The sequence below is a fragment of the Uloborus diversus genome, chromosome 10 (assembly GCF_026930045.1).
Source record: "Uloborus diversus isolate 005 chromosome 10, Udiv.v.3.1, whole genome shotgun sequence".
In the NCBI taxonomy this organism is placed as follows: Eukaryota; Metazoa; Arthropoda; class Arachnida; order Araneae; family Uloboridae; genus Uloborus; species Uloborus diversus.
This window is the reverse complement of record NC_072740.1, coordinates 93,012,511-93,300,868: the sequence shown is the minus strand read 5'-3', so window position 1 is coordinate 93,300,868 and position 288,358 is coordinate 93,012,511. Positions and strand designations below refer to the sequence as shown.

Here is a 288,358-nt window from a genome sequence, read left to right as displayed (position 1 = left end):
GTATCCCAGCACTGCAAAGACTATCGCAAAGACTGTATTTCCTGGCAGAGAATAGTAGAGAAATCGTGCATAAAAATTGCTTATTTGATGCATGGCATGCAACATATTTCTATTGTTGAGTGAAACTAGCAAATCAATAATAACAATGATCATATAATACTTTCAGGAAACAAAAAATAGTTTCTAACTAAATTTTTCATTTAGTTAAAAACTGAAGTTTAAAGTTATTTTGAAATTCCTTATCATACTTCGTATGAAGCTTAAAAGACATTGATAATATTACACCAATTTTTGTATAATCAAAAATTCGCTGTGCTAGGTTTGTACAAGTTTTTTTTCTTTTCTATCTAGTGATCAGAACAAGCTACGAGAGTTTTTTGGGAAAAAATATTTTCTTTATGACACAATTACTGTTTCATTTAATCTGACGCAGTATAGGCTACAAACCCTTCAATGCAATTGGTATATACTTATACGTTTCACATTAACAATATTTTTTTAAAAAATATGATGATTCTTCCGCATTTTGTAATCGTGTTTACATGTGAATAATCGAAGACATTAAAAAAAATAACAGAAAGTAAACAAATATATATTTATTTTTAAACCTCAAAACATTCCGTGACACAAAGAAAATTCTGCTGTGAATTTGATGGTATTTTTTGAAAAATATTGAAATGAAAAAAAATTGCTCACATGTGCTCCCTTTTACCCCACTTTCCAATTAAGTATTCAAATTTGTTACTATGTAATTATGTTTTCGTGTGGATATATTTATTCTGTAACAAGCAGGTAAAAGAAATTTGATATGAAAGTGGAATTTTACTAATTTTAACTTAAAAGGGCCATGCTAGAGGTTCCAGAATTAATTAGTAAAGCAACTTTTCTCTTATTCGCTATTACGAAGCAGTTACGGCTGAGGTAAAAATTACTTTTATTAACGCAGTAATTTGCTGCAGTAAAAGTAATTGAGTGAAACTTTACGAAAAAGTCCTAATGAAGTGCTGCAGGAAACGTCCATTTTCCTGAGTAATTATCTTTGCTTCATTTTGTAATTACACGAAATTGTTTTGTGCTTCATTTAGGAATGAAACGCGTAAAGGGAATATGAATAACTTACCACAGCGCTTAAATATCGATTTATAGTACTTTCACAAGAGAAACTCATTTAAAATTGAGCTTAGACTAGAACGAAAGAAGAATTTTCTCTAACTTAATTATTTAAAGAATTAAAATTTTCTACTATGCGAAATAATTTAGAAGATTCCGCTCTGTTTTACGCGTTCTACTTTCTATGTTTCAAAGTGAATATAAGCTTCAAAGAAAGTATGAATCAGAGCGTGATGTCAAATTCAAGCTGTATAAACTTTTGACAAAATAATTTTTACTTCTGTAAAAGCACTTATTTTCGCGAGCCGTAATTTTCGCGGGAATAAAGGTATCGGTGAATTCGCGAGCCGAAAATTTCGCGAATTTTAAATGAAAAGAAGTGAACGTTAAAGTAAAAATTATTTAGCAAGGCTTAAATTTTCAAGATTACGATAGGCTGGTGAAAATTCAAGCATCGCAAAAATAAGTGTTTTTACAGTATATATTTTGCACGCATCAATATAAGAGCAGTTTTTGTTTTTAAAGTGGGGTAAAGTATTACTTTTTTTTTGCAATATATAAAAGGTAAGGCTTTTCAGAAACCAGTTTCGTTGACGAAAAAATGAAACTTGCATCTCAACAAGTTAGGATTCTGTTTTTTTTTTGGAAGGGGGGATCTAAACAATTACAGATAAAAATATCATAGTAATTTATTTACAATCGCCATGCTATTATTTTTTTCTAAAGTGGCCTCTGCCACTTTTAAAACAAACGTCTCATACCTATAATATCATATTGACTTATATTTGAATATCTGCAACAGATTTGCATTATGTTCACATTTCGTTTCATATCACCCTTTTCACCAAAATGTTAATTGAGTAAAAGCGGGAAAATAGTTCCTAATGTGCTTCAGTGTCAATGCGTTCTTAAATTTCAGCACAATTAGAAAACGTTTTTAAAAAACGATTTTTTGATACCTACTTTCAAAAATAAAATAAATTGGAAAAAAAGAAAGAGGAAGACGGAAAATAACCTCTACAAATTTCCAGTTTCATAGAAAGTAGATTATTATAAGTATATTTTTATGACGGGTGAAAACGAACCTTTTCATCCGAAATGAATTAACAACGGTTTTCAATTTAAATGAGTTATTTCCAAATTTATGATTATAGAACTGGTAAAAATGCCCCCTTAGAAATTTCTGCCCGAATTCAGAAACTACGTTCCCAGAAACAAGTATGGGTTCGAGAACGTGCAACTTAAAACTTTTACGTCCAATTCACACGCATATACAGACCATTTAAAAACATCACTAATGTGGTAACTCATTTCAAAACTTTGTCGCTCATACATTTTCAATGTAATGCATTTCAAAAATAAATAAATAAATTCCCGTGCAACTGGGATCTACTACACATTTTTCCAACCTGACAAGCAGCTATCAATTTAATAATTGCTAATAACTATGAGCCTATCCTGATCGCGATGTTGTTTCCCAAGCATGCATTTCCTAAAGAATTTTGCAACGCAAATTTCCCTCGGACCATCTTTTCAAACACGGACAAGGCATCCATATGTAAGACCCTTTACACAGTCTAACCCAGGATGCGGAGGCCCCTCCCAAAACGATATCCCCGGCACGTGATTCTGAAAAAGTCATGCTACCGGTCCCATGCAAAATCGAATGCACTGGGGGGTCGGCTGGCCAGGACTTTTGCGGAGTACCGTTGCTTCGCATCACCTTGCATATTAATTATTCTCGCGGATTGCTTAACAGGATAAATTTGAAAATGGAAGCGCGTGATACGGAAATAACAATCTTCCAGCTGGGTTTGGATTTCGGGTCTCAGAGATTGGAAAGGAGCTGTAGGATTAATGGGTACTGAGACCACACTAACAAACACTAATTCGTAATTTCGCACGGAAAGGAAGAGAGGTTATCTTCCGAAGGGACCGTGCGCTCTTCCATATCTTAAAATATGCTAATTTGCTGGACTATTTTGAAGCAAGAGTGATCTGAATTCATTCAATCCTTGCACGCTACTTTTTGGAGGAAAAATATTGACGAGGCAAACTGACAGACCGTAATAAGTTGAATAATTTTGGTACTTATCTTATGCCCCGTACTTCTAGAGAATGCTATCACTTTCGCTACTTTCCTCCCCCTTTTATCCCCTTTCTGTTAATCCCTTCTTAAATTGGAGATCTGATTGAAAGACGAATAGTATGCACTTATATGACATAGGAATAAAAAAAAAAAACATAAAATTGATGAACTTAAAATATGTTTCTTCTAATTTTTTGTTTTTATCAGCTATATAGTAATTATAGTCATTTTTACTATATTTTCGCAACTTTTTGCAAATATGTATGATTAAAAAATTATATCATACAAAGATAATAAGACTTACAACTAAAGCACAAATTTAATCAACACTAGTTGATATAAATAAGTAAAAATTTTATGAATAAATAAATTAATATTTGAATACCAGAAATAAATAAATATGTAAAACTACAACAAAGGGTCCAATCCTAATACACATAGATAAGACACAATGAAGATGCTTTGTTCTATTAAAGAAAAATTATATTATTTGTTTTAGTATTGGTACATAAGATCAGTGTATTGTAAATCCGAGATATATCGACACTTTGGAAAGTTTCTGACATGTTAAATAAATACCATAAAAGCATTGTTTTAGAGTAACCCAAGGCATTTTTCTATAGTAGTGAATCGAAACTATTGAACTTTTAGATAGAGAAAAAATAACGAATGAATACCAGGCACGTTATTCATAGTTTACAAAGTTTAAACTTTAGATTGACACTAGTGTTTGTAGCTATAAGAGAATTCTTCGATTTTTATACTTTTCTATCTTAAAATTTTATGAGGTCTTGAAAGCTGACCAAACTCGATTTATTTTGATTTTTTTTACTAATTTGCCACAATAAGACTATGGATCATACAAGAAGAAGGAAATTATTTGTTAATACCATATTATACATAAAAACCTTTTGTTTTTAACTTCTTTGAAAGGTTAAATCATTTTTGGTAGAAGTCACCCGTGGTAAAAAAAAATGGACGTAAGCATTCCTAAGCAGTACTGAACTCAGGCTTCTGGGTGTTCAGGAAACTCTACAAAAACAAATACAATCTCTAAAATAAAATTGGTCTTGGTTATGAATAACATTTAGCTTACCACTAAATATTTAAATATTCTTCAATTATCTCTTTATTACTGACCTTTAATTTGTTTTTAGGAACCTAAAAATGCTTTTCGTTTTCTTACGACTACTTCAAAAAAAAAAAAAAACCCTCTAACTATTTCTTGATTTACATTATTGGCCACTGAAAAAAATCTCGAACAATGCGGTTTTTATCACGATTTTTTTTTTTTTTTTTGTGTTATATAATTGAGTCTAACGATATGCTACTGTTTAAGTCTCATTTAATAAGAGAGTAACATTTCCAACCATTTTTAGTAATTGATGTAATTCATGTTTCGAATTTTTGAATATTTAATGCTTAGAAAATACTGAAAATTCATTAGCAAAAGATTCTTCATGAATGATGAATCCTCGATGAAACTTAAAAGCAGTTACTCGTATAATGTATAAGGGGAAGGGGGTACATGTAAACATGGTATGTTTTACTAAGTTAACTTCAAGCAAACTATCTTGAACCATTCTCAATTAATGACAATACCAGCCCTATTTCTTGACCAAACTTTTGAGCAATGGTGCATTTTATGTTTCTGTGGTGACAACTTCTTTATTTTAGCAGGTAAAAACATATTTTAAAGTAATTAATAAGCTAAACTCAATTATTGAAAATTATCATATGAGCATTCATGTAAATGTTTAGCAGTATTTAATTTTTTTTTATCGAACGAAGGAGTTTTCATTTTTGCAAGTTCGTTCTAAGGTTCACTTTTAAATTAAGGTTCTAAGAACACTTGTGAACACAACATCTAGGTGCTCATGTGAACAGTTCCCATATCCTTTCCGTATTTCTAATATTAGTGTAGGATATTATAAGTGTTAAAAATGTGTAAACATTTATAACTATTATTTTTATATTATCAGCTTGCACTGTAAAAAAATTCCGAAACGTTACTGGTTATTTCCGTGGAACGTCTCGCGATTTCACACGTTTTCACCTATGTCCCCGTAAAAACAAGTATCATCACAAAAAAGTTTCCTGAATCGGTACAAGTTTCACGCGTCCAGACTTTTCAATGTTGTGGAAAATATTTTTAGCAACCAGTTTAAAGATTGAATGAGCGTGTTTATTAAGTGTATCGGCCTAAGGTTGCTTACAGCCTGTCCAGATTGACTAAGCTCCCAATGAGAGCGAAAATGTCAATGGATAGCTACAGCGTTGCATGGCAGGATTTGCAGGCAAGAGATATGCTTGGTTCCTTCCTGCATAGGCAGGCAAGAGATATGCTTGGTTCCTTCCTGCATAGCTTTGGCCGTGGTCGCTCTGATCTTTATGGAGCCTTCTTGGTAAATTAGGAAGGTTCTGATAAATTGCACTAAACCTACTTAATTTTTCTAGAAGGTTCAACAGATATGACTGGTTTCAACAGGGCAGATTTCGCACGTCTTCATAAAGTTTCGAGGTTAATTTCAGAAAGTTTACTGACTTTTAGCGGAAAGCGTTTCTGATTTTTCCAAGATATGTTACTGGAAGAAACTGGGCACATCAGCTGCCCATTATTTTCCAGGAACGTTTCTGAATCGTTTTTACAGTGTGTACTGTTAATAAAATGTACTGTTAATTATTTTAATTAAATATTCATATTATTATTATTTTGTTACTGAATAGTTGCTAACAATTTAGTATTATAGAATACTTACAGGAAATAAAAAGACACAAAATATTTTCATTAAATGAAAAACTGAAAACTAAAAGCATTTAAAATGCTTTATAATACTCTGTATGAAGCTCTTGGAAGCAATGTATAATGCGAATAATTTTTGCATAATAAAATATTATTTGTTCTATGTAGTGTTATACGTTTTTCTTCTATATCCAGTGATCAGGACATGCTACGAAACTTTAAAATTTGACAGCGAGCAGAGTTATGTATTCGTAAAAAACCTGTTCTGAGTGACAGCATTACTGTTTAGTTTAAACTGTCACAAGAAAGATTGCAAACCCTCCAATGCAGTTGGTGTACACATACAGGTAGTTATCAAAATAATGGAAACACTTGGGAAAATTTTTGGGAATCGCTACTCTGCAGTAAATGTTATGTTTACAAAGGTGCCTTTCTTAACTGTAATCGCTCACACTGGTAAATCCAGATGGTGATTGAGTTCTGTGGTCACTTTTTCTGCTGTTGTTCTCTAATTTAGAGATTGCAATCCACTTCAATACACGTCGGTTTCTTTCCCTGATCTTCTCTTTCCGTCCAGTATTTTCCTTTCCCGAACTTGCCTGATCGCGCTGTGTGTATGCTGTCATGATTTTAGATACTGTACGTCTAGAAACGCCAAAAAAAAGATAAAAATAAAATAAAAAAATAAAAAATATAAAAAAAATGTTTCAGTTACACTTGCTCCAGCTACACGCGCTCCAAAAATTTGACCTTTTTAAAAATTTGAGAGGTCCGACATTTCACGCGCTTGAAAAAAATCCAAGACTTCCAGAACTTCCGTTAAATCACCATATACTACCAGAATATATACATTGGTTTTTTGGAAAAAAAAACCAGATAGCTAGTTTTATTCTTTAGTACTTACGAAGCGTATTCAAAAATGACCCTTTTATTCACAGGTGTTCCCATTATTTTGATAACTACCTGTATATGTTTCATGTAAAAAAGTATTCGTTGAAATATTGTAGGTGTCCTACCTTTTTAATCGTGTTCACATGTGCCTTACCCCTATAGAAGCACATATGAACAATTGAAGAAATATTTTTAAAGTACCATAAAATAAAGAAGTATTTTTTTAAAAAATATATAAAAAATATCCATGACACAAAGAAAAGACAATTTCATCATAGGGATATTTTTGCTCTGAGAAGTTGATAATATTTTTTTTAAATAAAAGAATGAAATTTTTTTCACATATGCCCCAGTTTCCCCTACCAGTAATACTTGAGGTTTTTATGAGTATGTTGTCAAAAATTTTTTTTTTTTCATGAGGATGCAACCAAATAATTTTTCTACCTTTTCTCAAGCAATTTTAGTTTAATTAGCGATTTTAAAAATTATTTTTGGTAGACGAATTCAACGACATTAAAAAACGAAATGTATAAATTTGTTTTTTAAATTTTTATATTGCTGCTTGTGTGAAATATTTGTCACGCCTTTACATCCGAAAAGAAAAGAAAATGAGAAGCACTGTATGTACTATGTTCTTTCAATCCTCAACACACAGGACATAAAAGGATACTATTTCTTGAAAATCTAAACGAGTAGAGCGAGATATTATTGAGACCATTGACATAAACTATATTTTTTTTATGAATCAATCGATTTGAAAGGCAAAAAACCGTTCCCATTTGACACAATTTGATACAAAAACGAAAAATATTGCTCCAAAATATATATTGTATGAACTAATTTATTATGTGTAGTTTTTTTTATATTCAATAAATTTGTACTTAACCCAGAATATCATCACAAGTATGTGTAAATAGTACTTAATAGAAAAATTAAATTAAATTAGTTCCTCAGCTATAATTATATTCAAGTATAAAATCTTTTCTGTCTTATATATATCTAAACAAGTTTGATCCATTACTGCCATCAGCAATTAGTTTTCCATAACTTTCTGATGGCAGCTTTTTGATAAGAAATGTTCAGGAAAATTTAAATAAAGGCATCGTGTATAATATCAGTTCTTTCAAAAGACTAGAGAAATTCTCTCAGTTCAGCATTGTATTACAGTATCTCAGATTATTCTTACCAGAAGTTGATAGCAAATCAATACATATCCGTGCGATAATCGATAAAAATCATTAATCAAAACTATTGAGAAACTAGAAAATGGTATAATTATTAGTAGCAAGTAATGACATTGTTTCGCCTATCCTTTTGTTTAAAACGAAATTCTTAATTTGAGTTCTTTTTAATTTCTTACTTACTTGTTTCTAGATGTACACATGTTTTTTAAGTAAATCCTGAAGTGATTAAATGTAATATGGATCAAGCAAAGTTTCCTGTAATATTAATTATCTACCGGAGCAAAGTGGTTCTTATTTTATATTATGTCCATGTACTGTCATGGACAAAGGTATCTCTTTATTTCTCATGGAACTGAGAATGCTGTTAGAATGCATATGAAACTTATGGAAATACGTGTAGCAATTTTTGCTCTAGTATAAAGTAAGCTTGTAGTTACCATTTTTTAACTACGCAATAAATGAAATAATTGTAAAAGAAAAGAGAGCTCTTTCTTTTCATTATTTGTTCAGATGACATGAGATTAAGGTACGTACAACAGCAAATATTTTTGTTAACATAAAACATAGTAAAACGTTTTTTAAGTAGTGGAAAAGTGGTAAAACTTTAAAAGAAATTATTTGTTACGTCCAAATGTGATATAACTGTAACGTATCCTAATATTTAACTCATAAGACATGCTGTTTTTAGCTTATTATTTTAATAAGCTAAACAAATAAATATTATAATATATACACTATTTAACTAATAAAGTTGGATTCTTAAGTAAAGAATTAAAAAATAGGGGGGGGGGGGATGGCAATACTCATATCTCGAAATCAATAATAAAATAACGGTATAGTTTTTTGAACAGAGTTAAGAATTCTAGTTTTTGATAGCAATAATACAACAGCTATCCTTTTTTTTTTAACCGGCAATTTAACTGCGCTTAGTACCTGAAAAATGATAAAATTAAGGCTTCATGTACGAATTAAGAGAGTACTAAAGTTTATTACTTAAAATTTATTTTTAAATGTTTAACTAAGACAAAAAAATTATTACGATGCTAAAAACTATGTCAAAATGTTAAATTTGCATCCGAAAAAGACTAGAAAAATTAGTTTAAAACAACAAAAGTCAAAAACAACTTTTTTCTACCAAAATTTAACTCTAAACTTTAGCTTATGAATGTAAAAAGCGGTGAATTGAAGTTGTGACATTAATAATAAATAAGCTTTGTAACAGAAGAGAAATTAAGATGGCCTTTTGAAAACGATATCAATAAAATTTGCTTTATCACTCAACGTCACATTAGGTTATGGTTTCAAATTAAACTATATAGTAAAATACAGCTTAAAGTGACAGAGGGCAAATACATATCCTTAACAGTATGTATTAGAATATTTAGTTTTTGAAGAAAAAGCACAACAATGTTTAGTTTTTAAAAAGATTAAACAAATACCCAGTAAAAGAAGATATAACGTAATTTAGTCCCTGAAAAAAAAAAAAAACTGTACACTATTAATGTTAAATATGGTCAGTAATGAAGAATAACTAAAAACTTGGGACCTATCATGTTTAGTGCTTCGTTGCGAAGGAGGCTGTGGATCTTAACCCAGGATAGAATGAACACTTTTGGAAGAACAGGGTCAACCATTTCCTTTTTAAAAATAGTCTTTAAAACATCTCTTCAGTTTTCTTTCTGATGCTTTTGCAATCTAATTACAGTTTTCTTGCAGTTTTTATTACATGGTAGAAGTTAAAAATTCGCAAAACGACATATTTTAGCACAGGTAACATAAGTTCGTGTGCTGATCTTGATTTTTTTTTTTTTTTTTTTTTTGACTGAATAAAGTATTAAGCTGAAATTATTTCTTGCACAGTATGTATTACATGGTAGAAGATAAAAATTCGCGAAACGACGTATTTTAACACGGGTAACATACGTTCTTGTGCTGATCTTGATTTTTTTTGATTGAATAAAGTATTAAACTGAAATTATCAAAGTAAAAAGTAATATTTTCATTCTTAAAATAAAAGAAACATAATTTCTATTGCTCAAGTGTCTTTATAACCTTACTTTCTCATTATTTAAAATAATTTGATATGTTGTTCTACTATTAGCTGTTAACAGTAGAATGCTGTTGATAATTTTTGTTTAAAGATAGAGCCAAGAGAAGAGACAATGTTGAACAAATTGGGCTAATGTATAATGTGCTTGCTTTCAGAACTTGAAAACATACCATGTCGTTATGTTGAATAAATTTAAAAGAGCAAAAGTTAAAAAATAGATGCCGATCATGTTATCTAGAATTTTACTCTGTTTTTTAATTTTTTTAATTGAACAACTACACCGTATCGGTGTAGCAAGTTATAATACCTGACTTTTGTGCTGCACAGGCGAAGCAACGGACCTTTTTCATCAAATTTTGAGAATTTTATCCCAAAGAACGTTACCAAGGCGTAACTTTATTGGGCTGCTAGGAGGCTTAAGGACGGTTGACGCCTCGGCGTTATGACGTAGGATTATTATTTTTATTATTTTTCAAAGGAATGACTGATGATAATGCAATGAAAAGCTTAAGTCAGAAAAATTCTGCTGATTCTGTTCTTAAGAACAAAAGTGCTACTTTGAAGGAGAGAAAAAAAAAGAGTTAAAATGGAATATATTTCTTACGTTTCAATATTCGTTTTCACGGTTCATTCATTCTGTTGATTTTGTTCTTAGAAACAGAAGTGCAAATCCAAAGCAGAAAAAGCAATTTCAGCGGAATATTTTTCCCACGTTTCATGTGTGGTTCATTTATGGTTGAGATCAATGTTAAAGATATTTTTTAAACTACAGTGTTCTAATGATTTATTATTATTGATAAATGAATTGATTAAAAAATACGGGCATAATTGAGATCTTTTTTCATTTTCTTCAATTTTTTATTTTTGTTTCAAGAATGATGAATTCGATGCTAAACTCAGTGATATTTCTAATTCTATATCTTCAATTGTATTAGATATTTTATGGCATTTCTTTTTTAAATTGCTTTTCTAGTGTTTTATTCTGTTATTTTGTGATAAGAGTATTTTTTTTACCAAATAGAGGAAATACCTGCAGTACATAATTATACTTCAGATCCTACTTTAGTTTTGCTTTCATGGTTTTTGCAAAAACATATTTTTTTCTGGATTTTGAACTCCAATGCTTTAACTGTAGAAATATGATTTAAATACAATGCAATTAAGTAAGGAAATATTGTGCATTAATAAAAAGTAGTAATATTCTGGAAGTATCTGAACACTTTGCGCAATGTAAAAATAAGATAAAAAGTAATAAAAAAAAGTATCAGGACACCAAAGACGGACTTCTTAAAAACCAGAAATGAAGATCTGCCCAGGTAATAGTTACTAGTTACTTCAAGCAGGTTACTTGCGAGGCGTGTGTTGAAATGTATATCTACTTTTTTCATTTCATTACTTTATCTTCTAACGCTCATCAAGAATATGAGGTCACATCAAATTTCATCCTTATATTTCCCTATCGAAGATTTATTACTCTGTTGACCAATGTGACTTCAGTGGTACAATACTGTTTTAAATTTAGGTTATTGGTATTGGCAGAAGATAAGATTTCAATCACAGAGTCAGAAACCTATTTTCAAAACATATAATGAAAATAAAACAAAATATTCATCTTGTGTGTGTTAAATATTATTCTTAAACATTGTGTGAATACAAATACTTTTTTCCACTGGAAATAATTTTGGCAGCAAGATTTACACGCTTACAATATTTGAACTTTTATTCGCCATTAACTTGTTAACTTTGTATTTCATTAATACAAATACCAAATACAAAACAGCGTTTTCTTACATCTGTTATATTAAAAGCAATTCTTAAAATGTTGCGAACTTGTTTCTATTCATGAAAAAAAAATTCTTGCTAAAATGAATTGCTTAAAAGAATCACTAATAGCAACACGACGAGAGGAGTTTGGGAGTCGCCTATCAGATCCCTTAGTTAAAACACATATTTACAATCCAAGTATCATAGTTTATATATACATAGGTTATACGATTTGTGTTACCAAAGCCAACCCATAAAAGAAATTCTGGTTGCTTTAGTGACAAGGATATTTGATATAAATTTAGTAGCATTATTATTTTTTGCTTTCAAAAATGTAATGCTTCAAAATAGTTATATGATTTAGATGAGTTTTTTAATAATGATAATTGTAATGAATCATTGATATTACAATGAGATAAATCACTATGTTTAAAATGCTTGAAAAAATCCACTCATTCTGTTTTAAAAAATGGGTAAATTTGTTGATAAATGTCATCAAAAAAAAAAAAAATTCTAAAATTTATATTTTTACTCATTTTTTTTAATGGGGACGGGTTACTTTTAGTTGCGTAAGATTACACATATTTTAACTAATATTATTAGTAACATAATCATTAAATTTCGTCGTTGCATAAGTTATCTCTTCAAGTTCTCTAATATTTGCTCAGAGAATTTGCATTCATTAAAAGTATTTTCATTTATTTAAACATTTTGAAAAAAATGTACAATATGAAAGAATTGATTGTGCTGAATTTTGTATGTGTTATAAGTATGAAGTGAGTAAAAAAAGGTTTGTACAAAAGATAGGCACAAGATGACTAATGTACAAAATATCTTCCTTATATTATGTTGAAATAAAATAGTTTCTAGCTTTTATAGTTAAAGATTTTAACCGATTGAACTATTAAATTGTTTTTTGAATGACCTTTTGCAGTCCTATGTTGATAAGATTAGAATATGCGTTCTATTTTTGAGAGCTTTCGGTAACTCATTGCTAGTAAGTTAGTTGAAGAAGTTGAGAAGGAATTCAAGTACGTAAAAATCTCTGTATACGCACAGGGAACCGCAGTGATAGCTTAGAAATGAATCAACTGAGAAAGTTTCAAACTCTTAGTTGTTGAAAAAGAATATTAGTTTGAAAATTAGTTTTTATATATTAGTGAAAATTAAATGCATACTTCCATTAAAATTCAATGGATAATTACAAAATTTAGTGGAATAGGAAAAACAAAGCTTTATTCTGTGACATTTCTATCTTACGATACTTTTTGCACAATATTACATTACATCGTAAGTTTACACAAAGAGTAAATGTAATTTTGAGCAGTATATCAAGGATGATACATACGAGTCTTCAATGACGCTGCTAAAAATATATTTTCAAATAAACATGTCATCATTTTTGTTAAAGAAGTAAGATATTTAGTTTATAATTATAGTTTGGTGAAAAACTAGGAAGCTATATACATTTTATTTTGTCTATTTAAAACTGTCTAAGACTTGGTATATATTTTTGAAGTTACAAAAATTTCGAAGTGAAAGATCATTTTTCAAATAATAACACACCATATGAAAAAAACATTCATATATATCAAACTCGGTTTCTGTATGTTTTACAAATAATATTTTATACGTGAAACATAACTTTATTTTTTAAATGTATTTCAAAGTATATCTTTTGAAGTTGTATAAAAAAAAATCACTACTGAAAACGATCTTTCAGCTGTACATATTGTAAACGACAAGATGAACGAAATTCCTAACAGTTTATACATATCAAACTCTGTTTCTGTAAGTTTTACAAATATATTTCATATGTGCACAACAAAGTTTTTTCGATGAACTTCAAAGTATATCTTTTGAAGTTTTATAAAAAATTCACTGCTGAAAACGATCTTTCAGCAGTACATGTTGTAACAGACAAGATAAACGAAATTCTTAACAGTTCATACATATCAAACTCTGTTTCTGTAAATTTTACAAATAATTTTTCATATGTGCATAAAAAAGTTTTTTTAAATGAATTTCGCATTTTACCTGTTATTAACATTTTGTAAAAATTTCACTGAAAAAACCATTTTTCAGCAGCACATTTTGTAATAGACAAGGTGAATAAAATTCTTAAAGGTTAATACCATTCCGAATAATAAGTACCGTCCACTCTTGTTAAGCTTCTATAGCAATTAAACTAACAAAAAATTTAGTTTACCATAGCTGTGGTACTTTACATTTAAATAGCAAAATCTAAGATATAACAAATCAGAAGATAATTGCAATTTCAGCTATCCAAAAAAAAAAAAAAATCTATATAATAAGAATAGACGAGTTTCTCCAGTATAATTAAAATTTGTAAAGGACTTATTTGGTTTGCGTTTTGTCTATCTCTGTTTAGGATATAAGATGACAGAATCCCAAAAATGCTTCGAAATGTTTATCTCAAACTTGAGGATGGGAAAAACCGAAATGCATATTTTTCTAAGTTTGCAAACAGTTTTAATCAGCAGCATCAACGCTGCGGGTGCAGAAAGGATGGAGATTCCCAGCATTTTTTCTCTTACATTTTTAAGATAAAGGATCATATTACTTTGAATGTGGGTGTTCTGTTTTTTTCTCATTCGTTTTTTGTAGAGAAAAGACAAACCTGCAGTAATGCTTGATATAGTTTCCATCAACTTATTTTTAATAAAATACTTGAAACTCATATGCGGATGGTTACATTTTAAAATTTGAAGCTGTCTGTAAGCCCATCCCTTACTTTTTACTCGAGTATTTCCACAAGTTTATGAATCCCAATCCCACTTTTTGTGGTAGAATAAAAGAATGGCCTTGAAATATTTAAATTTATTAAATAAATCTTGAGGAAGGGGTTGCATAAACCCATATGTACTTCATTGTTATGATACATCACTGCAAATATAATCCACAATACTTTAGCAAATTATTCAAACATATGTTTCAATATTTAAGTACATATATCAGCTATTTAATGCAGCGTTTTTGCAAGCTGTTGAAATTGAAACATAAATGCATTTTTTTTTTGCTCACAAATGGTTCCGTTAATAACGAGACGTATATATTTGTATGCACTTTAAAACTTACCACTGTATTCGTTAAACATGAAATCATGTTCATTGTAGTACATTTATATATGCAGACCACAAATAAAAGAAAATAAAATAATACAACAAACACCCAATTACCCTCTAGCGGATTATGCTTGGGGTGGATTATCCGCGAGTCAGTTGATTATAGGGAACATTTATTTTTAAAATAGAAAGGAAATACCAAAAGCTGTTTTTTTGGTCGGAAAATTGTAAATTTAAACTCAGTTTTTTTGGTTTTTTAATTTATTTATTGTATTTTCCTCTTCGTACATACTTTTTCTTTATTGATGTTAAAGTTGTGCAAAAATACAAATCATTTTTGCTGTACCGTATACATTTTTACTGTTTGTAGAAAGTATTATGCATCAATGCAGCGAAGCTTTTGAGGAAGTACAATTTTTACCTTATTTCTCATGTTAGCTTTTTTGAGATTTATCCGCGATTTTTATCATCCACGGCTTTTGTGTCACTCAATATTTTGGATAATCGGGAGTTTACTGTATAGCAATTATTTATGGTGTCTAACGCAAACGAACAGTAGAAGTTTTATAATACTTCAATTAAAGTAAATCAGACAAGAAAAAAGGGACCCCTATCATAATTTTGGGGCACATAAAATTGTCAACTAGAAAATAATTCAATCTGGTAAAAAAGAAATAATATTTTTATATATCACAAAAATGCTGCTATAGCTGTTGTGTTGTTATCATTTAGTTGCATGTTTCTGTTATATTTTTAGAACAATATATATTTAAATACAATTTTAAAAAATAGTGAAACAAAATATGAAAATATTAAGGGATTCGAAAGGGAAAATTTATTCGACTTAAGCAAAAGTCAAGTATTCAATGTAAGAAAATGAAGAAAATAGATATTGATAAAGTAGAGCTGAACACTAAAATTAACAGAGTATTAGTTAAATATATTTTGAATATCTTAAAATAATAGTAAAGCTTTAATTATTAAAATTTTTATGTTTACAATGTGGTCATCGCTGGAAATAAACGCTCCTTTCTCGTGCTTACTTTTGCATGTCATAGATGGCGCAAAGAGCTGGACAACACACCTTTTAATCGAAAGGGTCAATGCTATCGGATGGCGCAAGAACTAGGGTGTTTTCGTGATATTAAGTTCTTACCTATTCTATAACTTTAATTAAAATTTAACTGCTTTCCTGTTGGTGACATTAAAAATATAAAATATTAGCTGTAATCCTATATTTTAAATTAGTATTTTTAATAATTGAATAAATTTGTACACAATAAGCAATTTTAGCTCAAAATCACTAGAACGGGAAACTTAAAACTATATTTGATGGTATGAACTCTTATAAAAACAACAGTATTTTAATTTCTGGTGGTCAACCTTATTTCAAATTTCGTAACAGAAAAATTAATGGAGCACAGTAGTTAAAAATCTATTTGCCTTTCTCACAGTTGTTGCGTTTGTAAAGTTTGCAATGTTATTTAGTACATAAAATTATATGTGAAACAACTAGCGGGAATTTTTCAGAAGTCGTTGTTCGTTTTTATTTAGTTTTAAAATAACTAATGATGTTAAAAAAAAAAAAAAAAAAAAACTTCTAAGTGTCTAATAAGGAAGTAAAATTATTATTTTTATTTTTACAGAATGATTTTTCCTGCTCCATTATTATAAATTTTAACAAATGAAATGACAACAAAAATAAGTACAACTTCCAGTTAAAAATATTGATCAGTGTAATGCAAAAAATTAAATTTATTGTCCGTGTTTTGACTCTACTAAAAAAATTGTTTCTTAATGTAATTAATGTAGATGAAAATCTTTCAATGCTCCTTTTTTGACACATTTTGTATCAAAACTATTTCTTACGCAGCTATTATCATGCACAGTTATTATTTTTATAAATGTATTACAAATGAAGTAACGTTGAATAATATGTTAAGTTAGTCAAGTGAATTTAAGATTTTACTTCCTTTACTTTTAGTTCTATCTAACTGCACATCAAGTGCACACATTTTTCTGATAAATCAATGTAAAACTACAGTAATTAAAATTCAACAATTAGTCACTTTAAATAAGTATAAAATAAATTCTTAAATGCAACTGCAGAAAAGTATTTCTTTTGCACAGGTAACGTTTTTTCTATTAGCTTTTGTTAAAAATTGAAACATTTCTTTATATCTCATTGTAAAAAATACTAGTGTGAATCTAGTGTTAATTTAAAAATACCTGTTAGTTACTCAATCAAATGCCTAACACTCACAGAAGCACTATGTATCTGTTAGTTTCTACATAACAGGTTTACATTTTTTACTTTTGAAGTTGGTTTCTGAAGGCAGTCAACAATTTTGTATTGGAGTTGATCAGTTAAGTTGAAGAAATCACCAAGTCGCTATGTAATTTCGATGACAGTTTTGAATAAAGCTATAAAAGGGAAGATATATTTTAACTAACACTAATAATGTGACGTTAAATACCTAAACAAATCTGCACCGACTGATGTGAATCCGACAGTATTAATAGGTAGTTATAATGGTCAGTTAAAATACCACATTTAGTTGCTTAAAACTTGACAATAATGTTTTACAACTACAGTCATTTAGGATAGCTTTTAGCAATGTCGAATAATTTTACATCATTTCAAATTTTTCAGTTTATTTAACGGAAAAAAAAACTGAAAGAATCTATGCTGAACTCACCTGAAATAGTAATAAGTTTGACACTTTTTATTTTACAAAAAAATGTTGACAGTGCTGTACATAGCTAATTGCATTATTTATTTTTTCCGATGTTACTGTGTGGAAGCTACTTTTTAAAATTGCTGTTCTTTTATTTTAATGGTCCATGCACAAATATAAATTATAGATAGCTTGTAATGTTTTGAATAATAACGGGGCAGTATTTAAAACATTCAAAAGTTTTATTTTACTGCTTTTAATTTGCATGCTACTTTTCTAAAAATAATTTATTTTACATTATGTTTCTGTTATGTCTCAAAGTGGCTTTTAATGGCAGGAAAATTTTGAACCTACACTATAAAAAAATTCCGAAACGTTACTGGGTATTTCCGTGTCACATTTCGGGATTTTAATGGTTTTTATCCACTTCCTGGAACAATTAAGTATTCTTGTCAAAAAGTTTCCTGAATTGCTACAAGTCGCAAGAATGCAGACTTTTCACTGTTGTGAAAAATATTTTTAGCTCCTCGTTTAAAGATTAATGGACCGCATTTATAAAGTGTATCGGCTTTACTCTAAGTACGGCCCGTCACTGCTAATTAAGGTCCCAAAAGGAGCGAAAAAGTGTAGACTGCGTTGCTTTGCAAGATTTGCAGGCAAGTAAAATTCTCGTTACTTACTTGCAATTCTGGCATAGCTTTGGCCATGTTTGCAATAATGCTCTTTTAACTTCCTTGATAAATCAGAATGATGCCAAGATATTATTTCCACGGACACGACTGGTTTTAAACGGGAAGATTTCTGAATTTTTCAGGAGGCTTCCAGGATAATATCAGGAAGGTTACTGAATTTTAGCGGAAAAAGTTCCTGGAATTTGCAAGATATGTTACTGGCAGATATTGGACACATCAGCTGCCCATTATTTTCCAGGAACTTTTCTGAATCGTTTATACAGTGTAGTTAACACAGATTGTGGCTAAAAGTAGCCCTAAAAAACGGTATCCTTTAATTTCTATGTACATGGTGCGAAACTTATGGGAACTTTATGGGAAAACATTATGGGATGCCACCATATATTTTTGTTTTTAAAATTATAATTTCTAACTAATACTATTCTTGCTCAATCAGGACCTGTTTTATGCCCGTCTTTGTGTAATGAACTAAAGACTATTTCTATAAATGCTTCATTCAAATAAAAGTAGTAATTCGTGATTTTTAAAGAACATGTTTTAGTTCCACTTGTCTGGCTCTTCTATTTTATCTAAGCTGAGAACTTTTTCCCTTCTATGTATTTTTCAACTATGTGATATTGGGATCTCAAGTTTATCTCTAGTTTTATTGGCTCAAGTTAATAGTTTGAAAAACGACATGGAGTTAATCGCATTTTTAAAACACAAATTTCATTTTTTGCAAACAGGAAGTTTTTCCCTTTGAACATACATTGCGAGTGAAAAACATTTCTATTACATTTGCATGCCTTGAAAAGGTGTTTGGTAACTGCATTAAATTCGGTGTTCCAGTTTCATTCCCTATAATGGTAATATTTGATACATATTTAACATAGTTTTACTGCAATAATTTTGCTTGTTTATATAGAATTAAAAACATGTTTTCGTAAAGAATCAATTAACTTTTAGTTGAAGTATCACAAATTCTGTAATATTTTTTTAATGTAAAATTGAAGCAATTGTGCAAATTAAGAAGTTTTTTGTGCTATTATGCTCAAATCATTTCAACATTCAGAAAAATTACTATGCGATAAAAATCACTAAAATTGAATTAGTCTTTTTTTAGGTTAAAATTACTTACTGATATGTATTTTAATAAAATGTAATAAAGTACAAAAAACAAGCAAGCACATTGTGTACCAAAAGTTGATATAATCATCAAAAATATTTCCCAATATAGAATGATGAAACGCTGATGATGGAAAAAAAAAGCTTACTTTTGTTTCACATCAACATTAAAACTACTTGGTAGAAGCTTCCTCTTCCCAGGGCCATTTTTTCTTTAAATATTTTATGTTTGTCATTTTTATTTCTACCCCTATTTTTTTCTTCCGGCCGAAGAACCTATTGAAACTCGTATACATAATTTTCATTGAAAACTCGTGTGATGTTGACTTTGGTTTCAGCACTAAATAGTTGGCGAGAAGGTAAATATTTACCTTTTATTCGATATTTCAATTATCATTTAAAACGAAAAGTGTTTTCAGTTAATGACGATTCTAATTAAGTAAAATATTTGAAGAACACGAAATAATTTTATTATGTGTTTACATGTGAATACGATAATGCATATTTGAAAAAATAGAGTAGAGAACATACATAAAAGGATATTTATTATTACTATAATTTGTTAGTGCGAATAAAACATATTTTCTTTGTTGTTGTTTATCCACATGTGCATGAACACCCTCAATGAAATGAGTTCTTAATTAAAACACAAATAAGATTTCAAAAGTTTTTTCTAAGATGAGCAAGCAGGAGGGCAATTCCATGGGTGACCAAATGACATTTTGGATGAAAAACAGAAGTTTAAGTGATTTCAGTAAAATTCTTTTTATTAAATCTGACATTGTGTTGTTGCAAATCATCGATAAATAGTTTAAATATGAAAAAACACCCAAAAAGTAGTTTTTATTGTTTCATTGCTCAATATTTATGCTACATTTTCATCTCAATGAAGTGAATTTTTTGTCAGCAAAGCTTTTGGTAGACTTCTTAGTTGAAAACGAAAGATTCATTCTTTTAACTGATGATTATTTTTAAGATACAGAAATAACAATAAAAAAACTGTTTATTTGAATATGTTTTGTGCATTAGATTAAAATAGTTGAAATTTATGTGGACGGAATGTTTTTGAAAGAATGACAAGAATTTTCCATTTTACTGCAATAAAAGGTATCTTATTTGAAAGTGAATGAAAAATATGTGATGCATATAAAATTACTGAATATAGCATAATGATTGATATAATTTGTAAAATCATTCACATCCAGTTATTCTCTACATTTCTTAAAGTTTCTGAAAAGAGAACTACTTGAAAATGCTTTGTTGTTCACTGGTTGGGAGTGTTCACTCAGTGAGTTGTTGCAATTTTTATCCTTTCAATCCCCTCCCAAATGAAAATAAAAACGCATAATCGTAAACAATCTTGCAATTTCATTAAGGCAATTAATTACATGATTTGAATTGTTTTTACTATCCTGTGCGAAATGATACAGTTATTAATTTTTGAAAATGAAATTACGTCTAAGTGAAAGTGTTCATTCACTTAATAGTATGCTTAAAAATTCAAGTGATAGAGGTTTCATAAGACACATTATTGAAATATTGTTCGTGTACCTAAAATTGAATTTTTTGATATTAATGGATTTTAGATTTTAATATAATATTAGCACAGAGAAGCGGTGTAGCTCAGATGTCGAAAAAGAGATCAAGGACACTATTCTTTCATCACAAAGTAAAATATAAAAACAAAGTTATGTATACAATTTGATGTAATTTATCTTTAAAACCTTTGAAAACGCGTCTTTCAGCCGACATTTTAAGTACAAAGAAAATATTTTTTGGGGATAATGAAATCCTTCCTGGAACATTCTATCTTTCAAGTTGTCACAAAAGTAAATTCATTATTGTTATTTCCTTTTCTGAATACATTTTTTTTGCTATTTTATTGGTTTTTTTGAAAACTGAATTCTGAGTAAACTGGTTTCTGCTTTAAATAAATAAATATTATGTTCATTCTAGGAAATGAATGTTGGATTTTTAAAATTATTCGAACAGACGACTGATTTTCTAAAATATCAAAAATTAAAACACTAAGATACTGATTACAGATCAAGTATTATTTCTTTTCGAAATTAAATTACATTTATAAGCATTTTATTTATCAAGAACAAAAATATTTACATTACAAACTTGATAAACTGCTATAACGTTAGGGAAGAAAAGGAGCCAACGAAGTCGGAGTTTTACGTTAGATGATTCTTCTAGATTAATTTAATTTTTCTCCCGAGTATAAAACCAGTGTATGTTTTCAAAAAATAAAGTTTCCGCTACACTAAATACAAAAAGGGATTTTTGAAACGTGGGATACTTTTTCAATACTGTTATGTTCATCTTTTTTTTTTTTTTGCTTTTGCTCCATGAAATGGAACACTACCTGTAGTCTTAACTTAAACAAACATAAAAGAATAAAGCATTGAAATTGCAAATTTTGAAACTATTTGTCATCTATATGTTTTATCAACTATGCTTTAATTTTTATTTTATTTTAAACCAATGATACCTTCGTACCTGCCATTTCTAGCTTAACCGGTGAAGGGTACCATGGTGGTTGAGGGGGAGGGAAAGAAACTGAAGGGAAAACTCTTGAAATACATATACATATCGTACATACCGCACATACCTATACACACATACATATATATATACATACATATATACATATACATATATATACATACACACACACATACATATACATACATATACACATATACATAGAAAAAAACCATATATATATATATATATATATATATATATATAAGGGGGAAAAGGTTTGAAAAAGTTAGTAGGCTCGAGGTGCTATATTGGAACCGAGTTACTAGGAATTAATATTAACTATGCTTATGACCTTTTATTTTTAGTGTTCTAATTTTAGTCATGTATTTACATTTTGCACAAAAAAATGTGTTTCAAAACCTTTTCTTCTTGAGCATTTAGCATTAAAGAAACAATTACATCATTTACTTCGAGAAAAATATCGCCTCTAGAAGACACCACCTCCAAAAAAGCATATGATTATTCAAAAAAAGCTTGTAAAATTCTGATAGAAACCTTTCATGAGAAGAAACTTATAATCTTAATTTTGTTCTCATTAAGGAAATGTATCATGTAGAGTTTCGAACTTTTAAAAAGCAGATAGAAACATGAAAAGAGGTTTTGATATGTATTTCCTATATTTGTCAAATTACTTAAAAAATAGAAAAACATATGCTTTGTTCGCTGAAATGATTTACAGCTCGTAGCTAACAGTTTCGTATTTAATACTAGTACATTGAATACAAATTGAAGTTTTTTGCTAGTTTCTGAGTTTAATGGGTATTTGTATGTACTCTTTTTTAATATTATGCATTTGTATAGAATATTTTCATTTTAAACTAAAACATAGTTTTTTTTTTAATTTACGAGAACGCAAATAAAATACCTTATTTAGATTTTAGATGATAGTTGGTTGGAACTGCAAATATTCTGTTTCTGATCATACGCTATCATTTTGTTCCCAAATATAGTTATTTAGGCACTGTACATGACAAATAGTGTACACTATATGCCTATTACATTGCTTAAGTTTCTCCAAAGTTTGATGTCTAACTCTACTTTTGCCTAACTTTTCTGAGAACTGTAGAAAAATCCCATCATAAATTAACTAACATTTTTTTCAGAAAAATAAACTAGTCATGCGTCTCAGGTAATTTAATTTAAGCAAAATTCTTATTTTAAGTAGTAAAATTTTTATTTTAAGTAAAACTGTGTTCCCACAAAGGAACACAGCAATGAATTTTTAGTTTTCCATCAGTCATAAACTATCTTAAAAACATACAACGTGCACAGTTTAATACGTAGCAAGTATATATTCTTAAAATTGAATTTCTATTCTGATTCGCAGAGCTATTTATAATGATCAGCTTTAGAGAGATTGAAAATTTTATTCCTAAAAACTGTGTATAATACTTTCAAAAAATCAGGCGAGTTTACAAATATGAAACGCAAATGACTATTTAATGTGTAAGAGTTACGCTCATTTTAAAAACGATTACAAATTCAACCTAAGAATTGTGTGTGTGATATAAATTATAGTTGTTTTTTTTCCCTGCAGTATATATATAAATACTAACTTTGCATAGCAAATTTAAAATAGTTACGTAAGAACTAGAGATATGTGCAAATTATGTTCTATTAAGCAATCACATTAAGAAATAAATTGTTGACGTCTTAACTGTATTTACATAGAAGCAACATTCCGATATGACGCATGGACTATTTTATTTACCTCTTTCGTAGCTAAAAGAAAGATGTTTTTTTTTTAGTATGGGGACTTTTTCTTGGTTTTCCACCTCTGTCTAAGTCTTGTGTTTAGCTTCAAGACACATAACTGGATTTACATTGTAAAAAATCCTTATTGCATTTTGTATTCATCAACCATGCAATTACAACAAAATAATTACTTTTTAATTGAAATTACTTCTCTCAGTAGAAACATTTTGATAAATGTTTATACTTCTCTAAATTTCATTGGGTAGTTTTTGGTGAGAAATAAACGAATATTGTTGATGTGATATTTGCTCTTTTTCTTGTACAAATGCACTCATTTTCAATCGAAAGTGTACTTCAGTACAAACATTACATAGCATAAATTTTGATGAGTATTTTAACTTGTTGAATTCTTTTAAGGATAAGGAAAAGAACAAATCTTGTTTATTTATTAATATTTTTTTTCTTCAGATTCTTCTTTTCGAAGAGGATTTCTTTTTTGTCACGGGGTGTACTTAATTACGGATATGTTACTTAAATTTTTATTTACTTAGTTTGGATACATAGTTTTAGCTATAAGGAAAAAATGTTTATCTGATCTTAATCGAAACAACCTGCTTCATTTTTGAAATTAACAAACTCTTAAAAAGAGCGTCATGCTAAATGCGTAAACATGTAAGCTACATCTTTTTGCTGTTCGGAAAACTGTAGACATATATTTTAAGAAATGAATCTGAAGATCATTTTTAGAAGTTAACGACGATAAGACGAAACCAAATCAGATTTATGAAAAATACTTAAATGTTTCAGTTACATAAATTTTAAAATTATCATTCTAAGTTTTATGACATCCCCTAGAAGTAAATTGAAATCATATAATAAACTTATTAAAAGCAACTATATAGATTATATTTACTAAGCAAAACTACAGATTGTACTTCTGTATGCATTCCGAAAGTGAACAAGAGTGTAACAAGTGACGTGTTAAACATATATATTTACCTGTGTTAAAAACTAGAAGTCAGGGAGGGTGGGCCACAATGAGACATTGTAAATTCAAAAAGAAATACCATTTTGACAGCTACCACCCCCCTAGGAGGAGTAAACATAGAAAAAATGCTTCCCAGAATTCCTAGTTCCATTCTGTTCTATGCTTTTGTTTTGTAGAAAAAAATTAGTTACTGTTTGGACACACTGAAAGTTTTTTGGATAATTTCTTGCATGTATCATAATCTTGAAAAACTTCAATAACTAAGCTAAGTATTGTAGTTTATGTTGTTACTGACACTTTAATCTTCAAAAATCTTTCTTTTGTTGTTTGGGCCACAATGAGACGGCTCATTGTGGCCCAAGCAGCAGTTAGAAAGTGTTAAATACTTATCTACTTCTTGTTTTAGTTTACAAAAAAGAAATTTAACAATGAAAAATAGACTTGGTTTTAAAATATTTATATTTTAACTAATTATTACAAGTGACCCGGGACCTTAAAGAAGGGGATTTTGTCTTAGCTCAATTCCCTTTGAGTGGAAAAAACTCAAGCCGGTGCATTTTCTATAAATATGTATCTGTCATTACAAAGTATTCTGATAATGAGGTAGAAATACAGTGCCTGAAGAGTTTAAACTCCTGTAAAAACAAATTCATTCATATAGATAACGATATTTCGAATATTAGCATCCAAGATATCCTGGGAAAACTGCCTCAGCCAGATATGCATTTAGAAAAGAGAGTGCTTATAATGTAATTTCCAGGATGTATTAATACTGTTGAAAAGCACTAAAACTTAACCTTTGCTTATTTTTTGTTTAAATACTTTACTGAATTGTTTAAGTACAATGCTGAAATGTTAAAATGCTCTTGCAAAATGCTTTTTAATAACTCTACCGAATTAAGTTTCTTTAATAAACTAGCTAAAGGTAAGATAAATAAATACCTTTGTGCTGAATAGTAAAGTCAGACCAAACAACGTATGTAGAAGCACAAACTTCTGCTTCTACATACGTTGTTTGGTCTGACTTTAGCTAAAGGTACTTATTTTGCAAACTTTAGGTAAAAATACAGTGATTATTCAGCTGTCTCATTATGGCCCTACTTAATGTCTCATAGTGGCACATAACTGGTCCACAATGAGACACTTTTCATCGAATTTATAAAGCCTCATAACTTTTTTTTTCTTACATTAAATGGGCTAAGTTTGGTGCAATATACTTTAATTTGACACCTTTAATATAATCAAATATGTTTCTGTGCTTGTGAACGAACCAATATACAAAAAAATAAAAACTATGTGTTTTTTGTCTCATTGTGGTCCACCCTCCCTTACTGTGATAGATATTTTGACTTAATTATTTACAAGACCAATTTCGGGGAGTAAAAATTGTTAAATAAATATTGATATGAATTGGCGCAAAGGATTTTTGCCCATATAATGTTTGAAAAAAATCACTATTAAACTTGTGTTTTCTTTGTTACCTCATTTTGAAAGAATTTAGAACGTACATCAAAATTGATCAAGATACCTGTGCTAAAGTACACTTTCTATTGAAAATGAGAGCATTTCATTAGAGAAGCAGCATGTATCACATTAACATAAATTGTTCGTTTTTATATGCCTTTTATAAAATTATCTACATTATTTTAAATTGTTTGAAAACAAATGTAAAAATAAAAAAATAAAAAAATAAATAAATAAATAAGGTTTTTTTTTCTTTCGTATTTTTCCTGGCATCAAAATTTCCTTAAACAGTCTAAGACTTGGATTGAAAATTTAAAAATATTCAGTGGGATAATCCGACATGAGATGAATTGGAAAATCTAAACAAGTTCCAAAGAGTACTTAAAAATAAGATGCTAGATCTAAAACTACAAGTACATGCTACCTGCGCATTATATCTACGAAAATTTGGTACAAACATTCGCCCAGGAAAATACAAGAATTTTTTTAAAAAGAAATCAAGGCATTTTTCTCCCCCTCTAAGAAGTAGTCAGCTGACTTTCTCAAGAGTCTGCGAAGTACGTTGCAGCATCATGCGTCTTTTGCTACCGGTGTTTTCTCGTTCTCCACTTCTTTTTTTTTCCAACTTATAAATGGAAATCAGGCACACATACATTAAGTTCTGATCCCTTTTTGCAGCAAATGATTAAATGCATCACAACATTTCACAGTACTGTGGTTCACATACGTGGCGACAGTTTCACTTCTAATTAATTAAAATTATTTTATATTACAAGATCCAAATATATAAGCTCTAGAAACAGTGGTTTTTACTAGAGAACTGAATGAAAATTTAGAAGTTGAGTAGGACTCTCGTATTACCAAGATGATACAATATTCTCCTTTATCAAAAGTTGGTCGTATTATTTTTGGGGAGATATTACATTGTCTTATGTGAGAAAATTGAAAAATTAGAGTGTGAAATACCATGTATTTAGTGTACTCTGCTGGTACATTGCAGATTTGCAATAACATTAGTCGACAGCAATTCCTAAAGTGAAGCGTATCTGTTTTGTGTAGCGAAGTATTAAACATTTCCCAAGTTCAAACTTATTTCTATAACCATTTTTGTAAGAAACTTACATATTGTATCATTTTTATAAACGAAAAGCACCAAATGAATTCCTACTCAAATTTAAGAGTTAATTTATTTAGAAATGAATAAAAATCAAACAACCTATAGAGTTAAAAAAATATTTAAATCGCTTGTATTTATTTATAATTAGTTATGACATTTTTATGAAAAAAACTGAATTAAATTTTCAATCATTTATTGATTGAGACTTGGGGTGAAAATATTAAAATTTTCCGTCGAGACTTTAAGTTGCGCGGATGACAGCATCTCTCGGTAAGGTCTAGCGGCGTGATTTCAGGTCGCATTGCCTGCGGCAGCTCAGATATAATTTCGTTCGAAATGCATGGGTTTTTTGTTGCCTAGTAAACATGAAACTTGTTTTGGAAGAAATACTTGTAATACGCAAATACTACACCTTAAAAATTAGTAAACTTCGTTTAGAAAGTAAAACAGTAATTAAATGTTGAAATTAGAAACCTTTAAAATACATGAAGGACAAGTAGTTAAATTTGGTTTTCCATTCTTACCAAAGATATATTATTTAGAGAACTAGTACTAGAAGACTAATGAAAAAGAACCAAGAACTTATTAAGTAACAAACTGAACGTTCATACATTGAAATTGCATGCTTTTCTGTCAAAAGCATTCCTTCGTTTTTATGGAGCATTTCTTTCTTCATCTTAAACTGGAAAATTCACAGTTCAGAAATTGCTTTCTTGTGAATATAAAACTACTAAACATTATATTTTATTTGCATTATTTCAATATCAGATGTTATTTTTAACCTAGTAGATATGGGAAAAAAAGGAAATTGATGTAGGAGTGATGTGATGGCAAGCTTGTTTGGGCGTGAAAATTGTGGTACTTTACCATCATTTATATCAAAAAACTGTTAAAAAATCTTAGTTTACTTTCCTTTTCAACTGAAGCTAAACGCAACAGTGATAGACCGTTTGCTACTGACATGAAAACAAGTAAGGTAAACGCAGCGGGGGGTAATAGCCAGTACTTCAGGAGTGGCCATTTCAAGGTTTATATTAAAAAAAAAAAAATAGAATTCCAGGTCTCCAAATGGATTCAAAAGTGCATCAAACGTGCAGGAGGATCTTTGCAGGACGAAAGGTCCTCCTTCACATTTGAATCCAATCCATTGGAAAACCTGGAGTCCTATGTTTTCAAATATAAACCCTGAAGTGACCAGTACTGAATCAAAATGAAGCACTGGTCACGACTGGTGTGTTTACCTTGTATAGAATTATTTTTACATAGAAAGGATGAAGAAAAGAAAGCTAATATTTATTCAGAAGAAGAAAACCGTGAAACACACTTAAATATTTTTAAAAAATGTTCATTTAAAAGACCTTTGGGAGGCTCTCAATTACATGGGCTTTTAACTTCATGGCTCTCAAATAAAATTGTCTTTTCCTCTTTTTTAAAGCGTATTAAGCTTAAACACTTTTCTATTTTGTAGACAAATGTCAGTTGTTTCTTCTTAACATTGCTTTTCGTAATTAATTAAGTTTTAGTATTTTGGTACGCATAAAAACCCTACACAATTTGATCGAAACTCCAATACTTATGTTTATTTCTCTACGTTCAATCGAGCATCTTAATCTGTATAAGAAAATCTCTTGCACAAATATCTAACATATTTTTACTCTGCACTTCTAACATCTTCAGTCCTAAGTCCTTACTTAAATTGTAAAATATAATCCCTTTATTTATGGTATAAATCTAAGCCCTTGATTATAAATAAAAAAGTTATAATAATACTAACTATTATTATTGTAACTATGAACTAAAAAGTTGAAAAAAAGCTGTTTTATAAATGTACCAATAGACGTTAGAAACAAACTGGATTTTTTTATGAAATACACAGTTTTTTGTGTGATTCCTTAAAACTACTTTAAATCAGAGTGATCAACCTAATGTTTACTATCACAAAGTTTAATTTACAAGCATTAAAAATAAACTTTTCAGATTTAAAAGCTGATTAGAGCCCTTAAAGATTTTAATTATTAATTATTCGGTGCAAAAGAACTGTCTAAAGATCCATAGAAACCTGAGGTATTTAAATTACTAGCCCTGTAAAATATTAATGCCACCTTAATCGTTTATCTTATGGTCTTTGATGGGGGTCTTTATCTAAAGAGCATTTTTAAAAAACTTTTTGAGATTCGCGAGCCAGCACCCAGAAAGAGATAGTTCATTATATGAAAGTGTAGTTCAGAATCACACGCAAAGTTTTGCATTTATAACTAATCGACCCATGTAATTACTTACATTTTTGATTAAGAATTCTTATGACGTTACTAGAATTTAAAAACACGTTTCAAATTTTTCCTCAAATCTCCAATTTTCATCACCCGAATGTCAAGATCGCCAACCCTGAAAAAGCAATTTCTTCCTTAAGCATCAGAACTAACTATTTTAGATCAGTAAGTTAAAACTAAAACATTAAGTAACCGAAATTGCTTAAAAACTGTTACTGAAATGGTTCATCGACCAACACCACGACATGAAATTTTCTTAATTATCATTAGCTATTATTTGTGAGAAGAATCCTTCCATTACCTGTTAGAAGAGTTTTTTACAACCTTATTACGTCCCATTATTGGCATATGAATATTCTCCAACATCTTTTCCCAGTACCTATTATGTTTTTTTCAATGAGGATTTAATGTCCTTGATTTATATTTAAACACATCACAAAACAGTACAGTGAATGTTTTTAAGTGTTAGATTAAGATTAGAACACAGGAGTTGAATTACATGATGCTATTACATATTTTAACGATTGGTTGTGTATTTATCTTAATATGTGCAATTCGAAACTCACACAAAAGAAACTCTTACAGTATAATTTTGTATAAACTAGACTTGTATAAATTTGTGACTTGGTTGATATGTAAATCTGGAAACGTGTCTTGCAGACACGGGCCAGGTTTTAAATGCTAGCGGGTCAATTTAGGTCCGCTGGCCATACTTTGGAGATACCTAGTTTATGCCATTATTGTGAATAAAATCAAGAATAGTTTTATTTAAAAAAAATTGTTAGGCCTTCGATGATCTAAAGAAGAAAAGCACTTTTATTTTCCGGTTTTCATGAAGAATTTTAGAAAGGTATAAACGCACTTTCTAACTTAATACTTATATGAATGTTTGATAAAGTAAGTTTAATAGTCAAGTTTGAGGTAATCGATCTGCTGCAGCTACGAATTTTCTTGTTAAATATTTTTATTGCTCTTAGAGAAGAGCCATTGTCCTCGTCAACATGATTACAACATTTCTTCAAACAGCTGAAATCCGTCTTCTTTGTATTTTTTGAAACCATATAGTAAGATATTAAAAATCTTTTAGAAAATATTTAGAATTGGGATAATTTAAACAATGTTATAATCCGTAGCGGCACTAACTAAACAATAAATGTGAGGGAATACTGTGGTTCCAAACATAACATCAATTAAAAACTACACGGTTTGATATTAGTAGTAATCTATTTTAATGCTTTTTAAGTTAAAAGGTATAGTATTTCAATAAGATTGTTTTTCATACAGCAAAACGAAAATTCATCATCATTACATTTTCAAAAGTGTAACGTTCAATGCAAAAAACAAATTTGAAAAAAATGCTTTATAGTTTGTTGAGTAAAATAATTCAGACCATGTATATACGCTAAATCAGAGGTTCAGTTCTAGGTTTCAAAAAAAGTAACTTTCTTCCACGACAGGTGACGTTTGTTTTTTTCGGACGCACCTTACACAAGCAAATCTTAAACCTAGCAGCTAATACATTTCAGGGCATAAAAAATGCTGCTTCAGTGCTCTAAGAAGTTGACAAGTATAGATTTTTACTAATATTTGTCGCAAAAACTACCAACTATAATAATTAATCTTTTTTTTTAACCTTTAGTAAGAATGTTTAGTAGTTTTCTTCGCCGATACTTAAACATCAATTATTAGCACTTTCTTCTCCCGGGATTTACCAAAGGTAGAAACTTATTTTCAATATTTTCCGCAAAAGTAGTAAATGTTTTTTTATTTATTTATTTATTTATTGTATTTTGATAAAATTGTAAATTTTAAATATTTTCTAAGTAGGGTAGACAAACTAGTGAATGGACTCAAAGCACAATTTCATTTTCAAAAATTCATGAAGTCATTAAAAACTATAGGATTTGGCAAATGGCAGTATAAACATTTTAAATGATGTGTATAGTTTGTTTTTTTAAAAATTGAGAAAACTTTTACTGTTCTAAGTCAGGTTGTTTTGGCTTGATGAAATGAAAATTCAGAGAATGAACACCTATAACCAGTAAGCATACACTATTTTTCAATCGTTTCTTTTTAAAATTGAGTAGAAGGTAGTTACTGCTACCAATTCATATCAGAAAAACATTTAAATTCTTATTTTCAACACTACAATTACGGGAGGGGTCATTTTGACTCCAAGTAAACTTTTTTTGCCAACTGCTTCTCTATATTTTTAATAAAAGCTAAATTCTTCTTTTACTTTTAATAAATAATTGTGCTGTTTAAAAATATAAAGTTTACAAGGATATTGATATTTATTTAAAACGCAAACTAAAGGGCTATACCTAAAAGTGTGGACAGGTGTCATTTTGACACTTTTGAGGAAAAGATATGCAAGTGCATTTACAGATGTTGAAACAGAGCAAAACCAAAAATATGTCTCTTAGAATATAGCATTGCAAGAACTTGAAACATTTATAATGTTTTTGTACATGAAAGATAGCATTTGTCCTTAGTTTCCGAAGTGCAAATTAAACAGCGCTGGTTATTTTAAGGGTTTTTTAACTTTTTTTTTTAATATTTCAATACACATTCCTATAATCTCTGCCTCCCTTAAATAAACTGCATTTATTCTAAACATGTTTATTTTAAACTAATTTTCATAAATATTCATGATTATGCAGGGAACTATGCATATGTTTTCTCAGGAATCAAAGTGACCCCTGCCGTATTTCTAGTTATATGAAGATCGTCGTAATTCTAGTGATAAAAATGATTTCTTAATGGTCATTCACTAGGGTTGGTACATTCACTAGTCAATCTGCCATAATCTATATACAAGACACATATTTTAAGTACACATTTTTTAGCATTTTTTCAGTAAGGAAGCTTAGTTGTTTTTAACTCATATTCTTAATTATTTTTATATACCATTTTACTCAGGTATAAAAAATACAGAAATCTTATTTTCAGAATTCACAAGAGTAATCAAATGTAAAGTATTTTCAGTAATTATTTTCAGTAACACTGCTGTGGGAAGGCAAAGGGCAGAATCTACAAATATTCCATCTCTTTCTTTCTCTTTTTTTTGCCGTCTATTATGGTTTAGCTTTACTGTACAAGCTTTCTTATTTGGTTTTAACTGAAAAGAAAACAGTAATAATGCTGTTAGAAGGCAAAGGGCAGAATCTGAAAAAAAATTCATATCTCCTATCTTTCTTTACTTCCCTTTTTTTTCCTCTATTGTACTTCAACTTTGCTGTACAAGCTTTTTTATTTGGTTCCCGCTGAAAATAAAGCACGAAGCAAACGTCAAAATCGATTATTTCCCTTTTGTTAGTATGGAATCCAAAACGTGCTTTTTTAAATATCTCAAAAATTAATTTCGACAAATACTGCCCTCTACCTGCCCAATCGCTTTTTCTGTAGTCCTAAAAATAAAAAATGTTTTTCTTTTTTATTGTTTGGAGAAACTAGTAAGTAGAGTAGTTTATTTTCAAGGCATTGAATAAAGGAAAAAAAAAACTCAGTCTCAGAATTTCCTAAGTCGATGGTTTTAGATTTTTTGAATTGAAATAAAACTATTTCCACTATAAGTAATTTTACGAAAAGAAAGTATTTGTATGTATCTTGTTCTTCAAAATCTGAGAGTCTTGCTTTAAGACATAATACTACGAGTATATCCAATAAAAAAGAAAATTTGTCGTGTAGAATTATTAGTAACGCGTTACTGTTAGAGTATGATAACTTATTTTTTTTTAAATTATTTAGTCATTACAATCATGAAACCTTTTAAAAATGGCACAGCTTAAAGCAATTTTTAATGATCTTTTTTCTTTCGAAGTAATATTTTAGTTTTGCTATAAAAATAATTTTTTTGTCCCTCTTTAAATCTAAATTAGTTAAATAGACTTCCAACCAGTCAATGAAATTATTTTTCTTATATGTATGTATGTACGTATATAAATGAATAAATTAATATTTTTACTTTTTTGGACTGGTGAAGATCATAACATACAGCCATATATTTAAATATTTCTAAAATAGCTTATTTTTACCCACGAAATTCCACTTACCTGAATTCATGCTCATAGACACATATTTTAGAGCTACATTTTATCCTTAGACCAGACATCTTGAGTATCCAGCATTAATAAGTAGTATCCAATTGTAAGATATCCTCATGCTAATCCAATCGTATTAATCCAAAACTAATGAAACCATTTCGTAAAATAATCCAACACACATTTTACTATTTACTTTGAGCATTTATTAAAAGTAACTTATATACACATTCACATCACAAAATTTTTAGACTGAAATATACATCCATTGATTCAAAATTGAGCTTGTGAAAAGTTACATAATGAAAGTTAATGCTGTGCACTGGATATCCCAACTGTTGAGTTTGAGAAATACATTGAACACCATGTTCCAACAACTCAACGTTTCCTTGAAGCATTTCCCCTTGATATTTTCTGTGTCCGGTGAATACAAGAAGAAACCTTGACATAGAAGCCTGAAAGAGTGAAAAAAAAAATAAATAAATAAAATTATCAAAGTGGGGAACCAGACACGGAACCATACCACAGTTTGTTGCCAACATCTAGGTCAACCCTTTCTTCTTGCACATAATCATCTGGAATCTAGCGTTCCAGAACACCCGTCACCGTTCTCACGTTGGAGGTCTTTTTTTTCTAACCCTTTGCCACCATGGGAAGCTTGTTCTGTTCCATCCCAAGTCGACATCTGTCCCAAACCCCTTCCTCTTTTGTGAGCAATACAGGGAATGTGAGAAAACGGTCAACGAATATTTAGGTCACCAGTTCCTGTAGTTAGAAGTCTTCCGGAGATATATGATTTGAAACTGTTACATATCTTGAATGTCAAGATTCTAGTCTAGTTATTAAAAAAGAAATCCATTGACAACTGAACCAGCAGTACCACAGTGAAACAACTAAGAACACGAAAAGATGTAACAACAATGCTTATTCAGTGTTTTACGAAACAATCATATTGTTGCCAAAAATTTTAAAAACGCATTTCACATTGAACGTTTCTGTTAAATCACACTCTGAATTATTCGTAAAATACTAAGCCAAGTTCTCCACTAATACAGTCCACTAATATATTAGGACTTATATGTGATTCTAAATTTTGTAGATCGTACTAAATATCACTCTCTAGATCTTGCTTTCCCTTTCACAAAATTATGCAATTTAGTAAGTTTCAAAAAAGGTTGTGCGTGTATTTTTGAATGAGTAGTGGAAGAAAGCTAATTCACAGCTCCTACTAATATAATTTGGAAAAACCTTAGCATTATTTAAAAATAGACAGTTATAGCAAAAATGAATAAAGACTTAAAAATGTAATTTTAATTATATTTTTTCAAAAAAAAAAAAAAACACGCACAAATTATCACTTTTAAGGGCAGAGAAGTAAAAGGGAAACGCAATTATTATTCCTCAATATCTAAAATATCTATTTCTCAATATCTAAAAGTATCATGAAATGAATTTCACTACTTTCGTAAATATATTGATTTAAATATATTAACCCAAAATATCATACTATAATTAGTATTTCAGATTAAATGTCACCTCTACTGGATACCGCAATAGAAATCCTATTTGAAGTTGAAGGCGAATTTCTTAGAGAAATATGAATAAACTGGATAGTTTATACGGAATCGAGAATAAACTTATGTGTACAGTATGATTAGCTCGACCCCCTAAGGGCACACATACGTACGTATTTATTAATATATATATATATATATATATATATATATATATATATATATATATATATATATATATATATATATATATATATATATATATATATATATATATAGAGAGAGAGAGAGAGAGAGAGAGAGAGAGAGAGATAGCACATAGTAGATTAACAATATTGTGAAAAGAAAACATAATTCAAATTAGTTTGGAAGGGATGCAAATCAATCATGCATAATGGTATCAAAAAGTTGCCGATAGAGATAAATAAGATGTGTTATTGAAATGTAAACAAAAAACCAGTTAAAATATAAAAAAAACACTTCCATTCAGAAAACATGTGACTTATAGAAGCGGACTATTCGTCAGGAACCCCTTCTTTCTTCAAAAACAATAAAAAAGTGGAACTTCCTATATTTTGTCTACTACACAAATTATCATGATACATGCAATGTAACGGGAAGATCCCATTAATCTTTCAATGAAGGCATCAAAATAGAAATGCACTAAACTTTCCCCAAAAATTTCAGAATAAAAAAGAATATATCGAAAAAATAAATAAATAAAAGGTAAAACTAAAGCATATACGCAAAATGAAATAAATATAAACTGCTGTAAAACCCCAGACTTAAAATCCAAATCATCGATTTTTTTTTTCATTTTGTGTGCTTGATGTTATGAGTCTAAATTTTTCATTGTTTTTTTTTTTTTAAAGATGCATACTCAAGATCGTAAAGAGAAAGAAAGTGTTGAATGGAAGGTAAAATACTCGAAAAATCAGCCATTTTGTCTCGCCCGTAACAGCTCATGTATTTCATTATAAAGTAAATAACAAAAGTGTTTCCTTAAGTAAATCCACATACCTTTATGATTTCGTAAGAAACAAATTTTGTTCATTACCCTTTCAAATTTTTAATTTTAGTGAAATATGCGACGTGTTTGGTGTGGGACTGCGAAATGGCTGTATAAGGTGATATTTCGTAAATTTTTTTTTTTTTTTTGATTCGTAAAAATAAGTTTTATATGTTGGGTAATTAAAAAGAAAGCTGGACACAGTGTTTTTTTTTTTTTTTTGTGTGTTTAACTCGGCAAATTTTCTGAAGAAAGGGCTACTTGGCGCATTAAAAATCACGTTATATCTTCAATTGTAATGTTAATCAGAAATCACATATTTGATACATTTATCAAGCAAATTTGACTGAACCATCGTATTCTGTGCATACTATGGTGCTCATTAATCCGCATTGCACTGAAGTTTACAAGAGTAAAACAAAGCTATACGTATTTGTTTAAAAAATAATTTTAAATAATTTGACGGATTTAAATTATTTTTTAAATTACTCAATTACGTTTATGAGAATAACGAGCTGATGTGTGCATCACATGACTTCCTTTTACACCATTCAAGTTATTTCCCTATTATTTGATATTTTAGTGTGATTCAATAGTTAACTCTAAATATCACCAGCAGTGGCCAAATTGAAACCAGAGTTTAAAAAATATTTTTTTTAAACAAAAGTCGCCAAATTTGTCGCCAAGTTGGCGACAAAACTTGGCGACCAAAAGACTGCCGATGTAACGCCAAGTGTCCGCCAAATTATAACACCACTTGAGTTTGCATCGAAATTAACAATGATTTCCCCCCAAAAGGTGCAAACGCCCCCTTTAGAAACACCCAAATGCAACTAAAAGGGGAGGTGCACAACTAGACCCCACTAGGAGTCTACGCACCGAGTTTCAACTTTCTAGGACATACCGTTCTTGAGGTATGCGATATACATCCGCACATACGTACATACGGACGTCACGAGAAAACTCGTTGTAATTAACAATGGGATTGTCAAAATGGATATTTCGGGGTTCTATACGATCTTAGGCACTTATCCACGTGTGGTCGGGTTGAAAAAAAAAAAACCTCGACATTCATTCAGGGGTGAGCAAAATGTTAATAAAGGCCGATTTTTGAGTGAACTTTTTTTCGCGAATACAATACTTTTTTTGTAAACGGAAGTAAAAATGGAAACAGTGATAATGAAAAAAAAGGAGGGGGGGGGGGGGGAGAGAAAAAGCCAGAAATATCTGTACACAGTAAAATATTTTGAAACATAAAATTCTTTTTCGCACAGAATGTAGTTTTTTTTTCAGTAAAAAACGTCGTTTTTATTTTTTTAGATACCACGTGTTACTCTATTTATATTTTCTGTACACTTGCCTTTTATCCTTAAATTTAGAATGTACTTACATACATCCAATGTATCTCATTACACGTTTGTATAAATTGCTTTAATTTTAGCTTTTTTTTTTTTTCCTTTTTGCATGACGAAATTGTTTTTTTGGAAAAGGACATACATTTCGTGTATGGCACATTTTTTTTTTTCTTTTTAGATACGCCATCTAAAAATCTCAGCATAATTTTTCGGTTAAATACAATCACTTTGAATAACTATATAGGAGCAAAGCTTGGCTGATAAGAAAAAAAAATCTGGATTTAATACACCCTCAATTACTTATTTAAAAGGCAGGAAAAGTTACAACAAAACGTCCTTCACAGCAATAGCATCATCATTAAAAGCTCAAAGTTAACACATGCATAAAACTACGATAGCAAATAACATTTTCTGCTCTACACAGTCCCAAATAATAGCTAAAAATGTAGCAATTTTAAAAAAACTATTACGACTAAATAGTTTTCTCCTCAAAACAATAACTTATACTAACTAAAACAGCAATAAATATTTATAAGAAATCCGGCAAAATAGTTTTCTACTAAATGCAATCATTTATTTACCTGATGCATGGCTAGAATCATCATGGCAAACTAATTTTTGCTCTTAACACAATCACAATTTATTGCTGTAGTAAAAGTAAAATAACGACAGAAATTTATTTTTCATCATAAAAAAATCGTCATTGGTTACTAAAAGTAAGTGCAAAAAATATTACGTAAAAATGTGTTTCTGCTACGATAAACAATGATAATAAAAAAATACAAGATGCATATAATTCTTACATCGTAATTAGTTTTTCTTTCCAGCACAATTACTATTGCTAGCAAAGAAGATAATGCCTGCAAAGAAGTTTCAATGAATGTAAGATCTTTTGATTTTATCAGTAAACACACTTTTTTAGAAAAATATTCACATCTGTTTATTTTGGGGATAAATTGACGGATGATAATCATCTTTTGAATTTCATTTCAAAAGAAACAAAAATTTCAAGTTCTGTTTTAATTTACTTAATTGCTTCAATTTTTGCATACTTTGATTTATTTTGTTAGGCAATTTTACGAAAAGATAATTTACAGAAACAAACATGCATTTGAAAATCTAATGTTGCTAATGTATATGAGGAAAATGTATGTTGAAGTTAAAAGAGCTTATTAATTTTTCTTCACTCAAATCCTTACAGAAAATACTTATGTTATAAGAAAATACGAGTGAATTTATCTCTATGAAACAAAAAAGTAATTTAATGACTTTCCTTCATTTAATACCAACATTAATTTTTTCTCCTTCAATATTACTGCCATTCATTATCAACATTTATCCGCAGAATCCTAGAAAAATGGAATAAACCAGAAACACACAAATTGAGAAAAAAAAAATAGCAAACTCTTCATCCACAAATTTTGCTTACAAACATATGGATTTAATTTGCTCCTAGGTTCAAATTTCAAAACTGAAATTTCCAAAAAAAAATGTATTCGGTGTAAACAAAGAAACTCAAGAAACATTAAATATATTTACTGTTAAGTTTGGTACAGAAAATGAAATTTTTTCACAAAGCTCGGACGAATTGAAAGCCGTTTTTGGAACTTTATGTTATTTTAGTAATTATTAATTATAATCCAACATTAAAACTCCCATTATGACATTTCTAACGAAAAAAAAGCAACTTTCATGTCCTTACAGTTGTAAAAATTCAGAGCATGACAAACAATTTTTCTTCGAAAGGTCATTTTATTTTAGGAACACAAATGACCGAAATTCTCGACAATTCAGAAGGGTTCTAACGACGTGGCTATTCCTGCTCACACCTTCGATTCTAAGGAATATTTATGCCCTGAAGAATGCCGAAGAATTTAAGGATGAAATGGCCGAACTCATTCTCTTGACACCAGATGTAAGAATGAATCAGTTTCCAATTCCGCTTTGTCCACTCTAATCTAATGCCACTATTCCTTGTCGTATTTGCTTAAGGTAGAAAGACTTTTCGACCATTGAATAATGCGACGTACAAGATTATTCAAATACATGGTTTGTATTTAAATGCTAATTAGGTAATTTACTTTTAAAATATCCAAAAAAAAATTTGCCAGTATTTTATTAGCATAGCATATGCTTTTACGTTTCATTAAAATATAATCACTTTATGGTCAAGAATTTTCAAATGAATGTCATAAATGTCCTTTCTGTTGCACTTGAAAGCATTAATTTGACAAACAATGCTCTGGTGCACAAGCTTTCAAGTTGTGTTAATGCATTTATTCTGTGTTGTAATGCATTGGTTCCATGTTAAACTTAAATTTCCTCATTATAAGAATTATGGAGAAGAAAGTTAAGACGCTGTAGTTATGAATGTGTTGACAATAATTGGTTTCATGATTTCGTTTCTGAGTGTAAGATATATTACAGTTTCTCAATGCATTACAGCAGCATATCGCACACATTGAATGGGGCACATTTCAAAATTGAATCACACATAAGATGTGCTTCCTTCATTTTACCTGTGCGATACATGACTTAAAATTCTCATAAGCTTAGTATTGCAAAATGAGACAAAAGAGTTATAAATATTAAAATACATGCTGTGTCTTCCCGTAATATAATGATAAGGTAATAGAGGCAAAATATGTATAATTTTAGAGAAGTACTACATTGAAAAATAATTGTATAATTGATTACGCACAATTAAATGAAAAATCAATAAAGAAAATAAGAATAATTTTTTTAAAGATGGAAAACATTGTGATAGTTTGTCTTCTATTTTCGTAAAGGTCCATGATAAGAGAATTAAATTTTCTTTTTTCTTAAGTCTGAGTTAATTGTTCTTGAGTCGAGGCTAAAGTTTAAGCACGTGAATACATGTTTTTGTCTCAATAATCGTGTTGCTTCTAAAACAATGAATGATCAATGACATTGTTTTTTAAATATGGAGATTACTACTCTGCCGTGGGCAGGTAAAGTGCAGTAACTGCTATTTTTTCTTTCATTCCTTCTTCTTTTTTTTGCATTTTTTGTCATCTGTTGTACGTTAGCTTTATTGCACAAGCTTGCTTATTAGGTTTCCGCTAAAAAAAAAGTCTAATTCTAACATTTCTCTATTAAAAGTATTAAATCCAACACACATTTCTTTGAATATATCGAAAACTGCAGATACTGCCGTTTACTTGCCCACGGCATGCTATATATTTGCTAGTCATAACTTATAGAGTAGGTTTTAAGTAGAGGAAGAGTCGGTGCAGTGATATGCAAAAATTTAATGACATGGAGAAAAGCCTTTTTTCGGATGACTTTTCATCCAGAAGCTCACATTTCTTTGCATTGAAAAAGGTGTTCCTTGTAACACCGAAACACGTGTCTGCAATATTTTGCAATTTTTGTGCTTTATGGCGTTGGATTACTGATTTTTTGAATCTTCAGCATAAAGGTATTTATTCGTTACATGAATCAGTTGTTTGCGTCAGTTTAAATTGAACAGTAACTGTCAATATTTTTTTTTCAAATGATTTAACTCTGCTTACTGTTACATTTTCAGGTTTCTTAGTACGTTCTAATCGCATGATCGACAGAAAAAAAACTTATAAGACTAAACACAATACAAAGAATACTTTACTATGTAAAGTTCATTCTTGTTATATGGTGCGTTTAAGCTTCATACAGTGCATGATGACGAGATTTAAAATTATATTATTTTTCAGTTTTTAACTAAATGAAAATATTTTATCTTTTTTTTTCTTGTAAAAATTATATAACACTGAATTGTTGGCCAACTATTTAAGAAAAAAATAGTTAAAAACAGTGAAAAAAATTATAAAACAAATAATTAATTAATTTAAAATGATGTGATATGAATTAACAATACATTTACAAACTGACTGTAACAAAATATAAATTATCAACATTTACACCATTTTTTACACTCATAAAAATCCTACACTACTATTTATATTACGGAGAGGATATGGAAACCGTTCACACGTGCCGCTACATGTGTGTATTCACAAGTCCCTCGTCACCTATCTCAGAACTAATGTTTAAAAATAAAGGGTTCTTAAGGTAGGCGAACACCCTACATATTTTTTCTTCAATTTTCATTTAATCTTTTAAAAACTTTATACGATTATTCAATATAACATGAATGACACATTTTGACGACTTATTTTTTGGAAAAAAAATTCTACACGTTTTTTTTTAAATAAAAAAAACATATTTTTGACGAAAAACGGCCATTTCCATAACACTTCCAGTGCGTTCACTTTTTCATAATTTTAAAAACCTTTTATGTATATCTCTTCGTTAGATACAAGAGATTGATACGATCCTCTAATCTTTGAATATTTAACTAAAAACAGGTTTTTGTGAGTAAATGTTTGAAAAATTCCCCCGAAAACCGTGCTTTTTGCTAACGAAGTTTAATTGATCACTCTTTCAGAACCATATATTGCATGTACATTAACTTTTCGAGGTTTATACCACAGTTTTATGTTAACTTACAATTTCTGCAAAGTTTCAAATCTTTAGAGTGAATACCTCTTTCGCTAGAGCTGTTGCGTAAATAAAAACTTTGAAAACGTGGATATGAGAAAATCAAGAAAGAAAAAGTAAATTTCAGTTATAAGCAGTGAATCTGAGTTTAATAAAGTTCTTATATCTTTCTTAGTAATTCATTGATTTAAAAAAAAGTGTGGATTTAGAAAGAAGAGCACTGGGGTGCTCTTAATTTCTCAAAATCGGAAAATATATTTTTCTGTGAAAATTAGGATGTTCGTCTACCTTAATTGAATTTGAAAATTTAACCATTGTCATAAATTTACATGAATGTTCGTATAATGGTTTGCAATAATTAAGTTTAGCTTATTAGTTTGTTTAAAATATGTTTCCACTTGAAGAAAACAGCAATAAAACTCCATACAACACCAGGTAAAACAAAGAAGTCGACATCACAGTAACAAACTGGCTCATTGCTCCAAGCATTTGGCCAAGATTCAAGAGTTTTTGCTTGACGTTATCCTAGTAAAACATACCATCTTCACATGTGTCCTGTGCTCACATGTGCTCCCCTTTTCCTCTACATATTAGCATAAATAATTTGGAGAATCATTCTTGGTATTAAGAGCAAAGGTCAATTGAAAACGCTGTTAATACTATTAGATAGCACTGGGCGGCAAAAAAAGACCTTCAAAATGCATGTGACATAATTCTTGATGAGTCTTTTGTAAAGTGACCCCCTGAATCCAAATATGATCACCGTTTTCCCCCTAAACGTCCCATTTTTTGGAGATGGCGCCCCCCATTCTTAACAGTTTCATAGCCATTATTTTTATTTAGAGGGGTGCAAATTTCAAAATCATCAACATTTAGACCAAGTCAAGAAACTCATGGGGGGATCCCCCCTAAAATAATTAAAATATAATTAAAAACGATCTTTTATTCTAGGGCTTATTTTATTATTTTTACTTATTTTTTGACATAAAACCAGAGTATAGGACTCACTCCTATGAGCCCCATGTCCGAACAAATTTTCACATTGTAAAAAAAAAATAAAAATTATTGGAAGCATCGTATTTTGCATAGTCAGAGTCGCATCGCAGATCTTCAGTAAAAAAACTTTCCCGAATTACTCAACTTGCATTCCCAGATATAATTATGATTAAAAATGACCTTTAGTATGCTTAGAATATAAAATTATTGCATATTTATATTTCCGGGGTGCACGGCATACTCAAGAATTCATAAACAATGGAGCCAGTGCATCCACAGAAATATAAAATCTTTATATTAATATTACTTTCTAAGCCTATTTAAGTTCATTTTTAATCATGATTATGTCTGGAAATGTAAGTTGAACAATACGGGAAGGTTCTTTACTGATGGTCTGCGATGCGACTCTGACTATGCAAAATGCGATGCTTCCATTTTTTTTTTTTTTTTTAATTATATAACGTGGAAGTTTTTTTGGACATGGGGCCCATAATGTCCTACACTCTGGTTTTACGGCAAAAAAATAATTGAAAAATTGTAAAACAAACCTCTAGGGAAAAAAAAGATCGGTTTGAATGATTTTTGAAATATTTTAGGTGGAATAAACCCCATGAATCTCTTTATTTAGTCTAAATGCACATGATTTTGAACTTTGCACCCCTCTAGCCCCTCAGAAGAGTGTTAATGGCTAATATAATGCTCCCTTCCCCTCCAAATAAAAATAATGGTTATGAAACTGGTATTTTTTGCCGCACAGTGTAGTTAATTTGAATCACTGAATGTCCACTATGTTACATTTATATTTATGAGATTGGAACAACCATGTTCCAACTTTTTCTATTCATATTGTTCACTCTGTTACAATTATTTCAAAAATAAAGTTAACAATTGCAGTGAACAATTATACACTGAAAAAGAAATATAACTTATATGGTCATTTTCAGTGGGGGTTATTTATTTTTTCTTGTTAGTTTCAGATACTTAATTTGAGTCACTGAATTTCCACTATCTTAAATTTTTATTCATGATAAAAAGGGATGATTTTCTGAAATTTCCAACAAAATGTTTCTTTAGAATCCTTGTTTTATTTATTTTTTATTCTTAAGATTTAAATTTTATTAATTTTAAACGTTTTTTAATGGCATGGTTATCCACTTTGTTACACTTAGTATGGTGAAGCTATCGAAATAGTTTTAAACCCTTCATAAATTACTTGTGCACAAAAGGTTTACACTTATTCAAACAATTGGAAAATCAATGAAAAGTATGATTTATTGGTGGTTGTTTAAAAAAAATGTTGAAAAGGGGGGAGGAGGGGGAGCTGAACATGAATTCTACATTTTTTTTCGTGAGAACTACCCTTATTTGAAATTAAGAAACATTACATTCAAAATACATTCAAAATAAATTCAAAAACTGGTTTAAACTAGTTTTGCCACAGAAGGTAACTTTGAAAAATGTGGTAAAAATGGTTTAATGTGGAAAATGTGATATAAAATGAAATACTACTTTAGTCAAAGCAGTGCTACTTTGGAGTAGAAAAACCAAAATTTCCTGTGGATAAAAAATCGATTATTTTCATATACAACCACTATGTTTATAACTGAACCTTAAGATCTGTGATATTAAAATGGAAAAATAAAGCTTTGAGAAGGAAATTAGAAACACTTTTCTTGCTAACATTGGCGTATTGCATTCGGCGCTTATTACGAAAAAAGCTTAGAAAAGCATACATGTTTTTTTAAATTAGCCGTAATGTCTGCAACAGATATCACTTCCATGTACGAATTTAATGACATATTAATTTTGTTAACAATTCAAGCATTTTCACTTTTATCATTGATTCTGCACTTAATATGATTTATATTGTAAAAGATTATTTTGTATGGATTCTAGAAGGAAGAAAACTAACATAGAGTAAAGCGTGTGATTTTGATGCGAAAAGTGACAGCAAAGTAAGGGATACAGCTATATCTGAGTCAATCCAGAAGAGTGAAGAACAAGAAGAGAGTAAAGGATTCCCAATACTTACTATTCATGCACCAAAAATAAGCAATGGACTCTTTATAATATAATGTGAAAATTATTGTATTAAAAAACATAATAACATCATTGGAGACGTTTTTGAGTATGCGAGTATGTTTGACATTTTTTATATTGTCATTTTCATGCTAATAAACCAAGCTATTTTTCTTACAAGTTATGCAATTCCAAATGGCTGCAGGCATTTTACAAGGTAGTAGGAATACTGAAGAGGTCATTTTCGCCAAATAAAAGTTAAAGCATTTAAGATTAGTAATGGAGAAACCGTAGCAAAAAAATGCGAAATTCAAATTTCAAAATATAAATAACGACATCAAATAAAATCCATTAGTTCTAATAATCTAAATTAATTTTGATTCATTTAATTATCAAGTTTTTAACTGATTTTTTAATTTATAAAAATATATACGCCCGAGCATGTGCATGTTTGGTTTTCGGTTTAAAGTAAAAACAATAAACAAAACTTTTCTGTCCATAATAGCTATTGCATTGAATACATTGTCAAATAAAAAAGAAAGCAGCTTATCATTACCACATCAAGAATGTATCTTGAATAATGTATGCACTTTCTAAAATTTCAAACAAAAATGTTCTGTTTTGTAACTGGTAAGCAAAAGCTCTTAAAATCTTGCAATGTGATGCGATAATGTTGATAGCGTCACCCTATTAAACCCCTTATTATTATGAATTACTGCCTTTGAAAATACGCGAAAGGTAAGGTATGCGTTAATAATCGCAAAAGTATGCAAGCATCGGACCCGGATTCTTCTCTCAATTTGGGCCTGCTCTTAGCACAAACATATTGAAAATTTTGCAGCTAAGATGGCATGCGTAAAGTTTTTACGGCTGGAGGCATTTTATTAAAAGCATTTTCCTAGCGTGATTTTAATTTTGAATGTTATTCTCTTCTCTTCGTTGTCTCTTGACTTTGTCCAAAAGGTAGTAATACCAAGATAGAATTGTCATCTCATGAGTGGATAAAACCTGCCACATATTGTTAACAAAATGCAGAGAATATGATGAATTTGAAACTATGAATATTCTGCTGCCTATTAAAATTGCTATCGATTAATATTAGCATGCATTGCAAAAGATTTTAATTCATTTTTTACAGCGCAGTATTAATTTTAGAATCTAAAGGTAGTAGGGGAGATTTTTATATTCCAAATTTAAGGCTTTTTAGCACAGCTTTCTGCTGGATACGTGTTACATCTATTATGATTGAAGAAGGGTTGTAGTATTGTATGTCTAATTATGTATCTCATAGTCAGACGGCCGTAAGTCACTCAATCGCAACTTTAATGGGGAGAGAAAAAACTTTTTCTGGCCCATGCAAAGTATGGGATGCGCGCTCAATTAACCATGATAAAAAATTTAAAAGCTTTTTTTTCTTTTTTCAATTGCGTTTACATGGCTTGGTGAGGAATAGGCTTCTACATGCAAATGCACTAATAAACAGAAAACTGCAATTTTTGAATTTAAGTTAGTCTGGTTCTGAGGTACAGAATTATGACATGACCTTCGATTACTCTAGTCAACAAAAATTAACTTTTTGTCTGCATCCTGGTTTCAAATAGTCAATTCCTACTAATTTTGGGTAGTGAAAAACGAATATGGTAGTGGATCTTCTTATTAGCTCTTGTTTTCAAAATACATAAAAGCCCGCTGGAGAGAGATGCATTGCAACCACACATCGGTTTAAAGGTAAAGTAAAAAGGGGGAAAAATCCTGTGCAATAAATGATATTAAATGGATCCTGTTTTATTTTTAAAAAATGCTTATTATTATTTTTTTTTTGGAAAGCAGTGGTTGCTTTTGGCTTATTGCTGTAAACGCTTCATTTGTGATTGCTTTTTGTACGTCAACGAAGGACCATCTCTTGTAATAGTTCAGAAGCTTTTAGTAATCATATACTCAGCTCAATGACCATGATATCTTCGTTCCATTGTAAAGATATCTTGGCGAAACCTTTCCACATGCTCACTGCTCATAGCTTTAGTTTTTAAACAAAATGTCCTGGAAGAAGTGAACAAAATAGAGTTTTAGAGACACATAATTCATCAATGGTCTCAGAACTTTTGCAGGGATTGTTTGACCAACTGTTTTTAATTCTCGTCTTCTCTGCTGTTTACTTGTTGTCTGCTGTTACTACCAATATATCCTTACAGGATTCTTGGGTGTTTTTTCTCCCCTCGCATTTTTTTAAACACTGACTTTCACAAAGTTCTTCATTATTCCCAGCTGAATAAGCCGAAATGGGTAAATCTACCTAAAACTCCAAATTTTGGCCGATTTTGGGCATTTCTCTTCCCAGAATTTAAATTTATTGTAGTCCATTTCGGTATTCATGTACGTTTGTGGTGGCATGTAATAAGATTTTCTGTCTCAATCTAGAGTTGAAGTTTAGAGAACAGTCAGTCCCATGATGGGTGTTTCAATCTGCCAAGAAAAAAGACCATTAGTGAGAATTCACTATCCTAGTTGGCCTTGTATCTTGAAAATCAAGCTAATCTCAACTTTTTATGGTGATTCTCGTATTTAGCAAGGCAAAATACTTCGGAAATGGCTATTTTTGAGCCGGATGCATTCTTGGTGTTTACTAGTGTTATCGTTCATGTTGACGAAGATATATGCCAATAACAAAACAGTCTATGATTGCAACAAAGAAAAAATAGTGATTAAAAAAATTTAAATCCATTTTTCTCCGACTCAGTTATTTTCCACAGTACCATTCGATTTGTGGTGTATTGCAGCACATAAGGATTCTGCCACACATCCACGAAAACGTGCTACAACAACATGCAGTGACCTCTCACTTATACGCGACCAAAGGAGACAATGAAATTTTCGCGCACTAGTGAAATTCACGCATAAGTGAAAAACCCAAAAATAAGCTTAAATGCATAATAAGCTTTCTGCTGTAATTATCAGATTAAACGTAACATAATCGATGAAACTAAATGCAGCAAAAATATAATACTATGGGAAGTGCAGTGTCAGAAAGTACGCAGTCATTTTTTGTAGCCAAACCGTTTGTGTAGAAAATTCAAAATTCAATCTTTGACCCCACTCAGATTTCTAAATGAGGGTTTCACGTTCAATAGTGGTCTTCTATAGTAAAAAAACTACTACCCTGGAGATCAACGAACTTAAAGCAGAGTTTTTTCTCAAATTCTTCAACAGGTGGATGAAAAGTGCAATTCCCAACAATTTACATCGGAGCCCCTTTGCACCCTAAGAGTCCCGTAGCTAAAGGAGGCCCAGTAGGGTAAAGTGTTAAAAGAGGCCCCAAGTGTTTCACCTGAGTGAGAATTTACTTCTGGGTTACGTGGTGTATCCGCATTGCTAGGGGCCTTTTAGGGGATCCCTTTTTTTATCGTCTAGTTCCCTGTTACACTGTTGTCAGAAGAGCAGTTTTCATTCAGAAGGAACGCAGTTTTTTATATGCTTATGAAATCTCTACTTAAACCTCTTTCACTGCCAGTTACTTGGTTGATAATAACGAAAATCTCAGTTTTTATTTTTTAAAGTTTAAGCATGTGATATAATATTTGTTATTGTTATAGCGTCATTTATATTTTACATGACTTTGGTGCATGGTATTAACACTTATTTATTCTGGAAAAAAACAGCACGGGGATTATAAGTGTATTATTAATGAAAGCAGAGAAAATAATGGAAGATGAAAAATGGCGCCTGTACGAGTAGCAACATAAGATGAAAGGTATACCAAATGAAATAAGAAATTAGAAACTTCTTTAAATATGTTTTGGACAAATTGATATGTATTGCAAGGATAAATGTTAATACCTTTGGATGGATAAATATTATAATTCCTTATATATTTCGCGTTCTGACTCTTTTTTTAATATAACAATTAATCTCACAAGTAGGGAACTTTTGTTAATTATACATTGAGCCAAATAGCAACAAATAACATTTTATTTTCAAAAATGAAATAAAAGTTAATGAATAAAATAAAAAAGCCAGATTTTAAGATGCCTGAAAAATTTTAAGAATTTAAGAGCTTACTTTGAGTCATAGTGCATAATTTTTTCCATTTTAAGATAAAAGCAAAAAAAAAGAAAATTAATATGCAATATGGTTTAAAATTGTTCAAATAACTAAGAAATTGTTGTGTTTTGATTTGAAAAAAAAACGAAGGAATTTTTTTTTTTAATATATACTGTGTACGAATACTCAGTATTTCATATAAATTAATCACACCACGTTGTTTACCAAAGAGCCGAAGTAAAAGCACACGTAAAAATCAAGTTTGATTAATTCTAGAAATTTATCCTGAGATTAAAAATGCATTATCTGAAGATGACACTGAAAGTGATGAATCAAAAGACGCACGATAAATCAAGTATTAATGAAGTGTAAGAATGGATCTGTAAGTAGTTGGATCTTTCCTCCTGTCAGTTTTGATTCCAGATGATACCAAATGTTAGTAGCGCAAATGGCGTGTTAGTAATTCTGAGCAAGTGTGTTGCACTTAAGTTTTAGAAATGTGAAAGGAAAACAAGAAGAGTAAAACATTAAAAATTTAGTATGAGTAACTAAAATGAAGTGAAATATGGATGATATTACTTGAGATAGTCCTTCTGCACAGCTTTTCAACCAATGTGCGTACCGATGTTCGTTACAGAATTGAAAATCATTTTAACACACACATATATATATATATCTTATTTTTTGCTACATATACATATCTTTCTGGGTTTTTTTACTGTGTAAGTACATGTGTTGCTTGGTTATTGCTGTAAGAAGGTTTTTACAATTTCGCAAACTGTTTTTTTTGTTTTTATATGAAGTTTAAAAATACATGTTTTTTTTTTTTTTTTTTTTTGCTCTTTTAACATTTAAATCAGTTATCAGAAGTTCCCACCTGGAATTCAGAAAAAAGTCCGATCCAGAACTGGACAAACCTATGATTAACTTCTGTTCTCATTTTCCACGCCCCCGTTTCTTACTGCATAGGCAATTTATTTTTTGTTTGTTACTTCATGTATTATTAGATAACTTTTGAAATGTTACTATTTCCTAATGCTGTATTTGTATGATACTTAGTGTGAATAAAAAAATCTGGAAAGGAAGACTGAAAGTAATACAAAATTGTATTTTTTAAAACCAACTGACTTGCAAAACTGTCAATTTGTCAAAAACTGACTCAATTTTAAAAACTTTTTGGTCAGTGCCACTTTTTCAATATATATAAATATATATATGCTTTGTTTGTTTAAAGCTTCTGTGGATGAGATTAGAAGATCAATGTCGTAAAAAAGAAACTGGAGTTCAATTCCCTGAAGCTCCAAATGTCATGCCTGGAGGAGATGTATAGAAATAGCAGGAATCCCTCTACTGGATATCTGTTCGCTTAATTATTTAGACAACGAGATTGGATTGTTAGGACTCGGGCAGTCGGAAAACGTGGAGCTCAACTATTTATCAATAGATAGGAACGGTGAGGGGTCAGAGTGTATTTCAACTGACCACTTGCTTTCCCCACCCCTCCCGAAGTCCCAAATATCTGCCCGAAATACAATGGACATCTAGCAGGTGTATTTGATCTGATGCTACCCTGTTATTAATCCATGATAGCTAACTATGTCCCCACGCTTCGATGCATGTCCTGCCGCTCTACTGATTGGATCTTGTCAGTTGCAGCTATGCATATAAAACATAGACCGAAGCTGCCAATAACGGAGGAGATTTGGATTTCTTGCAAAAATTCTTTCCCTCTCAATAACAAATGATAGAATCTATCACTACCGAGTAAGAGTTTTTGGGAATACTGTTCATCTAAAGAGCTAGGATTTTCTTTTTGTAAATGCTGGATATTTACAAACGATGGATAAATAAAATGAGAATCTACAAAATAATTAAACCATGTATTTCACTGCGTATTAGATGAGAACATGAAAACATTTCAAGTTTTCGTCGATTATTAATGGTTAGACGTTAATTACTTACTTGTCAGTATAATTTGTTCAAAAGCTGCGATCCATTGTTTTTATTTGGTAAGGTTGACATTTAATATCAGTTAAGAAATATATTTCCTTATGATATTAACTATTGAATAAAGAAGCAGGTCCTCGATTTTTTTTCCATGAGAAATGCCAAATACGTTAAAGAGGAACGGCATTTTTTTTTTTGCCTTTAAAACAATATACAGGTATCTTTAACGTAATACACTACCGTTTTCTGTTAGATAAACCGATTTTACACAATTAATATAATACAACAGCAAATTAATACCCACTTTACATACTTCTGAAAAAAAAATAAAACTGTATATTATTATCCAAGTAGCTTTAATCAATATTTACTTGATAATTACGGGATTTAGTTTTTTAATTTTTTATTTTTATTATTTTTTATGTTGAGTAATGCATTTGGCGCTGTAAGGCATCAAATAAAAATAATAAAATTTAATCAATAAACTTAAAAGAGTTAGTTTTTTTTTTATGATTCTCATACTGAGGGCATCAAAAAAATTAGAAAAAAGGGGACAAATTAGTGAATAGTTAAGTGATAACAAAAGGAAGAGTGAGTGTATAGTTAAAAAAAACAGACATCTTGGTATTTCTTCTGGCGTTGTTTGTAAGTCAAAAAACGAAAACGCGTTCACTGTTTTCACTGGAGTTTTGGATAAAACTTTGATTTCCTTCAAATTACATTTTGCAAAAAATTTAATAATTTGCAATTGTCTAGTATTTTACATGATTTTTTATGGTATTGAATAAAATACATTTTTATAAATTTAATCAATATTGCTGTTAGATTACGATATTTTTGCCATTCTATGTGACATCTCTAAAAAAAAAAAAAAACTACATTGTGTAATGTACATAACTTTTTGAGATTTAACAAGAAATTTATGAAACTGAAAAAAATGCCCCCCCCCCCCACCTTTTTTTTTTTTTTGGTTGAAAAAAACGTAACATTATCAACACTGATAGCACATTAAAACCTCGTGTAGCTTAAATTCTAAATCAAAGGATTTTAAAATTTAAAAAAGATATATTGTTTCGACGGTATTAAATTGAATCGCTCTAAGTTCTGGACAATGCATTTTAGCAATTGGGAAATGTCAACGCTTTTAAAAGAAACATTTTAAAATCAGGATGATTCTATGTATGTAGGCAAATATATTAATATCATCAAGGATTTCTTCTAGTATATAAATTTACAACTTCCATTTTACAAATGAATAAAAAAAGGAAAAGTATTTTCAACCACTTTAAAAATTGTACTCATTATTTAAAGCAGAATATATAAAGCTTGCAACTCCAAAGAAAATCAAACAATTCTCGAACCAAGTAAAAAAATGCATACCAAAATTGCGAATAAAAATAAAATACTTATCTGTCAAATCTATAACAGAAAAAATACTTCCCAGGTGTTTTTTTGGCCAGTGTGTGTGTGAAAAATTAAACTTTAAATGCAGTGAATAACTCAGCCCAATCAATATATTATTTAACTCGCCTATTGCCAACATCTTTCGAATGCTTTCGATGCAAATAGCTGCATCAAAACTACTATTAAAATTTCAAAATGGAAATAAGACTTTTATGAATCACTTCTCGTGTTTTCAAAATTGCAGATTTTCATTTGATAAAAAACTGATGGCAAAAGAGCAGTGGTAGAAGGTACTACATTCATTGTCATTAAACATAATTAATATTTTAGAAATTATTTTTCAAAACTAGTTTCAAGGCATTCCACATTCCCCTATACTGTTAGAAAACAATGGGAAAATATTGTTGAAAAACACATTCGTAAAATGTAAGCTCTGAACAAATGAGAAGAGCATTAAAAGGAAAGAAGGAAGGGAAAATATACCAAAACAATCTCTCAAAGTGCACACACATTGCACATTGGAGAAAAATATAAAATGAAAAACAATTCAAGGTTGAAATTGACGGTTAACGAACAACTGGTTTTCAAATAGTGAAGATAATTATATGTTCACATATTATTTGTTAAAAATAAATTAATAAAGGAAAAATGAATTTCGTCAGAGAAACAAATAATATAGACAATACGAAAATATTTTTAAACCGTAATTTAAAATATGAAAAAAACAAATTCAGACGTTTCATTCGTAAATGTTGCTGTCAGAGACATTTTTAATTCCTCTAGAAACGTATTGAAAATGAGCCTAAAAAATCTGATCAAAAGTATATACACGTTTTGTATTCAAAAAATATAACTGTAGGAAGAAATGAAGATTTTTGAAAAAATACATTTGAGTGTTTCATTGTCAAACACAATGTTAAATTCAAAGTAGTAGTCTCTTCTTTTTCTGAAATCATCTCTTCTAGCCTTATAAATTTTCAAAATCGATCAATTTCATGATCGATGAAATTGATCTTCATTCTCTTCATTTTTTCTCTCACTCCTCTAAATTGAATTTCCCTCCGTTAAAAAGTGTGAAAGATATTTTTCATACCTTGAAAAAACTCCCAGCAATATTTCTGGCTGCTTTTAAGTATCTTGTTTAAAATGAAATCATCTAGCATTCATTCCAAAAATATTTTATTTAACTTTCTATAAGACCTACACTTTTAAGACCCTAACATTTACTCGAGTTTAAAAAATTTTCACATGCTTTATGTAATATAAATCACCAAAATTTCACATAACGTAAACAAATTTGATATTATGGGAGTCTAAAACTTGAATTGGCAACTGATCCATTTATCCTTTGAATGGATGTGTAATTAAAACAGCTTATCAATTGTGAATAGAGAAATTCACACTAAGAACGAAAGGACAGTTCAATATTCATGACTCATTTGAATAGTTATTGACCTAAACGTCAAGGATAAGTTTCATTTACTAATGATCATTCGAAAATTCCTTGAATGCTAATCGACGAATTTTATTTTACAATTAAAGCTATCAATAGTTATTCCCAGCAATGAATTAGACCTAAATGATGGCTATTTGAGTCTAGAATAGCGAACGTTTATGAAAATTCGGAATCTCTCAATTCCTCGTAAAATTTTTGATGGTAGTGAAAAGTAATTTTATTATTCTCATTCATTCCCATTTGTACTTTGTTCGATAAATTTTTATTCATGATATGCGTTGAGAGAAAATTTGATAACTCGTTATTTTTGAGTGAGTTATATGTGTCGGTGCAACAGCAAAAAGAGTTATTTATCAAATATTATAATTCAATATGAATTATCAGATAATATTATATATTTTGCTCAAAATTGTTGAATTATAAATCTGAATAGTAGAATTCATTAATGTGCAACCTTAACGGGAGCAAGCTCAATATTTTGAAGACAGTGTTAGTTTGTATGGTCACCTCCTTCACCCCAAAAAGAATGAAATACATACACGCCTAGTGTACCGTTTTTTTACATTAATCATATCACATTTCATTACAATGATTGGTTTTGCATATAATATCGCTTCAGGTTATATTTTTACAGGTTATAAAACTTATTTTCCAAATAAATAAATAAATAAATAAATAAATGAATAAATAAATAAATATATTTAGTTCATGCAACATTTTTCAAAAAAGTGTTTCCTCCAAGTTTGCTTTCATTATAGTTTTAATGTTTATTAATGTTTCATGTATGGTTTAACCTAAAATGTATAAACAGTTATAATTTTTACACAAAGTACTAATAAGTGTCTAAGAAGAGGGGTCTACTTACACCGCAAGCGTAATTTGCTAGGTTATGTGTTTCCCAAATAAAAGTGACGATTTCAAAATGAAAAACAACCCTGATGATGATATTTCACGGATGAAATATAAGATAATAATGAAAGCTTTGGAGGAATTTATATATCAGCTACAAAAACTCCAAAGCAGGTGAATATTTATTTGCAAAACGTGCATCAAATGAAACCATAAAGTAAAATGTATCTCTTATTTTGAATGTTGATGATGCAAATGAAAAAAATACTGTCAAATTTGCAAGAAAGAATAGAAATAGCATCGTGATTTATTGGCCTGATGCAGATGATCTGGATTTATTACTGAAGTGATAAGGATTCTCCCTCAGTTAACTTTAAATAGTCGCGGCCATTCAGGTTTTTAATTTCTTTTAAAACCTATGTTTGCTAATTTGCATTTAATCAGTCAGCTGTATTATGTTCATTCAACACTACTTTATGTGTAAAATATATAGGTGTAGGCTTTCAATGTATTTTTTTCTTTTCTGTTTTATGATTTTTCATTGTATAGATTTAAATGACTATAGATATCTCAAAAATGGATGCATTAAAAAAAAAAGTTTCATACTTAAAATTTACATACTTTATTCAGTAAAACTCATTTACCTCTTTTTTTTCCCATATACATGTTGGAAATAAAAAAATAAAAATTTGGATGGTCCACTCTGCCCTTTATGTGAGGAAAATTGTACACCCATCTGATTTTTTTAACGTTTTGGTTTACAATATTTAAAGCGTTATTTTAGAAAATAATGATGAACATTTGTTTATTAATATACTGCAGTTCATTAAGTTCATTTTTTTTTCATCGTTGGCGTTGATTTTTAGAGGGAACTTTAATAGAGGCTACTATATAATTAATACATTATCAGAAAGGTGGAGCTAAAAAGTAAATATTTTACCATTTCACTTTGCCCCACATTCCCCTACATACCTATGTAAGTAGGATTGTAGAGTAGGGACGGGGCGGAAAAAAAGTTTTTGTTTTTCGAACTTCGATTATGCGTAGTGCGGAAAAGGTGTCATTGAAAGGAGCCCTTGAAATTCCGAAAAAAACTGTTTCTTGATATTTTTAACATAATGCTGTTTCTTCATATTTTTAACAATAATGCTGTTTCTTCATATTTTTAGCAAATCTAGTTTAAAGAATATTTTTCTGTTTTTACTTATGGGTAGTTCGGAAAGATATCATTGTTAATACTTAATTCCATTCAGATTTGAGGCGTGAAATAAAATTCCTTAGTTTGCGGGAAACGCGTAAAAATTTGAGCAATTTTTATTTATTTTTTGACGTTTTGAATAAATTTTGTCCAAATATATATATATATATATATATATATATATATATATATATATATATATATATATATATATATATATATATATATATATATATATATATATATATATATATATATATATATATATGGCATGATTTATCTGAAATAATTACACAGTTTGTCACACATTATGCGTTTTTTAGATTCTCGATGCTGTTTATTGTTATTGAATTTTAATATATGGAACATACTTTTGTAGAAATTTGTACAGCTCTCAAATTGTTTTAGTTCTTAACCAGCGGAAAATAATTCAGAGCTCACCACTCCTCACTGATAGATTTTTTTAAAAAACATAAGAATAAACGTACAATATCTTAACTTTTAGCAGTCGGTTTTCAGGGTTAGGTTTGCCTCTACTATAGACAGTAGAACATGGCCTTTTAAGTAGTTTCAGTTCACAGGTGCCTATTGTACTTGCACTTTAGCACCTTGAAACCTGCAGAGAAATCCGAAGCACTGTTCGTAATGTATTTTTCCGACGATGAGAAACGACGAGGGTACGCAAATAGATCTAAGCATATAAATAATATGGCTATCCTGAGAATTCAAAATAGTTTAGTCAAAGCAATGGCAATTGGCAAAGAAAAAGATATCAAAATATTGACGTGAAAAATAACTAAAATAAAACCCGCCGCAATTCAAAGAAGAAAAAATCAACAAATTAAGAAAGTTTAAGGTTCTAAAACAAAGATTTAGGGTTAAGTAAAATGCGGTAACTGCAACCTTTTCGCTTTATTTATTTATTATTTTTTAAAATTTATTTATTTATTGATTTTTTACTTATTTTTGCATTTTTTTGTTATCTATTGCACGTTAGCTTTACTGTAAAAGCTTGCTTATTTGGTTTTCGCTGAAAAAAGCTCGAAAAAAACCCTCTTAATTCCAACATGTCTCTATTGCTAGTACTGAACTCAAAATACGGTTCTTCCAACATCTCAAAAACTCATTTATACAGGTACTACCATTTACCTGTCCACGACAGAATATCACTAACGCATGGATTGGTTCTAAACCAATATCAGCGAGTCGCCAATCACAAACTGTCTTTGGTCAGAAGAAACTGGATGAAGCAGTTTTAGGAACGTACGCGATTTGAGATAGTCCTTCGTTAGCTGTGAATAGAAAGATTAAAATAGTAACGGTGAAGTGATGGTTTCATTATAGCAAAGTTGCAATAGAAGTAAAATGCTCAAACGTCAAAATTAAATTCCAAAAAGACTTTTATAGCCTAAATTGGATATAAAACCGTGAAAAAAAAGAAAAAACGCTGTTGGAAGAGCGTGCAGAGCTTTCAGTACTATCACCTCGTCTTTGGTGAGTTGTGGGCTAATTTACTTTGGTCTTCAAATGAAAGCAAAAAAAAAAAAAAAAAAAAAGAGCTGGACTAAATTTCTAATAACATATTTCAAAATAAAAAAATAATTGCAATAAATATGTAACTTATAGCACACCCAGCATCTAAAAAATACATAATATGTGACAAATTTCACAATTGTTTCAGATAAATACAAGACAAAATAGACAAAACTTAGTAAAAATGTTTAAAAAAAAAAAACCTGAAATTACCAAATTTTCTATGGATTTGCGCCAAAGAATGATATTATATCAGACGCCTCTATTTTTAATGAAAATGTATTGTCATTAATACCTTTTGCACACTATCCGTTATCCATAACAGAAAAAAAAACGTATTGTTCTAACAACACCAAAAAGAAAGAAAAAAAAAACAATCATTTGGTAAAATATTTTGTGCCATTGCAACAGATCAAGAAATTGCCCAAAGGATTTAAATTTTTTTACGTCTACTCTGTTCCCTAACAAGTTATCAAAAATTTAAAAATATATTTTTTTTCGGCTCACCCTACTCTATAGGGTGAACTCTCCTTTTTAGCCGTAGTCAGGTTTTAGCATATTAAAAAGGCATTGCAGAAAGTCAGTTTTTACTCGAATACTGATTTTAAAAGAAGTGCACTAAATACAAAGTTCGTTGTTTTGTTTCCTTGTATTTTTTCGATTAAGTCCGGTTTATAATGTAATGTAAGACGGTATTATAAATGAAAACATTTTTAAAATAAATGTCTGAAAATTAAAAGTTTTAAGGTGCATACATATTAATTTCATGAAGTTGAAAATTTACATTTTCTTTCGAAACTAAAAATTATTTTACATGTGTTTCCTTTTTTTCTGTTCAATAACTTCGCAGCATAAAATTCTAAACTCTATTTGTGGATCATTGCGATATATTACGACCAGAAAAACCTTTTTAAGAAACCGTTAAGATAATAATTTTTTTTTTTTTTTTTTGGTCTTCGTGATGACAAACATGATGTCATATATTTGCCCACTCAATCGCACAGATTCAGCGTCCGTTAGTAAATAACAAAACAATGTACAGAAATAAAGAAAAGTTAAAGAATTAAAATTGCGCTTAGTATTGCACCCAGCATTGTACCCATTATTTGTTCTGGAAATTAAAACGTACTGCTTTCAGAACATACCCAAAATAAAATGAAATATTTCATCGCAAAGGAGACGTTTTATTGTTCATTCCGTTTAGGGGAAAGGGGGGCATATAAGAACATGGTACGTTCTACCAAGAAATGGCAGAACCATTACTACTTCTTGAGCAAAATTTCAGATCAAGGAGTAATTTTATGGTCCTGTGGTGACAATTTCTTTTTTTAGCAGATGTTGATGTAATTTTATCACTCTCTTCTTCGCGTGAAAACATCTTTTAAGCTAACTTATAAACTAAAATTAATTATTGCAAGCCATTACATGAACATTCAAGTAAATTTTAGACTATTGATTTTTTAAAATTAAATAAAGAAGTTTTTATTTTGAAAATTATTTCTAAGTAGATGACGTGCCACTAGTGAAAACAACATGCAAGGGCGCATGTGAACAGTTCCCATATCCTCTGCGTCTGTCAATATTAGTGTAGGGTTATTATATGTATTAAAAAAGGTGTAAAGATTTATAATTATGACTTTTGTACTTTGTTATTTACTTTCGTACAATCAACTTTTAAATTTATTGGTCATTATTATTAAATTATTAATAATTAATTATTTATTATCTTTATTTTTCATTCTTCAAATTATTTTGATAGTAAATAGTTGGCCAATAACCAACTATTTATATATATAGTGTTATATAATATTTATGCTTTATATTATACATTTTATAATATGTGTTATATAATATTTACAGGGAGAAAAAAAACGACAAAATATTGTCCTTTAACTAAAAGCTGAAGTTAAAAATATTTTAAAATTCATCATCATATTCTGAATTAAGTTTAAAAGCACTATATAACAAGAATAAACTTTATAGATTAAAATATTTATTGTATTGTTTAGTCTTATAAGTTTTTTCCTGTCGAGCCTGTGATTAGCACATGCTACTAGACTTAAAAATTTGACAGTGAGCAGAGTTATATAGTTCGGAAAACATATTTTCTTTTAAGCAGTTACAATACAATTTAAACTGACACTAGGTTACAAACCTTTCAATGGAATTGGTATATGTGTATATGTTTTATATTAAAGAATTTTTCGTTGAAATGCAGGTGCATTCAATCGTTTTCATATGTGTTTTTCAATCATGTTCATATGTGCCCCGGGCTTGTACACATGTCCCCCCTATAGGGGCACATATGAACAATTGAAGACAGTTTTTAAAAATTCGAAAGTAGAGAAATATATTTTTTAAACATTTGAAGAAAAAAAATACTGGGTACAAAAAAAAAAGACTTTTCAAACATGTAGACACTTTTGCTCTGAGAAGTTGTTATTGTTTTCTGAAAAATAAGAAATGAAAAAAAAAAAATTAGGAAATACACGACGCTTTATTAATAACTTTTCGAGTTTATTTTTTATGCAAGTGCAAACTATTTCTAACAACATCTTAGATGAAAATAAAAACCAGGATAAAATCTGATGATGTTTAAAAAATATTGAAAATTTGCGGCGCAAAGGACGGGGAAAATTAGTTTCAAAAATTTTCATTTAACATCAGTGATGTTCCTCTTTATGAAAAACTATTGAATTTATAATTTGTTTTTAATAATTTTTTTAGGATTAAGTTTAATGTAGCAAACAAAATTATACCCAAATAAAAGATAATTCATTAAAAAATAAAATAAATTTAACGTTGTGCTTTGTTAGGGAATGTTTCAGAAGGGACTCCTTGGACTATTTTTTTGTCAAAACAAGAACTCCACTAATAATTTAATATTTTTTGTGTTGAATATACTTTTCATTATAGTTAAATTAAAGAATTAGGACATTTCATTAAGTCATTAACATTGAAATATAATTAACACACTTCAATTATTTTGTGTAAATTTTAAAACTCTTTAGCTCGAACAAACTGTAGTGCATTACGACTATGAGGTTAAACATGTTTATGTAGTCAATATTTTGACAACATAGTTATAGTATTTTGAGTAAATATGTAGTAATACATTTGCTGAAATTATTGTTAAGTCAACATGACAGATTAAATGCCATAGAGCGCTACTTTTTTACAGATGAACACTGAAATCAGGTCAGCTTGACTTAGTAGAATTATATTTTTAACAGTTTTAGAAATTAGGGAAATGTGGGACACATTGAAATAGTGAGATATTTACTCTGCTTTCAGCGCAAACTATTTGGTTACATTTTAACTATGTAGTAACACATGTAGTCTACTCCAGTCAGAAAAAAATCAATCTGAAGGTTAAAACATATGACTATGCAAACAGTTTTCAAAAATTGATACTCAAATTGTAAAAATTTTTTGTAAATCAAAAACTGTTTCTGTTATTATCAAATGATGAATTTCTTGTTAGTAACACTTTAAATATTAATTAAGACCTACTAATATTCGGTGTAGTATTTATTTAGTTAATATTTAGCTTATTTGTGTTTAAAAAATTTTGCACAATTAGTCAAGTGCATGCGGGGCAAGATTGATCATTCCTTCACTTTATTATTCACTTATTTATCAAATAATTCACTTGCTTTCTTAGCCATTCTCTATTTCTCTATTTTTTACTCACATTTTCCCCTCGCATATTAATCAATTAAGCAAAAAACTAATAAATATTTTTTTTCTTTTTTTTTTTTCATTTCTTCATTTATTCTTTTATTTACTCGTTCATTTGATCAAAAATATTTTCTTACAATTGAAAAGAAAATATTTCATTGCAAAAATATATCATTTTTTACTTTGCCCCAGAAAGGAAAAAGTAAATAAATTCCAGCATTTTTTTTCTTTTTTCTTTTTTTGAAGTCACAAATTCACTGCCAAAAATAAAAAATAATGTTTCAATGCATGTTCTGTTATAAAATAAATTGTTTTTTCTCTTTGTACTTTCAAAAAAAAAATTTCCTGTGTTTTCGTTTTGAAAAAGCTAAGTCATTATTATAAAGTCCATTTCATTTCCTCAACTATAATTTTCCACATATGCTAAGTCTATTTCACTTTGCCTCACATTCCCCAACTGATATTTTATGAAGATAACTTTTAGGTTTTTTTTTTTTTTTTTTTTTTTGACCAAGAACATGCTTCTTGTACAGCAAAATATGTTTTTTTAATCCAGTTGAATTTTGCTAGAGGTCAAAAAAGTGAAAACAAGAACTGAATATCGCTTTTTTCCTTTCACCCTTTAGTTTTTTATGTTGTTATATTTCCATTTATTGTTTGATTATTGCGTCTTTTCTACTTTTTCACTGTTGTTATTTTATTTCTTTTTTCGCTATCTGTTTCGCAACAAAATCTAATATTACTCTTTTCCTGTATTGTCTTGTTCTAAAAGTGGTTGGTTTTGGCTTATTACACCAGAAAGTTGGTCAAAACTGTTATAATTTTCTTGTAAAAGAGCCAAGTACCCAAAAAATTGGACAATCAAACTCAAAATTTTGCAAGCTCACTAAAATCAGAGTAACTATTAAAAGTAAGGGAACGACCACAATATTTTCATGCAGTCAGACAATAGTTCACAAGTGTAAACAGAAGGAAAACTTACATGCAGTCGTAGTTACATCACTATCGTTCAGTAATCGGAGAAAAACATGAAATGCAATTAAAAAAAATAAAATAATAGGTATTCATACAAATTAGTATTTTTTTTCACGGAGAAAATAGAGGGAGAGGGGACCCAGCATTAAAGAACGTAGACCAGAAACAACGTATTAATTAGTTTTATCGAATTAATTGGCTAACTGTGTTTTAATTATCAATACCTTCGAATAACTTACTGACATTTTTGAAACAAAGCAATTCGCATTTTGTAATATTCAAAGAAAAATATGAATTGTAAAAACAACCTTTTCCCGTAACCTAACGTACTTTTTAGGATGAACTCAATGGCATAGTTAAATTCTCAAAATACATTTTGGACGATTTAATTTTTTTTTTAGATCATGGTCACTGACTGACATACTTATTTTTAAAATGTCAGTCAGTTACCATATTTTTAATAATTATTTTAAAATAATCTAAAATATATTTCGGGAATTCAACTATATCATTACATTCAGCTTAAAAAATACAATATTCCAGGGCAAAAGATTGTTTGCACAACATATATTTTGCATTGAATGTTACAAAATACGTGTTGTTTTGCTTCAAAGTGTCAGTCAGTTACCCATGGAATTGCCCTTATAGAAAGTGCTGTTGTACACTTTAAAGTTGAATGTTACGAACGTTGCTGTATGAACATGATATTTAATTGTTGTTGATCTGTAAGTATTACTTCAAGTGTATTACTTTACACTACTTAATTGGAACTGAAAACAAACTCGATATTTTTTTAATTATAAATGAACGTAATTTAATTCTTAAAATAAATTTTTAACTGAAACTGATTTTAAAAAGTTGCGTTTTTTTTTTCAAAGATTATGTTAAAGGGCCCCATCAACCACCTAGGATGCATTAATACAAATTTATAAAATGAATAATTGACACTGATTCAGTAAAATAAGTAGTAACAAAGTCAAATAGCAGAAATTGCAGATTAATGCAGACACGTATTTCGGCATCACAAGGAACGCCTTTTTTTCATTGCAAAAAAAAAAAGAGCTTATGGATGAAAAAACATCGGACAAAGCTCGTTTCTTTTGCATTGAAAGAGGCGTTAGTTGTAATGCCGAAACACGAGTCTACAGTAATCTGCAATATTTTGCTATTTAACGTTAATAGTTCCTATTTTACTTTTTATATACAAAGGTATCTGAATAATTCAGTTTTATTCTTGATATGTAAGTAAAATTTGTGAAGAAATACAAGGTCTGATTAATGGTAACAAATCGTTAAAGTAATATAGTTCTACAGTACACGCTTTTACCAATAGCTTTAATTTTTTTCTCAGTAAATGATGATTACCAGCGTACATTAAAAATTGAGTAAATGATAGAGCCCGAAGAGCTGAGAGAAATTTAAATAAATAATCTTCAACCACCCATTTTCTCTCGCATTTTAAACGGACACAGCTCCCTCTAAGTACCATTTAGAAGGATTGCATATTTTTCGATATGCTGGCCCAAATTATCATTACAGATAATTAATCACGAGCGGGCAAGCTCCTTGGGTCAGCAGCATCTGCAGCTGATTGTAAAATCGATTATCCAAATGGCTAAACCCCGAAGATGAGTTTGTGACAACCAATTGACTGCAACTGACAAAAAGGACCAAGGAAAATTGCCTTCCACATTATTTGTCTTTTCGGACAAATATTCGGTGGAAAAATGGATAATTGATTCCTTGAAAAATGGGGTCGTGAAATAACTGGACTTCTGCCGAGCATAGACGCAGATCTTATCATAGCTTATAGATTAGCTAATTACCGTAAAAATCTTTACCCAAAAATCCGTATCACACTGATTAAATAAAAATTTGATACTTTATTTTGACTTTAACTATAGTAAATGGTGTAGGACTGAATACTTTGCTCTCCTATCATGAAAGTTACTGGATTATGTTACGTTAATTAATGTATATGTTTTTTTATTTAAATACGGGAATGATTAAATGCCAATGGAGCTCCAGGACCATTATCTTAAAACTTAGATATGTGTAAATAATATGCGAGAGAAAAATTAAAACCATAATTATTTCGTCTCGTAAAAGAGGGTGATGCATGGAGGAAACAATATAAACTTGATACTTAAAAACTGTTTAAAGAAAATGACAAAATTAAAAATACATAAAATCAAAAATAAAATAGTGGTTGGGATACATGGAGAAAACGGATAAGATCCGATGCACAAAAAAAGATTTTAGGTCAAAGCTAAGGTCAATGAATATGAGGTAGACCTAGGAAGATACGGTTGGACGAGGTTGAAGGGGACTTCAAAAAATAAATAAATAAATAAAAACAAAAAATAAGTAAAGAAATAACAATAATAACATATTGGATACTTAAAAAATTTGATTGTTTTCTAGCAGGTTCGTTGGGTCAAGTATATACTAGGTCCGGGCAGTTAGTCAGAGAGACACACAAAAAATACACACATATGATTCATTTGAAGAAGGAAACTAAACATATGATACATACATGCAAAGAAATCATACACATTTTAACTGAGGTTCAATTTTATATAAAATTAAGTTAAAAATTTAAACTTTTTTTCCCCAAATCTATTACTGAAAGTCTTTCAAAAAAAGAAATACATATTGATATTTTTAGAACAATGCTTCTGGAATTAGTTTTTGAAATCAACAACTTATTTCGTATGCACATTTTAAATGCATTTCAGTCTCTGCCGCGCAAGTCTATAGAACTTTGCTATGAAATCCCTAGAAGCAAAGGGGTGTGGGTTAAGTGCGAAAACTAAATTGTGGAGATAACTATTCAAAGATAAGAGAAACTTTGATTTGTGTTGTGGCAGATAAGCTTAAGTATGTAATCTTACAAACTTACATGTTTGTAATAAGGCTAATTACTTATTATTTTGATTATTAATTTTTCAATATTAGCCTTCGCAAGTGCTGCTATGCAACATGATATACAAAAACTCTTTAGTGAATGCCGCTTTATGGTACTGAACTTGCACGTGCTTTACCATCCTTTTCTTCTCGGTTCCTCGTATGTGCTGTGAGCAAAGACCGACAAGAACTTTAAATTCTAGGTAGTCAGGAAAAACTTTTGGCACCAGACAGAATATTTATTAGAGTTCATTGGCAAACTAAGTGTAACGTGGCCTCGAAAATATCCTAACTAATAAAAAAACTGATAAAAAAATATAAAAAAAACTAGGCGCCAAGGTATTTTTTTAGTCAGCCGGTCTTTGTCTGTCCCTGATCATCAGTTTATTAAAGCAGTACTTTTTTATGAAATAGCTATGTACATTTTTGCCAAACATTAAATATTACAATCAATATTAGGCGATACTAATGAAACTGCCTGTACGTGTTTCGGGTTTGACTAAACCGTTATCAATGAAAAATAAGTAAACTTGTCATTCATCTTTTAATCTTTAAATCTCTTTTCGTTTGAAGTAAAAAAAAAAATGTTACTTAAAACCTTGAAACACGTGTCTGAAAACGTTGTATCTATTTGAGCTTCTAACGTTGATTTTGTTTTTTATAGTAGCCCACACATTTGATTGGTATGATCAAGCGATTTTGGTTTTAAAAAAATTCTAATGTTTTGGAACCATTTCAAAATATATTTTAATATCTTACACAACAAAAATAAATAGATAAGTAAACAAAATACATTTACAGAGCTGTTCCACTGCTGCATTTTTTATTCATCGACTGCCAAATTTAACCTATGTTTTATAATTCATTATAAATATTAATTTTAGGTACTTTAACCAAAGGCAAAAATGTACCTACGTTACAGAAAAAATGCTGAGAAAGGAACACATACCAATAAAAATGCGATCTGATAAGAAACAGCGATGTCAAGCCTTTAAGAAAATAACTTTTTAAAACCTTAAATGCAAAAAAAAAAAAAAATATATATATATTTTTTTTTTCTCATTTGAACATTTTTTCCAAGCATAAATAAAACATATGTTTGGGAAAAATGTGGTGGGAGTATTTTCGAAAAATGCTATTTTGAGAACCCACTGATATTGTTAATGGAATACCGATTACGAAATAGATATTGACAATAGAAGACAAACCTGCCTATTACTGATTGGGTGCCCTTAACTAGTCGTTTACCCTCTTTCACGTTTTTGACTTTAGTTTTCCCTTAAATATTATAGAAAAATATTTGTAAAAATATTTGAAGAATAATTTTAAAAACATTTAATTGACGAATTCAAAAATAAATAAATTCTAAGATATTTTTTCTCTTTTAGCTCTAATAAATTCATTTCTAAATGAAGTTTTAACTGTAAGAAATGCCCTTTTTAAGGGGGTCCGGGACACATTTTGGAAAAAAAAATTAAACAATTTAGAGTTTTGAAATTTTTTGCACTTATTCACCATTTATTTAAAAAGCAAAATCATAACATAATTATTTTTTAAAAAAATATTTAAATTTAATTTTCTTTTAAAAAATGGGATTGCTTTAAATCGCAAAAACTCAAAATATTCTTAGTCAACTTTCAAAATTTTTTCAAGAAATTATGCACAAAAATCTAAGCTTTAATTTTTATTCTGCGATTTAAAAAATATTAATTCAGTTAAAAAAAATTGAAGAAAAATTTTGAAAATTTCGAAAATTCGTTTTTTTAAAAGAATCAGATTTTGCATTTTTTTTTTTTTTTCAAATTCACCAAATAAAAATTAAAGTTATCTGTTTGAAAAAGATATGCTCCAAATTTCATTACTTTATGTTTATCAGTTCTTGACTTATAAGAGTTTGAATGCAAAAAATCGGGAAAAAAGTGCATCATCTAGAAAACCGCGTTTAAAGTTTTTAAGCTAAATATAATACATTAGTTAAATGCATGCAACACAAATAATTATATATTTCGTTCTAACTAAGGTATAAACAAGATTCAAACATCCTTTTGAGCATAATAAAACGGACAAACTTTTTAAATGATTTAAAAAAAAAAAAAAAAATCAAAATTTGACTATTTTTGTGCCCCGGAGCCCCTCAAATTTATGATTTGCTCTTATAAAGTCCTAAGAATACAGCTATAAACATTCATGCGTCGTATTTTAGCACAATGTTAAAAAAAAAGTGTAAACTTACTCCGTAAATACGGTGGCAGCATTCTGCACTTTGTGTAAATTTATTTCGGCTGCTAGCTTCCTCCATAGCAATGGAGTAACCTTACTAATAAAACTGGTGTAACGTATGAGCATTACTATGGAGGCTGCTAAGCTGCCATTGCTTTTACGGATTAAGGTTACACATTTTTTTACAGTGAGTTTTTTACTTGATCAGTCTCATAAAGTATGAGTACGAGTAAAGTGTATGGTAGTTAGATAAAATACATTTTCAAAAGTGATTGAAGGAACTTAGATATCTATAAATTTAGAAGAAACTTTGCAGAAGCAAATTTTTCTTTTACTTGTAATGAACTAAATAATTGCATTTTTAAGTGTAAGAAATATATGTTTTCAACTTATAATTAGCATTTATAAAGTCATATCATACTGCAGTAAACATTCATGCATTGTATTTAGCACTCTTTAGAAGCACATAAATTATGTGCCTCGATAAAGTATATGTTAGTTGCATATAAAATACTTTTAAAACGCTATTGAAGAATCTACGGAATTAAGAGATCAATGAATTCCCAAGAAGCTTTACAGAAGCTAATTTTATCTTTTAGCTATAATGGATGCAATATGAATTTAGTTCTTTAACTTTAAAGAAATACCGTTTTTAAATTTGTAATTAGCCTTTATAAAGTCATATTATACTGTAATAAACATTCATAGATCGTATTTTAGCACTGTTTAAACGCCCCCGAAATATGATCCCGAATAAAGTATATGCTAGTTGCATATAAAATAATTTCAAAACGTAATTGAAGGAATTTAAGGTATTAAGAGATCAATGAATTTACAAGAAGCTTTATAGAAGTTAGTTTTTCTTTTTTAGCTGTAATGAATGCAATACGTATTTCTTTTTTTAACTTTCACAAAATACCATTATAAATTTATAATTGAAATTTCTAAGGTCTTATTATACTGCAACAAACAATCATACATCGTATTTTAGCACTCTTTAGACGCACATAAAATATGAACCCGGATAAAGTATATGGTAGTTGCATATAAAACACTTTTTAAAACGTGATTGAAGGAATTTACGGTATTAAGAGACCAATGAATTCACAAGAAGCTTTCTAGAAAGCTCTAATGTATACTTAAGAAAGCAATAACTGTAAAAGTGAAAACATTCAACAAGATTCAAAACTCGCTCCTAATTTTACTTTAACTGCCTAAGAGCTTACGCTCCATGCGTTACCACATACTAACACTTCCTCTCCCGAAATGAACCACTCTTAAAATTGGCAAATATCTCTCTAAATTCTGAAGCCCTATCAGCGGAAACCTTTTGCCGAATTGTATTTCCTCTCAAATACATTCTTAAAATTTCTCTTCATTTGGTTTTAGTAGTGATTATTTTCCTTCCAAGTGACTGGTCACACAGGAGCTCTAGTGACGGATTAAATTTGAGAATAATGGACTGTTCATTTAAGTAGTCGGTTAGAAATATATATTCGAACTGTCCGCTCCACTCTACCTCACACACTCACACATATGCCTAATTTACGTCATGAAATATTTTTATGGCTAAGGATAATGAGTGGTTTAAATCATGACGATATATTATAGAGGTAGAGGATGCTTATAAATACTAGTAGTTGATATATGTTGACTTACGTTGATTTCGAAATTCTTATAAATGTGAGAAAATTTTTTGGAATAAATATAGGTTATAAGAGACGACATGTAGTGATGTTTCAACGTGATCGGCAGTAGATTAAGTACATAAAACAAATGTTTACGTAGTTGATTAAAAAATCCGTTATTTTGCAAAAGAAAAAATAACTGCCTTTTGTGACGCAAGGAATGCTTTCAAGTAGATCAAATTATAAAAATAATATAAAATTGAAAAAAAAAAGAAAAAGAAACTTAAAAACTTCCGAGATCTAATTTATCTGCAGTGAAGGAATCTTAAATAAAAATTCCTTTAGCACCTAATTAAGAAAGGTGTATTGTTTTCATTTTATCAACGTCACAATAAGTGAATAAATGAATTAATTTATAATTAAAACGAAGAGATTTTTTGAACACTGTAAAACGAAAAACATAACTTCCAGCAGAGCATCTGGACCAGAAATATGTAATCTGATGCCTTCTTGACTAAAAGTCTTATCACTCATTTACGATAAACATAACTATGCTTAGTTACATAAATATGTTAATTAGTGTAATATAATTGTAATTATAGTTCATTATTGTTTTTTGCCCACTTGTGTGGTACAAAGTAATATTTACAGTACTCGTTCAGGATGTCTGTTTAAAAATAGTTTGAAAAATACGGAACAATGGCTTAACAGTTCAGCTTTAGGTATGTAAGTATTAACCCCTTTAAAGTATTACCCCCTTCAGTTCGGGTTTAAAAAAGTCAATATTCTTGAAAACTAAATATTATTAAACAGCACGATTATTTAGGAAAAGTCAAGAAAAGAAAAAGCTTTCTATGAAAATACAGAGGACCAGTTAGCAAAAAAAGTTTGCTTGGGGTCAAAATGACCATTTCCGTAATTCTAGTGTTAAGTTCAATCGGCCTATTTCTTTCATTTTTGAATTGAATTCCAAGAAAATTCATCTGGTTTCTCTTCTTCCAGGGGAATGTGGTGCAAAGTAAAATAATTAAGATACTTTACTTTTTACAAACTCAACAAATAGAAAATTTGTTCTGAAAACTACGGTACATAAATGATGAACAATGTACTTTACAATAATACTTACATTGAAACATTATTTTTGATTTTTAGCAGTAAGTTTGTACCTCCAAAAAGGGTCGCAATGTTTTTTTTTCATGAGGCAAAGTGAAAAGTAAAATATGCTTGTAATGAAATGTTTTCTATTCAAGCATTAGGACATTTTTGATCAAATAAATGAATAAATAAAATAATGAATAAATGAAAAGAAAATGAAACAATAAACGAATACATAAATAAATAAGCTAGTATTTGAGAAAAATAAATGACTGAATAAAGTAGTAAACCAATAGAAAATAAGAGAATAAATGAATAAATAAAATAATTATTAAATAAAAAACGTAAATGAACTAACTAATAAATTAATATGTAAGTGATTTAATAAAAGACTAAGTAAGAAAATGAAATGAACTGTCTTTGTTTGCCCCATCCATTTTGCCCCGCATGCACTTGACTAACTGTACAAAGCATTTAAAATATCAAAACGCTTAGTATTAAAATAATAAATAATGTACTAAATACTTGTAGGTCTCAATTAATATTTCAAATATTAATAACAAGAGTCTTTTAATAATACCAAAAATAATTTTTGACGTACAATAAAAAATTACAGTATCAGTATCGATTTTTGAAAATTGCTCGTACTATCACAGTCTTTGATTCTCAGAGGTAGCTTTTTCTTGAGAGGAAGAAAACTACATGTGTTACTACGTAATTAAAATATTACTTTTAAGGTGACGCTAACAGCAGAGTAAATATTTCACCTTTTCGTTTTGCCCCACATTCCTCTACTATTCAGTACAATCGAAAATGAGACATGATTAAGAAATTTATTATAATAATGTTGTTGATGTTACTCGTAAATTTTTACCGTGGTCATATGTTAAAAGCATAAACTGAGCTAGATTTGAAGTAAAACGAGTTTTTGACCAGACCGAAAGGGATTTGTTCCAAAACGCTCTACGGCATGATATTGTTGAGAAAAAAGTTACAACTTAAAGAAGGAAATTTTTTTTGAAAATTTGTAGATTGAGCTGGTTTCGATACTAAACGCCCAAAGTTAAAATTGAAAAAAAAAAAACCTTTTAGATTTAAGAATTTGTTTGTACGAGAAAACGTTTTTTTGGCACATGGTGCTCAATAATTTATTAAATAACTAACATTATTACTTATGTTCATGTCTGTACATTCAATGTTACCGAATGCATTTACATGTATATTTGAATTTTTAAATAGTTTAAAATATATTACATACTCAAGATGAATAACCAACACTAAAGAAACATTTAGCTGTTACATCGCAGTCTAGCGTAATTTGTACTTTTCGGTCCCTTCGCAAAAGCTTTACATCAAGTGATTCACTTAGTCAATAACACTTACTTTTCACAAAAGTGTTCACTACAAAATGTAACTTCAACTTTTGATAATGAACTAATTTCACAAATTTGAGGGCAAGAATATAACTGCAATTTTTGTCATCTTCCCCTATTTATTATAACAGACATTGGAGTTAAATGTTTTTGTGATAAAGACCATTGAAAAATATATTGGGAAAACATTACGAAGAAAAAATAAAATCTGGTTATCCCTGTCAATCAAATTAAGATTGTCACCAATCGATTTTAATAACAGATTAATTTAATATTTTTTCCTTTTTACTTATATTTTGAGCAGAGCGTTTGAAAGCATCTCCGTGTTTTGGATGTAAAAACAAAATAAGGAAAAGCAAGAAACGTTATTTTTATATCGTTCCATCTTCAGCAAATGTCAAAAAATGAAAGTAGAGGAATGAAGTAACGAAACATGTAATTTTTTAACTGATTCATATTCGGATTTGTGTTTTCTAAAGTTAGAAACAAATATAACGCTTAGTTAAAAATAAAAACAGTTGAATACTTAATTTTCTGATTCAATACTTTTGATTTAACTTGTCATAAAAGTCTTGCCGAATAATAGTGTCTAAATCTTTAGGATATTGCGGAATGTCATTAAGAATTATTAGTTAAAAGAAATGTGCAATTCTCCAGAAAGGTGATTTTTTTTGTCTCCCACTCATGGTAAACTGTCCAATTCTATTTTTTTTTATTATTATTTATTTGTCACCGTCTCAAGAACAAAATAACAGGCTTTTAACACTAATAAATAAACCTTACTTATGTGGAGGCTTAATATAAGGACTAAAATGTTATTACCGTTTACTGTACGTAGTTAGAGTTTTGTCTTTAATGGTCTGTCAAACCAAAAAAATAAACAAATCATCTTTTTACAGTGCTTCAAGTATCCTAATTTCGGACGAAGTTTCTTTTTCGTTTGATTGCACATATTACTATGTTTCTTGCTCGGATCATATTTCCCTTACATTTTTTTCATTATTTTCTAAATATTTTTAGAGTCTTTCATGATCATTAGGTGCAACTGGAAGCTCAAATAACTTTAAGTTTCAGTAGCAACCATGATAACTTCGTTAAAAAAATAGAAATTTTATGTGTTGAATTTTTTTTGCTTCATGATTAGGTGTATTATCAAAGTAAAAAGAAAAAAATACGGCAATGCGGCAGCTATTACCATACGTACTCATAATGAGTTACTTTTAACATTCTTGTGCAATTTTGACCTTTTTATGCTTTAAAGTGATCTTGTGTTTCAAATATGTTACATTTTAACGAATGTAGCGATTATTTATGTTTTGTCATGTGGAATACGTAAAAATATCATTACCTATGATGTAAAACGTATTGATGTGTGCTTGGTAATAATAGACTGAGAATAAAATGATTCTAAGTGCATCGTTCCTAAATTTTTTATGCTTGATTTTTTAAGAATAAATTTTTTAAACTTTGGAAGTTTTATTCCATAAGTTTAATCAAAACTCATTAGAAACATTTGTTGATGAGTATTTTTAAAACTTTTAATACTTGAGCATTTTTAGTACACTTATTTTGATTTTATATAATGAATTTAATGAAGTATTTACAAATTAATTGATTGATTCATGAGTTAAAATTAAAAAAAAAAAAAACTAAGAAAAGATGCATGATGACATTTTACGTCAAATTTAAGGGTTCAACCTTCAATATCTTTAAAATAAATAAAGTTTTTGCAGTAAAAAATGCAACGTGAAATTTTTTGGCTGTAGGGATTACAGGAGTGAGTAATAAACTCTGCTTTATGCCGAAAAATAAGCAAAAAAATTGTAAAAAAAACTGGGAAAAAAAAGGTTGATTTTGATTTTTTAAGTATTTAAGTTGGGGAATATCCCCATGAGTCTTACAACTTATTCCAAATGTTAATGTTTTTTAACTTTGCACATCCTTGGCCCCTCAGAAAAGCGTTAATGACTAATATAATGCTCCCATTTCCTCCAAATAAAATAAATGGCTATGAAACTATCGAAAACTAAACACAATGGGGGGGGGGCATTTAAAAAAAATGGGACATGTAGGGAGAAAATTGCGGTAATTTTACATAAGAACCACCCATTTGCATTTTCAGGTAACAAAATTACTCATAAATGCAGGTAAAAAAGATTGAATAAAATTCCTTTATATTAACACAGTACTTTTTTTTTTCAAATACATAAAATAAAATTTAACAAGGTCTATCTTTTTTCCTCACGTGCCCTAATCCACCTTTCTCTCGTAGTACTATATACTAAAAATGACATTTTAGCTAATCGTAATGTTAGAGTTAGCACTTAAACTACTACTATAAACCAGTTTTTCGGAGAAAACTTGAATTTTCTTCTGCGACCAAATTTTACTTTTTTTCTGTAACATTGAGAAAAACGTTCGGCTTGCTAAACATGAATGTATAAAATAAAATCTTGTAACACGTACCATTTTAAAGTTATGACAAATTTAATTTCCATAACCGGCTAAAAACTCAAAATTTCAAATCTAATCTAAACCTGTTTAACTACTTAAATTTTGAATATTTATGCAACTATAGTAATAATGTACACTTATACACACATTGTTGGGATAAATAGCACAGGTTTTATCACTGAGTAGAAAAATAACCCACATGCTATAAATGAAAATGATGAAAATTTAACTTTTCCTCTTATGAATAGTGAAATCCTCTTGAATTAGAAACCAATAGTAATCTACCAACATTTTTGCCTTTCATTTTCCTTGGTAACGTTATTCTTTACGTTTAATATCTTGATGAAAGCGTTCCCCTTGCTCCTCACTAACCATTGCAATATTAGGAGGGAAATAATTGAGAAACTAAGGATGCAAGAAATGCAAATGACATTCTGCACTCCATTGTTTCATATTTTTGTAACAAGTTTTTCACTAAAAATTTGGCATTTTTAGTTTTTTGACTGACTAAAAATCCTCGAGTTACCTCCTTTAGAGACAAACCAGCCGTTATTTCTTTTTGGGTGAGATTTTCATCAAGATCATAGTTCTTTCATTCGCATTCTTATTTGTGGGTCGACAAAAATGAATTTAGCATCACTCAATTTGAGAAAAATGCTTCTCAAATGCAAAAATCCTTTAATATTTTTATCCATAGGTTTGAAGAAAAAAAATTCTTCAAGCCGACTTTTGTTTGTAAGGGTGGAAAAATCATTTTCTTGCGGAATAAGTGATAAATTAAAATATTAAGTGTTGCCACTTCAAAAACTTACCGACACACAATTCTAATTCAAATAAAATATTCTATTAAACTGTAACATTCGCAGATGTTTTTCACAGTATATACGAATAGTCTGTTTTATGCTTCTAATTATTGAAACAAAATTAAATTATTTTTATCACATTATAAGAAAAGACTGCATGAAAATGTTATAGAAGCTATTACTAAGAAATGTGACTTGTTAGACACCCATATCATTTGGCAATTTCGTTACAATTGAATACGTGACTCAATGCACGTGATAGTATTAATGTTACAAAAATCATGTCACACAATGTTTATTTCAATTTTTTTCATAAACATTCCTCTTGACTCTCTACAATTTATCAGATTTTTAATATATGAATTGCTAGACATGTTTGCAAAATAAAACTCGTGTAAAAGATTCTAACCCGCTTCTAATTATTGCTTCTAATTTTTATGCTTCTAATTATTGAAATAAAATTAAATTATTTTTATCACATTATAAAAAAAAAGTTGCATGAAAATGTTATAGAAGCTATTATTAAGAAATATGACTTGTTAGACACTCATATCATTTGGCAATTTCGTTACAATTAAATACGTGACTCAACGCACGTGATAGTATTCATGTTACAAAAATCATGTCACACAATGTTTATTTCCATCTTTTTCAAAAACATTGCTCTCTACTCTCTACAATTTATCAGATTTTTAATATATGAATTACTAGACATGTTTGCAAAATAAAACTCGTGTAAAAGATTCTAACCTGCTTCGGCAGTAGAATACAAATTTATCTGAAAATGAGACCGTGCTCTCATGTATCAACAACTACAAAGGCTAAGAGGTTTAGTTTAAAATATAGGGCAAAACATTAAACTGTTCTCAGGTGAACTTTGTCCCAAAGTGAGCCGATCTGTTCTACATATGTTTTTTTTTTCTTCTACTTTTCAAACTCTTAAAAGAAGCATTTTCAGAGTTACCATTAGTAACATTTTTTTTATATATGATTTGACGATTTTTTTTTGTCTACTATCAGCAAGAATTTATAAAAATGGGAATGGAAAAGTGCAAAAACTCAAACAATCACCAGTGAATATCAAGAATTTTTTCAACAATGTTCCTAAAATACCAATTACCATCAAAGTAACTAAAAAACAGCAATAAGGATTTGAGCCAATTACTCTTATTTGTTGTCTAGTTGTTGGCGGATTGAATTTTAGTAAAGAAGGTAAATAACACATAAACAAGAAATTGTTCTTTGGAATTTTTAACAAATTTGAGTATCGCTATTAGTGAGACTTAAGAAAATCTATGGGAATTAAGAAAATATCCATAAAGCAGTCACGTTGGTTCTCATTTTAGAGATATCCTCACTTGAATATATCAACAAAGCCTTTGGCTTTTAAAGTGCTTTGTTTTTGGACAGAAACGATCATGAAAGTTAGTGGTCTTTCTAATTTAGAAGGGTTTTGTCTGACACTAGGTCACTAAGTGAATTTTATAGTGGACTTGAAATAAGTAATTGATTTGCATTCGTTTCATGACGTGGAAAAAAAAAACAGGGCTACGGAGTCAGATTCGGACCGATTTTGGCGTAAAGGAGTCGGAGTCGGAGTTGAAAGCTCTAAAATGTTCTTGGTAGGAGTCTGATCTGGAGTCAGTCACTTTCCATTCAATTCCGCAGCCCTGGAGAAAAAGATTTTCTTAAAATGTAAATTTGAGGTTTCGTGAGCACTCACAGAAGAAATATGAGGTCGTTAACTAAAAATACTAATTTGCGTTGTTTTTGCTATCATATTGGTAAACAAATGTCCCCAAAATGCAGTTTTAGGCTACATTTGGTAGATTAAAGGGAAATAGGTCACAACCCCTCCTGAGTTCGCATTTGATAAAACTCATGAAACTTTGAAATATCTATTACATGTAATGAAGTACTATGCTGATTTCAAATAAAAAAACTTGTGCTGATGAAAACGAAAAGGAATTTATATTCTCCTGTGGAGCAATGATTGACGACTACAACAGATTCATTGAGAGAGAACTTTTTGAAAAAAAAAAAAAAGAAAGAAAGGAAGAAAGAAAAACCGGTAGGAGAATGTGGGGCAAAGTGAAATGGATAAGATGGGTGAACTTTTTCAAAATGAACCGATTGGGAATTTGGTTTGAAACAAGTACAAAAAGAAAGTACATTATTTTTTATTTTTGGCAGTATTTTTGAGCCATCAAAAAAAAGTGGAAAATTTTTCACATTTTGTTTCATAGGGCAAATTAAAGAATGAAATGTTTTTTACTTTATTATAAAAAATATTTTTGATCAAATTAATTTTGAAATAAAATTTTGAATGAATAAATGAAAAGAAAATGGTACAATAAACGTTATAGTTAAATTAATTAAATAATATATGAAGAAAAACAAATGAGCGAGTAAAAGAGTGAATAGATAAGAAAACAAGTGAATGGATGAATAAATGAGTGAATTACTAAATGAAGAAATTTCAATGAATTAATTAATAAATGAATGCGTAAGTGTTTTGGTAATTCACTTTGCCCCATCCACTTGTGCCCCACCACCCCACCGTGGCCCCGCATGTACTCTACTACTTGAGCAAAACATTAAAAATACAAATAAGCTTAATATTAACTAAATAAACATTGCACTGCATATTAGAATGTCTCAATTCATATTTTAGATGTTAAAAACAAGAACTTTATTATTTTATAATATCAAAAATAAATTTTGACCTACAACAAACTCTGCAATAAGGGTATCAATTTTTGAAAATTGCCTGTATGATCATAAGCTTTAAAATTCCGCAGTATTTTTTTCCTGATTGAAATTGACAACATGTGCAACTACATTGTTAAAATATTATCAGAGAGTAAATACGCAGAATAAATATTCCACCTTTTCACTTTGCCCCGCTATTTCATTTTGCCTCACATTCCCCTACTTATGCACTTGATTAAACTCATTAAAAGTATGTTTTGCTGTGTAAATATATAAATGTATACCAATACACTGCATATAAATTGAAATTTTCAATGTAATTTTCAATTCATAAGTGCAAATAATGAGAAGAAAGTGAACACTTTTATGTGTCTATAAGTGTATCTAACTAAATTATTAGTTTTATATGTAAGAAAAAAACATATAACTAAATTTTTGTATGACAGTGTAATTTATTATACGCTGCAATGAATATGTTTTATTGCTAAATTAATGATAAAGAAGTGATAAATATTTTGAAATATGAAGAATACTTTTATGACTTGAAGGTTTTTGCGCAAAACTACTTAGACACAACATGTTATCACTACTTTCTGCGTTGCAGTTAACTCGTTATATATTTAATGCTTTGTTTAAAAAAAAGCAAAGATATTCGAGTCAATTTTATTGTTTATCAGTATATTTCAAAAAAAAAAAGTTTTGAAAATATTTTATGACTGTAGTTTGCTTCCTGTATAAGCATGAAACCCGCCATTTATCCATAAAACCTACAGAAACTAGTAACTTCTTACAAAAAATAAAAATAAATCAAGTAAAGTTGGAAAATGTTAAACGCGTGAATTAAAAAGAATGATTATGAAAACTTGAAAATGATACACTGCATATATGTCTTATATGAAAGCAATCATTTGAAAAAAATATCCCATATCGTGGCCCGACCCTCATTTGCGGCATGCCATTTACCTTGCAAAGGAGAAGGGGAGAAGAGGTAGCTGATAATGACTCTTTTTTGATTTTTTTATATTTTTTTCAGAGTTTAATTTTCACCTCCGAGTTTAGTAGATCTCTTAATGTTAAAGATTTTATTTCCGGAAGCATATGATTGCTACAGGATAAAAGATATAACATTTTACGGAAAAAAATTATTTTCTATGATTTATGTAGTACATAAAAGGCAATGTGTATTCTGTATTAGTGTTTTTCACAAGGAAGAAGAAATTTATTTATTTTTATTTTAAACTCGTGATTAGTGCTATTCCTAATTTAGTCAACAATGTCTTGCTTTTTACTTGACCCGTCAATAGTCCACTCTTCTTGATATTCAAACGTCCGAGATTAGAATACAACGTCGCCTCAGAGCAACCGTAGGATATCTAATCCCAGAAACAACACTAAGATATCTTACTGTTTCTCTGAGGTGACGATATGAGCTGCCAAAAATGTTAGCTCACGCACATGGAGTTCGTTTTATTTATATCTCTCATTCAGGGCCACCAAACTCACGTAAGAGCCTGAAGAAAAGAATTATTTCTATGTGGCAAATTATTGAAATATGACTAAATTTAAATGCATGAATAGAAGCAAAGTATGAAAAACTGCTTCATAGTTAAACATTAATTGCACTAGAGACATATGAAATGTGACTCTGTTAGGAATGTAGATGAATGTAGGGCAAAATGAAATAGCAGGGCAAAGTAAAATGGTGAAATATTTACTCTGCTTTTAACACCACTATCTAGTAATAGTTTAACTATGTAGGTACACATGTAGTCTATTTCAGTTAAGAAAAAACTACTTCTGAAAATCATAGAATGTGATAATACAAGCAATTTTCAAAAATTGATGCCCATATTGTCATATTTTGTTTTAAGTCAAAAATTACTTTTGTTATTTTTAAATGATAAACTTCTTATCTTTACAATTTAAAATACTAATTGATACCTACTAATATTCAGTGCATTTATTTGTTTAAAAAAATCTCATTCGTATTTTAAATGCTTTTTTCAGTTAGGCAACTGCGTGCGAAGCACAGTGAATGGGGCAAATTGAAAAAGTTCATTTACTTTTTCACTTTTACCAAATCACTTACGCATCCATTTATTAATATTTCATTTACATTCATTCATTTAATAATTCCCTTATATATTTACTCATTCATTCACTTTTCTTATTCTTCCACTATGTTTTCTCATTTATTAACATATTAATTTATTTATTTATTGTTTCATTTCTTTTCATTTATTTATTTATTCTTTTGTTTACTCATTTATTTGATCAAAAATATCTTTAGTAATCGAATAGAAAATATTTCACTAGAATAATATTTCATTTTTCACTTTACCCCATGAAGAAAAGAAGTAAAAAATTTACACCTTTTTTTGGAGTTGCAAATTTATGACCGAAAATAAAAACTCATGTTTCAATGCAAATTTTATTAAAAAATAAATATTTTTTTCTTTATATACCGTGATTTTCAGAACAAATTTCCAAATTATTCATTCTGAAAAAGTAAGTTATCTTAACTATTTTACTTTGCTCCACATTACCCTGTATTAGGAATATATATACAATACAAGCTATGAAATTTTGTTCGGGGCGTATCTTTATATTAAGCATTATTTGTAAAATTTCAAACGACATTCTGGTTCTTATATCATATATTTAAGAACTTTGCATGTAAATTTGCGTAAAATTTGGTTTAGCTGTTGCGGTACGATTAAGTTGAGAATAATTAAGTTGTATTTTTTGCATGCTGAAATCAAATTTAAAACCAGAAAAATCATGTCACATACTATTAATTTTTTAAATGGAGATGAAATGCTAATTTGATTTTAAGAAAAACATAATTATACTTTTCAAGACATATATTTATTTCTATAACTACTGGAAATTGAATAATATTTAAAGAATGTTGTGTGAAATTTTCATTAATACTTTTTTGAAGAAATGAGCGATTGACAGCGACTCTCCACGGAGTTCTCAAGAAGAAAGAAAAGAAAAGCGTTACAATGCGGCACCCCTCATAGCTCATCACTGAATCACATGAAGTATTAAAAAAAATGAAAGGATTTTATTTGATGATAATTTATTTTAGGTAAAATTTGTTTGCTTGAACTGATTCTTCAATTTCTTTTACAGCACTTAAAATACCAGATTTTCATCAAAATCGTTGTAGTAGCAGCACCTAAAAAGATAAAAAAGAATTTTCCTTTAATATAATAACCATTTTTTAAAAAAATACGTGGAAGAGGAATGTGGGGCAAAGTGAAATGCTTGAGATAATTACTTTTTCAAAATGAACAATTTTTAAAATTGTTTACAAAATATTAACGGTACATAAAGAAAGGACAATATATTTTTTAATAATACTTGCATTGAATTATTATTTTTTATTTTTGAAAGTAAATTTTTACCTTCAAAAAAAAGGTGGAAATTTTTCCCTTCTTTTTTTCATGGGACAAGGTGAAAAATAAACTATTTTTCTAATGAAATAATTTACATTGACGATTGTTAAAGAAGATATTTTTGATCGAATATATGAGTAAATAAAAGAATGAATGGATAAATGAAAATAAAATTAACAATTAATGAATAAATAAATACATACATCAGATAATATAGAGGAAATTCAAATGAATCAATAAAATAGTGAGTGAATAAGAAAATAGGAGAATAATTGAATAAATAAGGGCACTTTTAAGTGAAAGAATGTAAATTTAACTACTTATTAACTAATACGCAAATGATTTTATAAAAAAAACTAACTAAATAAATGAAATGGGACTTTCCCGCTTTGCCCCATCCGCTTTGTCCCGCATGCACTTGACTAACTGTACAAAACATTTGAAATACAAATAAGTTTAATACTAAGCAAATAAATATTGCACCGTATATTAGTAAATCTCAATTAATATTTAAAATGTTAACAACATGAACTTTATCATTTAATAATAACAAAAATAATTTTTGACTTACAACAAAATATTACAATATGAGTGTCAATTTTTGAAAATTGCATTTATTATCATATTTTTTTTATTTTCAAAGGTATTTTTTCCTGAGTGGAATAGACTACATGTGTTACTACATAGTTAGAATATTACTCGGCAGGAGGCACGTAAAGCTGAGTAAATATTCCACCATTTCACTTTGCTCCGCTACTTCACTTTGCCCCATATTCTCCTACATGTAGAAAGAACAATGCACTTTATGATAAAACTTGCAATGACATATTATTATTAATTTTTGGCAGTAAATTTGTATCTTCAAAAAGAAAAGTTACATTTTCACTTTTTGTCTGAAGCAGAGGGAACAATATAATATTTTTCAAAGAGAATATTTTAAATTGGATTATTCTTCAAAGTATTTTTTATCAAACGAACAAACGAATACTTAAATAAACACCTTGAAGGAATAACTGAATAAAGAACGAACCAAAAATGAATAAATTAATAAATATATGAAAAAAATAAATGAGTTCTTAAAATAATGAATGAATAAACAAATAAGTGAATAAATAAATAAACGTAATAGTGTAAATGGATTAATTAATGAAGGAATACGTAAGTGATTTGATAAATGAACCAATAAAGAAATGCAATGGTATATTTTACCTTGCTCCTCGTGCACTTGGTAAATTGCATTAAATGTTTGAAATCAAATCATCCCTAATATTAACTAAAAATATAATGCAGTGTACATCAGTAAATCTCAATGAATACGCAATAACAAAAGCTTTATCCCTTTATAGTTGCATAAAATATTTTTCATAAACCACAAAATGTTACAATATGTGTATCAAATTTTGAAAATAACTTGCATTATTTTCCCCTTGATATTTAGAGCTTGTTTTCTTTTTCTTTTTAACTGGAATTAACTATTTGCTTGACTCGAAATGGTTCTCTTTCGACTTTATGGAGGTAAGAAAAAAGTCTCATTTACAGCCTGCTGAACGAGACAATGTTACAGTTTACATGGTATGTTAAGTATTTGAAAAAGTATCAGTTTAAATGAGAGTTTCATAATCACTTTCTGCATCAGAATCACTATTCGTTGGTTGCCTCCTCGCCCTCATCCGTGAAAAATTTCTAAATTCCAAGAAAAGAGTTTTTCTGCTTCAGACAAGATGGGTACCTACATCATTTAGGAAACAATCCAATACTTCCTCACTCAAATTGACAAAAAAAAAAAAAAAAATCTTGGCTGTTAAAATAATTCGTTCATTCGGGGTTTATTATTCGATAAGGAGGGGTTTGGGCCTTCATTTTAGTCGGAAAAAAAGGAAAAATTTGCTAAATCGCGAAATTCGTTAAGTAGAGGTTCGTTAAATCGAGGTCCGACTGTATATATTTAAGGACATAGTTTAAATATGGTTAAATATGTGGTGCTGCAAACTATGAAAATATTTTTCCATTTCACGTTCCCCGGTTACATTATTTTGCCCCTAATTCCCCTACTTGGTTGGTCTTTATGCGAAACCTGTTTATTTCAATGTCATAAAACAAACAGTGTTTTTATGATTTATAATAATCTTAAACTGTAATGATTTTGAAATAATTTTTAGTATTTACAGCTATAAAATTACTTACTTCGTAAAATTTTGATCAATAGCATTTCATATTGGTCCATACGTAAAAGTTGAAGTCTTTATCTTATGATGCACATGATGGATAAATTGTATTACTGTAAAAATAGTTCAACACCAAGGAAACACAATGTCACTTCAATGACGAGAAGTTTCAGAAAAAAAAAACTGAATCCAGAAGGAAAAATACAACATTGTTCCTTTCGAACCATTATTGAAAACATCAAAAGACATTTGTAATTTTTCAACCGGAAAGCTTTATCTTGCATATAAAAGCATGTTTGGAAGAAAGATTAGATTCCAAATCAACAACTTGTCTTAAGAAGTGTAGTGAAGCAAGGAAAAAAATAAATGTATGTAAGTATAATGCTTGAAACTAGTACAAACCAATAAAAATATTAATGCATCCATTTCAGAACGCATTCTCTTAAAATAACAACGTCTGCAGTAAAATTAAAAATTAATACTCTCAGAAGTCAGTAGCGGAAGAAAAATGAAAAATAACTTCCTGAAATATGTTTCAGTCACATAAAATGGAGGATTATTTTATGCCTTCACTTCGTGAAATGTCATGCTGCTGATATAGGGGCGCCTCAGTGGAACAACTGATAAATGTTCATTCTTAGTCGGGGAAGTACTTTGTTTTCTTTCAAGAAAAGTCCCTCTTTAAAGTAAGCACCAGCGGCATTCTTTTGCACTTAAACTCAGCTCTTATTTTGGTAACGTGCGGAAAGTACGCAGTGATGACTATAACTCTTCTTGATGACATTTGGTTGCTAACTAATTTGTTTCAATGCAAATTATATACTGGGTCCGAATATGACTTTCAAAGACCCTGGGTACTAATTTTATTTGTTGCTTCCCCCTGCCCCTTTCGCTTATACTACATACTACGAACTGTATGGCTAACTCTCCAAAATATCACATTTTCTAATTGCAGATTCTTTAGAAACGAAAGTGTTGTGACTTTTTTTTTTTTTAAATGAGTATTCAGTTTTTAGAAGGAGTTAAGCCTCATTTCTGAGCCAGGAGAGTGACATAAAAACCTTGGGACAGATTAAAATAATAGTTTATGCCTTTACGTATGCATAATTTAATGTTAAAAATTTAATTTGGGGAGTGATGGAAAAATTTTGAGTATTTTAAGTAAATTTGAGAAAAAGATCCCGACAAGCTAAAATAGTGACTTATTCTGGTTATTTGAAATTTTTATTCAGAAAAAAATAAAGTTGCTGTTTTCCTATGATGGAAATACATTGGGGAAATTATTTCTATTAATTAAAGAAAAAAAATTGTGGGTCAAACATTTCTAATGTTACTCTTGCCGGACACGAGGAGATCTTAACACTGTTATCACACAAAATCTTAACAATGTTAAGATTTTGGATAATCACCAATATACTGAAATGATAAAATATTTTACACTTATGTACTACCGCAACCAGACCAATGGTATACTAGTGTAGCAATACGTCGAATGGCATTTCAAAGTGCGAAAGTTGCTTGAAATATTACGGGGATAATTTTATTTTTATTTTATTTATTTATTTTTTCTTTTTTTTTTTTGAATTGATATTTACATTCATCTTGTGATAGTGCGTTGCAAAATTTTTAAAATGTTTTTAGAAACTTTTCACTACTTTTTTTTTGGGGGGGGGGCACTTGGTTCCCCCTAAATTTTGATAAATCTGCGCTCGTGCTACTGGTGCTTATGCCTTAGTCTGTCTTTGATTATATACATTTATGATTAGTGTGTACCGGGCCTCCTAGTAAACAAAACAGGAAGAAATATAAAATCAACTGAGCAACATAAAATAAACAACCAAATGAAAAATGAAATAAAGTACCTAAAATGAACGGTACAACATAATTTAGAGCGATTTCAAATGAGTTCTTAAATATTGTGTGAATAAGCTCATATTTATTTTATCATTTTTTTCCTTAGTGTATGTTTTTTCTTTCCTGAATGTTGCTTGCAATGAATTACGAAAATCCTATTCGGATCTGATTAAAACAGAAACAAAAAGGTAAAATTCTTTTTTAAGCTAGCAGTGCGAAGCCTTCCGATGTCCTAAAAACCGATTTTCCTGGGATTAAACAGACTAAACGGTTAAAAATGTATAAATCGTATTTATTATTATTTCTTACTCTGCAGTATTGAAGTTCATTTGAATCTGTGAGGAGAAGCTCGCAATAAATATCTCTAAAGATTCTGCGAAACATTTGAGGATTTAAACTATGAAAATATAAATGATTTACTAAAATACGCCTTCTGGTCCTACTGAAAAAAATTAATTAAAAAATTATGCTCTCTATGTGATATGATAACAAACCATATAACATAATTTGTTAGATTGAAAAGAAAAAAAATGATTAAAAATGCATTTCTTAAATTAAGTAATTTGTAGTACTACACTCTGGAAAGAATGAAGTTCTCGATGCGCAAAAATGAACTTAACATTTCCCTTACCAAACCCATTTTGTCAAAACTTTCACTACTTTCTCACTGTTTGCATCTCATCCACTATCATTTTTTTAATCAGCTGCTGTGGAGTATTCAGCAAGCTGACCTACTTGGGGAGAAGGGTTTAACAATAGTCAGTACGAGACACACTGAACTATATCCTACCTTTACACCCTTTCAGCAGCAACTTCCGAACAGATGACAGTCGGAGGAAAGACAGGAAGTTTTAAAAAACATAACTTCTGGGGAAATGGTGTCGAAAGAACCTGGGGAAATGTTTTTAGTTTGTGTCCTATCTGGAGCATCAGCATGTTTGGTATCATCTAATCGTTAAGAGAATGTCTGCGCGTAATTTTACTGGTTTTAAGCGCGCAATTTCTGATATTTATTTCTTTTTATTTAAACTGCGAAAAAACGCAACATACTGTTTACGCTTAAAAGTGCCATTACTGTTTTATAAATGAAAAAAATATCTTGACTAATTAACAAGAAAATATGTCATACATGTAGTACATATATTCACTGGTTTTAAGAGCTCAATTTCTGATATTTATTGTTTTTCCTTTAAACTGCAAAAATATACAATACACAGTTTACGCTTAAAATTTCAAAGTTGAATTCTTTCAGAGATTTAAAGTTAACTTGTGAAGTATCTAATGCCAAATATTAACAGGACTATAAAATTTTTAAAACTGAAAGGGGAAAAAATACGTTGTTTTTTTAGTCCGTTTAAATCCGGGAAAAAAATACAATTCGAAGGTTTGTATATTATAACAGAAAAAGAAAAATAAATCAAAAGCTTATGTAAAAATAATTTTTATCTTAATAAATAAGCAATATCAATTCATATATTATTCACTTATTGGTATAAGTATTTCTCTGTGTTAAACCAGTATAACTACAAATTAAACAAATTTCATTTTCACATTATAACCATCAATATTGGATCAATTCCAAACGAAAGTAATAAGAGCTTTTTGAGTATTTTTATCCATTAGTTTGGAATTCAACATTAACGACACATTATGTATTTTAATATAATGGTTAAGACAACTGAAAATATATTTCCTTCAGCCTATTTTTCTATAACTTTACTGATGTATTATTTAAGCAGCTAAATCTTTAGGATGGAACAAAACAACATTACGACACAAGGAAATATTTTTAATGAGTTATACGGTAATAATTTCTTACTCAGGGATAGAGAGAAACTGAAAACTTTAACATGTAAATGAATCATAATGCTTAAACCAGATTTATTCTATTAGACCTAACATTAAAAAAAAAATAGTTACTATAAAAGGAGTTATTTTAACAAAAAAAGTATGAAAAGGGGGATAACATTGGTTCATTAAAACAACTTTATGACATAACAAACACTCACAGAATTTTTCATAACTTAAACGATAATAATTGCGTATTTAAGCGTAGAAATTAACTCCAAATTTCAACTAATAATAGTATTCGCATAATTTTAACAAGCTATTAATAAGAAACAGGAAAACTTATTTCCTTGTCCCTTTTTTCCTGCAATTTAACCAGTTTATTATGTAAACGGCAGAACCTTTAGAAACATTAGTTACTAAACTGGTTTCTTTGAGCTTAAAAAAAAGAGAAAGACAAAAATATCGAAGTTAAAACAAAACAGCATTACGGCGTAATAAAACGCTCATTTTTTTAACTACTCAAGCACCAATAATTTCTAATTAAATTGCAGAAGGAAACTGCAAACTTTAAATAATAAACGTCCCATAAATTATAACGAGCAAACATTTTACAATTCAGCAACAACTTAGATATTTTATGATCGTTTTATAATACGCGTTTAGGCAATCAACGAGTACTGGCAAGTAATTATTCACAGCACCATAAAGAGAATTTGAAAATTTCCATATTTTGATTTCCCTTCTTGCTAGTTTCAAATGCATCCAAGCTACGTTAACTATATATTTCATTAATTAACAATATTATTATTCTCTTCATTTGCAAGTCTAACGAAATGACTAGATAATTTGAGCTTAGTGTTTTTTGAGCCGTATTTCTGGAGCATTATTTCAGCGAAATAAATGAAAGTGATATAAATTAATGATGAAAGGATGATTCTAGGGATGCAATAGGATATAGAAGAAGAAAAACCACTTTATGCAAATCCCATCTCATACCGGATAACTTAGTACGTAATAAACCTTTATTATCATAAAATAAATGCACGTGAAGAATCCTATAATATACTTTACGACGCATAAAAGCCTAATTATTTCTCGTCGAAAATTTAAAAGAATGATCACAGAATCAAGGGATATAATTGCTTTGCACGATACCATTTATTTTTAAAGTTTCAATGATTATGGCACACGCTCGATTTGGGTACTTGATTGTCTTTAATATATCGCGCAGCATTTAACTCAGTAAGTGCCTACTGGAATATTAGGGGAAACACCATTTTTAGCTAAACTGTCATCGAAATTTAGAGTCCATCAACTTTAGACTCTAAGCGTTTTGGTACTAGGAAAAGCAACAGCAACTAGACATTTTCTTGGAGAGATTCATTAGAGAGACGGTTCTCATGCTTTTCAAGAAAATGTTTATCTGGGACAAAGTACTACGCCGATGGGTGTTATCATTAAACTGGTCGCTTGGTACGCATAAAATTCTGAGCAAATCGTCGCATTAGCATAAACGGAGTTTATTTTGAGTCCGCTACCTGCTAGAGGTCGTTGGAAATGCAGGAGTCGTCTCGGCAATTCGCAATTTTAGAGCGCTAAATTGCCTCGAAACTCTTCATTTCTTAATTAGCTCGCTTCTCCCGTTTTCTTATTCTTTGATAGCCGTTTTTATTTTGCAATTCAGCTATCGTTTCGTAGTTAACAAGGCCTTGGGCTTCGTAGGAAGAAATCGCCCTTATTTCACTCGTTCCGGAGCAAATTATTTCTAAGTACATACGAGATGGAGCTCTCAAAAGATTTGCCATCTCATTGACTTTTAGATTTGTCGGAGAAGGTAGTCTAGGTTTATATTTCGTTATAAGTCTGCGTAAGAATTTTCGGAGCATGTTTTTCTTTTTCCGTTAAAATATCATCTAATGAAAGAAGTACAATAAATGTCTGCTTTGAAAATTGTTAGCAATTAATCCATGAAAACACTGACGTCATGCAAAGTATCATCGATATTGTGACGTTACGATCTTTTTTCGATATATCGATGCTGGTAGAATGCTTCAATGCATATAAGGATATTTCTTTTCTAGGTTTCTGTGCAGTGTTTTCCCGTTACGGACCAAGCCATGAACTTCTTTAAACTTTAATTTTGTGGAGGAAATTTACTTTCTAGTAATTTATTTTTTTGCTGTGTTAAAGGTTAGAGAAATAAAACATTTTGCAATGAAAATATTACCGCGAAAACTAATTTTATTGCATCGCTGATTCAGGGTGTTATTTTCGGATGCTATTAAATTAAAAATGTATCCGGTTCCATCCTACAGTAACAAATAAGAAATTTAATTTGAAATAAAAATAGAAACAATCTTTATATTTAATGAAGTAGTAAGCTATAGTAAATTACTCTTTCAAAACAATCGTTTTCAACTGATTGAATATGTGTGTATATCTAATGTAATCTTAATGTTGTTCGAATTGGTAAGTTAAAATGTGATTATATTGTTGGAAAAAAAAGTGTTTTAATATGGTTGTGTACTTGTTAGGTGCATTTTTTAAAATAATTGAATTCAGCTAGCATGACCACTACTAGCTTTTGATATGCCCATAAAACATATAAATCATATTTAAAATTAATGAAAATTTCACAGCTACAAAATAGCAATTTCTAAGTTCTTACGCCATGAGAATTAGTTTTTCCCATGAACTAGAACCGCAACATTACAGTTTGACAACAATCCAAATTAAAAAAAAAAACGATTTATCATGCTCCTAACTAGTTATTTACCCTACTCCTTTCCAAAAGTTAAGCTCAGATTGGTAATACATCGTTCACACATACACGCTACCTCTGCAGCAAATTGCATCTTCTCCACCAGTGGTACATTTCCAAGTTTGGCGGCCTGTCACAATGAATTTTTGAAAGTTCCATGGCTCCAACATGTGTGACATTTTAGGGTTATAACCAGGGCCTGATTACTGAATAGGCCAACTAGACCGTCACCTAGGGCCCACACTTTTTAGGGGTCCCGAAATGCCTAAAACTGCTTCAGCCAATGGCAAAAAATGTGAGGTTTACTACAAAAGGGCTCCGAAAAAGCGTTTGGCTTAGGGCCCCCAGATAATTCAATCGGGCCCTGATCATAACATAGGCGATAGGGGCAGGACGGAAAGGGGGTCTGAAATGAGAAAAATGAGATGAAAATTTTTGAGTAAATTTCCGAGAATTACAAGCACGATCTAACAAAAATGTAAATAGTAAAAAATGTGGAAGTCATATGGGACTCTTTTGTCTATCGCTCTTACAGTAAGAGCTCGAGATCAGGTAATTTTTGGAGCCCTTAAGTTGCCAATTCAGACTGGCTTCCGGAATTTTTATTCGTTTCCGTGCTTAACTTATGGCAGTAAATATGCTCCTATTTTATTGAAAATTTATGAACTACTAACTAAATTTTGTGTAGCTGTGTTACTGTTTGAATGGGAACTCTTATTAGAAAATAGAGTTCGTAAGTTGATGCAGATTATGCAATGCAAAGTTCTTCATCAGTTGCAAAGAAAGAAAAGAAAGAGAAGAAAATAATAGATGGTTATAAGAAATAAATTAAATAAAAAAAATAGAGGTTTTTTTGTTGTCTTGACGAAATTTTTCATTCTCATAAACTTTGAAAAAGTTATCAAATACAGCAATAACAAATACAAAAATTTAATTGGGACAAATAATGCAACATAAACTATTGCTCGTTAAGTAACTAGGGATTGCGATTCCAGACCAAAAATTCAATACCGGTATCCGGTATTTTTAAAACGCGATACCGGAATACCGGTATTAGAAATTTCTTAAAAAATGACCGAAAACATATTGTTTCGTTGCCACATTTCATAATTTTGTGTGAAAATTGTATTATTTATAAAAGGTATTTTGAACAAATATAAAATGAAGGTACAAATTCCATAATGAAAAATCAACAATTGTAAGAAACACAATACATCTATTGAATTGTCTCTAAGTCTGAAACTTATTTTAGTTCACAACTTTGCAACACAGTTGAAAATACTCTTTCTGAATTCCCGCAGGTCAGTGGTAGTATTAACAATGCTCAATACACCTTCTCTGATTGCCTTCAAATAATACGTCATCTTAGTCCTTCATCTTCAAGTAATACCTCATCTTAGCCTTTCATCTTCAAATAATTTAGTCTCGCGCGCGTTATTTTTGGATAAATCCTTTTGTGTGCGGGTGTGTTTGTGTGTTTCTTTTGTATTGAATGTTTATTAAATTCATTATTGGGTTGTTGTTATTATTTTATTTTATTTTTTGAATTTATAGCTAGTTGTAATTTCTCTTCGAAGGACAATACTTTTCCAATATTAACAACATCTTTAACGATTTTCTTTTGATCAGGATGGGCTTGTGTTTGCTTTTTACTAGCCCTTAGATTTGAAATTTACAATAAACTTAACTAAATTTGTTCTTATTAGTATGTTTTAATTGTTTTCGTTTCCTTTTTAACGTTCTTTACAATAATAACTGTAAATATCTGAATATATGTTCCAGTTGATTATGCCTTACCCCTATACAAATTTCAAGGCACTATATAATTTCTATAATTTCTAAATATTATCTTGCCAGCTAAATATCGCGACAGGAGAACAAGCCAATAGCGGTGATAACAAATTACTATTTGTTATTCTAACAAGAAAAAGATTTTGTCAAAACTCAGTATATATGAGACAAATATTTAAAAAAAATTTATTATTACAGTTGATGGTCGGAACAAAATATTTATAGGACAAACATATTCGAAATTACTCTTGAAATTAACTTTCACAAAAGGGAAAGTGAGTGATCAGAGTAATGTGGGGGGGGGGGGGGGACATGGTGCACATAAAAGCACGAAAATGCGATTCATCTCACTATCTAGTAAAGTAATGAAACTATCATTTTAATATTTTTGCTACTTTTATTTAATGATATTCTATTAATTCGTTCTTTTGAAGCCAAATTTTTTATCAGTAGAATACCGAAAATACAGGTATTTTACCTCAGCAAATACTGGTTTTCGAAATTACAAAATTGCTCGGAATACCGGTATCCTGGTATACTGGTATTGCAATCACTGTTTGTAACTATCAGTTTTGGCAGAAATGTCTATAACTACTGAAAAAAGAAGTGTGATTTATATGTGTAAAATGACAATTGGGAGAATTTTTTGCCTTCAAATTCTGCGAATTTTCCATCTTTGTTTAAATGTATTTGTTTGAAATATATATGCGAAAATGTGGTTAAAAAAAGTTTAGTGATGTCTTAAATTTTAAAATAAAATATATGATACGTTGAAAAAATATATGATACGTTGGTTTTTATCGCTTTCACCCTGGCTGTATTTTATTGCTGCGTCGAAATGAAATATTTTTTTAAAAATAAGTAATCGTGAAAAGGCAACACGTTGTGACCCAGAAACACAATAACAAGAATTTATTTCCTTAATAACAAAATTATTTCGTGCTGCTGTGAGTGTTTCGTTTGGAAAAGAAATTCGTTTCAACTCTACCAGATAAATCTATTGAATCTATTGGTAGCACACCACAGCCCTTTCCAAACGAAGCACAATCCATTTGCCCTCGACAGATAAGGGGGAGATTTTAAGGACCCCTCTTTCTTGAGATATTCACAAATACGGAAGTGATTCTTCAGAAGTAAGATGGGAACATTACAAAAGAAGCACTTTTCCCTTACAGCTGTAGAACTAGGTCAGAACTACTTCCTCATTCCATTATGCTTTGCACCCTTGCCTATTACGTTACCCCTTCTTACACCCAACCCTCCTGGGAAAATCGTTTCTGTACTTTTCTTTTTATTATTTCTTATTTTTGAGATATTGTAAAAGTGGAAATACCGAAGAAAGAGTTTTCATTCAAAAAAAAAAAAAGCAAAATCGTAACATAAATTGTATGACGTATTGTCAATGTGTTATTGTTAAATTCATTTGTATTAGTCTATTATATTTAATGATATATTGAGTTGGACTAAATAAAGAAACGTCCAGTAAAGGGAAAAAAGAAAATGGAATGCGTTTCGAAAACGAAGAAAAAAAAAAAAACAGAATAAGTTAAAAAGTTAAGAGACTTGTTTTTAATAATTAACGATTGCAAAACATTTAACCTCTCCCCCCCCCTTTTTTTTAATGTCCCAAAAGTGAAGAAACGACAAATTTGTTAAATATGATTTTCGTAATTATTTTTTATGGATTTCTGAGTTTAATCACATGTGAATTTGCCTAAAAATAGATGCCAGAGACAAGTTTCTCAACTTGAAAACGAAAATAGGCTGCAATAGTTTTCAGTGGTTTCAGCTCAAAACTACAAAATCTTTCGATTGAAGTGAATCAAGGTGAAAACCAACGTAAATAAAGCACCAATTACCATGCAGAAATTTCTTTTCTTCATAATTTGTTCTTTTTTATGTTGGTTTTATATTTCAGTCACATTCTAGCACAACGTTTTTTGGTCATTTTTCATTTAAAATGATTTTTTTTCTTGTGATTCTAGGGGGTTAATTAAATGTTGTGAGGTAATGACGCAATTCGCAGGAGAAGAACTTAAAATTAATTGTATGAAATAATGTTTTAAGGTAAAGTAAAATTCAAATGAATTTTTTGTTTCTACGAAGGAAAATTAGCAAATTTTTAATATATAACTATTAGTAATAACAAACAATACGAGAAATAGTTAATGACAAAAATTTTTACGAACAAAATTATTTTTAACAGATAATTATTTTTCTAAAAAGCAACTAAAAGGAACAGAAGATGACAATTGTCTTGTAGAATGTGAAACTGCAAAATCTAAAAGCCTGAAATTTTACGCTCTGATTAGCTTAAAGTCGTAAAACTGTATCAAATATAAACATTACAACCTCAATTATTCAGACTAACTGGGAATAAAGGAATTCCATATAATCCAGGTAGAATGGGTAAAAAGAAAAACAAATTTTTGTCGTGCAAAACGATAAGAAACCATGTTTCATAACAAATTACAGATAATTACTTACATGACATTTTAAATAATGTATTTTCAACGTTATTTCTAAACAAATAATTGATTCGCCGTATTTTGTTGGCAACACATGTGGCGTTTGAATGAAGCATGGTCCAGTAATAGCTTTATCATTGATCGATCAAAATACTTATTTAAAAAAAAAAGTCGCATGTTTCTCGTACTTATTCTTATGTTCATGCCATCACAGTTAAAAATTACCTACAGAAGGATCAAAACAGACATGAAAAAAAAAAGAAAGAGAAAAATATAGTTCGAACAGAAAATAAGGATTGTCTTGTAGAATATGGAACTGCAAAAATTGAAAGCCCTGCAATTTTTAGTCCTGATTAGCTCAGATTTATAGAACTGTATAAAATATATGCAATGCATACTTAACTGTCCAGACAGATTGGGATCAGAGGCAGCCTGGATAATCCAGATAGAATGGGTAATAAGCAAAAAAAAAATTCATTGCCATTGATTGCGATAAGAAAACATATTTTGTAACAAAATTGCAAAGAATTGCTAGCAAGACATTAAAAAAAACGTAATTTTTCACTACATTTCTAAAGAATTGTCTTTAGATTGAAACACATGTGGTGTTTATATGAAGCATGAGCACATAATATCATTGATTGATCAAATAAAAAAGTTTCGCTTACTTATAGTATGTACAAGCTTTCACAGTTTAAAATAATCTACATGAATACAGAATGTTAAAACGGGCACAAAATTGGTCTTCAGTGTTCTGCAAAGATTTTGATATTATACTCGCACCTCGTTATCACGTCTCGTTACCCTTGGGACTATTTAGAAAGTGTCGTCATAAACCGAGTGACGTTTTAACTGGAATAGTAAAAAAAATCGTAATTATACAATATTTTATGATAAAATAACTGAATTAATAAGTTAATGAATAATTTAGTGTTATTAATTAGATTAAATCAATGTAATTTTGAATTTTTGACGGAAAGGGTTAAATCATATCAAAGAAACCAGCTGTAGAACATTTCACTACGCATTTCTTTTTACCATCTCTGATGTCAAATGCTAAAATTTGTCGCTTCCTGAACTTAAGTCACACTCTTTAGATGGCGTGCCTAGGTGTATTGTAATACAGGTGTCTTATCGCTAATCAGAAATTCTTGTAATAAACTGCTTTACATATTTTCATTATTTTACTGAAAATATTTCAAATGTAAAGAAAAACTCTATCTTGTCTAGTCAGTCAAAAGTGCTGTACTAACCGGAGTTTCACAATAAAACGCTGTCGTGAAATCAGGGGTCACTTAACATTCAGATTATGTGCCATATGATCAGGACTTGTAAAAAAGGACGTGATATCTGGATTGTCGAGAAAACGAGGCTGACAATATTTCAAGATCATTTGTTCTGAAAATGTAAATTACCGATTCAAATTACTCAATCTGGTTTTCTTTCTTTTCAAAAGAAGGACAAGAAGAATGAAGACAAGAAGGGAATGGCATTCAATTCAAACCTATATACTCGCAATACAATCCAATATATTATCACTTATCTCTCGAGTATATAGCCTCACGGATTGTAATACGATTGCGTCCGCTATCTATGATGAGCCGAAAGCGTTTGGATTATCAATATACCATAAAGGGGCTAAAGCTCCCTCTCACTCTATCAGCAAGAGAAATGTGAGCTGCAGTCACTATGCCAAATTCATGTGAAGTTCATAACAATACCATAAGCTTCAATCACTGGGGCAGCCGTGCTATGGTAGGTTATTCATGGTAATATTGTAAAGAGAACACAGGAATTTAAATAACAGGTAATAACTGTTGCATATGATTTCAACGGGAGGTGTGTTGAGTTTTTCACAATGAGCGCATGGTATCCTCATTTGCATTTGCTGGGTTATAGTTTGGAGAGCATTTCACAAATTACCTAACATTTTATTTTTAGAATTAAAATGAAAATGCTTGAATTTTTGGGCAAAAAAATTTTGTAAAAAAATAATCATTACCGTGTATTATGAAAAAAAAAACACATAAATATGAGGACTTTTTGTGGCAATCTTAAAGATCAATTTTGTTGAATGACGATTTTTTCAGAAAGGTGATGCACGTTTACACTGAGAATTTAAGTATAAGTACAAGCATTACTTTTCGAGCTTTAATTAAATTTTGGAAACGTTTTGATTTATATGTGATCAAGTATATAATTGCAGGTAAAGGCCCCATCAACTTCTCCAACTCTTCGTACTTAAACATACTAGATATTTTATGTACTAAAAAGCTGCCGATCAATTAAAAATAGCAGAAAACAAATGTAGGGGAGAGTTAGTCACACACCTACTATCTATGGGAGAGGTAAGAATAGGACAAGGTGTGAAAAAGTTAAACTAAGGAATATTCCGCTTTGATAAGTAAAATCTGACAAGGCAGCCGAAGGAAACGTAAGATGGGACTTTTTTTGTGTGGTTGGAGCAGTTTTATCATGATTTCATTTTCCCCGCTACACTGAAGTAACTTTCTGTGGGGAAAAATATTTCTTTCTCATGTACTGATTGATCCATATCTCTGTTTATATCCTTGACCTAACCAATGTAATAAACAGTTTTCGTTTTTCATGAGAGCAAGAGTTTGAAATCTTCTATGATAACCAGATATCTCGAGTATTTTAATCTTCTTTTGCAACTATTTACATTGTTTTCAGTATGTTGTTATTCGACGTAATTTCTCTTTATGGGTACTTCTTCTTTCATATTCGAGTCATTAATAATAATAATAACAAATATCATAATAATTAAAAAATAAAAGACTGAACTGATAATTTTCATTTTTAATTAATAGCAACTAAAGCTGATAATTATTTTTTTTCTTATTTTAATAACTATTATGTTATTTACAACTTTATTATTTATTTTTACAATTAATGATCATTAACTGAAATGTAGGGGTAAATTGAGTTTTAGCTAGACAATATTTTTATTTGGGAATTTAATACAGAATATTTACAGACAAGGGTGTTTTTAAGTAAGTGTACTGAAAGAAAATGGAATTTTATTTTATTATATCTGTTTCATTCAAATTAAGATCGATTTTTTATTGCTATGTATTATTTAACTTCATAATTGTTAAAGTATGTTATAGATAACATGAGACGTTCGAAGGGGAGGACATGTGAGCCCAAGCTACATGTTAACATGGTATGCTTCACAAGGAAAACGTCATGCAAGAAGTCTAGAAAAAAACCTCAAATAATGGTAATACCAGTCCTACGTCTTGGCTAAATCTTTAGAGCAATGAGCAAATTAAACAATTATATAAGCATTCAAGTAAATTCATGACAAGGTTTAAATTTTGTAATTAAATTAAGAATTCTTTATATTTGAAAATCAGTTCCTAAGTACGTGACGGGGCACTTGTGGGCACACCATATCAGGACACATGTAAACAGTTCCCCATATCATCTCCATAGTATTAATATTATTGTAGGGTTTTTATTAGTGCTAAAAATGTGTAAAGATTTATAATTATTAAATCACTATAATAAGTTTGAAAACTTACTAATAATTTTTATTACATTGTTATTAAATATTTCATTAGTTATTTTAATATTACTTACTCTTTATATTATTTTGTTACTAAATGGTCTGCCAATAACTTAGAGTTCCGTAATATTTTCAAGAGAAAAAAAAAAGAGAAAATATTTTCCATTTACTGAAAACTAAAATTTAAAATAATTTTTAAATTCACCATCATATTCTGCATAAAGCTTAAATGCACTATATGAAGAGTTATAAATTTACATTATAAAATACTTTCTGCATTGTTTAGTCTTATGAGTTTTTTTCTTGTCGATCCAGTGATCAGAACATGCTACGAAACTTTAAAATTTCATACTGAGCAGAGTTACATAGTTCGGAAAAAAATAGTTTCGTAATGACACACTTTCTGTAGAAATAATCTGACAAAATAAAGGTTACAAACCCTTCAATGTAATTGGTATATACTGGTGATGTTCCGGATATCCGTATCCGTATCCGCGGATTTCCGAGGGAACATAAAGATCTGCATCCGTATCCGTTACTTTTTTGACGGATCTTAAACGGATCATTTCTATTCTAAAAATGTTTAAATATTTGAATAAAAGACTTAAATTCCGTTTAAATTAGGTTTTATTCCCTATTTAAATTATAAGATATCATTTCACCCCCCCCCCCCCGTTGCAAAAAGGAAGGGGAAATAAGTTTTAAAAGTGTGTATCAGTGTGTCTTTTTGTGGCATCGTAGCGCCTAAACAGATGAACCGATTTTGATAGTTCATTTTTCGTTCAAAAGGTGACTTGATCGAAAGTGTTCATAGCTTGGCCTCGTTTTTGTAGAACTTTAATTACCGGAGATATTAATTAAAAACCGATTTAACGTTTTTCACAATTATGGCAGTAAACATTTACCCGTACGTTAAAAATGTTGGCTCTAATTGAAAGAACGAAGTTTTCTGCGTTTGATATTTATTTGAAACTTCTAACTTATGTACAGTAGGAGCTATAATCTTGATAAGTAAATTTTAAATGCAATTCTAAGCCGTTATATGCGTGATTGTTAGCGATTTAATAGTTGGAAGACAAGAAGAAAAAGCTCAATGATTTAAAATTTCTATCTGCTGTCAGTTCATATTTGTTAACATGTTTGTTCTGACCCGCAAAATTCATCTTAATCTGAAGTCGGCTGTCTGGGACATGTTTTTTTTTTTTTTTTTTTTTTTTAATTTAATATTAGTTATATTGTGTTCGATTTGGGGTATCTGTTATTCTTCATTTTGGTTTTTCCCGGCATCCTTTAAAAAAAAGTCAGTCTAAATTCTTTATTTACTGTTTCTAAAAGTGTTCCCGGCTCTGTATTTCGTCCGTCGGAGAAGTAAGGTGGAATGGGTCAGCGCTGCTTTTATGCTGAAATAAAATGGGAAAAATTATATCTAGCCTGTCCAGTAGCAGCTTTACACTCTTGATCCTGTATCCTGCATCTACCGAGTAAGTTATAAATAATTTTTCACATTCCATCTAAGCATTAATGCAGCGCTGACTCATTCCTTCCAACTCTCCCTTAATTTTAACGGAGATTTCTTTAAAGAGTAAATCATAGTCTTGATTATATTTTTTGCCGCAGTTGACATTTTTTGAAGAAACTGCCATTATTCTGACATGAATACCTTCCGAAACAAATTTTACCCTTGTATAGTTGAATAAGGTAAAAAAAAAAGATTTGAGATCCGTATCCGTATTCGCGGATCTTGACACTAATGATCCGTATCCGTATCCGCGGATCTAGTTTTTTAACGATCCGGAACATCACTAGTATATACGTATATGTTTCATATTGAAAGTCCTGCATTATGATGTGCGTCCATCATTTTTAAATCATGTGCATATGTGACCTAGTCTTGTTCATATGTGCCCCCCACTCCCCATAAGGACACATAAGAGCAGTTCAAGACGTGGAGTAATGAAATATATATTTTTAAATCTGAAGAAAATCCTGGGCACAAAGAAAAGATTATTCAGTCATGAGGATACTTTTGCTCTGAGAGTTATTATTTTGTTTGAGAAATTAAAAAAATGAAAACAAAATAAGAAATGAAAAGAATTCATGTCTGTTTAATAAGATGATTAAACACCTCACGTGACGTTTGTTTTTCTTACTGTGACGACACAGTCATAACTAATAATTACAGTTTTTTTTCATTTTTCGTTTTGTTTATCTTTATTTTTTTACTTTTTACAAGGTCAAAAAAAACTTCTAAGCCTGTTAAGCATATTCGTACGACAAATTGTTGTTTTTCTATGAATTTTTGAAATGTGTCAATGATTTTTTGGGCATCCTTTACATTTATAATATTTTTATTTTACAAATAATATGATTGAAAAAAATGAGCTTGTATTTACTTCTTCGATATAAGAATAAGTTTTTCTGTTTTTAACACAAACACTAATGTTGATGAAGCAACAATTAGAATCAAGCAAGAATATAAAGCTGTTAATCTGCTGGAAAAACTACAAATGCATTCTCATAGTTGATAGAGACATGAACAACAGTTGCCCCATTTATGTCAACTCTCCTTTAAATGTGAAGTCAACAATGTCATAAGAGCATAAATATTTTCAAAATAATGGAGACACTTTTTTCGAAATTACAAGAAAACTCCTTTTCAGTGCAAAATATGTGAACTTAGGGATGTAATGATATCCGACAAGGGGCCTCCGTGTGGTAGAAGCTTCGTCTTCTAGGCCGGAGGTCGTGAGTTCTATTCCCGCCGGTGCCCTGGGTGTTATTTCCCTCTCTTGTGTTGTAAATCCTTCGTGTATGTGTCCGGAGGCAAGATGCTTTGCACGCAATCCTCTATGTTTGTGAAGCCGTTTAGCTTCTAAATAAATAAAGAAATATCCGACAAACGCTTTTATAATGTTGTTGACTTAAATTTACTTGCTAGCTCAAAAGCATTTATTTATTTCTTATCCACAGAAAATAGTTAACATTTCTATGCTTTTTATCAACTCCTCAAAAATGGCTGAATAGTTTAGAGTTATTACTACTTGAACCAGAGTATGAAAAATGTATTGAAGGAAATGAAACAGGCATAAATTGTATTTGTATATTTAGTATTGTTTTAATGGTATTTTATTTAACTTTTAATTTTAAAAAATGTAATTCTGATTTAATGTCAGAGTTGAATGGTATGTAAATGAAGAAAAGTTTAGTTTCTTTAGAATGTCTCAGACATGATTGTTGTTTTCAGAGTTTTGAATTCAAGAAAGAAATACTCAAAATAATTGAAAAGTTTACAATCTCCTTGAAGTTAAAGCTGATAAGTAAACAAGTTTCGTGTTGATAGTCAATGAAATAATAATTCCAAGATTTTACGATTACAAGTGGGAAATATTTATTTCTTTCACAATGATAAGAACTTTGTTTTCCAAGTCATTTACGGGTTATTTCACGTCAAATCGCCTAATGGCATGTGCCGTCATGTCTCAGATTTCGTCCATTATTTTTTTACGATCAGATTTATTTATTCCATTAAAAATATTGATCTCTGAGAAAAGCCCAAATTATTTTTTTTTTTTTAGATTTTTTGAATGAAAAATACGATTTGGAGATTTTTTCAAAAATTCGATTTTTGATCATTTTTCGGAGTCACCGTTTTGGAATGAATTCAGAAAATCTCTGTAATTTCTTGATTTTTCAACCAATTAAGCTGAATTTGATATCAATTTGAAGCAATTATTTATGTCTTTCAGTGTGAATGACAGAAAGTATTCTATGAACAGTTGGGTGTTGCCACTCTTTATCTAAAGTCAGTTTTTATGTTTTTTCAATTGGGAGATTAAATAAGTTATATCTCCGGAGTACCTACTACGATCTGCATCAAATTTTTTTTGAAGCATATTTAAATCTTTCTCTTGCTATGTAGAAAAAAGTAGAAGGTTATTTTTTTTTTTGTTTTGAAATAGAAAAAAATAAAGTTTGTTTTGCAGAAAATACAAGTTTTCTATTACTTTAAATCCCTTTTAAGCTTAAAAAAGGCAAAAAACTTTTCAGAACAATTAATACTGGACTCTCAAAGGATTTGTATCAATAGTTAATTGCTAAAAAGTTGTTTACTTCCGAAAAGAATTGTGCAAAAATCTCCGTTGCAGACTTTGCAAAAATAAATAAATAAATAAATAAATAAAACACTCTAGATTGAAAGCGTACTAAATATTAAGAATAATAATTTTAAAAATAGTATAAAATTACTTCTAATGGCATTATTTAGTTTTTTTTTTGGACAATAAAAGATGGGGGGGGGGGATAATAATTACTATTGAAAAGTGTTCATAGCCTAAATTTGTTTTTATTACGTAGCACCTGACAATGATCTTCCGCTCTTACAATACTCATGCAATACGCACCATTCTTCTTTCGCTTTGAAAGTTAACCGACACATAGCTTTCGTCGATTATAAAATGAAATGAAAGGCATGCTTGTGCGGACGGCATTTTTTTTTTTTTTAATTTACTATTTCTTTTGTATCAGAAAATGAAAAAGCCAGAATTTCTATCAATAAGTTTCAACGAGGTTTTAAAATATACTTCAATCAGGAAAAATAATCTTCTTCGGAGAAATCTAGAGTTGTGGAGTACTTACTGCAAGTGTGGAAGTTCATTGTCAAGTGTAACGTAATCCAAACAAGATTATGCTAAGAAAAATTTTCAACACTATTTTTTTTTCCATCCTTCAATGACAAAAAAAAAGCAAAATAATTCCATTAAAAATATTTTTTATACCATTCTTCAAATTATTATTCTTAATATTTAGTAGACTTTCAATCAAAATTGCTTTTATTTATTTATTTATTTTTGCGAAGTCAGAAACGGAGGTTTTTGCACAATTATTTTCAAAAGCAAACAACTTTTTAGCGATTAACTATTGATACAAATCATTTGAGAGTTCAGTATTAATTGTTCTAAAAAGTTTTTGGCCTTTTTTAAGCTTAAGAGGGTTTTAAAGTAATAGAAAACTTGTATTTTCTGCAAAACAAACTTTTTTTTTTATTTCAAAACAACAAAACACCCTTCTACTTTTTTTCTACATAGCAAGAGAATGATTTCAATATGCTACAAAAAAAATTGATGCTGATCGTAGTAGGTATTCCGGAGATATAACTCATTTAATCCCCCAATTGAAAAAACATAAAAACTGACTTTAGATAAAGAGTGGCAACACCCAACTGTTCATAGAATACTTTCTGTCGTTCACACTGAAAGAGAAAAATATTAGCTTGAAATTGATACCGAATTCAACTTCATTGGTTGAAAAATAAAGAAATTGGAGAGATTTTCTGAATTCATGCCAAAACGGTAACTCCAAAAAATGATCAAAAATCAAATTTTTGAAAAAATTCTCCAAAGCTTGTTTTTCATTCAAAAATTCTAAAAAAAAAAAATTGGGCTTTTCTTATACATATCTATCCGTAAAAAAATTATGGAAAAAATCGGAGACATGACGGCACGGCCGACTATTTAAATTAGGCTATTTGACGTGGAATGATCCTTACGTTCCTTTCATAAGAGTAAGGAATCACGAACATAAAAATCACGAAATGGGTTGCTCACAGTTATTGTTTATATCTTGCATGGAATGGCTTTCAGTTATATTGATCAATAACAATTTAAATTTTATTTATTATATTTTGCAATTGAGTACAGATTGTACGATCATTTTTCTTTGAGTAAAATAAAAGCGAGCGCAATAAATTTAAACTGTTGTCTTTAACATTTTTGTGTAATGAAAAATGTGCGAAGTCGTCAGTTTCCTGTATTTTTCACATATTTCCATAGCAACAAACGTTAGTTTCTATATAGCTAGAGGAGTGTTCTGTGATTGCTCGCATTATTTAGAGAAACTGCCTTTAAGCTCCTTTCGTGCTTAGATTTTGTACTAGCAAAGTGATTATTTATAAAAAAATATATTACATGAAGTAGTTCTTATTTGAAGTCATCTATTCAAATTAATTTTAAGTAATAAAAAAAATAGGGAACAATCTGCTCATAAATCAGATTGTAATGTTTCCCAGCTCTAGTCGCAAAATCTTTGTCTTTCAGAGGCACTAAACCCGTTTTAAATTCTCGAGCTGCATACACGATAACTATTAATCGTGCACCAATTCAAAAGTTTAAGACATTATTATTGACAGTTTGTATTTGTCTACGCTTTTTTTAAAAATTAGATCATATTTTTTGCATTTTTGAATACTATGCACATCCAAAAATTTTTTTTATCAATGGACTTGTTCATATAGTCTTCACAACGACGCATGAAAGTTTTCCCCAAACTAATTCCAGACGTAAGAAGAATAGGACGGCGAGAGGAATAAAGCAGTGCTGCATTTATGCCAATATTAAATACGAAAAATTATTTCTAGCTAGTAGATGTAGCAGCTTTAGACGCATACTGATATATTTAAAGTGCAAACTAAAAATATTTTTTTCACATTTTATTCAGGTATACATACGGTGCTGCTCCATTCCTCCCAATATCACATTAATCCCGACTCTCCCGTATGGAGAGATATTTAAGTGTAAACATTGAAATTTTGTTTTCATTTTCCCCACTGACTCCACGTCTTTTCTTGTTTAAGGGGGAAACCAGTTGCACGGGTCAAACACTCCACTTTTTTTATGTCATAAAATATTAGTGAAACTATTCAAGAATATGTTCCCAAAATTTCAGTGAATAATTACGTTCAGTGAATAATTTTGTTCCGATGCTATGAGCCCTTAAGTGACCGTGGAGATCTGAAAACGTTCACAGTAGTTTTTTTTCAAACGCGTTTTTCTCGAAACAACTTTTTTTTTTCAACTGGTGGACATTCTAGCTGAATGAATTATTGACCAATCGTTCTGAAAACTTGTGTGAATATTCTGTATTCAATTATAATCTATGTGAACCTGACTATGGATTAATATTATTAGCAAAAATATTTTTTAATGCAAGACATGCGAACAAAATGGTAGAAAATCATGACATAGTAATCAAACGCCTCAAAAACGTGCAATCTTCAACTTTTGTGTTCACAATTAGGTTCATATTCTTAGGAAATATGTTACTTACGAGAAAGAAAAATTGTGATGATTACAGATAAAAAATTGTGGCTTTGGTAATGCCCACCAGCAACGAGCTCCGATGGTGACTACCCATAGACAGCAGCTTCTAACCATACTATTTCTAATAGAATTGACTTCAAAAAATGACAAGGTGTACTTCAAAGAATGAATAAAATATCTTTCAAGTTTAAAGAAATTCTGATTATTTCTTTCTTGTTGGAAAAAATTTCACGAAAAACACTAATATTTCAGCCTCTTAAACTGGTCCCCCCCCCCCCTTAAAAAATACTTGCATATTCAGAGCTCACCGTATATACTGATGAACTTTTATTACATTTGTGCAATTTGCAATTATGCTATATTACTTCATGCTGTTCATTTTATAGAAGTAGTTTCCCATTAATTAGTCTCTTAGTCAGGTATAAATCACATAATATTTTTTCGACATCACTTTTTCATATTTTCATAATTTTTTGAGATGTTTCATCTATTTTTTTTCCTCAACGGTTTTTTTTTAATTTAAATTTAAAATAACAAAACAGATTTGAGAAATTGCTTTCATTAAATAATGCAGAAGTAATTTTGATTACTCCAAATATTTTTCGATAAGCAAACTAATGCTGAAATGCAAAATAGTAAATGATGAAATGAGCAAGTTTTTTTTAATATTTTCTTTTATACAAAATGTTTTAACAAGAATAGGGATTTAAATTCCAGTATACATGAAAATATATTTTTTTTTCATGTTTGCAACTATTCCTAATGCAGAAAGAAAAGTAAGTTTTTTGATTTGTAAAAACACTTTAAAATGCGTACTGATTTTATACCTCTTTTAAGTATTTAATCATTGAATCCCTAGCCATTTGTTTTCTCCAAGAAGCATAAAGTTATATAAAAACAAATTATTTTAAAACTTATTGTGTATGAATATGATTTAAAGTAATTTTTAATGCAAAATGTAAATTAAAAATGCAACAGTTTTTGTTTCTAATTTTCGATTTCTTAGTTTACGCAGTAAAAGATACATTAGAAGAGGTAAAACTGAAAATAACAACCATGTTTTAAAAATTGGTTGATTGTTCCTAATTTATTGTATCACGCATTCCCCGACAACAAGCTATAAAATGTATTGCATATGTATACGAACATAATTAATTTAAAATTACGAGTGTCAGTAAAATAAGACAATTCATTTTTGTTGGTTTTAAATTACCAACAATTTAATCAAAAAAAAAAAAAAAAATAACGAACAAAATTAAAGTTAAAAAAAAAAAACTGTCCAGAAAAATTAGTTACTGCACACAATGTGCCATTTTTCTTTTTGCACATTCCTTGAAAATAAAAATGTGTGTAAGTTCAATATTTTACATTGCAAAATGTAAAACTAAATGTAACTTGTGATTTTAGTAATTGTGATTTTAGTGATTATGTAAAACTAAAATCACAAGTTGCATTTTACATTGCAAAATGTAAAGTAAAATATAACTTGTGATTTTAGTTTCGTCTTACCAATAGCTTGGCATAGTGTGCGTCTGAACTTCTTTCTGATTTAATATTCTTTGTGCTTTTTATTTTCTGTGTATATTTAACTTAACAGTAGTTCAACTTACACGCTTAGATACGATAATTATGAATATATTATTTAAATCACATCTAACTAAAGGAGTTTCTGTTGCAAAAAATATTTAATTGAAGTCATTTAAAATATGGTTTTTATTTTCAGTTGTTTTCATTATTGCTACATTTTATAACAGTACTTTATATAATATAACTGCTCACATTTCACAATAATAGAAAGATAACGAATGTTTTAGGGATTACTTTATGTATCTCGGGTATATCTTTTAAAGTGTTCCAATTTATTGATTATCTTTTAGTGTATTATTTCGGATGAATACAAAATCTGATTTGTGATTTGAAAGATAGTTTGAAATATGTGTAAAATTATAACTTTTAGAAACATGGAGTAATCAACTTTAGAGTATAGAAACTTAGAAAAATATACAAACTTTGATTTCGAAAACCTTAATGTGTGTAAAAAAAATTCAAATTTTATTCATCTAACAAACCAACAATATAAATATTCAACTGCAATGGATTGTCAGTTTATTTTATTAAATTTTGCTCTTTTTACTCGTAATTTCATTGTGCTGTTATCAATAATCTACTTTTCCTCTTGAACGTGTCCTTTTCCCTCTATGTTTTTTACACAGATATCATAAATTCACTGTAACGGAATTGCTTTTACATTTTTATTTTACTTATTCATTTATATTTTCGTCTTAAAACGACTTTTTTTAAATATATGCTCTTTTTGTATTTCAAGTATGATTCATACATAAACATGATGTACATTAATGTACTGAACAAGGGAAAATTTTGTGGCAAGCAGAATGCTAATGATCTGAATTTCATAAATGCCCGAAATTCGGAATTTGTAGAGCATAGAAGTTTCCAGCTTTTTGACTTAATAGTGCACTAATATTTCATTTTTAAAAAGAAAGTGTTACTATTATCAGTACAGAGAAGTGTGATTCAAACAAGAATAGCATAAATTACGACCAACAATACAGCTTTTATATATAATCATAATAGTGATTTCATTTTCAAAATGATTCATAAATATTTCCCTTGCTTAATATTTACTGTAGTATAAAAAATTTAAATATTTTAAACATATTACCTTACTTACTTAACTTCTAGTTTTCTTATGATTTGGACATCATAATTTAAATTGTAGCAGCAAAACCCCATATAATGATTATTAACTATCTATATTTTATGTTTGGGTAAACTATGGATTTTTTTTCTAACTTTTTCCTTTTTATTACTTTATAGAACAATACACAAATGAACGAATATTTGTGTGGAATAATATTATCTTTATTTATATTGTTGAAACTTACATCAGTTATTGTTACTAAAGCATCAGTATCCTTCTATACTATATTCTATAATTTAAAGCGTTTTCTCTTTTGAATTCAAATACTTAATTGTTTCTTTGAATAACAATAAATGGAAACCTTTTTTCAAATTTTATATTTTTTATTAACTAAACACACATAAATATATGATACAAAACGTTTTTTTACAGTGATGTATTGTTTAACAATAGATTTTCTTTTCACAGGCTTGACAATAACTTCTGCATATTTACGTCATCTGAAAAAAAATGATAAGGATTAAGAGCTAGGAATAAAAATGCAAAGTTTATGATTTATTATGACTTGCAAAAATATCTGGCGATGGTAGTAAAAATCAGTAAATTAAACGTTGGATCCCTGCAGGAAATTAATGTAAATATTTTAGTAATCCAAGATGTACAAGCAAATTATACCAATAACTCTACTAAATAAACACAACTCAGCGCTAATATAACACATCACTATTACTCCCAAAAATTAGTAAACACTCTCAGCGTCAAGCTTCACCATACCTTTATATGACTCTGATGAGCTTCATGGAATGACGTAAAAGGAAAAAATTGTAACAGCATGAATAGTCAAAGCGTGCTTCGACTAAAACTGAATACTTTCACACTTCTTCATCAATGTGTTGATTAAGAGGGAGAGTGTTTATTGAATCATTCATTTAAAAAATCACAATAGAGCTAGCCAGATGTGTCAATTTTTATTATGCAGTAGAGTATCAAAATGCCCCCTATACAGTGGAGGGGGGAGAAAGGACACCTGTTGGCCCGGGCCCAATCCTCAAGGGGGCCCCAAGTTTTTCAAAAAGAGGGATAAAATCTATGTAGCAAGCACGGGTAAACAATATGGGGGCCCCAAAATTTATGTACACGCTAACTGCCCCTACATACGACTTCAGACAACTCACGTATTTCGAAACAATGTATTAAAAGTCAAAAAATATATATAAATAAACTATGAAAAAAATATTTTAAGTAAACTCTGAAATCCGAAAGTGGTGCAAAAGTCTCGAGTGATGCCACAATTGGGGTGAAAAATAACATAGTTTTTTTTTTTTAATATCAGCGCTAAAAGGTAAATAAGAATTAACTTCTGAAAGTTATAAAACGAATAACGCGTCTTTATTCCACTGGCTTGTGATGAGGGGCGTGCACAAAAATTTTGGCGTCCATCACAAATAACTTTTACGAACTCCCTGCATATTGTTTACACCTACCTACACATATTTCACCCCTCATTTAAAAATATTTGGCTCAATATCGGCTCTTAAAGTCTTAAAGCTCGGGTCCGGGCCAACAGATGCCCATCACCCCCCCCCCTGTGTACGCCCCTGCATGTGATAGAGTAAAAGTTAAAAACCTTGCACTTTAAAAACGTTTCGATTTATTTATTTATTTGTTCTTCTATTTCAGTTATTCATTCTTTTATCTAATTCTTTAATATTAACAAATAACTCATTATTTATATTTTTATTTACTTTTCCAGATTTCTAGATGTCTTTTTCGCTTTATGTATTAATTATTTAGACCAAAACAAAAATGAAAATAAAATTTGAATTTCTGACATCTTGAATTCAAATTATGTTTTACGCAATTACGAGTTGAGAGAAGACCCTACTCGTTCTGTTGAAACTAAATGTTTTGTCAGAAAAAAAATAATTTTGCCCCCTCCCTCTTTTTAAAATTAAAATCTGTTTTAGCTAAGCCGTGAATAAACACAATCAAATTGTTATCATGGTGACGAAAACGTGACATCTTAATAAATATTGTAACAACGAGCTAGACTTACTCTCGTTGTCATGGTAATCTGAAAAATCAGAGCAACATGAACCTCCGTCAAGTGAGCTAACACTAGAATTACTGTGATCTTTGTATACCTAGAAATACGACAGGGGTCATTTTGGTTCTAAGAGAAGAAATCTACATAGTTCCCAATAAAATGTTATACATTTGTAAGAAATAGTTAAATATAATTATATTTATAATAAATGTAAGTTCTTTAAAAGATGCAGAGATTTTTTTATGTACAAAAACATAAATGCTTCAAGTTCTAGTAATGATATGTTCTTATGAGGCATATTTGAGTTTCTGCTGTTTCAGTATTAGTAAACGTATTTGCATTTCTTAGTTTATCAAAAAATTCAAAATGGCTACTGTCCGCACTTTTAGATATAAGGGTATAACCCATTAGTTATGTTTAAAATAAAAAAATACTATTTTCTTGAATATTTTATATTTTTACGCAGCATGATGATTTAGGAAATGTTCAGGAAGGATTAAGCTGTTTATGAAAATAGAGAGGATCATTTAGCAAAAAATGTTTTTTTCGTGTCAAAACGACCATTCCCGTAAGTCTTTAATATACAATTCGCGATTGCTCAAAAACTGTTTGATATGGTGTAACGATGTTTTTCAAGTATGCAAATGGAAATTTCGTATGATTTATATGATGTATAAATAATAAATAAATAAATAAAAACATGATAAAAGCAAAACAATATAGAAATGCTATGATAGGAAAACATTTAATCTATGAAAAGATTTGAAGTAAATTATTTAAATGAATGTAATTATATGATTTACTCCAATTACACTATAGTCGCTGTGATTTCATAACTTATTATAAGCGAAATTGACTAATAAATTATTCTTAAGATTATAATTAACTATATGACTTTAGTTTGGTTTATAAAAATACCACATTATTTTCAACAAATCAGTATTTATGTAATTTGATAATTTTTCGATTAAAACGCAATTCATGAAGTATTGACTTATATGGTTTGACATTTTTCTGTTTTCTTACATTACTGCAAATAGAATATAATAAGAGTACAATAAATATCCGTTATTGAAATCTAAACACGCATCTTTCTGTTTATCTGATCAAACAAAGGAAATATTTCACTATCAATAACGAAGTGTATTCAAACAAATGGATATTTTATTCTACGTATCATTTCCATTAAAACGTAAAAGGAATAAGGAATGTCATCTAATTTATCCATTTTCTCTTCAACGTACATTGTTGCATTTAGATCTGCCCAAACAAAGTCCGAGCGATTAATAAAAGAATCTACATAACCCGCATTGAGGAATTGTTTACTTGGAAGACAATGGAGGAGAAAACATTGTACGAGCTCCCGTAAGTAAACAAAAATCCAGGCAACGAGCATTTATTTCGAGCAGGCCAGTCATGCATATTCATGATTTGTCGCTGGTAAGAGAGTTTTTAATTTATTTCCAGTTTAGCTAGAGCCCGAAGTTGAGCGATAAGCTACTCCCTGTTTTTTTAAAAAGTTAAACAAAATGTCCCGAAATGCATATTCAAAACTCCATCTGTGGAGCATCTCAAAAATGCAGCCTCCGCTGCTGCGATTTTGACGGTAAATCAGTCGAAAAGCATCGAAGCAGCTTAAAACTATTAGTTTAAAGCCAAAACTTTCCAACTCCATCAAACTTTAACACTTAAATGAACTTTTCTGCTTATCATCTTGACGCAAGGGACCTTAATGAATTTTCCCTTCTCCATTTTTCTTCTTAGGGCTCTTATCCCTGGTCCTCTCTTTCCGGCCGCCCTTAGTTTGGCATTTTGCCATGAATCGATCTCACAGAAACTTTGTTCCAAGACGAAGAAAAATGTCCGCCTCTCCAGGGGCAATAAGGCGCAAGCGCTGCCCCCCCCCCCCCATCTCCCCAACCCACCGGTGAAACGTCCGTCGTCGAAACTGGCCACAAACTGCTCTTCTGACCATCTCCGCACCCCCCTCTCCAAATAGCTACATTAGCAATAGCTGGATCGATGTCTTGCAGAAGAGCTTCAGCATCCAATAGATCGCCATTTTTCACGATAATTAATGACTCCTTTCCCGTGTTCTTGTTAAAGCCTGAAACTAAAAACACATGCTTAGTCTCACTTCCTTGGCTAATATTTTCGTGAACTCTCGCTACCTGGAACTACTTTCAGATTCATAGGTCCTGGAAGAATTTACGCATAATTTAGCTAACTTCTCTGGCTGCTCTTTAAGGGGCTACTCATAGATGCCTCTTGAATAATGTACTTTTATTTTCTTGAAAATCGTGTATAATCCTTTCTCTCCTATCTTATTATTTCCGATTTTCCCATAATAAGAACTTATAATGCGAAACAGAGCTTGATGCAACCCAAAGCTGTACTTTTCGTAGAAAGGTACTCATGTACCAATTTAATGACTCGTAATCGGTTTATTTTATGTTTAGCGGTAATAGTTTAAGTTAAAGGTTTTCTTTTTTCTTGGTGCTGTCATTAGGAAAAATTGGAATATAATATTCTAATCTTAATGGTTTCACCGTATATTCTCTCTTCGCCCATTGCATCGTCATAGGCTTTAAAAAATTAATGTATTATACCAGTACTATTCTTGTGTCCATATTAAAGTATTTAATCAGAAAATTGATATTTTTTACAGTCGCAATGCATGTGAAACTGGAACTTTTCGCGTTTTAAAATCTCCGACTCCAACTCATCTATCCTAAACCAGTTCGACTCCTACTCCAATCTCCCAGAACCAGTTTGACTCCAACTTCACACCCCTGAAATACCCCTTTTTGACTTTTCTTAATGAACGGATTGTACAATTGCTTTGTAAAAACCAGTAAAGACGCTTTGAAGAATTAATTTGTTTTCTATTAAAAAGCATAGTTATATCTATGTCACATCACTAAGACAGAATTGCTGATTTATTTTATATTCATAACAAAATGTAGGTTAGCTTTTTCGTAGTTCTTTAATAAACAAACTGCACCATTGATCCGTAAGTACTTTTGCGTACACTTTGAAAACATACTTTTATGATCCTACATAGTAAAATTGTATCCCTGTGGGAATCCTTAAATCAAAATTGTTTACTCATTTAAATTCATAACAAATGTCACTCCTAGACTTCATTGCTTGTTGAACGAATTTCAATCTTACTTCGTTTGGGCTTTTACACAGATTTTGAGAAGTTTAAAGTTTCTGTCCATATGCATACCTCTTTGTTAAAGCATTAGTTTTTCAGCTCACACAATAACCGATTTATGTTATATTCATAGCAAATTTTGATTTCGGACTTTTTAGTACTTGCTTAGAATAAACGAATTTCCACTATTTCTCCAAAAAGACTTTTCGTCTCAAAACACTTTTTTTGCTCAGAACTGCACAGATGTGTAATCACATTAAATCACAATTTATTTATTCACATTCACAACAACAACAAATTTTATCTTTTTTCAATTGTTTGTTGAACCCTTTTACAGTAAAAAAAATAATTGAATTTTTTACCTATTAATTAACGATTATTGATTTAATTTGGATTCATAATAAATGATAAGATTCATTTTTTTTTGTCACTGTTGTTTATTTAAAACGAGCCCAAACTATTTCAAGGACTGTGGCAATTACTTCAGTAATCCCATTTTGAATTTTTTCCTCTAAAAATAGTTTATATTTTTAAATGATTGTAAAAAGTTGTACTCGTCCAGCATTTTTTCAATACATTTTTGGTGTAATATAGTGAAAAAAGTGCTCAAACAATCCTTAAGTTTTATATTTTACTTATTTACTAATTTATATTTTAAAAAGTTTTTTAAGATAAGTAGCAAAAAATGCTGATTAAGTATTTGTAACACACAAATGTAAGAAATATTACACTAAAACGAGAGCGAAATGAAAGGAAATGATGATGAGAATGAGAGAAAAAAGACATAAACGATTCTGCTAAATCCATACAAATAAAGAAAAATATGATTTTATTAATTAACTTTTAAAACTTTTAATCATTTTTTGAAACAATACTGTAATTCAAAAACTGAAGGCAACCCTTAATATAAAGGAACACAGTAATAAAAACTTTTGCGCATTGCCACACGCACGTGTTACAGTAAAAGTCTGTCTAGCAGTACTTTAAATGTCATTTTCATCTTTCAATCTTCCTTAAGTGATGTCACGCATTCAAAAATTCAACTCCTTATATCAAGCGACAGTTATTTTAACACAATAAAACTGTCAGAAACACCTCTCTAAGGAAATTGCTTTCTTTCTGAACAAACTCATTTTAGGGCTATACTGTAAAAAAGTTAAAAATTAAAAATAAATAAATAAGAAAATAAAAGATGCTTGTAATTAAAAAAAAATATTAGACTGTTGTATGACTATCAGTCTATTTCATGCATGTTCCTTACAACAAGTCCACAATGGCGTATTTAGGGGATGGCGGAAGAGGCTGCCGCCAGGGGCGCAACGGCAAGAGGAGCGGCAATTTGCCAAAATAATTTTGAAAAAAAAAAAAGAAGAGATATTTAAGTCAATACAATAATAATCTCTTCGTAGAAAAATTAGTAAGAATCGAACTAGAGGTGGAAAAAGAAACAATCCTTTATTCTCAAAAAAGAAAAATTTTGCGTGAAGACGGCATTCTTTTGGACTGCTTAATACTTCTACACAGCAACGGAGTCATTATCGCAGCCAGAAATGCCTTCTGAAGTTTATTATTTTTTTAAATCAGAAATACCTTCTGGAGGGGATTTGTTGATCAAAAATTCCTTTTGAAGGGGATTTTTTGATCAAAAATACCTTCTGAAGGTTGTTTTTTTAAAAATCAAAACAGTCCTTTCATATGCATAAGCTACTGCATGTTAATGTTAAAAGCGATAGCTCTGGGAGGGGGGGGAGTCACCCCCTCTCCTTCACTGTGCCACTGAGCGGAGTATCTGACAAGGATGTGGGACGGCTTTCAGCCCTGGATTTTTCTTCTTCGGAAAGGGGGCGGCATTTTAACTGTTGATGGGAAAATATAGACCATAGTATCTGTTTTAAGGGACACCTCCGAAAAAGGAATAATTTTTCTATTCCCAATCCCTTTGAATAGGGACCTTCTAGTATTTGGCTCCGATTAAGGGACTCTTTTTTTAAGTGATAGTCTGAGAAACAATATACAGGGTGTTTCAATTAACTTTTTGAGAACTCTTAAGAGGGATAGGGTGCATCGTGACGACTTAAAATCATTCATCAATGCGGGGTCGGAAATTTTATTATTAAAAAAATATTTTTTGAAATTTAAATAACGCGAGTGTTTTTATCAGTATATATGAAACATTTTCAGCTATGTAGATTAAGTGTTAAAAATTTATGTTTTTTAATAAAATTATACAAAGTTAATACACAGCGTATGCATCAACACAATTATCTCCAAACAAGGGACACCTTTAAGGGACAAAATGTCAGTCCTCTTAGTGTGTGAAGTTTACTGTCTTTTGAAACCTTTCTCAAATAAAATTCAATACATTATCTATTACAATCTAAAAAAAAAGAAAACTCCTCCCAAAAATGTTACTAAAGATCATCTAAAATTGCACTTTAAAGCGACAATTTCAAAAATTTTCAAAGGGAGAGTCCCTGAAAATTCCTCCTCCTAACGTCATCGAAGGTAGGTAAAAATAAACGATTTGGGAGCTTCAATCTTGAAAAGTTTCTAGAAAAGGGGTTCGATTCTCTAATTCCTCTATCATCACCTAAAATTGCCAAAACTGCCATTTTTGAACTAATTTCGAAAAATAATTGGGAAAGATCCCCCTCTGTAGTACACTTTCCCTAAAATGGTCGAAGGCAATTTATAATTGCCTTTTTGGAGTTTCAATTTCGAAAAATTGGGTCCTGAACTCCTCCAACTCCAAAGATCGTCCAAAACTGCGTTTTTTAAAACTAAAGTTTTTAAAAATGTCCAGGTAAGAAACCCCTGGATCCCTTGTCTCTGAGAGAATATTTTACTTACGATTAGGTTCATATTGCTAATACTTGAATCTATATATAGTAATGACTTCCTTCTCCCTTCTTAACCAGAAGCTGAATTCATTATCTCTATTTACTTATATATGCGTTTGAAAAAAAAAACGGAGGGGGGGGGACGCCGAGTCCCCCGTATACTCGCAGGTACATCAGTTTTTGTCCTCGCCATAAATCTGCTTGAAATAGGGCCCCGAGTAAAGTTTTAGTTTTAAGACTCGTTTTAATTTTATAATTACAATAGCATCTTTGTAATGATTTCATTTATATTTCATATTCTCTTTCAAAGCTATTTTTTCCTTCTGTTAGCAATTGCATAACTTATGTTTATTGAACTTTTATTCTTCTGGAATATCTCGACAAAAATGCAAAAATTAATGCTAGTTGAAAAAAGGGGGGGGGGGTAATTGTTATAAATAGAACTTTAAAATATTCCCTGTCTTTGGTTCAAAAACAAAGACCCTATATCTGGTTCAAGAAGGATAGAATTTTTCATAATACTTGCTCATTTTGACCGAAATTTTCATTTTCGCATGGAATAAAACTAGAGAAAGAGGTTTGCAGTCTATATTTTTAATGTTTTAAACAATACAATGCAAATTGAAATTACTATAACTGATAAAAGTCCTTTAACTTTATTCAGAGTTATCCTCAAAGAAAGGAAAATTTCATGTCCTGAACTACAAATGTTAATTTAGCAAGTCAACCATGAATGCCTAAACATTTTACTAACATTTCTCTTTGAGCAATAGTGGAGCTGTCCCTTCTTACTCCGAAGTTTTTAATATCGCATGCAAGAAAACTATGGATGAAATAAATGCTTTTTCATTGGCTTTGTGCAAAATGTATTTTTTTTCCTCCTACCTTTTTTTGGGACTGGAAAGACATAGTTGTCTTTTAATTGCGGCAAAAAAATAATGAAAAGTGATAGTATTTATAAATTTAGTTTTGTTAATAAAATTAACAATTTAATTTCAAGGCTTAACTTAAGCATATATTAGTGGATTTTTGTACCTTAAAACGTTTCAAATAATGCAGGTTTTCGAGGATTTCTTTGATTCAAGTCATCAGTTTAAGAGCGCAATTCACAAGTTAACGTTTTGCCTTGAATTTTGCTTGTTAACTTTTATTATCAAAATTAACTTTAATATTAGGTACTATTATTTTTTTTTATTGTTTTGGCAACAGTTAAAAGGCGGACTTCGAGTTTTTCCTTTTTGTATTAATGTTCATGACCTATTTTCTTCATTAAAATATGCAATCATCATGTGAATATGCCTAAGTCAGGCGGAGAAAGAACAAGAGCTTGACATGAGAAAAACGTAGGGTTGAAATGACAGTTTAGACTGTAAAAAAGAAGAAAATATGAAAGTTTTACTTCTATCGTGCGTCTTTACAACACATTTTTGTTAACCACTCACAAGCGGAGCTACTTTTTCCAGAAAACTATCAACAAATGTAATTTTCTTTACGAAAAAAAAATCATTTCTAAGGATTGTTTTTTTAAGAAGGCTTCTTCCAGGAAATTTTTGACTTTCATTTCTGCCATAGTAATTCCATTATTAATATTATTATTTAGCAAGATAACATATACGACCCTATTATTTCCTGGGATTACTTGGAAGAGCATGCTTTCTGAATCTTTCCGTAAACTTCGCATGTTGAGAAAATTGAAGTTGCATTATTTTGCATCTCTATACAAAGTTAACTTACTAGCTTCCCAGCAATTGATTCTGATTTCGTGATCTCATTTTTGATTTCTCAGTCTTTTATATTTATTTATCGTTTTTTAAAAATTATTTTTGTATTTATTTATTTATTTATTTATTATCGTAATATTTGCATACGCTCTGCTGATTTTTCCTGTCATTTTCTTTTTGTTTACCTGCCATTTTTTCTCTGCTTTAACTCTTTTTTTCTTATTTTTGAGCAGCCGTTTTTTCCATAAAACAAATCCCAAGAAAAGTCCGCAAGTATGTGTTAAAAATAGAGTTATTTGTTGCAAAAATTACAGGTCACGTTTCCTGAATGCTATATAGTTGAAATTTACAAATTATTGTTAAAGATCTTCAAGCAGTAATTATTCCACGCACGGCATTTATCTTGAAAAAGAATTTACCAGATTCGAAAACTAAGATTGTTAGATCTAAAATGATGTATAACACATTGATCTTGATTGAGTCTGAAATTTTGGCCTACAGGTTGACATTTTAGTGGAATGATCCGAGTCTCAAATTTTCAGTCAGAATATTTGTTACGAAGTTCATTGTTACTGAAGTGCAAATTTAATATATTTAAATTTCCTGAAGGAGTAGAAGCTTCGGGAATATATTAGGAGAAAATATGAGTGTTAGTTTTCAACAGCTAAAATTTATCCCTAAAACACAGTAAAGATGTTTATAACCATCGAAATAACTTTTGTTAAAAAAAGCCATATTTATTGCCTTCGCAGAAATTTTCATCAGTTTATAGATAGATAAGTTTCAGGTGTTGCAAAGATTTTGACAACACTTTTGAACTGTGAAACTTATTAGATAGGGAACGTGAGAAATTTTCATTTTTAATAACACTGAGCGACAAAATCAATAAATACATAAAAAACATAAAATAAAAGAGCAGAGAAAAGTAAAGAAAAAGGAACAACCTCTGAAAAGGCTTCGGACACCGTTCTTGCTGATTCTTATGCAGAATGACCACCTGAATTACGTACGTACACCATTTTCCTACAGTACCCAAACCATTTTAAAGGTAGTATTTTTTTTTCTTTTTTATTTTTCAATTTTTGCCATAGCCATTATTTTTATTTGAAGGGCGGGGAGCGCTGAGGGGCTAGAGAAGAGAAAATTCCTACAGCATGATCATTTTTATAAACTCATGGAGACCCCCCTAAAATATTTAAAAACCCATCAAGAACAATATTTTTTCTACATTTTTTTTTCTAACTTTTTGGTGTGAAACCAAAGCATCAGCCTTACTTCTAGGTTCTCCGTTTGTGAGAAAAAAATTTTACGTTGTAATTTTTTTTTTTTTTGGAAAAATGTTTCGTAGCAACGAATGTTGCTTATAAAACGCATCGCAGATCGTTAGCAAAAAACATCCTCGTATTATTTATGTTTATTGAAGTTAAATTCACAGATATACCTAAGATGAAAATTTACTTAGACACAGGTATAATATAGCATTGATATGTATTTATATTTCGAGGGTTACACGGCCCCCATTGCTTATAACCGTATCAAGAAGTGATAAATAATGGGAGCGGTGCATCCCCAAAAAGATAAAATGTGCTTTAATACTATATCATCAACATACTAAATTGCATTTTGAATATTAATTACATCTGTGAGTATAACTGGAATAAATATAAATTGCGCAGGATTGATGCGATTCGTATGCAGCATGTGATGTTTCCAATTTTCTTAACTTTTGTTTACAACGTGAAATTTTTTTTTCGGACAGGGGTCTGGCTTATAGAAGTGAGGTCGATTTTACACTGAAAAAAAAGTTAGAAAACATATCAAAAAAAAAAAAAGACGAAAAAAAAAAAAAGGTCAATTTGGTGGGTTTTTTTTTTAAATATCTTAGTGGGGAGTAATTATGGGGAGCATATTTTATGGTGGACCTGGATATACATGAGCAGTGGCGCACACAAGGGAGGGGTCCAGGGGGTCCGGACCCCTCCCATAAGTCTTGATATTTTTCCTGATTGATTACGATTTTATGTATTTTGTACGTAGAATAGTTTCAAACAAAGGTAAAAATATTTTCAGTTCCAATGATAAGTGAAAAAATAAAATCCTCATGTTAAAAGATTTAAAAAATATTGTGAACTTTTCCTATAATGAATTGTCTCTAAGAAGCAAAATGGGGGTTATAAATGAATACAATGTAATAACCATATTTTTAGTTTTGTAATTACAGATTAAAATTACATTCTATGAACTTGAATCAATTTTTAATTATAAAAAAAGTAAAAGCGTAAATTATTTTGCTTTCTGATTATTTATTTAAGCCCATTTCCTTAAATAATGTTAATTATTATTCAGTAGTTTATTTTTTACTGTTTTTCGTTCTCGAGAATTGATTAAATAAATTCAATATGCTTGACAGCGAATTGGGGTATGATATGAGAATGAGGCTTTCGATCTCGGACCCTCCCCTTGCAAAATTCTTGTGTGCGCCACTGTACATGAGAATTGTTGTTTATTTCAAAGATATTTTTAATACAAAATTGATGGATTGCTTCAATTTTTTTTTTTTTTTTTTTGAATGTAAGTGATAGAACAGGACTTCCCAAACTGTGGTCCGCGGAGCCGTTGGGGGTCCGCCGATAGTTAGTAGGGGATCGGAAAAAACTGTACAAAAAAAGTTAGACGATATTTAAATAATACCTTTGCATTTGACAAGCAAAATGATGATCTTCAAGGTATAGAACTGCCATTTGAGCACTACTTCTCGACATATCGAGATACAATGCTGCAAGATCGTGCATAGGGGGGTCGAACTGTTTTCTACATTAACAAAACCATGTAGCCTGTCGTCATGTGAGTTTAAATGTTTTCAGACTGCACCACACCCTCAAACCTAACTTCCGGAATAGTTTAATTGAAGCCCAATGTATTAAAATTATGCCAGCTATAAGAATATCACTTTTATCCAAAGGACGGATCCAGATTTTCCTTTCGGAAGGGGTCATTTCCGGAAGAAGGGTCATAAGTTATTCTTGCACATAAATTTGGGGTCTGGACCATTTTTTTCGAACTATAAGTCCCCAAAACAGCTTTAAGTTCTCTTTGATTACTTAAAGAGGGGTTATGACCTCAATGACCCCTCCTCTGGATCCGTGCCTGCTCTTCTAATTAATTCAATGCTCAATTTTGAATTTTAACCATTTGTTACCAATTGGTCTCTGTCTTCTCGACTTGATTTTTGTACTTCTGAATTTGCAAATAAAAATTCTAACTAACTGCATTGTAAACTACCTACCTAGTGCCTTTTTTCAAACGATGATGGTCACCTCAAAAGAGAAATGGCGAACTTAATGAAGTTCAATTTACTAAAAACTAAAAGTATCTATACACTTTTCGGGGGTCCGTACTAAATATTGGTCAATGAAAGGGGTCCGCTGGCTGTAAAGTTTGGGAAGGGCCTGATAGAGCATAAATAAGGTTTTAAAGTAGTAAGAATAACTTTTAAAAATATTTTTAAATTTATCCTATTTATTTATCCGTCAGCATTTTCCGTACCTCTGGCTGTCCTTACCATAAGAACTGAAAAAAATACTTCTGTGCTGCGAAGTAACCGTAAGAAAAGTAATAATAAATGCCCAAATTTGCTGCAAAAATGCGATTACTTATGCGTTATAAGTGCCAAATTTGTGGATTTATAGTGTTGTTTTTCATAAAGTCATTACTATCATCACACATATTTTCCCACATTTTATGCTTGTAATTGCCACATTTCAATGTAGAAAAATTACTAAATAAATTAAAACTGTGACTAAGGTAAAAGGTTTCTGCTCGTAATTGCTTTCATAAAAGCAGATATAAGTCTTAAAAATGGGAATCAAAACAATATATATATATTTTTTTTTCGTTATTTAATTTTTTACCCGTACTGAGAAATTCATTTATATATAGCATCAGCGTTTGATAATGTACTAGTTGCTCTTAAATTGAAATTGCAACTTCTAAAAATTGTCAAAATATCATATGCCAAATATTCTATAATATAATAGAATTTTAATATAACATAAAAACTGTTAAAAATTCACTTCGTATGTTTTTATAACCATCTCCCCCTAAAAGCACAACATATGTGTATAATTCTTGTACCTCATGTTTAAAAATTTTGAAGTATAGTTAAGTTATATTTTTTGTGCCTTTTTATAATCATTAATGAGTTTGTTGCAAAGTTGAGTACTTATTTATTAAACATTAAATACGATTTCATTTCAATGCTCATTTCAGATCTGCAATTGATATAGTACACAGTAAGAGTAAAATAAATATTGTAGGTTTTGGTTTTCCATCATTTAAAATTCTTCGGAAATAAAAACATACAAAAACATCTTATAAGGCAAGCAAATATGCCGCTCTCTTCGGGAAAGTTTAAACTTAATACAAACAAATAATTTTCTTAGTATGGCATAAAACTTTAGAAGTTAAGTGTGGAAGACTATCAGTCATTTATTTCAGGGAGTCTCCTTTAAAACTAATGTCAAACAGTGCTTTTTTTTTAATGGGTAACTGAACTTTAGTCTCATAAGCTAATATTTTTAAGATCAGAACAATTATGTATTAGATTATGTGATATTACAGCTTTTTTTGATTTCGTATTAAAGAATCAAATCTAAAATACTCTGGGAGAAGCATAAGACTTTTTTCAGAACATTCAAAAAACATTTTTAAAATGTTTTCACCGTCTAAAATTATAAATTTACCTTTTAGATTGAAATCAAATTAAATTTCAATAAATGCTTAGTGGAATTTTGAATTACAATCAAGCAAGGGAATTTGCCAACTTGTGAGTATATTTGAATTCATAAATACGAAGTAACGAAGTTGAGGGATAAAAAAAATAGTACTTGCAGTAAGTGAGCTTTTTGGACAATTTTCGTTTCGGAACTATACTAAGTTCTCTTTGTAGTGCAGTTTCATTTTATTTATTGCTCAAGTTTCGTACAAGTAAACCACCTAAAGCATCTGAATTCTTTTAAAGAAGAATTACACGTAAAACAAATTTGTAACCTAAAAAGTTGTTTTGGGAGCACTGCACTATCTTTTGATGTTTTGAAAGTAGTAAACACTTATGATTTTTTACTCGTCTAAAAATCAGGGTTTATATTTTTTAGACATTGGTTTGTAACTATAGTAATAAGCTAGGAATTTAGAAGAGGGAAATTGTTTATAGAGATTTTCTTATAGGATGGGTCCAACAAATCTCGGGCGGTTAAAAAAAATGCCTTGGCAACTATTTCTTTCGGAACAAGAATATTTCAGAAGCCATGTTACGCTAAATTTGACTATAAATTCAGAGAAAAACATTGTCGATCTCCCTTTCGTTTCGACATAAGCTAGACTTTCATACAACTACATAATGGTCCAATTTTTGCTATACTTTCAAAATATTCTGATAATTTTTAATAAATAATTAAAAGCTGGTCAAAATTATAAAATATCCTTCATACAGCTGTATCAATTTAGTTCAAACTTTAATAATAAGCTAGGAATGGAGTAGCCGGAAATTTCTTAGGTGGATTTTCTTATAAGCAGAGTCCAAAAAATCTCAAACGGTTGTGAAAACAACCTAGCCACTAGTTCTTCCATAACTGGAATCTTTTAAAACCCTGTTACCCTGAATTTGACAATAAATTCAGAGAAACAATTTGTCTTCCTCCGTTTCACTTTGACATTAACTACACTTTTATGCCATTATGAGAGGGTCAAATTTTTGCTATATTTTTTTTAAAAATATTCTCACAATTTTTAGATGCATAAGTAAAAGTTGGATAGAATTATAAAATATCCTTTGTACAGATGCATCAAAGTAATTTGCAACTTTATTAATAAGCTAGGAATGGAGTAGCTGGAAATTTTCTAGATGGCTTTTCTTACAAACTGGGCCTAAAAAAATCTCAGCCGGTTGAAAAAGATTATCTTGGAGACTAATTCTTTAGAAACTGGAATCTTCCAAAAGTCATGTTACGATGAATTTAACTATAAACTCAGTGAAGCAATTTGTCTCCCCCCCCCCCGTTTAACTTTAACATTAACTAGTACTTTTATGCTATTGCACGAGGGTCCAATTGTTACTATATTTTGTTTTAAAATATTCTGACAATTTTGAGATGCATAAGTAAAAGTTAGCCAAAATTATAAAATATCCTTTTTATTGATGCATCAGAGTAGTTTGCAACTTTAGTAATAAGCTAGGAATGGAGTAGCTGGAAATTTTCTAGATGGATTTTCATACAAACTGGATCCAACAAAACTCAGGCGGTTGAAAAAAGTATGTTGACAAATTCTTTGGAAACTGGAATTTTTCCGAATCCATGTCACTCTGAATTTGACGATAAGCTCAAAGAAACTATTTGTCGGCTTCCTTTCACTTCGACATTAACTAGGAATTTTGGGCTATATTACACGAGGGTACACTTTTTGTTATATTTTGTTTATTTTGACAATTTTGAGATGATATGAAAATTATAAAATACCTTTTTAAGATGCATCAAATTAATTTTCAGCGCACATGAACATTATCAGAATAAGACTTTTTTGTTACATGCGGCACACATATACTCAAGAATGATAAATTCTGTAAAATGACGTTGCTTCTATTAATTGCTCAAATTAACGCTTTCTGCTGTCGATTAAAGTTTACTTTCATGATTTATGCAGAATCGAGAACTAAATTTTGTTTAGGTTTAAAATTTTATTTGATTTGTACATCATTATTTTACCACAATTATTATATCGAAAAGTGTTACCATACCTTAAATTGATTTTGCGTTAAGCATATTTTTGTTTTAAACGAAGTTCGAATATTTTTTCAGTGACAAATTTCAGTGTTTAATAATTTCTAATTGCTTAGTTGCTTTTTAAGCATCAAGTCACTCAGTGCTAGAGATTTTTAAGACCTTGAAAGTAATGGGCATGAAAAAAAAGAAAGAAAAATAAAAAAAAAAGAAAAAGAAAACAAATAAAATAAGACAGTTGAATACTTCACAGTGTGGTTGATTTTTTTGTTTGGAGGAATTCAATTTGATTTGAAGTCTTCTTGTGGTAACAATCATAGTTTTGGGATATTATAAAATTAATTAAGTAATTAATCTTCAAAAATAGAACCAACCATATGGCTGAATATTTATCTTAATAATCAAATAGATGAACTTCGTGAAATGGTCTGGGAATGGGAAACTTCATTTAATGTAGCCCATTGCTTTAAAATCCTATTAAAGCATTAATCCTAAAAGTAATTTTAGTCTATGTATATATATATATATATATATATATATATATATATATATATATATATATATATATATATATATATATATATATATATATATATATATATATATATATATATATATATTTACAATTTAACCTATACGTCAGGAACCAATTTATATTTTTTAATATCAATGATATGTGTAGCATCTTTGCTTTTAAGATACATTTTGATTAATAAATTGGAAACTAATTTTGCTTTTAGCTATCATTAATGAAAACACGAATTGTATTTTAAGACTTTTTCCAGATCTGAAATAGTAAACTTTCAGTATTATTCTAAAAAATACCATTGTAAATATAAATTAAGCTTGATCAATGATTTTTCCTCATTTCAATTTATGCAATGCCACTGAAATAAAGTCATAAATAATTAGTTTTATAGTTGTTTAAGACAGTGTATTAAAGCTGAAATCAAATTAGCTTGATATCCTGCACTATGTAATGTCTAACACCATTTTATCTTGTATTCTAGTTGAATTCCATTTGTGCTGCGTGTCAAAATGGGCTATTGTTTTATTGTTAAAAAACTAAAGCAAAGATAAAGTAAAAGTTTGCATGATCCATCTTAATTGTAAAAAAATCGCTATCATTCAATATACTTTTTTAGTTAAATACATCCAACATACAACATTAAACTGTAGCAGATTTACAGTATTTTAGCTGTGTGCCAGTGAATGAATTCTTATCTTATATAGCTCCAACTCAGAATGTTATGTAAGCAATCCAGTTTTATCCAATCAAGTAGTCTAGTCCGAAACGGAATCTCAATTGCTATTAAGTAAAGACTAATCCAGACCTTAGAAGTTTTCTCTCAGTATCAAGTGAAATTGGGATTAAACCAGGCTAGTTTTCCCAATTGATTGTCATTTCTTAGCTGCGAAGTGAGTTATTACGAGGTACTGAGAGTCGACTGAAGGACAATATCGTCTAGGTATCAAATTAACTGTGATCTGACATTGTATCTGCTCAAGACATAATAAAATAAAGTCTGAACGAAAACAGAATATTTTTGCTGTGTCATGCCGAAAGCTATTATTTGCTCCAAAGAATACTTCAGTTTGGATTAAAATGTATCACGCATCTATCTAATGATCTTAAGGCAAATAAAGATTGTTTAAATATTTTTTCGCTGTTCTAAAAAATACCAACCTGTGATCTATTAGTCATAGTTTTTCTGATTTCGAAAGAAACCTTTCCCAAAATTAAATATCACTACAAACTATAAACTGCTTTATCAGTAAATGCATTATATTTTATTTTTCTGTTAGCTTATTCTCGGTTATACCTTACCTTAACATCCATTAACAAGAGACATTAGACTAATCAGGTTTTCTTGCGTAAACATGGAAGAAATCCAGTTGAAGTTATCACTTACCACAATTTTGATGGCGACTAGTTATGTATAAGAAAAATAAAACTTACATTATTTCCAGTCCAAGATAACTCCGTCAAAAGAGAAATGCAAGACAAATAAGATTTAAAAAAAACTATTCCCCAAACCGCTTTTTTTTATATAAATCCAATCTCTCTCATTATACATTCATCATATTTTCCTAACTTTGAACGAAATCTTTACCAATATTCGGGAAGGGGGGGGGGCATGCTATCACTACAAATTAGAACTCTTTTGATACTAATATCATTACATTTTAGTTGTATGTTCGCTTATTCTCGGCTTACCTTAAATTCCATTCAAAAGTGACTTGAGACTATTTTTAAACAAAATAATATAAGGTTTAAACAGCTTTGCAAAATAAAGATGGCTTGAGTTAACATTACAAAACGTCGGTAAGAATTTTTGTTTGCCATAATTTTGATTGAGACTAGTTATTAATATGAAAAATATAACGTACTTTGTTCCCAGTCCAAGATATCCAGTCACGAGGTTTAGTTTTCAAAGCAAGGTCTTACACCTTACACCTAAAATAAAAACAAATTATTTCAAGTAAGGGCGTAAAATGTAAAAACAATACGTTCAAAAGGATATAACTGGAAAGCACAAATAAAATATTGAGGTGAAATAGAAGTTGCAAAATTATAGAAAAACAAATGTGCATTCACTCAAAATTGATGGCATCAAGAAATTTCTTAACTCATTCATGCCATTTTTTTAGAATGTTCCTGTTCGGCAAGGAAACGGTGAAACGTAGTGACCACCCATTTATTTCGATCAGATATTTGTCTTCAAAAGGTATTAAAAAGTGCAGGAAATTTACCTGTTTGAGTTCAATTTCCCATCAAAAACGTTTTAAGAGAAAAAAAAAATAAAGCATTTCTTCAGTTATAAAATTGCCATAATGACTTTATGTGTGTAAGTAAAACCAAAGTGACATAAAGACGGATGTTACCTTAGAATACAGTTCTATGTGAGAAGTAAAAATAATCATCATTATAATCAGAGCAATATATCGATAGTTTTTTGAGTTAAAATGTCTGTGAAATAATTATTGTTAATCATTTATGTATTAAGACTTCTCATTTGATTAGTAGGGTCCTCCCTCAAAGATCTTGGTGTACTGTGTCTTAAGGGGGGGGGGCTCCTCCTCAAGACATCGGGGCAGCTACATTTTAAATTAAGTCTTTGCTGAAGCATATGTAGATAAAAAGCAGGAAGATCTTACTTTTAAACAATTTTTCAATTCATAGATGATGCATGTAAGAATGAACTGTATGTCATTCTAGAACTGAGCTGTAGGCATATGTTGCACCTTGGGACAAGTTGAGGGAGGCCTTTGAGGACACAAGATATTCTTAACTAGTTTTATTCAAAATATTTTAAGATAAAGATATGTTTTGTGAGTTTTTTATACATATGACCTGTACTTATTATTTTTATACCTGAAAACCCAAGTGGTCATTAAAACAGTAATTATTTATGCTTTATCTCACACCTTTAGTGTAATATATTAAATCATGCATCTTTTCCTGAACAGTTTCATGTGTATTGCAATATTGTAACAGTTCCGTATAACTCTATAATTCAACTCTTATTGTCCCTTTCAACTTTCCAAAAGTGCCTTTACCAGGCATAAGATGCATTCTTGGGACAAAGAAAAAGCTCACTAAATACAGTAAAACTTGTAAAGTTGACCCCCCCCCCCCTTGAAAATTGACCACCTGTCTAAGTTGACCACTTTTTCAGGTACAGGATTTGTCCTATATTGCACAAAAGTAAATTATCCTCTATAATTTAACCACTAAAGTAGTGCAAATGGTTGACTTAACACATTACTGTATATATATTTTCTGTTACAGATACAAGATTGGAACCAAGTGAATAATGTGGACAAATTTTTATGAGCACCAGGTAAAATTTTTGCCAGCTGAATATTATTTAAAAAAAAGAAAAGAAAGATAGGAAAAGAAATATAGGATAGGAAGAAAAGGGTGCCCCAAAGTAGGTCACTCAAACCTACAATAAAAAAAAGTCTTAATCGTTCTTAATCACCTAATCATTCTTAGATATGAAGCTTATTTTTTAGTGTAGCATAAATATTCATGTTTTGTAATTAATCTATTTCCCAATATGTCTCCATACATAATTGGAGTTTTGGTGAAACGAAAAAAGAAAACTACGAGAGAAATTTCATTTTGTTTTATAAGTTGTTGGTCTAATATTTCCCAATTTTGGCTTCAACTAAAAATTTTCAAATTTCCTTTACAGAAACGGTAAAATATATTACCAAATGTTTATGAAATGCTTGCTTGCGTACATAAAAAAGGTTTCAATTTAATGTTTCTGCAAGAGTTTTAAAAAAAATCTTGCCGCTCTTTCTTACATCGGTGAGTAAATTTTTATGACAATAGCGAAGGACATTTAAAAAAATTAAAAGTGATTAAGAATTTTTGTTCATCGTTTTTGCATCTTTCATCAGCAATTTCATATCTAAGTAATAATTTCAACTTTGTTTTACCGTTTTACTAAATCGCCCATGTATCTGAAAAAACGTTTTTATTATTAAAATTTTATAAATCTTGCTTTAAGTGAATTTAAACTTCCTATACGAACTTGCAAATTTCTAGAAAAAAGAAAAAGAAAACTAAGAAACAGACGTACAATAATTGCCTAGCGTTATACATTCAAAAATAATTTAAATTAGTCAGTTAATTAAAAGTAATATTGTGTATTTATTCTTTTTTTGTTATATAGAGGGTCTAAATTCGTTTAAATCATCAATTATTTTAAAAGCATCTGGAGCAAAAATTCTGCTATTAAAAGTAAATAGAGATGTACAAATGAAAAATTTAGTTCAAGAAAACGATATTTCAGGGTAATTGAGTAATATATTCTGTACTAGTTTACTAATAAACGTTGGCGCCCATATGTGTAATTTTAGAAGGGGAAGGGAACAATTTTTTTTTCAAAGCTTTAATTTTAAGAGAGAAAAATGTTTCACCTTCTTCGATTTACAAATTAATAGAGAATAAGTTCGATTCGCTAAGATTTTTAGTTTTGTAATCCTGACGGATTTAACCCTTTTAAAGAAATTCGTGTTCTTGTTTACCTTAGAAGCAACGGAAATTTGTTACCTAAAATATATTGTTACAGATCTGAAAGAAAAATACGGTGCAAACAAAAATAATAAAAGTTTTTAAGTAGCAAAAGTTTTAATTGCAGTCATTCGTTAAATGCTTATAGATTGTGTTAAAATGTTTAATATTTAAGCTCAAAATTTATTTTTTTAAAATGGCAGCATTGTCCGGAGGGGTGTCCAGTCCATGTTTATGAGTTAAGAGCATATGAATTAAGACCAAAACTTATGATTTAAGAAATGAACTTCATGAATTCAAATAGCAATCATTAGCTTGTTATTTTAATGTCGAACTTATGCGAAGAATCACGAAAAATAAACCAAGTAGTATTATCAGCTACTATATTCGTCCTTGAAGTAAAATTTTGCTTCAGATAGCAATAAAATTGCGCATTGAATCTAAATTTTACCAAGCGAATTCAAAACAGAACAGCCTTTCAGCAAATATTAGTATTTTCAATACCATTTAATTTTGTTCAATTTAAATGGGAAAAAAATAAACAATTGATGTAAATATGCACAGTTTTTATTTTCGTGTGAGTGCGTGACGATCAATCTGCTTTTAAGAATATTCTAGTGCACTGAAACCTGTGTAAGTAGACCACACTTAGCGCAGTATTTTATTGGTCAACTTAGACAAGTGCTGAACTTATAGAGGTTGATACATTACGTATTGGAGAAATTCTGTGCCTAGCAAAAGCGGTAAAATTAGACAGGGGGTCAACTTATAAGGGCGGTCAATAATCATATGTTTTTCTATAACAGTGAAACTTGTCTTATAAAAATGTATTTTAGCATAAATAATTTAAAAGATGCTATTAAACAAGTGTCCAAAAGTTTGTAGTCAATGAGAACCCCCCCCCCCCCCCGCTCAGGTAAACGAAAAATCTATGATACTTATTATATTTCAATATCTTAACGAAGCAAAATCTTTTTAACTGGTTCGGACTGGACGAAAGACCTACCCCAGCGCCCTCTATTCTTCCAAAAGGGAAAACGTTTTCGTTTCTTTGCGACTTCTCTTGAGTTAGAAAACTTATACAGGAAAACAGAAGCAAATGTATTATGTCAAAGTTGACAGCTTTTCAATAGCTGGGAGGAGGGGGGTATTTTAATTCGCTCTCTATCCTATTTAGCGCTGTTTTACTCTCGTAGTAAAGATAGAAAAAACACGCTGTTTTGCAATTTAAAGTTTTAGTTTAGTTCTGTGAAAAATGCACTAAATGTGCTAGTAAGAAATACAATCATTGTCTGAGATAAATGAAAAAAAAAAAGAAAAGAAAAATGCTATTGACTTTAAAAGTAATGAACATTTATGTAGTAGTGCCCTTAAGTGTAAAACTTTATACATCTCAAATACTTGTAATAGAAAGATAATCACAAATGAAGTATTAGATATAAAACATAAGAATATCTAAAAGATATAGAATTTCCTCCACTTCTACCTTGTTTATTGTAACTACTTTAAATTATGATTATTAAACAAGCTTTACTTATTTCGGTATAATTATTGTTTTTAAATTTTTGACGATGAATGTGGAGCCGTATCTCAACTGCACGTGTGAAAGTTAGATTTCTTTAAAAATAATCTTTTATTTTTCCTTTCACTTTTCTATGCAGTATTGTGCTTGGCGTTTTTAAAAATATAAAGTGGATTTTTTTTAAGTGATCATTTTGAATCGTAACACAAGGAAGTGTAGAGTTTCCATATTTACATCATCCAATATATACTTTAAAACACATTGCACAATACTTTCTGTTTGAGGCTGCTTAATATTCACTATAAACATACATTTCTTAATATTTGATGGGGCTTAAGTATTACATTTGAAAGTATCGCTCACATGCGGCAATTTTTCCTTCTTAAAAGTATTGCACTGCTCACTTTTAAGTCTTATTAATAACATAAATTAGTGCGATAGCTTACTTACTGATTACTTTAAAGTTAATAACCGAATTCAAAATTAGCATTAGGAGCTATTTTATTTACATTGAAAATAAAAAGAAAACTGAATTCAAATTCAGTCTGGTGCACATTCTAAATAAGCATAACTATAGCTTGCTTCGGGGCTTAAAACAAACTTTTCATAATTTTTCCAAACTATTTAAACAAAATATTGGAAATTCAACAAAACTCGCATATTAAATTCATCATTATAGATTAAAACTCAATTTCTATTTAGATTCTGTGTTTATTTAATCTGTAGCTTAGAGCTTAATGAATTTTGAAAGCTCTTTCTAGAAGAGGAAACTTTAATCTCGCTGCCTAGCACATTCTTTTTTGTTTTGAACGAGCAGAAATTCTTTCCAGAAGATTAACGATTGGACGAAGTCTCGAAAATTACGGACAAGACAAGTACACAATACTTCGCCCGTATTTTTAGTTTTAAACATATCACATTTGCATAAACAACATGTGTAGTGAACGTATAATTTGTTTCGAATTAAATCGGCACAATGTATAATTGTCATTCAAAGCCGTAGTTTCAAGCGAGAGCTTGCAAAGAAAAATCTCTCCCGCGCAGCAGCATTCGTGGATGCAGCCCCAGCATAATGAACAGACGCAGCATTCATAATCCCCTGCAGCGTAGAAGCAAATTCTTTGCTAAAGTTTCGGGCTTCTTAAAAAATGCACAACTCCTCAGGGCGGAATCAATATTCATTATAATGGTGCATTCCATTGCTGAGAGTAAATCCAATTGCCTTTTCTCCCAGCTCAGCCTCTTAGAATCCTTCCCTACTCCCGGGGCTCCTCCTGTAACACAAAACATGCGAGCTGGCATCCAATGAGCTCTCTTCTCCTCCATCAACTTCATCCTCGACACCCGCCCCTTCTTTTCTATCCCCGTCAACACTGCGCCCTCCCCCTCTGACCCAGCCTCCATCTCCCCCCTCCACCCCCTGCAAAAGCAAGAACCTCTCCACAGGATCGCTCTTTGTTTGCCGGGGAATCAGATAGATAATATTAGGAAAATTTCCTTTTACAAGTTCTTATCTGCGTGTTTGGACTTTTAGACGTTTGGGTCTACGGGAAATGTGTTCTTGCTGGGGGAACTACAAAGGGGTTGGCACAAAGGACTCGTCCCTCGCTGGGATGAATCTCATGTCAGCTCTTTTCGAATAGATCGTCTGTAAATTCCGGATATGACAAATGCGTGTTTATCTTAATGGAAGGTTGCCGGACTTAAATTGGGCAGCTCGTAAATTAATAAAAATGTGTTTGTTGTTTCTTGATCCATCCTTTTACTTGAAATCAAAAAGAAAATTAAAATGAATCGCCACCCCAAAATGTTGAAAAATACGCAATTTAAAAAAAAAAAAGAAAAGATTTTGTTTCAAAGAAGCTTAAATTTAAAAAAAAGTAAATAAAAAAAACTTGAATTAAAACATTATTTCGAAAGAAGATCGAAATTATAACTTTAAACAATGTTTTAGAAACAATGATTGAAACAATATTTTTAATCTATACTGATAGGGTGGGATATAAAAATAAATAATGTAGGAAAATATTGCAAGAACGTGACACTTGACCTTCTAGTGTCAATTTGGTTTCCCTAGTGACAGTTTGAGTAGAAAAATATTCTCTAGAGGTATAGCTATCTTTATCTTTTCCACAGCAAAATTATAAGTAAAGTCAAATTGCATTAACCATTTCATTGGAGAAAAAAAGTACAAAGAGTAAAATTGACATTGGGACGTTAAAAATTTACCGATCCCAATGCAAATTACACAGTGTGTGTACATGTAGCACAGAGATTATAAAAGCCTAACATGTACATATGTTACCATACTAGGATTGGTAGAAGTGATAATCAAGGAATCTAGGTTTTTTTTCTTTTTTTTTTCTACCAAAGCTTTCCAAAAATAAAAAAAGCCTCTTTATATTGGATTTTGTTTCTTTATTTTCCCTTCATTAAATTTTGTTAACAGTTGTGATATGATAAATTATAAGAGCTTAAACTGATAATTTGTTATTTCAAACTGCCAATTTAATTAATTTAAATGGTGCTTTATTATTTTTTTTAAATCAACCTTACCCATTATACTACTAACAAAACTAAACTGACATTATTTTAAAATGTATGCAAAAAATATAATTAAATGAATTTTAAAAAAATAGAAAAAAATGCTAAAATTTCCCCCGAATATAACGTACAAATTAATTAAAAACAACTAATTACATCCCCTTCATATTAACAGCAAGTAGAGCTGAATATTTCAGAAGTGCCCCCAAAACAATTTTTTTAACAAAAGTTTGGAGAATTACTACCTTAGGCGCTGAGCGTACAAACATGGCGAACTTCCCCTCATTCCGGGGGAGGGGGAATTTTGCTTCTCCCAAAGTACGCTTAAGTACCCCATGATTTCCATGAGTACGCAGTAATAACAGCCGATCCTCTAATAGGCTAGAAGGACTGAGGAGGCGTTAATATTTAATGAAAATTCCCTACCGCTTCAGAGATCACCGTACTAGCTTTCCTTTGCTTAAAATGATAATGAACGCAGGCGTTTACAACGTGGAAAATATTTTAAAAATTTATTTTTAACTCTCGGGTGTATTTTTCTGCTCGATCAATCACGGAGATAACTAAATTTGCATTTGAGGAAGATAGCGTTTGCACGGGCATCCCAATTATTTTTTAACGTCCTCATTACTCTTTAGTGTCTAATTACTTTGCAGTTGTTATATAAACATCATGCAATGAATGCAAATTTTGAAATTAGGCATTGCAAAGGGAAGGCTGCGTTGGAGAAAATCGCTACTGCTTTTAACCATTTTAAATAGGCGAGATTTATGCAGATAGGGGCTTAGTTTTAATAACGTTACATTTTTAAAAGAAAGAAAGTAGTCACGCAGATGCTGTTATTATGTAGGGATATTGCTTGAGCTGTTTATAAAATATTTTTCTTTGCCTATTTTAGAGTTTTCAGAGCTGCATTTTTATTTTACTTAAATATGCTAGTTAAATAATTTCTAATAATAGTAATAAACTCTAGTCTTTGTTTACAAGAGACAAACGCACAAAAAAAAAAAAAAATCACCGTGTAGGTATTAAAATATAATTAAGTTAAAAGTTTTGGAAATACTTTTAGTTTTAGCGTTTGCTACTTGGGGAAAATGAAGAAAGTTTGCAACGCAGGGATTTATTTCCTATATACGTAGGATCCGTTATTAAAATATTTCGTATTGTTCTGGGCAGAGTGTAATTGTGTACTGCGTTTATCTAAATCTGCGTACTGTGTACTAACGTGTCTTTGTGCTGTGTATACGGCCCATTGACAAATTGTGTACAGCTAAGTTCTTACCATTAATTGAGCCAAACGTAAGAAAAAAATTAACATACTTAAGTTTAACAAACGAATGTAGAGATACATACGTATCTGTGTGACTAAAATATTTAAATGCTTTTGTTAACAGAATTAAATACAATACATTTTACGTATTTGCTTATTATTTGAACCTTTATTTTAGTCACATTGTTTAGAATAATGTGTACTTTTTTTCCTTTTTTTTTTTTTTTTGTCATTCAACGCGCTACTTTTATTTTTCCAATGAAATGAAATCATTTTTCTTTCTTTCTTTGTATTTTTTTTTTGGTTTAATTAAAGTATAAACAAATCTAAAAATTTAAATATTTCCATTATTATCAAAATTGCTTATTTCACAGTATACTGAAGGTATCCAGAAACCATGCCTTTCAGATTAACCATACAGTAAACATGACCCATATAGTCATAAGATATTTGAATGGATTTCAATGCAATAAGGGGATCCTATAAAGTTTAAAGTCTCCATTGTTTGATGTATAGAACAGATAGCATAGTCATGAGATGTCATGATTGACAATATAGTAAAAATATCTCATGAAATCATAAGGCGCCCATATGATTGATAATATTGGAAACGTGTACATAAATTAACAGTTATTAAATGCATGTATGATTGACAACAAGGTGAAGGGGTTTTATCAAATCATGGGACATTTGGGTGATTGATAACAGAGGCGCAGCAAGAGGGGAGGGAGAAAGTCAGTGTCAACCTTCACCAAAATCTTTGACCTCATATGATTTTGCCAAACCCAGTAAGCTTGTATTGGAAAATGTATACACTGAGGATTTTTATGATCTCAACCCCTCCTCCCCCCGGTAGGAAAACCGCTCGTGTCACTGATTCAAAATAATAGCAAAATGACCCTATCAGGTCTAAAGGTATCTGGATGATTAATAGTATAGCAAAAAGAACTAGTACGAAGATGCTTGAAGGATTGTTAGTATAGAAATTGCATTTTGTGAAATAATTGTATGATTGACAATCTAATAAAGGGATCATATGAAGTCATACGGTGTCGAAAAGTTTTAAAGCGTATAGAGTTTAAAAATTATGATTGATGAAGAAAAGTAAGAGTGATAATATAATAAGGGTCGTCATAACGTCATCGGTGTGATTGACAATAGCGAAAACAAATAAATACATAATGAAAAATAATGAATAAAATAACCTAATGAAAAAAGTAAATCAAACACTTTCTCTCTGTCTTTTTCTTTTCCGAAACAATATCGAAATAAACTTCTCAATAATATATAAAAAAATAGTTAATTGACAATGTTAGGCTTTTACACTTAAATTAAACCTTTCACAAAGGTCATCAGAAAACGCTTCATGTCAAAAATAGATCATACAAAGCTAGTATATGTAAAAGCTAGTATATACAATAAAGATGTTACATAATGAAGTTTTGTTATGCAATCATTTTGAGTAAAAAAATAAACAATACACGCATAAAAATTGGTTATTTTACAACTTATTTAACAGATTCAGCCCTTTAATGCATGGTAGGAAATCGCGAAGTATAAAAAAAGAAGTCCTTTATGAAAATGTCCGAAGAATATTTCAAAGAATAATCTCGAAACTTCGAAAAAACCCGAAAAACCTTTATGTTCCGACGAAAAAAAAAAAGAAAAATATATATAGTTCAAAAAAATAAAAATAAATAAATAAATTTTAGTATTCATGAAAAAACCGGTTGGTACTTAATCAATTTTAAATCTCAATTTACTTGTTTCCAAGAAATAAATGAAACGAATAAGACGAAATTATAAACGAAACGGATTACTTTAATGAGAAATTTAGGGAAGCAAAATCCTTTTTTGTTTAAAAAGAATTCTATTTATTTATTATTTTGCCACTTTTCGCCTCTTACGCATCTAACGAATCATCAGCTGTTTATTAAAATGTATATTAGTGTGGAAAAGGTTGACTTATTAACTTAACTTTTTTTTTTTTTGAAGAAACATAAATTAAAAATGAGGTATATAAAACTTCACACATCTGTTTGTAACTTAGCATGTAGTATTACAAACGCACTCAAACACACACACACACAAACACATTACACATGATAAAAATGGTAGAGAATACAGAATGCTTAGAAAGAGAATAAGCAGTATGAAACAAAAGGTAAACGAAAAAGATCATAAAAGGCAACCCTTTTAAAAAATCATTTATTTAAAAAAATCTTGACTTGAAAACACTATTAATTAAAGAAAACTGTAGATAGATATGTTCATAGAAATTTAGGCTTCCTCATAAAAAATTTTAAAAACAATAAATATATCTTTCTTTTCAATGTGTCTTGTATATATTTAAGATAATTCGCAAGATATAAAGGAAAACCACAGTTTTCAGTTCTTCAGTTTATAAAATGCAAACTCTGTCTTAACCACTTGTTTCAGTTGATTATTATCTCTTTAATATTTCTAATTTGTGTCTTTAAATAATTCAAACAAATATCTTTTTCATGTTATTTCTTTGGGAAATTGAAACACAAAAATGATAAATGATGCATTCATGCCACATGCACATCTTCGCTATCAGAAGGTTTTAATCGCAAAATTTTTATTTCGAGTACCGTACATCAGCATTTGTCATGAGGTACATTAAATGACAATATAAATCACCCGCCGTACGCCGTTATCGACATCGCAGTTAAATTCGCATGTCAATAGAACCTGCGTGCAATGTTATTGACATAATTAGACGGCAGTTTTGGTCGTGGCAAGATTAACTGCTTTTGAAGAAAATTCTCGACTTAAAAACTTTTGCTCGATATAATGTTTCCTACATACATATCTGCATGTATGTGTGTGTGCGTATGCGCGCGCAGCTACTTATGTGTTTGAATGCCCATTTACAATTAAATTTTTTCGTGCTCCTGATAACAACAAAAAGTGGTTACATTTTTTACTTTTTCTTTTTACTGTTTTATCATTTAGTTTGCTTTTTTAAAAATTTTGTTGTTCTTCCAAATCTCTTCTTGTAAAAGTATAATGACTGCAGCTCTAAATACCTTTTTTTTTATTGTCATTTTATTGTGCATTTGTTGCACTTTCATGCTCATTTTATGAGCTTTTTCTGAAAATTAAACAGCTTAGGAGGACAATTTCGAATTCTTAATATAATATCATTATTTATTAACTCAGCTATATTTCATTTTCGATTATAATATATATTTTCTATATTTTCCCCGATTTCTTCCAAAATGTAAAACGATGCTGTTTTAAACTGTTACTTGTAAATTATTTTTATCTGCTAAAGAGTATTATGCATAGTTAGAACATTTTATTTTCATATAGCATTTTTATTTATATAATATTTTTATATGATATATTATTTTATAGAATAATATTGTTGAGTACTATTATGTTTCATAAAGTGAAATTTATTGCGTCCTATTTTATGAAAATACGCAGATAGTGGTTTTTCTTACATGAATATTCGTATAATTACTAAATGACTTGATTACGTAATGACTCAACTCAAATAGCACAGGTTTTAGGACCATTAAATATTTTGAGAGAGATCACATAATTTGTCTTTCTGAAAATAACCGTGCAATTTATAAGTAAGTATAGTAGTTATATTTTAATAATCATACATTTACTTACCTTCATATGCTACGTAATAAAATTTTAAATTCTTGAATGACTTTCCTTTCCCTAAGATTATTTTTTAATGTTTTCCTTTCTTTTATTAATCAGTAACAGAAACGCACCAATGGGTTAAGCATTGTATGATGGTTGTCAACAAGTTTATTTTGGTTGGCAATGCCTCCCCCCTCCCGTCCCCTTTCGTTTGGTTTTGAGCCGTTTCTTTCAGGGGAGGAGCTCAACTAGTTTTATGTCTTGTCACACTATGAGTAATAAATTACAATTCGATAATAGTTATTACATTCTCTGAAAGCATATTTAATTAATTGTAAAAACAAACTGCTACTATAAGCCTTATCAAGTTTAAATACTGTTATTTGGCGTTAATTTTCCAAACATACTTTAATTAATGTACAACTTTTAGTATTTCAAAATACATAAGAACGAAACATCTTTTTTAGTAAATGACTTTCATTAAAATATTTTTTCATTAATACTAATAACTACATTCCTATTCACCAGTCGAGCACACAGGAATTTATTAAAGGGGGAGGGGTCCAAATCGAAGGCCCGATATCTCATATCATACTTCAACAAGCATCCAAACATATCATTTTGATTTTATCGATTGTCGGGAGTAAAAAACATTTTAAAAAATGTATTGAATTATTACTTAGAATTAGTTAATAAAATAAATTTATGAGAAACAAATACAGTCGGACCTCGATATAAGTTCACCCCTCGGGACTTAACGAAACTGACCTTATAAGCGGGTTGACCTTATAACCGATTCATATATAAGATTCATTAATAAATAAACATTAAATTACTTCAAAATTTAATACGTTCAAAACTATCAGTAAATTAGGTTATTATAGTTAAATTGATTTGAACCAATTTAAATTTTTGGAATCAATCAGAAATTTTGAAATTATTTTTTAAAACTTCCATTTGGAGTAAAGCTGCATTCAAATATCCCCAAGCAAACAACTGATGTGCAACTTACCTTACTTAAAATTGTCATTAATACAGGACTAATGTGTTTTTTCTTTAATTTAAACAAAATGGTTTCTAATTATTTTCTGAAAATTTCTTCAGTTTCTCATGACTGGTAAAAGATTGCAATATGTACACGCTGAATGGCCGCATTACTGCTTCATATTTTAGTATCACTGTCGTAATGCTCACTTGCTACTGCATTCTGTGCACTACCTGCTACGTTAATAGGAAAAACGACTTTTCACTTTTTAAGGATCGTATATCGCGGTGAATTCTTGGAAGTGAATCTGTTAGGCACTAAAATCATTCAATGAAATCTGACAAAAGTGACCTTTTAAGCGATTAATGTATTATGACCTGACTATATATCCGATAATACATGACATAGAATTCCTATTCAGTGAGCCGGGACTTTAGAAAAGTGACCTTATATGCGGGGTGACCTTATAAGCGGGTGACCCTATATCGAGGTCTGACTGTAGTATATTAAAACACCAGAAAGAACAAGAATGAATGTATTTACTTTTATCTAAGTTAAAAATAAAAACAGCGGAGCAAAATTATTATTCTAGAACAACTTATGTTCACATACAGTAGGGGAAGAAAAAGAGAAAATACATATTTTTTTTTTCATTTAGTAAATCTGAAATTATTGTTACCTTTGCTCGGAACTATTTTGCGTACTACATACATTGAGTTATAGACAATTAAATAAACTCAAGGGCCATGGAAGGGATCTGGACCCCCTGTACCCTCCCCTTGGGAGCACCACTGCTATTTACTTCATTATTCCCAAGTACTAATCTTAATGATTGTAAAAAAATATGTAAAATACCCTAAGCAAGTAACATCAAAAAATGAGGATTTAAAGGACATATCTTTTATCCAAATGGTATAAAATGTGATTAATTTGTAAAAAGGAACATATATTTGAACATAATTTTAGGAACTTGGCATTGGTGCAAAATGAAATTCAATGTTAATAGAATTTTGCTCCCTAGTTATATATGTTCGTTTACTAGGTTTCCGTCTCATTTCATTGCAATACCCATTTAAAACCAAACACAAATTGGTTTCTAAATTTTCTAAAAATAATTACTTGGCTTCATGAGTAAAAACCTATCAAATGTTACGTGCCAAGTACAAGTTTTGGAAGTTGTTAGGATTTTTTTAAAATAAAATAGTGCTTGACTCTTACGAGTTAAGCTACTTTATCTGATCTTGATTTAGCCAAAATTCTACAGCTATGATGGTTTTAAGGTTTTAATCTCTAAAAAAAAAAAAAAACTTCACCGGAGCACTTTTTTAAACAGAACTTGAAATCAAAGGGAATAAAATCTTGCAAAAATATCTATACTCCAATGCTGCATAAAATTACTCAATGATAAGTTAGTTCATGGTCGTGATTTTTAAATTTTGTATCCTCAGGGTCCACAAGAAAAAAAAAAAACTGGTGCTATGGCTATTTTAAAACAAATTATCTATATCTTTGCAAAAACTTAAGCATCCGTTTTAAAAACGACCCTCCTCGTTTTCTTATAAAAAAAAGTTTATCAAATTGTTTAATTTTTAGTCTGTTAAATTGTCCAAAAGTACATTAGCATCCTTTAATCGTTTTATGTCGACGTTTTTTACATAAAATAATTCAGTTCAATTTCAGTTTAAAAAAAAAGAGAAATACATATGAAAAATACTTTATCTCAACATGAGGATCAATACAGTTTTTTTTTTCTTTTTATTGATATAATTTATACCATGTCAAACCCGAAATCCATACCCAGGAATCAAATATTGCAACAACTACTGTAGCTATAGTGCAGTTGTGATTGTTGGAAGTACATTCTAATGTTGAATAAATCTCTAAATTTCTTACAATTTATTATGAGCAAGAATTGCATAATCAATACTTAAATTATTTATCCTTTTGAGTTATATTACTGCTTAAGTTAAAAAGGATGCTATTACTTTGAAAATTCCTTGTAGACATAACCTAAAACATCTAATTAGATGTTCAGCAATAACACTGAAACATCAAGAATTCAAAACACACAGTAAATGTATATGAATTTTTCGTTAGATTCAATGTTTTAATGAATGCATACCTGATAGGTTATTTCACTTATTACACTTTCTGTATAATTAGACTGACCTAAGGTGGAATCTTTCAACTAAACTCGTATTGGATTCTCGTAACAGCTGTGTCGCTATGGATTCCACAATATTTATTACTCCCTGATAAAATTTGCGTTACGAGCTGAGCGTTTTATATTTTGCAGCTGTGATTCTTGCCAATTAATTGAAGTTTTCAATAAAAGTCCGCTACACAGTCAGTAATGTTTTTGAAAAGATAAAGATAATTTACCATCCCGGAAAACAAATCGATAGCTTTTGAATAAAATATTCGCATTCGATTGAAACATTTATATCAATAATGTAATGCATAATTTAGCACATAAACTTTAGATAAATGGTTTTACATATGCATACAACATAGTTTTTGTCCAGCTTTGCATTAAAATATATATATAATTGACATTTTTTTAATATGAAAAATTATGAGACTTAACTATGCATATTTTAAGCTTATGAATGAATATATAATTACTTTCTGAAAACTATGACACATAAGTTATGACATGAGACATCAAAAATGTTTCTTAAGCATTTCTTAGAGGCTTCTACAAAATAATTAATTAAAAGTTTTTTTTTTTTGAAAAATAATTCACTAAAAAAGAAATAATTGCAATTGAATATTTTTCATTTTCCAGAGATTTGAGGTTTGCTTTTTCTAAACTAGAATTTGAAAAATATTAAATAAAATGAATAAATTAATTTAGAGCGATTAAAGCAGTATTTTATACTGATTTTTTTTTTAAATAAGTTTTCATCATCATAACAGAAGGGAAAAAAATTGTTCCACTGCAATTTAAAAATATTTATTTATATCAATGAGTTTTTACATTATTTTGACGATCTTATCTTCCTCAGAACTGAGCGAAAAATAAAAGTATAATATTTTGTAAAATGTACTTAAATAGTTCTTGCGATCAGCATGAAGTAGAAAAGTGCAATGCTTTTTTTTTTTAATTGTAGGGGGGATGTATCGTATGTGATACAACAGGAACCAGACCCTATAATCAGAAATGTTTTATTTCTGAATAAGATTGGCTTAGTTAGTTTAAGCTGAATGCTAACCCCAAAATATACACACTGCATAAATATTGAATGAAAATGAGTTTTATTAGTACGTTGTGGCATGATTAGTGCGTTGTAATTTCATGAAATGACTCGAAACAATTTTTTTTCGCTCCTGAAACACCCACGAAAAAAAAAACCTTTCAGTCTGCAATACAATATGGAAATTTGCACCAAAATGTATAGCAAGCTCTTCGAGTAAAACATAGAACGTAAGAAATGGTTTTACCAACCTTAATTTCTTTCGTAAATACTACCCGGAAAATAAACTAAAATTTATTTCCAATAGCTATTAAGTTCCTTTGCATTACATGTGATACAAATAAATTTGTTAAGTTACTATGCTGCAATATTTCAGTGAAGAAAAAAATATATTTTTTTGCTTGAAACTAGTGAAGAGTACATATACAAAGAAAAAATGTACGTCATAAATAATGTGTTTTAAATAATAAAAAAAAACGATTCCACGGCGGGAGGACATCTTGTTTTCATTAAAATTGATTTTGGAAGCTGCAACCGTGGACAGGTACTATCAAATGTCGACGAATTGAGAAAATTTTCTGAGGTATATTTCACTTTGTATCACATATGATATAACCAATTTCCAAACTGTTACTGTAGCTCATATTTTTTTTTTAAATACAAAACTTTTGTATCGCATGTTGGTGCTTGGGAATTGGGGAGGATAATCTGGTTAAGAAAGTTATTTTACTACTAATTGTCTACATATTTTCACTCAGAGTCGAAGAAAAAAATATTTACTGCAATTATTTTACCAAAGGACACCAGGAATACATTTTACTTTAATAAATAAGTGTTGAATGGGAATGTAAAAAATGCTAGAAATATTACTGATATCGTACGGGAGAAAAATATAACAAATGAACGGTTCAAATGAAACTCTGAAGAAGTGATCCCGTCTTGAAAAAAAAAAATTGATGGAAATACTCATTAAAAAATGTTCTAGAAAGATGCGACTGCTTGTTGACAAAAATTACTTGCTCAGATGTCAGCAGTAAGAATTCCATACGCGAGTTTCGGAGTTACAAGAAATCATTCAACGTGTCGAAGGATTTCTTGGAATACGAAAACCGCAGAGTCTTATACAAGATGTTAAATGCATCAGGCATCTATTAGAAAACGAGATGGACATGAAAATGTTCATTGATTTGACCATATCAATAAAAATTGAAAAACCAGTTACAATAACCAATGCCAAACTCGAGAAAAAATCGAAAGGATGCTGCTTCATTGATAAAACTGAGAGCTCATTTGTCGTGAGTTTACGTGCTAGAATTTTTTGAGACATGTTTTGAAGAACACATGCAGTTGCTGATTCATGGTATTGAAAGAATGAATGAAATTGATCGATATTTCGAAATATTTTATAATTTTTAACTATATCAATCATAAAACACAGAATAAACTACTATAATTTTTGCATGAAATTATGTTACTATTAAGAAAAGAAATCCTCATATTCCATTAATAAGCTACAAACTGTCTTTTTATGGGGAATATTAATAAAAGCATGGCTTCAATTTTACCAGAAGGACATAGTTACTTTATTTTACACTCGCAAAAGTAGTGTACTTTTACTCCAAAAATCGAGAAAATTACAAGCAATCAAAACCTAGCAAAGAAAACTACAACCATTCGAGAAATATTGGTTCATTATAGTTGTCAAATGTCAATATTTAATTGAATCGCATAGACTCTATTAATTACTCGCTAATGAGATCCCGAAGAAAACTTCGTAATTAGTACGAAATTGATGAAATATTTTGATTAACTTCATTAAATTAGTTAAAAATTATTGCCAGAAAAGTAGAGCGTTCTTTCTATTCTTGAGACCAGAATATACGATAAGACTTCAGTGTCAAAGAAGATAAGGGAAAGTGTAATTGTTTGAACTCCTAGCGCTATCAGACTTTTGAATCGGTCCCAAGTGCCGTAGATAGAGGCATTGCTTTTAAATAGGATTCATACTTTTAAAGGAAAACATTCATAAATTTCCTTTAAGAAGCTCACAGTAATATGTAACCTTTATTAAGATTTCTCCACGCGCTGTCCTGACAGTTTTATCTATCACACGATACGCGCACTTTTTAATGAGGCCAAATCATTAGTCTCTGAGGACGAATCATAAATATTTCTGAAAGTCAAGCTGTATGTTAGCATGGCGAGGTGTCACCGCTATTTCGCACTACAGCCATTTTTTCCCTCACAGTTGAAAGTTTAGATTTATAATGATTAGAGGCCAAATTATATTTATCAAAACTTCAGAAATAGGAGAGCAAATAAATATATAGCTGTAACAATGAAAACTCACTGAAAACGTAACACAAAAGACGTATTTATCATTAAGTTTTGCATGATTAATGGTATAAATGAATTAGATTGTATATATGTAAGAGTTTCTGTAATTATACGTATAATTTAAAGGTACTTTTTGCTATTTTGCAGTGTTTTTATTTATTATTCCTCGCATTTTGTGCATAATTTCGACTAAGTTTAAGTTAAATTTAACTTAAAACTTAGATTAGCTTTTGAGGAAATTTTTTTCACTACAACTATTTTTCCCGCACAATTTAAAGTTTAGATTTATAACGACTAGAAGCCAAAATGTATTATAAAACTGTAGAAATGTGAGGGCAAATAAATATATAGCTATAACAACGAAAATTCTCTGCAAAATGTAACACAAAAAAATCAGTTATCATTAAATTTTGAATGATTAATGTATATAAGAATGAGATTGAGGGAATACGTATAAGAATTTTTATAATTATACGCAAAACTTGAAGGTTCTTCTTGCTACCCTGCAGTGTTTTTATTTATTATTTCATACATTTTGTGGTCTTTTCAGACAGTTTCAACTATTTTTTTGGTTAATTGGTTAATTTTTGTCTCTCAAAGTTGATGAGTTTCGAAATACTAGACGAAAAAAAAATATTGATATTGCCGAATGGAAATAATGTAGGAGGAAGACGGTAGTTCATTTCTTTTAAACTGAATTTCCGCTAGTCATATTTTTGTAAAGACAGTAATGTTCACCGTAAAGCTCAATACTTAAAAAAAAAAATATGCTGAGTTTCAGTAATTTTCAGTTTAAAATATCAATTAGAAATTTTATGCGAACCGAAGGACAAAATTACGTTTGAATATTTTCCTACTGTTTGTTTGCTATTGTTGATGTATAAATGTATAGTACGCTACGTAGAACAAATGTTCGATATGGTTTTCCATATTTCCCTTAATGATGAAAAGTTCAATATTTTCCCCACATATTTAAGGATTATGTTTAAAAGCTTAAACTGCCTCTTTTTTCCCTGAAGACAATTATTTTCATCTAACTTGGATAATTTTTTTGTTGATATATTTAAACTCGAGAAGATTTAAATATATTTCAGAATTCAAATAAGAGATTTAATTTACTTGCAAAACATTAAACATTCACGAAGAAATGAGGTGTATAATTTAGAATTTTTTCGTCAGTCAGAAGGTAAATCTTGTACTAAGATTTTCTTTCACGCGATTGAAATAAGTTTTAAATTAAAGTGGGAAAAATAATTAATTTCAAGAACTACTTAGTTTAGAAGTAACACTAGATTGTAGGAGTACACACACTTTAGCACACCCGTTAATGTTTAGAACGGCTGAAGAAAATCTCTGCTAACCAAAAACACCCAGAATCGAGCTATTACTTATTGTATGGTATATTATAATATATTTTAAAGAGCTATACGATTTTAAATTTATCATAAATTTAAAATTAAGCGGAGGTTATGCTCTATTAAATATGTCGTATGCGTTTTTTCTCTTTCTGAGTTGAGCAGCATATTCTAGTTCACCTGATTATTGATGTAAAATGTAATGCAATTAAAGGAATAAAAAGAGAGAGAGAGAGAGAGAAACTAAAAAATTAAATGAAAGCAAATGCTAATTCATGGAATTACAATAGGACCCCTGGAAGTGCATAACAACGGTTTATCTAAGTTTAATTTAAACCAACCTACTAATTACGTATATAAAACATACAAATTATGGTTTAACAACATACGTTTTATTTTTATTGTTATACCACTTATAGTTTTATGAAGTATTGCAACACATTTTGCTTGAAGTTTTAGCAAATAATATGTGATTTGTAACAAAGCAGGCGATTGAGAAAAATATAAGGTTTCGTAGTCTTAAGAAATACTTTAAAACTTAATGTTATTTTAACAGTCTAAAAAGCTTTCCACCGTGTCAAATAATAACGGATCCATCATGTCCTGTTTACTGACCCCCCCCCCCCCCGTGATACACAAATCAGTTTTATTATTATTATATTTATTACTTTTCTTTTAAATAATATTGCTTGAAAAGTAATTTTGATAAAGAAGATAGTGATAAAAACTAAAAATACCGTTGGAGAAAAATATTTTGCAATTTTTTTTATAATTAAAGATATCAAATGCCTTCAACACAAATTTCACATGTTTGAAGTAAAAGTTGTTCGTCATTTTGTCTAGACAATGTTCTAGACTAAAATATCTTATCAAGTAAAACGTGATGAATTCATAATTTTCTACTAATATTATCTATTATCTACTATTTTATTGCACACAATTTTGTGAAGCGTTTTCATTAAAACTCCAAGAAATACAACTTAGATAAGAACGATAATGGCTTGTTTTGCTCTCAAATATTGTCAAGCTTTTTTCTTTTCTATAATTTTTTTTAGATTTTCTTACTTATTCAAATTGAATTATTTTTTTACCTTATACTATTTCGGTATTACTTGGCTCTTCCATGTTTGTTAAATATTTAAAATTAAGTATCTTTTTTACCTTTGAAGATTAATGTTGAGAAATTAATTTCAATACTTTAAACTATTTTTACATTTTTATTTGAGAAGAACTTGTAACATTGTAGCAAGTTAAATAATAAATGGGGACTTGAAACTTTCCTTTAGTTTCTCATTTAGTTATTATCATGCAATTTTTTGGTCGGCTAAGAAATATTATCACCGAATTTGAATACTATTAAAAATAAGACCAAGAGATTTTTTAAACGGTTTTTGGCACTGTTTACGGTATTTTTCTTTTTTTAGGGTGTGCTTTGAAGCTTTTTTTACTTACTCCGAATAATATTTTAGAAGAGACACAGAATCATTATCCCTTTTAAAGATTTGTGTCTTTGAAAGCTCTACCAAACACTAGCATGTGTGGCAGTTAATATATTGATTAGAAAAAGTGATGTGATCAGTTCCTTTTTTTAGTTCTCGAATGATTTTGAGTTCTTTCTTGGGGACTATATTTTAAAACATGTGTATTTCGTTTTTTAAACAGTTGCTGTAGCCACAATTCTTTATTGCTAATTGCATTTTTTTTGTGCTTTCTTTTCTGATACATTTCTCGTACAATGATATATTTTAGCACTTTTTTGACCATGTAATTTTGATTTATATCAGACGAATCTTGTTTCCATATTTTATCTTTCAAATATAATACCTACAAATTTTCTTATTCTATAGTCTTATGCATCTCTCTGGGATATTTTAACGTTTTGAAAAGAAAATGAGAAACAAGGAATAACATTTCGTCTCCAAGAGTTAAAGCTGTATTTTTCCATTTAAAAAAATGCATCATTGCTCCCTCATTTGAAAAAAAACATCTTGCCTCCTTTTTTTACGGCGTTTTGTGAATGAGAGAATAATGATGTTTTATCTTTATTTGATTATTATTTTTTAATAGACAAATTACAATTTAACATTTTATCGCCATGAATAAAAGCTGTAATTTTTTCATTAAAAAAGCATCATCACTCTCTATTTTACACAACGCCGTAACTTTATTTTATACTTTTGAAAGTACATATTTTTTCATTAAACTCATCTGCACAACTTTCTTGCATTCTCAGTGTTAAGATTTTATGTCACATCGGAAAAATCTGTCTTCTCGAAGACATCTTAAGACAACTTATACAAGTTTAAAAGTATACGGAGATATCGATTCTATAAAAGTAATCTTACTTTTGATTGCATGTTTTTGTTCTACTGATTTAAACCCAAACAAAAGCTACAATTTAATGTTTGGAGAAAATTTATTATTGCTAATAAAGTGAATTAAACTTTTTTTTAAAAAAATAAATGCTCAATTGAAAAGTTTAAGCACTGGTGTAAATATTTTGAGCTGTTAAAAATACAAGTAGGGTTTAAAAATTACAGAGCAAAACCATGTTTGAACGAATTACTTAAGACAAATACCGGGTGTTCCAAGTTGCCATTCGGTCTAAATTTTCAGATCCGGTACCAAAAATTTGTGGCTAAAAAATCTCAAATTGAATTCCACCAATTTAATTTCGCATTAATCATATGATGTCATTTAGTAGTATTTTCTTTTTAAAGACAAGTATCACTGCTGGGTCACTTATGATTGTTTCGTGATAGTTGCCCAGTTTCAGAAATTATACAAATCAATTTTTGGAGAGGATGTGAGGCAATGATAAGCAAAGGGATGAAAGTGGAGAATTTTAAGTTTTGATTAAAACGCGTTAAAAGAAAAGGTCTTAGGTAAGCTTTTATTGACCTTTTCTTTTAACGCGTTTTTCTAAATCATGCTTTATAACAAAACCAGGGCTATTAGCACCTTCTCTTGCCCCAAGACAGAGGAGACTTACACCTACCATTTGTTCTGGTTAGACCCAAATTTTTAATTTTGTCACTTACATCCCTTTGCTTCTCACTACTTTATATGATTTTCAGATATCAATTTGAAAGTTTTCTATATTTCACGCACACCACATGATTCAATAGTTATGTGATTTGTGAGAGGTAATTAAAAGTTAACTATTGTGTGAACAAATAATTATATTTATCAGTTGCTTTTGAAAAAAAGATTACAAACATATTAAAGGATTAAAACGCGGCACCGCACAGTGGGGCGAAAACGCCAAAAAGCGCTTAAAATGTGTTTTAACCTTTGTCGCTTGTTTGCTTACACAGGCATGTTATTATCTTGTTTTTTCAAATTGTTTGGACTCAGGGTCCAAAGTTCGCAGGTTTACTCTGCTAATTCCTTTTCAGGGTATTTCTACAGACCATTTATGACTAATTAATGTTAATTTCTAAGAGGACATAAGGAGATATTTTTTTCGTCCTATTACTATCATTAGACACGAGAGTAATTAAATATACCCGCCTTTAATAAGAAAAAAAAATATAGACTGCTTAAAAGCAATTTTTGTAAATTTCCGCTTAATGGTTCTTCAACTTTCTAAAGACTCCCTTCAGCTTTGTAATGACGAAGGGCTGTAAAATTCCAGTTCTGATTGCCTAAGAGGTAGGGCTGTGAAAATTTATCAATCCTCAATTGGCCGAATATAGGAAAAACAAAAAACATTTATATATAAGCACTTATGGCGTTTTCCCCCCACTGTGCGCCGTGTAGAAAGTACGATGTTGAAATTTCGTAGCTTGCTGATTTTTAGAAAATTTTCCAAAATTAAAATTGCAGTACAGTGTATTGAAATATTGTCCTTCGGAAATGATGTTACACGGTTATATTGCAATTTTGTTGAAAGAAAATCTTAAGTTACATTTTACATAATTTAAGAAGTGTTTGTGTGGTATTAAAATCCTGCTTGAAGAATTATATGTTGTATCAAATCCTTGCCTTCAGCACATAGTGGAAAATGTAAAATACGTTTAAACTTGCTTGAAGCTATGTATATAAAAATAAGGTGGGTACAAGTTGCAAAGGATGACCTTTACAGCATCTATGTCTGAAAACATGCAAATATTGCTTGACAAATGCTTGAAAGAAAAAGTTTACTAAGTGTTTTAGTGCTACAAAAAACCCTTTCATCTTTAGAATGAAAATAAAGTTATCCGAGAAAAACTGCTATATTTCAAATATTTTTCTTTATAACTAGCTCCATTTCCTAAGCAACTTGACTCAGGCGCGTCATTTTAAAAAAATCTAGGGAGTCAACATGTAAATACTATCGGATCATATTGTATCGAAAAACAACAAAAATCACACAAACATATATGGATATACAGTGATTGATCAAAGCAGGAAGGGGGTTAATTACACCCTCCTGACCTCCCCCCTAAATGATGGGCTCGACTTGACACTTTTCTTGCAGCACAGAAACATGTTAATGCAATGTTCATCGCAAACTTGTAAGTTAGTTGCGTTTTTAAAGGACAATTTTGAATGTGGTTATGTGTACTCTATGCGTTAGAAATTATGAAATTAGGTAAAGGATGCGAGCCGAAGGTGGGCAATGTTCCGAAGATAGACTGCACCACAAAAGTAGAATTTTATTTGCGAATGGCTGGATTTGAAAAGATCATCTTTATCAGACACCGTCGTATGATATGATACGACGGTGTCGGATGAAATGATACGACGGTTAATATCCAAGTAAAAGACGAGTGGTTCTAATTTTCAGGTTGGGATAGATTTTAATTTAAATGTGTTTAAATTCTTAGACATTTAAGAATAACACCTTTTTTAAAAAGATGATTTCTCTCTCTATAACCTCATGCATTTTGGGCTTTAACGAATTTAACACATTAACATGTTTTACATTGTGTTAATAGTGATTGTATGCATTTTTCTGAGGTGGTCGCCTTCAGGGAAAACAATATACGTAAAAATATGTAGTACGACAATTTTCGGAGGTTTATTGTGCTATAATATTTTTTTTAACATCACAAACTGCTATGCAATCTGTTTTCTAAATCAAGTGGAGTCATGGCAGCACTCGATCAAAAAATGTTAAACGAACCCTATTCTTAGTAATTAAAACTGGAAATTCTAATGCTTTTCTTGAAATACAAACCGCTTGGTGTTTTTTTTTTCCCGTGACATTTTAGATGATTTCAAAGTATGAGCCACCACTTTGCTTCAAAGGGGGCTCACAAGCTAACATTTTAAAACTGTACTCTAAAAACAGCTACATTTTATCTTGTCTTGATGTGTGTTACAAATAAATGAAAATTGTACATAAACATATTCATCATGTAAAAATAAAGTTTCCTTCTTTTTAAAATAACATTTAAAAGTAGCTAAGTTGAATGCTGATTGACGAAATTGATGATTTTGACGGAACGGTTTTAAACAATGATAAATAGTCATGTTTTTTAGGATTTTGACTTTCATTTGCTATCCACTGATGCCTCATATGTTTGTGTAGACGTTGATATGATCTGTAAGATGACCTTTGAAAAACATAAATTTTAAGTTTACACTGAAGTTCGCTTAGTCCGAATGTGAAAAAGATGTGCCATTTAAATAAATCGGGTATTTACACTCGACATGAATCTGTCAAATTATAAGGACCGTAGCATTTTACATAGGGTATATACTCTTACTAAGGGGTAAGTAAGTATGTGATGAGATGTGAGGGATATTCAAGTTTATTAAGTAATACTGTAGGTTATCAATAGTAAAGAAATTAAGTTACTTAAAATTATTAGACGAAGATGTACGATAGATACCTGATACCTTAGATAAATAAATTGTGTTGCATGAGATCTGTTTTAGAATACTAAGTCATGTTTCATGAGATACATTAAGTTTTTTAAAGTTGTTGAGCTCAAGTTTGCGGATAAGCATTCAGCAATCTTCACTTCAAATTGAAAGACCATTGATAGATCCCGTGCGACATTTGAAGCTTTTGATGCTGTCATCTAAAAGACAAAATTATCATATTTTGGATTGTTTTGAGTTTCTCTATTCCTATGTTAAAATGTTAAGATACTTTAATGATGGGTATACACTTTAACAACTTACCAAGAAATGAAGTATGAGCCAAAAAAAAAAAAAATGCTAAGACAAACGAATTAAGGTTATTTTTTTTTAAACTTACGTGACGAATAACTTCAACACTTTGTGCACTTTACTTTGAAATACGAAAATACTAAAAAAAACGGCAAATTGTTTTCTCTAAAATTTGATTTTTTAATTGTCAATTACCTTTTTAGAATATTTAAAATTTAATGTGCACAGTAAAAAAACAAGCAGTTTAAACACATAATTCCTATTTCGTTTTGTCTCTCTTCACATTGTTACGGACTGAACATTTAAATCATAATGCAATTAATAAAAGTAATTTAGGAATATTTTGTTTTTCATAAGTTAACTAAAAGTTATTTGCTAAAGCTATATTCTATTTCAGTCAGCCGTTCTATTTCATAATACATATGATTTTTTCCTAGCAATTGACTGAAAAAAAGATCCATGGTATTTAAGTACCACTGGAGCAATGTAATTCACTAGTTTTTTTTTTAAGTTTACCTTTTTTTTCCATATCATTTTACGTAAAATGTAAATTTCTTTGATTAACAGGAGAACACTGCATCATAGACTAGTAATAATTATATATAACATTTTTGGGTAGATCACTTTTTCAATGCTTCTTTCATGATAAAGTAGTTGAGGAAAAATTTTTCATAAATAAGTGTTCCACAGCATTGAACTATGTTTCAACTGAGTATTACCATTCATTAAGCTTTTAAGAGCATTGGTTTTTAAGTTTTCTTACGATATTTTTGCTTTATGAATGTGTAAACATTGCAAATAAAACCAAATTTATGATTTCTATTTGTTAAAATGGGAAAAAATCTCATTCTATATTTAATTATATTTTCTATTTCCGGACGGCAGTAGTTTGAGGAACAGTTTAACTTATAACAAAAATATAAATATGTATATTTTTAATTACTTGAGATATTCATTAGACGAAATCGCCTTTATTTATTGTGTTTCAAAAGAAAATTCGTAAATTTTACCTTTAATATGTGAGAGAGTCACAACTTCTTAACAGTTATTTCTCAGTTGTTTCAGCAAGGCTAGTTATTGTATTTTAGTTCTTTGATCGGTTCTTAAGGTCTTTTTAATATTAAACTCTTATTAATACCAACAAATTTATATACAAATGAGCTTTTACTCATATTTTGGTTCATCGACATCCTCAGGTCAAATTTTGCATCATAATCCTGTTATAACTACCATGATTAATGTATTGCTTCAGCATGCTATAAGTTTTCTGAGCTATCCTTTTATAGCTATAACTGTTTGATTCTCTATATACCTTTTGACTAAATGAATATCATCACATTTACTCAACTAAATTTTCATGTCTAATGATTTGACCTTTAAAGACTTTAGAAAGTTTGAGAAAAAAGAAAGAGTAGTTTGGATTTGTTTTAAATGTATACCAGTATGTTACACGTTTACACTACGAAAGTTTTGATGCGCTTTTTGTAGTAAGTACAGCAAAGAATAGTACACAAGAAATAAAACATTATTACCTATAGAAATATGCATCAAATAAAGACTATGCATTAAGGTTAACACACCACCAGTGACCAGTACTTCAGTAGTGGCCACTTCAAGTTTACTTATGAACTTTGAAGAAATAAATGAACAATATTAATGCAATTAATGTATTGGCACTTAATGTAACTGTTATATTGAATCTTTTTGATCAGTTATTTGAATTCTTCAGATGTGAGAATGTCGGATGGATACTGCTGAAATTTTCAGATTTTAGAGTAGCCCCTACTGGATCAAATTCGAAGTTTGGGAAAAAATGGATAAAAAGTAGAACAAATTGAAATTCTGACAGCTTTCGAAAATAGGACGATTAAGGAAGAGTTGGACTATAATACGCTCATTGAGTTTCACAAGAGGTAATTAATATTGTAGACCCGCAGTTTAAAAATATACTTCACTGTGGTTACTAATAGTGTGTTTTAAACCTTGAAATGGCCACTACTAAAGCACTGGCAACTACTGGTGTGATTACCTTATAGCTTTATATTTGGTATACTATTCGGTGCATCTCAATTTACGTGGTATGTTGCACAAGACTAACTAAACTAATGTGCTTGCTAGTGTTTGAAACTTTGAAGTACCTTTCCTTTTTAAAATTCTTGAAATGTAGGTGTGTTATTATATATTAGTTCGTTTTTCTTTCTATTTCTTCAGCAAGACTACTTTTACCATAACAAGCGCAGACCATACTCCATATTAAATCAAAGATAGGTCAGATACTTTATTGAATTGAAACTTGAGATAAAAGCTGATGGGCACATATAGTGCATTTATTTAAAAGAAATATATTAACGCACACTTTTTAGTGTATAGTTTCTAATCTTTTTCTTTGTATTGCTTACTTGTTATGATAAAAGCAATAATGACCGAACCCTTCATCAGCAAGTTTTATTAAAAAACAAGTAGAGACAACTTTAGGAATCTAATTGGTTTGTGCATTTAAAGTTTTGAAACCAAATGGGTTACACTAAATAAATACAAATTAAGTATAATTCCGATTATTTATATTTCCTTATTAGTCATATGCCGATTTCTGGACATTTTATTGAAATCTAATATCAAATACTTAAAACCAAGGCAGTGCAGCGTAGCAAAATTGTAAGCAGATGTGTAGTTTTAAAGACTTAAAAGTTTTGGTACATTTTATCCGTAAGTACCCAATCTTTATATATTTTAACAGAAAGTACGCAATTATTCTTTTCAATTTATTCTTAAATCTAAGTACCTTCCAGTGTAACTATTTGTAAGTGTTCTATTAAGCGCAACTGGTATGCGTAATTTCTGAGTGTTTTTGTAATTGTAAGTTAAACGACAGACTTCTTGAAAGTGAATCTTTTGAATGTCTTTTTGAGTTTTGTTCCCCTTTGTTTTTTTGAAGTAGCTTTTGAGGACTAATTAAAATGTAACCCATAGCAGCAAGAGGTCTGTCAATTTTTTAAATACCCTCAATTAAAAGAAATCATCAATGCAAAAATAGAATAGCTTTAACATTTTCGTTTTGCTTCTTGAGTGTGGCTAGTAAAGTAATATATGTTTTTTTGTTTGAAGCATTAAAGTAGATGATATCGTACTTCAAAGTACGCACGTAATCTTCACAATTTCGAAATAAGTCCATCAATTCATCTTTTGAATAAATACCCCCCCCCCCATTGGTTTCAATATTAGCCAAACTCATCGTAAAAACTAAAAACACACTTTATTCAACTTTGTTTTTGGCATTCACAACTTTGACACTAATAATCTTATAAAGAGCAATAGGGAACCAATTGCAGACTTCAAAAATGTTTTAAGCTTGGTGAATTTAAGCAAGTTTTATACTACAAGGCAAAAAACCACACAATCTTCTCTCTAGTAAGTTCAGAACAAAACAGTAATAAAAAATTCGCTCAGTCTTTGAGACTACTGCACAAGAAGTCATATTAAGTAAAAACTTGTTCGTTTTTCATTAATTATTATGTTTTAAATTCTGTTATCTTTATGTTTTAGCTTCTAAAAACAAAACTCATCATTCGTGAGTTTTGAGACAAACATATAGCTTTATGCATGCATCTTGTGCTTGTTTTGAAATTGCAAAGCAAAACTATGTTCCTATCTCTTTTTTTTTTAAATCTTTTTTTCTCAAATTCAGAATGAAATAATTCACCGTTCGAAAGTTTTATTACTCAGAACAGCAAAAGATGTTGATTTCATTCATACATAATGAAACACTAGCGTCAATGCATGGCATAATATTGTGACATTTTTCGAAGAAAATTTTATTATCAGTTTTTTGACGTACATTTGCTTGAAATTAGGGAAAAACTTATGGTTGTTATTAGGTCTTGAAATATTTTTAAAAAATCCGTCTATATGTGTAATTTTAACGATATGCTTGACTGTTTGCTTCTGATTTCTTTTTTAACCTACTTTTCCTTTTTGTTCATTGAGAGTATCTTAAAATTCAACGATTTACGTATACATGTATGTTTTAGAAGTAAAGGTTTAAAAAATACATTAATTAGTTTTATTTTAATATTTTCTCATTATTTTTAGGGCACCATTTGGTTCATATTCTACTTAGAGTAAATTCTCTGTTTACGCATCGAAAGCCGTTTTCTTATTTTACATCAATCGAAAAAAATTTTAATAATGAATATATATATTTTTAAATAGTTAAACTAGTCATGAAGTTGTACTTATTTTACACAGTTACTTATGAATAAATATTAATAAGAACATTTTCCAAGGCGTTTATCATACATTTTCCATGTATTATCTTTATGTTATTCATGAAGTGATTGTAAAACTTACAAGCAGTTAGTTATTTCGTATAAAATCTTTTATTATTATACATAGCTGAGCTTGAAAAGTGATCCGTTCCAGTGACTAAATCTTGCAATAAATTAAACATAAAGTAAAAACCGTAAGTAGACCACCTGTCACTGTTTACCACTTTTTTCAGGTAGAGAATTAATCAGGATCTGATTAACACAAGGTACTGCAGGACCATAGACATGGGAATCATAATTTTATATGCACCAAAATAAGGTAAATATCTTTATTTCTTCCACTTTTTCTAAACTACAACTGTAAAAAGTTGTGAATTTTCTTGTGAGAGAGGCACCAAATTTTTCCAGGACCTCTGAATCACCTTGATCACCATAGCATGATCGAGTCTAGGAAATATTCTTAGATCATATTACATCAACCTGTATAAGTTGACCTCTAAAATAATGCACCATAAGTGGTCAACTTCGCAGGTTTCACTGTATTCCTTTAGTTTCAGTGTATAATGCGGGGAATTTACACATGAAACTTTTATTCCTCATTGACTTGTACGACCATGGACACTAATATTAATGTTGTTATAAAATTATCCGCTGACTAATTAAAACTGGTCATACTAGACTGTATCACATTATTTTTTCATCTTCCGCTCCAAAACTTTTCCGTACATCTACTTTCTCTGCAATCTCGGTGGTGCTAGCACGTGAAACTTACTATCAGGTTTTTCCTTATTAAAAAAAAACTACCAGTTACTACCAAATCGTTTTCACACGATAAGCTAAGACCTGCAACACCTGCTACCAGTTGTTATGCATGTGTGGATGTATTCGTAATACAAATTAATATGAATACATTTTTCGGGTGTTGACTAATAACTTTCTTTTTTTTTTGCAGCAACGCTTCCTAATATTCTGATTCAATGAAAAGAGTAAATTCAATAATCTCAATCTATCATCACAGAAGAAAATGTTTCAGATGAAACCTAAAGAATATGTTAAAAACATGATTCGGTAAAGTTAATGATTTACGTTATCTTTTCGAAAATTGAAAGATTTTGGAAATGTTTACAAAAGTCCTGTATAAGAGCAACGAATAATGGGCAAATACATTTTCTAATAGATAAGTATAACCTACCTATTTTTCGTTCAACAATCACGATCGTTGAATTGAGGTAGCATTTAAAAAAACTTATAATTGAATATTTTTTAAATATTTTGACTCCAAATATACAACACTAACACTTGTATACAAGCTTTTGGGCAGTCATAAAATGTGTTCATAAAAGCTAAGATCCATTAAGTGAAATAGTTTCATGAATATGTGATTATTTTTGTTTGTTAATGTGTTGTTATGGGTCACAATCCATCAAAAGGTAAGAAACACAATCCATCAAAAGATACATTAGGTCCGGTATTTGTATGCTTATTCTTTATTGATGAGATTGATTAATGTAGATTGGTTTTACAATTTTCATTAATGTTTCTGAATTTCAGTGCTAAACATTTCGATAAACTAATCTATTAGTTAATTCACAAATGCCTGTGATATAAGTTTAAGTTATAAAAAAAAAATAACGAATAAGAAGGAATGATAATATAACTGATGTTCGATGAAACATAAATCTGGTTTCAATACTTTTTAATGCTAATGATAAAAATATACATAATGATTTGAAATGAGAATGGATGATTTTAATCGAGGAAATATAAAGTAAATATTGAGTATTAATACTTATTTGATGATGAGTAATTGCTCAGAAATGAAAAAAAATCCTCAGATGTAAAAATTTGAAATTTTAATGAACAAAAAGCTATTTATTGTTTGTTATTTATCTATTGACAGCAATGAATAGTCATTAAACTGAAGTAAGAACAAAGGTTGCATTATTTGGTGATATTTTTCAACGTTTTGCTTAAAAATTTAGTAGTAAAGTAGTTAAAAGTAGGATTTTTTTCCTAAGATATAAAGTGCACACATACAAGATTGCCACGATTTATAGTAGTCCAGAAGTTGTTTTTTTTTAAATTTATTTTTAATAATGATTAGTAGTATACACAACGGGTAGAACAAAATTGATCTTTTAATAATTTCTAGAGGAAATAGTAACAAAAGGCAGTGTTTAACAGTTTGTCAAAAATTTTAGAAGAAAAAAAAATATCTTATCTAAGAAAAAAAATGTACACATTGAACATTTGTAGACATTTTTCAGAAGGTTAAGATGCTATTTATTAGTTACTTATTTACAGTTATAAATAGGGAATAAACTAAAGTTAGAATAGACTGACTTTTTCTCTTATTTCTAAGCAAGGTTAACGTTTTGTTTACAAATTTAACATAATAAAATAGGAAATCTAATCTTCGTAAAAAAGTAAACATATAGTCCATACATATAGTTATCTATAGTTTATCCTTACTAGAGGGTGTTCCAAAAACTTATAGAGTCGCTTCAAAAATTATATCAAACAATTCACTATTTATTGCTTTTCAAGCCCAACTATCCTTAAGTTTATCATAATGAGAATAAACGACTTATCACTCGTTTATCCCAAGCGTGGTCAAGGAAAAATAATGCATAAAAATTAAGATTTCAACTCAAATTGTTAGGCATATGCTGTTTTCCAGAATATACCCATATGCCCACTCGAAACATTTATTTTACAGGAGGAGTAAGTTAACAAGCTAAAAAGGTGAAATATTATGTTGAAAAAAATATTGCTCAAAGTCTAAAGAGTAGAAATCATTTGTAAATTATTCGGCATTTTAATGTTAAATTAATTACTACCTCTACGTTAGATTTTTTTGAGTAAAAGAGTTCTATTCAATTGTATGTGACGTGGGTAGAACAAAAATAGTTTTATTTTCAAGTTTTTGAATCAAAACCTAAGAAATTGATTATTTTCTAATGGTGCAAACACATTCAATAGTTAGCCATTTTAGCGTTTGTAAACAAGCTTCTGGAAAATCCCCGTTCGCAGAATAATAAAACTACAATTGCAAACTACTTTTTCAATGCTATTGATCTTGACAAGGAAAAGTTTAGAAGTTTTCCATTTAAGGTATCATATATAGCGTATTATTTTACTGGCCTTAGGCAATTTATATGAGTGAGAAGAGAGTGTGTAATTAATATATATTTAAGCATCGATGATCAGCGTATAAAATATGTTGTTAAACTGAATATTTGAACCTATTATCTCAACAAATGAAAAATTTTACGTATACCAGTAAAAGATTGAACTTAACGAAACATTGTCAATTTTCGATTGGAGTTACTATGAACAAAAAAATACATTACGCACAAATATTATGAGCATCAAAAAAGGGAAAAATTTTACATTTTTTAACAAATTTTATAGAAAAACTCTAGAAATACAGAAATATTTTCACTTACTTGGAGCGTTGTGATAAACCACGTTTGCGCGAAGCGGATTTACCTCAATATGTTCATGTCTGTATCGTCGTGTATTTAGGTCTAAATATAGGTGACTCTAGTTTCACCCTTTTTTCAAGAATTTTGTTCCTTTCCCGAAAGAAAAGACAGGAAGCCGACACAGGTCTCCCCACCAACGAAACGAGGTCAAATTGTGTTCCGCATATGGATTGAAAGAATTCCTTCCAGTGATGCTATTTTCTCCCCTCAGATTTCGTTAAAAAAAAAGCCAGTTCAAGAGTTTTATAGGTCACTTTAAAAAAATTTAAAAATCAAAGGGTACGTGTTGCGTATGGGAAAGGTAGGACCGCAATAAATCAGCCATTCCTGAAAGGATGGGAAGTATGAGAAAATGCAACTGAAGAAGATACCGAGGGGGTAAAGGATTGAAGTCAATAGGCAGTTTTTTCTGTGGCACAAATATCGAAACAGGAGGTGAAGTAGAAAGAAGAGGGTTGCACGGATTTACTGTATCTAGAAAATAGTTGAAACTAAAAATCTGCAGTTGCATGGAAAACGAAGTGTTAAAGAAGTGTAGCTTGTGTCCCAATTTTCGAGGATAAATAAACTGAAAGCTTGTGATATTTTGTCGATTTTACACGTGTATGAATCGAACTTAAAAAAAGGCGCAAATTCAAAATGAAAAACAAACAAGCTTCATGATTAATATAGCTATACTATTATTCTCGCAATGAAATTATTTAGAGGAAACTGTAAGTATTGAAAGATGTAAGAAAAATAATTATTTTCTCCGACTTAATGCTATGCATGATAAAAAACAGACGTGATTGTTTTGCAACATGCTTGAGTTAAAAAATAGAGTAATGGTTTACTAGAAAAAATCTAGGTGATACAAATCAAATAGCAGGTTTAAAGGTCAATGACTAAAGTTGTCTCAAATAACCTGATATGAGCAAATGAAGTAGTGGAGAAACGTGGTAAAAAATTACTCACTTTTCAATGCGACATTAATAACAATTTTTACCTAATGAGAATGAGATTATAAAATACGTCAGTTACGTTTATGGCAAACGATTACGTTAAATGTTAGATGCATTCTGTATAGTAAAAAAATAGTGTATTTGTATATAGCGAAAACAAATTAAGAATTAATTTATTCCTCGTTATTCTAAAAATATTTAATTGTTATATTCGGTTGGTAACTGTTGAAGCTTTTTAAGTCCTTCTTTATATTTAAAAAAAAGGCACGGATTCAAATTACAGTAAAAAAAAATTCCAAGTAAGATCAGAGAGGGAAAAGGTTGTGGAACACGAATAGTTATAATTGTGTGCTAGTCGGTAAATTTTTTGTGAAGCTTTACAACAAAAAGTGAAATTTTATTATTGTTTGTCCAACAATCTCTCTGATATTTATATTTATTATGAAGGCCGTTTGACTAAGTAAAGCTATTTTCTTCATTATGAAGAGCTTATATTTTTCTTCAGTAACTTTTGCTCTACACTACTTTTAGAGTATTTTTTATGTGGCGGTGTAGTTGATGTACTGCCTACATAACGGTTAAAACCAGCAATACGAAAGTATAAATAACGAAGGAATTCGAATGAACCAGAGGGCGCTATTAGATTTTTTACTGTGGTTGTTTTAGGATGTCTTGGTGTCTTCTTTGCTGGGAATCGTTTTTTTCTGAGAGGAGGGGAGGTAGGATGTCTCTAAGCAGCCTAGTAGCTTTTGAAAAGGTGCGCAGTTATTCTTGGGGATTGGGTAAGGCAAATAAACTTAAAGTGTTTATTTTATGCATTGCCTATGGTGAATTTGAATGTATGCTACCAAACATTACAATTACTTTTCAATTAAGTAATTAAATATTAGGTTTCCCAATTTCAATCAGTGTCAAATTATAAGTCTTACTTAAACTCTTGCATTTCTATATACGCATGTATACACATGGCTATTGAATCACCCGAGCATGAACAAGAGCAAAGAGCTCTGTTCATTATCTTGTTTATAACTCCCCTCTTCTGGAATACTTATCAACGCTAATCGCCTAATCCTGATACTTAATGAAATTCAGAAAACGAGAACACACCAAATTCCGAAATGAGACTTTTTTCCCCCATAACCCATAGTTCCCCTCTCGAAACGAAACTTCCCTCAAAAACAGGCTGAAAATAATTTCCAATTCCTTTCCTTAATTGAAAGATCATTGGATAATCCCCGAACCCTGGAGAGGATTAGATGAGACGAAGGGAAGACAACCCCGAGGAGGGCAGGGGGAGTGAAAGTGCTCGAATAGACGGAAAATCTTAGTTATGTGAAACGTAATTTGGTTTTCTTGAAATTCGTGATCAGAAATGTCAATACCCATGCAGCTCGTAGAGCACGCAGATAAGCCCCTATGGCTACATGTGGACAAGCGATCAATACAAAGTAAGGAAGGTCTCGGAAAAAGCAAAAACCCTCCCCTTCATCTACAGACATTACCTACGATAAATACTGCTCTAATTACTCAAACTTTGATTATGTTAAGCTCTGACGTTGGCTTTAATTAATGTCGAAGAGAAGGGACTTGTAACAGCCCCAGTACCCACTCTGAAAGGTCTTTGGTTAATGCTTAACATAAATAGCCACGCCTCCACCTTTTGCTCTCGCTGCTCCTTCAGGCTTTTCCTTGGACAAAGATGGCCGTTCCCTCAGATCTTGTAATTCTTTTTCTTCTGCGCTCTCACTTTTCATTGATTTCCCATGCAGTTGTCGTGAGCACGGTGATTGGTCGTGAGATGCAAGTTATCGAAAAATACGACGCGTTGCTGCATGTTATTAGTAATTGGGAAACGAAGTTGATGTCGATGGAATTTTGGTGACGGTTAAAACTTGTAAAAGTTTGCCAATTAAAGTTTTTCGATAATTTATTGCTCTATAAAACTTCAAAGTTTTTGTAACTAGGGGAAGTTTGACCGCGAGGGTTATTTTTGAGCAATAAGAGCAAATATGTGTTTCACTTAAGGAAAAATGTTTTACATGAAATTTAAATTTGGGTTTATTGAGCAGAAACATATTCTACTCTTAAGGAAGTATATTCATCAACTAAATAATAAAACCATGACTGTGTGCTCGATGGCGGAACTGAGGTTTACTGGGGTACTGAGTACTGGGTTTACATTAAGCAATGCAGTAAACTTAACAAAAGGAGGGAGGGGGACTTCAAATACACAATCATGGAAACGATGTTGAGATTGCACAATTCAAAAATAAGAAGTTCAGACACATGTTTCAAGGTTACAAGGAAGCACTCTTTTTCTTAGCTCTTTGATGCGCGGTAGCTTCGATTTACGCCGCCCTTTTTTATAGATTTTTTTTTCACCCAATTTTGGAAGCCACTGCGTTGGTTGTTTGAAAGGGAAAAATGTTGGCCTGAAAAGAAGAAACCATGCTTCGAAGGGTTGAAGAGGAATTTGGCTTAAACCTAATTTCGACTGTTCCGTTTATCAGTTATTTCATTTGTATTAAAAAAGGGCACTTTGCAATACCTTGATTGCAACCAATTTTTATTAATTTTCGTCAAGTTTAACCGGTGTTTTTATGACTTTGATATATCGCACACTGGTAAGAATTTTGTTTGTAACACATGAACTGCATTAATGCTGATTTTAATAGTTTCTTGAAGCATAATTCGTGAAAAATATAGAATAAAAAAGCCATACGTTGTAAAAAAAATTACAAACGGATTGAAATAAGCGACTTTATTACCACTGCGATCATACGCAAATAAAACCTTAATAAATAATATTCTTGTGTGCATGCACTGAAAACGATTTCCTTTACGCCGTTTACATGCAACTACACTCAAGATTTTCGCAGTAACAAGGAATTTAATTAAAAGAAAATGTATCCATGGTAGTGAAATAGCGAAGAGTTTTTTCATGCATTAAAAAAAAAATAAAAAAGGGGATGATGTAGATAAGTTTATTCTTTTTACACAAGCATTAGAAGTTCAGAGCAGTAGCAGAAATAACTGGTAGGCTACGAGCAGCAGAAAATTTTGCACAAAAATGAAAAAAAAGAGAACTAACCCAAAGAGGAAGGCATTATGCAATTATATAACATTTTCTGTCCTTTTTTTTTCAAATTCGAAATTTTCAATGAATCTAATTTTAACTAATTTACATTTTTGGTATAGTGTTTTCTGCATCTAAGCAAATTTTCATAGGTTTTAACAATATTTCTGCTCACGAAAAATAACATAAATAAATGTCTAACAGTGTTTCATTGCACCTCCTCCTCCGCTATACATTGAAGAGTAGCATTAAAACACTGAATTGACTCTTTTATAAAATTTTACTTTATAAGTTATGTAGACATTTAGAAGTTCTTTGAAATTATAACAGGTCAGCAGAGCATTATATTTCATTCTTTTTTTTTTTTTTTTAAATTGACTATAAAACACTTGTATGAAATGTTAACCTACAAATCGCAATTGAATTTAGAAATTAACATAAATGTAATTTCCAAAAAGTTCATTATCGTAAATAATATCGTAAAATTTAATACTGTATGAGTAAATAAAAATACCATACTTACTTTAATTGTTCATGGATATACTTCAGAACACTAAAGTTTTATTTATTTTTACTATTTAGTGAAAACAAGTTTCAAGTTTTATGAATAGGTTACTATACATAGGTAATATGACAGGAGAGTTTTAAGAACTTGCAAAATTTGATAATATTATAAATTTTAATTCCAAATAAGTAAAAAAAAAAAGAAAAAAATTGTCACACTACTTCTTCTTTGACATTTTGTAGACATGTTTCCCAGAATAAAAGCTTTCTTTTTATATTCTATGAGAGAGATTGTGTGAGTTTTCTATTCTGTGTGAGTGATTGCAAGTTTCATGAAAATGAATTCACACGTAAGAATATATTCTATGAGAGGATTTTAAGAATGCTCAAAAGTTAATATAATAATGTAAGAGCTTTAAAAAGAAATTTGTCTTATTACTGCCTCTTAAATATTTATCAGATATATTCCCTCTTAAAACAAAGCATTTTTTTTCAACTTAGAAAAACAAAGTTTTTCAGTTTGTAAAAACGTAACATAATAAATGAAAAATATCGCATTGTTTTTGAAGAATCAAGAATCTTCAAAAGTTTAAATTTCAAAAATAACAGTACAATAAGGGTGAAAGATGAATCAAAGAACTTGCAGCGTTACTAATGTTTAATATTTCTCAGATACGTCTCCCAGAACAAGAAAGTTTTTCTTTTTCCAATTGACTCAGAAACACGTTGCAAATTCCATGAAAGTATAGATGAACTTAAAAAGGATATTAACTGGGTTTGAAGAATTTTGACAAGTTCATAGCTGCATAAAGTTTAATTCTATATGAGTAAACACAATATGTCTCCAATATTTCCTAGACACGTTTTCTCAGAACTACATGAATTTCTTTTATGAAATTAAGGTATAGTTTTTCTTGAAAATGCATGCAACTACAAGTAATATCTCAAGAGAAGTTTAAAAACTTCAACGTGTTTCTGATTAAAAAGACAAGTATAGAGGAGAAGTAACTTGTTCCATTATTGTGGTTCCCTTTTTCTTAGCTAGAGTTATGTTTAAAAAACCAAGACATTGAAGGACAAAATAATGTATAAAAAACTTATAATTTCTGTAAGCAGAATGTTATATTTACATCCACACTTTGAATCATCCGGTGGTTTTCATATCCCCTCTCACACGTTTCTTTTTTTTTTCTCTCTTTTTGGTAAGCTTTCCCAAATTAAGAATTTAAAACTTTTTATTCTTTTTCTGCACTTTTATCTTACCTTAGCTTGTGTCTGCTTTGTTTTCACGTATTTGATTCAGCCAAAAAAAAAAAAAAAAAAAAAACGACTACACGGACTTTTATTCTAAATACCGTCGCATTAATTCGATGGATCTTGGCTTATTTTGAAGCAAATAAAGTACTAGAATACTCGAACCTTTGGCCCTTAATTTCACCTGTAACTAACCTGATTTCTGCCGAATATGTAAAAATTTACACAAAACTGAAAATAGTTACAGAAGCTGAACTCATTTGTCTTGTGATGCAATCGAAGCCCTGCTGCCGAATTTTTATAAACTTAACATTATATAAAGATTTTTACTTTTAAAAATTTATATTGTTGTTATTTGAACTACCTTCGTAATTCAATCTTAAATATTTCTTTGGATTTTATATTGTCTCGTTGCTGAGAAAACTAAGAGTTAGTTATGATAGACGCTAAAATAGAGTAATCTTAACGCATCATAGTATGTTTTAGAAACCTACTCCAAGAAAGCTACAGAAGCATATTCATAACTTGCCTAAACAGTTCCAGATTATAGAAACTAGGCAAATAATGGTTCTGCTTTCAGCATATCTAATATGATGTGATAATCTCAATTAAAATGAAACGTTTAATTTTATTATAACTTTAAATTGTACTCATGCTCAGATTCAACAGTTCAAATGCTGAAGAGATGACAGAAAAAGGTAAACTACAACTAACAATAAAATTGAAATATTTTCAGTAAGTCATTCTCAAAGTAAACCAAAAAAAAAAAAAAGAACTATTACATTACATTAGAAGTTTAAGGGAAAAATTCCTTAATTCTACATTTACCACAGATGTATGAATTACAAGTTGCGTGCATAGGTATCATTACGGAAAACTGTTGCATAATTATACTTATTCTCCTGTTTTAAACTGGATTTTATACATAAAAGCATTGCGTGCTATACGCACAAGAAAATCAATTAATTTACTTATAATTGCTAAATAAAAGCTCTAACTGCATCACAATTAGTGTTATAACTGAAACTATTGCTTGTAATGGCTAAATGTCTTGCATACAAACTTGTTTTTCAATTGCTGATTCTCATGTTGCTTTCCTATTATTCTGTGATCGCAAGTAATTAATCATTATTATTATGTTTATTTAGTTGCTTAGAATTTTAATTACTTTGCTACATTAAGCAAGGGTTAAAATACGAACAATTCGTTTACTAAATTATTTGCTGTTTGTAGCTGAAGGATGTTCAAAAAGGTACAAAATTGTATTACTTATCGTTTACTTTAGACAGTAGGGTAATTATTCATTTTAATAGACACGTCAATTGCTGCTCAAAATACCATACAAAAGCACCAGATATGCTTGAATTAATATTATGAAAAACTTGGACTCTTCTTGTATCTAATTAAATTAAATTTGAGGATATCAAGAAGCAATATCTCAGTAACGGGCGTACCTTATGAGATACAATCGTTATTTTTCAGAAAACAAAATAATAATAATAATAAAAAAAATGTTTCTAGAAACATTCAAAATAATAGTTGCATTGTATAGGAATAGTCTATGTGTTGCAAAAAAGTTAATGCAAGGAAAAAAGGATCTAACATGGTTGAATCCTTTGTTTTATTGCATAAACTTTATGAAAAACTTGGACTCTACTTGTAGCTAATAAAATTCAATTTTAAGGATTTTAAGAAACAATACCTTAGTCACTAATTTTTATTTCAGTGACAGACGTACTTTATGAGATACGTCCATTATTTAGCGAAAAAAAATAAAGAAACAAGTAAATAGAGCCTTTAGAAATCTTGAAAATCCAATTACATTATTAGGAGTAGAGACTATGTTCTGCACAAAGTTTATACAACGAAACAAAAATGTAACAAATTTGGAGCATTTTGTTTTTGTTTCATTGAATGCACTTAACAAAAAACTTTCACTCTACTTCTAATGCACTAATATTTTAAATTTGTGGAAATCAAGAAACAATATTTAAGTCATTAAATTTTACTTCAGTAGCGGAAGTACCTTATGAGATACGTTCATTATTTAGTAAAATTATTATTTATCAAAAAATAAATATGTAAATATTGTTTATTGAAAGCTTCAAAATTTAATTGCATTATGTAGGAGTCAAGTCCACGTACTTCATAAAGTTAATGCACTGAGACAAGGATCTAACTAGTTTGGAGTATTTTAAGGTCGAATTGTGCAATAATTAATGCATCTGCTACAGTGGCATGCCCAGCAGTCCATTTCTTCTAAATGAGCATTAACATTTTAATACACTTTAATAACTGAGCAAGTAAGCGTTAGTTTATCTAGGCCAACTCATCGTCATTGTCTAACATGTAAGTCCCAGACTTTTCAAAGCACAAAGGAATTCAAAGAAACTTGGTTGCAATGAACAATTTGTGAAAAGATTTTTTCCCCTGTAAATCGATTTGTGCTCTGAAAAAGTATGGAAGATAAACTTCGAACTTTGATTAATTTTCCTTTTTATTTTGTCACTGCCAAGTTACTATAAATAATCCCCCCCCCCCCCACTTGTTACGAAGCATTGCATTACCCCAGAATTCAAATAACCTTTTTTAGATTTTTGAAAGCAGTAAATCAACTTTAAAGTGAGTTTCTATCAACTTAAGAAACTTTTAACATTGTACTGGGCCGTTCTACCGTCACGTCCGGGACAAGCTGACTGGATAATTTCACCAACATTTTATTATAGATCTTAATACTTTAATTAAACAGGAATAAGCACAGGAAGTGGTGCAAATGTGGAAACCCTGTTTTAATTTTTGGTATATCTAGTTTTTTTATCAATGAAATTTGTCTAAAATCTGGAAAACACGTCAAAAAAAAAAAGATTATAACAATAACCGCTTTCGGTTTTATGCAAAACATTACGTTTACATTTGTATTAATAATAGTTAATAATAAATTAAACCTTTAACCCAATTTTCAAAATGTGCTGGTAATGTGGAAACATTTGTTTTCTGGATAAAAACACTAACTAATAAAATTCATTCTTAAATGTGTATTTATTATACATAGCAAAACTAATACAAAGGCTTAAGAATTAAACGTTTTTAATAAAATAAATAAATAAATAAAATGTTCACTTGCAAAAGTCACAAATGTAATGATCATTTACACATCCAGGGCACAAAGCATAGCACCAAACTCACAAACCAAAGATCTGATCCAAAGTTCCCCTTGAACATCATTCAAAAAATTACCACATTAAACCCAATGTAGCGCTTCCACATTACAAGCATAGCCATATTGAACTATGAAGATAAAACTACGTTATATTTTCAAGCTCGGAATCCACTTAATTTTACCTGATTGTAGAATATTTTTCGCTTAACCAATAACTGCCTAAGTACTAAGAAATAGCTTAATGAACTATGTAATTAAACCAACTTTAAAGACTTACCTCAAAAGTTTGAAAAATCAAGGAAAACTTAAAACAACAACTTTACTGTTAATAAACCACGAGTTGACTACCAACGCTTCCACAGGCTTACTAAACAAACACAGTAACAAGTTGATGCGTTCACCGCATTAGTGCAACGCCTCACAAGCCGTACAGGTTACGTTTCCATATTACCAACACGCTTTCACATTTGCACCACTTCCTCTACATTTTTTAATCTTTGCATTTGATGCAAAGATACTCCTGACACAGTATTATTTTTATTAAATAACTTAGTTACTTAAAATTTAATTTATTGGCATGCATCACGAGCGAGACATCCAAAGTTAACCCCTTGTATTTTGCTCTATGCATTACTTAATAGTTTAGCTATTTTAATATAGCAATGACAAAACAAATCGCAGGCTATTGAAAGCTAAAGTTCCAGCGTAAAGGAAACATATTTGAGAAATAATAAGTTAAACAGTTGAGAAAAAATATGCACATGGCCATTCCACTGAAAACGTTAATTTTGTCCCGAATGTGAGGGTTCCTGTGTTTCATAAAAAAGAAATAATTTTATAAGGTGTTAACGAAATGTTTTGCTTAAGAAGTCACATATACGTTTGTGATTTCTTAAGCAACTGTATTTTGTTCATTATCCTTTTAAACTATTATTTTTAATGAAATGCATAGAGCGTCACGTGCGGGACAATATTACCGTTTTCCGTAGAATGGCCCTATTGTGATCTATTTATTGAAGAGCATTTCATAAAACTCCTATACCGCATTTGAGTTTCACGTTCAGAGTGAAAAAAGTTTCAACATTCTCTACTCACAGGTTATTTACCGAAATAAATATATATATTTTTTTTGTTTTTTTTGGGGGGGGGGGATTATTTTGTCCTCTGGATCATTATGCTTTGAGTTTTTTTTTTTACTGTTGATATTGCTTTAGAAACACGAAGGAGAAAAAATGTTTACACATCCTACACAAACTAATTAATAATTATACTCAAATTGACCTTACTTGTTATTTTTTAGACAGAGGATGTGTGTTTGTTTGAACATTTTCGCATTTTTTAGTAAGCGAAACAGTTTTTCTGATTTAAACTGAAAAGAAATGCTAAGAAGTAAAAATAAATAAATAAATGAATAAATAAATAAAATAATTACCACTAACACAAGTGAGTTACTTAAACTTTCGTGAAGAGCAATTTTCAGTAAGTTTTGTTTTCATCTTTTTAAAAATCATCGAAAATATTAATCGTTGCATTTTTTAAAGTAGCTATCTGTAGGAACGCAGGAAAACAAAGATGTAGTAATGAGAGATAGAGTGCACTACTTTCAGGTGTGTCGCCCTAAAAGTAAGTACATCTTAGTAAGCGGAAGATTTGTTAAAATAAAATTCCAATAAGCGGTCTTAATTGATTCCGTATTTAGTGTTTTGTTGAGTTTTGTTCTATATCCTACGACTCGTAGCGAAAGGCTCTTTCCAGAGAATCATGAGAAAATGCGCTAAACCTTAGCAAGTATTATTTCATTACACTTATAAAAGGAAATGCGTAATCTCTTTTAATTGTCCTGCAGTGAGTATCTAAGAATCCTTTTCTATGCAAATATAAATTCGATAGTTCCTTAAGAAGTTTATACAAATGAAGACACACACGAAAGCACAAAGTAAGATTATCGATGAATGACTATCGATATCCTATGAGCGAAAAGTATCGATAAACTGCAATAAATGCCCCAAAACCAAATTAGTCGGCTTCCCATCTGAAGCTGTAGCAGAGTCAAACAATTTTGGTCTGGAGATATTCATTGCACATCAATTTTCTTGTATAGTTGATGCATTAAGGGTTAAGAAATCTGCTGTTAATTACAATTTGACAAGTGGCACTGAAATGTTTAAATCATTAACAATTGTTATTCAAATAGCTAGCATTCATTACAATTCAATCGTGTGATAATAAGAAAAAAATGTGCATCTTCCCAATTCACTTTACAACAATAAAAACGTGTTATAAATAGTTAAAATATCTTCATTTATTGAATAATTATTCAGTTATTTCAAATGCTAGGCAGGTGCTGCTCAAATTTTTGTAGTGAATGAAATCTTCAAAAGAAACTTAAGAACAAGAAATTAGACACACTTACAGTGCCGGCAAAAAAATCTTTACATTTGGTTGGCAATTGAAAACTTTACATGCAAAGTTCTTGTCATGATTTTACTTGGCATACTCAATAGTGATTTTTAAAATCACGACAAGAAGTTTGCATGTTAAGTTTTTAATTGCCAACTAAATGTAAAGATTTTTTGCCGGCACTGTAAATCAGTATCACTTTCAACGATGAAAAAAAAAATCACTTTTAAATTTACTTACTTCATAATATCAACAATATGTCAATTATCATGGATGAACAAATTTTTTACAGTTATTTAGTAATAGAAAATAAAAGATATGTGACAAGTGTTTTGCAAGCATTTATTTATGAGTCAAATGTGTACGGCCAAAATAATCGGTTTGAATTTTAATGTTAACTAAAAAGAATTCGTAAAGGAAAATTTGTGAGTAAATGAAGGAATTAGATGTCTTAAGGACAGTTTAGCTAATAAAAAATTAGATGAATAAATATCTTTGTGCAATAGTTTGTGTTTGAAATACTTTGTTTACTATTGTTAAAAACAAATTAATTAACAGCAGAAACATATAAGTTTAATAAGCACATTAAGTGCAATTTGTCTTATCTACATTAAAGATTTGTACATTGATTGAAACTGTACATTAAAAGGTAATTAATATACCACCTGAAGAAAAAAAAACCTGCATTTTAAAGTACGTTTTTGAGAAGTTTATATAGGTTCTTGAGTGCAAACTTTTTTGAAAGAACAATCATTTATCCAAATGGCTAAAATATCCTTATATATTATTTCTGTAGCCTGTTTTTGATTTCTACGCCAGGTTTTCCTCAATTCCTGATCGATTTCTTTGATTTACACCTTATTTTAAAGCTTATGCTGCTGTGTACTGACGAAAAATAGACCCACGGTCTAAAAATTGATTTTTGAGCCGAAAAACCTGTTTTAAAGAACCAGAATGAGATTTTCGGTTAAACTTATAACTTTAACTTGCACTATGCCCGACAGAGCTGAATAGCTTGATCGGCAGAGCGTACTCCTCGCAACAAGGAGATTGCGCGTTCGGGCCCACGTCCGGACAATCTGCATCAAAAAATTAGAGAACTATCGTGTATTACATGAATACTTAATTAAGTGAATAACAAATACGAGGGAATAGAATAAATGAGTAGGAAACGCACTTTGCTGTTGTGAAAACTTGATGTGGTTTTGTGCTAAAGTACCTCTGAATTGTACGTTTTTTTTTTAACTTTGGCTCTTGTAAGAAAATCCTTATATATTATTTCTGTAGCCTGTTTTAGGTTTCTACGCCAGATTTTCCTCAATTCATGATCGATTTCTTTGATTTACGCCTTATTTTAAAGCTTATGGTGCTGGCTACTGACGAAAAATAGACCCACGGTCTAAAAATTGTTTTTTTCAGTCGAAAAACCTGTTTTAAAGAACCAGAATGAGGTTTTCGGTTAAACTTATAACTTTAATTTGCGCTATGACCGACAGAGCTGAATAGCTTGATTGGCAGAGCGTTCTCTTCGTAACCAGGAGAATGCGTGTTCGGGCCCACGTCCGGACAATCTGCAACAAAAAATTAGAGAAATATCGCGTATTACATGAACTCTTAATAAGGGGAATAACAACTATGAAGGAATAAGTAAGAAGGAAACGCTCCTTGCTGATTTGAAGTGACTTTGTGCTAAATTACTTCGGAAGTGTACGTTTTTCTTTTTAAGCTTTGGCTCTGGGGGAAAGAAAATTAAAGCATAATGTAAGCGAAAATATAAGTAACAGGTTTAAGATTTCAGACTACAATAGAATTGTTTTTTGTTCAGAAAAAAATAATAAATCGTATATTGAAACATATATTCTTCTAATGAGTTTTTGACTCTTTGTACAAATAAAAAAATTACTACCTCAATTTGAAGGGTAAAATATATATTTTTTCTTCTTTTTGCAAAAAAACAAATAGCTTATCACATTTTTACTACATTCGAAAAGCTACGCTTAAAAAAGAGCATAGTTTAATTTATTTTGTATTTTAACCGTGCTGTTAAATGATGAACACGTGCTGCCATCTAAGTCATAACGGTTCAAGCAGCCTGCGGTAACAAATTGTAAAAATTTTCAAAAATAAAACCATTTTTCTTCAATATCTTATCTTATATATTATTCCCCTCTCATTTTAAAACTTATCAGGCTGGCTAATGACAAAAAATAGACTTACGGTCGAAAAATCAAGTTTTCGAAAACACCCCTTGCTGTTTCAAAACCTTGATGCCTGCAGTTCTTATGATTTTTTTTTTCCAGTAAAGTACTAATGCAGTTTTCCAATTTTTTACGTCGCTTTCGGCAAAAAAAAAAAAAAGCCTGTGTGTGTGTGTGTTCATATTTTAATAAAGCTTAAAACCACCGGACTTAGTTGTTCGGTTAAACTGATAAGTTTTTTTCGGTAGAGCGTTCGGCTATAAATTATCTGAACTTCGGGCAAGCTTGGGCTGTCCGACATAATATCAAATTTACATTAGTATTACGCATTACATGTACACATAACATACACACGTAATAAAATAAATGCAGTGGGAATGCTACTTGGTGTTTTGACTCCTTTATGCAGGCTGTAGTTATCATTCGGATAAGTTGACTGTTAATCGAAAGGTGTTTTTCCCTTTTTTTAAGCTTTGACTACATCCAGACCACTCAGCATAATGTAAGCATAAAAAAGTATTAGAATTACCTAAAGGAAATCCTTTTTGCGCAGAAAAACATTTTCATTGTATGCTGAAATGTAGATGTTTCTAATAGCAGTGTTCGACCTTTTGTACAAATGAAAAAATAATACGCCAAATTAAAACTACGAGTTTCGCCCAGTAAACCTTTAATTTTTTATTCGCGCGAATACGATATAAAGCATTAAAATTATTATCAACTTCATTAGCAAGAAATCATTTTCTACTCCTCTGCTTTCTGCTGGAAAAAAAAAACATCTTGTCTACTTTCGAAAAATTACACTTAAAAAACGGACTCAATTCAACTGGTTTTGGTTCTGAATTTTAAGTGTTCGATTAAAAGAGAAACATGTGCGGGCATTTAAGTCGTAACGGTTAAAGCAACCTTCTTTGTGAAATAGTTCAATATTCAAAGATAAAAACACTTATTTTCAATCTACCTTATTACTTCTCTAGAATGTTTGTTTTAATCGCTACGTGAGATCTTCGTCATTCTTTATTCAAATTCCATGCTTTACAAACAATTTTAAATCGTATCGTGCTGTTTAATGACAAAACATGGAAGTATGCTCTTATTATTATTATTATTATTATTATTTTGGCAAAAAGCTTTTTTGCTGTTTTTTACTACGCATTCCTTCAATGAATAGCTTTCAAAAAGGAAGGCGCACATACTAGGTTTGTTGGGGTGTCGGGTTGTTAATCAGACTGGCGTCAATTCGAATTCGTGCCAATAAATATCTCTTTAATGTTTCTTTTTTTCCCGTCAGATGCTCACATGGGCAGAACTGTATTTTCCACAACCTGTTTTTTCACATGCACAATTATTGCTTTTTCACGAGTCAGTACTCAGCCACACTTTTAATGATATTTATGTTTGCATTGAAAATATGTACGACCAAAAGGTGAGCGATGATCAAATTATCACAACGTTGTATTTAACGAGGTTTTGTTACTGATGTCTTTAAATTACATGCCTTCTCTTCTGCGCTTACTTTTTTTCGGTTCTTCTTCATAATGTTCTTTCTTTGAAAATTTTAAAGAGCGAAATGTCTTATGAAACGATTCGAAGCACAGTGCGGAGTTCCGCACGGGTCGACTAGTCTTTTCCTTAAAAGATTTGTTTTAAAAAGTGACAACACTACTGCAAAATAAGAATTTGTTCATTCTTGTTAAAGTTACATTATAAAAACCTGAACTCCTCTTTTTTTTTCATTCGTAACAATTTTAACTTAATTTTGGACGTGCGTTCTTTTATTCCCTTTCTGTGAATGACTTACGGAAATCCAGTATAATGCAAATATAATCACATTTTAATAATATACAGTAATAAAACTTACATATTTTCATTCTTGCTCTTTAGTTTTGATGCAAATTACACTGTGCGCGTATTTTACATAAATTAAGCCAATTGTTTACTCTTTTCTTTCTGAGTGATTACATTTCAAGGATTCAGTAGGTAACATGTGACCATAGGACAACAGATTCAGTATTGTTGGAATGGAACTTCTTAAGATTCAAAACTAATTGTGTATAGTGCAATTATCTACCTACACCAACCTTATGGGTTAATAAATGGGGTGTTTATATTTACCCTGTAGCCTTTGGAGTAAAAGTTAGTACGATTTTATTTACTAACAAGCACTCATTCGGTGGGATCACATGTGATCTACGGAACACAGATTGAATTTTGTTGGTGTTGAACGTCTTAAGCTGCATAACTAATTGTGTATAAGGCGAGTACCTACCTACATCAACCTTATGGGGAAATAAATAGGGTGTTTATATTTACACTGTACCCTCTAGAGTAAAAGGAAGCACTATTTCATTCACTAACAAGCAATCATAAAGTGAAATTTCTCGTACTCAGTTAGTTACTCTCCGAGAGTGTAGTCTTGGAAACTGCACAAAGGGTAATGTCTCAATTTATCCAAAAGAAAGGAAGTTATCTAAAGTTCAAGCATTAAAATTTCGTTTTTCTTTTACCCCAACTGCTCCTACTTAAATATTGCTCTTACCCGTCCTTTTCTCAGCTAATAATTTATAAATTATTTTTAATACTTGCAAAAAACATTCTCAGATCTACCTATTAGTAATTATACAATGCATCGGTTATTATGTTTATTGTAATTATCTATAGGCTATAAATTATTCACACAGTAGGTACATTAAAAAACATTTCATTTAAGTGTCCATAATGTCACTACCATTTAATTTTTCGAAGAAAGTTATATTGTGGGTGAGCTAAAAAAAAAGCCCAGTACACCAAGAAAGAAAATCCCTCGTTTTTTGAAGTATTATAAAAGAATCGCTACGTCGTGTCTTCATGCTCATCAGAAAGATTTACTGCTGATAATGCTTTATCAACAAGCAGTTTTTTTATCAACAGACAACAGTTCACTAATAAAATAGTGCACGTACAGCACTTTAAGACTACACTAGACATTATTTTACAGTATGTTTCTTCCTGTGTCACTCTAGTTTACTATTGTAAAACACATTGTTTATTGTTCTTGAAGTCTATTTTACTTAGAAGACAAATTTGAAAAGAAAAATGTCTTTGTATGCCATACTTTTTTCCTGTAGTTTGAAAATTTAGAAAAATAGATTGTAGCCCAATAAGAAATAAGGCCATGGTTCGTCTCATTAGGACTCTTGTGTCCTCATTAGAACATTGGAGTATTGGGTGAAGAATATGCTGCACATACTCATATGTGCACGAACTGTGCTCTGAAGAGGTTATATAAAAAAATCAATAATGTTTTTGAGTTTATCAAATGTGGTGTAATGTTTTTTCATACTGACAAAAAATAGTTTTTAGAGTGATTGTAGATTTTGGCATTTTTTCAGAGTTGGCCTTTTGGGTGGACCCATATACCTTCTAAGGCCAAATCATTTTTCTTTATTGAAAGCGTTGACAAATAATATTGAAACAAAAATTTTTACATTGAGTTAATTTTTCATCTTTTTAAATGAGCTTTAACCAATTGAACTAGATACTACTCCACCTTAGAATGATATCATTTGGCGCACTTACATTAATTGATAGAGATACATGTTAGCAAGCAACAAATCACCCTCATACTTCTAACTAATTAAACTGAAAATTTTGAAAAATCACCAAAATTTAACTTTTACTGCCGTTGACTATCATCTTTTATATTACATAGTTCAGGATTTTTTATTAGAAAAAAACATTTATTGCATTGTTTCCAACCCGATTTTAGGTTCTTAAAACAAAACAAAGATAAATAAAAAAAAATGTCATTCTTGATGGAATTTTATAGCAGAAAGTAATAAACTATTTTAAAGCAATAATTTAAGGAATTATAAAGATACAGTGAACCCTGTGTAAAGTGACCACTTGCGATGCATTACTTTAGTGGTCAACTTATAGAGGTTGAATTATATGATATATATCTAATTCTGTGCCTGAAAATAGCGGTCAATTTAGACAGCTGGTCAACTTTACAGGTTTTACTGTGTTGTGATGAAAATCGTTAGTACAAAAATTAAAAAATAGTAATAATGCATCTTTAAGAAAAAACTACATCTTAGGTAAGCTGAGAAGAAGATAGAGATTCTGCTTTCAAATATCGAAATATTTACTTGAAGGAACAAAAATGATGAAAAAAAAAATGCAACAAAGAAAAGAACGAAACAAAACTGCTAAGATTATTAATACATGTTTTAATATCAGCACGTTCTTTGTACGAGAAATAACACTGAAAGTTGAGAACAGCAAAGAGAATACTTCCATCAAAACATGAAAACTGGATTAAAATCAGTAATGTAAATTTTGAATGAATGTTTCACTTGAAGTCAATACTTTTAATGATCTTTCCAAAGGGCTCTTGAAACTAATGCAGAATTTTTAATTTCTTCGTTGATGGATTTCACTCTTTCAATAAAGATGACTAGAGTACATTTTTATATTATGCCTAACTGGAAATCAATTCGGAACCCCAAAGTCTCATGCACTTTGATCTAACTCTGTTTTAGTGAAATATTAGTTCAACAAATATTGATGTAATTCATACTTTTTTAAATCAGAAAAACATATTTGATTTCCTTTGCACTGCAAACCATAATGCTAAAAAATTTCTCGGCTTAATGTTAATTTATATATATATATATATATATATATATATATATATATATATATATATATATATATATATATATATATAGTGTGACCCCACTCATGTTCTTTTCAAACGTTCAAAACAAGAAAACAATAACATTAATAAGAAATGCTTAAATGCTTTTGAATGGGCTTTGAAGGTTTTTCTTCTTTTTTAAATCATTGAAAGATATATTGAGAACGAAAGCATGCTTATTACACCCCTTTAAATTAACAGAACACACCTTTGTTACTTATATGCAACTTCTTCCAGCTAGTTTTCCCCTTTCAGGCTTTCTCTCTATCTCCCCTTCCTCTCTATCTTCCTCTGTTCTCTAACCGTTCTTTCTTCATAATCTACAGCCTTCAATCTCATGCTGGAGCCAAAGCACACACCCCCATTCCACCCTCCCATAAATTCTAAATCCCATGGTTATGTTCTCTCGGTTCATTTCTTCTCTTCAGACGTTATCGAGAGTCTTACGTTCCAGAAATTCCTTCACGCTGGCGGGTATTGATGATCTGTCAAACTATATAACTGGTTCTACTGACCTTTGAACAAAATTCTAACCCACCCACCCCCCTTGCCCGCGGGCAGCTTTGCTCGGGAGAGCAATTCTTCGAGTTGCCTTCTCGTAATCTATTTTGAGCATGCTGAAGCACGAAAACAGGCGCCTCTTGGATTGCATGTTGTAGACATCTGGATGAAAATGTTATGATGCTCTTGGATGCCTAACTAAAACCTCAGCCGCATAGTAAAACTTTAGCTATTAATACTTCTCTCACACGTTCTAAGTGCTCTTTTATGTGTATGCAATATACTATTTTATATGTATACATATATATAATACGGAAGCATAGTACCTGCAAATTTTTATTTTTTCCTGTTTCTTTTCCTGCATTTTTATCATATGTTGTTCATTACTTTTGTTGCACAATCTTGCATAGTTGGTATTAAAAAAAAAAAAAAAAAAAAAACTCCGACATTTCCCTATTTTAGTACTGAATGCAAACGTGTTTCTCTAAATATCTCGAAAATTCATTTCTACAAATACTGCCGTTTACCTGCCCAACGGCAGTAGGGGGGGGGGGAGTGTTGTACTTTGGGACATTGCTAATTTCTAAGAATCTATTTTTAGCAGCAATGTTTTTGTAATCTCTAATAGGTAATCTCCACCAATAAATGGTGCCATAGTAAAAATTAGCATCAAATGAGTAAAATCGGCGATTTTGTGAGAGAAAAAAAAACCATGACTCCAAAGTAAATATTTTCTTCATTTTTATATAATTTTCTGTCTTTGTATTTGTAAATTTAATCAAATGAATTTTATTATGTTATAAAAGAGAAGTACTTTAAATATTTTGATTATGAGAAAATAATAATTGTGCATCTAGATTGGCCTTCACTTTGGCCTTTCTTAAACCTCGTGGCTGTTGTACCTGGGGACAGATAAACATTTTGTAAATTAGGACACGTTCAAAGGTACAACATATGCATGGTTCTTAATAATTGAGATATGCTTAGGAACATCGAACAATGTTCTAATCTTATGTAGTCTTTTAAACACATTTAATGTTAGATAATAGTTCATATTTCAATTTTAATAGTTCATAACTCATGATTTAATTCACTACCGTGAAAAATATATATATTTTTTTGTTTTGTTTTGTTTTCTTGTGCAAAACTGGTTCAAGGAAATGTATGTGTCCTGAATCATGAAGATTTTTCCATAGTAAAACACTATGTCCCAAGGTACAATAGGAAGTTGCACCTTGGGACCGGTTGAAATTTATACTTTAAATAGCTGGTAATATTTTTTCAAACTGAGTGAATTTAAAAAAAAAATATATATTGCATAGAAGTATGTTGGAATACCTTAATGTGACTTTTAGATTTTAAATTTGATCCAAATATTTGATGTTAAAAATTAAAATATGAAAAGTATCCCAAGGTACAACACTTTCCTCTATACATCGTCTCCTAAAGGCAACAGTAGGATACCTTACTCTTATTAATGGGATAAGACATCTTACTGATGCTCTGAGGCGACGATATATCTATGGTGTTAGAGTGCTAATACAGTCTTGCACAGATACTGAACATTTTTTTAAAATGCTTCAGGCTTATACGTATTTCAGAACTTTCATTGTTCTGAGATGATCTAGGCCAGTGACATTGAAACCGCGGGTCAAGTATGACCTAATGACAATGTTTTAAAGAGACACATAGTTTGATTGTTACAAAGTTATCTTATATCGTTAAAGAAAAACCGCAGGCAATTATAACTGTTTAAAAATTAAATTGTAAATACTTAATATCAGAGGGGGGGGGGGGAGATGACGGGTACTTGGGTTTTTGCCCCAAATAATCCTCACTAAGCAGCTCTTTGAGCCGGGCAAAATTGTTTTGTTGGATTTTTTTCTTTCATTGACGCCATTCTCAGTGTCCGATGTTGGTGCCCCCTACATCAATTTAGAAACTACTGTACATAGGGGACAAATTTGAGGTGTCCCCTTTTCAAAAAAGATCAAAATAATAGATTTTTTTAAGAGCAAAATAAAAATCTATATATAAAAAAAGAAGAAAATACGCAGAAAGAATATACGTATTAATCAGAAGCAGTTTTTTAAATAATTTTATATTTTTTTTTTATCAGAGCAAAACTTTAAAAACATCCTGTATATTAATTGCTAAAACATTTGTATTATTTACCTTACGTTTTAGTACTACATATTTCACAATTTTTTGGGGAGAAGGTTTAGCTTTATTCGTATTCCTATCACAACTAAACTCCCACCTGCATTTTACGTGTCACCCTTTAGGTGGCGATTAGAAACCAATTCCAAAAATGTTTAAAATTAAATGCCTAGTTTTAATTGCTAATTTCCACTGACCAAACCAATTGCAAGGGACAAAATTTATCAGTAAAGTACTTCTCTTACTTTGAACTACCACTTCGAACTTCTTAACTGTATCAGATTATTATCATTCTCCCCGCTCGACGTGGAAAAATTTTCTGTTCGGACATAAACTTCAAGCGAGCTTGTTCAAGCCCAAATGAGGCTCCACGGTCTCTGAAGTTTCCTAATTCATTTTTGTTACGCTAGTTAGCCTCTCATCCTAATATCTTTTCCTTCTATCAAGAGAATAGGTTGGACACCATATTTCCTAGCCTTATCAGCTAAACCCATTAGAACTTGCCCGTACTCTTATTGCTCGTCCTTGTAATGCGTTTTTACCGAAAGGACATTTAGATACCTGGGGTCTAATGAAGGCAGATACTCCTGCTTTCGTGCTTGAAATTAGGCGCAGCGTAAGTATTATTGTATCGTAAAATTTTAAACTCAAGGGGTTTTTTTTTTTTGCAGTACAAAATTGAAGCGGAAAGTAAGGAGGATTCTTTTATTCAAAGAGTTTGAGGAAGCTTTAAAAGGAAAATAAGGATTTTTATTTTATTAGAGTTTTATAATATTTTTCTCTCTATATATATTAGATGACATCAAATTTTAAAAGAGAAAGAATTTTAATATACATGTTTGTGAGGAACCCAATTTTGAAGCTCAAAGATTAACTTGAAACTAAAAAAAAAAAAAAAATCTTTCTTTACGAACGTTTAGAAAGTGATTTTAAAATCAGAAATATCTTAATTAATGAGTATAAAATAATATTTTTCAAAACAACGAGCAGTTTTTAGGTACATGATTTTAAAAAACAAAACAAATAACTGTTTATTAGGCATTTTGAGTTACAGAAGATTAATGCAGGATATAAAAAAAACAAAAAATAAAATAAATTAAATTAATAAGTAAAGTAAAGCACAGTCCTTAATTTAAGACTTTTCAGGATAGATTAGGTACCATACTTCTTTACATATTTGACAGCCAATATCTTCAGTTTGGTAACTACTTAGTTATTTTATTAATGGTTTTATACAATCTCTACAAAAGGCAGATTTGACTCATGGGCAAGATAAAAGAAGACTATGGGTGGAGTAAACGCACGAAATACAGCTTCAACTGATTTTTATAGCAGTTACTTTAATAACAATGCGCGCCGAAAAATCTCTGAAAATGCTTTTGCCACATTCTTTGTTGATTCTGATGTAAAAGAACCCCTGACTATAAGTATGATCATCGTTTTACCCCGTCACCCCCCCCCCCCTTTATTCCAATTTTGCTTTAGTTTTTGACAGTTTAGAAGCCAGTATAGTTATTATGAGAAGAAGAGGGCATCATATTAACCTCGAACATTAGAGGGACCTCGAGGGGCTAGAGAATTGCTAAGTTCAAAAAAAAAAAAAAAAAAAGAATATTTGGTGAGAGAGTGAGAGACTTGTGATTCACCCCCTAAAATATTTTAAAAAGCACCAAATCGATCTTTTTTTTCCTGAATTTTTTTCAGTTTATTTTACTTTTCAAAAACGAGAATATGGGTCTCACTCCTATGAGCCCCATGCACGAAAAAATGTTCACTTTAAAAATAATAAATAAATGAATAAATAAATAAATAAAAATAAAAAATAAATAAAAAAACTTAGAAGCATCGCATGTTGCATACGAATCGCATCACAGATCTTTAGTAAAGAACTTTCCCACATTATTTACATTTATTCAAGTTACTTTCACATAGATAAGATTAAAAATAAAATTAGGTATGCTTATTATAATACAGCATTAATGTATATATTTATATTTCTCAGGTACACGACCTCCATTTTGCATCATTTCTTGATATAATAATATACAAGGGGGCAGTATATCCCCGGAAAAAATATATATACATTAATAGTTATTATAAGAAAATTTAATTTAATTTTTAATCAACCCCCAGCCAAAAAAAAAAAACACCAACATTTAAAGATGAAACAAACAATATTGCATACAGTCAGAGGAAATGCAGAAGGGAATCACGACAGGATCTCTCGCTGCATTTGTTTTCTAAATTGAAGAAACAGTGTTATTCAACTTTTGTTGGTACGTATAAAGAGAACAAAATTGACTTGAGGAACGGGTTAATCAAGGTCCTTTTTCGGCGAAATTTTCGAAATTGACGTCAAAGATTGCACTTTATGCCAATTTAAACAATGGTGGAGGAAAACAGGATAGCCCTCCCATTTTTTTTTTCAAGTATTTTAAGTAATCATCGATGCCGTAAGTAGTGCAAGAACTCTATCAGAAAATTTCGGCATTAAACGCTGAACAATGCAGTTGTAGCTAACCTTTGCTGAGGGTGGCGGGGGGGTTTCTTTGAATAAAAAAACTAAATCGAAGTCTTTAAGACGCAATTATAGGCTTTGGTCTTTTTGGAGGATGGATCTGAAGGCTCTCCTTAGAAAATATACTCTTAATATTGCAGTTTTAAAAACACTTTTTTAGGCTATACTTGGTAACCATACAGGAAAAAGAAGGGGTTTCACTCATGTAGCAAAAAATATGTTTTTTATATAACGAGTAGTATTTCTGGAAAAACGAAAATAACAATTTTGGAGATGCATATGGAGAAAGATTGTTTTAAAACGCGTTTGTATTTTGTTTTCTCTCGTGGATGCTAACAGGTTATCAAGGGGGCTTAGCCCCCTTAAGCCCCCATTTAACTCCGACCATGCTTTAATGTTAGTTGTATCATGAATGTTGAACAAATATAAATAAAAATTACTTCATTAAATAATTTTTTTTTAATGATGTTTTGCATTCAAGGAATACAACTACTTACATTTTTTAAAAATAGTGATCTCTTGTTCAATGGTGATGCAATTTCTTAAAATATTTACTAAAGAACTGCGATGCTACTCGTATGCTACAGGCGAGAAGGCCAAGGTTTTTTTCTCCTTAATTTATTGTGTGAAAATGTTTTCACATATAGGGCTCATAGGAGAGCGGCCGATACTCTAGTTTTACATCTAAAATAAGTGGAAAGTTTGCGATGACAAATTCAGAAAAAAAAGACCGTTTTTGATGTTCTTTTAAATATTTTAAGGGGAATTACCCCAATGTCTCCCAAATTACTGCAAATGTTCATGTTTTTGAACTTTGGATTTTTCTAGCTCCCTCAGAAGAATTTTAATGGTTAATATGAATACATGTGTGGCAATAGCTCTGTTTCCCTTCAAATACAAATAATCGCAACGAAACTGTCGAAAACAAAAATTGAATGGGGAAGCGATATATCATGTTGGGTGATTGGGGAAAACGGTGAGAATATTTAAAATCAGGAGATCATTTTACACAAGACAAAACAAGAATTGTGTCAAAAGCATTTTTAAAGTTTTTTTTTTTTTTTTTTTTTTTGGTGCAGTGTAATTAATATTGTTTCTATCTGATAGTAGAGCGTATTACACAAAATAAAGAAGTGTCGGTTTGAGCCGACAGCAGGTTTTGCCATACAGGCTTTGCCCTTGTTAATCTGTTCAAAAGATAGTTTATTTGTTGTGGAAAATTCATAAGAGTCAAAGTTTAAAATGCTTTTTATGCAAAAAATTCGAATATTTTCATCATTTTATCACCACTGGATTTTGAATAGCTAATATTTTACTCAATTTCATACAAGTAATGTTTTAAATGAAACTAATGGTTGTTTAATACGTCTTTTATTTTTCATTCAAGCAATACAACTACTTACTTTTTTTCCAAAAAAGTGATTCTTTGTGGCAATGGTGATGCAATTTTTAAAATATTTGCAGCAGTTAGCCCAACATTTGGTATAGTGTTTTGCAATATATAATACAGTCAAAAAATATTTTAAATGCATCATTAAAGTTTCTCAACGGTATTATTGGGATTTAACTCACTTATTTTCTATATCTTTAGAGTTAAAATAATTGAATAATGAAAAATTTTGTAACAACTACTTATAAAACCGCTGTTACTTGTCTAAAAGTTTTATAAACTTTTAAGGTTAATAAATTAAACGTATCTTTAAAAAATGAATTCGCTTTCCATTAAATTACCGATCTGTGAATTCACTACGCATATTGCACAGAGCATGAACATGACACCGAATTTTCAATGCATAGAAAAACCTAGTAGCAAAATATTGTCATCTTAAATTGGAAAACTTATATAATAAAACTTCAAGTCTGTAGTAGCACAATAACTCTGCTTAAGTTGCGATTTATGTCTATATTTTTTTACAGATAGTTTAACTATTTTACTCATATTGTGTAGAAATATTAGGAAAGTATTTTATAAAACCTTCGCAGAAAAGTTGCTTAGAAGTGATTTTTAAACATAGAAGTTTATAAATGGTTTCCGAATTGCTAATTAATTGGTTTCATTTACAATTTCTCTTATGAGTAGATTCTTTTTCATAATATTTATTTAGGAATTCAGTTATACGCAGGACCTCAAAAATATTTGCGCACCTAACGAGTTTTAGACAAGAGTGTTGATACTTACTAATAACTTTAGTGGAAATCTGAAGAATGCTGCTTTCAGTTTTTGAGACGTTGACCAAATTTACAAATCTGAAAAAGAAGTAAAAATGTTTAAAATTTCTATTACTTACATCTAAAATATTCTTTTCTCACACATTTCTTAAAACATATAATTGAATGAGAAATATATCAACCTAATTTTTATAAGTGAACTAAACACTTACAGATTTGACACTATAATTTGACATTTAAATTTGAATTTTAGTGTCAGAAAGATCTAAATTGCATGAACTTCATGCTCTCTTAAAATGAAACTTTTTCATTCACAGATTAAAATTATCATAAAGTTATTTAATCATATTGTGATTGAAATTGAAACACATATGAAGTGTGAATTTGAATTCAGGAGAGTTGAAAATATTTTAGCTGATAGGATTATAAGATTTAAAGGAAGTTTTGAATACATGTTTTAAAAATCTTCATATGTTAACGATCTTGCGTTTAGATGCAGATGTTGTTGATACATATTGTATACAAATTTTTTGTTGCTTTGAATGGTTGAAACTGTATTCTTGGTAATTAATAAAATGCTATAACAAAACTGCTACGTATAAACAAACTTAATTATAGGCATTAACCAATATCTACTGGGCACCAGGTCAACCGAGAGAATCAAAAAGAACATTGGTGACTAGTTCTTTCAGAACGACATTAAAAAATCTGTACAACGAATACTTATTAATTTTTTGTAACATCAATGTTTGATTTGTGTTCCGAATTGCAAGTTAAGCGATATTTAAAAATTAGAAATAACACTAGAAATAATTTAGATTTTTCAACTATTTACAATTTTCTACTTTTTCTATCATATTATTAACATATGGCGAATCTATACCCTGATATAAAATTAAATAAGTTAGTATTTTATAAGTAATTAGCCAGCAGTTAAGTTCAGTAATTTGTCAATTTACACGAGAACAGAATGGTGCCAATCCCTCTATACAGTGGTGGTATGCTTCATATGAATCAAAGCATTCTAAGCTGGACAAAGAACATTTCTTCAAAATTCTTGATCAAAAAGTTTTTTTTTATTATGTGAGATTTCAGATGATATAAATATTTCGAAAATTGAAAATTACAAATTAATCTAATAAAGTGTTTACCATGTGAGATTTCAGTTTTCGTATTATGTGAGATTTCAGATGATATAAACATTTCGAAAATTTAAAATGAAAGATTAAACAAATTTAGTGTTTACCAAAACGTCTTTTAAATGTTTTTTAATTCTGTGTTCTTTTTTTCTGCATTAAAAAGTTTTGTAGTTCATCTCAAAAGGGTTTTTGGACTTGGCACACTGAAATTTTCTCTAAAAGAGATAAACTCAAAAACTGTAGCAACTAAAAAAAATTCTGGTGCCAAAGATTTTACGATTTTTGTGAGACTCTGGGCGTTAATGAACTCATAGCTTTTTTCATAAACCCAAGCTTTTCCCTTAAAGTACCTCAAGAATTTATCTTTCCTAAATGAAAAGAGGGGTGAAGGTAGGAAAGTTTTAGTTCAGATCATCATAGATCAATTTTACAGTAGATTTTGCAAATTTACAGTAGATGCAACTAGAGCAAATACAAAATAATCCGTAAAAATTTGTAAGAAAATGTTTTTTCTCCATTTATAGCTATTTAAAGTTCAGCAAAAGACTGCCGTTTTTTGAAGACCAGAGAAAAAAACCTCTTGTCACAGGAACTGTTTCAAAAATATTAAACTCACTGAATTACTTATGCTATTTTTTTACGCAAAACAAAACAAGTTATGTGTCTAATTTTTATGTATTAACGATAAGATTTGATTAAAAACAAGTAATTAATGATGAAAGTTATAGAATAAAGTGAATCAAGAACGCGAAAAGAGCTACAATTATTAAAATTTATATAAGTAATCAAACCAGATAGAGAGGGGGCCGCCAAGATTAGTTCTCATTTGTATGCAAACAGACGTACTGGTCGCCAAAAGCAGCTCGTTACACACAAAAATTACATACACAAATTACAGAATGAAATTCGTTTCCAGTAAAATATTTTTTTTTTCTTTATCTTCTTTATCAATCATGCCAACTGCATTTTGAAGAACTATGCCAAATTGAAACTGTAGCTGACAGACCTGTCAATTAGGGTTTTGAGAGGGGCACTTGTCCTCTGCATTTAAGAAATTAAAGTTATTACATGTAGGTGTTCGTAGTTTTTGCTGTTTTCGATATAATTCACATTGAATATTTACATTTTAGCCTCCCTCCCCCATGGAAAATTTGAAATGACTGGTTTGTCGGTTACTGTTATAAAAAAAGGCGCGCGAAGAAATAGTAATTGAATCGGTTAAGTTAGCCCTTTTCGAAATGAGTCTTTTGTTGATTTACTCAAAAGGGGCGATTTTGAAGCTAAATTTTAAATGGTTTTAACTGACAAAAAATGTGCTTGAAAAATACTTCTTTAGACAATTCGCGTTGCACTTAGTCGTAAATAATGTAATTTTTGAAAATAAATCTATCATAATCTTGTAGTTTTAATGCTGTTTACCTGATTAAAAACTCAATAACAACCATGCATTTCTCCTTTGTATGACCCGGCAGACGTGTGCCAAATTTATTTTTAATATGAAAAAAAGGATATATTATTCATACATAAAATGGAATATATAGTACAGTAATTAAACATAAAAATGTTATGTAATGCATCAAGCACTGATACTCAGTACGTACACTGTGCATATAATGCTATTACCTTTTAAAAAATCTACAGTCGGGTAGGAAGGCGTTGTCTGTATTTTAATCTTTACGCGAAATCGAAAGTTATGTTCACGTAGCGCAAAACAACAAATACAACAAATGCTATTTTGTACTGTTAAATAAAACGCTAAATTGAAGAAAAAAAGAAAGAAAACACGTTTCGTCTAATGAATGTTTTAACCCATTATTGCGTTTCAGTACCCCTATCAAGTCTCGTAGTTGTGCTCATTAAAAAAAGCAATGCAACATATTTCATTGACTAGACAGAAAAAATAAATAAATGCTGAGATAAACAAGCATCCAGACTGTCTGAAAAGGTCGGAAAAACAAAAACCGATTTTGCGTTATACCTTTTCAACTTCAAGGCTAAAATTCCATAAGCAAGAAAAACCAGGAAGTACTTTTAGCACGTTTCACTTTAGCTGTAACAATCTAATTGATATTCAACGGGGGTGGTTATTCTTGGTTTTTGCGTAGTTAGTAAACAAAACTTTCGTTACTGGAAAAAAAGTAGATAGCTGCGTCAAGATAAGAAGTTTAAAAGAATTAAAAATCTTTAAGTGCGTGGTTTTGAGGCGAAAAATAAAAATTCAAACTTTCATTACGTATATCATTATTTAGGTTAAGGTGAATTTCATTGCGTAATAAATATTTCTGAAACTCATTTGTATTGCGAAACTTATATTTCTTACTTCGTTTTTTCTTTCTGAACAAGGTAAGAAGAAGTAAAATCAGGTTAAGTGGCTGCTGTAACTAACATGGGCTAAAACATTTGTCACGCTTTTATGTACATGTTTTTAAGTTCTTAAGTGCTTCAGTAATGTGTTGACGCCTTGTTTTACACTCGTTACTTTCTTTTTATATCAATTTGATATCGATTACTAACTTTCGTTGTCACAATGTAATAAATAAGTATAAAAAGAGCACGTAATTTCTTTATTCATTAGAATTAATACATAAAAAAGTACTCTGAAATTATTTTCTGTAAACAATTTATAAATAAATATGTAATTTAAAATCACTCTAAATGAAGAAATGTACTGTTAATGCCGAGTAATTAAACTTTTGCAGCACCTTTTACAGTTGGTTTTCCTAGTGAACTTCTGGTTCAAGAAGCTCTTGTTTTAAAATTACCACTTTCTTAAGTAGTAACCCATTCATGGGAAATTTTTCAAATTTTACCTACACACCAGCACAAATAAGTAATCAACATGGCCTAGGAGAAAGAAGCATGAATGATATATAATTGTGTTTCAGCTTTAATTATGTTTGAAGGTAAAAAACATATAGGAAAAACTCTGGAGTAAAGAAGTTTTATTTACATAATTTTTTTACCTACACAACGTTAACAAAAAATGTAAGATAAAACAAAATTTAGCATACAGATTTTTGAAGTGCTTCAAAGTACTTCTTTTTTTCGTTGCTTCACATATTTTAAAATGAAAGTTTCAATTTCATTTCAATTTTCAAGTGGTGAAGCCAGAACAAAGGCATGGCTGAGAGATAATTCTGTTAATGAAAGGTTTATTTTTAAAGCATTTGGTAGGGATTTTCATAAAACAAATTTAAGGAGAGGAAAAAAAGTAGAAAAGCATAAAGTAGAGATAATTGCGTTGCTTGGTTTGAATTTGCGATACGAATTAATCAGAAGTGTACCGGAGTTATATGAAAATCCGTCTTTACTGTAAGGCACAAGAATTGTGTATGGGGGGGGGGGGATCTGGTATACATAAATAAATTCGAGCTATTTCCAAAAATCGATGACTTAAAAAAAAGGAAAGAAAAGAAAATATTTGAAGAAAATTTTCTAAAGCCAATAGATGTGTTACGTGGTGACACATTAAATCATAAAAAGTTGGATGGGATAAGAATTTATAAAAAAAAAATTTTAAGATAGTTTGATGAATTATATTCTACTAATGATTCTTAGACAAGTTTAATCTACTTTGTTTCTTGTCAGACTTTGCACAAAATTTGAACATTTTTCCTCTGATCAGTTTTGCTATTCATCCAGGAGAATTCCATTTTTTCGCCTAAAGAAATTGCTCCTTGTAACTCCTAAACACATGCATGCTTTGCTTTTAAATTTTTGGCCAAACAATGGTATATATTTCAATGTACGCAGGTGATTCAAATTCATTCTTTTTAATCGACGTTTCCTCTATGTCAAACTTCTTATTTTTTGTATCATATTCCACAAAATGTAAAATAATGTAAACGTTTAAAGTATTTAATAATGCAATTTTATGAAATAATTTTACTACATAATTCTTGGATATATGTAGCAACTTTATTATAATTATAACAGGATAATCATCCTCTAACATTTTCTTTCATACTCTTTCGTATAAAAAATGATGCAGTTTATAACCTGAGCTAAATACCGATACTAATAATGGATATTCCAAAGTATTCAGTGTCATTAAGATAATTTAAATACGCTGGTTGTTAGAAAACTTTTTACTTTTAGGACTCAATAACTCATTAGAACTAATACCCTAACCCTTCTTCGAACAAAGTTGCTTAAAAGCGCGATTATGAAAGGCAATTATCATTTAGAGGGAGCGCATATGAAACTCCACTTTTGATTGGCTGACAGAGGGCTGTAGGTAATCATAAAAAGATCAGAGAACCGATACAAAAATTCCAGAATTTTCTCGTATCCTATTAATAGCAAATAAATGCAGCTGCAGCCCTAAGTTCCTTAGAACTTCAAAGTACTTAAATTGAAGCTCGGGATAAAGTATGAAGTGTAAAAGAGAAAGGATATTTAGATATTTAGAGGGGGAAAAAAAAGCTAAATTTCTCTCTCCAACTTGCTTTCAGCTCCAGTATGGAATCTTCTACACGAGTCGTGAATTTGTAAACCTCATAAAATAGCGTTAATACATTTAAAATTCTGTACTACCATTGGCAGACAAATAGCGAACAATTTACGCCTTTTAAAAATGGCAAACGGAAAACAGTCATCTGCCAATCCCAACCATTAACTCATTAGGCCATTGCTGTTTGCTTCAAAGCGTGGATTCAGCTCTTAATAAGCTCTTAGAGTCTAGAATCCAGGCTCAAAGTAAAATGAACATTAAAAAACGTGTTATGGATTCATCTATGCATGATCACCACTAAGTCATTAAGGGCACATTTGGTGCCCGGGGCTTTTTGTTAGACTGCTAATGCGTCTTGTTTATTGCAAGGAAAGTAATTTATGTTACTTACAGATGGAATCATTAAGACCAGAGCCATTGGTAAACTTAAACTTAATGTGGTGTATTTCCAAATTGGGTTTGAGATTTTTATTGTTTATCCATTTATTTTTTAATGTATCGTTACTAGTTTAAAATTATCTTCACAATTGCTAGTGCTTTCCCTAAATGAAGGATTTTCACTAAATCATCCTTTTAGGAATATAATGATATTTATCTGTTAAGAAAGCTAGCATACAGCATACAAAAACCGTACGTTTTCTATATAATTTAGTGACTCACAATTATTGTATTTCAATGCCCTTATTTAAATTGGCAAGTTAAGCTGGGATTCTTAAGTTACATTTAGTTACATTCTTAAAGTAATAATATTCCAGTCAAGATAGTTATAAAATAAGGAAAAATATAGCTTCTGTAACGCATTGAAAATTTAGTTTTAACTAAACAAGCAATTTCGCCAAAGGGTCGGCATGAGTACTAATATCTAAATTTAATTGTGATTATTTTTCATATAAAGCAAAAAATGTTCTGCTCGAAAACGTTAATACATATAAGGCAGTGAGAAGCAAAGGGATGTAAGTGGACATTTGCAAGTTTTGAGTAACACACGTATAAAGATTTCGTCCTAGGTAGGCTTTCATTGATTTTTTTTTCTAAATCATGCTATACAACAGCAGCTACCAGGGCTACTAGTACTATCTCTAGTCCCAAGACAGAGGAGGGGTTCACCTACCATTTGTACTGGTTATCTCCAAATTTTTAATTTTGCCAATTGCAACCCTTTGCTTCTCACTACCTCATATGTTATTAAAAGAAGATATTAATTAATAAAATTAATTAAAGCTGAATATTTTCACTAAACAAAATTCTTTAATGAATAAGAGTTCAATATCTAAATTATTCGTATTCGTATGTACCACACCGTTCATATTTATCTAAGAGTTAAAATTTGCTTGTGTTCTGACACATTTTGCCTCATGAAAAAACAAGGTTTGCATGCAAAATCACACTTGTAAAAACTACAATTTAAGAGAAGAACAGCATTTTTTTAAAAGTAGGACATAAGAGTTTTGCATCAATAAAACTCTTTACAATTTTTAGTGATCTTCCTACAGTATAAAAAGTATTCATGTGTTTTATGAGTAAAGTAGCATACATAATTCAACTTCAAATAAACGAACTGTATTAAAAGTAGCAATAATGGCTTAACTAATTAAATTATTTCTTTTTAACTAACATTTAACAAAATTGATAAAACATATATTTAGCTTCTTTCAACTTCTTCGTCCCATTTTTATTATCATTTCAAATTCTAGATCCCCGCATACGCTATTCTATAACAGTCGAGATTTCTTCTTCTTCGTCCACGAGCATCAATTTTTCTTTAAATAATATCTTGAGCATCGAAACAAATACAGATCGAATGCCAAATTTAAAAGAGAAAGTTTTAAAAAAATAGCAAATATTTAGAACTGAAACTAAATACATTATGAAGTATTTTACCTAATCACTGTACTGTATTTTCAGAAATAAAATTTCATTTAACCATTACTATTTAATTTTAGTAATTTTGTGTTTGTTCCAGGATGCAGAAGTGAGCATTTAGGACTTTGGTTCATAAGTAATACATGTATAAATCTGCATTTAATAAGCAATTAAGTAAAGATTTTTTTCTGAAGACTTGACTAGATGACTTGTTTGAGCTTTAAGAATAATCGGTGATGAACCAACTGATCTGAATTCCAAAAATTTATAGCGCACTGCATTCAAAGAACATGACAAACATCTCAAAATGAAAGAGAAAGAAGAAAGCAAAAAGAAAAGAAAAAGAAAAACACGAAAGGAGAGAAAAGCTCTCATTCTTCAACTCACGGAAAGGTTGAACTCCAACGAAAATCCCGGCAGTCATGTTCTTTGACTGTTAGCGCCCTCTAGTGGCTTCTTTAAGAGATATATTTTTCGCTTGTTTTTCTCCAAGTTTTCTTCTTTTTTGGATAAAATATTAGCCAAATATAAAACAAAATTAATTCGTTGTGATATTTTACGACGTAGTTTCTGAAAACGAAATAGTAATAGTGGTGGAAGGAAGTAAATTCATTTTACAAGTAGTTTTTTAGTTTCAAATAACTTAGAAAGTAAATCAAATGGATTCTTAAAATTTTGAGAAAAATACCCAATAGTTCGGATATTTTTCACAAAAAATAATTTCAATTTTTTGTCACTTAATTTATGTTTTTCAAAATTGAAATTTTGCGTGAAAGAATGACTATTTTTAACAAAAACTGTTAAATACAGGCAAGAATGCTTTTCTTCTAAATTGGGCTAGTCAATAAAAATTAGAGTCTAATCAAATCAGTTTACATGTACAGAGTTTTTCATCTTAAATTTTTTTTTAGATTATACTAAAGTTTAACTTTTACGAATGACCTTTTCTAGTCTTTCTTATAGGTTCAAAACATGTTTTTACGAACAAGTTTTTCAGTACGTACGAGAGAGATAGAGAGTAGAGAAGAACATATCAATGTTATCCTTCACATTAATATCTTTATAGATCAAAAAAATATTTTACGTAATAAGCAAGCTTCATACGTACAAAGTTAATACGTTATTTCAATCAGTGCAAAGCAAAAAAAAAAAAAAAAAAACAGTTAAAAAGCTCTTTAAGTCGTTTCAATTTTACAAAAAAAAAAAAAAAAAAAAAAAAAAAAAAAAAACAGGTATGCGTCAAAGATCATTAAATTTATAAAAGAATCAATGGAAGAGTAGGTTAAATTATTTTCCTGCAGTTCACGGATGATAAAGAGATATCTAATGGATTATCTGCACAAAGAAGAATTACATACAATTAAGAACATACTTTGAAATACTTTGAAAGAATGTCAACTTTTCATACAGTATGCGATTAATGCCAAATGCCACAAACGCGCCTTTACAGTGTAGAAAATACGTAATAGATCATATAGAAAACGTTTCGATTAGCTCTTCATTAACTTTATGTTTCATTAAAATAGTATCATAATAGTTTAAAAAACAACAACTACATGCGTCATTTCTTCTTTAAATATCTTCGGTCACGTATATATGCTAATTTATCCTCTTTTTCAGCTAAAGTATTCCTTTCAAACAAAATAAAGTCATTGCCTTTTTTTTTTTTTTTTGAAAACCTATACGGCTGTGCTAAGCGTAAAAGTGGTATCTGCATCCGAGCTCAAAGTGGGAAATTGCTTTTTGAAGTTTTTCAACTCCATACATTTTATTCTGATTCCACTTTTTCAGAATATTAAAAGCAAGAGATTTCCCATTCTCGAATGACCGTAAATCATCGTATATAGGTAAAATGTGTTAAATTACTACTAGGTAACTCAGCTTTGATAAAAAGTGTAGACACGACTTTTGTGCTTAGCACGGCAATATACTTGCAATCATGCTTTCAAAAAGAATCTTTCTGACCTTCCTTTCTCAATTTCATCAAAAACTAACCTTCCACAGTACATTGAAACCTGTATAAGTTGACCACTTACGGTGCTCTACTTTAGTGCTCACCTTAGACAGGTGGTCAACTTATAGAGGTACATACACAATAGGACTGACTATGTACCTGACTGAGGTGGTCAACTTACATGGGTGGTTAACTTACAAGGGTGATCAACTTTACAGGTTTTACTGCACTCTATTGTTTGGCTGTAAGTTTCTTGACAAACATAAAATTCACTTTATTTCAAGTAAAAAGTTATTCTTAACCACAAGCGCTCCATTGGAGAGAGGTTTAACCCCCCTCCCCCTCCAGAACCTTTTCCACTGAGCCATGCTCATCAAAACTTTTATGGGCATATTTTTATATAGAGAAGGTTTGCTATAAACCAACACCGCCTAGAAAAAGTATTGTTTGTACATCTGTTCAAGCAACTACAGGGTGATTATCAAATAATGTGAGGTGTTCAGAGCATTCTAGCGAGTGTAGTATTGGATATTATAACATTACCAAATTTCATGAGCATACACAGTAGACCATTGGATTCCAAAAATCGAAACCAGGGTAAAGTTTGGAGTTGAAAAAGTGTGTATTACTGTTAATATTGAAGGATTAAATGCTAACTGATCAAATATATGCGTCAATTTTATTCACAAAATATGATTTTTACTTACAAATGAGGTTCCATTTGACCAACATCGACATTTTCCAGGTACTGCATGCAATACACAATATTTTCCACACATCTAGGGTAGGAGGATGGGGTTAATTTCGCCTACCTGTAACATTTTTGTAGTTTTCAAAGTTGAGCTATCGGGAACAAGTCGTAGATACAAAACACCGTTAAGAAATCCCCATGGCCATAAGTCACAAGGTGAAAGATTGGGCGAACACGGTGGCAATACCGTAGGAAATGCATGACTAATAAAACTGCTATCAAAGCAATGTACTACTTATCGCTTTCTTTTGACATACTGAAACTTGTGTATTTATTACTTTGTTTTCGGACCCCCCCCCATTTAAAAACTATATTTTATTATCTAGTCTAGAGCTCCGAACTAAGGTTATTTTTGACGTAAACTTATTCAGTGACGTATGTAGTTTTTGATATTAGTTCAATTTATCATCTTTAATCTTGGAGTAAAAACGTGGCTGTCAAGTGTCATAAAGTTTTCATCCCATTCAGAAATTAAACAGGAGTATGAATTAACTTTTGAGATATTTCTTCACTTGTTTTAAAAATTAATTAGTTCTTGGTATTAGAGTTAAAGCTCGGCGATATTTTGCTCTTTAAAAGAAAATTACTTTGCTAAAGTACACGTTTTGATTCGTAAATGGCTCATACAGTGATAATCTTTTATTTATCAGGACGCTCTTAAACCAAATCAACATGCCTTTTTAAAAATTGAGTTCAGTGTTATAAATTATTTTTTGAAATATTTTCATTATCACCCTCCTTGAGAAACTGCACATAATCATTTCTTTTTAGGGACTAAATTTGATTACGTTTTCGTCTTCAAAACTTATGTAATTATTTTTTTTTATTTTTTAAAGTTTTAAATTTTATACTTAAATAACACATGCAATTTTATTTCTACGCGTAATCTTCCTTCTTTTAAGAAGTAGTTTTTTACTATGTCAAGTAGTTATACCTTTTAAAAAACTAAACTAATGTACTAATGTTGAAGAAAAAGTTATTAACCGTCAACTCATCTGTTAACTTCCTAGCTAAATTATTGCAAAGCATTGTTAAAAAAGACTTTGTCGAAAAGTTTGTTTTCAAATTAAGCTAAGTAGGGCACCTACTTATGTCTGTATTAACTGTCTGTATTAAACACTTGTACCACTGTCTGTATTAACTATAGACACTAATATCACCATAATTTCAACTAAACATTTTAGTAGAGGAGCCTTTATTTTTTAGCAAAACGCAATTACACTGTAAAAAAAAAATTGAAACGTTACTGAGTACTTCCGTGTTACGTCTCAGGGTTTCAATGATTTTTATGCACTTACTGGAAAAAACAAGTATCATAGTCAAAAAGTTTCCTGAATCGCTACAAATTGCACGAATGCAGACTTTTCACTGTAGCGAAAAACATTTTAGCTCCCAGTTTAAAGACTAACTGAACGTATTTATAAAGTGTATCGGCCTCAGTTTGATTAAGGCTCGTCCGGACTACTTAAGCTCCCAAAGGGAGCGAATAAGCCCATAGACAACGCAGTTTTGTAAGAATTACAGGGGAGAAAATTTCTTGATACTTGCTTGCAGTTCTGTCTTAGCTTTGGCCATGTTTGCAGTACTGCCTATGAAACTTTTTTTGATCAATCAGAAAAAAAGCTCCCTAGCTATAATATTATACCTTCCTTAAGTTACTCTAATTTTCCAGAGACACAATAAGATTTAAACGGTAAGATTTCTTAATTTTTAAGGATGCTTCCAGGATAATATTAGGAAGGTTACTAACTTTTAGCGGAAAAGGTTTCTGGTTTTTGCAAGATGTGTTACTGTCAGAAATTGGGCACATCAGCTGCCCATTATTTTCCAGGAACGTTTCTGAATCGTTTTTACGGTGTATATTGAAAATAGTATTATAGTTTAACCTTTTGTATATATTTTTGCCGATACTAATAGGATGAGTAACCTGAAGCTACATTTTCAATTGGGTTTTATATTTCGTCAACTTCTAAGTTTTGTAAAAAGTAGAAATTAGCTTTGCAAACAAGAGCTTTTTGTTGATGAAGTAGATTTATTATTTGTCAATGAAGTAATAACTATGAATAAGGTTAGTATTTTTAACTTAAAGTCAGCCATGTTAACTTTGACCCATCATTTTTCTAATATCAGTTGCTCTATACGTATTTTAACAGCGTTATTATATCTATTGACATAAAATCAAAGAAAATTCCGAAAGTATTGCATATAAGTTCAAAATTTAGAAATAATAATGATAAAACCATGCACTGTAAAAACGATTCAGAAACGTTCCTGGAAAATAATGGGCAGCTGATGTGCCTAATTTCTGCCAGTAACAGAACTTGCAAAAACCAGGAACGTTTTCTGCTAAAATTCAGTACCCTTCCTGAAATTATCCCGGAAGCTTCCTGAAAAATTCAGAAATCTTCCCGTTAGAAGCCAGTCGTATCTCCGAAACTTTAGATTAAACTTAGGAATGTATAATATAATAGCTCGGCATCTTCCTGATTTACCAAGGTAGTTCCAAGAGCATTATTGGAAACATGGCCAAAGCTAAACCAGAATTGCAAGTAAATGACGAGAATTTCACCCGCCTGCAATTCTTGCAAAGCAAAGTAGTCCACACTTATTCGCTCCCTTTGGAAGCTTAATTAGCATGGACGGGCCGTAATTGCGCTGAAGCTGATGCGCTTTATAAATACGTTTAGTTAATCTTTAAACTGGGAGCTAAAAATATTTTTGACAACAGTGAAAAGTCTGCATTAGTGTGACTTATAGCAATTCAGGAAACTTTTTGACACGGATACTTGATTTTTCCAGGAAGTGGGTAAAAACCGTTAAAATCCCGAAACGTAACTCGGAAATACTCAGTAACGTTTCGGAATTTTTTTACAGTGCATTTCAAATGCATTATTATCCTGGTTGAAATCTAGTCCTTTGCTTAACAAGGCTTTGCATAACAAGATAAATGTGGGGTAAAATAAATTATTTTGATAAAACCAGTGCATAAATAAAATTATAATAATTTCTAAATGTTACAAAAATCTGAAATTTTTACTTTTTTACATCATAAGTTGTATATATTTTATTACATTTCATTGTTTTTGCAATGTAAGACGAGATTTCAAAAACCTTAAATCAGCTTAAGTTCACAATTCTTGAATAAAATAATGAGCTTTGTAGAGTGTTGCCTACTAATTCTGTACAATAAGAAATAGAAAACTGACAGCTGACCAACAATCGACGCCTTTTCAGGCGAGAATTGAGTTTTTTTTTTTTTGAACTGGTCCGGATTCAGCTGCATTTAATGTCTAGGTTCTTCGATTTAACGATATCCTTGATTCAACGATAACTTTTTCCAGTCCCTTGACAATCGTTAAATCGGGTTTATGCAATACTAAAAAAATGAAGTAGGTCAAAGTTTACCCACTTGGTTGAAGGTTAACTTCACTGCTATTAGAAGACTTGTATATTTTATTTTTACTTAACTATCTGAAGTTGTGAACACGACATGAAAATGTGAATGATGTGAAGTGAAGCAGTAGCATTATGTGTTTGTGTGTTCAGAGTAGTAACAGTTACTTCATATATAATAATGAACGTTCACCAACTTGAGAGTCATTCTCTGAGAACGTGAGCACATAATTGCGGAACTTCCGAAAGTGAGAAATACATAGCTTTAATATTGCATTTGATTATTACTTCTTGCATTTAAGTAAGATGCCTCCTATAAATTACTTATTTAAACTACAATATTGAAAAGTATATTGATGCGCAACTTTGCTTAACTTACTTTGCAATAAGTTAATAGAAACTATTGAAAATATTGAACGTTCATAAAACGAACATAAATTGTTTTTTTAGACACAAACGATACGAAATTAATAAATTTTAGTTCCAGCATAGTTGTAAAATTGACTGTTTTGAAAACTAAAATCATTAATTGTTTTCATTTTTTGATGTCAATTGAGTAAAAATCATATTTTGTTTCATAATTTATAATATAGAAGCAGCAATCAATTTAGGCTTTTAAAAAGGTAAAATCTTTTGGTTGTTAGTGTTTACGTTTCAAAATATGTAAAAATTTCCTTGATTGGATGGATAGAGAAATTGATTTTAAGAAAAAATAAAAAATAAGAAGGTTTTAACAAAAAATAAGTTAGACAGATATAGTTCATAAAGAAAATTTAAATTCTATAAAAAAAATAATGCTTGTTAAAATAAATCTATTTAAATAGTTCGTGTTGTTGTGTGCCTGCTAGGCTGGCAATTTGGGGTGCGCTGCTTCACTTTTCCAACTGTACCGTAATTTGGTGTGAAATTCGACTTCTACAGTACACACATGCCATAAGGGCCCGTTTATAGGGTAGGCAACCATTCACAGCACAACAGCACATTCTCACAAAGAAAGGATAAGAACAGGAGAGAGAAAAAGTTCGTCCATCCATGCCCGAGTCGGGATTCGAACCCGGACCTTCCTATCACAGTCAGACATCTCTGACCACTAGACAAGGCAGGCGGCAATAGTTCGTGTTAAATAAAGAAATTAAAAATAAGAGCATAAATAATGTTTTAAAATTATGCGTATAACCTCATAGCTATTTTGCTGTATGACCTTACGACTTCAGTTACATAATATTTTAGAATAAACTCTTAAAGATCCTTTTAGCTAATTTTACTTGAAAAATAAATATATTTAAATTTAAATCGTGTGTTCTAAATAAAAATAATATCAAAACAGAAAATGTAAATCAATTTTTTAAATTCTACACATAACTTAATAAGAACTTTGCTGAATGACCTTACGAGTAAAGTAAAATAATATTTTAGAATTTTATCCTTTAAGCCATAAAATGCATTTATCCTCCGTTAATTATAAACGGCATTGAATTAAGAATTTATAGACGAGATTAATGTGCATGCTTATAAAAACAAAACACCAGCACGTGATGAAGTTACATACCTTCCCACGTCTAAAATTTTCAAGTTTGTAGGCACTCTTGTCCTAATTTTTAAATCGCGGCAAACTTCAAGCGATTAACTACGGGAAAATTAAGCGGATACGTATAAAGAATGCCATTGTCCCCATTCCTTCCCAAGAGTTTTCCTTAAGTTAGTGGAGGAGCTAAACTTAATGCACAAAGCAGAAAACAAACTAGAGCACAGAAAGTTTGTAATCTTAAAAGCCAGGAACATGTAAAGAAAAGACTTAATAGCCTTGATTCTATCCAAAATTTGTTTTACCAAATTTTAAGATACATTTGTTTAAGTAAAAGATTTTCAAGAAGTGTTTTCATTGCAACTTTGTAGATGTATCGCAATTCGCTTTATCATTCATCAAAAATACACCTTCAGTAAGATTTTCATCATCGTTCCTTAGTTATTTTTTCATCTTAAGAAATGCTTGAAAAATCTATGATTTTGCTTAGTAAACATTATTATACATTTTAAAGACATCTTTGAACTGATGATATGTAGCGAATTTTTTCTCACAAACGAAAGAAGCAATTATAAATTTGAAACAAATATAAATTATTTTACATGTAATAAAGGTTTGCTTTATGAGCAGTTGAAAATATTATTGCATTTTGTGAGTTATATTTTAAAGAATCAATAAATCAATTTAAAAAAAAAAAAATCCTTTCGAAACTGACTTCGTATGGATGAAATATTTTTCTGAAGCTATTACTAATACATTGTTTAGAGCTAAACAAACAAAAACGGAAAATATCTCTAACTGTCCGAAAACTTTTTTAGCAAGTTTTTCTTTTGAAATGATAAAAAAAAATAATAATAAAAAAACATTAAAATCGTACATTTTGAAACTTTAATCTCTAATAATATCAGACACTAATAATATAAAAACCGTTTCAAAATACCTTTGAAATTTTTTTTATGATTATTTTATAATTCTTCGACAGTCAGATGCCATATAAAAAATAAATGAATTAAAATAATAATTAATTACAGAAATCGAAACCCTAATTACGCTTCTAAGCAAATCATACTACTTTTTTCTTCTTAAATGTTAGGCAATATCTCTAACTGGCCGCACTTATGTCTTGTGAAAAGTTCTTGCAAAAATGCTATAAAACCAATTATATATTACAGTGAAGCATTTTATCTCTAAAAATGTGCGTTGCCAAAAACAGATTGAAATAAATTTGAATATTTAAAAGCTTCCGCGAAAATAATTTAAATTTAATCTTTTGCGTTGGTATCTGAATTAAGATAAAAAGGTTAACTTTTCTTAAAAGAACGAATCGACCTTGAAAGTTGAGCAATAAGATACGATTTAATTTCCTGTTCTTCTGCATTTAGTACAACCTTGACTTTCATTTTTAGCCTTGAATATTTATGCTGGATGTATTTCCGGCTTCACTTTTTCTGCCCTCACTAATATTGTTTAGATTTTTTATTCATGCTCTTGTTTTTTACTTGAAAAACAGGCAGGATCCCAAAAGGGCGTAAAATTTGGTAAAGTTAGTTAGCGAACCAGGAAGTAAAATCTGTCAAGGTTACTTTTATTAAGGCACATACATTATGAATGATTTAACTTTTCATTTTTCCCTTCATATTACGCAGTATATTAAGTCTTTTTGTTTCACTATAACTAAATATGGCGCAACATTTAACTATAAAAAGATAATTTTCCTCTTTCAGTGGAAAGCTAAAATTCTTTTGTTGCATTATGCAACTGAGGCGCACTCATAAGGACACAAGCACGATAATTGCAGGTGTAATAAGAAACCTTTTTAAACAGCTCGTGATACCCCCCTCCCCCCTCCTTTTTTTTTTGATAGCAAAGAAATGTTTACGTAAAGTATTTGAAATATTCGCTTATGTGACTGGAAGTTTCAACACAACTTTTCCTACTTAACAAATCTGCACAGAATTGTTGTTAGGCTCTAATAAGCGTTGTTCAGCCCTAATTTGCAATAAAATTCGTAACTTGCCATCTTCTTTGAGAAATAGCGCTGAAAAGTGTAGTACTTGCAGTTAGTTGCCTGGAGGCCGGCACAAAGTTTAAAGTTATTAATTAAAAAAATAGGATAGTTCGATTGTAAGAACAAAAGAAAAATTGCGCACATTTTGTATGGTGAAATGTTAAATCGTATTGCTTAAGGTGAAATTTAATTCTACAGGTTTCCTTTTTGTGATTTGCAAATCATCTATATTCGTTTTGAGCAAGTAAAACATTTCATTTAATGCGTAAAAATGTATTTTAAGATTAAGGGGTGTCAACTACTAGGTGCTTAAAATGCTATCAGTGCCAGTAATTGACCCAAACGGTAAATTGCTTTCACGATTATAATTATAACGATCAAAGAAAAATTAGATGCATCATCATACTTGATATGTACATAATGCACTATGGTCGAATAAATTACTATATAGATACCTATTCGCTATATAAACTTAGACAAAGATTTAACTAACCTCCGTAAATTTATGTAACATGCCATTTGTCAAGCATAGAATAATCGTGATAATCCTATTTTTGTGCAATCACAGTGATTCAGTGTCGATTGTTATATTAATTTTTTTGCGATTAAATACATAGCTATAAAAATCATAGAGACTCTTAGTTCAAAAGAAAAGGGAAAGAAGTAAACTTCAATTTAAATTCAATTTTCAAAAGAAAACAAAGCCCCCTAAAATTTTAAAAATACGTTTGCATAAATCTTCTTTACTAATCACAATCACTATCCCAAATTTCGCTTTATCTGAGTTCCAAAAAAGGTATTTCCAGTAAATGACAAAAAATGTGATGTGCAATCAAAATCGCAATAGTTGATACTTTCTGTCATCGTAATCAAAATTTCTTTAGATTGTAAATGATAACACAGCAAGATTCAAAGAACGTGATTTATTCTAGTTTGAAGAAATGCAATAGTTCTGCTATGATCGTTGTTGTTTTCAAAAAAAAAAAAAAAAAAACTATATCATCCTTTTCCACAAATTATTCAGGACTGACATTTTTTTCAACTATACATATTTTATATACTTACTTTTTTTACTAAATTAGCATTGCAAGCATTCATTTTTTAAACTGTAAATTATGATTTTAAATTAATGCGAAAATATTCACACAGAGGCGTTTTTAAACTCTACTCTAATTATAACTTAATAAATTAATACGGCGTTAATTGACTATAACCATACTTAAACTGTTCTAACCATCTACCATTCTTGTATGTATAAGTAATTAGTGACATGACATGGTGACAGTATTAATATTCGATGTTTTAGTGACAAAAGTTCAAAATAAAATAGAAATCAATATTACAATTATTTTGATCCAGATCTATTTTCTCTGAGCGTTTTTGTGATCGCAATAGAGTCATTCCATTTCAAATCAGGCAGGCAGGTATGAAAAGTGTCATATGACCATCACCGATTTTTTTGAAAAAAAATACAGTAGTTACAACTAAGGTACATATGAACTATCCCAAAAGGATTTTGCAAGAAAAATTTTTTTTCTTCAGTTACAGCCTATTAAAATTCTGCACAAAATCCGCCATTTTGGAAAAAACCGGCAAAACACTCTATTTGAAATGGACATTATTTCAAAAGTATTTAACCTATTCGAATAATTCTTTTTTCTAAAAATAAATAAGGACCCATATATCCTCTAGACATCGTTTTTGAAAGTTTAGTTAGGTTTTTTGATAAAGAAAAAAATTCATTTTTGCCGCCAAAAAACTGCATTTTTACCAATTTTATGATTTTTTTTCTCCATGAAAAAAAAGTTTTTTTTACTAAACGGAGATGGCAGTCTAAAGCCCTTATATGATAGTTTCATAACATATTTTATTAGAATCCTTGAGTGCATACAGCCTTGTAAATAAAATTTGAAATTTTGAAAATTTTCAAAAATTAGCGATTTTTGAAGTGATTTTACTCAAAAAACCCATTTTTTAAAAATCTAAAAATTGGCTCATTTGAACCCCATATAATGCTTAACTAGTGGATAGACACCGCATCCGGTATTTTTTCCCATAAAATGTTTTATGGTTTTTTGAAAGTGACCTTATCGCAGATGGCATGCATGTAAAATAAAAATGTTTAATAATTTCAGTCACTGAAAATCTGATTATATTAATGCCTAATAGCTACAAAAACGGTGCACTTTATCAGGAACAACTAAAATCTTACTGACTTTTAATAATATATCAGTAACAAACTGCTTTTGATGATCCAGTCAATTCGTCTTTTTGTAAGACTCTGTGTGTAGTTTATAGATAGAAGAGCCTTTGGTGATTATATTAATGACTAGCTATGATAATGATGTACTTTATCAGTAACAGTTAAAATCTTTCCTTTTTTAAAATAAATATTAGTTTATTTCGTCTCCAAAGCTATGTATTCACCGTTACTTTCATATGCAGCAACAAATCATATTTTTTCTCTTTCAATAGTCATTCTCTTCAACTCAATTACACGACAGGGAAAATCATCAAAGGGAAGAACAATACAATGCATTTAAAACGATTAATTTTAATTTCGTGCTTTGGTTGTCATTGGCGAATGTTGTCACATAATTTTTGGATCCTACCTCGTATGATTACTTTTATACGTAAGAATATTTATACTAAATTCAAACCGTAAAACTCACTTGTAGTTTAAGAATTTAAAAAGCCCACCTATTTTATGAGAGAAGTAATCAATTGAACATGGTTGTAAGTTGAGGTAACCAAACAGATCTCACTAAAGGTGACTATTATAGCCAGGGATCCAATTTCTAACAAAAGAAGTGCAGGATCCCTATAGTCTTCAGAACTTGTTTTAATGCTTAAGTGGCCTGAATTCGGTCAAAAATACAAAAATTCGAGTAAAACAAATAAGGAAGTATGGGAGCTCAGCTCCCATAACAATTAGGCGCTGATCAACAGAAAAATATATTTATATAACGAAATACAAAAAGGCGAATTGACTGAGTCATCAGATATTTTGAAAAAAAAAAAAAAAAAACTGCTGGGTTTTATTCAGAATGGCATAGGAATGATGTGAAAAAAAATTGGACTTCATAGTCGAATTCAGTTTTGCGTTATTTTGGTTTTACTACAAAATTTCAAGGTGTACGAACGCTTTTGGGAGCCACTGAATTAGTCATTAATATAATCACCAAAGGCTCTTCTATCTAAAGGCTACACACAGAGTCTTACAAAAAGACGAATTGACTGGTTCATCAAAAGCGGTTTGATATTGCTATATTATTAAAAGTCAGTAAAATTTTATTTGTTGCTGATAAAGTGCACCATCATTGTAGCTATTAGGCATTAATCCATTAATATGATCAGATTTTCAGTGACTGAAATTATTGGAAATTTTTATTTTACATGCATGCCATGGGCGATAAGGTCACTTTCAAAAAATCATAAAACATTTTATGGGAAAAAATACTGGATGCGGTGTCTATCCACTTGTTAAGCATTATATGGGGTTCAAATGAGCCAATTTTTAGAATTTTAAAAAATGGGTTTTTTGAGTAAAATCACTTCAAAAAACGCTAATTTTTGAAAATTTTCAAAATTTCAAATTTCATTTCCGAGGCTGTATGCATCCAAGGATTCTAATAAAATATGTTATGAAACTATCATATAAGGGCTTTAGACTGCCATCTCCGTTTAGTAAAAAAAACTTTTTTTTCATGGAGAAAAAAAATCATGAAATCGGTAAAAATGCAGTTTTTTCGCGGCAAAAATGAATTTTTTTCTTTATCAAAAAATCTAACTAAGCTTTCAAAAATGATGTCTAGAGGATATATCGGTCCTTATTTATTTTTAGAAAAAAGAATTATTCGAATAGGTTAAATACTTTTGAAATAGTGTCCATTTCAAATGGAGTGTTTTGCCGGTTTTTTCCAAAATGGCGGATTTTGTGCAGAATTTTAATAGGCTGTAACTGAAGAAAAAAATTTTTTCTTGCAAAATCCTTTTGGGATATTTCATATGTCCCTTAGTTGTAACTACTGTAATTTTTTCAAAAAAAATCGGTGATGGTCATGTGACAGACCCTGCCTGATCTGAAATGGAATGGCTCAATAATGCACTTAAATTTTTTCATAATCGATTCAATAAATGAAATATTGTTTTTTAAATATATCTGAGCTACATTCGTAACATAACTCTGAAGTTTCTTCTTCTTATTCTTTTCTTAATCATAAAAGCCATTATTTACGTTTAATTGCTATTAAATTCATGCATTGGGCTAGCAATTTCTTGAAATAGCACGTATACATCTCTGAGCTTAATTGCGGAATTAATTTTTTACAATAAGTACAGTGAAACTAATAAAGAGTTTTATTTATTAGGGTTGGTTGGGGTAGGTGGGACCCCTACGGTGGTTCAAAAATACATGTAAAAACAACAAAGTTTCTCCAAGATAACAGGACACCACTCAGTATGTTTAGACTTGTGGATAGTAATATACTGGAAGACTTTTAGCTTCCTGTTTCAAGTGAAAGAGAGTGCTTAACCCTCTCCCCCCAAACTTCATAAGCATGAGGAGGGGGGTTAATAGTACATTGAATTGAAAAAAAATGATACATTTTATAATATACATTAATAATATGCATTTATATTGCAATAAAATAATTATTTACAAAAAAGAAAACAGCTGGGGAAATAAATGTTTCTTATTTTGTGCCATTTTCTATGGTACTACCAATGTTAAATTAAGGGGTCATTGAGCACCCTCTAGAAATTTGAGTAAGAAGCTAACATTTTTACAGCATAATACTATTCATAAGTCTAAAAAAAAATTAGGGGCTGTCCTGGACTCTAGCTGAAAGAAAGTTTTTTGAACCACCCCCTTCTAAGAACAGTTCGTTTTTGAAACCTTATACGAAGGTTTGAAAAAAAAAAAAACTTATTGTCTTATTTTATCTTGGACATTACTAATAGACAAAAGTCAGTCATTATTTTCTAAAATAATACTTTAAATATTCTTAACGATTATGTTTAAATAAAATGGGTGTCGCACTTACCCTATAATAAGGGGTAAATGAATCACCCCCTTTAATTTTAATTTAAATCAAGCATATCTGAAAAAGGGGTAAGGGAGTTTAAAAAGTAAGTATATCTTTAGTACGAATTATTATTTTTTGTAAATGCATCCATTTATGAAATATTTAGGTACAATCTTTTAAATCTGTATGATGGAAATTAAAAAAAAAAAAAAACTGTGAAATTTATTGAAAGCCTAGAGGTACATATTTTACTTTTACATGTAAACGTGTTTTGAATAAACGTAATACAGTTGGTTCAGATCAATTTTGGTAAATTACCGAAAACTATAAGCTGAAAAGAAATTGGAAGCACTTAATAGTTGCGTCAATTTCAATTTTGCTAAGAGGAAGAACTATTATCACTTCATCCTCAGTAATAATTCCAAAGTCATCTGCAACAGGTCAATAAAAAAATTCACTATTTCTATTCGTTCTTGCAAATTCAGCAATATTTTCTTTTATTTTTATATTATCAACTTCCAACATTAGACCTATATAGTACTTAATGGTTTTCTTTAATGTGAATTTCACAAATACATAATCTCTAGCTTTAGTAGTTTTGTAGCTGAACTATCAATTCCTACCAGATCATCATAGTTGTCTTGTATTTCACTAATACAAATATTTTATCAGAGTTGTTTCCGATTTTAAAATTATCACAATTATGGTGGGGGGAACCCACTTACCCCTTATAGAAAAATTCACGGGGTACCACCCCACCTCCTAAACACTTATTAATAATATTATATACAAAAATTCTTGTTGAAATGTGCACTTCAAGTTAAACTTACACGAAAGTTTAATGATCGTAAAAAAAATTAATACTAATCTGAAAACACTCCTTTGAGAAATGTTGTTTAAACTCGGAAAAAATTTTTACAGATTTTTTATTTATTTTTTTTTTTTTACTAAGTACTATGACCTAGAAAAAAAATCCATGAAACCCAAATTTATGCAAAACAAATCACTATGGTGAAATCTGATATGATCAGTGTAAAAAAGTATGAAAACCATGTCCATATTTCAGTTTTAGGGGGGGGGGAGACTCACTTACCCAGGGACCCACTTCCCCCAACCAACCCTATATGTATTAATTTAAAAAGAAAAAAAAAATCCAAAGTGTCTGATTACTTTTCTTCATCTTATCTTTCCTTAAAATAACTCAAGTACTATTACTGTGAGAATAATGGTTAGCTAATTTAGTTTTTCGCGTTCCATTATCTTTGAACCCATTTTAAATAAATATAAGGAATATCTATGCTATAGAATACTCTTATACTACCATTTCGCTTTCAAACTTTCAAATAATTATTGACAAATTTAAAAAATTGTAAATCGATAACAGCAACTCATCGACTTTTACATAAGCTTTCGAAATCACCTTTGAAGTTTAAACTCATACCTCAAATTTTTCTTTTCGTACACATTGTTCTAAAGTTTACAATCTAGATACTATCTGTTCTTTGAGTTTTTATCTCAAAAGTGGTCCATAGGAGCGTCCTAACTTATCGCAAAGAAGCGAGAGGAGGTTTTAATTCGTCAAATTTCAAAATGTGTACTTTGACAGAAAAATTCTCCCTCACCAAACTATTGTCCGTCTTAAAAATGGGAAAATGCCAACTTGAGATAATGTAACCCAAAATTCCGCCTTAATTTTTCACCCATTGAGTCCATGAATGGAGAAGAAAGATGTTTTTGGGCAGAGCGTTATCGCGAAAGTCCTTTATTTTGAGAGTTAAGATTAATGAGAAAGGGTTGGTGCTAGGATGAGAAAATATTGTCCAACGAAAATTCAGACGAAGTACCGCTCCGAAGCCATGCCAAGCTGCTACAAATCTGGGTTTTCAGATAAACAGCTTAGAAACGTCTGACACATCTTTTCTATGCTCCATTTTTCAAAATAATCAATCAAGATGGAGCAATAAATTCGGACTCTGCTCCTTGGAGGTGGAGCTCTGACGACAATCAATAGTCATCCTGAAAGACATTTGTTTGTTTGTGGTCTTGTACTGAAACGATTCATATTGTTTGGTTAACGATATTTTCCATGTTTGATCCATATAATGTGGTGAAGTGGACAAGAATATTAGGTTTGAAACATCTCTCAATGATTTCTTTTCTTCCAATTCTTCCTCTTTCTGGAAGACATCGTAACAATGTGCAATGATCCGATTGTGCCTGAACAAATGAATCGGTAAATTCTGAACCCCCATCCGGTTTCACTTATCAATGGGGAAAGATAAGCTTTGTTTAAAGTTGTAGAGACGAGCGACTCACAACCCATTTCTTTGTTATGCCTTTTTGTCCCGGAATCCAATTTCTGCATCCCTTTAGCATTTTTCGCACATCGTCAAGATCGCGGGAGAAAACCTCGGGGAACTGCGAACGCAGGTGGCTTTAACTTAAGAGATAGCTGCTTATTTTGCATAAACAATCATAATAAATTCTTGTTTGCTTACACAAGTGACTTGTTTCAAGATTTCTGCCTGGCTAACTTTTGCATTCTTCCGATGCTTTAATACATGGCATTGTTTTTGTTTCAATATGTTTCACGAATTGCTGGTTTTATTCCATCCCTTCTCATTTTTGAATATTCCGAGTTTTGAATTCGCAAATGCAAATCATTTGGTTTTGTGCAAAATTTGGCAAACCAATTCTGGGTCACGCATAATTTAAATAACTTACAAACGTACGTTGCTTAAATTTTCTGCTTCATTAAGAACGGGCTGAGTTTTTTTTTAAAGATGAGTCGCTTTGGATGCATTAATAACTGATATCATCTTAGATTCGTTTCGTCGTTTTTAAAATTGCTCGAAACTGAAGAAACTTTCACTACAGATTGTACGATCACTTCGAGGGGATGATTGGGCGCTCACTTCGAAGGATGATCGTTACCAGCAGCGCAAGTATAATTTACCTTTAGGGAGGGAGGTGGGGTGTCATAAAGGTCCTTACATGTTGCCGTATTAGTACTGGCAATGATAGTAAAACAAAGGGCTTTGGGGGGACTTTGAACTCCCCCTCTTCTTGCCGCACCCCTGCTTATTACCGTATACTTTGCAGTGTTTCTAAACGTAGGTGTAAAATAGTGTTAGTAATAGTTATTTTTTTGCTAAATCATATGAAAAATAGTTTAATATAACTGCTTTATGCTGAAGATGTGCAACATTCCACAGTTTTACTCCCCTATAATTTATGTGGGTCATAAGCGGATAAAATAAATATTTTTAAAAAATGGCATAAATGCAAGCCTTTTTGTTTTAAAATTACTTAAGGACATCCCAACACCAATTTTTCAACATAAGGAAAAGAAATACACGATTAATAATAATTATTATTGTAAAGTTGTAAGTATATAAATTGCATGCGAGATTGATGTGAGACGATTATAAATTTTATACAACTTGTGAACTATTTTAGTACATTTTGAATGATATTTAGTATGGCTTACATTGTGCACTTAGAAATTTATAATTTCCATTGAATTTTTTCTTAAAAGTAAAAGTTTACAATATTTACATAAATATTGTTACGGTAAATTGTTTTAAATACAACACGAAACATATTTGCATACGTACTCTAAATGTTATAAAAATGAAAGCGAAATGACATAATAGCTGCTTGTAAAATGTTTATGATGATATTCGTAGAAAAGTAGAACTATAAGTTGGATAATTTTATCACTTTCCCAAATAATAATTAAGCTGTCGATATAAGCTTTGACTTTACATTTGCATGCTATTCACTAATTAAAAAAGGAAACGTACTAATAACTTAGTTCAATATATAACTAAAAATTAAACTTGATTCTGTTTAATAATTATGTTAAGTGTACAAGTGCAACCGAAGTGGAGAAAGAAATTAAAGGATTGGATATGGAAGAAAATTATAAAAACAAAAGTTTAAGATTGAAAATAAATATAATTTCTCATCTGAAGAGTTGATCTCCTTTCTTAAGAGCCAATACTTAAAATAAAAGCACAATTTAAATAAATATGCAAAATAATTTACTCTTGGATCGCTGAAGATTACGCTTACATTATCAATAACCATTTTAACGGACTAAGAATTTTTGGATGAGCAGGAAAGTTTCAAACTTTTTGGATGTGAAGCATAAGTTGGTGCTTTAATTTTGCGCTGTAACATCAAAGTTAATTCAATTACATCTTATTTTTAACGTACATTTCAAACGCGTATTTAAAAACAAAAATGCGTTTCTTTTTTTAGTTGTATAATGTTCTGGTACAAAGTACACGCAATTACAAACTGTTGATGCGGTAAGAAATTTAAAGCTTAAAAAATAATAATATTCCAAATTTGAAGTTTATTATGCATTAGAAGCGTACGCACTCAATAAAAATAATACTTTGTTTATTTTAAAGTATATCCGATTAATAAATAATAGGGAGCGCAGCGAGGGGGATTGGGAGCTATTCCCACATAATCCCTTGGAATAGCTCCTTGGAATAAGTCCTACTGCCGATCCTAGTATGCATAATTTATCCCTGACTGCATAACTTTTTTAAGCAAGGCACTTCAAAATGTGTACATATTTTTAAGATAAAATTATAAAAATATGTGAACTAAATTTACACAAATTACGTTAGAAATTACGCTTAGTACAATAAATTCAAGGGTTTAAGAAAATATCTTACGTCGCATTCAGCGTGCTAAATCTTTTTTGCAGTTTTCGTTTTCGGTCCATTGATCAACAAGTCTCATTCTGCAAGAATCAGTCTGCAAGACTTTTTCCAATTTGAGAAATGAGATTTGTTTCTCGATAAATAACAAGATATTAGACTAAAAGCTTCTACAGATATTTTAATGATGAAATAGCGAGTTATGGTTTCCAACAAACATAAGAACTTCGATTATCCGAAAATCTCTCAACCAGAACCTCGTTTAACCGACAAGAGTTTCAGTACATTTTATTTATTTTACGTATTTATGTATACATTTATTTATTTATTTTGTTTTTAGTAATTAAGCAGTATGACTTCATGGTAACTGTAAGTACCCATTCCTACTTCGACAAGCGAATAATCTGAGGATTTCAATCCCTTGAAATGTTTCCTCCCGAACACACCAGTCAATTTTTGGAACACTAATTAATTTCAGTTTTGAAAATGTTTGTTCATTCAAAAATAATCGAATCTGAAGGTAAAGTTTTTAAAATTTAATAATAGTACTTTTAACAGCGTATTTATGTTTAAAATAAAGCAAAGAAATGCAGTTTACTGCTTTTTTAATAACACAATAGTGATTAAAGTTGACTATATTATGGCTTATTAAATTCACATTGAATTTTCTGATTTGTGGCATTTGTTTAATAAATTTTTATTTTCTAATTCTAGTAATCTTATTTTCATCATCCCAATTAGTCGTCAAAAAGTGAATGTGAGCATGTTTAATTAAACTCGGTTAATATTTCTACAATTTGGAATTTTTGATTTATCCGAAGGGGGGGAAGGCCAGGTTCTGATCAATTCAGTTAATTCAGGTTATAATGTATATTTGAGGCAGTGAGAAGCAAAGGGATGTGAATGAACATTTTCAAGTTTTGAGTAAAACGTGTTTAAAGTTCCGGTCCTAGGTAGACTCTTATTGAAAAGTTTTCTAAACCAAGCTCTACAACAGCACCTACTTGAACTACTAGTACTTACCATTTGTACTGGTTATTTCCAAACTTTTAATTTTGTCACTTACATCCCTTTGACTTTCGTCACTTACTCATTAAAAAAAAAGCTAATGCACATGGAAATCACTGGACTGCGTTTTCTTTTTGCAGCCTGCGGAAATAGTGTGATAAGTAGTTAAAGAATTTATATATAACTACTGTTAGTGAGTTAGATACTATATGATCCAACCCCGTTAAAGAGAGTTTTGTTTTTAACGTCCTCCTCCTCCGAGGAGAAAATTCTGACGGCACCCAAGATATTAATTGATATTATACTTCATTGCTGTTTTTATGCCAAGCTTAACTGGACGCCAGCAAATTTAGCAGTAAAATTTCGATTTAAAGCGTAAAATTTCAGCTTTCCAGACATTATATTACAGCTTTATCGTTTTACGAAGTGCTCTTTAAGCTTAAAGTGCTATAAGAGCATGCCATCACCACATTTACAGCTGATTTTAGAATTCTACAAAAAGTACACCATATTTTGTACGCTCACGACTTAATTTTTGAGAGTAATTATACAGTCACTGTTGAATGAAGTTCATGTTCTTCTTCCGCTTTAGATGATCAAATGGCTATCTTTGTTTGGAAGCATTTCGGAACGTCTCATTTCAGTCCAAGGTATCACTAGGATATCATGCCAAGGTCAGAGTCCACGGTTAATCTGTAGGTTCAAGATCGTCGAGGGTCAAGTTTATTGTGTCATTTCTCTCGGTCAATGTTCGACCCAAAGTCATATTAAACAACGCTTCAAATAATAAAAATAATAATGGTATGATTCCCTTCCCATGTAAGTCTCCTTAAGATCAGTAGCTAAGAAAACGAGCAAACATCTGGCCATACATTGTGGTGTTTGTTTTGAATCCATTGTATTTCTTTGCAACGAGTGAGACTTGATGAAACAACTTGATGAAAGCATTTCGTTTTAGAAGAAAGAAAAAGAGAAGACTGTAATAAGATTGAAAACTGATTTTTTTCCTTTTAAGAAATAGCTGAAACAAAATGTTAAAAGAAGGTAGGTGAGTTAAAGGGGGTATTCTAGTCTAGAAATTCAAAACAAATTGGTTTTTTCCCCCTTCATATTCTCAAAGTTTAGACCTTTAAGAATAAGTTTCTAAAAGAATTTATGGCAATTGAAATTATTTTTGGAGTTACAGTTAATTTTGTTAAAATAAACTCTTTCGCTGAAACGACACTTTAAACTTGAAACGTATTTTTCTCGAAACTAGTTTCTTCGATACGGTTGACAAGAGATCTCAAGTTCTAATGAACCGATTTACCTGAAATTTGGTATAGACTTTCTTAGGACAATCAAAATTGTTTCCACGTAATGGTTTTTGTAATTTTTGTTTTTATTATTTAAAAAATAACATAATTAAAAAAACAGCCAAAAAATGAACTTTTTTTTCTCTCAAAAAGACGCTATTTTGTGAGGATTTTTTTTTTTTTTTTTCAAATCGGCTACTTCCAGACAATTCTACATCCTTGTTTAATAAGAATTAACCTTAACTTTATGTTTCAGATCACTTGGTAGATTGTAATCACGTTAACCAGGAGACCCCCCCCCCCTTTTTTAGAGTCTCCAATTTGCCAGCCTCTACCAAGTTTAATTTTGATTTTTTTCAACCATTATGCATTTTTATACTTTTAAAGTATCAATAAAAAACTGATAAAAATGGGTAGTGAAAATAGCTACTGTTTTTTTCCCTATAACGCCCGTAAAACCACCTTAAAATCAAGCCTCTAGACTAAAATACCGCCATAAAGGTAGCCAATGTTCCTAATATAGCCCATCCTCAAAAAGCTGAAAAAATATTTTTTTCATCACATGTTAGTGATACTGCAATGTAAATTATGAACCCACAGAGCACATGACTGAATTTCAAGAACTCACCCAAATCGTCAGTTATTTTTTGAGGAGGAGTTGTTCTAATCGACAAGTAGGAAAATATCTTTTTTTATTTACATGTTTTGAAATTATTAGAACATGGAATTATGACACGTTTCTTGAATGACTATTTATTTTTCTTCACCCACAACTCCTTCAATTCTATTAAATTAAAAAAAAAATAACCTTGCACCGGGTGATTAGATTTATGTTTCTAAGGTGAATACTTGAAGAAAAAATTATTAAAGTTAATGTAGTAGACTTTTCGGTGCTCTACACTATTACATAGTTTGTTTGACATTTCTAATGTTGCTCCTTGCTCTTCGAACATTTTTTTTTTATTTTTTCAAGATCAAGGGAAGCCAAGATGTCAAGAATTTAATGATTTTTTTTTTTCAATTGTTTTGTCCTTGCAATTTTATGTACTTAGTTTATTTTATTCTTCTAGAGGTGACCGTTTTCCGTGAACAATTTCTGCATTTTCAAAGTAGGTCACCTTTGGAACTCCATGCTTATATATATATATATATATATATATATATATATATATATATATATATCCCAGTCGCCGTAATGTCCCAGTTACGACGGGTTATAGTAAACAACTTGTTCTAGCGACCCTGGATCATAGGTTACCTCTCTAAATGGCCACAATTTATGCAGAATATCAAATTTCTATAAGAATTGAGTATTTAAATGTATTTTTTAAAAGAAGAACACACGAATGTCATGAGATAAAGTACTTAAGGCTCATGTTTGCATGTAAAATTATCAGCTTCATTCACCTTGTTGCTTTTCAAACATTAATTGACAAGGATTTCATAACCGTCATCAAAAACACCTTTAAATGAGCACAGACAACAAAGAGACCCCTTTTACTACGAGTCAAAGCAACAAAATTAATGGGAGAAATTCCAATGCAAACTTTTGATAGCATGTATTACTTTAAATTACAATGTATAATTTTCAATAAAATGTAGTATTTTATATCCTATTTAATGAGATGCCTTCTTTTGCATCTAAATTAGCTAATGTAGTTCAAAATTTATTTTCAAGAAAATGTGAAAGAGATATTCTTATCAAGCATTGAACCTAATGTGAGTAAAAAATAAAAAAAAAACTTCCATCCCCACAAATAAGTTGCCTTTGTTAATACAATAATCTAATGTTACAATACGATACATATGCGCTTGATGTAAACCACCTGTCAAGAGCAAGCGGAAGTGCATTTCCCACGTGTTTAAAAACCAGTAAACATTTTATGAAGTCTGTCTAGACGTTAAAAAAACCAACTTGAATTATATCAACAAAAGAAGCAATTGTTTCAAATGAATCAGCAGAAAACCAAGCAACATAGACAGACTAAAACATTTTTTATTGGTATCAAGTTTTCCTTTCTACCAACGGGAACGGCTTTCTATATCTATTTTATCTTTCAGTTAAAAGGGGAACAGGAAAAAAAAAGGACAAAATATATTTTTCCTTTCAAGCAAATGGTGTTACAAAGTAAGTCCGTTGCAGAAATTATTTCAAGAATTAAAAAAATAATAATTACTCAATGAAAAATGCAGATACTACTCAAATATATTGAAAACAAAAAATAAAAATGGCACATTTGAAAAAAAAATCAGTTTTACTTTATACGAAAATTTACTTTAATGGATATAGTAAAAAGAAATAAATATGATGACAACTACAATATTTAACCTAAGAAATTCGAGAAAATACCAGTTATAATTTATTAAACGCACATCTTTTCATTTACATTTTTAAACACATATAACTTCATTAATAAATATGAGTTATTTGAATCAAAGAATCATTCGTCAGAAAACGTTTATAATCATATGATGTTTATATATCTGTGGTAATGGTGGATGAAAACTTTATTTCTAAATGTAGTTGATTAATTATACCGTCGCGTATGGGACACCTGGACTAAATTTTTCATTATATTTTCATATAGATGCCAACTATTTAGGGGGAAAAGCTTAAAATTTTCAGATTTAACGAAAGTCCTGCACTTACGTCATGTTTCAATAAAAAACCAAAATCTAATTCTAATATCTCTTTCTTTTGTTACTTTTCAGATGAAGCTTACCTGTCACGTGCCGGATACATTTTTGGCTTCACAATTCCATAAAAATATCCTCCGAACCTGTTGGTGATCTTTTAAATACATCCTTTGCTTTCCTACGAATCACATTTTAATATTAATTTCAAAAAAAAAAAAAAAAAAATACGTAGTGGAACTTTCCTAAGAAATCAGACATTTTGTCCTGCACTTGAAGGGTGCGTACATTTTACTTCAAAAACAATATTTAAAAAGTGCACTGTAAAAAAAAAGTACCCGAAGAAATTGTCCGTACATGTGGGATTTTTTAAGCCAAAAAAAAAAAAAAGAAAGAAAAAGAAAGAAATTTTAATTTTCGATTTGCAATAGAGCAGGAAAGTTTTGACCGGTGATCCCTAATCCCCTCCCCCCCCCCCCAAAAAAAAATTTTTTTTTTGAAGCTTTTGCGCAACGAGAATTGAATATTTTTTAAAAAATAGATAATTAGAACATTTTTCTGTGTTCTCCCCCACCCCCAAATTTTGCAAAACGTTCCAAAAGACTACTACGTAAGAAAAATAAAGAAAAAGGGGTTCCCCTGTAAACTCCGAAACACGAGTATTCGGTAATCTGATTATTTGTACTAAAAAACGTTGGATATTTCCTGTTATAAATATCTAGGAGCGCTATTTAGAGAGGGCACTTCTAAATGGGTGTTTTACAATCACGATAAAGTTCTGTTTTTTTTTTTTTTTTTTTTTTTTTTTTTTTAACAAGAACCTTTGGGAAATAAATTTCCTAATTTCGAAAGTATGTTTAATTCCTTTATTGCAGCATGGATTTATAGTTCAAATGCGGGTCGAATAAGTTGGGAATCATGAAGTATGTCTTAGACAAGTTCGTTTCCACAGTTCACAGTTATAGTTACATTAACGGTCCAAAAAATCTTAATAAATGAAAAAAAAATAAATATTAATTTAAATTTTGACATTTGGAATTCAAATAATGTTTTTTCGCAGTCACGAGTGTGTGTGTGTGTATGTAGGCGTGTGTGTTTGTGTCTGTGATCAGGTATGAGTGTGTGGTTAGTTGTGTGTAGGTGTGTAGGTGTGTAGGTGTCTGTATGTGTGTATGTGTTTGTGTATGTGTGTACGTGCGTGTATGTATGCGTGTAAGTGTAGGATATTGACGCAACCTGGAGACGGTTTTCGCTATAGGAGCAGCATCGTGAGGAGTCGGTCGACGGTGATGCTGCAGAGGGTGCTGGTGGGAAAATAAAATGATAGCACGCAATAAGCAATCGTGATTGCTCAAAAAAAAAAAAAAACAATGTCTCAAACTACGCAAAACGAAAAACTAGCATTGATATTTCTGGATTTGGGGAATTTAAAGGTGATTTGTAAGCAGACAAATCAATTACTTTTCTTATGTAGTAGTATCAGTTGCAAATGTTTTGTTCCATAACGATAAAAAAAAACATTGAAGCAAAGTTTGTAAAAATCATGAAGAAACAGTTCAATTCCCCATTTTCTCGAATTTTCGGGCTAGTTGCGCAATCGAAATTAATATACATATATGTATATTCTTCCCCAATCGCAACTTTTTCGCACTATAGTGATTCAATAACAAATATTTGCGTTTCGTTTGCGCCACTCTAGTTTACACAAAATGCCAACTTTTTGCTCGGCAAAATAACGAGTAGAAAATCAGTTTTGAAACCGCTCCAGGAATATGTAGCACTAGGCCTTCTAGATTTGTTTTAAAAGTCAAGTCTACTAAAAGTATGAAGTGGCGCAAAGTCAATTAGTATGTCTCAAAGTAGCCTTAAATCGCTGTAATACTATAAGAATTCTCGGAAAATGTTCCGTAAAGAAAATCATACAACGCACTTAATTTAAAAATAATTAAAATCAATCAAGAAATTAAATGCTATGCATGTACATTCAAGCAAATTATTATACATTTTTATTTGCAATCGAACCTTAAGTCCCTTATTTTGCCTCGGTTTATCCGGATCGCCGGTTAATCCAAAACAAGTTTGTAGCTTTTTAATAACAGTTTACATTCACTTAAATAATAATTAGTAGTATGACAGTTGAACTAAAAGTGCGCCTAACATTTGCTTTTTGTTTTGATTGCACAACTCCTGCATGGATCGTACAATAAATTATAGTAACTTAACAAATATTATCTTTTTTCGGGGGGGGGGGGGCATCAGTCCGACAACACTGCAGTCGAAAAATAAAAGATTAAGTGTGGGAACGAAAAGATTCTACGTAGGTTTGTTACAATTTTTTTTAAATTCTGTAATAAAACATAATTCTTCTTATTTAAGAATTTGCTTCCCTAAAAAATACATATATTACTCGTGTTATCCGGATTTTCGTTTATCCGGACTGTCTTTGGTCTCGTTAGTCCGGATAAACAAGGTTGTATTGTACTTTACATTTTTTTAAATAGTTTAATTTATTACCTCTAAATGACAGTTGAATCTCGTAATACCGCAAGTAAAAAATTATTTTTAAGTCAAGAAAAACCTACATTATAAACCAATTTCGTATATATTTTTCATATTTTAGTGCTCTAAATATTATATACTTATGTTATCAAATAGTTTTTTTCTGAAATGTGTAATACTATTTTCCATTTGAATAATAGCATTGCTAAAGATGGAAGGAAAGATGAAACAATGCCTAAATAACGCTAGTGAATTATTAATAAGAAATACTGAATGCACATACTGCAATCAAAGCACTACATTTCATTTACTATTGACCCAAAATGATATTTAATTAAATTGAAGGAAAGTTGAAAAGAAATAAAATGTAAGCATTTTTTTTAGTCTGTTCCGCCTCTTGGACTTAATCTAATTGATAATAAACCATCAATTAATGTTCCGATGCAACTTATGGCTTATTAATTAACTTTATTAATGTTATAATCAAGTTTACTTAGGCCTGTTAAAACTATAAAGAATGTTGAGTCACACCTAAAAGCTTACATTTAGCCTTTATATAGCTTTAATATTTTATACATGTATGATTAGCCTATTAAACGTTGCTGTGGGGACATATTTGTTCTAAAAATCGCTTACACAAATTTAGAAATTACTAAGTTTCTGCAGAGCAAAAAAAGAGTAATTTTGGTCGTAAGAGCCCTGCAAATGGGTAACTGCCTACGTCTTAGTTAACACATATAGCCTGTGCAAAGACAATACAGTAAAACCTGCAACATTGACCACCCTTATAAGATGACCATCTATCTAAGTTTACTTCTTTTGTCTGGTACAAAATCAGTCCTATATCATGTAGATACACCTCTATAAGTTGACTATCTGTCTAAGTTGAGCATTAAAGTATTGCACCGCAGGTAGTCAGTCAACTTTGCACAGGTTTCACCTTAACTTACAATGCAGTAAATTACACAATAAATAATATAGTTTCAATTTTGGAGAAAAATTCTAGGTTGATTTCAAGAAGGTTACTGACTCTTAGCGGGAAACGTTTCTGTTTTTTGCCTGATATGTAAATGGCAAAAATTAAACACAATATCTGTCTACTTTTTTCTAGGAATGCTCCTGATATTTTTCACAATGTATAGAGGGAAATATAACCATACACAAAAATAACTTTTACAAAACAATTAACATTTTTTTTAATTAAATTTTGCACATTTAACCTAGACATTTTCAGAGTAAATGCATGAAATGTTCTTCCCTTGTTGTAGACGTAAGTATTTGTGCAAATAAGATGAATTTGTGTAGTTATTTTTTTGAAATTAAAAGGAGTTTTTGTGTACTACAATGTTGCATTTTCAGATATAGAAGCCATTCGTAATGTGTATTTAACGTGCCTAAACATCTACCAAGGTAGTCAGTATTCAACTAATTAAATGGGGCAAAATAATTTAGTTCACAAATGTCAATAAGTTAGATTTATAAAACCTAAATATATTTCTCATAAACATTTTTGAAGAAACAATATTATACTAATCAACCACGGACTTTATTTGTCAGATGATAGATAGTAAAACTCGTTTTTGCTGTCAGGAAATACCTACTATGATTTATAGTGTAAAATTGATGTCCTTAATGTCTGTTTGAGAGGTAAATAATTAAATAGTCAACCGCAAAATATGTCTAACAGTTGTTTTTGCATGTTATATATTAAAGATTGATTTGACGATACGAGTATTGAATTAACATTATATGATGATTACTACTGCAGTAGAATATGTATTTAGCATTAGTTCCAAACTAATCGAAGGACAGGGAAGCGCATAGCCCTTGATAACTTCGTAATTACAAAATTAGAGGGCACATATATTCGAAACGCCCTCTCTGACTGCCTTCCTCTATTATAATGCTAACCGAATGTAATCCTGATTGGTGAATAAATAGATCGTATTGGTAGTAGTTAGGGTGCTTTTAACTAGCAAAGCAATGAATTTCTCATGGGAAGAAATAGTGAAAAACCTCTTTCCAAACATAATTATAGTTTATCATTGTCGCATCTAACCTTGGATAAACTAAATGTAAGTTTGAAAAGTAGTTTTCAGCACCGAAAGAATAATTTTATACATGTGAAAACTGTATAAGAAACTTAAACAGTTGTGTTGTAGCCCATCAAAGCAATAAAAACGTACAGTACTTTTGCAGCACAATTATTAAACTAATTTATATTTTTTCTTACATTTTTTTTACCAGTTTCATCATAAAGGTTTGATATAAGGGAGCGTAGCAGCTATATGTCTTGGCAAATCTATGTACATTTTTAGGGACAGTTGGGAAGAGTGGGACAGCTGTATTTATGCAAAATAAAAAGTGAAAAACTATTTCTAGTTTGTCCAGTGGATGTAGCACCCTTATTTGAATCAGAACTGCTACATCTACTGCGCAGGCTAGAAATTCCTTTTCGCATTTTATTTAGGCATAAATGCAGCTGTCTTATTGATCCCAACTCTAACCTTTATATTGCACATCATTCAGCCAATTTATTTACAGAAATTAGTTTTGAAGACTATAGGGACCCTGTAGATATTCTTACAAAAATAAGTTCTGAAAACTAAAGGGACCCCGTAGACATTTTTTGTATTTCTTTTTACAAGTTAAGTCATGCTTACAGGTTGCTAACAGTTCCAAAATTATGTAAAATAACTTTAGTCTTATACCAAGCTAATTAGTCCTATTAAAATGAGCTTTTTTACCGAAATCAAATGTTTAGGAACTGTCAGAAAAAAAAGCCGAGGTTTTTTTTTTCACTTGACGCAAAGTAAATAACAGCAGCACAAGCATTATGTTTAATAGAGGCTTTCCGCATGACTTAGTGATATCAAAACTAACAATTGTGGACTTTCTCTAATAATTTAAATTTTAAACAATTCTCTTTACTTTTATCTCGCGTCTTCTCACTTTTTCATGCATTGTGACAATTAAGGTTATAACAGGCGATCGCGGACGTCTATCATTAAACTGAAGTCGACTTTTATCAACTATTAAAAAATAAAGCAATAATTTTATTATTTTTTTTAAATAATTTTCAAGAAATTATTTGATATGAATAAAATGTTAAAATTTTATTTATTTGAGAACTTTAATAAATTGGGGACTCTTTAACAAGTCCTTTTTTTCTTTTTTGCTTTTGTGCCCATTGGCAGTCACCATACTATAAAGTGCTAAAAATATGCATTATTACACATGAACGTTTTTAATCAAATGTTCATGCTCTAAAATTTTACTTATGAATATAAATTCAAGCCAAAAATTTCGCCTAAATTTTGCTAGGAACAAGCATATTAGATCCGAAAGTCTTTTATTCAAAATACGTAATATGAAATTTCTTTCATCGATGTAGATTCAAACAATTTTTACACTCAATTGTGTAAGAAAAAAAAACACTAATTGAAACGTCTTTAATTAAAACTCAAAGTTTGAGATGTCACACTAATTGGTGTTAAAAACAAGTAGGTAACATTTTGTTAAGCGTCCCATTGCTCTCAATGGGACGCTTAAACAAAAGGAGCCTTTAAATCGCCAATTTCGGCAATAATAACCCTTTTGTTCATGTAAATGTAAATATTACATTGTGTACTTTACATACCTTGAAGTAGAAGTAACAATTTTTAAATGATCAATAAATATAAGAAAAATATAAAAAATTGTCATTGCCTCAATTAAAAAAAAACGGTCACCTTTATTGTGTCGGTTGTTATTTCATTTTTTTGACAACAAAACACCTTAATACACGTCCGTGAAATGCTTATAAGTGTTTCGAGCATGATTCGTAAATGAAAAATGCTGATTAAAAATAAACACGGACCACAAAAAACGTACCGTTAATTTTTTTCCAAAATTCTTCAAAAAGCCGAAAACATTAAATATTATTATTTTTTTCATATTGTTCCTCAGTGGGCTCCTAAATAATCGATGAAATTAACCAACATTTTAAAAATACCTGAAAACGTTGCGCACAAATAACTAAATTAAAAATTTATCAATGCAACGGAATATTAAGCAATTATATAGTACAACATTTACATCTACTTCCCGCAATGCTTCTTTATGATTGCCCTAATACAATTCAGATAAAAATCACCTATCTAAACGCTTAAGTGCGTCCTACTACGCAATGTGTTTGCATAATCTAAAACTCAGCATTAAAACACAATGAATTTCATGATCCTCTATTCATTTCTCAGAAATGAATTCTACTTCATTGCTCTGAAGCCTTAGGAATACAGCCTCCTTTACGAGATATAGGTTGGAACAAATCAATTGCTTGCAGTTTCAATAAGCGACGACATACTTCCAAGTCAAGTAACGAAAGATAATCTATGTACAACAAACATATTGGTCTAAATTGAACTAATCTTTGCGACAAACCAAAGCGTTAAATCCATATTACCAAATGTATGGATACTATAGATTGAATGAGTCAATACGGTGTAAGAATGGAGCCTACGAATAGTCATAAAAGGCAATTTCTCGAGGTGATTAAATGATAACGATTGTTAATTATTAGTAATAGATATCTTCATTTCATGAAATTGTCCGAAATGCTTGACTTTCTTACGCGTGAGTGAGTGTTTTTTACTTTATACAAAATTGATGGTATAATTTTTAAGTAATACTTTTTTAAAATCATTTATAGCTTAGTGTAATATATAGATGAAAGGGTCGGAGACATGTGATCACGCAACATTTGAGAACTTAGCATGTTTTACTATGATAACCTGAAGAAAAAAATCTTGAGAAATTCTTTGAGTAAAAGTGAGCTGTACTAGGCATAACTTTTTGAAAAACTTTAAGATCAATGGGCAATTTTGTGTCTCTGTTTTGACAACTTCTTTGTTTTAACATCAATTGCTTATCATTTTATCAGTTATCTTCACTAACTAATAAGCTAAATTTAATTTTTGCAATCATTGTATGAACATTCAGGTGTATTTATGACAATGTTTAAACTTAAAAAACAGTATATTTTTGCAAGTTAGTCTTAAGGGGGTACTCATGAACATATATGGCACATGCAAACAGTTTTTCGTACTATCTCCATAATATTAAAACTAGTGTAAACTATTATACATTGAAAAAATGGGTATTTTTTATAATCAATATATAGCCAATTTATTTAGTTCAATAAATTTGTTAAATATATTATAAAGTAAAGGGGAAAAAATGTAATAATTCCATGACACGAAGAAAACACTACTCAATCATGGGGGCATTGTTGCTCTGAGAAATTAATAACACATTTTAAAAAAATAGGAAATTAAAAAGATATTGTTTACACGTGCCCCTTTTTCCCCTACACTGTCTAACTTATAACGTATCATTTGGACATTGGAGAACATGTCGCTAGAATTACATCTTCAAAATATGATGTTGGAGTTTATTGACGATATTAGACAACATATGCATTGAAATGCGTACGTATGGTCTAATATCAATGAGATAAAAAACAGTTTAATCAAAATGATGTATTTTAAACAGTTTGAAGTAAATATAAAATTTAACTCAAAAGTAAATAAGAAAACGATATAAATAAACAAAACATTTAATTAAATTGTATTAAGTTAAATAAAAAACAGGAGATTTCTTAAAATTATTAAAACATTCTTTTCTGGTTCATAGTTACGGGGGAACATAATTTCATGTCGTAGACTATCAGAAGGTTAAATATTATAATAAACGTAAAGAAATGAAGCATAAATCCAAAACATTACTCTTCTAAAATAAACTTATACTAAGATCAAAAGCTTATCTATTTCGAATGGTAACTGATTACCTTCGTAGTTTTGCACTTACTGTAAAAGTAAACAAATGTAACGGGATTCGGGATTCTTTCCGATATTTTTTAACTTCACTTTTTTGGATTTTGCCGATCATTAAATGATTTTACTTCCATTTTTTTCCTCTGAAAACTTTCGCAGATTCAAGGTCATTGAAAGTCAACTTTTGGGAATAAGAGGGAGTGGTGCAGTTGTAATCTCATATTACAAGATAGATACAGTAATTCAAAAATCCCTATAATTAAATTGTCATTAGTAAAATTGGAATCATAAGACTTGGAATTTCATGAAAATGGAATCATGTGTGTAGAATCAATTTGTGAAAATGGAATCATAAGACTAGGAATTTTAAGACTAAGAATTTCGAGTTGTAAATGTTTACCTTTTCAGTTAGTATTCAACTAACCCAACCCAATGTAATATAAATATACTTTTTCCTTCACATTTAAGAATCAAGTAACATTTTAAATTTTGCTCCAATACTCTTTTTTTCCTTTCATGTCTCAAATCTGCTCTTCAATCAACAAAAAGTTAATTTTTCTACCTAGTTCTTGAATGAGGTTTTTTTTTTAAATAATTTTTCCAGTTTTTTCTCCGTTTGGAAATTTCTATTCATTCATTTTTTGTACTCATATGTGCAATAATTGTCTTCGAGAAATTGTGCCTTATTACTTTCTTCTTGTTCAGTGTTGCAGCAAGTAGAGAAGATCTTTTTAATTAAGCTTTTATCTTATAAAAAAATCCACGACCTGAAAATGGAATAAATGATTGGTTAAAAATGAAGTTAGTGTTGGAAAGTAACATAGAAGTGCTTTTAGTGATACAAAATATATTAGTGCTTCCATATTGACGAAATGTGTGTAAATTAGAGTGACTTTTCTCAACTACAGAAATAAATGTTGCATACGTTTTACATTTTTTCAATACGTAGTGTAACCTTCTCTTTCTAAAATATCAAGAATAAATTGAAATTCTATTAGCGTGGAGTTACAATCAAAGATTTTAAATTATTCGATATTTTTTTGCATCTTACAAATTCTGCGAAAATGTAACACTGCTTTATAATAGTTCAGATGAACTTTTTTTGCAACATATTTTTGGGGCTAAATAAAATATTTCAAAAATAACCGCTTTTAACCCCAGAAACAGTTTATTCAAATTATTTTTATAAAACTCTTTTTCATACGGAAACTACAAAAAATTATCAAATCGATCCTCAATACATGAAACTATACCCCTCGTTAACAGAGACAAAAATACTGAAGAAACAAAATTGCTTTTTAAGAATTAAATATCGCTTCTTTTGCAATACATTTCAAAAAGCACTTGCTTTAGTGAATTTATTTCCTGATCTAAATTTCTTACGGTATAAAGTATATTTTGCCTCAAAATTCAGTTAACTTTTACGGTAGTTAAAAAGTCAGTTCTGAGGAAAAAAAAATAATATTAATGCAGTTCCAGAGCATTAACAACAAAGTGTTTGTGGAAAAAATACTTAAGATATTTTCAGTAAGTTAAAGCCCTATAAGCCAGGGCTAAGGCAGAAATGCAGGAAATACACCGCCAACTCTGTCATTCCAGCCGAGGACTGCAGTTTCGTGCTTATTAGCACTATCAGTCCGGCATAGGAAGTGACTGACATGGAGAGGGAAATTTCTTAAGGAAGCCAAGAGTGCCAAACAAACTGGTAGCTAATACAGAATTAGCTCTGACCAGCGAGTGACCGAAGCAATGATTCGGTTCAAATCGAAGATTGAAGGCAAGGCATGGTATATTCAGTAAGTTACCGCCCTGTAGCCAGGGCTAAGGCAGAAATGCAGGAAATACACCGCCAACTCAGTCATTCCAGCCGAGGACTGCAGTTTCGTGCTTATTAGCACTCATCAGCCCGGCATGGGAAGTGACTGAGCTGGAGGTGGAAAACAACTCTTCTTGGAACTCTTGGCTTCCTTAACCCTTTCAAAGGCAGTGGTTGCACCGTGAAACCACTAATTTATGATTTTTTTTCTCTCTTTTTTCCGAATTTTTCGAATCAAAATCGCTTGAGTTCTCTTCTTTTAAGTTCAATGAACAACATTAGATGGCAGAATAACAAAAAAAAAAAAAAAATGTTTTTCGTAGGCTCAATTTCTTGTTCAAATCATCAAATTTTCAATTTTTCGTTTACCCCAAAAATTGGAATTTTTTTCAGATTTTAAAATTTTTAATTAGCGCTGAAAGAGTGAATCATTTTTCTTCTTTTTTCCTTAGGTAGTCAATCATATTATTCGAAAAGATTCAAATTCATTTTTACATGCATAAACATGTTTTTGTCCCTCCCCAGGTGGGGTATGTGAAAAAATGGGGACACCACCCCCAGTGAAAAAAATTCTGAAAAAATTTTTTTTAACTGAAAAATCTATGTCTAGATGATCAAATAACCCATTTGTGGTGTTTTTTCTTAAGATTTCTCAAAAATTAATGACGCGCCCCTGAAAGGGTTAAGATGTTTTCACACCTCCAGCTCAGTCATTTCCTATGCCGAGCTGATAAGTGCTAATAAGCACGATACTGCAGTCCTCGGCTGGAATGACTGAGTTGTCGGTGTATTTCATGTATTAAAGACATTGTTTGCAAAAAATAATGTTTTAAAACTTGAAACATCATTCCAAACATTTAATTTTTGCACATAATTTTTAGTCGATCTTAATTTATTTCGTAAGCATTTGCTTCATATCGAAACAAAAAGGAGGTCACATAGTTCCACTTTTTGAGACTTACGTGGTAAAAAATGTAGTTAGATAACTATTTCAAACATAATGCCAATTTAAAAGCACGATTATTCGAATACAAATTAGTTTTTTTTTTTTTTTTTGTTTTGTTTTTTAGCAAAATTGCATGTAAAAACGTTTTCGCATTTCAGAATCAGTTTTATGAGTTTTCTCTAAAACAAGTGCTTATAATAGCCTATACACACGTACGCAGCATCCACAGAATGTTAAAAACACGAAAGAAAAATTCATTCATTGCACCAACAAAATCTCAAGCCTTAAAATATTATTCTTGCCCGTAATTACATATACTTTATAAAAAGTCTGTGAGTCCTGAATTCCTGCCCATGAAAAAAATCATTTCTTCGCCCTATGCAGCCGTCTTTTTTTCTTCTTTATTTTTTATGGAGGTAATAAAGCATAGATTCTTGCAGGATGAAACATTTTTTTTTAATCAGAACTTACATTACCATTCAGTAAAAATTACTTTTGAGCAACGGTTTATTACATTCATTCTCAAAAATCATTTCTAAAATTGCACTTCTTTCACGAGTTGAAAAAGTAGTTGATAGAAATTTTCCAAAGTTCTTTAAAAGTGTTTTTAAAATTGATGGAAAAAAATGTGCTCCCGAGATAAAACTTAACGAATGTGAAACAAATGCGGTTACTCCTTCAGAAATGATTTTAAGAAAAGTCATGAAGATGAAGTTTTCAAAAGCTAAAACATCTTGACAGAAATACGTTAAACGGATGTTTACATTTCTTTGAGAAATTCTACGGAACGTGTCCTCTTGCATTTTGAAATTAATAGCGTTTCAATGTGAACGATAATCGCAAAATATGAATATGTGTATTAATATACTTAACATAGTTTAGATAAAATATAATTATTGTCTTATCACTTTTGGTATCACTTTCAAATACTCTTAGTTAAAAATTAGAAAGTAATTTTGATACACGTTGAGAAAGCATTCACTATTTTATATTTAACTCACTAATACATTGGAATTTTGGGTAAAATGTACGTCTGAGCGCTGGAATGTTTACTTAGAAATATCACGAAAAGCATTTCAAAAATAGAAGATATCCCCCATTCTTTGCTTGTAGTTTTGAAGAGAAGGGAGGAAATAAGTCAATTTTAGATTATTACTTTCAGTTTTTTTTCTCATTACCACTAATGAAAGAAAAGAAAGAAAATGAAATAAAGTTTTTATATATGAAACCTAAAAACTGCTTCTAAGTATTTCATCAAATCAAAGCTAAGGCTGCTTATATATATAGTGGAAAACGAACTTGTTAAATTGCACAATAGAATTTTCTAAATAATATTAAAGAGCAAAGTTTTTATTCAATTGCTAGTTTTGCAATTAGAGAAAACTCAGAAAAAGGTCAAATGATATTATGTATGACTTGCATTCATGACATAGGTATAAGGGGCTTTAAACCTTAAATAATTTTCAGTTTAGTACAAGACAATAAGTATATCACAATAAAATTGACACAATTGTTCGTAATTGTGTGACGCAACTTTAAGCAGTCAACTTTAAGCAACAATATTTAAAAAAACTGATGTGCTTTTATTTTTTGATTGGTGAAATGTTAGAATTTTAGTAAGAAAAATGACAGCATTACAATTTGTTGTGTAGTAAAATACGTTTTACTTTGTAAGAAAGCCGTTCGATCAAGTGCTACAATTTTATGTATTTTGTTAGGAAAGATATTAACATTGAATTTCCATGCTGCAAAAAGTTGGAAAACAAATCATTTTACTTACTTGAAGTTTCAAGGGAGAAAAAACAGAAAAGGAGGGAAGGGGGCGAAGTACCACCAGAAATGTAAGACATTTAATTTATAAAACAAGACAAAAATAACTTAAGTAGTTCCTCTGGATAAAGAAACATGATTATTAGAATTACTGGTTGGAATATTGTCGTGGGAAAGTAAAGTGCAGTATCTGCATAAATGAATTTCTGAGAAGTTTGAAGAAACGCCTGTTGGATTCCATTCTAATGATAGGGAAATGCTGGAGTTTAATGCATTTTTCATACTTTATTTTTAGCAGAAATCAAATATACAAGCTTGTACAATAAAGCTAAAGTACAATATAGGGCAAATTTCCAAAAATAAATGAAAGAAAGAAATAAAAATAAAAAAATTGCAGATACTGTGTTTTTTCTTTCCACGACATAATACTTTTCTATTACAATTCTTTCTAAGTGTGGTTATTTTTGAAATGCGCTAACTGGCAAAGTAGCTTTATATGTGAATTTAAAACTGTCGCAAAAAATGTTTTTTATTCTAGTACTTACAGCAGAAAATTTATCCTTTTTACACTATAGGCTATACATTTATAATGTAAAATAAATGATTTCATGAAATCAATGACATTTTTGATGCAAAAGTAGAACAATATCATTGAACGTATATAAGTTTTTTCAATGAAATTTCCTAAAATATTGAATTGTTTTTAAACCATTTTCTTAAGCATTTTGGTCGTTGGTATTTTTTAAAGGCTGTAAGCAGTCAACTTTGGTTCAAATTCGTAATCTTATGCTTTTGAACCGCCGCGTTAAGCATAACTCATTTCGACACGAACTTGTATAAGAAGAAGGGCTAACCGATCAGTATAGGAACACACTCAGTGAATGAACGTTTCGTAATTTTTTTCAACAGCGGAAAGTTTCAAAGGTTTTTCTTAAAAGAATTGGCAAAACAAAGACTTCCTTCTATACAATTTGAAAAAAAGAGAGGGAAGGAAAAAGTCAAAAAAAAAAAAAAAAATATTGTCAATGATAAAAAGAGTTTTCAAAAAGCGAAAAAATGCAGAGCAGAAAACAATGAATACGAGATAATAGTTATAATCAAAGAGTATATTAAAAAACATTGAGTATATCAAAAAATAGGATAAAAAATTCTCAATGAAACTTTTGTTTAACGCAATTCCTATATGTTCTCTGAAAGGGAAATTTTGCCTATGTTTTCTGTTTAGGGGGGGTCATTTATGGGATTTTTGCTCAACTTTTTATTTAATCCTAAAGAACTATACACATTTTTCAGTTTTGTGATTATATATGAAAACATGTCATGCCATTCATGTCATCATTAAATTTAAAACACATGACGATAAAACTATTTTAATTAATGTATGAAATGTTTTTTTTTTTTTTTTTCTTTTTATAGAATAGCTTTTACCGTTCTGCGTCAGGCTTTTGGGAGGGATGAAATGAAAAAAAAACCGCATCGACCAAGTGAATGAACACCCTCAACCACAAAACAAAGACAGCAATTTCTAGTCATTTTCTTTTTGAACATGTATAGAAAGTCTACTGCCATGTCTCACCCCCCCCCCTCTAAGACAAACCTCTTGAATCTTATTAAAAAGAAAAGAAAAAAACCTAACTGCTCATTCACTGAGGAGTGTTCATTCACAGGTCGACCTACCTTACCAAATAATAGTTATTAATGTTTCGAATTTCTAAAAAATAAACTGAGATTAGCTGGTCATACCCTACTGATCATACCCTAATTTACTGGTCATACCCTAGAACTGGAATATCTTAGAACATGACAAAAGATTTGTGAAAATTAATAAGGGACGGGGTTGCATTTATAAGTGATAATTTTTAATCAAGAAACTTTCATGAAAACATGATTAGTTCTAGCGTTATTGTTAAACAAGGGGACGCGAATTACACGAGCAACTACTTAAAATTGGAATAAAAACAGAACTGCACTTCAAAAATGACCATACGCATGAGTTTAACATATGATGTTGTGAATAGAAACACCACTTTTTTGTTTCATAATAACAACTGCATTCTCACCAAAAACATATTTAGGGAAGGAAATAATATTTACAATAAGATTTTTTTTTAAAGCAAACAAGTGTTTTGATACCATAAGATACCGCTACTTTACTGCAAGGCCCGATTTAGAAATTTTAGGAAAGCCAGGCAAGCGTACCTGACAAAAATACTGTAGAGTTGCAACCGCATCCTTTTTTTTTCTAATTGCATATACTACAGGCTAGGGTACACATAGCAATAGGAAATAATTTCTTTTATTAGATGTGATGGTTTTTAATCTGATATTTCTGTACCTTAGGGTCAGAATAACGTAGTAAGTTAAAAAATGGCGATTTTGAGGTTTATACTGAATTGTATGTAAAATCTTGTTCCGCATTGAGACATAACAACGTAATTGTCCAAAAAAAAAAATCATCTATAAAATTATTTACCAGTGTTTTAAGAGCGCGATTCCCAATCTTTTGTATGCACGCTTGGGTTTGTGCAAACGTTTTTACGCTTCCCTGAAAAACGGTGATTATTTACGTTAGTGTCTGGCTTTGAGGTACTGATTTGTTTCAATGAGAGACAGTTTAAGTTACTTTTTTTGTTATTTTTAACTGCTAGAAGCACACCAACTACTAGAAAAATCCAAATTAAACTTCAAATTTCATTATAACTTGCTTTAGATCTTTTAAATATAGAGTTGGTTACTAGGTGAATACATGGATTTACTTGTGTTTGTTCCAAATCACGCAATAAAACTGCACATTTATATTTCTCGTAAAAATAGTAAAATAAGGAAATAAATAACATTACATAAGTGTAAGAGGTAACTTCAGTCACTTGAGTAGCACATAATAAAAATAGTGCTTTTGCTTTACATCATGCATCAAACAAGGAATCATTATTTTGTTAAAAATAAAGTAATCAATTACTAAAGTGAACAACTGCAATATTAACCACGGAACTACTACATTTACATAGAGAAAAACTCTTAAAAAAAACTACTAAAGAATAAAATTTTCAATGCTTATTTTTTACAAGTACAGTGTCTTGTGATGTGGGGAATTCGTAAAACCACTGAAATTTGCTTACTAAAGTAATATTAATAGTTTGTAAATAGTAATAAAAGTAGTAAATATTACGATATTTTCACTACTATATGTATTCAGGCGAAAATCTAAACAGGAAAAAAAATATTTTTTGTTTCAGTTATCAACACTGCAAAAAAATTTTAACAAGAAGAAGAGATTTGAATATTTTGATAATTTTTGAGCAAGTTATTGATGAAACAGTAATGTTAAAGTCCTTTGAGTGATTCATGAGATCAGGTGAAAATGAAGAACAACCTCGATCAGATAACTTTGAAAGAAAGGGGATTAAAGCATAGAAGTTGAGGAACTGTTTGATGAAATTATCTAAGTTAAGAAAAATAAGAATTTATTAATTCATTGGTTGTTATATTTTATTAGTAGTTCTTTCCGCAATTGCTAAATAATTAAGCCTCTGAAGAACTGACGATCCGGTTAGTTTGTTGAAAACACTTAAAAATTACAATAACTACTGTCTATAAAATGAAACCTAAAATGAAACCACTTTCAAAGAGCTTTTTTTATATATATTAGAGTCTGCATGGATTTAATTGAATATTAAATATATGAAAACACTGATCATCGACCTCAATTAAAAGAAACATGAGCAACGACACATAGTTTAAAACAAAAAGTTTAAGCTTTTACTCATTTCACAAAGCCATTAAAAACACGGTAAAAACTTGCCTTTAAATAACAAAATTAGACTAAAAATCATTACAAGAGTTTAGAAAAACCAGTATCCAGTACGAAAGTCGTGGATTAATTTTGCCGTAAAATAATGACGAAGTCCAAACCTATAGATCACGGGTTACGTTGATCTAAACAATCACTTGCACCTAAAGCCAAGCAACTACAGTTTGATCAACTTGTAGTACAGCTTTCCATTTGAAAGAAATGCAGTTTTGGCAATTCACAAAAAACACATGTAGGGTTGGTTGGGGTAAGTGGAACCCCTTTTGAGAATAGTTCGTTTTTGAAACGTTGTACAAAAGTTTCGAAAAAGAAAAAAGTTTAAACTTATTTTCTTATCTTATCTCGGACATCATTAATAAAGAAAAGTTCATCATTTTCTAAACTAATGCTTTAACTATTCTTAACGCTGATATTTTTTTAAAAAATCGAATTTGTGTCCCACTTAACCCATAGTAAGGGGCAAGTGGGTCATCCCCTTTTATTTAAATTTAAATGAAGCATATCTAAAAAAGGAGTAAAGGTGTCTAACATGATAAAGTATGCAAATTTTTAGTGTGAATTATTCTTTTGAAAATGCTTCCATTTATGAGATATTTACTGTGTTTTAAATCTGTATCACGGAAAATTTTGAAACGAAAACAAAACAATTTAATTTGTAAAATTTATTGAAAGCGTATAGGTATATATTTTACTTTTACATATAAAAGTGTGTTAAATGGACGTAAAACAGTTGATTCAGATCAATTTTGGTAAATTAGTCAAAACTATAAGTTGAAAAAGAAATTGGAAACACTAAGTGACTGCGTCTATGTAAAGTTGGCAAAAGAAGAACCATTATTACTTCATCCACAGTAATTATTCCAACATCATCTGCACCATGCCAATAAAAAGTGTCATTGTGTCTATTCGTTCTTGCAAATTCAACAGTATTTTTTAATTTGTGTCATCAACTTCGAACATTAGACCTACTTTATGGTTTAGTTTGATGTAAGCACCCACTTGCGCCACCAAGCAATTAGTTTTACCAACTTGCAATAAAGCTTTCCATTTGAAACAAAAGTAAAAGCATTTTTAGAACTTCACAAAAACGCACGTACATAGATAAAGCTAACTCAAAAAAAAAAAAAAAAAAAGCAACCAATGATCTTTCAGAAGTTTTAAATAACATACAAGCATCAATACTCCGAGGATATAAGGATATAACAAAACATACTAGAGGGTTCCAAACTAATGAATTGTTTCACTAAATTGCAATTTTTTACCCCCGCAAACCACACATCGTCGCCTCAAAGCAACAGTAGGATATCTTAATGTTATTACTGTTATTAGATGTCTTACTGTTGCTGTGAGGTGACGATATGCTGCAAATATACTATTAGAAAGAAAAATTATAGTTATTTCGGTAATTAAGCTTAACAGCGCAGTCGTTAATACCTTCTGGAGGGGTTGTTTGGTAAAAAATACCTTCTGGAGGGGTTTTTTGATGAAAAATACCTCCTGGAGGGGGTTTCTGATGAAAAATACCTTCTGTTTTTTTTTTTTTTTTTTTGATGAAAATTACCTCCTGGAGGGTTTTTTTTTTTTTTTTGTGATGAAAATTACCTTCTGGAGGAACTTTTCTTTTTTAAATCAAAAATACATTCTGACCGGTGAAGGTTTTTTTTTTGTAGATCAAAACAGCCCTTTCATATGCATATACTGTATTAGAATTTCCATTTATGTTAAAAACCAATGGCTCTGAGTTTTTTTTTCACCCACCTCCCTTTCCTTCACTGCGCCACTGAGCTGAACACATAAAACTAGAAAACGTACGCAACTCAGCAAGGTGTTCAAATAACGAGCAATTTGCATGCTCAGTGCTATGGATCCCAAGAAAGAAAATACTGTAACTCTATACTACCTTGAAGGTAAACAGCAGTATCCGAAATTTCTTTATTTTTAATTTTTTTGCATTTTTGTCATCTGTTTTACATTAGCATTACATTAGCTTTACTATATAAGTTTACTTATTTCGTTTCTGCTGAAAATAAGCACGAAAACAACGTAAAATTTCAGCAGTTTACCAGTGCTAGTGGATAACCAAAACTGTGTATCTTCAAACATCTCAAGAACTCATTTTTGTAGATACTGTGGTTTACCTGAACAGCTGTCTACAGTCGGTATTATTATTTATAATTATCCTGAATTTCGTAAAATATATTTTAAAAATCACGTAACACAAATAAGAAATACAAGATCTGAATTTCCATGAGTTTCCGTGAAAATTAAGACCCACGCAGTGTAAATTAAAAACAATCGTATTACTCGTAATTAATTAATCAATGACAGAAGTTCAAAAAAAGAGGAAAGTATCTGAATTTAGTGGCAAGGCAAGTCTCTAATAATTTGCTAGAAACATGCGTTTTGGTAGCAAAATTATGATTTCAGTGATTGATGTAGCACATACGAAAGAAAAACTTATCCAAACGAAAAAAGAAACAGAAACAAGCGAGCTGAAAAATGAGCAAGATTTATAATTAACTGAATATAATATTTTTAGGTGGAATGTTTTAGCTGAATTACACCATTTCATCATTGGTTTGTGTCGGACGAAGACAAGCAATTATTTGAAACTGGAAGTCGCGATCAGCCTTCTGGACGGAGAAGTCCACTGGCTTTCTCCTCGCCAGTCCACGCGTATTATCGGCATGGTTTTGCTCCGAGACCTAATTTCATCTTCAGCTCAGAGTTTCTTATTCGTATTTCAGATCAAGTTACAAACATTTATAATGTACGAATTTATAAGTGTATAAATATACACTTTACACCTTTTTCTTGCTTGACAGCTATATCTTCTTAATTTATACTGTAGATGGGTAAATATATTTTTTTTTCTCTATGCGAAAATCATAAATTTGTTTTTAGACTGTAAAACGTAACATATACAATCTCAACAAAGTATTTTTTCTCCGTTATAAGCGGAAATAATACAACATAAAGGTTTATTGTCAGCTTCTTAAGTTCCATAAATATAATTACTTTCTGGAACGATTTGTGTAAGTTATAAAAGTTGATGTACACTTGTGTTGGTTAGATTATTATAAAGCTCAAGAATAAAAAGAGCTGAATCGTGTAAGCTGAAGCTTCTGTATCAGCTATAGCTTAACTCCTAAGCATCATACTATGTGAGATGTAAGTGCTTAGCTAAATTTTGTAATTTTTAACTTTGTTATCAAAACAAAACATAGTATGCATCAAAAACTAAAGTAATCGAGGAACATCTTTATTGTGTAGACTGGTACCATATCAGCTGCATCAGCACAAATGTACAAGTAAAGTGCTTTTAGTACACAAACTGAAATGATTATTTAAAATATGTTTTTTATACACTCAGGTATATGGCGTGTTAGAATTGTGTCTGCCTTTCTCAAGCATTAATTGATTATATAAGAGGAGAGAGAAAAAGTGGAATCAAACATAATAACTGTAATTCTTAACTGAAAAAACAGTAATGTGAAACATTGGAAATTGGTTAGTTTTTCTATATTAACATTTATTTCAATTTTAATCATTTCCGCAAGTTTTTGACCATATTGTTTTCTTATTTAATGATAAAATTTTTATTATTGTTATAGTATGTTTGTATCACTTTAAGTAATAGTAAATATATTAGCTCACCGCAAATCATTTTCATACTGAGTATTTTTTACTAATTTTCATCATTACGAAAGTTTTAGGTTAATAAAATAAAACATGAGAAAGTAGTTGTCTTATACAGTTAATACTAGCAAAACTAGCATTTTCTGCCTACTGTTTTGTTATTTAGCGAGTTAAATGCTTAAAAAAAAAGTTCAATCTTCAATGAAACTCCACTGCTGCAAATGCTTTGAGAAAATTAAACCGTTATGAATAAACGACATGACCAGCAGCATATTTTATGCATTTTACTCATTCGAAAACTGTATTTGGACGAACTGCAGCAGAATAAGTGGGATGCAGATTCATTGAAAAAATGACCATGTAAGATCATCTATAAATCTCCGAAACTACATCTGTAAATAACTGTAGTTATGTTGCCCAAAATAAATTTTCAATCCAAAATTATATAAATATTTTTTAATTACGTTTATTGCTCCTTTGCAACAGAAAAACGTAAATAAGCATACATTACGTCGCGTTATATATTTTATGTTTTAACAGTAGTTTTTTTTTTAATGCAATGATGAAGATGATGTAAGTTTATGATGTTTTTCATAAAGCTGTTATTATTCATGCGCACAACTTCCCATTTTTGTGTAAAACTACTCTACTTTTTACCGAAATAGTTATAATATTGTTTATTTCTATTTTTCTGGAGAGCATATTACAACAAAAGTAAATGTTGAAGTAAATGTTGCCTGCAATTTCATAAATAACTTCAGCTCAGTTCCCAACACTTTAGTTCAAAATTCGAGTCACTTACGTACTAAAATGAGGAAAGGCAGAAAAGATGCATCAAAATAAGCTATTTATAAATACTATTTGATTTTAACTAGTGCATGAACTCATTCGTTTCTTTCATGAACCTTAATAATACATTTATGTTTTAATAATAGTCTTTACTTCTTTTTTTCCCAAAATTTTTCATTTAGGAAAAATACAATACATGTCAGCATAAAACATATAGCATTGAATATAGTTTTAAAAAGTAAAATATTCCTCAAAATATAACATAAATATGAGTTGAATAAATCCTAGATTAAAATTGAAATGTATACAAATGTGCTCTAAATTTACCCAACACCTGTGAACTAAAATAAAAATCAATGCGCTATTATTTTTAAAAAACTCATATACAGAAAAAGCGTTACATCTGATTTGAAAAGAGACTAGACTTTCAAGACATTGCTTTTTGTATTACATTCCTAAATCAGAAACTAAGAATTCAACTACTACAAATGTTATAGAACTTGATCTGAAGCATTCAAATTGTGAAATATCAGTTGAAAGACTCATGTCCTTACAATTCTAGGAAGTTTTTATCAGTTTCGGATATTTCCCTCAAATAATTTGAGTTCTTTGAATTTGATTTTTTTACATATAAATTAGGGTGGACCCACCAGTGAATGAACACTACCGCGCAATTTCATTTTCAAAAATTTATAACATCTATAAAAAGTACATCAGGGGTGCCCACCTAGGGGGGCATGGGGCAGAAATTTTTAGCCATTGAAATTCTGAGGGGAGGGGGGGTGTTTTGATTGGTATTTTTCTCATTTGCGGGCGGGTGGTCTTGTTTTTGGGGAAGGGTGCGCCCTTGCTCTTAGAGGGGGGCACTCCTGTGTACATGACAGTCGAAACATTTACATTGATGCATGTATGTATTTTTTAACAATTTCGAGAACTTTTACTATTATCCGTCAGATTTTTGATGAAGAAAATGGCACTTATTCCTTGAATGAACACCCACAACCAATGGACAAACATAGCATTTTCTAGTCGTTTTCATTTTTTTTTTCCATAAATTTATAGAAGAAAATTACTATCGCCAATTTTTCTGAGAAAACACATTTGAAAACATATTTTTGAAATAAAACTACGAGCTCTTCATTCTCAAGGGTTGTGTTCAATCACTGGTTTTTGTACTCAATGTATGTGTGGACATTGACAGTTGATGCGTTGTACCATCTGTAATCAAATCCATATTAACGCTTTAAAGATCAAATCAGTGTTCTAAAAGTGGTGTTATGGCATTGAAAATAAAAAATGTAAGTAATTCAGATCATAAATGTGTACTTGCGATAAATGTAATCTCTTCACAGATCTCTTTATTTTTGTTCTTTGAGAGAAACAAAATTTTTGTTTTTAATCTTTCATTTAAGTAAGAAAAAATCTGAAAATTAGTGAAAAGCTCAGTAATATGAATTTATTTTTTTTTAAGAATGTCGTCAAGAGAAGCGAACATATGTAACTGCATATGCACAGATGCATTCACATATAATTTGGGCTATGATGACATTCTAAACATATTTTCGAAAGAAAAAAAATATGGATGGTAAAAAACGAACAAAGAGAAGTTTCATCTTCTGTGTGATTACAATATTATTTTTCATGTTTTCTTCTGATAAAAAAACACACAAATAAATATATTTTTCCAAGTATATAAAAGCATTTACGAAGAAAAATAATTTAAAATATCTAAGTTATAAAGTGTTAACCTAACTTTCAAAAACTCAATCAAGTAAATAAAATACTCTAAAAACACCTAATTTTACCTACTTAACTTTCTTCAATTAGATGTATGTTGAATGGCTTTCATTAAATTGTCAGCTGTAAGGCTGACGGTTTAGAAGTAGAATTAATGGTAAGAATTTATGAAAGTTGAATGACGTCACATACCTATTACTTAGTTCAGCTTTTGAAGTATTTTTCGCGCACTTCAAGAGCCAGCTTTCATTAGTGTACAAATTAATCCGTGCACAGATGTTATTCAATGAAAAGTAGATTTGATTACAAAAAAAAAAAAAATACATTGATGAGAAGAAGATACTTTAGAATTCCAATTACATTTCTATAAATAACTCAATTGGTTTTGGGATAAAAGTCCCCAAATTAGCGTAAGAGCATGCTATAACTATTTGTATTGAATGGTCGCGTGCAAACTTTCTTTTTTACATTATATTTGATATCCTGTGAGTATTTAAACTCTGATTTTTTGGAGGTAGTGGTGTATGGGGAAGAAAATATGCGTTGACTTAGGCGTATCAGAGATAACCACTTCAAGACTTAACAGAACAGGCTTATGTCGGAGATTGAAGAATAACTGGTATTCCATAATACCTAACACCATCTTGAAAAATATTTTAGCTTGTGGTATAACAAGCTATTATTCTTTTGGTGTGTATTTCATGATTAATGCCGGTTTTCAATGAAATGTGAATTACTAGATTAAAATGTTTGAAAACTTGCTTGGAGTAACTCACAAAATACTCTACTAACAGGCTGCTGTTGTTCCTCTCTACCCAGTGGTACAGCAACAACAACAATCGATCAACTTTTACTGCACACTATCATGGGAGTATTTTTTAAAGTCGTTCGTAACATTCCCACGTGATATCGGCTCAAAACATATCCAAAACAGCAGTATTCCACACTACTCGACTATTGCATAGCTACTTTCTTCACATTTACTTATACTACTATTATTTTTTCAATTAATATGGCGATATTTTTCTTTTAATGCTGTCACTTTTATAGTTACAATTAGTTTTCTTGCGCCCCCCCCCCCTTTTTTTATAAACTGGTACCCAAAAATTTAAAATTGGATTAAAATCAACAGAGCTGCCAAGACACAGTAGAAGTCCCTTGCAGTACATGGCAACAACTCCCGTAAGAAAGATTCGATGCTCAATGGAAACTTGCTTTGAAGTGATTATACAAGTTAAACTTTAGAAGATGTCTTTTGTTTATATATATATATATATCTTTTTTTTTTTTGCTAAATTTACATCTGCCTAGAGATGCACCTTCCTATGTAAAAAAAAATTCCTGAAACTGAATTTAAAAGAAGTATAGGAGATAGTTGGAACTAAGCTCGAATATCTTTTCCAGCTGACGCTTTTTAAATGTAGTGGAATGAGGGGCAGGTAAGATAACTTACTTTTTACAAAATGCACAAGTTGGAAATTACCGTACATAAAGAAAGAACAGTATTTTTTTTTAAATAAAAAACTAGCATTGAAACATTTTTTTAAATGTTTTTAAAAATAAATTCGTCTCTCCAAAAAAAGGTGGGAAAGCTTCACTCATTTTTTTCATGGTGTAAAGTGAAAAATAAAGTATTCTTCTAATAAAATATTTTTTTATTCGATCAGTAAAGGTATTTTTGATCAAAAAAATGAGTACGTAAAATAATGAATGCATAAATAAAGAAGGAAATAAAACAATAAAAGAATAAATAAAAAAAGAGTTAATAAATGAAAAAATAAATAAATAAATTAGTAAAATAGTGAGAAAGAATAAGAAAATAAATGAATGATTGAATAAATAAAAAAAAGGAATTATCAAATGAAGTAAAGTAAATGAAATAATTTATAAATGAATGCGTAAGTGATTTGATAAAAGACTGAATAAGTATATGAAATAAACTATTTCATTCTGCCCCATTCACTCTGCCCTGCATGCACTTGACTACTGCACAAAGAATTTAAAATACGAATAAGCTTATTATTATACAAATAAATTCTGCACTGAACATTAGTAGATCTCAATTAATATTTAAAAAGTAAATAACAAGAACTTAATCATTTAATAATGACAAAAATAATTTTTGACTTACAACAAAATATTACAATATGAGTATCAATTTCTGAAAATTACTAGTATTATCATATTCCTTGATTGTATGAAGTAATTTTTTCCTGACTGGAATAGACAACATGTGTTTCTACACAAAGTATTACTAGATACGTGGTGCTAATAAACAAGCAAATATTTGACCATTTCACTTTGCCACGCTATCTCAATTTTCCTACATTTCCCTACTTTTATTTTTTGTCTGAGGAATATAAGGTTGTCGAAACGCATATATATGTATGTACTTATTTTCAGTTTTTACTGGTTTACTTAGCATGCGTTTTGTACCAAGCGAGTCCTTTAGACAAGTTGCGGAACTAAAAAGCTGCCGTTTGCCTGACAGTCGAGTTATCCAGGTTGCAGCAAAAAGTAGTTAACAGTTGTCACAGGTAAACTTGTGTTTCTTTAAGAGGGAAGGCAGGGTTAGGGGGAGGGCAATTGTTTTACCCATTTAAAACCAGCACTGTGTTGCAATACAGCTCTTCTTTCTCGCCCACATTTGGATTGGTTTTGAGGTAAAAAGTGCCAGTGTACTGAGATTTTTGAAAAATGTAATTCAGTCTCTAATCCACCACCGCACTCAGACACCGGTTTTCTTTGTATCCACTATCAGATTAAAAAAATTAGCAACTTTAGAACACCTACTTGAAGCTATTTCATTACTGTTCTTAAGTCTCTTTCTAGTATACTCAAAAGAAAACAACAGTTTTGAAAGCTTTCTTGAAGTCCATTATGGTGCAGTCAAGAAAGCTAGAACAAAAAAAAAGTTTTTTCTTTTGAAATTTGTTATTAGCTCTAAAAAAATGCTAATAATATCATGAAAATCGCTATACAAGAGAAAAGAACAAAAAATTCACTTAATTCGCAAATTATAAAATAGTTACGTTAAACAAGGTAGTCATAACATGGAAATAATTGATAAAGGGCTAGTGTTCAAATTAATTTGCAGTTTACTACTATTAATTTACAAACATTAGATATTTATTAAATAAGCCTTTTTTTGAATAGGAAAGATATTTAAAAAAATGTAATGCATTTTTATAATACTACTAATTACTAAACGGTATACATTAACTATAAAATCATGATATTTCTTTTTATCAATACGAAAAGATATTTCTAAAATAAGTTGAGGTTTACTTTATTTCGTTTTCCAGCTATAATTCAGAGCTGAAACATAATCAAAGATGCAGATTGCTGATCAAGAATGGTTACCTTCGTTCTTAAACCTATTTATTTTTAATCATTTTCATCTCATACATTTTTTTATTCACTGACATATTTTTGTTCAGAGGAAGAAAAACAATACACAAAAATAAAAAAAAAAAGCATCAGTGAAAATAGTAAAATAACAAAGCAATACTTATTGCAGTAATAGAAATTATTGAAAAATAAATAATAAAAATACCAGAACTGTAATTATAACAATAAATAAGAATATTTTAATAATTAAATACCATTTTTAAGATACATATGGTTTTCGCTTTTTTGGTTTAAAGAAATGTCCGAAATTTAATGCAAATATTTGTATTTTTTTGTAAAAATAACTCAATCAACTGAAACAAATTAATTATAAAATTACAATGCATGTAAGTATGTTGCAGAATAAAGTTTGAAGAGTGATATTGAAGGTTACAGCGTAAAAGAGTAGTCTTAAGTAAATTTGCTCTAAGCTCAAGTTTTTAAAAAAATATTGCAGTTGCTAAATTACAGATTTTTTTAATGATTTTTTCTTTTACGGAAAGTTTTTAAGTAAGCTTTTTTTCTTTTTGTCTTTTACAAAGAAAAGGTTAATAAAATTACTAAGACTTCAACAATGTATTTAGCTATTTAATTAGAAGAATAGTTAAGAGCTACAATGGGTATTTATGCACTAATTATATAATTTGGGATTAGTTTATTAAATTTTATTTCTTGCGAAACTAGCATTAATTTTTAAATGGTAATTTTCAAATGGTAATGGTGTTAATCCATTCCCAAATATATTTTAAAAAGCACCTATTTTAAGAGAAAAACGTAAAAATTAAAAACATAAAAATTACTCTTAGTAATTATTATTTTTGAAAAAGCATGGCTTATTGATGATCAGGTTTATATCTAAATTTTATATTTTGATGCAATTTTACTGAGAAATCAATTTCTCCTCAATAGCTTTCATTTTTTTCTCAATATTTTATTTTAATTTTAATTAGAAAAATCAATTTTAAGAAACTTAGAAAAGCAAAATTCGTTTTCTGAAAAATTATCAAGGAATTACGAATCTCAAACCTGGTCATAACTAAACCTCTATCTTTGTTCATTTAGTCGAAGAATATTGAAAAATTGAGCATGTTCACATTAAGTATTTCTCACTCAAGTCTTTGGAAACTATCTGAAACACATGTATACATACTTAGGTTTAGGATATGTTTAGGCTATCTGTGCGTCAAATTTAACAAAAGCACAAGAAATTATTGATGCCGTTTTCAAGCACCTATGAATATTTAACTTAAAAAACCCACTAAATGGGGACACGTTGCATTAAAAATGACTCACTTAGGAATGGAAAAAAATAAATAAATTTTATCATCTTGCGTTACAACTAAAATGATACAAAATACAAAAGTAAAATTAATATTCTCATAACGTGTATGACTCGATTCATATTTGCTGTGATTTCGGTAAAATTCCTTCGTAATCACGCTTTTTCTTTGTTTTAAAGTTTAGTGTTGGATTGATAGAGCACAAAGCTAAAACATATATCGAAGGTTTAATTAAATAATTTCATGAACAAACAAAAGTTTCTTCTATTTTAATTAAACAAAAGGAAAGGCATATATTTTTGCATTGTCACCAACATGTTCTCACACTTTTGACAACATTTAACTATTCAATTGAACATTATTTTGAAAAATATTTATAAAAATGCTCACATTGCGCTTAAAACATTATGTCACTATAAATGCATTAATTTGATTTTCCAAATAAAATCTTTGAAGAGCTTATACCTCTTCAAAGGAATTTATTTTAGGAGTAAGAGAAGGGATGAAATCTTTGAAAGGAATAAATATGAATTGAATGCTCCTTTTGTTTTAAACATACGAATGCTTTGACTTTTCTTTGTGCCATGATATTTATGCTTTTACACATAACATTTTAGCTGAATTTAAACTGCTCAGTATTCAAATATGTCTAAAAGCTTTAAATACGTGAAAGCAAACAACATCAATCTTTTAAAAATATTCACTTGAAAGCACCTAATGATGAGTATTGAAAACATCTAATATTTCTGTGGGGGTAAATAATTACATTATTACTTAAGTACAAGATACATGCGTTTATTATATACAAAGTAATGCCCATCACAGAAAACTCGTTACGTGTATTCCTATTTATATCTTTACACCATTTTTCAGGGATTCACAGTTATAGATAACACGAGCTAAAATTGGATAATCTTTATTTCCTACATTCCTTTCAAAAATATTCACTTAAAAGCACCTAATGATGAGTATTGAAAACATCTAATATTTCTGTGGGGGTAAATAATTACATTATTACTTAAATACAAGATACATGCGTTTATTATATACAAAGTAATGTTCATCGCAGAAAACTCGTTGTGTGTATTCCTATTTATATATTTACAACATTTTTCAGGAATGCACAGAATAGATAACAAGAGCTAAAATAGGATAATCCTTATCTTCTACATTCCCTTCAAAAACTTTCACTCGAAAGCATCTAGTCACGATCATTGAAAACATCTAATATTTCTGTAGAAACAAATAATTACATTATTACTTAAATACAAGATACATGAGTTTATTATATACGATGTAATGTCCATCGCAGAAAACTCGTTATGTGTATTCCTACTTATATCTTTACACCATTTTCCAGGGATTCAGTTATAGATAACAAGAGCTAAAATAGGATAATCCTTATCTCCTACCATAGCATCGTCTCCGCCTATTACAACCTACGCAAGGGATAATAATCCTACCATAAGCATCACTTGTGTCTTAGCCAGTGAAGGTGTATACGCATTACCAATCTGTTCTTTCTGAAAGGGCTTTTGAAGACTAGTTCTTCGTGTAAACAATGTAATGCTTGTCTAGTAGGCTCATTAGTCGAGGAAATAAATGCATATTCTTCTTTACCGGCTTGAAGCTTCTTCGCAAAATAACAGCTCTAATGGGATTCGTTTTACTTGCTGGGTGGCTTCGGGACGTAAAAATTAAAGGAGTAAAACACACATTTGGTGAAAGTAGGGCATTTAACTCCCGGCTACTTGTACCTAGGGATCTTCTTGAGTAATTTAAGCTTTAAGCATAATTTGGAAACTGAGTAAATTTCTTTCGTAAAAATGTTTCTTGTTTCCTTTGCAAGGTTTAGAGCAGGACATTATCATTATTTTAGTGCGTTTCTCTAAAAGCGAAATTTGCTCCCCAAATCCCTGACAGGTACTCCCTTTTAAAGTCTCCAAAGATAGTGCCACTTACGTTGGAAGGACAGAAATTTAAATCTTCAAAGTTTTGCTAAAGAAAAAATGCTTTCCCAGAAAGTTTAGGTGTTGAGGTATAGCTAAAAATTCGTTTGAAACGTCGATTAATTAATTCATTTTTTCTTAAAACTGTTCGAAAGCGTTTTTAGGAAGTAAAATGTATGCTAATAGTTTACATTATGTAGTACTTTGTTAAGGCTTGTGTAAAAAGGAAAGTATATTTATTTTCTCCTTGGAGCACAAATGCTGAAAAGAAAAAAAAAGATCACTTTTTATTTATTCATTTTTTTAAAATTAAGTTTTATAGTGCGAACTATGCTTTGAGAAATGAAGACTTCAAATATTGAGGAAGGCTCCAACACTTTTTATTAGTATAACTAAAAGTTCGTCTTCAACGTCGATTAATTAATTCACTTTTCTTGAAAACTGTTCGAAATTGTTTCTAGTCTTTTGTGTAGGAAGTAAAATTTATGCAAATATTTTACACTATGTAGCACTGTGTTAAGACTTGTGTACAAGGGAAAAGTACATAGTTATTTTCTCCCTGGAGGGCAAATACTGAAAGGATTTTTTTTTTTTTAAATTCAGCTTGATAGTGAAAACAATGCTTTGAGAAATGAAGACTTCAAATATTTAGCCAGGCTTTAACACTTGTTATTAGTATTACTAAAATTTCGCCCTCAACGTTGATTAATCAATTATTTTTTATGGAAAAAAGTTTGAAAGTGTTTCTAGTATTTTGTGCAGAAAGTAAAATTTATGTTAATCTTTTAAATCATGTTGTACTTTGTTAAGGCTTTGATGAGTAAAAATTCGTTATTTTTACCCGGCGTGCAAATACTAAAAGAAAAAAATGATCTTAACTTTTTTTTCTGTTAATTGGAAATTCAGTTTGATAGGGAAAACAATGTTTTGAGAAATAAAGACTTCAAATATTTAGCTAGGCTCCAACACTTGTTATTCGTGTTTTACTGAAAAAAGTAACACATGTATTTTTAGTTTGACAAACAGCTTGAAATCTTACTTCCAAAGTTAACAACTTTGTTTATGGATTAAATAGCTGAAACAGTAGGGGAAACCAGAAACACTTTTCATATTTTGATTATTCTAACTTTGTTACTAGCGTTACGCACCAAAATAAAATTTCATGCATTATAATTACAATTTTGAAATCAAAAATTGATTTCAAAATATTCGTCAGAATTGTTTTCACATTGAAGAAAAATGCTTTTTAAGTGTAACTGAGAGACACTTATTCTCTCTTTAATTATTAAATTTCAAACAGTAAAAACATCATGTGAAAACGCTTAAATGTTTTAAGCTAATTTTGAGCTAAGTTTTATAAGAAATAGTAAAAAAATGACTTTCAATGAACCAAACAAGGTAAAAATAAGTACTACTAATTTCATTAAAAGGCATGTAGTACTTAAATAAAGTGTATAGTTTTTTATGAAACTTAAATTAACAATGCACCCAGTAGAATAGATACCTACGGAGAGACATATACGGAGTAATAGAAATAAGATTATCACAAATTAGTTGCCTTCGGATTTGTATGTAAATTAAATGTATATTTGTAAAAGTATAATCGTGTTTTGATTGCTTATCGTACCTTTTTGTGAGAGTAACATGTAGTACCTATATTTATCTATAGCTGAAAGTTACAAATTATGGATATATTTTTTTTCTAGAAGGTAGATGCAGCGTTTGTTATGTTCCCCAATATTCTAAATGTTATGTTTAAATTATTATTCTTTCTTTTTTCCAGCATATGCATGCTGTATTATATATTGTTGACCTCTGCGTCCTCACTGCTAAGTAATTAAAAGCTTGCTTAAAGGTTAAAGTGTGGAGAAAAAGAGTACGTTATGTTGCAGTGAAGGTGCAACGGTAAAAAAACTTATAACAAGAAATAAATATATACATTTCAGCTTAAAAGTAAAATGTATAAACAATAGAATTATAAAAATAAAAAAGAGATGTTAAGTCCACAAGGCGTTTGTCGGCGGTCTTTTATATATCCATCATTTAATATCTTACATCCAAAAATATTTTTTTTTTATTTTTAAACTCTAAATTACGAATATGCTTTATTTTGAAAATTCTGTGGCTTTTGACGATGATGTTGTCAAAATTTGATTTTTTTTCCCTTGAAAAATTTGCATAGCATCCAGTAACTTTGTAAAAGTAAACTTTTTCTTTTTTTCAGTGTCGAAAGGAAATCCATGTCCTATATTTTATTTGACTTGTGTGATTTATTGATTTAAAATTTTCTTTCATACAATTGTTTATTTACGTTATCTAAAACACAATTATGTTTCAGTTATTAAAATTAGATATAAATAAATGCCCATTTATTTGCTTTTACGCACATGTAAAATAAAAAACAAATGTATTTGAAAAATAAAAACTTAAGAACTGTGACGTTAAGAAGCATTAAGTTTAAAACATAAGCGTTTATTTATGGCCTTACGTTTTCCATTACGTCTCAAGAATAAATATATCCAGGAAAATATAAGACGCTTGGGGAGACATGTGATAAATTTCCACGAAAAATAAATATCGCGTTTTGTGCTGTAATTTATAGCTACGGTAATCGTAAAAATAAATGCATTGCTGCTATAAATCTACTAGAGAGCTTCGGGCAATAAATATCGATCAGAAGCAACTAGTATTTACCGAGAGCAAAATACTGACAAAAGAATAAAATTTTTAAATTCGATGCTGTTAAAATCAAAAAACTATTCCAACCAATTATTAATCAAAACTTAAATTTCAATAGAAAAACAGTTTATTAATGGTTAATGTATTATACGTATAGGGATATAGTATGTATAGTACAAGAAATTATACAAAATATGTGTAGATTATCACGTGAAATAATTATATATAAATATTATATTATAATATCAGTTATTCATGTCTTGAAATGAAAGACATAAACCATTTTTTTTATTATTTGATCAATTATGAAGATTTTTTTTTCATGTCAAAATAGTTTGAAAAAATCGTTACTCCGAATGAGCATTTTTAACGGGACTGATTCAATGGGTTGTCTTTCTAAAAATATGAATCTTATATTACTTCACATATGTTTAAGCCATAAGAGTTGCATTGCTTGATGCTGACTGATATTTGACTGTATACTTGACTACTGGGATTTAGACTTCATCTGTAACTTTTGCCGTCAAGTCCAGTTATTCTGCCAAATTGTGTTTATTGTGTTGATATGAAAACAATGTCCCTGTTATTTTTTGTAGTATATGTGTATTGTTGTAAATATCGATATATTGTGATTTAAATGCGTTTAAAAAAATAGATTAATAATAAAATGAGCACAAAACTTCTGAAAAAGTATGCACAATTATTTAGTACTCAAAATGCCTAGCATGGCAAATTAAATAACTGTGTAACCTTAGTTTTTATAATAAAAAAAATGACAGCCGAATTATATTTCTTTTGCCAGGTTTTTAGTCATATCGTGGCAACTTAAATATAACATATTTTGATACAGTGTTTTTTGTAGTTACGTCATAACTTCCTTAATACTTCATCAAACTTCTGTCTTCTTATGGGGACGGGACACATGTAAAAAGTCGCAGACATTTAAAAAAAAAACATAAAGTAAAGAAATATTTTTTAAAAAACTCTCAAAAAATTGCATGACACGAAGTAAAGACTATTCAATCATGGGGAAAATTTTTGCGCTAGGATATTGGTAACATTTTTTTTTTAGATGAAGAAATGAAAAAAAAAAAATGTTCACAAATTCCCCTTCCCCTATATTTTTCTGCCCCCTGACTTTTCCCCTGCATTCTATATAAATACTGAAAAAAATTGTATGAGTGTTGTTTGACCAAAAACTATCCACATACCTCATTAATTTCGTTTTTCAAAGCAATCGAGGAACTCAAATCATAGCTTATAAGCATCGCGAACCCTATGTCCTGTCACCACTAGCGCAGCCATAAAACCCATCTGGGAGGGGAGGGGTTGACCAAAAATACCTTCTGGAGGGATTTATTTTTGAATGAAAAAACCTTTTGAAGGGGGTTTTCTGATCAAAAACACCTTCTGAAGGGGTTTTTTTGAACAAAATTACCAACTGAAGGGATTTTTTTGATCAAAACAGTCCTTTCATCTGCATAAGCTACTGTATTATAACGCATTTATGTTAATACCATTGCCTTCGGGGAAGTGGTTTTACCGCCCCCCCCCCCCACCCCACCTGCGCTGCACCACTGCCTCCCACTGAACTATGTATGGATCTTGATAAATATAATTTCGAATATTTTCAGCTGATATAGAAACAAAGATTAGTCAAGAACATACTTTCTTGAAAAATAACGATTACCATTTTATATAACTTCAATACCAAATACGAATTTTTCCATCCAGCAAGAATGTTCAGTTCTAGTGATTTCACTTTCCCTGTCGCTCGAACTACAATCTTTATAATCTTTGTTTAATTTATATCTAAGACACTGGCACTGTAATCCCTGCTGAATGGAGTTCCAAAGAGACAGAACCGAACCTTTCAGTGATTCCTAGATTCTTAATTTTTACGTTCCTTGTTCGAATCGTCGATACCTTTTGTTTTTTGACTCCGTCATATCAAATAAATTTTAATAAAGGGAAATATCTGATGAAATATTAATGAGCCAAATCCCTGTCAAGAGAACTAAGTCTCTAATAAAAATGTCTCCCGTCTAAGTCTTTTTTTCTTTGTCGCTTTCCCCATTTGATTTTTAATCCCGAAAGCGACGATCAATAATCCCTATTAATTTGCGACTCTTGTTCTGATGAAATCGAGACCTTTTCCCAGAGAGATTGAAGCAGGGAATTTGCTTTCATGTTTCTCTGGGCCTGTCATAGAATGCAATTAATGAAGCTGCGAATTTGGAGAAAAGAATAGGAACTTTTAGAGAAGAAATAGATACAAACAGATCGCATTTGCCCTTTATTCCCCCATTTTATCTTTATTAAAGTCGTAGTTTCTTCGAGAGAAGAGTCGCATCTATCCAACATTTTCTCCGAGTGATTCTGTGCGCGATGACTGTGAATGTTCGTTAACCATTAATCTAGTGACAGAGTCTGGAGAAAAGATCTCAGCGTATTTTTGACAAGCAGCTTTTCCAAATCAAATCTTATCTATCTCCAATAAAGAAACAAACCCGGGGTACATTTTATTTAATAATAAGGAGAAAAGTTTCCTTTATTCCTTATTTTCCTCCTTGTTATCATTATTAAAGAAGGGAGAGTTTCGCATAAATTGACAGGTGTCATCCGCCTAACGGCCCTTCGATGCTGTAAGAAATATTGAAGTGACATCTAACAAAGCAAATTTAATAAAAGCTGTCGTGATTCTTACTAACATCAAGCTACTTTGATGGGGGACAAGCTAATATTCGGTGCATTTATGTACCACACGATGACTTGTTCTTCACAAGTTTTTCTTTTGAATAACCCTTTTGGATTACTTTTTGAGCACGCCCTTTCATTGTGCTTAAATTGAAAAGAAAATATTTGGAGGCGTGCAATTTCCACTTAGAGCTAAGTGAACAGAATTTACAACTTCCATGCCCCTCGTAGAAACTTGTGTTTTTATTAATATTTTTTCTTTTGTTTTAAATCACTGATCTAACCTAATCTAGTTTTAATCACTACACTATTAACGAAATTTAATTTATCATTACTATCAGAAAATATTTTGAATCATGTAGCTCCTTTAGAATTTGGGAGTTTATTGTGAATTCCCCAAATAACCTTTGTGTTTTGGTGTTTGATTCACGGTCAGATTGGTGTAGTGGTAAGACGCTGGTCTCTTTCTCCCAAAGGCGCAGGCTCAAATCTGGCTCCAGTCGGTGGATTTTCATGATACAGAAAATCGACAGCGTCCATGTCATATGATTATGCGGCATGTAAACGATCCCTTAAGTATTCGTTTACCTTCGAGTGGTCTTCGCAAAATTAAATTCCTAGTAAAGTTTCGCATCGAAGAGAGCCCAGGTGTCGCCACCCAGTGGAAAAACTAGGCATCAAAATTCTCGTGGTAAAAGCAGCAGCCTATAGTGGTGTCATGTGAAGGAATGGATGCTATATAGGGGGAAAGCCCTGTCTGCAAAACTGAGCATCAAAATTCTCGTGGTAAAAGCAGCAGCCTTCAGTGGTGCCATGTGAAAGAATGAAAGCTATATAGCGGAAAAGCCTGTCTGCAAAAAATATGCTTCTAACGCAGCAGCATTACAGGGGGAAAAAAACCTTTTTGTGCTTTGCTTGTTTTGTTTTTCCTTTATTTTCATTTTATTTTAAGAAAGCTTTTTTTTAGTTCGTTTAGTTGTAGATAGTACTGTTTTTTGCTCCCATGTAAAACAAAAATACGTATTTGAAAAAGCACTGCCAGATATTTATTACTAGATAAGGATTTCCTGCAAAACATGTAGAATGAGTTACATGAGTTCCTGGGGGCTTTTCCCAGAAAGTTTTGCACTTATTTTGTAACAAGCCTTACATGAAACAAATTCATGGATTTTATTTTTAAATTAACCGAAATGTTTGTAATGAGAAACGTCTGTAGTAGTAGTTTGATAAAGTATATGTTGCAAAGTAAGAAAATTTGTGCCAACAATTAGTTACTTGGCGATTATACAGTATGTTCTAAACTTCCCAACTGGCGTTGCTAACATTTGCAGTGTCACAGTTCTTACAAGGGAGTAACTACTGCTTGAGAGTTAAAATCAGATCACAGAAGATATAGCTTTTTAATGAAGAACATGCAGTAATTAACCAAATGGTTTCAGATGTCTCCAAGGAAAAGGCTAACAAATTGCCTACTCGTATTCTTGGAGTAATTCATTATGACCATGTGCAGGAAATGAACTAAAGTTATAGCAACAGAATCATAATTAAAAAAAAAAAATACTGAAAATTGGTGAACAAATCTGGCCAACAACTACGCACTGCTTCATGTTTTAAGCATGAAGAAAAAAATAAAATGAAAAACCGACCTTCAACCATCTCTTTCACTCCATCTTATTTTTTTCTTCTGAATCAAACTAACAAAAACATACAGGTATATCTTACATTTTTGTAATATAAAAATGTAAGATATAGATACAACAAGATGGAGTGAAAGAGATGGTTGAAGGTCGGTTTTTCATTTTATTTTTTTGGGGATTTATCCCCATCCTCAGCTATTTTTTAAATAACGTTTTCTACATTTCAAATAATTATATGATATGATTTTTAATAACATTTGCCATTCTGCAGATATTGAACATAAATGAAAAATTAAATCATTTTAGCTTTTTATTTGCAAGTTTAGAAAAGTCTAATAAATATTAGACACATAGTTAGTGATATCGAAATTTCTTTATAATTTATGCACTGCTTCAGTTGCTTGTTTCGTAAATTTTTTTACAGCTATTACACGATAAGTGAGATTTTGAAAAAAGTTTTTGACTTAAATAAAATAGAGAAAAAAATGAATGAAATAATGTAAACAAGGTTTTGGCTACATACAGAAACCAGTTAGCTAAGAATGGTATTTAATTTTATTCGTACTTTTCTTTCTTTATTTTATTTTTTATTTATTTATTTATTTATTTATTTATTTTTTTGCAAGTAGTGAAAGATCTCAATATAACTCAAATGAATACATAAGCTAAGGGACCAGTCAACCATTTGCCCCACATCTGACGGTTCATATATTTCATAAAGTATTATTTTTGATGAAATATATGAGGTGTCACGAGCAGGACAAAATTACCGTTTTTCGAGGAATGGTCCTAAGCATATTGACTCACTTTTAGAGTCCTTAAATCGTTGAGTTATATTTCGATACGGTACGAACTTCACTATTTTTATAGCGCTTTTTTGTTTTATTCTCCTGTTAACTCTTTTGGAAGATGATCAACGAAGTAAAGAACAGTATTTACATTTAGAAAAAACATCATATAATTAACACTAATACAGAGTTACTAACTTTTTCGGTTCAAGGCACCCTTTTGCAGAATTAGATATTTCTCACGACATCCCATCTCGGTTATATTGTACGTATTGATACTGTGAGTATTTCGAAGCACCCCTTCTTCCACTTACGGTTTCCCCTTTGGGAACCCTGCACTATCATACTAACAAGCCAAACCCTATTTATGGATTTTTTTTTCAGTTCACAAAATAATTTAACGCAGGAAAATGTCAAAATGGTTTTCATTCATTACTGATAAGAAATACAAACGCAATGAAAGATGAAGCAATCATTTTTTTTCTCTTTTTCTGCAAGAAAGTAGGATATACACCAGAGCAGAATATCCAGAAAACTTATTTCATAAACTTGCAGATAAGTTCAGCACCTGCTAGTTTTGTTTTGAAGTCAATTATAGTAAAACAAATGAAGTGAGGTGAAGGTAATCAACTTGGCTCTAAGTTATCCTTTATAAATGTATAAGTTTTTTTTATTCGTAAATAAAACTGAATGAAAACGTATTTTTTTTTTTTTTTTTTGAAGTATACGTGGTTTAAAAAAACAGAGGAATTGTAGAAAAGGCAAACGCTTTCATTTAAGAAATAAATGTTAGCTAAGTAAGAGACACCGAACGCAAATCTGTCCTTTAAAAGGTATGAGTAGTCTGAAGAACTAATTCGGGGCAAACAGCAAAAATAAAAAGCTGCTAAATAAAAGAAGAGCATTTGTTTTCTTAAATTCTCAATCTGTTAAATGATGGAGAAAATTGGTGAGTTGGAAGCGAAAATTTTCCTTTACACATGAGTTCGTTCTAATTACATTTTCCAACATGTACAGGATGTTCTTTCTTCGAGTAAAATTCTGTACAAGGCCAGACTGACATAAGTTTCACAAATTGCAGGAGAGAGTAAACACGTTTGTCAAATGCATGCTAATGTTGAGAATCGCGCTCTTATAATATTGGTAAAAAAATATGAAGAACTTTCTTTTCGTTCTTTTTTTTTTTTTTTTTGAATTACGTTGTTATGGCTCAATGCGGAATAAGATTTCTATATACAATACATTTGGACTTGCGTTAGCCTGGCTCTGAGGTACAGAATCAATATCTACAAATGTCTATTGCAGTATTGTTAAGTCCAATTTCCGAGATTTAAACAAGTTTTCGGTCGTTGAAAATACTAATTATGTTTTACGTATTCAGTAAATACTACATATTTGAAATTTTTACAAGTCTTCACTCGTTTTCTGAATAATGTTAGTAGAAATAACGAATATCTACTTAATTTCACTCATCTTTACAGTTTTAACTTCACTTCAAATCAGTACTCCTTTAACACTGCTATAAAATTACATATAGGCGTAACGTTTGTTGCCATGTTTGCCAGTAAATTGGAAGACTGTTTTCAAATTAAGCAATTAACAAAGTTCCATTCTACACAACTCAGAATACGCTTACACAATATATAGGTTCAAAGAGGGAGTATTTTGTGCAAAGTATGTCTGATAATAAAATTCTTTTATGGGAAAATTTTTAATTAAATACGTATATTCAAATTAATTTTGAAAGTTTACCGTGGAATTTGGACATTTCTCTTTAAAAATAACACGTATTAGGTGAACTTTAAAGTTTTTAAAAAATTTTTTTGAAATTATAGGATTCAATCTAAAAATCAAGATTTTATTTTAAGTAATTTATATATTTAACAAAAATTGCCTTTATTTCATAAAAATTACGTACATGTACTTTCTATACATGACAGTAATAACAGTTAATCTGTCGTTACTAGAGTAATGGAATGGATATAATACTGTAATCCCAAATTAAAACAAGAGATGCAAATAACTTGCAACACTTTTTTCCTATTAGTTCCGTTACAGTACCCTACAATTTTCTTTAGGCATTGACATATGAGGTAGTGAGAAGCAAAGGGATGCATGTGACAAAATTAAAAATTTGGAGATAACCAGTACACATGGTAGGTGAACCTATCCTCTGTCTTGGGACAAGAGATTGTACTAGTAGCCCTGGTAGGTACTATTGTACAGCATGATTTAGAAAAAAATTTCAATGAAAGCCTACCTAAGATCGGATCTTAAAGCACGTTTTAATCGAAACTTAAAATAGTCCACTTGCATCCTTTTGCTTCTCACTGCCTCAGTCAGTTTTATATTTTGCAGCCAACAAAAGTTAATTTGCTTTAAATATTGCAGCTTTTTCTACTATACCCAGGAAAAAAAACTCAATTAAGATGATTTTATTTTTGATGTTAAACACTTTTGTTGATTACTAAGCACATTAATTCTTTAAACCTTTTACGTAATTGTATTTAGTTTGCAATGCTTATGATTGTGAAAAATGCATTTATTCCGCAAATCCAATTGTTAATGCTTTCAAAATTTGACTCACTTAGTTCCGAAACTAAAAGCCTGCTTTTATGAAAACACGAATACTTGCTTGCTCTCTTTAAAAAACATAATATTAAAAATATAATGTAAAGGGTAACAAAATCGGTAAAAATGCAGATTTTATCGAAGGAGAAAAGTAATCATTTCTACTCAAAAATTTTTAGGTTGAAAGTTACTTTACTCTGTGGCCATCCTTTTAAAATTACCATGATGCATGCGGTTTTTCTTTAGAAAGCGTCTACTTTTAGCTTTATATATCTAGATAAAATTTTAATAAAAACCAAGGCAGTATTTAAATCATGCTTTTCATGCTTCAAGCCATGGCATATCTATTTTTCTTTTGATTTTTTTAAATTTTTTTATTTGTTATATGTATGCAAAATATAAAATTTCTAGCATAAAATCTGATTGCTCAATTATAAAGGAAGCATTTGTTTCAGTTTTTTATTTCTTAAATTTAAAGTTATTTTCAGGTAGCAAAAATGATTATACACTTGTTCTCATAGTTGCAGTCAAAAATAATTAAATGAATATGATGTTGCAATTTTGTGTTAGCAGATAAAATTTTAAATGATTTTTAGCAAAGTAAAATCTGCTTTATTCTATTTTTTTTTAAATGGCGTTCAAATTTCTGTAGTATTGAATGCTTAAGTTAAAACAAAGCTGCATCTATTTAACTTCAAGGCAGGATTTATATTTTGAAACAAAAAAGAAAACAGTTGTGCGCTACGAAAACAGAAGACCGAATTTAAATAATACTGTAAACTGATTAATGTACTTCGAGAAAAAGCTTATTTACATAATTTTTGATAGATATTTTGATGTGAAAGTTTTGCATGAAAATCAATTGACGTGAAGTCTGGAACGCAGTGCAAAATACTATTGATGATTTTAAGCTTTTAAATGAGCATTTCTAGTTCAATATATGTTGTTGAAAAAAAGAAAGAACTGACTAAGTCGGGCTAATACCAATTGAATAGCTTTAATGCCCATTTATTGTTACTGCGGTTAAGTTACATATGTTATAGTGAAACCACATGTTTAGTTAAGAATGATAGGCACATCTATTGAGTCAAATATTTAGCCTTCACATTTCTATGAGACTGTTTTTTTTTTTTTTTTTTTTTTCAAAGCATAGTTGTGCATTGTTTCATTTTTTCTAAACATGGAGTGAAGAACTCTTGCATCTCACCACAGTGAGGTTACTTCCAAGTCATATTTAAAAGATGGAAAATAATTTACTGTGTGAATTACTGCACAACAAATAAAGATAGACTCGGTGACAAAGCTTTTATACAGATAAGAAATTCAGAAAAATTGAGGTATTGTTTTTAAGTGTACAAGTTATGTGCATACTTAAAGGAAACATCCACAATGATGACGTAACGATAACTGAATAATAGATAGTTCAGGATGAGTGGCAAAAATTACTACGCATTTAAATCTATACTACAAACAAAACATATTTCATCTCTTATTATAAGTCTATATTACAATGCATAAAAGCGATTGATACGATGAGACGTGTTTTCCAGAAAACCATTCTAACATATATCCTTTCCTTCGAATGTTTGTTGAAAATTTCAGGCAATTTTTTAATTCTTATTTATTTTTATAATACTAAAATCACATAAGAAAAACTCATAGACTTTTATTCTGTTTGTGTTTCTCCAGCAGCCAAATTATGGATCTTGTCATCGTAATAGCAATTGCAGCCTTGATATTAATGTTTTCTTCGGATGGGATTTTTTACATTTGGTTTTGATATTTTTTGTGTGGTGAGGATGGGTCAGATATCCGAAGTATCCAATAATAAAGCTTCGGATAAACAAAATTTGACTGTATATAATACTTAAAGTTGTTTCTTTAAAATATTACATAGTTGACGTATAAACTTCATTAACGCTACAATACATATGGCTTCTTGAGTAATAACATTGTTTTTTGAATGTCTCATAAACTCACTTCACTAACTGTGTGACAGAAAGTTGCTCGTAATTAAATGTCTTCAACTACTTATTGTTTGTGTTCCCTACGTATTGTTTGTACTGAAAGTATAATTTAAAGGAAATATTTTCACGTTTATCAAAACATTTGTTCGTAAAAATACATAGACATTTGTTTTTCTTGTAACAGCCATTAGTATTTTTTCTCAAATTTTGAGAAAATGTTTATTATTTTTCTCTTTTTGCACAAAGTACGATACTATAGAAAACCTAGAAAAAATATCATACTGTAGAAAAAACATTTTTTTTTTAAATTTATTGATTTCATTATCAGTTATTGATTTATGGCATAAAAGTGTAAGAAATAAAGAATAGGGATATTTTTGTTAAAAAACTTTTTTTTTTCATATTACATTTAGCTGCAAGTAATATAATGCGAAAAAATCAATTTATTTAAAATTTATCCTTTTAAAACCACACCGAAGATTTTCTAAAAAAAACGTGTTTTTTCAGAAAAACCAATGTATTCAAAACATATAACTCAATGCGGACACACAATCTTTAATTGGTACCTTTTTGGATTTTTTTTTCCCTTTGAAACTGAAATTTGTTCATTTGTTTTTTTTGTTTTTTTTTTTATTACAGTTAAGTCAAAACCTAGAACGAATAAAAATTAAGTAAAATTTTTAAATTTCGGAGTGCTATTTTCATTTTATTTATTTATTTGAAAAGAGTGGAAAAACAGGAATAAACTTACTGATGAATAAAAAATTATGGCACTATTCATCATTTTAGAACTACTTTTTTCCCCACCATCGAAAATGAGAAACTATTTTACATCATAAAAGTAGCATTTCTTTTACTTAAAAACGCTGTATTTTTACTTAAAAATTGCCCTTCCATGTTATCTTTAAATCCTACGTATACTTCAATAAATGTGATTAAATCTTCAAGCGCTATACAGAAGAACCCTACAAACCTGTGAGCCAGATACTGACGAAAGCACTCTCTTGGCATGCTGCGCTCTCTCGCCAACAGCGCCAACGTTCTTTCCCCTCAATCCATCAATTTAATAAGTGGGCGGGCGCAGAAACGTCAAGAAAAGGAGAACTTGTTTTTCTTTTGCTCCCCATCCTCCGTGCACAACATCCCGCCCGCCGGCACCCCTCCCTCGAAGAGAAGAGCAAGAAGGAGATCGATAGCGGGGGATATTGCGGCGAGCGCCCTCTATCTCTCATTTCCTAAACTGACGCTTTTTCTCCCTCTCTTTTACTTTTCGGCAACAGAGTTTTCAACAGCGCCTGTAGCGCCATCTCATAGAACTTTTGGAACTGTTCTTAAAAATTAGAAGGGAACTTCGTATCTTACGTCTTTTGAACGCTCTTTAACTATGCGTCTGAACAACTCAACGAATGCAAAAAAAAAAAAAAAAAGAAAAAATACTTTTTTACTAATAATTTTTTACAGTTGTAAATGAAATACTCTCTTTCCTCCACAGCATTTTGTCTTTCCTTCGCCGAGGGAAAAAATATATTGCTTGCATAATTTATAAATTTAAGCATGAAGCTGTTTTTTGCTTCATATGTACGGCAATATTTATATCATTTTTTCATTTAATTTTTTTCTTTTATTCTTTAAATGTACGTTTCTTTTATAACTTTTCTTATTACTTTTCTCTCTTTTTTTTCTATTTTTGTTATTTCTCTTTTAAACGTTTAGCAAAAAAAAAAAAAAAAAAAAAAAACGAAAGCAAACTAGGTGTTTAGTTGTTACCATTATTTTCGAAAAAAAAATTAGTACATTCTCTTACATAGTTCATAAAGGTTTCTAGTGTTTTTTTCCTTACAGTTATAAATCATTGCTTAAATTTTATGAATAAACTTTTTTGAGGGAAAAAATAATTTTACTGATAGTAAAGAGAAAGAGCAATTCCTAAATTCTAAAAACAAACAAGAAATCATTTCGCAATTAAATATTTTTTCCATTAAAAAAAAGTAAATAAAATAACGTCAATAGAATAAAAAAATGGATTTTTAGACAAAAAATAAAAATAGGATTTTTCATTAAAAAATATTAATAGGATCGAAGTTTACTAATAAAGACAATTGAAGGGGGAAATTAAATTATGATAAAGCAAAACAGAGCGACAAGTTGAAACGTAAATATATTTCGTAATTATCCAAAGAATAAAAATGTACATACCAAATTCATTTTTTTTTCTGTGCCAACTACCTTTCTCTTACCTATGTACCTATGTTTACAAAAAAGTACAGAAGACCTCTTCAAGAGGGGGGGGGGCGGAACAAAAGCATGCACGCACGTTTATATTAAAAAAGAAAAAAAAAACTCAAAAGAACATTGTCGATGAATAAAAAATATCTAGTAGAACATTTTTTAATAATGTGACGCATATTATCACCATAAACATGCTTGGAACCAGAATACAATGTTTAAAAAACGTATTGTTTCCTATACAATTACGTTAAATTAAATTTTAAAAAAAGTAAAATAATCAGAGGTTTATTTTTTAAGATCGTTAAAAATAATTATAAATTAAAAAAATGAAGCAGTTTTTGTGGTATAAAAATACAACAGGCATGAAAATAATCAGTGGTGGTTTTTAAGAGAATTGTTTTACGTATGGGAGGCATTGATATTCGCATCGGGACGGTCGGAGAAGAAGTCAACGTCCCGAGACAAGTGCAAAAATTAAAATCAATGGGCGAAAACATAACGAAAAATGTGAGTCGAGCCCCGCTTCCTACATGAAAAGCTCTTTTAATGAGTAACTGAAAATAAATGAGAATGCCTGGGAGCGCTTCGAAAATGAAAGATCACCCGTTGAGTGGCATCGCGAGTTGAAAGAATGTCCCGAGAGAGCGTCGCGATATTTGAAATCCACATTCCCAATTAGCCAATGCCAATTGTCCAAAGAGGCCAGGCATCTTCGAAGCGCCCACCCTGCCGCTTCCGTAGCTCCCGCTTATTTACAAAACCTCTGCGAATTCAGCCGACAAGCCTTCACCTGGAAGTTTGGATCTCCTCTCTCCTTCTCTCTCTCTTTTCGTCCGTTCGTTCGTTCCTTTCCCCATTTGCATTGGCCAGCGAGCGTAGCACGTGCGGCGAACCCCCTGCCCACCCTTCTATCGCTCCAGCCTCTGCTATCAGCTGCGGACCGGCATTTGGTCACTGGACCCAAGGCTGCGTGGTAGCCAAAGCGGCGCTCTTTTCGATTGGCCACTCGACGACCCCTCCACAGGAGATGACCAGCGAGCCGAGGCGACGAGGTCCAAGCAGCAGAGACCCCAGGGTCTGGCAGCATCACATGCGCCAAGGTACGCACCCCCCAAAACTTTTCTAAACCCTTTTCTCATTCTCTTTTACAGCTCCTACTTTTTCGCTCGCGATTTAAATACATCAAAAACAAAACAAAAAAAAAAAAAAAAAGCCCACACATTACAAAGGAAAAAATGTTGTAGACCATTTTTTCGGGAAAGACACGAGAAGATTTTCTGACTAAGCCACACTTATAGCAGGGGACCCGAACGCCCCCTATCATAACCTCCCCCCCCCTTCCCCCAAGAATTTGCCCATACCCCTTTTAACATTAATAACAGTAAACAAAATAAAACATTATGTGCTTCAACTTTAACTTTTACTTTTCTCCTCACAAAATCATTTCATATTGTTTAGGGCTGCGCATCAGGTTTTATCTATTCAATTTTACCTTCTCCGAAACATTTTTTAAGACTACAAATTACTACAATTTTATTTTGTGTTGCATCATTGCATTTCAAAAACACTTCTTGAAAGAAAACTCTTAAACACGCATTTTAACTTTAATGCAAAACATTAAAAAAGATCTTATTAGTCGGAAGTGAAGTATCAAGTATCTTATTACGGTTTCTTTTTCTTTCTTTTTTTTTTTTTTACATTTTCCACCATTTAAATTTTTCATAATGCTACTATTTTTTTTTTTAACGCTTTGAAATTAAAATGACAATTGTAAGGAAAAATAACATTTTGTGTTTCGTCATAAACAATATAGATAACAGCAGTAATTACATTAATACCTTGGAATTTAAAAAAATCTTAAAAATAACATTCAGTACCTTGAGTTTTAGGTAATGTAAGAGGTTGTGACTGTAAGTCTGTTGACTTTCTATTTTTAAAAACTTAATATGTAGGCTCAAAACAAGATTCACACTTATTTGGTAATTTGATCTTAATTTTAAATTAAATATATTATTGACATTGGTCAATTCACGTGTTTTAAACCAACCCATTGGTCATTTCTCCACTGAATAGGTATGTTTTTATTGATTAATCCACCCCCTGAGATAATCACAGTTCATTAATTATGCAATATAAAAGCATTTTTATTGAATGGAGGGGAGTCAATCATGTGTTTTTTACCTGTGTTTCAAACAAAATCCATTGGTCATTTCGCAACTGATTAGGTATGGTTTTAATGGCTATTCACCCCCTCCCCTTCTAAATAGTGATAATGCATTTATTATGTGTAATTCAAGCATTTTTTTTTTTGGATAGAGAGAAGTCACATAATTTTTTTTTTTTGTTTTTGTTTTTTGTTTTAAACGAGGCTCATTGGTCATTTTACAACTGATTAGGTACGTACGATTTTTTTTCTCTCCCCCTAGATAATCACGATGCAGGGAGTCGCGCATGTTTTTTTTATTTATTTATTTTTTTTTTTTTTAATTTTTGAATTAGCGCATTCTTGATAAAATTAGCAAAATAAGTAGAACTAAGTTAGCATCAGAATTATGTAACAATCGAGACTGATTCATTTGATTTAATGCTTTAGTTTCCATTTATTATTTTTTCCCCTTTTAATTTTATTCCCTCTCCCCCTCCCCTCTTTTTTGGATCAGGTTTTTTTTATGGGCAACAGATCTATCTGGCTATTTGAAATAAATAAAGAAAAGATTATTTGGTATGAGTCTGTGTAATGGTTAAAATGACTTCTGTGCGAAAAATTTGGAGATTTTGTGAACTAAATTAACAATTTTAAACTTGTGAAAAAAAAAACTGTGCCGAAGTAAAGGCAAAGGAGTAATGCCTTCCATTTTTTTTAAAATCTTATATTTAAAATTTGTAAAGTTCACAAAAATTTGTTACACGTAACTTTAGAATTTAAACGAAACCTGATTTTTTCATCTTCTTTTTAAATGCTAAATAGGAAAATACGTGCATAAGATCTTTTCGCAAAGGGAGTTTTTTCCCTTCATTTTTAAAATCTCATTTCGGGCAATGCTTTTGTTTTACCTTTTTTTTTTAAACCGAAAATTTGATAGAGTGCAAAATATTTATTGAAGATTGATTTTGCGCGAAATCTGCGTAACGGGATCTGCACCATCAAAACGGTGCGTACCCGCGGTGCGCCGTAAGACGACCATTCTAAAGATGGACAAAATGGCGTCTGCATCTTTCGTCCGCATCTTTTTGGTGTCTTGAAGAGCGGTCTTTCTTATCGCTTCCTACCCAGGTAAGTGTGTAAGAGCTATGAAAATAAACGATCCGTGTAAATATCGGTTACTGGAGGGGAAGGGTTCGAGGGGGGGGGGTCGAAGTATCGGATCGTCAAAAGGAGAAGCGGAGGAACTTTCTTCCACCGTAAGCCAGCGCCGACTGGGGTGGAAGAAAAAAGCGCGCCGCTCGTTTTCGTTGTTCGGCTCCCCCCTTTTCGATCAATGCCTCGGGGAGGAAGAAGAGAAAGGGGGTGTCACGTGATAAAGAGAAATATTTTTTTAGAGTTTGTGTAGCATAAAGAGAGAGCGCCAACCAGGGAGGTTCTCGGGGCTTGATGCGCAGTTGGTCGAGTTTTCATTGGACAAGCGAATGCAAAAATTAATGGATTTTTCGTCCGTTTGCGTCATTTTATGTTAGTGTTTTTGAAAAATTCATTATCTCGTAATGCGCTTGGTGCTTTAGCTAATAATTAATACGAGCCCGAGTAGAGTGGCTAACGCACGGCATGTTCAAAATTGCGGTAATTACTTTTTCCCCGACTAAATAGTTGCATGAAAACTTTTCAGAGTTTGTGTTCTCTGGAAACGAACGCTTATTTTAAGCTTCTATAGGGGGATCGTAAATTCATAAAATGGAAAAACTCGCTTTTGTGACGTAAAATTAGGAAAACGACAGAAGCATAACATTCGATACGCTCTCACCGGCGGAACATTTAATCATTACGACACACCTAAATGTGCTTCTATAAAAAGAATAAATACGATAGGCTTATTTCTTTCTGTAAACAGTTCCCTCTGCGTTCGGAAATGATAAAATGCTTTGCACTACACTCAGAGTAAATACATCCAAGCGCTTCTTGTCTCCTTCTGCTTGAAAAGTTTGTGAAATTCCTTCTTTATCAGTCGGATTCCAAGCTGATAAGCAAACATTGAATCCAATCAAAAGAACGCCCATGAAAGGAAAATATTTAGTACCTTCGTTTAAACATCTGACCATTCATGAACAAATTTTTCAAGAGGCAAGAAAGAGAACTAGAGCTGAAATATAAACACAACTCGCAAATAAGGGCCTGATTAAAATAAAAGGCTGATTTTACAAAGGTAACAATATATATATATATATATATATATATATATATATATATATATATATATATATATATATATATATATATATATATATATATATATATATATATATATAACCATTCATGTGTCTTGCTATTGTTCCTTTCAAAAATACTGTACTTGAACGTTAGCTGTACAGTTTTACAAACTAAACCTAATGTTCTTATCCAATGGTTGAGTTTGTAAAACTCTACAACTAAGTTTCAAGTACAGTATTTTTAAATGGAGCAATAGCAATGAATTTGAATGGAGCAAAATTAAATTTTCACACATCAATGTTTCTTTTTTTAAAAAATTTTATTGCAATTATTAAAAAAACTTCAATGCATAAACAATGCAGTTTACTCACTAATATTACGGCATGACTATATTTTACATTTTGTTTTATCATTCAGATATGTCATGTAATTACTGCCTTGCCCCAAGTGTTGTTTTACAAAAATTCTTAAACTAAATAAAGTTGAATAAATACTTTGGTGCATAAAAAGTAAAAATAAGAAATACCTACGTATACTTGCACAAAAATTGCAGATTACTGCATACACGTGTTTCGGGGTTACAAGGAACCCCTTTTTCAATACAAAAACAAGTGAGCTTATGGATGTCTTTTAATCCATTATATATTGTTATTTCTTATTTTTAATTCTTACACTAGTAACTTTCTTTAACAAGAGCAAAATTATTTTTTTCCCAGCCGTTTCATCCTTTTCAAATATATTACATCCGTAACAAATTTTACTCATACATCATAATCATACTACATGGTTGCTTATTTTGAAGAATGATTAACGTTTAACATATTTCAATTACCTGCCTGTGTATTTATCTGGACAAGATCAAGTTCTTCGATTTCTTAATGTGGTAATTAAATATTCCTCAAGGAATGCATCATTATTATTACTTCATTTTGCTCGTTAGAATCCAATATAAATCTTACATTTCTTGGAACTATGATTCCTTCTTTTATTACATTTGAAACTGGCAACTTTACCCCATGAAAATTTTCTACACATGAAAACGTACGAAAAACACCACATAAAAACTAAACTTATTCTGTATCTTTCTTTCTTTCAATTAATGCTTTATATTGCAGTCAGTCAATCTTTTCAAAATAAATGTCTAAACAAATTAGTTATAAAGAAATACATAAATAAGTGAATAAGAGTTATACAGAGTCCCCATTTTCTTTCTTTACCAATATTTTTCTAACTTAGATATTTTTTTTCCTGCAATTAACTATTAACAGACTATTTATTTCTTCTCAGTAGAATTTAGTGCCGTGCTTGCGTGTTTTTAATCACTACACCTGATTCAGATGCAATGAAATATGATAAAGCGAAACACTTGTAACGTATGCATATTTGAAGGTAATTCTCTCAAGGTTTTCTACTGGTTTCTCAAAAAATAGAAAGGACGTACCTTATGATTATTTTATTTTATTTTATTTTTTTCAAATCCCCTCTCCCCAACCTAGTTTGGTAAAAAAAATTAATTGATACATAAAAAACGTTCAAGTTTAAAAATTATTTTCACTTCAATTTAGTTCACAAATTTGAAAACATTTTACATTTTAAATTTTAATTATTCAAATTATTATGGTTATACAATATTTATAATTATCAAAAAAAAAAAAAAAACACTAAGAATGCTATGTTTTATATTTTCTAATTATTGATTACATTACATTGACATACACTATCATTAAAGATTTGTTTCAGTAAATATTTTTAAAAAAATAGAGAATCTATTCGGCATTGAAGATGAGTTGTCTCGATTTTGTTTGTTATTTTTTTTTTAGAGAAAGAGATAAAATGTGTACTAAAATTCTATTTTGCTCATTTCGTTAACAATAAACTAAATATAGGAAATGAACACGATAATAAAATAAATGCATATAATTTACTTTAGCCATTATTATTTTTTTAACAGCTAAAATTGGGGATTGATCCATCAGATCCTAATAGATAATTGTTTATATCTGAACACATGATTTTTTTTCCACTATTACTTTAAGTTAAATATTTTTTTTAAAACGTTTTCTTTTCTTTCTTTCTTTTTCTTCTCTTTTTTTTTTTTTTTTTTTTGAAAAATGGTACAAAGCAATAACTAGCTGATAATTAATGTGAAAAGAATAATAATCTAAAGGACAAACAAAACATATATTTGAACGCCACCATTTTTTTTAAGGTACCAATGAAATAACCCATTGATCCATTCAGACCTCGTGATTACTGATTTTCTGATTCTTTATAGTATGAAATTTTTAAATTTGTGCTCTAGATTAAAAGTGCTCTTTTTAACCAACTTCAAAAAGGAGGCGGTTATCAGTTCATACCGTATGTATGTTTTTTGTTTTGTTTGTTTGTCCACTCACAGCGTCTCACCTAGTGGACCGATTTTAATGATTCTTCTTTTAATGGATAGGGGATGGTTCAACTTAGGTCCCATTACTTTGTTTGACCATATTTGTTCGTTAAAAAAAAGTTATTGTCAAAAAACGGTGAATTTCATGCAATTTCCCTATTAAATAATTAAACATAAAATCCATTGTTTCAACAATTCGATGCCATACAACAATAATATTAATAGTAATTGTGGTGATAATTTTGAATGGAGGCTTCTCTGAAGCAAGCATCAAGTTTCTTCGGTGTCATTGCTCTATAGTGGGGGTAAACCTAACGTGGAAGCAAAGTTTATGCAGTGATTAGGATCTGCTTAGCCTTCACAATGCTACTAGGTTAGGTTTGCTTCAAATATAGTAGTATTTTTATCGTTATCAAGTATGCCAATAACAGATGATTTGGGCTGAGTAAGGAGATACAGGATTGCACAAAAAGCAACTATGCTGTGAAATGTAAATTAGTTAGGGAAAACGTAATATTTAAATGATTATAATTAAATTAACACACAAATGAGTTCCAGCGAGGAACAAAGATAAATTTTTATTGTCAATCGCTTAAAGTTTAAGGCGTGTTTTTATTTTTTTAGTATGGAGCATTTTTATGAAAAAAATAAGGTAAAGTTTCGTTATAGTAACTTCTTAATATTTCTGAAATACATTTACACTAAAAAGAATAAAATAAAAAAAATTTGAAAAAAAAAATAGAACCGACTTCAAAATTGCTCTAAAAAGTGAAAAATAGTTTTATTCTTTAAACACCATCGATAATACTTTTAAACATAATTTTTGAAGTTGGCCCAAAAACGATTGATAAAATCATTCACAGCCATAACTCAGTTACAACTATAAATTAAATCAGGCCCAGTTTCTTCCCTACCACATGCATTACGCATTGATGACAGCATATTTGAGTAACGATATAAATGTTTCGTTCCTAACTTTGGATGATTTTTTGATAACAATGTGAACGAACCATGGTTACAATGGATTTTACTTTTTGTTTTTGCGCCAACTTCAAAAGTCATGTTTAAAAGTATTATCGATGGTGTTTAAAGAATAAAATTATTTTTCACTTTTTAGAGCAATTTTGAAGTCGGTTTTATTTTTTTTTTTTCAAAATTTTTTTATTTAATTAAAAAACCGCTTGAAACCGTTTTGACGGTAGTGTGCCACAATTCCTTAAATAACAGCTAAAATCATAAAACAGACATCGAAATCTAGTGGCCTTAAATATAAACTTCGTATAATTTTGCTGATGGAAACATTTTATGCAGCTTTGTATACAATAAATCCAATAATTTGATCCCAGCATATGATCGTTTGAAAGGAAAAATTTTTTTGCATCTTTATCTACAGTCAATCTATCAATTTAATCTTTTGGCATATGATCGTTTGTAAAAGAAGCATTTTATGTAGCTTTGTATGCAGCAAATATACCAATCTGATTTCAGTATGTGATCGTTTGTAAGGGAAACACTTTATGCAGCTTTATATACAATGAATCTACCAATTTCATCTCAGCATACGATCTTTTTTAGTTTTATTCATACAAAAAAAAAGGAGATAATAATGAATAAATAAATAATAATAAAATAAAATAAATAATTAAATAATTAAATAAAATAAATAAATAAATAATAAAATAAATAATAATAATAATAATAAATGAATAAATTATATAAAAGACTAAGCAAATACTTTAAACCCTTTAAAAACCATGAGACACAAGTGCCTTATATGTCAAAAATTTACTTAATGAATTATCAACTAAAAATTATTTTCTTTTTTCTACAATATAGAGGCATCGGAATCTTAATATTAGCAACAAAAAAAGTTTTTTTAAAAAATATTCTGCATTATTTTTTAAATCTTCGATAACTTCCATACTTAACGTAAAAACTTATGCCCTCAAAGAGTTACAAAGTGTTTTTCTATTTTTATTTTTTACATTACATGTTAAAGTGCAACAAACGACAGTTAACAAACTTTAAAACAAAAGAAGGAATTCTCCTACACATAGCAGATAATAGAAGGAAAATAATCTTTGGAAAGTTGTAATTCAATAACACCTTCTATTCGTATTTTCAAACGACAAAACTTGCTTCAAGCAATTAATCATCCGTCGTTAATGATACTTAAATATCATAAATAAAGTAACACCTTAAAGTGTAACTCTATGAGGTATTGCGTGAGGCGACTTAGCAAGTGGTCACGAAATATCTCAGCAAAATGTTGCTATCTTCATAAAACTGTTTTTAATTTACTCCAACTCGAAAATCTGTTAAAGTTTAGCGTTTGCGTGCAGGTAACTTGTTTTTTCCCTACTAAAACCTAGTAGCAGTTGTTTAGATCTTTAGGGTCCTTGATAAGCATTCTGTTATGCGAAACTGAGTAATCTGGTATGACTTGAATTTTGTTTACGTGAGTGGTGTGAATCTCGCAAGATGCCAAGATCATTTTGTTTATAAATTCTTACTGTAACTTATGAATTAATGCAATATTTTGTTTTTCGATATGTTTTGCACTTACAATAAAAGTCTTATTTAGGTAATAATAGCAATTATTACCTAATATTAGGTAAAAATAGCAATTCTATTACTATTTTTCTATCAAATACTAATGATTTCAAAACCGATGTTGACATTTTTGTTTTTAACCTTACGGGTCACGTTGGGTCAAGTTGATATACACAAATTAATAAACTGCTACGCTGACGTAATAAGCAACGAAATGAAGATTTTAAGAATTGTTTTTAAAGAAGAGTCTCATAATATGTTTGAAGAATTTATGTGAGTCAGATGATAAACGTAAATCTGATTTACAACTAACTGATTTACAGCTAATACAAGCATAAGGATATTTTCTCCAAAAGGCTGTCTTTTAATTATTTCAACAAGATTTTCCTTCTTTTCAGTGTTTTTTTTTTTTTTTTTTTTTGTCATTTCTAAGCATTTCTAGAAAAATGGATCACACTTGAAAATTTTGGGGCTAAATTAATTCACGTTTTAATTTGACACAAGCACTATGGATCAACTTGACCCAAACAGCTTGACGTTAATTTTAAAACGGTGAAAAAAAAAAAAAAAAAAAACTTGCAAGTACATAAGCAACTTTTCTTGGCTAAAACAATGACCTCTTGTTAAGGAACACAGTGATAGCTTGCTTAATATGATACATTCACTTGAACATCTGACACGACAGTTAAAAGCAAACCACGAAAATCTACTTTAGGACTCAAAAAACGTTTTCTTTAGGATAACTCACTCTCTCTCTCTTAAAAAGAAAAAAAAAACAGGTTCTTTCGCTTGCGTAGGTTAAATCAGCCTTAGTATGTTACTTTTTCATCAGATCCTCAGTTCTGGGTACGTACACAGTCGATAATTAAAGCCCATGTATCATCTTAACCCTGCATCAACTGAATCCAGTCTACCCTAATGAAGATAGGTCTAAAATATAGTGTTGTTTTTCATTGCATTTTTTATGTTTTTCTGTTTTGGTAATTTTAAATGTAACGTGTTTGAAACCATGTTTTATTAGGTCTTGTCCAATTTACAATTATTGTTTAGGGCTAAAGATATTTTTGAAATTTACATCAACTAGCCTCAAAAATACATAATAAGGTCATAAATTTGAACATTTATGTTGCATAAGGAACACTTGACTTAATTTAAACAATATTTACCTTAAAAAAATGACAAAAATTGTTTCTAACGCGAGTCATTGTACATAGTTTCTTCAAACGCAAACTCACAAAATACAAGTTGAAGTAAGCAAAACTAGTATTAACAGAAATAATCATCTACCGAATTAATAACTGTCCTTGCCCAGCAGTGTTTGAGGGCCAATTTTGGTTGCTTTCACCAAATATCCAATTTTGATGGCCTGTATTAAATCACCATTTTTGTGTTGTTTTGGTTTAGCTCGATAACATTTATTTCAATAAATAGTTACGTAAATTTCGTGCTGTACTATACGCATTAGTTATAAAAATATATTGAGGTTTCAAACTTTTAATAAGCGTCAAAATTTATGATTAAAACATCACATAAGAAATTTTGAGTGCCAAGACTGGATGACTTGGTGAATTGAACACCCCAGCTTTTAAGGCATGCTTTGGAAGTTTTATGATACCAAACAACACTATAAACAAATTGACTGAACTTTTAGACAAAACTTAATTCGTCTAAATGTTCATATTTTTTATTAAATAGCTCTAAAACTTATCGGTCAACCATGAAAAAAAGCAATATTTTACTCGTGTTAGCACCACCACTAGTTTCTAAGTTTAAAGTTCAATGCCCTCAGCAACTCTTCAAATATCTTAGGGTAAGGTGCACCAAGAAAAGACTACCGTCTTCCCTCCGAAATATAGTGCAAGGGGTGAGAAAAACTCAAGTATGAACTCTATTATTCTGCGGCTTTCTGTTTCCCCCTTACGTTCTCAGAAAGGGGTGAATAACAAAGGATCACGTAAGACGAACCCCCATAGTTCACCTGTTAAAGTATTTCCTCAAATTTTTCCTGTAAAACGGGTCGATGTCCTTCAGTGAACTTTTCTTAAGTTTCGTATTGGAAATATTTGATTAATTTAAGTTTTTCTTAAATCAATTTTTACGTACTTTTGTTCTGGATTAGCATCTATTCCTTACTGTTTCAAATTTGTGTCTTGCAAAGTAGTAAGTCTTTGATTTTGTACTAAAGTTCAGGTCAATGACCTTACACTTGCCGTTAACACGCAAAAATTCAAATATATTTACAAGATTCAAAATGTATTTTAATGAGGAAAATTCTTTTGGTACATTGACACGTGATTCTAAATTCCTAGTCAGTAAAACACTACAAATATATGGTAAATTTTGGTTTTATGGAGCAATAATTCTTTAACTTTGTACTAAAAAATAGGCCAATGATCTTGCTATTAAGCTGCCAAAACCTAAATATTTTTACAAAATTCAAAATGTATTTTAACACAGTAACACATGTTTTCATTTTCCTTGTGTATAAAATGTTACGATCCGAAGATAAATTATGGTGACTCAAAACAGATTAAAGGACGGTATTTAAACGAGTAACCCTCTGAAAAAAAGAAATAATGAATTAAAAAAAGCGGTTTTAATTACTACAAGATCAATATTTCTTCGACTTACTGACGCAACAAAAAATTTCCTTCTGGGGATGGAGGAGGGGGATCAAAAGAATCTATACATGTAAATAAACTACTAGATTAAGATAGGCAATATGTTTAAATTAAGATTTTACCCGCTAAATCCCCTTTGCTGCGTCACTCCCTTTACTTATAAAGTAAGACAATTATTTTTTAACACAAACTAACGACAAAAACTTTTCTTTTTTCTAAAACTGAAATTTAAATTGCACTCAATTTAGATGTTTTAACTAAAGCAATTTTATGATAATATACTTGTACGTTTTCATTTTTATCATATAGTGTGAAGATAGCAGGGAGAAGTTTGCATTCATGAAACGTTTTACAGAAATATTTATTTTACACTGGGAAATGGTGGAAACCCTGGAACAAATGCTGGAAATAATCTGTTACGTTTCGGAATTTTCTTCCAGTATAATATTCTCAAAAATGCCCTCGAAATAATTTTCTAACTTCCCCTAGTACTCCTTCAAATTATAAATATATTGTCAAAAAAGATTTTTAGAAATGAGCCGATCAAGAAATACTATAGCATGACATAGATTTGTTAAAACTTAGTACATTGACGGTTAAATTTTACAGCTAAATAAATTATCTAATGTAAGATTTTCAAAACAATCTATCATACTCTTCCAAAGACATACAAAAGAGGTTTATGTGTTATTTAAGAACTTTTGAAAAAACCAGATGAACACTTACAGAATAAATACTTAGTGTAAGAGAAAAAATGCCAAAATAAAAATGACAGTGTATTTTTTAAATGTAGGTTAATACAACCTCTAAATTAAAAAAAAAATGGGCATTCAGCTTCAAATGTGGTTAAAATAGGGTACGCATGTGCGCAGAGATTCCGGAAAGGATGTATTGACTGATTGAGAAGGGAATGAATTCACCATTTCCGTCAATATGTCTTAAAATACCATTTTCCTACAGTAATATTAAACATTAAATATCATGCTTGTAATAATATCTATATTATGTTTAACTGATTGATATATTTTTTATTTACATGATTTTAGTATTTGAGTGTCCTAGAGGATATATTTGAAGAACAGCACATTTGTATTTTTAATTTTAAAGGGGTAAGAACGGACAGGATATGCATTCATTTCGTCTCAGAGATCACAAACAGCACAATTTTCTACGAAACAAGAAACATAAAAAAAGAAATTAAAGTCCGCCGTAAAAAATAACTATATTTTCAATACAACTTCATAAATTTTTGATGGCATTATTAAGAAACAATAATAACAAATCATTTAAGATTTAAAACACGATTTTTAAGAGAAAATGCCACATTTTACAATTATTTGTAAATATCGCTGCATTAGGATATCCTTTATAACACAGAATAGGTCTAAAACGGGACCCTTATGTGAAAGCCAAGTAATGCTCACAGAAGGGTCTTCGTTGCTTAATGGTCATGAAACGTCAACATACGAATAGATCCATCGCGACGTGCCACACTGACGTCTTCACGGCGTCACAAAATGATTGGTCACTAAAGATCTTGTCAATGTCGTTTTTTTTTGACGAGTCAATCATCAGAAGATAGTTCATATTTTTAACCATACACTTAACCCGTTCATTTGAACGACTTTGTTTATTATAAAAAGTTGCTGGAGAAATATCTACGAGGTGTACTTGCTTACGTTTGAAATATTTCATTGCTTTCATTATATTATTTTAAGAAAAAAAAGTCTAAAACTATCTAACACTTAGAAAATATACGAATGAAAAATTACTAAAGAAATATTTTGTTTAGGTTTAGAGGTATAGAGTAGCTATTTCTCTGTAAACGAGTGGTAAGACATGTTCTTCCTAAATCGCGAGTTCAAATCCTGCATGGTACAAAATTAAATACTTACATTTTATTTGATAAAGAAAATGTAAACAGACGTCAAAATATTTGCAAAGTTGATCTTAAAAATAAATAAATAAATAAATAACTGCCGAATGCCGTTCAATAAAATCTTTTGAAGGAGAAACTAAAGCAAAAAATGATTACGAGCGTGTAAAATAAAAGTAATATTAAAGATATTTAGAAAAAAAATAAGAAATTAAATGAGACATAGACAAATAAAGGAAATAAATATCAAAGTTCAAAAGAACGACCGTTATTTTTTTAGGCGATTGCACCGTTCATTTTAAGGAGTCGGTGTTTTAGAGCCGTTCGTTCATGAACGACACATCCCTATTGGTCACAAATCTCAAAAAGCACACTTCATCACACAAACGTTGCAAAATGGTTGTTAGTGTCGTGACAATCATTTTAAAACGTTTACGAAACGTTAAAATGTTGCTTGTGCTCTCTTGATTAACTGATGCACTCGGCAGTCACATGCAACATGTCACAGTGTCAGCGGGGCTCTTGTGAGACGTTACAATTTTACTTTGTGACTATTGTGACTCGTAGATACGTCCTGGTAACTTTGCCATGCCATGTTGTGCAATCAAGGACACAAAGCAGCATTTAACTACTCATCGTTGTATTTTGAAGAAAAATTGAAACAGACATTTTATTATAAAAAACAAATCGTCAGTATCAAACATATACATTCTATCTACTATGTTGTATACAGTTAAAACGTTGAGGAAAGTAAAGAAGGAAGGTTTCACAATACACTTACAACTCGCGAGCTCAGAAAAAGAAGCAGGAAAAAATCAAATCTCATTAATTAGGATGAATCCACGTGAGTTAGAACCGAGTTTAATGTTAGAAAGTTAAATATACTTTACATACCTCATTTTTCACATTAAGTTATGGCATTGTTATTAATTAGGGATTGCAATACTGGTATAACGGTATACCGAATACCGGTATTTCGAGCAATTTTCCAATTTCGTAATACCAGCATGCTGAGGAAAATACCGGTATTTTCGGTATTAGCTAAAAATAATAACTAATTTTAATTCAAGAATTTTCAATTTCACTTATTAAATATATACTTACACTATATGATCAAAAGCATTGGGACACTTTCAAAAATTCCCATTTTTACGGATTTCTCGAGAAATAAAAGACCAATGGAGGTAGTGAGAAGCAAAGGGATGCAAGTGCAAAATTAAAACTTTGCAGATAACCAGCACAAATGGTAGGTGAACTCCTCCTCTGTCTTGGGGCAAGAGATAGTACTAGTAGCTCTGGTAGGTGCTGCTGTAGAGCATGATTTAGAAACAAAATTCAATGAAAGCCTACCTACTTAGGAAATAGTCTTTATACGCGTTTTACTCAAAACTTGAAAATGTCCACTTGCATCCCTTTGCTTCTCACTGCCTCAATTGCTCTATAATTTTTTCACGTAAAACTTATATTTTAGCTGTCATTTTTCAGTTACAGTTAAGTCTGCAAATCATTTAGGGGACCAACAACAAATTTGAGGAAACAAAAAAAGGGTTTTGATAATTTTTCATTGTAAATAGCTGGGAATAAGTTACAAATTTCAGAAATAAGTTTAAAACGTATCTAGAATTTACTTTTATATTTCCGTTAAAGTATCTCTTATACCCATGGAGATATAAGCATTTCTTTCAAAAATGCAATTTTTTTAAAGGTTTTCGGCTTATAACACGCAGAGTTTTCCATCAAACGTTACTAAACTTTCAGAATATTTGACAGCATATTAGAGAAACATAATAATAAAATTTGAAGTCAAAATATTGAAAATTTAATGAAGTATGAACGTTTAAAGCAATTAATTTTTCACTGCACATGCGCGAAAGATAGCATTTTTTAACGTTTATAATCCAAACTCAGGTACATCTTATAACTCATAAAAAAAATTCCATCTCAATACCTTTAAAATTTAAAAAGTTATCAACGATCTAATGAGTCGAATTTCTATAGTGCTTGGATAGGCGACGAATGGTAAGGGGTCGTTCGCAAACTGGTAACACTTTCCTGCTATCGTTGCAGAGTGATTCATGATAAGAATGGATAATTTACGAACGATCCCTCACGATTCGTCGTCTAGCCAAGAATTATCAAAATTCGGCTCATTAGATCGCTGATAACTTTTTAGATTTTAAAGATATCAAGTTGGAATTTTTTAATGAGATGTAGGATATATCTAAGCTTTGGATTATAAACGTTATAATTTGCTATCTTTCGCGCATGCGCAGTGAAAAATTAATTTCTTTAAACTTTCATATTTCATTAAATTTTCAATATTTTAACCTCAAATTTTATTATTATGTTTCTCTAATATGCTATCAAATATTCCGAAAGTTTAGTAACGTTTGACGGAAAACTCTGTGGGATATGAGCCGAAAACCTTCGAAAAATTTTGCATTTTTGAAAGAAATGCTTATATCTCCTGGGGTATAAGAGAAACTTTCACGAAAATATAAAAATAAATTCTAGATATGTTTCTAACTTATTTCTAAAATTTATTGATTATATCCAGATAATTAAAATGAAAAATGATCAAAAACCTTTTTTTTTTTCGTTTCCTCCATTTGTTGTTAGTCTCCTAAATGAATAAGTAGACTTAACTTTTTTTTTTTGGAAAATGGCGGCTAGAGTATACCTTTTGTGTGAAAAACTTTTATTTCTCAAGAAATCCGTAAAAATGTGATTTTTTTGAAAGTGTCCCAATGCTTTTGGTCATACAGTGTATATTTTAAATGTACATTTATTTTCTCATGATACAGAACCGAAATCAATCTACTGATGTAAAAATTTAGCTTCTCTAAAGCATGAACTAATAGAATATCATTGAACAAAAGTATTTTGTGCACCATGTATTTATTTTTTCCATTTCCCTGATCACTTATTTTTCCTTTTGGGGAAAGTTAATATCGAGTGTAATTTTGAATGCGCCCCTCCCCCTTTGTCGGATGAACAATTTATTCAAACCATCGATTGCAGAAATACTTGATAATTTTTTTCTTAAATATTTGTCTCAACGGCACTAAATTTCGACAAAAACTGTTTCTTGTTAGCATTACAAATGGCAATTTGTCGTTACCAGTATTGGTTTGTTGAGCCGTCTCGCTATTTGGCTTCATACTTGGCAAGATAATTGTTTAGAAATTATATATTACCTTGAAAATCTGCATAGAGGAAAAGTATAAATATGTTCCACGAATTCAAAGATATTTTTAGATATTTACAAAGATCAAATTTGGTCAAATTTATGGAAAATTTCAAACCAAAGGTCTAATAAAAAGTAAACACAAATCCCCTCCTGTTCAAGAGAAAATGATGTTAATATTGGAAAAGTATTGTCTCTCAGGAAAGAAATTTCAACTAGCTTTAAATATAAAAAAAAAAAAAAAGAAATACACACAATACGAAAGAAACACAAACACACACAAAAGGGTTTATCCAAAAATGACATGAAACAGACCGAATAATTTTTTTGAAGATAACTTTTAGGCAATTAAATTAGAGGAGGTGTATCACGCATTGTTAACAGTACCACCGACCTGCGTTAATTCAGAAAGAGAAGCTTCAACTGTAAGAAAGTTGAGAACTAAAGTGAGTTCCAGGCTTGGAGACAATTCAATAGATGCATTATGTTTTTTACCAGTATTGATTTTTTATAATGACATTTGTTCCTTCATTTTATAGTTGTTCACAATACGTTTTCATAATAATACAATTTTTGTACATAATTATGAAATGTGGACAAGAAACAATATATTTTCAAGCAATTTTTGAGGAATTTCAAATACCGGTATTCCGGTATCACGTTTTAAAAATACCGAATACCGGTATTGAATTTTTGGTCCGGTATTGTAATCCCTATTTTTAAAGAAGGGAAAGGGATCGAATTTAATTAGATGCTGAAACATATAATAAACGCTAACTTCTTGTTTGAAAGTTTTCTCAAGTATTTCATATTTTAAATAATTGAATGTTTAAAACAGAGCGTATTAAAAAATATATTATTTCTACATTCCAGACCAACCCCCCCCCCCCGAAAAACATATTCACAGCAAAGTTTTGATAAGATGCAATCCGTTCTATACCTCAGAGCAACAATAACCAATGTTAGTTTTTGACCAAATTAATTTTTATAGAAAACTCTCCACAGAATACTGAAATTTTTGGTGCAGCAACTATCAATATGCCGGTAATGATAGTTACCTAAATCCTATATTCTCTGATTTTTCAGCGATTTTTTCAGTATTTTTATTTAGAGCTAAAAAAGAAACAATGTCTGTCATAAATCAATTCAAGTACAATTAAAATGATTTAATATTATGTGGAAGCAATTTAATGGGTAACTGACTGAGATTATTGGAGCAAAACCATATGCATTTTGTCACATTCAACACAAAATATTCGCCATTTTAAATATCTCTTTCCCTGGTTTATTGTTCTTTTTAAGGCTGAATTTATAAGTGTAGATAAATTCTCAAAATAATGTTTGGTTGATTAAAAAAAAAAGTTCAAAACATGGTAACTGACATGCAGGTGGCATTAATGTCAGTCAGTTACCATGTTTTTAATTATTTAAAAAAAAAACACGCAAAGAATATTTTGGAAATTCAATTACATCATTAAATTCAACTTTAAAAGAACAATAAACCAGGTGAAAATATTTTGAATAGGATGCATATTTTGCTTGGATTGTTACAAAATGCATATGGTTTCGCTTCAAAAATGACAGTCAGTTACCCGTTAAATTGCATGCGTTCATTTCTTATGTAGCATGATATAATAATCTCGTGAAGTGAAAAAATTAAATTTCAAAATTTCGTTGCGTTTGGTCGTTAAAAGTCAGATAGAGACGGATTAAATTTTGAAACTTTCTGATTGCTTTTTGCAAAACTGATGTTTCTGACATTGGTTTCCTTTGTCCTGTTGCCTTTTTATTTTATTTTATTTATTATTTTTTTCCGGAGTGAAATCGTAAATTTTCCAGCATCGGAACGCAAACTGAATCCTGAGCCGTGATTAATTTAATGTAAAAGATATCTTTATGCTTTTAGTGAAGCATAGGGAGTGGCTTTCCGGCTCCAAATCACCCCCTTTTATAAATACAATAAACTCTCGTTATTCTGGGCAGCATTAAACCGGAGTTCGTTTAATCCGAACCGCCATTTATAGATACATATACTGTACAAATAAAAGGCGATTAGGCGCAATAATGTATTTTTAAAGGCCTGATTATACTGTACTTAATTTTCTCTTATGAAATTTTATGTTTCAATTTCTTGAATTCAAAATACAATTTTTACTGTCTACAATAATTTGTTTATGCACCTTGGCTCAATTTATGGGTTATTTTATTTGCTCCCTTATTTGAATAATTCGGGCGACCTAGATCCTCTATTAGTCAGGATTAATGGTAGTATGTTGGTACAGTTAACTGCTTACCAGTGAAGTAAAATAATTATTAAGTGAAGAAGAATTGCTATGAATTGCACAATATTCACTATAACCATGAAACTTGAATTTATTTATTTTTATACTCTTTCATAGAGTGAATGACAAATTCCAATCTTGGCTGAATTTGTGAAACTAAAAGTAATCAGCAAATATGAAAAGAGTACGTTTTTCATTATAGTCATTCAAAACAAAACTAATTATTCCCTAACTTTTGTTTAGACTTTATTTCCCCTGTCTTAGACTGTCCTTAGACTGTCTATCTAAATATCATTTCTTACATTTTAGAAACAATAAGTTTGAGTGAAATTCAAATTTTGGTGCTCAAAAGTCAATACTAATCATCACAAATTTCCAAACTAAAAATAACGAATAAAGTATGAAAACATTATTTTCTCCTTTTTAATACTTAATATTATCTTTTAAAAACTAAATCAAAGGCATTTCTAATTTCCATTTTGAAATTTATTTTCCGTACCTACTAGTACATTATTTCCTGTTGTTAGAGAAAATAATTTTTCTAAGATTAAAAGTTAAATTGTTTTAGTAACACACACACAATATGTTGCACAACTTTTTTAAACTAAAAACTATTTTATAGAAAAAATTACTGGGAGAAATTTCTATATTGTTGTTCATTCACTAAAATTTATAATTCATGTCTTCATTAATACTTAAAAAAATATTATCAGTTTTGACTCTTAGTTTATTTTTAGCTGATCAGGATATAGTTCAAAATAAAGATGATTAATATTGATAGTTTCTACTTAATATTCTGATTTATTCTAAGCATATTATGCTTATTTTTTGCTTAAAAATAGTTTAAAAAAAGCAATTTGATTGTAATATTTCTGTATTATATTGATTCTAGAATTTTATTCGTGAAATCAAACATTTTATCACGAATATTGCCGTAAAAGCAGGACAAACTGAAATTTTGAGTGCACCCACCTCATCTAATTTCACTAACTAACGATAGGTGGCGCGCTGTTCCATTCACAACTCGTGCTGGTAATAGTGCGAAACATAGCAGATAGATTGATAATTTGAAACCCGTGTTAACTAAACTCGTCATTCTATGTTGCGAATTTTAATGCTGAGCTTATAAATTTGATGAAGCAATGTTGTGAGAAAAGGAAGACAGTGCTAAAGTTAAGGAATAAATTGAATGTCAAGGCTTATAAATCGGAACAGTGGGTCACTATTTTAACAGTATTTTTAATAAAAAATATTACGAAAAGCGCCAAATGTGCTGCGTGTAGCTTATAATAAAATAAAAATGAGATTCTGGTACGCTGTAATTTTCGTCATACTTCCAAAATACGGTTTTTCATGACATTAAAAAATAAATAAATAAATAAATAAATAAATGCATTTTTGATAAAACTTCAAATATTACATAATTGTGTTATTGCTAAGAAGCACCTTGTAACACTTTTGAAACCACATCAATTATATTGCTGAAGAGAATAAAGATTTTAAGTAGTAGTAAAAAAATACTGCAAAATTTTCATACCGGGCGAATAATAGTACGCAAAGCAGTCATCTATTGGATGTGATGATATTAATTATATGCCTGATGTCAGGCCTGGTTCCGTGAATTTTGCCCCCCCCCCTTGCAACAAAATCTGTAGGACCCCTCCCCAGAGGGCAGCAGTGTATATTTGTAACGTTGAAAAGCCTTAATGCTAGTTTTTGTCGTATTTTTCTTCCATTTCTTGGGCTGATGGACCCTTTAAGGACGTGTCCCCCCCCCCCCCCGCACTGCGAGGTCTGCTGGTATGCAGATCCGAACCTGCTTGATGTGACTCAGTTGTGTTTTTAAAAAGTTGCCTAACGGCAAAAAACCTTAAAATAATATCTTACAACACTACTACTGTTGAATATTCATATAAAAACAACTTTTTTATATGAATATTCAACAGTAGTAGTGTTGAATATTCATATAAAAAAGTTGTTATCATCAGCATTTTTATATCAGCAATTTTCTATCTCCCCTGGTACAATATTGGCTAAAATCGTTTAGGTTAACTTAGAAAACTGAAAATGGCATGTATGAAAGAAAATATTTCGAGGGGCACCGCGAGGGAGTTTGAGGCTCAATCCCCAAAAACATTAGTTTTAACACAACATTGCCAATTCTAATTTGACAGTTTATTTCCATGTAAGGACCACAAATATACTTTGCTATATACTTTGCTATTGCTATGCATGAGTCGTTTATTGAAAAATAATGGTCGGTATGGTTTAATCGATCATAATGCAGAAAACAAAAAAATGATTTTTTTTCCCAAAAAAACTAAATTTTATTATTTTAGTGATTATTTAAAGCTGCTTCAAAAAATGCTAAATGTTTATGATTAAAAGTATAAATATATCGTATCATACAGAGAATTCTGAACGAGTTTAAGTTCCTAGATTAAACTAAAGGAGTTCGTATTTAGCCGTCTGAGTTATTTTCGTTTGACTTTGAGCGACAGAATTACCAACTAACAGATAGCATATTTTAAGGATCTTTGAAAGTGTATGAGTAAAAAATAATAAATAGTATTTCGTCTACAAAGGCATGATTTAGTTCGATTACAATGGGGAAATAAAAAGCCAGATTTTTTTTTTTTTCTTTTTTTCAAAACATCTGTATTTGTTTCTATTAAGGCTGTTTTTATTTAGGTTGAAAGCTGTCCCGAAAAATATCAAATGTTTGTGATTAAAAGCATAAAGATATCACATGAAACTGAAGGAGATTCAAAATTCGAGATTAAAATATATAATTTGAATGCAACATCTAGTTTATTTTCGTTTAATTTTGAGCAATAGCATTATCTATACCAATAAACATCATATTTTAATAAATTTATTTCCTGGAACAACATTTATTTCCTGGAAGGTAAGATATGAGGAAACATGTATGATTAAAAATTCACGTCACCAGATCATATGATGGGTAACCTATCAAATTGAAACGGTATCTAAATGTACTACAGATTTAAAAGTACTTAATACGAGCGAGTTTTTTTTTAAATCGTAATAATCAGTACACCGATAAAACTGCAGGTTGCATATCACACCTTTTAGGTGAAACGTTGTAACACCAGTGGCACCTCCTTAAGAGTACCATTTGTCTAATTAATGCACCACAATAGCAACATTAAAGGTGCAATTTGGTTCTTTATGGCACCCTATGGCACCTCTTTTTGTGCCATTTGGCTGCCTCTAGTACCTTTAATGTGCCATTGGTGACAAAATGGCACCCTGAAAGAGGTGCCTTTGGTGCTACAACATTTCACTCTAAAAAGGTGCCATATGCAACCCGCAGTTTTAAGAGAACTCTCATAATAGTTTTTCAAAAAAGAAAAAAATCTTTTAAACTTAAAAAATAATAAATATACTTTTGTCATTGAAAGCTTTATTATGAAACTGCCACAAGAGACTACTAACTGTTTGTGATTAAAGCATGACGATATCACATCAAACAGAAAATTCAGAAAGAGTCAAATTTCGAGATTAAACTAAAGAGTTTGTATTTAACCGTCTAATTTATTTTCGTTTGATTTTGAGCGATAGCATAACCTATACCAACAAATAGCATATTTTAAGATAATTAGACATTTATTTGCTGGAAGGTAGACACGAGGAACAATGTTCGCTTAACATTTCTCTTAACCAGATTAGGTGCGGAGTAACCTGTCAAATTGCAACGGTTTTAACGAAGTAATTTTCCTACTCTATTTAATGCATCTCTTTTCCCGGAAACCATAATGCAAATGTGAAATAATTCAGATAATTGATGAAAATACTTGACTTGAAAGTCTTACATTAATTAAGGTCCTTTTTTTAAAATTGCGCTTTACTGTTTCAATCGATATTGTTTATTCATCTTATTAGCAAACTATATAAACCATTCTGAAATGTGTTTAAAAAATATATTTTTCAACTGCTTATCAGAAACCATAACTATATGTTATTTGAGAGGTAGTTGTGTATCAAAAATTCTAATAAAGATTTTACAACATATATAATAACTCTTTTAAGAGTTTACATTATATAACAAAAGTTTACAACTTATGTTGTGTTGTTTTTGAATCGATTGTCGTTACAAAATGGATCAATCGTCATACGTTCTTCTTTTAGATTACTCATCTTTATTTTTGACTAAAATTTAAGTTTTGTGTTTAAGTTTTGCGCTTTAATGAAACAGGAATAATTTCAATTAATGTGCACTTATTAATAGAGGCAGTTTGGATCGCCTCTATTAATAAGCCATCTTTAAATTTCGTTTCGTTATTAAGAGTAAAAATTCCTAGTATTTCTTTTAATTTGCTGCACGCCAAAAAATTGTGCAATAGAGTTTGTTCCTTTGAATTTATTTGAAAAGCTTGATTAAAGCATTTGAAATGTTTTATTCATTGTTTAGATTATTTGAAAAGCTTAAAAAACTATTAAAACCATTTTAATGATTCAGTATTTGTATGATGAAGAAATAAAGGGGGAGGGGAGTGACTGTACGGTTTTCATTTGTCACTGAAATTGGTAGCATAAATTAAGTTATTTAAGCCCCGTCTCAAAGTCTCGTAGTAGAAACAATTTGAAGAAAACAATAGCTTCTTCGATGGCTTGATCATTGAACCTCAGCAATAAGAAATATTTTCAATATAATGTGTCTGCTCATTTTAACATCTTCCTCATTAGCTTCAAATGTGGCAGCTTGAAAACTAGTTTATGATAATTATATAATTGTAATTTTCTGTTTTACTCTTTACCATAAGCCTGCGCATTGAACTAACTTCTAATTCTCATACCCATAAACCCATACACGCATAAATAAGGCTAGGTCAAACTTAAATTTAGATCATTAGAATCTGTAACATTTGGCTTTGTCTACAGGCTAAAATAAGAAATCTTAATTTCTTATTACTATTAAATAACATATCTTATAATTCGTGATGGTACGGAGGAATCATTTTTTTCTGCATTTCTTTTGAAGCTATACTGCTGAAACGTAAATCCATTAAACACAAAAAAAGTTCATAAAAATTAACATTTGCGTACACTGTAACAAATTCTGGGAAATACCGATTGCTTTAAGTCGTTTTTCGGTTGACTAATATTTTGAGAAACTATAAGGTAGTTAAGGCAGTAACGAAAAATCGAGTAGGAACGATGCGAAAGAAAAACGAGAATCAGCTAACTCAAATACAGCAAATGCGTTTACTCAAATGTCTATGATTCTCCAAAATGCAAAAAACACTTTAGTTACCTTCCTCTAAAGCACTGACAAAGAAATGCAACTGTCAAAAGAACCAAAGGTCCCAAAAATAACGAGGAAAGTATTTTTCGAAGTCGATTAAAACTTGGAACTGGGAGTTTTATGTAATCTACAGGCTAAAAAATGCTTTCATGAATTGATTTTACATTTTCTACTATAGTGTTCCACTTGAAAATCGGTAGGGTCTGGTGGGGTAAAGTGGTCATAAAATCGTAGGTTTTTAACTTTGGTGGATAATAAATACAAAAAATTATTTAAACACTTCAACTTCTTTTGTTGATATTTTACATTGCATTATTAAAGAACACAGTACATTGAAGTTAAGGAAAAAAAATATTGATTTAATTAGTTTTACAACACTTTCTTTTCCCTTTGTATTTATGACCACTTTACCCCATGGGATGGGGGAAAGTGGTCATAGCATGGGGTAAAGTGGTCATAGTTAAAAATAAATGCCAAACCATATTAAATAACCATAATATTTGTATATTTCAGTTATTTATATGGTTACAAGTATATGCACTAATTTATGTGTGTATACACGAGTATATAGTACGTGTCGTGTAAACATGAGTAAACACGTTCATATATGAGTAGATACATGTATATATCAGATACATGCATGCACGTGCCTACTCAAGTATATACGTGTATACACGAGTATATAAGCATGTATACGTGATTACCTAAAGGAGCGTTGGCGTATCTACACGAGTATATATGTGTCATGTTTATATATGTGTTACGTGTATATACGCGTATAAACGAACGTCATATGCATGTATGCACTTGTATCTCGAGTATACACGTGCATACCTGAATATATACGTGTATAGTAGACGTATATACGCATATATATACAGGTGTACATGTGGATACATACACAAGTGTACATAAATGTATATACGGGTATACACGAGTTAATTCGTGGATGCATCCAGTGGGTGTTTGTACGTATCTACTCACGTATATACATGTATATATGGAAGCATGATTATATACGTAAGTATACGTGTAAACACAGTTATGTACCTGAAAAGACCAATATACGTACATTTAGGTGCATACTCCAGTACATATATGTATACATGAGTATATACGCTTATATACATGCATGCCTACAGAGTGAATCCAAGTTCTGGAGCAAAAATCTAAGGAGTGTGAGAGGGGAGGATAAAACGCAAAGAATAATAAGGAGCTTATGGTCGCTGACGCACTACATGCACACAAAGCCAGAAACTGATGGATGCAAAACAGTTCACAAATTTTTTACACAAAGATGATTTTACTCAAAATTTTTGTTTTTAAGATATATTTAGAGCACTTGTTAAAAGTTACGGCCCGTAGTAGTTCTAATACACGCATCGCATCAAAGGCGCAGCGATGGATGAAAGTTTTTCAAAAGTCTCGTTATTAAAACAGAGAGGTCTTTGTCATTACGACGTCTGTATTACAGCTGCAGGCTGCAGATTTCTTCAATCGCTTTAAAACTTTCTTACGACCTAAAATGTTGTGTAAAATTGTCTTAGTGTAACAAATTTGTAACCTGTTTTGCATCCATCAGTCTTTGGCTTTGCGTGCATGTAGTGCGTCAGCATTGTGTTTGTGACAATATGTTCCTTATTATTCTTGCTTCTTATCCTCCCCTTTACACCTTTTAAAAATTTTCCCAAAAGTTTAAACTCACCCTGTATACTTGTATATCATATGCTTGTATGTAAGTGTCTACTCGAGTACGTACGTGTATATACGTGTCTACCTGAGTATATAAGAGTTCGTATACACACGAGTAAAAGCAAGTATATACGTGTATAGTCGAATGTATATCTGCATAGATAAAAATACCTATATCGCAGATACCCATATACGTATTTATTGATGCATTTATGTGAATACGTTTATGTACGCGCCTACACGAGTATATGCGTATGCATACGTATATACTGGTATATTTAACCCTACTTACTGTAAGAACAATAGATATTAAGTGAAATTAATATTTAATTTATATCTGCCTTATATTTAACTATTAAGTGACATTAGAAGAACAATATTCGTTAAGCCTAATATTATGACCACTTTACCCCATCTTACTGAAATTGTTCTAAAAAATTATCTAAAATATATTCAGCTAACTGCTAATGAGCAAGCGATCTTAAGACATGTAGGAAGCTTCCTGTGCCGTCAATCTGTTCATATTTCTAACAAACAAAATTTCCCAAAGAAGTTAAAAGCGGTGTTTAGATTTTTAAAATTTTCATGTTTACACAAAATATTTTTTTTTACCAAATAAAATTTTGCCAGTTTTGAAATTTTGTATTCAAAATGTAGTTTCTAACTCACCGAACCTGAAATAAAATTTTCACATTCATTCGAACATTTATTTCCAAGCTATAGTCATTTATTTGAAGTATGACCACTTTACCCCATTGACCACTTTCCCCCACCAGACCCTAATGTTTGAGAAGATCGTTTTCGGTGGGGGCTCTGATGTCGTTTTTTCTCATGATAGAGACGTTAAAAACGAATGAAGGGGGTATGAGGTACTCATTTTCTAAGGTATCATCAACATGAAACCCTTTCTTCAAGCATTTGATACAAATTTTAATCAAAGATATATTGAAAAATGTGTAAGTAACAGGAAACTGGCCTTTAGTTTTAAATTTATTAATAATTACCTTTAAACACTGCGTTGTAATCATAAGCAATTATATACCATTTTTGAGAAATCTGTGCTTTTTTAAATTGAACAATAAACTAAAAAAAAGTAGATGTTAAACGTAATTAATAATAATCTTGTTTACTAATAGAATAAATATTATTCGGCCTACATTTATTGTAAATTATGGGTTTGAATTTCCCTGCAAAGCTTCGGTAAATAAGGCTTGTGTGTTGTTTTTGACTCTGGCATAACTCCAAATTCTTAGATTGATTAGACAACTTTTCAATTTACTCTTAATGCAATACAAGTCTGAAAAAGTTTGTTTACATGACGTATTGAACATGAAAGACGTTCAAATTGTTTTCAAAATTGTATGAATTAGTAAAACTATTTCAGGCTACGAAAAATATCATGTTTTTTTCCGAGCTGTAAAAGCACTTCATTAGACTAAATTCACATTTTGCTATTTTGCTTTCGCTGATTTTACCATTATGAGTAAGATGATAGGCTTTCAAATTCAGATCTTTATTTCTTTTTGATGCTGAGGAACAAAAGGCTACTTCCGATAGGCTAGAAATATTGTGCTTAGAGTTAGTTAGGGAAACTTTGACCTCCCCCCCCCCGTGTCTCTATTTTTAACGGCTTCATTCTTGTCTGTGAGGGATTATTATATCTATTAGCATAAAGTTGAGAAAAAGCGAGTAAAGTTTTTCATAATTGTAAAAAAAATAATAAACAGTAATTATGAAAACCGTTCAAAATAAATTACAGTGCGCGGAAAAAAAAAACAAAACCTTTTAAAATGCTTTTGGCACCATTCTTGCTGATTCTTATGTAAAATGACCCCCATGAATCCAAATATAGGC

The 288,358-nt window shown here is 30.2% G+C and overlaps 1 long non-coding RNA gene across 1 annotated transcript; it reads right to left on the bottom strand.

Annotated features, from left to right (window-relative positions):
* Positions 1 to 107,077: 107,077 nt before the first annotated feature.
* On the bottom strand, positions 107,078 to 259,208 carry LOC129231381 (uncharacterized). The gene is made up of 4 exons (XR_008581248.1): positions 259,020 to 259,208; positions 184,550 to 184,617; positions 125,645 to 125,711; positions 107,078 to 107,209 (listed from the first exon to the last, which is right to left on the bottom strand). It is a non-coding gene; the product is annotated as an uncharacterized LOC129231381 (long non-coding RNA).
* Between the last annotated feature and the right edge of the window lie 29,150 nt (positions 259,209 to 288,358).